The sequence below is a fragment of the Pan troglodytes genome, chromosome 13, assembly GCF_028858775.2.
Source record: "Pan troglodytes isolate AG18354 chromosome 13, NHGRI_mPanTro3-v2.0_pri, whole genome shotgun sequence".
In the NCBI taxonomy this organism is placed as follows: Eukaryota; Metazoa; Chordata; class Mammalia; order Primates; family Hominidae; genus Pan; species Pan troglodytes.
This window is the reverse complement of record NC_072411.2, coordinates 67975512-68263869: the sequence shown is the minus strand read 5'-3', so window position 1 is coordinate 68263869 and position 288358 is coordinate 67975512. Positions and strand designations below refer to the sequence as shown.

Sequence of the window (288358 nt, the reverse complement as noted above, 5' to 3'; positions counted from 1 at the left end):
TGTCCCAAAGCTAGTAAATGACAGAGCTATCACTGAATTGACATCTAAAGTCAAAGTCACCATATCTTTTCACTGTGTTGTGGCTCCTCAGAAAGAAGAGTATACACAAAGCAGAAATAAATGAGTGGTAACTGAATTTAGTAACAGTAAAGCGTAAGTCCTAAATCAGATAGAGCTCACATAAGGTCATTCTTGCCTCCTTGCTCCTACATCCACAAAATTGGTTCTGGAAGCTAGAACCCCTGTGGGCTGAATTCTAATTCCTGTTCTGGGACCAGTCAGAGAGAGGTTCTCATCATCAAGACTTCCTGCGGCTCTGCTCTGACCCTGTACACCAGTTCTAGAAACAGGCTTCGTTTTCCTTGTGACTAAGCCCCTTCCTTGTCTTTGTATTTCAAGGACTGAGTCATTGCCATAGTTTTGGTTTAGATGGCTTGCCTGATTCCTCCAGAATTTGGGGGTGGAGTGGAGAGGAGGAAAATCCTGAGGGCTAGAAGCCTCCCTCTGCACTTCAATTCCATTGAATTTCAGAACCTCTGCCAACTGCTGGGACCTTCTTTTTGCATCTTAGTAGGTCCATTCAGTCTTTCTGCCCCAACTTGTCTCTTTTCTTCAATATTGATACCAACAGTTTCCCAAAACTGCTAAGGATAATTTTAGAGTATTGATAGCAGAACGTAGAATAAGAAGAATCTGAATGGCACAAGTTCATGACTGTAGACAGGTAATAAATATAATATTAACCACGAAGGATACAGGTCTTTGACTTTCATTTTATCCAACAGGGTTAATAGTGTTTCGATCTGAAAGAGAAAGTCCTAACTCTTTAGACCTGTTGAGATCAGCAATCATTTTCAGTGTCTCAATGAGCCTTTTTTTTTTTTTTTTTTTCCTAACAGAGTCTTGCTCTGTCGCCCAGGCTGGAGTGCAGTGGCATGATCTTGGCTCACTGCAACAATAAGCCCAATTTTTCAGTCCATTCAAATTCTTTGTCAAGGGACATGTGGCTGAAGTCTAAAGTCAAGGTCACCCTGTCCTTTCACTGTGTTGTGGCTCCTCAGACAGAAGAGCATACACAAAATAGGAGTAAATGAGTGATAACCAAAATTAGTAACAGTAAAGTGTAAGCCCTACATTAGATAGAGCTCACCTAATGTTGTCACATAATATTGTTGTGTGTCACTTATTAAAATTTCTTGGAAAGCATAGGAAGCACCGCATTAATGGAGAGAATAGAACAGTGATTTTTAAAGCTGAAGCTTTGAAGGGTAATATATGGATGAATAGTCAAAGGAAAAAGCATCCTCTGTGTTCTATAGGCCTATTAAGCTACTGCAGTCATTCATTTAGCAAATCTTTCCTTTCCTGCTGCTGTTATTAACATGGTGCTAGGCACTGGGATGCACAAGCATTTGAGAGCTGAAAGACAGGCTCCACATCCTACTGGTGGGGAGAAAGGGGAGTGTAGGATGTGAAAAGTTTATAACAGTGGCTGGCCATGGGATCATGTCTTAAATTGCTAGGACTTATCCAATTTTAATGGAGAAAGAGGAGGAATCAGATGGAGGTGGAAATGATCAGGTGTCAGAGATCATGAGTCTTTTTGTGGATTATAAGTAACTTCATTCTTTTGCACTTTCTCTTGACCTCTGAAGACCAGCAGCAACACTGGTGAGAAGGCTAGAACTAACTGTTATATGATAACTGTAAACCAGAAAAAATGTCAGCTGGCCCATGTCAATATTATGTTTCAGCGGTCTTAGCATTAGAATTGTATTTTTCCTGTTTTTTTTAATGAATCATAAAGCTTAAGTTGTGCATGATTGAAACTTGAATATTATTTCCACAGGCTTTTGAAGATATTTATATTGAAAGGAAAAAGACCATTAAGATTATCCTGGAGTATGCAGACAAGATCTTCACTTACATCTTCATTCTGGAAATGCTTCTAAAATGGATAGCATATGGTTATAAAACATATTTCACCAATGCCTGGTGTTGGCTGGATTTCCTAATTGTTGATGTAGGTACTTTTGAGTACATTTTAAAAGAGGATTTATTCTTACTGTGTGTTGTGAAAAAACCTTCACCAGTATTGCATATTATCATATTTTAATTTTGTTAAGCTTCATATACTTTCAGGCTATAGGTTTATTATTTTAGAAATATTAACACAGCCAGTGGAAATATATCTGTGAGGAATATTAGAACAGAAATCATTCAACAAATGTAAATTATTTCTGTGACATTATAACATTTATAATTGAGTTTTTTATGTTTTCTGCAAAGGAGATGTGATTTTTTAAAAAATATGATTTGAATGTCATTCTTGTTAAGAATAAAACAAAATTTAGAAGTAGGAGATGATAAAAGGGCAGAGACACAGATTAAAGAGAGGAAATGATGATTATTCACAATGTAAAATTGGAAGATAAGAGAGGATGAGGGGTACATCAAGTTGGCTGATATGTGAGCTAAAATTTTTCTAAAAATCATTATACAAATACAAAGTTAACTTTGTATTTGGGGAGAGAGAAGTCATGAAATTTTAAAATATCTATCTCAGACCCAATTATAGGAAAAAACAAAATGAGACACAATTGTCTCTATCTCAAATATGCAGCTTGCCCTTCATCTCCAGAATGGCAGTGGGGCAGAGGAGTAGGCATTATTATTAATGTAATAATTTTAGATAATAAATTCAAAGAACTGTTGAATACTTGGATGATGGAAAATACATAATAATTCTTTAGTTTACATATTATTTTAACAAAGCAGAAATATTTTTACAGGCTTCTGATTGAGAGAGAAGAAATGTTAAAATAGTCGGTGAGATCAAGGACTCTCAAATAGAAACTAACGGTACAATACCCATTATTATCATTTCATTGAATGTACTCTAATTATTTTATATTTTAATAATATAATTTAATAATATATATGACATATTTTGTATTAATTAAAATGGCTTTCTTACATTATTTTATAACCTCAATCTCCCAGTCTTATTTTTCTCAGAATGATATGTTCTTTATCTTTTACTAATTCTTCTAGATTTTCAGAAACCTAACCTTTGTGTTTAGGGAAGAAACATCCTATAATCAGTCATAGTTTTTAGAGATTTGTTTTCCATATGATGCCTGACATAATTCGAGGTTAACACGCAAATTTGTATATGCCAATAAGTGCTTTAAAATTTAACCAAGGGTTTGCATTATCGAGCTTTTAAGAAAAGTTGAATTCATACAGCATCTTATGTGGATTAGAAAATCACAAGTAAGCATGATCATACATAGTAAAATCTGACTGCAAAATGTTACCAAATTAGTCATATTTACTCAAAAGTTCAATTTCTCAACTGTTATTCAAAGCTTCATAAACTTTTGGCTTCTGGCCAGGCGCGGTAGCTCATGCCTGTAATCCCAGCACTTTGAGAGGCCGAGGCAGTTGGATCACCTGAGGTCAGGAGTTTGAGACCAGCCTGGCCAACACGGTGAAACCCCGTCTCTACTAAAAAATACAAAAAATTAGCCAGACATGGTGGCAGGTGCCTGTAATCCCAGCTACTCAGGAGGCTGAGGCAGAAGAATCGCTTGAACCCGGTAGGCAGAGGTTTCAGTGAGTCGAGATCGCGCCACTGCACTCCAGCTTGGGTGACAGGGTGAGACTCCATCTCAAAAAAAATAATAATAATTTTTGCTTTCTTAATCACACAACATATTAAATGTTAAGAACAATAACTTTTTTCTATAATATGTAATGTGAAAAAATTTTTAACATAGCTATATATTACACCTTATATGTGTTATCTTAGGTTTCCGCTATGAGAATTCTAACTTCTGATATAGTAATGATTTCTTGCTATTTTTCAATTAATCATTCATATATCAAGTTATCTAGTTACTGCCTAAAAAATGAAAAATGATAAAATGGGTAATTTTGTAATATAGTAGTTTTGAAGAAAGGCTGCCCCAAATAAGAAGAAATTATAGAAGGAATGTAGATTTTCTTTTCTCTTAAACTGTAAACATGACGGGGTCTCTCTCTTAAAAAATTATACAATATTTTAGATATTTTAAAATCTTTAAAATATTATCACAAATACACTCATTTTCATCATTCAGTGTAAGAAATGAAGGTTTACAAGTAAAATTGAACTTATTTTAAATTAAGAGATATGGCTGTTTAATAATGGAAATTGTTTTATATTTGAAAATTTAAAGTGATGATTCTCAATGAGTATAACCTCCTGTTCAGGGGTATGTAATGTGCAGAAATCAGGGAGATAAACAACTCCAATTTGAAATATTATTTAATATTTTGGAAACGAACAAATGTAATGCAAAGCACAGAGAGTAAAGCTCCACACAATATTCTTGCTGACAGAGATGCAAATTTTGGGACGCAGATTTGGGGGAGTGGCTGATTTTTTTTTTTTTCTGGAAAGTATAGAAACTTATCTACAGCAGTTGTTCTTGAAGGATGGTCTCAAAACTGAAAACGTTGGCACATGTAGGTGAGAACACATAAGAGATGCAAATTCTGCCCCCAGCCCCAAGACCTACTGAATCAGAAACTCTGGGGTTGGATGTGGCAAATCGTTGTAACAAGCCCTACAGATGATTCTGTTGTATATTCAGATTTCAGAACTACTTATATTATTTGCTACTCAGAGAATGGACTCGTCTGATTTCTGTAGGCTTCTGGGTTATTTGAAACTTACTTGATTAAACAGCGTTCATCAGTACAGGCGTATATTTGTATATATACGTGTGTGTTTATAGAAAGATGTGAATATATATGCATATATATTCTCAGTTACAAACTATACCATAATCTTCTTAATAATATGCATATATTCCGTGTGATAAAACTCACTTAACAGTGGCTTGGAGAACAGACCTATTAGTATTTTAGGGGCTGTATCAATTATAACAGACATGTCTTAGTCTACCTTTTATTGCTGTAACTGAATACCTGAGACTGGTTAAAGTATTCAATAAAGAAATTTATTTCTTAAAGTTCTGGAAGCTGGGAAGTCTAAGGTGAAGGGTCCACATCTGGTGAGAACTTCCTTGCTGGTGGGCACACCAGAGAGTCCCAAGGCAGCTCATGGCATCACATGGCGAGGGGTGTTCACTGAGAGCCAAACTGGGTTTTATAATAAACCCACTCTTGTGATATCTAACTCACTCCCATGATAACCCATTAAGCCCTTACTCTATATTCCAGTCATGAAGGCAGAACCTTCATGACCTCATCACCTTTTAAAGGCTCTGCCTCTTAATACTGTTACATTGGGAATTAAGTTCCAACATGAGTTTCAAAAGGGACAAACATTCAAACCACAGCAAAACATTTAAAAAAAATTTTTTTCTGATTAAAGAGGGAGCATACATATTTTCAAGTGTTCTTAAGTGGAAAATAATGGATGTGAATGACTGGGCAAATTTAAGAGTGGCATGAGGAGTAATTTATTCTGCTAAATACATAGCTTTAGGAATTTAAAAAAGCCATGTTACATTTAGTGAGACATCTGGAAATACTACATAAGGATGAGTACTTTAAAACACTTCCTGCTTCATCAATCAGTTTACCTGTCTCTGATGGTAACAGCAATGAACTTTTTGTGAACAATGACTTTTTCTACTCCTGAAATAGATAAATATATAAAGTTGGCTCTCATGTGTTCCTATTCTTCCCTCGAAAACTTGAATCTCTCAGTCACTAACTTATTCGTAATGAAGAACTGCATTCCAGACATTTTTCTTAGACATCGTCTCCTGCTACACAGGATGTGAGGCAAATGAATATTTTCCATGGAACTAATTCAGAGAGTAAACGTATTTGTAGATCCAGATCTAAGGTCATGGAGGAGTTCATTGCTTTGTAACTAAAATGTGTATTGATTGTATTGCTGTTCATGTTCTTTCTTTTTTTTTTTTTTTCATTGCCAAAATACTTTATTAAAGCACTGGCTTAATAAATCAAGTAATGCCATCTCAAGATCCAATCCATCTATCAAGACCGAGTCTAAATAATTTTTAAAAAGCATTTCTACTTTCTTTTTCTTTTTTTTTTTTATTATACTTTAAGTTTTAGGGTACATGTGCACATTGTGCAGGTTAGTTACATATGTATACATGTGCCATGCTGGTGCGCTGCACCCACTAACTCGTCATCTAGCATTAGGTATATCTCCCAATGCTATCCCTCCCCCCTCCCCCCTCCCCACCACAGTCCCCAGAGTATGATATTCCCCTTCCTGTGTCCATGTGATCTCATTGTTCAATTCCCACCTATGAGTGAGAATATGCGGTGTTTGGTTTTTTGTTCTTGCGATAGTTTACTGAGAAAACCTAGGCATTACCATTCAGGACATAGGCGTGGGCAAGGACTTCATGTCCAAAACACCAAAAGCAATGGCAACAAAAGCCAAAATTGACAAATGGGATCTAATTAAACTAAAGAGCTTCTGCACAGCAAAAGAAACTACCATCAGAGTGAATAGGCAACCTACAACATGGGAGAAAATTTTTGCAACCTACTCATCTGACAAAGGGCTAATATCCAGAATCTACAGTGAACTCAAACAAATTTACAAGAAAAAAACAAACAACCCCATCAAAAAGTGGGCGAAGGACATGAACAGGCACTTCTCAAAAGAAGACATTTATGCAGCCAAAAAACACATGAAAAAATGCTCATCATCACTGGCCATCAGAGAAATGCAAATCAAAACCACTATGAGATATCATCTCACACCAGTTAGAATGGCAATCATTAAAAAGTCAGGAAACAACAGGTGCTGGAGAGGATGTGGAGAAATAGGAACACTTTTACACTGTTGGTGGGACTGTAAACTAGTTCAACCATTGTGGAAGTCAGTGTGGCGATTCCTCAGGGATCTAGAACTAGAAATACCATTTGACCCAGCCATCTCATTACTGGGTATATACCCAAATGACTATAAATCATGCTGCTATAAAGACACATGCACACGTATGTTTATTGCGGCATTATTCACAATAGCAAAGACTTGGAACCAACCCAAATGTCCAACAATGATAGACTGGATTAAGAAAATGTGGCACATATACACCATGGAATACTATGCAGCCATAAAAAATGATGAGTTCATATCCTTTGTAGGGACATGCATGTTCTTTCTTAAGATAATTTACGATAAGAATTCAAATTTCTTTTGGATACTGGTTATGGTAATTGTGGCTGATCTATCTAACATGATGAAGCTCTTATTATATCTATATTGATTGTGAAGCCAATGAGATCAGCTACTCTCATTCTCTCTTCAGTACAATTGTGATTTTTCTCCCATGAAAAACTATTTGGTAGATCTTTGGTGCTAATCCTTAGAAATTGTAGGGCAGAAGCAATCTTGTTGAGAATTTGCCCCAACTCAAAATCATGAGTCTTCAAAATGTTTTTTAATAAGATTTATACTAAGACATAGATTTAATTGAGTGAATACCACACTTTTAGGGCTTAGCTTCAGAATCACACACTTCATTTTGACCTGAGTTTTATAATTAAAATGTTCACCATTGTTCTAATTAAATTTTTAGATTTGATAAGCAATTACAAAACAATTGATTACAAAAGTGCGAAAAGCATATGCATGATTTCTATTCAAATAGAATAAACAACCTACTTTGCTTACATTATTTCTTCTTATTTTGGTTAACCTTCTTTTAAATCTATTTCCTTACAGAAACATCCATCTTACCCTATTTTTAGGCATTGACTACACAACTCCGTATATACAATCTTATTGTTCCTGTTGAGTTGCTTTTAGTGAGTTTCAAAATTGACTTTTTCCTTTTATGCTTCATCATTTTATTGACACAATTAATGAAAATGTTATTTTTATAGGTTTCTTTGGTTACTTTAGTGGCAAACACTCTTGGCTACTCAGATCTTGGCCCCATTAAATCCCTTCGGACACTGAGAGCTTTAAGACCTCTAAGAGCCTTATCTAGATTTGAAGGAATGAGGGTAAGAAAATACTAAACTTTATAATGTTCTTATTTTTTAATGGGGTTTAAAATATAAAAACAATGGGTGTGTAGAAATTATGAGTTGTTTCTATTTACATAAATACATGAGCTGTTTATGTATGTGTACATACATATACATATATACATATATGCATATATACATATGCATATATGTATATATGCATATAATATGCATATGTATACTATATATAGTATGCATTTACATACTATATACAGTATGCATATATACTATATATAGTATGCATATATATGGTATATATATGCATATTATATACACTAATAGTATATATATGCATATTACATATACTAATAGTATATATGCATATTATATATACTAATGGTATATATGCATACTAATATATAAATACTAATTATAGCATTAATTAAATAGTATATTACTAAAAATAGTATAATACTCATTAGTATATACTAGTATATTACTAAAAAAGTATACTAATTAGTATATACTATTATATGTTAATATATACAGAATATGAAAGACTATATATAAAATATGCATATATAGTATATGTATATATAGTATTTCATTTACTGTACATATTAGTATATATATGCATACTCTCTCTATATATATACACACACAGTATTTCAGTGCATATTGTTTAACAAGGGAATAAGTTAATCACAGTAATCCTGCCTTTATCTAATATTGTCAAACAATAGAATGATCCAAATGAGTGACTTTTTCCATATTAAATGGAAATCTTCCCTGTGCTAGGAAGTCCAAGTGGAAGGGGAAATTATTGGTCCTAACATCATCTCTCATACATAAGTAATCAAGGACCTACTTATATCAGGTGTTCAAATAATATTTGTTTAAGGAACTACCTGGGTAAGGAGCATTAGAAAAGATAGGTGAGACAGCATCAGCCATCACATTTAATTTCACCTTTAAAATAACATTGCAAAGTAAGTGGAATTATAACTAAATTATATTTGAGAAAACTAAAGCTCAGAGAGTTTACTTAATTTGCACTTAGGCTGCAGAGTGCCTGAAAAGATACTCAATTAGCAGAGACAAACAAGTTATAATGAATAACAACTACCATAACCTAGCTTTAAGGATTGTATTAAATCAGCAAATTTGTAACACACATGGAGGACAACAACTTTATTTTCTGTAATTAGCCCATATCCTCATGTGTTGGTACTCCTCTAAAATTTCTTCTCCAGATTTATACCTGCTATTTTATGCCTCTGTTCTGGAATGCTTCCCCTGCCCCGTCCCGACCCTAACCCGTTTGTATAGCAGACAAACACCTATCTGTCCTTTAAGGCTCAATTTAAAGTTGCCTTGTCCGTCCACCAGGAGACATAACTGGATATTCTCTCTCTGTTCAGACACCTAAAATCCTCATTATATTGTATTTTACTTATTTGTTTACTTAACTGCCACCCTACCTTACCTTCTCTGAGCAATTTAACACAGAGATTAGTCCAGCTTACTGATACTTTAAGTGTGGTTTACTGACCAGCTATTAGCATTATCTACAAACTTATTAAAAAGACGGACGGATCATGAGGTCTGGAGTTCGAGACCAGCCTGGCCAATATGGTGAAACCCCATCTCTACTAAAAATACAAAAAATTACCCGGGCATAGTGGTGCTCACCTGTAGTCTCAGCTACTAGGGAGGCTGAGGCAGAAGAATCGCTTGAACCCGGGAGACAGAGGTTGCAGTGAGCCGAGATCATGCAACTGCACTCCAGCCTGGGCAACAGAGCAAGACTCTGTATCAAAAAAAAAAAAAAAAAAAAAAAAAAGCAAATTCTTGGATCTCACCCCAGACCTACTGAGTCAGAAACTCCAGGACGGGGATAAGAAACTTGGATTTTAACCAGCCTCAAGTGAACATTAGAGATCTTTCAGCCTACCAAATCTTCACTGTTATCCCTACAAACCTAATTATGACTGCAATCTCTGCTATTTTAATTATCCAGTGTATAACGGTTTCCAAGTATATAAGAAAGATCATGATTATACAAAAAAGTTCATAAGCACAATTCAAAAATATTCTATCTACAAGTTGAAAATTACAAGTTTCATTTTGTGCAGAAAGGTGGTATTAGAATTCATTGACATTAACTTAATTTTTTGAGCATTAATAGAATGTTACAATCTATCACAACTTTCCCCTACAAAACCACTTCCTTCAGTGATTAAGCCAGCCCACTATTTAACTCTGTTTGCTCTTTGTTCTTTATCTGTATTACAGGTGAATTGGATGCAGGAGAATAGTTTAGTATATTTTGAGAGGCAAATGTCTATTTAGTTACATTTGTTAACCATGCAAAAAGAGACATTTATTCATGCCGCAGGGCTATTTTGAAGGATAAATGAAATAATGAAATAATGCATTTGAGGCATATTGTAGTCAGCTTGTTTGAGTCCTTAGGCTCTTTAACTTTCCCAACTGGCTTCTCATCAGACCAATAGGTGCCTATCTTTCTCAGAGACCCATGATTCCATCATTACTCACATTTTTTAGAAAAACATTTTAAACACCAACTATGTGTCAGGTGTTGTGATATAAAAAACACAGAGTACAGTGGTACATAGACCCCGGTCCCCAAAGAGTGAGTAGGGTCAATGGTTACAAGAGAGACAGACAAGGGCACATAATGATACAGGAATATACAGTAGGGAGTGGCTATCCGGGGAAGTCTGGGAAGACATCACAAGGAGGTGACATTTCAGACATTTCATGACTGAAGAGTAAGCCCCAAATCATAGGCAGATAGGCATTCAAGGCAGTGATACCACATGGTAGGGAGGCACAGAATAGATTGTGCAAGGTGTGCTTGGTCAGTGACTAGATGTATCAGTGTGCCTACGTGATAAACATAGTAGGGAGGGCAGCAGGAAATGAGCATGAAAAGGTAGGCTCTATTAAGAGCTGGCTACTTTGAACTTCATTCTCTATTCCTATTCCTCCTAATCTTTTTTGAGGTCACATAGACTGTAAGAATCTGATGAAAGTTAGAATTGTCTTTCCGGAAAGACAGCACAACCATAATGTTTGTTATATAATTTCATGCCCCCAGGAAACCTCTACAGGTCCATGAACTCCAAATAATCATTGCTCTGGACCAAAGGTCAACAAACCCCAGCCTGTTTTTGTAAAAATGTTCTTGGAACACAGCCATACCAGTTTGTTTATGTATGACCCATGACTACCATGGCAGAGTTGAATAGTTGCAACGGAGATATAACCCACAAAGCCTAAAAATATTTATAAAAATGTTTGCAAACCTTCTCCCTAGATGATCTGATTAGTAGTCAGAGAGCCTTAGTATTTCTCTATTTTAAAGCGTCTTGAGAACCTGCTTAATACATTGCAGAAAAGAAGGATCCCAATGCTCCTTCCCTAACAGGTTAATCTTTAACACATTTGTACTTGAATGGGCGCTCAAGCTGAAGTGTAAGATGACAGGTAGGTTTTGAAAGATTAAGTAAATAAGAAAATCTGGAGAGTGTTAAATGCTACAGCAATTGCCCTGGATGAAAACTGGAGTGGCAAAGACAAACTGGTGATCAATAGCAGTACAAATGCTGAAAAGCAGAAATAAAGAAAGGATTAAAGAAAAACTGTTCCTAATTTTTGCCTTAACTGAGGCCAGCACTATATATATTTAGTCAAAGGCTTACATATAAAGTATTTAGAGTAATAATAATAAATTTAAAATGATTGCTCTTATTTCGTAGAACCAGCCAAATCTAAAGGATTTAAACCATTTAAAGATTCTCAATCCTTTTGTAGAGAATGTCTCAAAAAAAGAGAATAAGAAAAGAAAATAATTAAATTAAATTAAAATGATGGCCAGTCATAATTCCACCTACCTGATATACACCAATAGTTTCTCTATGGGGGAATCTTTAATGCTGGTAATAATAGGATCATGAACATTTAAATGTATATAAATATATATTTTTCATTTATGTTTATACATTTCTTTTTTTTCCAGAGTGTACAGATTTTACAAGTTTACCTTATCAATAACAGGTTTTGGTTTATTATTTTTATTTATTTTACATTTATTTAAGCTATTATATTACCTTAGTTATTTTGTCTTATATTTTGCTAACAATTTTATTGTGTGATAATCATGTAATTTGTAAGCCTGGTGATCACAGAGTTCATGTCTTATTTTGTCTTGCTTGGCACACTGCTGAGTGTAGAGTAGGCATTTAATAAACATGAGTCGGCTGGTTCGTTTGATGTCTTAGATATTTAAGGGCGGCTTTTCTAATTTGTTTATGTCTGCATGGCATTTCTTTCATGTTGCCTATTTAACATCTTACTAATCCTAATCATGCTTTTCTTTCTTTTGAATACTAGGTCGTTGTGAATGCACTCATAGGAGCAATTCCTTCCATCATGAATGTGCTACTTGTGTGTCTTATATTCTGGCTGATATTCAGCATCATGGGAGTAAATTTGTTTGCTGGCAAGTTCTATGAGTGTATTAACACCACAGATGGGTCACGGTTTCCTGCAAGTCAAGTTCCAAATCGTTCCGAATGTTTTGCCCTTATGAATGTTAGTCAAAATGTGCGATGGAAAAACCTGAAAGTGAACTTTGATAATGTCGGACTTGGTTACCTATCTCTGCTTCAAGTTGTAAGTGTCCCCTTTCATGAGTGCTTGGTATTTTAATAGATATTGGACGAAGGATATAAGTTATTCTTTAAATAGTCTATTAATTATAAATTGAAGATAAAATACTGTGCGGTTTTTAAAACAGTGCCAGTCTTGGCCGGGCGCAGTGGCTCATGCCTGTAGTCTCTTCACTTCGGGAGGCCAAGGTGGGCAGATCATGAGGTCAGGAGTTCGAGACCAGTCTGGCCAACATAGTGAAACCCCATCTCTACTAAAAATGCAAAAAAATTAGCTGGGTGTGGTGGCAGGCGCCTGTAATCTTAGCTGCTTGGGAGGCTGAGGCAGGAGAATCGCGTGAACCTGGGAGGCGGAGGTTGCAGTGGGCCGAGATCGTGCCACTGCACTCCAGCCTGGGCTACAGAGCGAGACTCTTGTCTCAAAAAAAAAAAAAAAAAGTGTTGGTCTTTCCTAGAACATGTTCCTACATGAATAAGAAGCATGGGTTCTGTTGCATTTGAGTTATTAATTTATAATTGACTCTTTGGTGTCATGTGGACTCCCATCTTGCACCATTCAAATATTGCTTCAAAAATGAACGTTTTTGAACTTCCTGCTTCACACTATGAAGGGATGAGAGGAACTTCCCACAGGCATGGAGAACCCTTTAAAAAATGGAGAAAAGATGTTTCCTGTCTTATTCATAAAATTTTCCTTCACCTTTAAAAAATAAAAGGTTATGTGCGAAATTCACAGGCAACTATAACAATTTAGAAATAATTAACTAGGACTAAGATTTAGAATGTTACTTGGGAATATGTCCTTTTTAAAAAAAAATCTTTACATTAAATGGACATGTTGAATACAGCAAAACTTACTAGTATTACTTAATAATTGTGGTAACATTAAACAGACAAAACTATGTTTATGGCTATTTTAGAATATGAGCTTAACATTCAAATTCTATTAATGTTATTCTTAAAGGCAACTTTTAAGGGATGGACGATTATTATGTATGCAGCAGTGGATTCTGTTAATGTAAGTATTGATTATCTTAGCACTAAACTTTATTTTTAAAAGCTTCTTAGTTTATTTCAGTGATTTCCAAACTATAACTTCATGAAGCCCTTGGGACTCATACAGACAATGGAGAACATCCACCTGATAGTAGCCTAGTGGTTGTGAGTACAGCAGTTGGAGATAGAGCCCGATTCAAATTCTAGCTGTACCATATCATCCAAGCTCTACTACTGACTTTGGGCAAATTACCTTACCTTCTTGAGACTTAGTTTATTTGTCTAATCTATAATTTAATGAATCTATCATTTGTCTAATAAATGTCTATAATCATCCAATGCCTACTCCATAGTGTTGTGAGGACCCAACAAGAAAATAGAAGCAGGGCACTTAGTGCAGGCTGGCATTACTAAATGCTCAGTAAATATTCGCTTATCAAAATAAAAATAAAATAATTTTAATGTATAGCTTTTACTGTTTTTACAGTTTAAAACACCTTGGATGAGTTTATGTGAAATAAGTTCCATGCTAAGAAACTTGAATGATTACTCCCTAGGTAATATTTTTACAAAATATAATAAAGATGTATTTGGAATCAAATGAAAATACATGGCAAAATGTGTATAAATATGATAATGTCTCATTTACAGTACTTTTGGAAATAACATATACATAGTATGTCACTTAGTTATTGAATTTTCCTACCAATATGAGCACAAATATGCATATGATTAAGCCCTTTGTAGTTATTTGAAGATTATATTATTTATTACATAAGTATGTAATAAATTAATTACATAAGTATGTAATAAATTAAATAATAAGTATGTAATGAATACATGTTGAATAAATTGTTAAGAGTGATTATGTTAAACTTCAACAATGCTATGGCTTCTTAAATCCTATGTTTACATAGGATAGCACTATTTGAATTACCTGATCAAACCATGTGAAAAAGAAAATAATGAATGTTACTGTCCATATAATGCTAACTTTTGTAAATTTTATAGGTAGACAAGCAGCCCAAATATGAATATAGCCTCTACATGTATATTTATTTTGTCGTCTTTATCATCTTTGGGTCATTCTTCACTTTGAACTTGTTCATTGGTGTCATCATAGATAATTTCAACCAACAGAAAAAGAAGATAAGTATTTCAAATAATTTTCATTGTAATGAAAGGGATGAACAATTATTTTCCAAAAAAGATAATGTAAAGTTTAATTTGATATCAATTCATGATTAGTTTTATTAGAACTTCATTTATTTTTCAAATAATTGACTAGTATACAATTACAAATATGCTTAATCTTATTCATTTTTGCACAGAAAACAATTTTCTAAATAATAGGTTCTGGCTAACTTATGATTTAGGTTAAACCCATAGGTTTTGAGCAATATATCAACTATTCTGTTTTTTCCAATGTTTCCTATAGAGGATTGAATAATTAAGAAAAATCAATACACTATTTATTCAAAACACATTTTATAAGTAGTTATTTATTTTATTTTGTGTAATACATATTGGGTTGGAGCTTGGGGAGACCAATGTAAGATATGGTTCCTGAGCTCAAGGAGTTTATGTCATAGCAGAATAAATAACACAGGTAATGAAAATTAAGACTTGTTGAATACTGTAATTTGAGCAATCTTCTGAAATTTTTAATTAATTAATCTTCACATCAACTGTATTAGTTTCTTTGACCTACGAGAACAGGATAATACAAACCTGAGGGCTTAAAACAAGAGAAATATATTCTCTCACACTTTTGGAGGTTAGAAGTCCAAATTCAAAGTGTCAGCAGGTCCATGTTCTCTTTAAAGCCTCTAAGGAAATATATTTTATTGCCTCTTCCAGCTTCTGGTAGCCCAGGTGTTTCTTGGTTTATGGCAACAGAACTCCAATCTCTCCCATTATAGTGACATGCCATTTTCCCTCTGTGTGTCTTTCTCCTCTACTAGTAAGGATGCCAGTCACACTGGATTAACAGCCCACTCCACTCCAGTATGACTTCATCTTAATTACATCTGCAATGACATTATTTTCAAATAAGGTCACATTCTGAAGTGCTAAGGGTTAGGACTTATATGTACCTTCTTAGGGCACACAATCCAACCCATAACATCAATCACAAAAGGTATTATTACAGAGTCTCTTTCATAAATGAGGAAAGGCACACAGAGGTTAAGTGACTTACCCAAGGTCATATATCGAGTATGTGATGAAGGTTAGATAGAGTCAGTAGTAAATTCGATGTATCTTGTAGTCTATTAAACTCTCTACTATGCTCTATCCCCAAATACTATAATCATGATAAATACAATAAGAAAAATTAATAAGCACAAAAAATATACATGACAGTCAGAGTAAAAATAGATGCTGCTATAGAATGGTTTATGAAATACATGACAATTGAGAAGGCTTTGGAAGGTGGGAAAGAAGACATGTAGCAACGGAGAGGCAAAAGAATGGCTAACCCACATGGAGTGAAACAGAAATGAATGAGCAAATGAATTGTGTTGATAAAAGAGGCAGCAATTCAGGGGGGATAGCAATGCTTTTGGTTTTGAAGAAATTTAAGATTTGGAGAAATAGTAAAAGATGAGGTTTTGACCTGCCTGAGAGTAGATATAAAAAGCCGTATTAGACCTTTTTTAATAGCAGCTGGTGTTTCATTCATATATGTTGAGTAGGGAAGAATATGGAAGCAGGAGATTGATGTTTATTAAGACTCCATGATATGTCAGATCCTGTGTAAAATACTTCTAACATAATTGTAGTCAAATTTTACAACAAATCTAAAAGACATAGTATCCTCATTTAACCTCTCAGAAAAATTATCTTATTTGCACATGGCCTGACAGCTAAAAAGTAGTTTCATTATGGATCTAGCTCCAGAATTGCTTTTTCTAGAGTCTGAGACTGAGCTTTACAAAAAATTAATCTAGCAGTGATGCACAAAATGACTAGGGAAGGACCAAAGACTATTTCAGACCCTGCTTGACCTGCCACCTGGACCACACTAAGTCTCCAAATTAGTCCTGTGTGGCAATGGAGAATAGGAAATATGTTCCATTAAAACATTTTAGAGGTAGAATCTACAGTATTGCTTGTGATTTGCAAGAGATAAAGGAGTCTAATTCTGGAGTTTCTTGTCAACTAACTGAGATACTCTGGTTGTGGTACCACCTATACAAAAAGAGATCTTTGGAGACTAAATGGTAGAATTACAAAAGAGAATAATAATTTCGGGTACTGGCTTAGCATCTAAGAAGACAGATGTACATGTACCAAAATGTCATTAGTGTGCATGATTATTTGCAAGTAGACAAAAATTTAGTAAATATTGCATTATTTATCCTGACATTTACAAATACAGATGTTTATTTTTAAAGATTTTTAAATTTCATGTTCCATTTTACATTTATAAAGTGTACACTGATTTTCAATTTATTTTTCTCAACTTAAGCATTATATATACATATATGTAATATATAAGCACACACAAGTAATTCCTCAGTCTTCCCTGCATAGAATAAATTAAGCGTGTCTAGAAAGAGCAGTATGAGCATAAATAAAACAGCCAACATCCAATTGACTTTAATCTTCCTGCTTGTTAATGTTATTCTTACAACATTTCTACTGCAGGAAGTAAAATAGGATGGGTTGATACTATCACCACCAAAGTCAGGAAACAGTTACTGATTTAGAAGCATCAAAAACTCATATCCCCTATCCTTCTTCCAGTATTTCATCTTGCAATCTAAGTATAGCTTTTATTTTCTGACCTTTTCTGAATGATTTAGAATTTCTTTCCACTCTTCCCTGAAAAAACATGACTAACACTTCAATTAGTTAACACATGCTATGTAGAAGTACGTAGTAGATGCTTTGTGATGAACTCATTTATTCCAAAGAAAAAAAACAAATGAAAGTGGTATCCTTTTCTTTGCCTTTCCTAATTTTAATTATTGTGGTAAGGAAACTTAATATGAGATCTACCTGCTTAACAAAATTTTTAGGTATACTATATATATTGTTAACTATAGTTATGAAGTACTACAGGAAGTCCCTAGAACTTATTCATCTTGCATAATTGAAACTTTATTCCCATTGAATAGCAATTCTCCATTCTCCCATCCTTTCATGCCCTGGCAATCACCATTCTTCTCTCTGTTTCCATGAGTTTGACCATTTTAGTTACTTCACCGAAGTGGAATTATGCAATATTTTTTCTGTTACTTCACTCAGCATAAATTTATCCAGGTTCATTCAAGTTGTTGCATATGGCAGGATTTCCTTCTTTATAAGGCTGAATAGTGTGTGTTTGTGTGTGTGTGTGTGTGCACGCACACGCACATGCAGGTATACAAATACCACATTTTCTATCCCATCATTCATCAATAGACATTTAGGTTGTTTTCATATTTGGATATAGTAAATAGTGCTGAAGTGAACATGGAAGTAAGGACTCTGAGATCCTGAGTTCAAATTTTTAAAATATGCTCAGATGTGGCATTGCTAGATCAAATGGTAGTTATATTTTTAATTTTTTCAGGAACTTTCATACTGTTTTCTATGGCAGCTACATCATTTTACATTCTAACAATGTACAAAGGTTCTAATTTCTCCATATCCTTGCCAACACCTATTATCTTTTGATTTGGGTGGTTTTTGTTTTTGTTTTTGTTTTTGGTAATAGCCATCCTAGCAGGTATGAAATGATATCTCATTACAGTTTTTTGTTGCTGTTTGTTTGTTTGTTTTTGAAGGAGTCTCACTCTGTCACCAGGCTGGAGTGCAGTGGCGCGATCTCGGCTCACTGCAACATCCGACTCCCTGGTTCAAGTGATTCTCCTGCCTCAGCCTCCCAAGTAGCTGGGATTACAGGCATGTGCCACCATGCCCAGCTAATTTTTGTATTTTCAGTAGAGATGGAGTTTCACCATTTTGGCCAGGATGGCCTTGAGCTCCTGACCTCATGATCCACCTACCTTGGCCTCCCAAAGTGCTGGGATAACAGGCATGAGCCACTGCACCCAGCCCTCATTACAGTTTTTATTTGAATTTTCTGATGATTAGTGATATTGAGCATCTTTTCATATACATGTTGGCCATTTGCATGCCTTCTTAAGTTGCAGGAGTTCCCTATATATTTTGGATATTAACCATTTATTAGATATATAGTTGGAAATATTTTCTCCCATTCTGTAGGTTGCTTTTTCACCCTCTTGAATGCTTCCTTTTTTTCCCAAAGCTTTTTAGTTTGATATGGTCTCAATTGTCTATTTTTGCTCTTGTTTGAATTTTGGAGTCATTTCCAAGAAATCATTGTCAAGAACAGTATCATGAAGCTTTCCTGCTATGTTTTCTTCTACAAGTTTTACAGTTTTCAGGTCTTAGGTTTAAATGTTTAATCTATTTTGAGTTTATTTTTGTGTATGGTATAATATAAGAATTCAATTTTATTTTTTTATATGTGAATATCCAGTTTTCCCAACATTATTTGTTGAGTGGCCTCTTTTCTATTGTGTATTCTTGGCACCCCTGTTGAATATGAGTTAACTATTTACGCATGGGTTTATTTCTGGGCTCTCTATCCTGTTTCATTGGCCTATATATTTGTTTTATGGCAGGACCATACTATTTTAATTGTTGTAGCTTTGTTATACATTTTGAAATGAGGACCTGTGGGGACTGGGTGCAGTGGCTCATGCTTATAATCCCAGCAACTCGGGAGGCTAAGGCTGGAGGATCACTTGTGGCCGAGAGTTTGAGACCAGCCTGGGCAAGATAGACTCCTTCTTTACAAAGATATTTGAAAAGTAGCCAAGCATGATGGCACACACCTATAGTCCTAGCTACTTAGGAGCCTGAGGTGGGAGGATCACTCAAGCCCAAGAGTATGAGGCTGCAGTGAGCTATGATCATGCCACTGCACTCTGGCCTGGGCAACAGGGTGAGATCTTCTCTCTCAATAAATAAATAAATAAGAAATGAGAAAATGTGATTCTTCCACTTTTTTCTTAAGATTGCTTTGGCTATTCAGAGTCTTTTGTGGTTCCATATGAATTTTAGGATCTTTTTTTATTTTAGTAAATAATGCTATTGGGATTTTGATATGTACTGTATTGAATTCACAGATCACTTAGGGTAGTATGGGCATTTTAACAATATTAAGTCATTTAATTCGTGAATACTGGGTCTTTCCATTTATTTGTGTCTTCTTTAATTTCCTTCATGAACATTTTGTAGTTTTCAGTGCATACATTTTCAATGCCTTGGTTAAGCATATCCTAAGTATTTTATTTCTTTTGATGTTATCATAAATGGGATTTCTTTCCTAATTTTCTTTTCAGATTGTTTATTGTTAGTGTATAGAAACAGGTGATTTTTGTATGTTGATTTTATATCCTTCAACATCTAGTAAATTTGTTTATTAGTTCTAACAGATTTTCCTGATTTGTGGAGTCTTTAGGGTACTCTCCATATAAAATAATGTCATCTGTAAACACTTTTTTCTTTCAGATTGGGATGTCTTTTACTTGTTTTTCTTGCCTAATTTCTCTGGCTAGGACTTCTAGTGCTGTGTTAAATACAAGTGGCAAGAGTAGCCATATTTGTCTTATTCCTGACCTTACAGGAAAGTTTTTCAGTTTTTCACCATTGAATACGATGTTAGCTGTGGGATTTTCAAGTAGTCTTTGTTATCATGAAGTATATTTCCTCTGTTCTCATCCATTTGTGCTACTATAACAGAATACCACAGACTGGGTAATTTATAATGAACATAAACCTTATGGGATCACAGTACTGGAGGATGGAAAGTTCATGACTGAGGGGCTGTCTGGTGAGGTCTTATTTGTTGTGTCATAACATGCTGTAAGGTATCACATGGCACAAAGAGAGAATAAGTGAGAAAAGGAGGCAGAACCTGCCTGTTTATAATGAACTCAATCCTGAGACAACAGCATTAATGCATTTAAAAGGGTAAAATTCTCATAACTTAAACACCTCTTAAAGGTCTCACCTCCCAATTCTGTCACAATTGCAATTAAATTGCAACAGGAGCTTTGGAGGGGACAAACCTTCAAGTTATAGCAACTTCTATACCTAGCTTTTGTTTTCTTTTTTTAGTTTTTACCATGAAAGGTTGTTGAAATTTGTCAAATGCTTCTTCTGAATCTCTTCTGATGATCATGTGATTTTTATCCTTCTCAGATCATGTGGTGTATCACATTATTGGTCTGCATATGTTGAACCATCCTTGCATCCTAGGGACAACTCCCACTTGGTCGTAGTACATGATCATTTAATGGGCTGTTGCATTCAGTTTGCTAATATTTTGATGAAGTTATTTGCATCTATGTTCATCAGGGATCTTGTTCTGTAGTATGTTTTTCTTTTTAAATATTTGTTCATTTTTAATTGACAAAAATTGGGCTTATTTATGGGGTACAAAACAATGTTTTGATCTATATAAACATTGTAGAAATTTTCAATCGCACTAATTAACATAACCATCACTTCACCCACTTATCATTTTTTTGTGGTAAGAAAGTTAAAAAGCTATTCTTTTAGCAATTTTGAAATATACATTTATGTTTTTCATTTCCTATTGTGTGACTTTTTTGACTTTTATTTTAAGTTCAGGGGTACATGTACAGGATGTGCAGTCTTGTTACATAGGTAAACATGTCATAGGGGTTTGTTGCATATCCCAGTATGCATTGGTTGTTTTTCCTGACCCTCTCCTTCCTCCCACCCTTCACCCTCCCATAGGCCCCAGTGTGTGTTGTTACCCTTTATGTGTCCATGTGTTCTCATCATTTAGCTCCCACTTATAAGTGAGAACATGTGGTATTTGGTTTTCTGTTCCTGCCTTAGTTTACTAATGAAAATGGCCTCCAGCTCCATTCATGTCCCTGCAAAGGATATGATCTCTTTTTTTTGAATGGCTGCATAGTATTATATGGTATATATTTACCACATTATCTTTATCCAGTCTATCACTGATGGTCATTTGAGTTGATTCTATGTCTTTGCCATTGTGAACAGTGCTCCAATAAACATATGTGTGCATGTGTCTTTATAATAGAACAATGTATTTCCCTTTAGGTATATACCCAGTAATGGGATTGCTGGGTTGAATGGCATTTCTGTCTTTAGGTCTTTGAGGAATTGCCACACAGTCTTCCATTATGGTTGAATTAATTTACACTCCCATCAACAGTGTGTAGGCATTCTTTTTTTCTCCACAGCCTCGCCAGCATCTGTTATTTTTTGACTTTTTCATAATAGCCATTCTGACTGGTGTGAGATGGTATCTCATTGTGGTTTTGATTTGCATTTCTCTAATGGTCAGTGACATTGAGCTTTTTTTCATATGCTTGTTTGTTGCATGTGTGTCTTCTTTTCAGAAGTTTCTGTTCATATCCTTTGCCCACTTTTTAATGGGGTTGTTTATTTCTTGTAAACTCATTTAAGTTCCTTATAGATTCTGGATATTAGACCTTTGTCAGATGCATAGTCTGCAAAAATTTTCTCCCATTCTGTAGACTGTCTGCTTACTCTGTTGATAGTTTCTTTTGCTGTGCAGAAGCTCTTTAGTTTAATTAGATCCCATTTGTTTTTTGTTTTTGTTGCAGTTGCTTTTGGTGTCTTCATCATGAAATCTTTGCCCATGCCTATGTCCTGAATGGTATTGCCTAGGCTGTCTTCCAGGGTTTTTATAGTTTTAGATTTTACATTTAAGTCTTTAATCCATCTTGAGATTTATTCCTCTACTCTAAATGAAAAATGTACATCCTTTGATCAACATTTATACTTTCTCCACATCGTCTTCCCGCAGTCCTGTGGCAACCACCTTTATACGCTGTTTCTGTAATGTTGACTTCTCACTTTTTTATTTTTTATTTATTTATTTTTTTATTTTACTTTAAGTTCTAGGGTACATGTGCACAACGTGCAGGTTTGTTACATATGTATACATGTGCCATGTTGGTGTGCGGCACCCATTAACTCGTCATTTACATTAGGTATATCTCCTAATGCTATCCCTCCCCCCTCCCCCCACCCCATTTTACATGTAAGTGAGATCATGTGGTATTTGTCTTTCTGTACCTGGCTAATTTTGCTTAGCATAACGTCCTTTAGTTTCATTCATGTTGGGATGAATGACAAAATTTGTTCTTTTAAAGTTTTGTATAGTAGTCCACTGTGCACACCTATCACATTTTCTTTATTCATTCACCTGTTGATGGGTACAGGTTGCATGTATGGGTTAGTGCAAAAGTAATTGCGGTTTTGGCCATTACTTTTAATTGCAGCAAAAGTAATGGTAAAAACTGCAATTACATTTGCACCAACCTAATATGTCTTGGTTCTTCTACATAATGCTGAAATGAACATGGGAGTGCAGGTATACCTTTGACAGAACGATTTTAATTCCTCTAAAGGAATTAAATATATACCACTATATACCTAGAAGTGGAATTGCTGAATTATATGGTAATTGTATTTGTTTTGGGAACTTCCATGCTATTTTTCTCAAACAGCTGTACTAATTTACATTTTCACTAACAATGTATAAGGGTTCCTATTTCTCCACATCCTCATCAACACTTGTTATCATTCATCTTTTTGATAACAGCCATTCTAAGAGGTGTGAGGTAATATTTCATTGGGATTTTAATTTACATTTTTCTGATGATTAGAGATGTTGAGCATTTTTTAATGTATCTATTGGCCATTCATATCTCTTCTTTTGAGAAATGTCTGTTCAGATTATTTGCCCATTCTACAATTGGTTTATTGATTTTCTAGGTGTTGAGTTGCTTGAGCTTTTTATGTATAATGTTGGATATTAGCCCTTTATCAGATGTATGGTTTGCAGATATTTTATTTCAATCCATGATCTCTCTCTCCACTCTGTTATTGTTTCGTTTGCTGTAAAGAACATTTTTAGTTTGATCTAATCCAACTTGTCTCTTATTGTCTTTTGTTACCTGTGCTTTTAGAGTCCTAGCCAAGAAATCCTTGCCCAGATAAATGTCATAGAGCTTTTCTTTTATGTTTTCTTCTAGTAGCTTTATAGTTTCATTTCTTATATTTAAGTCTTTTACTTGTTTGGTTTTATAAAAATATGGTATGAGAAAGGGCCCAATTTCATTCTTTTGCATAAGGAATATTCAGTTTTCCCAACACCATTTATTGAAGAGATTGTCCTTTCCCCCATTGTTTATTCTTTGCACCTTTGCTGAAAATCAATTGACTATAAATAATTGGGTTTATTTCTGGGCTTTTTATCCTTTTCCATTAGCCAATATATCTGTGTTTATGCCAATAGCATAGCTTTATATTTTGAAATGACAGAGTATTGCACCTCTAGCTTTGTTCTTTTTGCTCAGATTGCTTTGGCCATTTAGCATCTTTTTTATTTTATTCAAATGTTAGGATTTTTTACTATTTCTGTGAAAACTGACATTAGAATTTTGATAGGGATTGCATTGAATCTGTAGATTATTTCGGGTAGTATGGACATTTTAACAATATTAATTCTTCCAACACATGAACATGAAATATATTACAATTTATTTGTGTCTTCCTCAGTTTTTTTAAATTAACTTATAGTTTTCAGTGTACAGATCTTCAACTTTCCTGGTTAAATTTACTTCAAAGTATTTTATTTATTTATTTTGATGCTGTTTTAAATAGGATTAATTTCTTAATTTCTTTGTTGGATACCTCATTTTTAATGTATAGAAATGCTACTGATTTTTCTATGTTGATTTTGCAAACTGCAACTTTACTGAATTTATGTATCAGTTTTAACAGTTCTCGGTAGAGTGTTCAGGGTTTTCTACATATAAAGATCATGTCATTAGCAAACAGAGATAATTTTATTTCTTGCTTTCTTACATGGATGTCTTTTATTTCTTTTTCCTGCCTAATTGCTATGGATGGGATTTCTAGTACTATGTCAAAAAGAAGTGGTAACAGTCGATATCCTTTTCTTGTTCCTGATCTTAGAAGAAAAGCTCCCAACTTTTCAGTTTTTGTATAATGTTAGCCATGGGCTTGTCATATATGGCTTTATTTTGTTAAGGTACATTCCTTCCATATCTGCTTTGTTGAGATTTTATTATGAACATATGCTGGATTTTATCAAATGCTTTGTCTGCATCTAGTAAGATGATCATATGATTTTTGTTCTTATTTTGTTAATGTAGCATATCACATTTATTGATTTATGTATGTTTAACCATTTTTGCATCCCTCAGATAAATCCCAAGTAATCATGGTGAATGATGTTTTAAATGTGCTAGGGAATTCAGTTTGCTAATATATTGTTGTGAATTTTTGGATCTATGTTCATCAAGAATATTGGCCTGCAGTTTTCTTTTCTGGTAGCATACTCTTAGGGATTTCATATCAGTATAATACTGGCCTCATAAAATGAGTTTGACCTCCATTTCAATTTTTTGGAAGAATTTGAGAAGAATTCATATTACTTCTTTAAATAGAATTCACCAGTGACCTTTTCCTTTTTTTTTTTTTTTTTTGGTTAGGAGACTTAATTTATTACTGATCTATTTTCTTTATCCAGTATTGGTTTGTTCAGATGTATTATTTCTTGATTTAGTCTTGGTAGGTTGCATGTTTCTAAAGATTAGTTCATTCCTTCTAGGTTATTCAATTTGATGGTGTATGGTTGTTCACATTAATAGTTTATGATTCCTTGTATTTATGTGTTATCAGTGTTAGTCTCCCTTCTTTCATTTCAGATACTGTTTGAGTTGTCTTTTTTCCCTTGGTTAGTCTAGTTAAAGATTTTTCGATTTTATCTTTTCAAAAAAACAACTTTTTAGTATTTGCTTTGTGTATTTCTATCCTTATCTTTGTTATTGTCTTCCTTCTGCAAAGTTTGGGGATATTCTGTTCTTCTTTTTCTAATCTCTAAGATGTAATATTAGGTTGTTTATTTGAGATTTTCCTTCTTTCTTTAATGTAGGCATTTATTACTATAAATTTTTCTCTCAGGGCTTCTTTTTCTACATTCCATACTATTTGTTATCTTGTGTTTCCATTGTCATTGATCCCAAAATATTTTCTGTTTTTCCATATAATTTCTTCTTTGACCCATTGGCTGTTCGGGAGCATGTTGTTTAATTTCCACATAATTATGAGTTGTTCAATGTTATTCTTATTGACTTCTAGTTTCATGTCATCGTGAACAGAAAACATACTCGATATGATTTTAATCTTCTTAAATTTGTTAAAACTTGTTTGGTGGCCTAACATGTGATCTATCCTGGAGAGTGTTTCATGTGATTTGAGAAGAATATGTATTTTGTTGCTGTTGGATGAACTGTTCTATAAATATCTGTTAGATCTATTGGATTAAAGTGTAGTTCAAGGCTTCCTCTAATCAGAGACTGCATAAATTATGTCAGGATCAAGCCAGGGAAGAAGCCACCCTCCTGTTCTTGGTGGTAGAGACCTTCCACCTCTTTTAAAAGAAAGATTGTAGAGTTGGGATTGTCTCTGGAGGAAGCCAGGGAAGAAGGCATGGGGAATGTTATTCCTCTTGTTTAGGCTGAAGAAGGTTTATTCTTCATTTGCTATGTAGATTTCCAAGTACTGGAAGAGGCCAGAACCACAGGGAGCTGCTGGAAAACGTGTAGCCTAATGGTTTCCATGGGGAAGTTGGAAGATGGTCTGATTCCAGGAATTAAAGCTTCTGAGAGTGCTCAGGCAGTTCAAAACCCCCCATCGTTTTTTGTACTTGAGAGAAAACTCCAATGGCTTATCTCTGCCATTCCCCAAGCATGGTGATCTAAAAGCCAAGCTCTGTGTCAGGGACTATAAAAGTTGGGTTCTACAAAATGGAAAACCAAGGCAATTATGAAGATGATTTTATAATATAGTTCATCTCTTCTCTCTTTACACTCTAGAAAAAGCATTTTCTAGAAATAAATACATTTCCTTAAATTAAAAAAAAGTTGGGTTCTATATGTGTGCTATAGTTTCTCAACCCTTGGGAAGTAGCTGCAAATTTGGTTTTCTTCCCAAATGTAAGGCACTGTGCTCAGGGTGGGGTTAGTGCATGAGTGTCTTTCCACTTTTTCTACCCATTTTGATATGGATATTTTCTGTCCTCTGGTGTGCATGAGTTTTTCTACTGGATTCTGGGTTTCTCTGGAGAGAACTGATCCATGTGTATGTAGATGTTTACTTGGTACGTCCGTGAGAGAAAAAATAGTCATAAATCTCCTATTCCACAATGTTGTTGAAGTCACTTCCTTCAAAAGCTGTAATTTTCTTTTCTTACAGTGTCTTTGTCTGGCTTTGATATGAGAGTAATTCTGGCCCCATAAAATGACTTTCGAAGTGTTCTTTCCTCTTCAAAGTTTTAAGAGAGTTTGAGAAGAATTAATGTTGATTCTTCTTTAAGTGTTTGGTTAGACTTCTCCAGAGTAGCCATCTGGTCCTGTACATTTCTTTTTTGGGAGTTACTATTATTATTATTATTATTGGTTCAATTTGTCTATTCAGTTATTCTATTTCCTCATGATTCAGTCTTGGTAGGTTGTATATTTTTGGAATTTACCTATTCCTTCTAAGTTATCCAATTTGTTGGTGTATAATTGTTCATGGTAGTCTCTTTGATCCTTCTTATTCCCATAAAATCAGTTGTAAATTCTCCTCTTTCATTTCTGGTTTTACATATTTGAGTCCTCTATCTTTTTTCTTAGTTATGCTTGCTAAGGATTCATCTATTTTATCTTTCGAAAAAACCAACTCTTAGTTTTGTTGACTTTTTCTATTGCTTTTTTATTCTCTATTTCACTTACTTAGCTCTAATACTTATTATTTCCTTCCTTTTGCTGATGTTGGGCTTAGTTTGTTCTTTTTCTAGTTCCTAGACATGTAAATCTATATTGTTTATATGAGATATTTCTTTTTATAATGTAGACATGTATCTCAATAAGATTTGCTTTTATTACTGCTTTTGCTGCATCTCATAAATTTTGGAAATTGTGCTTTCATTTTTGTTTGTTTCAAGATACTTTTAAATTTTCCTATTGATTTTTTTTCTTTGACCCATTGCTTTTTCAAGAGAGTGTTGTTTAATTTCCACATATTTGTGAATTTTTCAGTTTTCCTTCTATTACTGACTTCCAGTTTCATTCCATTGTGGTCATAAAAGATATCTGGTATGATTTCAACTTCTTAACAGTTGTCAAAACTAACTTCATGACCTGATATGTGATCTATCCTGAGAATATTCTGTGCGCACTTGAAAAGATGGTATATTAAGATGCTGTTGGGTAGCATATTCTGTGTGTTTGTGATCCATTTGGTCTATAGCGTTGTTCAAATCCACAGTTTGCTTATAGACTCCATATCTGGCTGTTCTGTTCATTATTGCAAGTCGGGTATTGTTGTATCCTACTGTTATGGTGTTGCTGCATGTTTATCCCTTCAGATCTGTCAATGATTGCTTTACGTATTTACATGCTTTGATGATGGATTAACATACAATTGTTATATCTTCTTGATGAATTAACTCTTTTATCTTATTTTATGACCTACTTTGTCTCTTGTGACAGTTTTTTATTTAAAGTCTATTTTGGCTGATATAATTACAGGGTGTCCTCTGTGTCTGTAGGTTTTACATCTGTAGATTCAGCCAATGCTGATTGAAAACACTGTATTCATGGAATGTGAAATCCACAGATACAGAGGGTCAAATTTTTTTATCCATAGGTCCTGCAGGACTGACTGTGGGACTTAAGCATCCTCAATTTTGGTATCCCTTGGGGTTCTGAAACCATGACCCTGTAGATACTAAAGGACGACTGTATAGCCCCATTGCTCTCTTTTGGTTACCATTTCTACAAAATGTATCTTTTTTATCAATTAACTTTCAAACTATGTTTTCTTAAATCTGAAATGAGTATCTGGAGACAGCATATAACTGGATCTTGTTTTCATAAATCTATGCAGCCATTGTAGGTCTTTTGATTGGGAAGTTTAATCCATTTGTATTTGAAATAATCATTGGTAGGTAATGACTTACTATTGCCTTTTTGTTAAATTTTTCTGTTTTGTAATTCTTTTTTTCTTTTTCTCTCTTAACTGTCTTCTTTTGTGATTGGATGATATTTTATTGTGATATGCTATGATTTCTCTTTTTTATTTCTGTATTTTTACGTGGATTTTCCTTGTGGTTATCATGAGGCAATCACAAATATCTTATAATAGTCTACTTTAAGCTGATAACAACTTAACTTCAATCATATATCAAAAATCTTCACTTTTAATACCTCCCTCACACTTTTTGTTATAAATGTCACAATTTACATCTTTTTATAATGTGTTTCTACAAACACATTTTTGTAATTTTAGTTATTCTTAATTATTTTGACATTTAACTTTTATATTAGAATTATAAATGATTTATATAATACTATTAGAGTATTACAGTATTCTCTATTTGTCCATGTATTTACCTTTACTAGTGAGATTTGTGCTTTCATATGCTCTTGTGTTGCTCTTTACCATGCTTTCGTTTCAACTTGAAGAACTCACTTTAGCATTTCCTATAAGATAAATCTAGTGGTGATGAACTCCCTCAGCATTTGCTTGTATGAGAAAGTTTTTATCCTTCCTTAATTTTAAAGGACAGTTTTTCCAGGTATATTATTCTTGGTCAGCAGTTTTTTTCTTTAAGTATTTTGAATATATACTTTCACTTTATTTGCTCTTTTAAAGTTTCTACTGAGAAATCTGCTGTTCATCTTAAGAGAGCTCTTTTGGACATGACAATTCAGTTTTTTTCTTGCTGCTTTCAAACTTCCCTTTCACTTTTGGCAATTTGATGATATTATGTCTCTAGTGGAGACTTTTTTTTCTTTTTTTTCCGAGATAGAGTTTCACCGTGTTGCCCAGGCTGGAGTGCAGTAGCATGATCTTGGCTCACTGCAACTTCCACCTCGTGGGTTCAAGCAATTCTCTCTGCCTCAGCCTCCCGAGTAGCTGGGATTATAGGCACCCACCACCACGCCCAGCTGATTTTTGTAATTTTTGGTAGAGATGTGGTTTTGCCATGTTGGCCAGGCTGGTCTTGAACTCCTGACCTCAGGTGATCCACCCCTCCCTCAGCCCCTCAAAGTGCTGGGATTACAGGTGTGAGCCACCATGCCCAGCCGAGACTTCTTTAGATTTGTCCTATTTGGGATTCTTTGAGTTTCCTGAATTTAGATGTTCATATCTCTCCCCAAATTTGAACATATTTTAGTCATTTAAAAAATATTTTTACACCCCTTTCTGTCTTCTCTGTGATTTCATAATGCATATATTGTTCCACTTAATGATGTCCCATAAATCTTCACTCATTTTTTTTTTATTTCTTCTTGCTCCACTGACTGGATAATTTTAAATGATCTACCTTTTTTTTTTTTTTTTTTTTTTTTTTTTGGTGTCCATCTTTGGAGGGTTTTTTAATTTTATTTTTTATTTTTTTATTTTTATTTTTTATTATACTTTAAGTTTTAGGGTACATGTGCACAACGTGCAGGTTAGTTACATATGTATACATGTGCCATGTTGGTGTGCTGCACCCATTAACTCATCATTTAACATTAGGTATATCTCCTAATGCTATCCCTCCCCCTCCTCCCCCAACCCCACAACAGGCCCTGGTGTGTGATGGTCCCCTTCCTGTGTCCATGTGTTCTCATTGTTCAATTCCCACCTATGAGTGAGAAAGTGCAGTGTTTGGTTTTTTGTCCTTGCGATAGTTTGCTGAGAATGATGGTTTCCAGCTTCATGCATGTCCCTGCAAAGGACTTGAGCTCATCCTTTTTTATGGCTGCATAGTATTCCATGGTGTATATGTGCCACATTTTCTTAATCCAGTCTATCATTGTTGGACATTTGGGTTGGTTCCAAGTCTTTGCTATTGTGAATAGTGCCGCAATAAACATACGTGTGCATGTGTCTTCATAGCAGCATGATTTATAATCCTTTGGGTATATACCCAGTCATGGGATGGCTGGGTCAAATGGTATTTCTAGTCCTAGATCCTTGAGGAATCGCCGCACGGACTTCCACAGTGGTTGAACTAGTTTACAGTCCCACCAACAGTGTAAAAGTGTTCCTATTTCTCCACATCCTCTCCAGCACCTGTTGTTTCCTGACTTTTTAATGATCACCATTCTAACTGGTATGAGATGGTATCTCATTGTGGTTTTGATTTGCATTTCTCTGATGGCCAGTGATGATGAGCATTTTTTCATGTGTTTTTTGGCTGCATAAATGTCTTCTTTTGAGAAGTGTCTGTTCATAGCCTTCACCCACTTTTTGATGGGGTTGTTTGTTTTTTTCTTGGTTTGTTGATTCTTTCTCCAGTTTGATCAAGTCTGCTATTGAATCCTCCAGGGAGTTTTTTAGTTCAATTATTGTATTCTTCAATTCCAGAGCTTTTACTGATATTTGACTTTTTTTGTGTGTGTGTATAGTTTCTTTCCCTTCATTGATATCCTCATTGTGTTCATGTATCATTTTCCTGATTTTGTTTAGTTGTCTATCAGTGTTCTCTGGTACTTTGCTAAACTTCATTAGGATAATTATTTTGAATTCTTTTTTAGGCAATTTATAAATCTCTATTTCTTTAGGGTCAGTAACTGCGGATTTCTTTTATCCCTTTTTGTTGTTTCCCTAATTCTTTGTGTTCCTTGTGCTTTGCATTGGTGTCTGTGCATTGGAAGAATAGCCACCTGTCAGCCATCCGACACAATGTCACAAATGACACAAAACAGCCACCAGGATTTATGGACTGACTTTGACAGGGCAAGACCTTTGCCAATCAGCCTGGCTGGAGATACTGAGAGTCTCTCAAACAGCTAATCTACCTTCCCCTTTTCCTATGTTTGTAGCTGTATCAATTGTTCTAATCATACTGGTTCTTTCAGTGCTCCATATGAGGCAAGAGTGAAACTGGACCCTAGTGCAGCACACTGAATGGCAAGGACATTTGATGTGCTGCACTCCTCTCCCTCCCTTGAAAGTGGTATCTTGATGAAAATGAATAAATTAGCCCCTAGAAAGGATGGATAAATTGTTTCAAACCAAGTAACAGGATACCAGCACAGTTATGATTGAAATGCCTGTTTGATTTGAAAACCCATATCTTTTCCACAATGCAATGTTGCCACTTACTGCTTTTTAACTTCAATAATTTGATCAAAGCTTATGGCTCTATCAACTACCCATGCCTCTTTCTAATAACCAACCCTATTTTACTAGTTTTTCCAACTATTCATCATCCTCATAAGTACTTTTTTCACCTCTAATGATTTCATGTGAAATTAGTTTTTAATAATCATAAAACATACTACTATTAGAACAAAAGTCATTAATGAGTTCAAGTTATAAAAAGGAAGATTACATGATATAGTTATACAAATATATAATTACAAATTTGAGCAACTATGGAGTAAATGTTAACAATAACCTCATTTCATTAACTCTAATCTTATCAGGAAGTTTAATAGCACCAACAGTAATAGTAACTAAAATTTAATGAAGACTTACCATGTGCCAGATATTATGCTAAGTATTCTTCATGCATTACCTCAATTTATCTTCTCAGCAAACACAAATGCAGTGACTACTCTTATAATGATGAGGTGGTTTTACTTAAAGAATTAAGAAACTTACCCAAGGACAAAAGAAAGGACTTGAACAAAGATGATCTGACACCAGAAGTGAAGAAGTCTTTATTACTATGTAATACAGCCTCGATGTAGATTGTAACACAGAAAAAAATTAGCCTGACTTACAGAATTCCTTCCACCTAGGTTTTAAAGGGATACATTTTGCACAAGGCCTAAATAAGCTATAGGAAAACAAAACACCCACACAAGTTTCTCTATTGAAGTAATTCATAATCTCCTATTAGTTTTATCCCATTCTTCATCATATTGACAACCAGGGTATCATTAGGGGAAAACAAAATCTATTACTTTGATTTTCTCTTCAAAGTTGGAGTTTTCTCCTCAGTTTTTCTCCAGCTTCTTCTGTCAAGTTCTTGGCATGCTGTAATTTTCAGTCCCCATTAATGAACAGTAAAGGATCTGGGTTTCTCTTGACATTGACATGAAGTCTGTCTCTCTCATGCCTTGCCAGTAGGTGAGATGAATATGAAAATTACATAAAGACTGCATATTAACTAGAGGAAAGCTGAATTAAAACACTCTAAGGTGGCCGGATATGGTGGCTCACACCTGTAATCCCAGCACTTTGGGAGGCCAAGGCTGGCAGATCACTTGAGGCCAGGAGTTCAAAACCAGACCAGCCAACATGGCGAAACCCTGTCTCTACTAAAAATACAAAAATTAGCCTGATGTGGTGGCATGCACCTGTAATCCCAGCTACTCGGGAGGCTGAGACATGAGAATTACTTGAACCCAGGAGGTGGAGGTTGCAGTGAGCCAAGATGGTGGCACTGCACTCCAGCCTGTGCCTCAGAGCAAGACTCCATCAAAAACAACAACAACAACAACAACAACAAAAACACTCTAAGGCAGAAAGGGAAGTCTGGTTAACATTAGGTATTTGATGAATAAGAAAATTCAATATAATGGGAAGCTTCCCATTCAACAGCAAACAATTAAAAAAATAAGTAAAAAAGAGGAAGCTGAATATTACCAAATCCAAGAGAATAAAGGGAAACCATAACCAGGTCATCTTTAATTCCAGCACCCTACAAGTTAAGTAATGATCTCAGAACTATAAATCCTTGAAAATAAATTCTTAATTATATGGATTATACTAATTTATGCTGTGACTTAAAAAGGTGAAATTATAGACTAATGTAGAATATACATAAATCTGTAAAACTTACAGCTAACTTAAGAAATTAGCAGAGAACAAAGGGAGCAACTGAAGCTTCTAGCCCCCCTTTGTAAGATTTAGGCTTTTCCAGTCAAAAACCTCATTTAGATGTTATGTTATTTACTGTTGAATTTTAAAAGTTATATTTTCTTTTACGTAATCAATTGGAAAGTCCTTCAGTTTGGGTATGATAATTGACAACTTCCTCAGTACCTAGAAATCTATCAAGGATGATGTTGACATCCAATAAAGTGTTTATGTTGAAATCCTTTATTTAGAATTAAAAAGGTAGTCAAAGAGTTTCTTGAAATAGAGATATAGACCACTATGAGATATCATCTCACACCAGTCAGAATGGCAATCATTAAAAAGTCAGGAAACAACAGGTGCTGGAGAGGATGTGGAGAAATAGGAACACTTTTACACTGTTGGTGGGACTGTAAACTAGTTCAACCATTGTGGAAGTCAGTGTGGCGATTCCTCAGGGATCTAGAACTAGAAATACCATTTGACCCAGCCATCCCATTACTGGGTATATACCCAAATGACTATAAATCATGCTGCTATAAAGACACATGCACACGTATGTTTATTGCGGCATTATTCACAATAGCAAAGACTTGGAACCAACCCAAATGTCCAACAATGATAGACTGGATTAAGAAAATGTGGCACATATACACCATGGAGTACTATGCAGCCATAAAAAATGATGAGTTCATATCCTTTGTAGGGACATGGATGAAATTGGAAACCATCATTCTCAGTAAACTATCGCAAGAACAAAAAACCAAACACCGCATATTCTCACTCATAGGTGGGAATTGAACAATGAGATCACATGGACACAGGAAGGGGAATATCATACTCTGGGGACTGTGGTGGGGAGGGGGGAGGGGGGAGGGATAGCATTGGGAGATATACCTAATGCTAGATGACGAGTTAGTGGGTGCAGCGCACCAGCATGGCACATGTATACATATGTAACTAACCTGCACAATCTGCACATGTACCCTAAAACTTAAAGTATAATAAAAAAAAAAAAAAAAAAAAAAGAAATAGAGATATAGAAATGTATATCATCATTTTTCGTTTATATTCATTTTTTATGTAAAGGAATAATGGTATATTAAAATGAATATAAAATTAATACAATTTTGGTTATTGTATGTAGCCCCTATTTTTTTTTATTATTATACTTTAAGTTCTAGGGTACATGTGCAAAACATGCAGGTTTGTTACATAGGTATACATGTACCATGTTGGTTTGCTGCACCAATCAGCTCATCATTTACATTAGGTATTTCTCCTAAGTAATCCCTCCCAAAGCTCCCAACCCCCTAACAGGCCCTGGTGTGTGATGTTCCCCTCCCTGTGTCCATGTGTTCTCATTGTTCAACTCCCACTTATGAGTGAGAACATGCAGAGTTTGGTTTTCCATCCTTGTGATATTTTGCTGAGAATGATGGTTTCCAGCTTCATGCATGTCCCTGCAAAGGACATGAACTCATCCTTTTTTATGGCTGCATAGTATTCCATGGTGTATATATGCCACATTTTCTTTATCCAGTCTATTATTGATGGACATTTGGGTTGGTTCCAAGTCTTTGCTATTGTGAATAGTGCTGCAATAAATATACATATGCATGTGTCTTTATAGTAGCATGATTTACAATCCCTTGAGTATATACCCAGTAATGACATTGCTGGGTCAAATGGTATTTCTAGTTTTAGATTCTTGAGGAATCATCACACTGTCTTCCACAATGGTTGAACTAATTTACACTGTCACCAACAGTGTAAAAGTGTTGCTATTTCTCCACATCCTCTCCAACATCTGTTGTTTCCTGACTTTTTAGTGATTGCCATTCTAATTGGCATGAGATGGTATCTCATTGTGGTTTTGATTTGTGTTTCTCTGATGACCAGTGATGATGAGCATTTTTTCATATGTCTGTTGGCTGCATAAATGTCTTCTTTTGAGAAGTGCCTGTTCATATCCTTTGCCCACTTTTTGATGGAGTTGTTTGTTTTTTTCTTGTAAATTTGTTTAAGTTCTTTGTAGATTCTGGATATTAGCCCTTTTGTCAGATGGATAAATTGCAAAAATTTTCTCCCATTCTGTAGGTTGCCTGTTCACTCTGATGATAGTTTCTTTTGCTGTGCAGAAGCTCTTTAGTTTAATTAGATCCCATTTGTCTGTTTTGGCTTTTGTTGCCATTGCTTTTGGTGTTTTAGTCATGAAGTCTTTGCCCATGCCTATGTCCTGAATGGTATTGCCTAGAGTTTCTTCTAGGGTTTTTATGGTTTTAGGTCTTACATTTAAGTCTTTAATCCATCTTGAGTTAATTTTTGTACAAGGTGTAAGGAAGGGATCCAGTTTCAACTTTCTACATATGGCTAGCCAGTTTTCCCAGCACCATTTATTAAATAGGGAAGCCTTTCCCCGTTGCTTGTTTTTGTGAGGTTTGTCAAGGATCAGGTGGTTGTAGATGTGTAGTGTTATTTCTGAGGCCTCTGTTCTGTTCCATTGGTGTATATATCTGTTTTGGTACCAGTACCATGCTGTTTTGGTTACTGTAGCCTTGTAGTATAGTTTGAAGTCAGGTAGTGTGATGCCTCCAGCTTTGTTCTTTTTGCTTAGGATTATCTTGGCTATGCAGGCTCTTTTTTGGTTCCATATGAACTTTAAAGTAGTTTTTTTCCAATTTTGTGAAGAAAGTCAGTGGTAGCTTGATGGGGATAGCATTGAATTTATAAATTACCTTGGGCAGTAATGCCATTTTCATGATATTGAGTCTTCCTATCCATGAGCATGGAATATTCTTCCATTTGTTTGTGTCCTCTTTTATTTCATTGAGCAGTGGTTTGTAGTTCTCCTTGAAGAGGTCCTTCACATCCCTTGTAAGTTGGATTCCTAGGTATTTTATTCTCTTTGTAGTAATTGTGAATGGGAGTTCACTCATGATTTGGCTCCCTATTCTTTATAAAAGTTCTAAATATTAGCCAAATCATCAAAGAAGATATTCATTACTTTTAATTCTTACAAATTTTCTTAGCAATAAAAGTCACAGTAAGACAGCTAGCAGATAAAAAAGATCAAAGTACATAGTTTAAAACAACACTGATTAGCACACCAAAAGAATATTGAGCCAATCCTTATTATATGTAATACAAATATTTATATATGCACATTTAACTGTGTTTGGAGACCCATGTTTCTACACATATGTAATTATTTAAGATATATTTTATGTATAGCTATCATGAACATAATAAAATACATTTTATTTCTATATTAACACATTTTAACCTATTTTAGTAATCTATAGAAAGATGTAGACAATGATTCTGGTTTTAACTACACTTATTTTTTGTTTCTTTACCTTGGAGGTCAAGACATCTTTATGACAGAAGAACAGAAGAAATACTATAATGCAATGAAAAAGCTGGGGTCCAAGAAGCCACAAAAGCCAATTCCTCGACCAGGGGTAAAAAAATATATATATCTTTAGCATATAGATTTTCATATTATTTCTAATTCATTTTTAATGCACATCTTTAATTTCTAGATAATACTTGAAAAGTTTACTCTGCATTCGATATTATTCTTATTTCTTTGCAGAACAAAATCCAAGGATGTATATTTGACCTAGTGACAAATCAAGCCTTTGATATTAGTATCATGGTTCTTATCTGTCTCAACATGGTAACCATGATGGTAGAAAAGGAGGGTCAAAGTCAACATATGACTGAAGTTTTATATTGGATAAATGTGGTTTTTATAATCCTTTTCACTGGAGAATGTGTGCTAAAACTGATCTCCCTCAGACACTACTACTTCACTGTAGGATGGAATATTTTTGATTTTGTGGTCGTGATTATCTCCATTGTAGGTAAGAATATTTATTATTCAGATTTTATTTTTTGAGTAAAGCTAAACTTCACTTATGCTCAAGGAAGTATATTCTGAATTCTTGAATGCAAATTTACTCTTGAGTAAGTCAGTACAATGAAAGAATGAAAAAATCCTAAAAAGCAAAACAAAAATATCTGTCTCTCATACTACAGTGTTTCTGGGTTTACAATACAGGCCCCAAAGCCAAATATTTCTATCTGTTAGAAGGAAATTATACTTGTTGATATTTAGTTTCCAATATTACCTTTGCAAAACTAGTTACCATGTTTATATATAGCTGTGTCTTGGAAAACCAATGTTGAATCTGAAATAACTTCTGGTTTTAGCACATGTGAGACTTGTCATTTGATTAATGATAATATTAATAGCCAGAATATCTGTGAATTTGTGAAAATTCTTCCAGAATTTAAAGTGAAGTTAAGGTCTCTAGAAATGCCAGTTTTATTTTTTACAGCTTAATACTTCACAAGTGTATAAAATGCCAATCATTCCTCAACCAGCCATGGTCATGTCTGTGAATAACAGCACATGATTTTATGCTTCCTATACATTCATTGCCATGGTTGTTTTTCTATCTTCTTGTTTTTTTGTTGTTGTTGTTATTTTCACATATCTTGCAAAGTATTTTAGGATTGTATTTCTTTTTAGAATTATAAACTTTTAATAGAGAGAGATTATAGAGATTACTACAAGTTTAATCAACAGGTTATCAATCTGAAAAGGTTCAAGGTTGCATGACTTAGAATCATAAAATTGAGTGCCACATAACAGAGTAAGCATTTAAAATCAATATTTTTGGAAAAGCATATTATCACCAGAAGTCATACCAAAATTGATATAAGAAAATGTATTAAAATTTAGGTGAGAATTTCACACTAACAAAAATGATTCTGAAAGCATTCCTATTAAGTCAGGGAAAAAAAAGAGTGTGCCTGTATCATCCCTGTTTTTAGTGTTGTTGGCCAATGCAATTAGATAAGAAAACAGAGAGGTACATATATACAAACAATGGAGTAAATGATCCTTAATATAATGACCTTCTTCATATAATGAAAGAACTTGTTCATATATTGAAAGAGAATCAACTAAAAATAAATTCAATTAGAGTTCAAAAGGTACAAATTTTAAATTACATGTGCCAACACTAATAATTATCTTATACATGAAAAAAATTAGAAAATCTGATTCACAATTGCAATAAAAATAAAGTAAATTATCTAATAATAACTTTATCATATGAGACTTCTGAAGAAAACTTTAGGATATAAAAGAAAGCTGAAATAATTGAAAGGATTGTCATGTACTTAGATAAGGTTCTCTCATTGTAATTAAGACTTTCAAATTTATTAATCTATGAATTCAAGGAAAATATCAATGAGTCTTTTTATGTAGTGGGGGTAATAAATAGACAATAACAATATAAGTCTAAATGATTCTAAATTCATCTGGAAGAAAATTAGGGTGACAAGAGGTGGCTTATTCTGCAAAATATTATGACATATAGATGTTAAATAAAACTGTTCAAATATAAAAGCTCAGTGGGTTTGAAGAGAGTCCAAATTAAACTTTAATGTATAATTACCAATTTACTGTGTGAAAAAATCACATGAATCAAAATCTAAAGTTAAAAAAAAAGATTCTAGTAGGAAATATGTGGAAATAGACATATAACCATATACTCTTATAGTCCTTTCTATTCAAAACACAAATTTGTAAAGCAAAAAAAAAAAAAATGAAGAAGAAGTGACTGCACAAAAAAACAAAATATTCTTTGGGGAAAAAATCATCATAAATAAAAGGTTGAAAGACAAAAAAATAGGTGAAATGTTTACATAACAGTTAAGGCCGAGAAAGGATCAATACTTTAAATAGAAAATTGTTCTTATAAATTAATAAGAATATAGTAAAAATCCCAATAGACACATGGGCAAATACCAAACTAAGCCAAAAACAGAAGTTAAAAACAACCAATAAGGATACAAAATAACAAAACACAAGGAAAATTGTGGATTATTTTCACAAAAAATGCAAATAAATTACAATAGTAGATGTTTTCAAATGTCATGAAAATTTTTTGGTAAAAAACTATAAAGAAGAATGGTAGCACTCAATACTGTTGAATGTGTAAGGTGTGAGCACTATCATATACTGCCATTAGAAATGTTAATTAGTACAGGCTTTCTGGAGATAGGTTCAGCTATATATTGTGCGTATATATATATACACATACACACACATACTATGTATATAGTATGTATATATGTATACTATATATACATACTCTATACTATATATATAGTATACGCATACTCTATACTATATATATAGTATACACATACTCTATACTATATATATAGTATATGCATACTATATGCTATATAGCGTATATGCATACTATATGCTATATAGAGTATACGCATACTGTATGCTATATATACATACTATATAGTATACATATACTATATACTGTATATACTATATACTGTATATATAGTATATACTATATAGTATATACTATATACTGTATATAGTATACGTATATACAGTATGTATACTGTATATACGTATACTATATACAGTATATACGTATACTATATACAGTACTATATACTGTATATACGTATACTATATACTGTATATATGTATACTATATACAGTATATAGTAGTATATGTATACTATATACTGTATATAGTAGTATATGTATACTATATACTGTATATAGTATATATATAGTATGTGTGTATATATATAGTATGTGTGTATATATACTATGTGTGTATATATATAAATATATATATACTGTTGACCCAAGTTCTATTAACATATTATTAAAAAGTACTCATGCAATTAGGAGAACATAGCTATTTAGATATTCATTTCAGTAACAAAAATGGAAACAGTATAAATGCTAGTCTTCAATTTGTGGTTATTTTGAGAGAACATTATACCACTATAATAAATTATTTCGTTGTCATTTTTATGAAACTATCTCCATGACATATAAAGTAAATAAAATAGGTTACAGTCTGGGCACTGTGGCTCACGCCTATAATCCCAGCACATTGGGAGGCCGAGGTGGGCAAAATCACTTGAAGTCAGAAGTTTGAGACCAGCCTGGCCAACAAGGTGAAAACCGTCCCTACCAAAAATACAAAAATTAACCAGGTGTGGTGGCGCATGCCTGTAGTCGCAGCTACTCTGGAGGCTGAGGCTGGAGAATCATTTGATCCCGGGATGCAGAGATTGCAGTAGGCCAAGATCACACCACCGCACTCCAGCTTTGGCGACAGAGCAAGACTCTGTCTTGAAAAATAAATAAATAAATAGGTTACAAAAAAAGCTTATATAACATGAATACATTTGTTTGTGTGTGTACATGTGCTTGCACAGAAAAATGTCTGAAGTGATACTCAAAAAAATATTGATAATAGTTATTGTTGTTGACATTTCAGGTGATTTATATTTTCTTTTTAGCATTTAACGGTATTGCTTGAATTTTCTATGTGAGTAGGTATCATTCTTAAAATGTAAAACACTATTATGGAGGGAAAAAATGGCCCATGAACTTAGTAAAAAGGAGAAAATGTCACAATGCTAATGTTAGTCATTTCTCTTTGGAATTTCTTAATCCTTTTTTAAGTAATTGCATTCAGTATAAAATAACTGTCTTGAATTCATAAGAAATGAGTTGACAGATAAAACTGTTTAGAGTCATCATTTTAGGTAGCATACATCTTTAAATATTTTATTTCTATTATTTTCCTCCACATACAGGTATGTTTCTAGCTGATTTGATTGAAACGTATTTTGTGTCCCCTACCCTGTTCCGAGTGATCCGTCTTGCCAGGATTGGCCGAATCCTACGTCTAGTCAAAGGAGCAAAGGGGATCCGCACGCTGCTCTTTGCTTTGATGATGTCCCTTCCTGCGTTGTTTAACATCGGCCTCCTGCTCTTCCTGGTCATGTTCATCTACGCCATCTTTGGAATGTCCAACTTTGCCTATGTTAAAAAGGAAGATGGAATTAATGACATGTTCAATTTTGAGACCTTTGGCAACAGTATGATTTGCCTGTTCCAAATTACAACCTCTGCTGGCTGGGATGGATTGCTAGCACCTATTCTTAACAGTAAGCCACCCGACTGTGACCCAAAAAAAGTTCATCCTGGAAGTTCAGTTGAAGGAGACTGTGGTAACCCATCTGTTGGAATATTCTACTTTGTTAGTTATATCATCATATCCTTCCTGGTTGTGGTGAACATGTACATTGCAGTCATACTGGAGAATTTTAGTGTTGCCACTGAAGAAAGTACTGAACCTCTGAGTGAGGATGACTTTGAGATGTTCTATGAGGTTTGGGAGAAGTTTGATCCCGATGCGACCCAGTTTATAGAGTTCTCTAAACTCTCTGATTTTGCAGCTGCCCTGGATCCTCCTCTTCTCATAGCAAAACCCAACAAAGTCCAGCTCATTGCCATGGATCTGCCCATGGTTAGTGGTGACCGGATCCATTGTCTTGACATCTTATTTGCTTTTACAAAGCGTGTTTTGGGTGAGAGTGGGGAGATGGATTCTCTTCGTTCACAGATGGAAGAAAGGTTCATGTCTGCAAATCCTTCCAAAGTGTCCTATGAACCCATCACAACCACACTAAAACGGAAACAAGAGGATGTGTCTGCTACTGTCATTCAGCGTGCTTATAGACGTTACCGCTTAAGGCAAAATGTCAAAAATATATCAAGTATATACATAAAAGATGGAGACAGAGATGATGATTTACTCAATAAAAAAGATATGGCTTTTGATAATGTTAATGAGAACTCAAGTCCAGAAAAAACAGATGCCACTTCATCCACCACCTCTCCACCTTCATATGATAGTGTAACAAAGCCAGACAAAGAGAAATATGAACAAGACAGAACAGAAAAGGAAGACAAAGGGAAAGACAGCAAGGAAAGCAAAAAATAGAGCTTCATTTTTGATATATTGTTTGCAGCCTGTGAAAGTGATTTATTTGTGTTAATAAAACTCTTTTGAGGAAGTCTATGCCAAAATCCTTTTTATCAAAATATTCTCGAAGGCAGTGCAGTCACTAACTCTGATTTCCTAAGAAAGGTGGGCAGCATTAGCAGATGGTTATTTTTGCACTGATGATTCTTTAAGAATCGTAAGAGAACTCTGTAGGAATTATTGATTATAGCATACAAAAGTGATTCAGTTTTTTGGTTTTTAATAAATCAGAAGACCACGTAGAAAACTTTTACATCTGCCTTGTCATCTTTTCACAGGATTGTAATTAGTCTTGTTTCCCATGTAAATAAACAACACACGCACACAGAAAAATCTATTATTTATCTATTATTTGGAAATCAACAAAAGTATTTTGCCTTGGCTTTGCAATGAAATGCTTGATAGAAGTAATGGACATTAGTTATGAATGTTTAGTTAAAATGCATTATTAGGGAGCTTGACTTTTTATCAATGTACAGAGGTTATTCTATATTTTGAGGTGCTTAAATTTATTCTGCATTGCATCAGAACCAATTTATATGTGCCTATAAAATGCCATGGGATTAAAAATATATGTAGGCTATTCATTTCTACAAATGTTTTTCATTCATCTTGACTCACATGCCAACAAGGATAAGACTTACCTTTAGAGTATTGTGTTTCATAGCCTTTCTTCTTTCATATCCCTTTTTGTTCATAGAATAACCACAGAACTTGAAAAAATATTCTAAGTACATATTACACTCCTCAAAAAAAAACAAAGATAACTGAGAAAAAAGTTATTGACAGAAGTTCTATTTGCTATTATTTACATAGCCTAACATTTGACTGTGCTGCCCAAAATACTGATAATAGTCTCTTAAACTCTTTTGTCAAATTTTCCTGCTTTCTTATACAGTATTGTTTAGTCATCCTTTCGCTGTAAGCAAAGTTGATGAAATCCTTCCTGATATGCAGTTAGTTGTTTGACCATGGTACATATTTGAGCAGATAATAACTTGGGCACAGTATTTATTGCATCACTTGTATACAATCCCGTGTTTGGCAAGCTTTCAAATCATGTAATATGACAGACTTTCAACACAGATATGTGTTTAGTATGAATAAAAAAGCATTGAAATAGGGATTCTTGCCAACTTGCTCTCTTGCCACCAACTTACTTTCCTAAATTATGGAAGTAATCTTTTTTGGATATACTTCAATGTATACAATGAGGAAGATGTCACCTTCTCCTTAAAATTCTATGATGTGAAATATATTTTGCCTCAATCAACACAGTACCATGGGCTTCTAATTTATCAAGCACATATTCATTTTGCATTAGCTGTAGACATCTAGTTTTTTGAAAACACCTATTAATAGTAATTTGAAAAGAAATAACCATAATGCTTTTTTTCGTGAGTTTATTTCAGGAATATGAGATCTTTCTTCTATAAAGTTATTCATGCACAGGCAAAAATTTAGCTACACAGGTAGAATGTAGTTTTACTTAGAAGATTTTTGTGGGAGGTTTTGAAGCAAATATATAAAACAACTTTCACTAATTTGCTTTCCATATTTAAAAAATAATAAATTACATTTATATAATAAATGTTTAAAGCACATATTTTTTGTTGTTCTGGCAATTTAAAAAGAAAGAGGATTTAAACGTACCTATATAAACAAAGAATTATGGTTAAAGACTGAGATCAGAAGTCTAGAATGTTTTTAAATTGTGATATATTTTACAACATCCATTATTACTTTGAGACATTTGTTCTAATGTACGTATAAAACTCAATCTAGGGCTAAAGATTCTTTATACCATCTTAGGTTCATTCATCTTAGGCTATTTCAACCACTTTTTAATTTAATATGAAAGACACCATGCAGTGTTTTCCGAGACTATATAGATCATTTTATCACATACCTACCAAGCCTGTTGGAAATATAGGTTTTGATAATCTAAGTAGGGACCTATACAAAATATATTACATTTATCAGATTTTTAAATACATTCAATTAAGAATTTAACATCACCTTAAATTTGAATTTAATCTACCATTATTTCAAACTCACAAATATAACTGCATTATGAATACTTACATAATGTAGTAAGGAAAGATGTTTGACAGGTTCGTGTGTAATTTTCTATTAATGTTTTTACATTGCCTTGTTTTTATGTAAAATAAAAAATATGGGCAACTGGTTTGTTAACAACACAATTTCTTCTTAGCATTTCAAAAATATATATAAAGTTGTTCTTTTTCCTATTTCATGAACTATGTTTTTTTTTTTAAATAACATGGTTAAGTTTTATATATATTTATGTTTGTTTCAGGAATGTCTACTTGTGACTTTTTATCAATTAAAAATAATATTTGGAAGAAAGAGCTTATTAAGTATAAGCTTGAAGTAAAATTAGACCTCTCTTTCCATGTAGATTACTGTTTGTACTGATGGTTTCACCCTTCAGAAGGCACTGTCATATTAATATTTAAATTTTATAATCGCTGAACTTATTACACCCAACAATACGGAAAGGCAGTTACACTGAAGAACTTAACTTAGAATAAAATGGAAGCAAACAGGTTTTCTAAAAACTTTTTTAAGTGACCAGGTCTCGCTCTGTCACCCAGGCTAGAGTGCAGTGGCATGATCATAGCTCTCTGCAGCCTCAACTCTGGGCTCAATCAACCCTCCTGCCTCCGCCTCCCAAGTAGCTAAGACTACAGGTACATGCCACCATGCCTGGCTAATATTTAAATTTTTGTAGATAAGGGGTCTTGCTATGTTGCCCAGGCTAGTCTCAAACTCCTGGCTTCAAGTGTTCCTACCGCCATGACCTGCCAACATGCTGGGGTTACAGGCATGAGCCACCATGCCCCAAACAGGTTTGAACACAAATCTTTCGGATGAAAATTAGAGAACCTAATTTTAGCTTCTTGATAGTTACCTAGTTTGCAAAAGATTTGGGTGACTTGTGAGCTGTTTTTAAATGCTGATTGTTGAACATCACAACCCAAAATATTTAGCATGATTTTATAGAGTTTTGATAGCTTTATTAAAAAGAGTGAAAATAAAATGCATATGTAAATAAAGCAGTTCTAAATAGCTATTTCAGAGAAATGTTAATAGAAGTGCTGAAAGAAGGGCCAACTAAATTAGGATGGCCAGGGAATTGGCCTGGGTTTAGGACCTATGTATGAAGGCCACCAATTTTTAAAAAATATCTGTGGTTTATTATGTTATTATCTTCTTGAGGAAAACAATCAAGAATTGCTTGATGAAAATAAATAAATAGCCATGAATATCATAAAGCTGTTTACATAGGATTCTTTACAAATTTCATAGATCTATGAATGCTCAAAATGTTTGAGTTTGCCATAAATTATATTGTAGTTATATTGTAGTTATACTTGAGACTGACACATTGTAATATAATCTAAGAATAAAAGTTATACAAAATAAAATTATGTTTACACGTATTTTCTGTTTCAGTTAGAATAACCATAGGTGGGTAAAGTCACTGGATATCTAAATAAGTTGCAACAACTGATAGCTTTTTCCTTTTCATTGAAAGGACAGCTTCAAATGTCCTCCATAAGAAGTGTTCCCAGGAAACAAAGACAAGGACAAAGAATCTAGAGTTCCAAAGTAATTTCTTGAAATCCACATCAAGGTTTGTGCAAAGGGAGAAAATTGAGACAGGAAGCAAAAATATGCAAACATCTAGCCACACAGCGATGTCTACATTTTTGTGTAATAGCATTAAGAGGTGGTGTAGCATACATAATGGCTAAGAGCTTTGGTTCATGGAGACTGCATTGTTCCTGTATGACACAGAAGTAGCCTGGATTCTTACATTTTTAGTAGCAAATTGGTTGTCATACTAACTACTATTAATACTAATATAAATTCTTGATTCTGTATTGTCATTGTTCTAATTTCTTTGTGTAGCTTGTCTCATTCTACCCTTACAACCACATCATGGAGTATTACTCTTTTTCTCATTTTACAGATGGGAAAGCTGTACCAGCTCTTAAGAGGTCATATAGCATACATAATGGCTAAGAGCATGGGTTCTAAGACTAGAACTATATTTGTATCCCAGTTAAGCCATGACCCTATGAGTTTGCTGAATACATTCTTTAACCTATACGGGCCTCAATTTTCTTATCTATAAAATGAGGAGAAGAGTACTACTTCATTATGTGGTTGTAATGATAGAATGAGACAAGCTTCATGAAGAAATTAGAACAATGACTGAAAACACATTGAAAATTTATATTAGTAGTAAGAGTAGTTAGTATGGCAATTACTTTGCTACTAAAAATGTAAGAACCCAGGCTACCTCTGTATCATACAGGAACAATGCACTCTCCATGAATGTTAAATAATGACAATATTTTCTCTATTTTATATGGGTAAGTATAACTATAGTGCCCAAAAGAGTTTTATGCACCCATTGGTAGGTAGTAAATATTTAGTGATGTGGCATTTACACCAAATATTTCAAAATTTAGCTACTTTTGAGATTTATGAATTCAAACAACATATTAAAATCAGGAAATATGCACATTTATAAAGGTCTAGCTTATTTCCAAAGAGTGGAGGTGGTTCTTACCATTTTTAGCTGAGTAATTAATACAACCCTCTACTTTAGCTATAAGCATCAAGTCCTGTTGATGGTCATTAGGTAAGATATTCTAAAAATAATTGCTATACTAGGCCATTATTTCAACTTTTATGTTATCATAATAGCATGTAAAAGGTGTAAAATAGTCCTTGGGACTTTTGTACTGATATTTGCAATAATCACTCTGCAAAATAGAATTATAATCACTGAATAATACTGTAATCCATTTCAACATAAGTGATTGTGATACATGCAAATTTTTTACAACAACAAAGCTAAATTCTTTCACATTGTAGATAATGCTATGCCATAACCCAAGCAAAATGAGCTGCAGGATACATGGTAATCTCTCTCAAGGGAGGGAGAAATTACATACTAGCTAGAGCAGAGGGGATTTTGCTGCAATAGCATTTGATGCACACAGGAAATGAAACATGAATAATTGATAGTTATAAACAAGCAATAGAGCTCACATGCTACACTTAGCTTGACTCCCTATTACTCTGCGAGCCATACCTACATTAATAATTGATCTGTCTGCGAAAAGGTAATTTGAAGAGATTTATGAGACATTGGTAATAACTGCATCATTGTGCTTTAGCTTGAATCTTTTTAAATATATCTTTAGAAACAATAGATAAAAGCAATGCACAATAAGTATACAGAAAATGTTCAGAGCTTGTTAAAAATTTTCAAAATCTAGTAGAACTGAGCAAAAGTTATTCGTAAGTTGTAATATTTGCTGGCATGACCTAGTTTTTATTTTATTTCCTACAAAACAATATGTCTTCAAGTTAGTTCAGTCATATTCTTTCTATAAAAATATAATTCTTCTCTAATATACCATCATGATTCATTTTTATTTTTAGTGATGTGTAAAATTTAGAATTTATGGTAAAATTATATCCAGTGAATATTAAGAATACACTCCCATTAAATTACTATTTCTAAATATGTGAGAACATAATCTGGGTTTGCATGTGCTGCTTTAAACAAATACATTCTTTTACTTATGGCTGGCCCTTCATCTGAGGAGCCTCCGGATTTACTCTCTTTAAATATCTTGTGTCTTCTACTCTGTACATTGACAATATGTTAAAATGTGCTTTCTCCTGTTCTTAGGCTACTCTTGAGAACTGCTCATTTTTATATGAGAAAGAATGATATCTTGCTCATATAAGAAAAGGATATAAACCAACTGTGATAAACTAATTCCTTCTAACAGAACAGAAAAAATAAATGGATGGGGTTACATGTGTCTTTATACAAAACACAGATAACTATACCCAGGCTCCTGCCTCACAAAAATTGTGAGATAATACATTTGTATTATTTTAAGCTGCTAAATTTGTGATCATTTGTTACAAAGGATCAAACACAAATGCATGCTCCTGTTTTCCAATGTACCATGTTAAGGTATAAATACAGATGAGCAACGCTACTAGAAAGGTTATTTTATCAAACCACAATGGCTCATACAGACTGTGGAGGTAAAAAGAGAGGGACACTGGTGAGACAGTTTGGCACACTGATCTCGCCCGCAAAAGACTGATGTAGAAAGCAAATGTTAATTGTTATCTTATCAAAAATTTAAAGGAGGAGATTTTCCTCCCTGTTGACTATCCTATTCGTGTTTACCATTCAGTGCACCTTATTCTTGGCAAAGCACCTTACAAATTTTTACCCAGAAGCCAAAGAAAATGGGCAATCTTAAGTAATTTTCTCAAAGTCAAAGAGAATCTGAAGTATACTTGTCCCACTCATGCCTTTAAAATGTAGGCCAAGAGAATCTACAGCAAATGTCTTCTAAAACGTTTCATTTGGAACATAAAAAGTTTCTATGTCAATACATTTAAGGAAGGGTGCATTATATATTTCACTCTTAGAGTAACATAATTCACTTTAGCATGTTACATGCTTGCAGAAGACGTGAGACTCAGGAGTCAGAGACAATAATAGATTATTACTTAAAGCAATAGCAGGAGCCAGAGTATTATCATTTTTGTGTTGGTCTTAGAAAGCTGGGGCTGTCATAATAATATACCATAGACTGGGTGGCTAGAACAACAGAAATTTATTTCTAACAGTTCCCAAGGCTGAGGAGTCCAAGATTAAGGCGCCAGCCAATTTCGTTCCCCAGTGAGGGCTCATTTCCTGGCTGGCAGAGGGCAGCATTCTCACTGTGTCTTCAAATGGAGGAGGCAGTGAGCTCTGGTCTCTCTTCTTTTTTCTATAGGAATACTAATCTCATGGTGGAAGATATATATATATATATATATATATATATATATATATATATATATATATATATACAGTCCTCCATATCCATGGTTTCTGATCTGTGGATTCAACCAATTCTGGATCAGAAATAGTTGGGGAAAAAATCCACAAAGCCCCAAAAGGCAAAACTTGAATTTTCCATATGCTGAGTACTACATTGAATCCATACAAATGAAGTGATGTGTAGGTAATTTTAAACTATATAGGAGGATGTGTGTAGGTTATAAGCAAACACTATGCCATTTGTATAAGAGATTTGAGCATCTGTGGATTTTGGTATTCTCAGGGAGTCCAGAAGCCAATCCCCAGCAGATACTAAGGGACAACTGTATATCATGGTAAATAAATTACATCTTCCTTCTCATTGATTAGTACCACCATTCATCCAGTTTTCCAAACTAATCCTCTTCATTAACCCTCCGCATTTATTCACCAAGACCAGTTCATTCTACCACCTAATGTAATGTAAATACATCAACTTCTCGTAATTTCCACTGTCAACACCTAATCCAATCCATTACCACCTTTAACCTCTTTATAAGACAATGTAATAACCTACTTGTTTTATCTTACTAAATCCATTCTTGCCTCACTTCCAAATCTATTCTCAGTACAGTAGCCAGAGTGGATTTTATGAGGTTGTGACATTTCCCTGCTTAAAATTTTGGGTCATTTTCTAGCATAAAATTCTGTAATATTTCTCCATTATTATGATGATAAATTCTAAAATCCTCAGCAAAGATTTTAAAAACTCTATACTATTACTGTCTACAAGTTCTACAAGCTTTCCAGCCCTACACCATGTCAGCCTCACTGCTCTTATCTTCCCTCTTTCCCTATCTTAATCTGCGTGCTTCAGCCTCAATAGTTTTCTTTCTGTTTGCAGGATCTTCTCAACAAAAGTATAGTGTATTCTTATATTCTTATACAGTGCCAGTGCTTTCTGGCCTGAGAGAGACTATACATGTCTTTCACATCGTAAGTTGAGTGGATGTTTGAAACTGTCCCACTGCTCACGAAATAAAATTAGTATAGAAAACTGGCATTTTTGAAGGACTAAGTTAAAAGTGTTTTTCCTCTATAGCTTTAACAGAGTAGAAAAAAAACAGAGATAATGTCAAGTAGGAAATAAAGGGATTGAAAAATGAAAACTTTCATATACATTCTACATTAAAATCAGACATTTATTTCTCTAAGGCCTGAGTTTCTCAATATTGGCAATCTTGATATTTGAGCTGGATAATTCTTTGTTGTGAGTGGCTGTCCTGTGCATGGTGGGATGTTTAGCACGATCACTGGTCTCTAACCTCTAGATATCAATAAGCATTCCTAATTCCACAGTTATGACAAATAAAAATGTGCCCATCTTTGCTAAATGTTCTCAGGGGGACAAAATCTTCCCCAGTTGACAACGACTGATCTCTGACAATGTCTATAAAAGTATGAATCATGGATAACTGACATTACCTTAGCTATTAGTTTAAAAAATACTGAGACTTACCCAAGATCTATTGAATTGGATGCAGCCCCAAAATAATCACATAGCAACAGTGAAGACCATTACCCCAAAAATGACTAACTAGTTGTCCTAGGGATATTAAGTGCTCTTGATTTTCTCTTTTAAAATATTGCTGCAAATTCAAAATGATGTCTTTCGGTGAGAAATTGAGTCAATTATCTTTAAGTTCAGGTGTTTCTTTTTGGCTACTAGGTAAGCTTTGGGTACATTCAGACATGATAGTTCTTCCTATTGTTATTCAAGAGTTTGGGTTGCCATTTTTATCGTAATTACATGGAACAGTCACAGAGAAGGGATCACTTGTTCAAGTGGAGTTTCTTCGACACGCTAAGTGTTAGTGCATTGTTACAATTTGCACTTTGAAACAAAGAACATTTTTCCAAGAAAAATAATTAAGACATAATATTTCAGGTCAGCTTTTTCAGATCATATCCTGAATGAATAATAAGTGGGACTTTATTTCATTACATTCATTTCATTACATTTAAGTTTTCTCATGCTGCTAGTTGAAAAAAAATTGTAACTTTCTCCTCAACTTTCTCTGAATAGAATTTTATATTAAGCATAGGCCCACCAAGCAGACATCCCTTAAACTGAGTGTGCTGTGATTCAAAACAAGTCAGAGGAAATTCTACATTGGAGAAGGAGGCAGATAAAAGTTTTCTAGGGCCTGAGACTTACACAATTCTCTAATTCAGATGTACTCCCCTCTAGAAATTTGTTTCAATAATATATAAGGTGTTTTTCCAGAGAAACATCACTCATCAACTAACTTTTTTTATTCTTAATAGTTATTTGATTTCTCACTCCCTTAAGTGTATTTTTTTTAAATATTAAAATACTTCCTGTGTCCATGTGTTCTCATTGTTCAATTCCCACCTATGGGTGAGAACATGCGGTGTTTGGTTTTTTGTCCTTGCCATAGTTTGCTGAGAATGATGGTTTCCAGCTTCATCCATGTCCCTACAAAGGACATGAGCTCATCCTTTTTTATGCTGCATAGTATTCCATGGTGTATATGTGCCACATTTTCTTAATTCAGTCTATGGTGGGGGGAGGGGGGAGGGATAGCATTAGGAGATATGTTAAATGACTAGTTAATGGGTGCAGCACACCGACATTGCACATGTATACATATGTAACTAACCTGCACGTTGTGCACATGTACCCTAAAACTTAAAGTACAATTTAAAAAAATTTTAAAAAAATACTCATCTTGTTTTAATATTTCTGGCCAAAGACAATGAATGAGACAAGGATTAAAATTTACGTTAAAATATAAGTGTATGCTTCTGACTGAAGATAGTTTATTATAATTTTCTGTGATGCTCTTCTCATTTTGAGAAATTATGAGCTAACAAAATTTTATGGATGAAAAAGAAAGTATGAAATGCCACAGAAAATATCTTTTTCTCTTAAAAAAATCCTGTAAAGTTTACAACTGCCAAACTTCTAAATATCAAATCTAATTTTGACTCCCTCTAAAAAATAATAAAGATAAAATTGTAACACCTGAACAACTCAGCTCATCTTGATATATTGATTCTTGTCCACGACCTTAATAGAATCAGTCTGATAAAGCTCTGATAAAAGAGGAGGAGGAGGAAACAGAAGTGGGAAAAGAATTCTTCCATGCTTCATTTTCTGCCCAATTTATTTTCTTTTATTTACTCATCCTAATCACCTCATTTCTATCTTAAATTCAGAACAAAGATTAATAAATGGTTTAGAGTCACCTAATTTTGCCTGGTGCTTGCCATTAAAAGATATGCTTATCTCTAAAGAATCATGCATTGTCCATTTATTTTAAAGACAAGTAGGTCTGCCCCCTACAAGCCTCAGCCAGAATACTACTTAGAGCAGCGTTATAGGCAAAAAGGGATCCGGAAGGGAGCCAGGAAAAATAAGAGAAGCAATTGACTTCAGCTTCGTGACACTGAGCTGGAGCACTTTGATGTGCACAAAGTTGAGGAACCATTCTGGCAGCTTCAAATGGTAGCCTTCAGCATTTTTCCCCTATTGCATTTCTTCCTGTCAAGTTATTTCCTCCTAGTGTAAGAGAACTTCCTCCCTGCTTCTGTCTCCTTGGGACCTAAAGTCAACAAAACTAATCTCTTCCTTTTTATGAGATCAATAAAGCAAATTAGACATGATATTGAAAGTACTTAAAAATTTAAGCCCTGCTTTTTGGAATGCAATCTTTTGTCTTTAGGAATTGTTAAAAAATGTCAATATACAAACATATACATAGCAGTATCTTTTTATATAATATCAAGAATGGGGGAACTAGAGAAGGAAAAAGAACCAAGACACAAAGACAATATTTAGTAAAACGACAAACATAAATGCTAACTTAGTGCATTGGGATGTCAGTCTTTTTCTTATTTTTTGAGTTATTCATCAGAGAAATGCAAGTTAAAATAGTAATGAAATATTGCTAGACCACCACCAGAATAACTAAATTTAAAAAAAAAACTGACAATAAGTGTTTTCAAAGATGTGGAGCAAAAGAAACTCTCACATATTCCTGGTAAGAATATATACCTGGACAACTACTTTGAAGATATGTTTGTCAGTATCTATTAATGCTAGCCATATATATTCATGACCAGAAATTCTATCACTGGTATATATGCACAGAAAGGAGTATTTATAGTCATCAAAAACATGTATGTGAATGTTCACAGATGATATATTCATTATGGTCTCAAACTGGCAACAATCCAAACATCCATCAAGATTAGAAAGAATAAATATTGAGGTATAGGTATACAACAAGGGAATCCAGGCTTGTGCCTATAATCCCAGCTGCTCAGAAGGCTGAGGCAAGAGGATTGCTTGAGCCCAGGAGTCTGAAGCTGCAGTTAGCTATGATCATGCCACTGCACTCCAGCCTGAGTGACAGAATGTGATCCTAGCTCTTTATTTTTTTAATTCATTAATTTGTTTATTTATTTTGAGACAGAGTCTCACTCTGTTGCCCAGGCTGGAGTGCAGTGGCAATATCTCCACTCACTGCAACCTCCGCCTCCCGGGTTCAAGCAATTCTCCTGCCTCAGCCTCCTGAGTAGCTTGGACTACAGGCACACACCGCCACGCCTGGCTAATTTTTTTTTTTAAGTAGATATGGGGTTTCACCATGTTGCCTAGGCTGGTTGCGAACTCCTGAGCTCAGGCAATCCGCCTGCCTCGGCCTCCCAAAGTGCTGGGATTACAGGTGTGAGCCACCACACCGGGCCGTGATCCTAGCTCTTAAGAAAACTGGTATACAACAGTAAGAAAAGACATTTTACTGATACATGTAAAACATGCAAAAACATAGGGAATCTCACAAACATAATTATGAGCAAAAGAAGCCAGACACAAAAGATTACATATTGTTTGAATTAATTTATGAAGCTTAATGACAGGCAGGCAAAACAAGTATTTATGCTAATAGAAGAGTGGTAACTTTGGGGGAGTTATTGGCATAGAGGGGCATAAGGGACAATTCTTAGGTAATAGGAATGTTTTGTATCCTAACCTAGGTAGTGTTTATTTAGGAGTATAAATATGTATATTTGAACTGTACAATTTTCTTAATGTACTATGTACTTATTATATCCCAATAAAGTAATAAACAACAATAACAAACAAACTCCTGAGTTACTGAAATCAGCCACCATCCCCAGGGAGTTACAGCTATAATGTCATCTTACCACTCTGTTTCTTGCTTCTCTTTTGCTTTTTTGTTCCTGGAAATTTTCTTTAATTTTTATAAGCTCAGCTTTGCATTTGTAAAATTATTTATTAAATTTTACCCAACAAACAGTTTTTCAGGACTTTTTTCAGGATACTTGAACACCTAATTGTTAGCTACTAAATGTACACTAAATGATCTCCTGGCTAGGAATCTCCTATAGCTTTGCTTGAGAGTCATAAAAACTAAGATCATTTTAATAAAATTTAGGCTTCCAAAATATTTTCTTCTTCTTTTCTAGAGCCTCCCAGAGCAAAACTATGAAAGACAAAAAAAAGTAGCAGGGAAACAGAAAATAAATATTCAAAAAGATTCATTAAACCTGAGACCTAAGTTTGCAAACTTAGATAATGTTTTAATTATTTTATGTAAGACTAATTTATTTGCTAATCTAATTGAAACATTATTTTCCTACTGCATTGTAATTGCATTTTACCAACAATACAACACCATCAGAGAACTTAAATACACCACAAATGCATTAATCATTTATATTTGGAGACATGGCTTGAAACAGGATGCACTATGAACAGCTTTATTTTTTCTAACTTGCAATAAGTCTAAACACTTTTCTTTCCCTTATTGCTTAGATAGCTCATTTCCTTTATGACTTACCTCAGACTAGAAATTAACTGATGGGCATAGTATCTACACTGTTTCTAAAACTAATATTTTATATATATATATATATATATATATATGCACATTCTTGTTTTCTTCCCTTACATAAACATCGAATCCATCAACAAACGCTACTGATTCAACCTGTAAAATATATCCCAAATCTACCCTTTTCTATTCATCTAGACCACCTGCCCCCTTGTCCAAGCTACTATTATATCTTTTACCTAGACTATTGTAGTAGCCACTTAACTGGTCTTTTGGCTCCACTTTTGACTTTCTAAAATGTATTCTTCACAGAGTGATCAGAGTGATCCTTTAAAACTCTATTGGACAAAAAACCAAACACCGCATGTTCTCACTCCTAGGTGGGAATTGAACAACGAGAACACATGGACACAGGAAGGGGAACATCACACACCGGGGCCTGTTATGGGGTGGGGGGAGCGGGGAGGGATAGCATTAGGAGACATACGTAATGTTAAATGACGAGTTAATGGGTGCAGCACACCAACATGGCACATGTATATATACATAACAAACCTGCACATTGTGCACATGTACCCTAAAACTTAAAGTATAATAATAATAATAATAAAAACTCCATTGGCGATCAGGCTACTGTCTCCATGACCACCAGTGCTTCTTACCGGTTTCAGAACTCCCAGTTGCACCTAGCATAAAAAGCCGACTTCACTCTCTAAAGGGCTTTACGTGATCTGTTCCCTGCTTGACTGTGCTGCTGCTCCATGTAATACCAACCTCTTCTTAAACTCACAGTGCCTCAGCTCTACTAACCTGCTTTCTGTTCTTGAAAACAAGTTTATTCTTGCCTCAGGGACTTTCTCTTGCTCTTTGTCACCTGGAATGTTCTCTGATTCAGAACACAGCTGCATCCTTTTAGATTTCAGTTGAAATATTTCCTTATTAGAGAAGCCTTTCCTGGTGAGCCTACTTAAAGCAATTCCACTGCCCTGCTCACTGTTTACCAAATTAAACTGTTTTATTACCATCTACCATTTACTATTATCTAAAATTATGGAAAGTTGATTATGTGTTTATTTGTCTCCTCTGCATTGATAAATGTAACCCCATGAGCTACAGACATTGTTTGCTTTAGCTATCTTCATCCCTAGATGGCCTTACAGCCAACAGATGCTCATTAGTTAAATTGTGTTTTTCAGATCCCTGAACTCAGTCAGTTTGGCTTAGAAGGAAAACCTCTGATGAACTAATCTCACAAAAAATGTCAGTGTCTGCTCATAATTGAGTGTCACCTTTTCCGTGAGTCTGGGAATTTGAGAGAAATTCTGAGAATACATAATAGATACATGGTAAGAGAGTGATCTCAGGAAGGGCTTTCCTGGAGCCCTTCTGTGACGTCCTCCCATTTGGGCTATGCTTTGCTACTTTTGTTTCATGAGAGAAAAACAAATTACCTTCTAAAATCTACCCATCAACAGATAACCACGAAAGAAACGTCTACCAATGGTGTACTGGTAAATGTAAAGCAACTGGCTCTCCTGGAGGATAAGACCTTTTCTCTATGTATCTTTTGCCTATTTCCGTGGTGTAAACACTCATCCCATGGCTAAATTCCAGCAAACAATCTGAAGTCACTGAACATAGACTTGGAAGGAGCCGTGCACCATTGCTCTCTCCAGCTGGCCCAAGAAGGCTCCAGCACACCACTGACATCTACTAGGTGCCAAGAATAATGTGAGGTATTTTATGTTCAGGCTCTCCTATCTTAGCACAATGCTAAAAACTAATTTGTCAGTTATCTGTGAGAGATGAGGAAATAAACTTGGGTAACATGCTCAGATACACATCACGAAAGGGGTAAAATCAAGGTTCAAATTCAGATCTGACCCCAGATACCACATCTTTCATTTGTTTCAGGGAGTAGTAGTAAAAAAAACCACCAAAAACAAAGCAACAAACAAGAGTATTGTCAGTGTCGAGCTGCTTCGTAAGATCATAGTTACTTTCCGAACATCCTAGATGTCTCACAGATGATGCAAATTTTATTTTTAGTGTCAACTATATGTGTAGTACATAATTAGTTGGAATGAGAATTCTAAAAGTTCAGTGCACCAACAAAGTCTTGGAAATGCTCTCTCCTCTTTTTTCCCTTCTTTGCTAATTCCCTTTTTCGACACCCTCCTAAAACACGAAAGTTTTAGACATCAAGGGGACCAGCCATTGAAAGAAAAAGTGACCCAATATCAAACAGCTTGTGCCTATTTGTTTAGAAATTCTGGTGAAAAACAAAAGTTAGATCAGTTTCCAGGATAAAACTGTCAATGAAGTAATAAAGTTCCATGCCTTTGGAAGATGGTGTCACTTCCACCTGACAGCAATAAAAAGGAGGAGCAGGAGGAGAATGGTCCCAGGTGAGACCATTAATTCTCAAACATTTGCACACATTAGAATCAGCTGGAGAACTTTAACGCACAGAATGCTGGCATGTACCCCAGGGGTTCTGATTCAGATTCAATAAATATACAGTGGGGCTCAAAATTTGCATTTCTAACTAACAATCTCCAGGTAATGCTGAGGATTTTTGTCTAGTAACCACACTTAGGAGGGGCTCTCTAGATGCCAAGGATTTGTATATGCATGACAGCTGAGAAAATGCTGGTTAAGAGCCCTGTTTCTCAGACATTACTGCATGTTACAATCACCTGGAGACCTTAAAACCCACGCCTGTGTCTCTTCCCATAGATACTACTTAAATTAATCTGGGGTGTGGCTGAGTGTATTGAAATTTTTAGAAGCTCCAGGGGTGATTGTAATGAGCAGCTAAGTTTGATAACCAATGGAAATTGCTCTGATTTTTTTGTTTTTTTCAACTTTTATTTTAGATTCTGAGGGCACAAAGTTTTGTTACAAAGGTATATTTTGTGATGCTGAAGTTTAGAGTACGATTGAACCTGTCACCAGAAGTGAACTGTGCTTGCTAGGGATCTAGATTGTATGGTCCGTATAAGACTCTAATGCCTGATGATCTGTTACTGTCTCCTATCAGCCCCAGCTGGGACCTCTGGTTGCAGGAAATACAAGCTCAGGGCTCTCACTGAATCTACATTATGGTGAGTTATATAATTATTTCACTATGTATTACGATATAATAATAGAAATAAGGTGTACAATAAATATAATGTGTTCCCATCATCCTATAAACCATACCCACCTCCCCAGTCCATGGAAAGATTACCTTCCACTAAACCAGTTCCTGGAGCCAAAGAGGTTGGGGGCCACTGTTGTATAGTATCTCACAGGCGTTCTCTGGATTTCTTGAATTTGCATATCAGCCTCTAGTGATTGCGGAAAATTTTGTGAACTATATCCTCAAACGTGTTTTCCAAGTTGCTTACACTCTCCTTTTCTCTCAGAAATGCCAATGAGTCACAGGTTTGGTCTCTTTACATAATCCCATATTTCTCAGAGGTTTTGTTAACTTTTGAAATTCTTTTTTTTTTCTTTGTTTTTGTCTGACTGGGTTTATTTGAAGGACAAGTCTTCAGGATCTGACATTCTTTCCTCATGTTGGTCTATTAGGTTGTTAATAGTTCCAAGTATATTATAAAATTCCTGTAGTAAGTTTTTCAATTCCAGAAATTCCGTTTGGTTCTTTCTTAAAATGGTTATATCATCTTTCCACTCTTGGAATGTTTTACTTGCTTCCTTGGATTGTGTTTCTGCGTCTCCAGAATCTCGTTGACCTTCTTTGCCATCCAGATTCTGAATTCTGTATCTGTCAGGGCTGGTGTTCCTATAGCTTTTGGAAGTTGCTGTCACTTAGGCAAAGCTTTTGTTTTTATATTATATCCCTAGAGGGTTTGACTTTGGTTTATGTTGAGTATGATCTACTGTCTTCATTTTTTTTTTTTTTTTTTTTTTTTTTTTTTTTTTTTTTTTTTGGTACTTTCAAAGGCCGAGGCTCTGTGCATGATCTTTTTTTTTGTGGCTAGATTCCTGCATTGGATTTCACCAGCAATGTGCACTGGGAGAATTTTTATTTGGTGGTGTAATCCAGGCTTGATCCAGTAGATGGCGACGGCGCGTAATATTAATAGTAAGGGCTGGCAGATAGGCTCTTAGGCGCTCACCTGTTTTGTATTTCAGTGCATTTGCAGCGGTACTCTCGGTTGTGGGAGATGGGGGAGGCACGAGATGACCCTGTCACCAAGTCCATGGGCCTTGCAGGGACCCCCTCCAATCATTAGGCGGCACTCGCCTTTCCTTAGCCCGAGGGGCCCTGTTTGCCTGCACTTCGTTCCTTAGGGGTGGCCCTAACCCATGGTTGTTAGGTTGTTATGATCCAGCTCCCTGGGTCTCATAGCAACCTAACAACCTTAGGTGCCCACTGGTCCCCTGTACTTTGCAGAGTCAGGGCAGTTTGTAGGGTACATCTGTGGTTTATGTGTTGATGCAGTGGGTCAAAGGTGGAGGATCCCTGGGTAGGGCAGGATTGCCATGGTTGTGCAACCGGTGTGGCCCCTATGGCCCAGGGTTCTTTGCCCAGCAGATAGTTGTGGGGTCTGCCCAGCTCACGCTCCGCCAACCAGGTCTCTTTCCGGGGTCTGCCCCAGTAGCTGGACCAAACCAGCTAGTTTTGTCCCAAGCATTCTGCACCCGGATCACTGGGTTAATTGTTCCCATCTGTGGGGCTCCCTCAGGCAGAGCTCGCAAGCAGGCTACACCCTTCGCGGGCTGGTCTTGTGGAGGGAGGCACACCCAGCTCCGGCGCCGGCCCTTGAGCATATATGCCTCTCTCTTAGTGCTCTGAGAGTGGGGGCTCCTCCTCCGCTTGAGCTTCAGCGACAGATTTCCTTAGCTGTGTGCTCAAATGTTTGGGTATTGGGACCAGGCCCATTGATCGCCAGGGTTGATTTGGCTGATCTCGCTGGCTAGGCAGGTGTCCCCTTCCTCCTCCACCGCCCCAGGTGCGAACCTCCCAAAGCTGCCCGCTCCGCGGAAGAGGATGACCATCTCCAACAGAAGGATAGAGGAGAACCAGTCTTCGGTCAAGGATATACAAGTAGCTGCGCTCCCCTGCTAGGACTTCCAAACAAGCTTTCCAATGCCTGTGGGGGTCGTGGGATCTCTTGTAGCTAGGATTTCAGAGGTCAGTGGTGGGAGTGTTCTTTCACTTCCTTAGGACCTGGAAGCCTAGAACACTTAGGACCTGGAAGTGTTCTTTCACTTCCTTAGGACCTGGTCCTTTCACTTCATTAGGACCAGTTCAGGGCTGGGAGCCGGTTCTGACATTTGGCAACTCCGTGCAGGGTCCCAGCTTCCTCCCTCTTCCACCTCGTTGTCTGCATCGCCTCTCTATTTACTTTCAGTGTTTTCTCTCAAAAGATCTGTTCAAAGTGCGATGGCTTATTTCATATTTTGATTTCTCTTGCTGGGAGCATAGCCTCCCGGCTCAATCTAGTTGGCCATCTTCTCCCCTCTAGTTGGCCATATTCTGCCCTCAATCCGCTCTGGATTTTAATTCATAGGTTCTATAATCTTTACACATAACTTTCAATGTGTCCTCCTAAAACTTACCCATCCAGAAAGCACTCATTTCCTTAAGTTGCTAGTTCGTTTCAAGCATGTGCTGAACTGTAGAAGTTAGAGTGCCAGCTGAGAAATCCAGTAGACAGTGCCTCTATGAGTTTCTCCTCTATGTCAGTGACTCTTTGGGTCTCAGTCTCTGCTACTTACTGACTGTGTGATCTTAGTTAAATATGACATTTAACTTCTTTGTTTTGTCTCCTATTGTAGGTAAGTATAGATTATTATGAGCAGTATATGAAAGAACTTGGAAAATGCTTGGAAACGCTCAAAAGGTCATAGAGAAGAATTATTATTAATGTATAGGAAGATGGTGTTTATAGATGGTACATAATAGATTATTTTTTAATTAGAGCACCTCTCCTTGTCAAAATACAGTCCCAGATTACCTGTTATAAGAGAATCCCAAATAATATTGTTAAAGAGTAGCAGCTCATATGCCACCTGCTTGATAAAGTTTTCCAGGGTCCAAGGTAACCAATGTGATTATAATTCTACAGTATAAACATGCAACAGCTTATTCTATTATTACCTTACGGGTATCTCTCCTAATATAATTCACTCATTGAGGACAGAAGCAATGAATCCTCTATGAATATGCTCACTTATGTAGGTGCTAATTGCCTAAAAATATATTACTTCTCTGCATATGTGAGGATAAAATATTACTTCTTTTTCATTGTTAAAAGCAAAAAGATACTCAGACTACTCTGATTCCATAAGATGTTTTAAAATAATTATTTAGTAAAAAGAGAAATGTAGTTTTTGGGGGGGAATGTAAGTTTTTAAAATTCTTTATATAATGGCTCCATCTTCTGGCCATTGAAATAGACTTACCATGTTACAAAATGCAGTTAAGTCTCATACTGCAGAAATAAATCAGTACGAGTCAAAAAGAATAACATAACTTTTTATTCAGAAACTTTCACAAACTTGACTAACTTCTTCACTGAGAATTTTACTTTGGTCATTGTTTAAATTTCATGTGTCTGAATCCTTCTCCTCACCCCGAATTGTTAGGACACATTTTAACAATGTTTGGTTTTCTGGGGATTTATTTTATATTGACACAATACTTACACAGTACAGGTATCTGTACTTAAAAGAACAGTGAGAGAAGCCAAGTCAGGAACATCTCAGTAAACACATTTAAGTTCCATGGACCTCACTGTAAAAGGCCACCTTTAGGATTGTTGAAGAGAAACGGATCTACTCTGCGGGTAGTCTCTCCACTTTGTTCACTGTTTCCTTTGCTGTGCAGTTTTTTTTTAGCTTGATGTGATCCCATTTGTCCGTCTTTGATTTGGTTGCCTGTTCTTGTGGGGTATTCCTCAAGAAATCTTTGCCCGTACCAAAGTCTTGGAGAGTTTCCTTAATGTTTTCTTGTAGCAGTTCCATAGCTTGAATTCATATATTTAATTATTTAATTGATTTTAATTTGATTTTTAGATATAGTGAAGAATAGGGATCTAGTTTTATTTGTCTGCATATAGATATCCAGTTTTCTCAACACCGTCTATTGAAGAGACTGCCTTTTCCACATTGCATGTTCTTGGCACCTTTATCGAAAATGAGTTTACTGTAGGTGTGTGTATTTGGTTCTGAGCTCTCTATTCTGCAAACTACCCATCTAACAAGGGATTAATAATCAGAATATACAAGGAACTTAAATATCTCTGTTTGAAAAAGTCTAATAAACTGAATAAAAAATAGACAAAATATTTGAATAGAAATTTCTCAAAAGAAGACATACAAATGACAAACAGGTACATGAAAATGTACTCAACATCACTGATCATCAGAAAAGTGCAAATCAAAACTGCAATGAGATGACATCTCACCCCAGTTAAAATGGCTTACATCCAAAAGACAGGCAATAACAAATGTTAGCTGTGGAGAAAAGGACACCTTCATACACTGTTGGTGGGAATGTAAATTAGTACAATCACTATGGAGAACCATTTGAAAATTCCTCAGAAAACTAAAAATAAAGCTACCATACGATCCAGCAACCCCCCTGTTGGGTATACATGCAAAAGAAAGAAAATTAATATATCAAAGAGATACCTGCACTCCCATGTTTGCTACAGCTCTGTTCACAATAGCCGTGATTTGGAAGCAACCCAAATGTCTTTAAACAGATAAATGGATTAAGAAAGTATGATTCTTATACACAAAGGGGTACTCTTCAGCCACAAAAAAAAGAGAATGAATTCAGTCATTTGCAGCAACATGGATGGAACTGGAGGTCATTATGTTAAATGAATAAGCCAGGCACAGAAAGACAAACATCCATGTTGTCACTTATTTGTGGGATATAAAAATGAAAACTACTGTACCCACGAAGTTTGAGAGTAGAAGGATGGTTACTAGAGGCTGGGAAGGACAGTGGGGAGTGAGGAGTCTGAGGGGAAGAGACAAATAGTTAAAATGAATGAATAAGACCTAGTGTTTGATAGCACAACAGGGTGACTGTAGTCAATAATAATTTAATTGTACATTTTAAAATAACTAAAAGAATATGATTAGATTGTTTGTAACACAAAGGATATATGCTCGAGGAGTTGGATAACCCATCTGCCATGATGTGATAATTATGCATTGTATGTCTGTATCAGAACATCTCATGCACCGCATAAATATATATACTTACTATGTCCTCACAAAAATTAAAAATTAAAAATGGAAAATATAAGAAATTGATCTAGAAAGTATATACCTGTCAACAGGAAGGAACGTGCTATATGACAGTAGGTAAGTCTTAAATTGTGATTTGGCTTCCAAAGATATGAGAGGCGGCCAGCCCACAGCTCTGGACTCCTGCGACCTCATGGGTTGCACACTCAGCTTGTAGGTGGCTCATTGTGTGTGTGCCCAGAATGAAAAAGGCTGTGAGGAGCTGCATCTTCTCACTCACTTGTATCTGTATCAGCTTTTTATCCCTTATACTGTTTGTTGCTGGTTTGATATAAACTAAAGTTAGAGCATCCATGAATCAAATCTCAGTACAGGTTCACTAGTCTTTGATCACAAACCAGTCCGCTGCAGTCTGGCCAACTCAGGCATGCTTCTTAAACACATTACACCAGGCCAGACAAAGCACACTAGTCATTTCAAAGGGATCTGAATTGCCTATTTGGAGAACATATTGCAGTGCAGAAACACACATTTCCATAATGTCTATTGTTATTCCCTTAATGTCAACTATTAATTCTACAGATTGCAAGCATAACATGTTCTCTGTTGAAATTTGAAAAACACAGAAACCCAAAAAGAAGAAAAAAATGAAGTCATATTCCCTTGAGAAAAAAAAGGATTGCATTTCCTTCCAGTCATTTTTTTTTTCTATGTAGATAAATTTGATGTTTGTGTTTTCATGTGGTCTGGTTAGGGTCGTGGTGTAATACAGTAACCTAAAAGAATTTATTAAAACTGTCAGCTGTCAGTTAGCTCAGTGCTATATTTGGTTCATCTTACAGATATCTCTCTCTCTCTCTCTCTGTCTCTCTCTCGCTCTATCAGCAGCGAAGGCATTGATGTTGATTAAAGAGTCCCATTCCCAGGGCCAGATATGGATGCGGTGTATGCTATTTAATTTTATTTATTTCACTGGGCAAACAGAACAATAAAGCTGGCTTTTGCATGCTGCTTCTTAGCAGTACCAAAGACAAAACCATTAGATGGTCCTACTTCCAAATGTCAATTCTGCTGGAGAAGACACTCCTAAACAAAATGTATACAGAAAACCTCAATCACAAACATTTATTAAACCAGCTCTCTGGTCCTAAGGGCAGGCCCCCATGAGATTCAAAGTTCCATCCTAAGCTACCTCACATTTATGTACTCTTCATATGATCATAATTAGAACAAGTGTATGTATATGTTTTTGAAAATATCTCCCAAAAGGGGGTTGAAAATATTTCTATGTATTTTAAGCACTTTTCCTCTTTTAAAAAATCTTATAAGTTCATGTATATGTAAATTCATTTAAAATATCTAGAAACATATATACCATATACTAATATGTCTAGGTGGTAGGATTGGCTATTTTTTTCTAATTTTTTATACTTTTATGAATTTCATTTTTGTCTAAACTTTTTAAAATTAAACTATGAGTTGCTTTTATCAGCAAAGAAAGGAGATATACTCTAGCTTATCAAAAAAAAGAAAGAAAGAAAGAAAAAAGAAAAAACCTTTACAGGATTACATTAAACAAACCAGACCATCTCCCCTGGACATTATGCCCATGCACCCAAAAGTGGGAGGTGGAAGATGAAAGTGATGATGACAATACAGGGAGGGGCACACCCAGGCCTGTCTCTATTGTGTAAGGCTTATTTGCCAACTCTCCCCTGTTCAGGATCAATAGAAAATTACATGGCATTTGTCTTTCTGTATATGGCAGCAACATGAACACTATCTTATTTTCCAAGGCTCACTTCAGTGATTTGTGTACCTTCCTTGCCTTAATAAATGGATCTTGAAAAGCTTTAATTAAAACTACAAAATAACTAGCTTCAGAATAGTTATTGGTAATTTATTCTATGTAAGCACAGCACAATAAAAACCATTTGGGGCTCTTAAGAACATTAGTATGCCTTTGACTGTCAGTCATTTATTTTCATCCTCGTTGTCACTATCTCAGCCAAGGTCCTCATCTCTTCCTATCTAGGTTGTTGCAAGAGCTTCCTGTTTTCAATCTATTTGCCATAACATTTCCAAATGAATCTTTCTAAAGCCCAATGTTCATATAGATGGTGCTGATTAAAGACATTGACTATGCTCCCATTACCTACAGAATGAAAAGCAGACATCATTTGGGTGCTAGACTCATAAACTAACTCTAACCTGTTTTATTATTTTAATCCTCTGCTATTCCCCCATTCCATCCTGTCACTCCAATCAGTCAGAGCTGCTCCCCTGAATGTATTATATACTTTCATGCATCTACCCTCTGGCTTATGCAGTTTTCCCTTTACTTTATCACTCTGAAGTGTCTTTCCCTCAGTCTACCCAAGTCCTTCCAGTTATCTGAGTACAGCCCTTGGAGACTGTCAAGGAGAGAAGCTTGGCATGTGCCCAGGAGATGCTGCTCAAAAAAGAGAGGAGCCAATTATTTCAGGAGAGGAGCCAGTGAGAAGGGCATTACTAGGAGGACACTCCAAAATCAATATTGCAGGAAGAAGGCAATTCTTAACTTGCAGCTAAAGTGGGAGGATTAAGAACTCTGAGATTTGATAAAATGACTTACCAAATAAGACAATCTGAGCAAGTCAGAAAGCAAATGTGAGAGTTTAGTTGGTGGATGAAGAAAAAATTAAATGAGGTATCACTTCGTCATCAGAAAGGCCAGTTCAAGGGTATTGTTATAATATTATGTACCCTTTAGAGCTGTCCCTTTCTTGTGGTTGGGCATCCTTTGCAGGACTGGGGGATACTCACTGGACACCTTATCCTTTTGGGCCTAGTTTAATCCAATCTCCTCTAGGCTGCTATGAAACTTTTCCAGATAACTTTAGCACACGGGTGTCATAGCTCCCTCTGACATCACAGCATCTGTTATCTCTAGCCTTCATTTGGCAATGGATCATATGATGGCCCTATGATTTTTTTTTTTGCATTTTTGTACTATAATTTATAAGGACATATATTTTATTTAACTTTCTACAGTTGTGTCTAATACTTTCTTCAGTATGGAGATTTATCTCTTTTATCACATAATATCTCCCTCTTAATCAAACATAAAAATATACTCTTTATGGGCACCCAAAATATTTATTTATCATTTATTTATTTATTTATATTTTTTAACTCCTCTTACTATCATTCTCAACAACAAAAATTATTTATTGCATGACCAGAAATATGTTCTGTTAATTCACTCTTCTCTTTAAGTAGGCCTAAAATCTAAGTTGGCAGTTCCGTCTGTGAAACCATCTCTGAAACTGTCAAAAATTACCCCAAAGTGCTCATTCATAAATAATTATATTGAATAAATTCCATAAAGAATATATATGCAGTTCAGAGTTACATTCAAGAAAGCATATATTTAAGCTTGGATAATTTGGATATGAACAATAAAAATCAACTCTGACTTGCTTAAGCAGAAAATAATGTACTGCAAGAATATTTTGTAGTTCAAAATTCATGGGAGAGCTAAAGAAGACGACTCAGAAAAAAAAAAAGATAAAAACAAGGCTGTAAAGATTCCAAGTAGCAGACCAGTTTGAGTGCCACCATTTTTTCCTTGTATTCACTCTGCTCAAGTTCTTAGTCTTGAGAGAGAAAAAAAAAATCAAGTTGGCCCCACCTGAGTCGTTTTCTCTTCCCCTCAGGCAGCAGAGAGCAAGACATCTTGACTATACAAAAATGAGAAGAAGTAATTTTCCCAAAGTAAATCTGGCACTCATCAAAAGGGGAATAATGGAAACAAGGCTTCCAAAGAAGGCACAACAGGAAGAACTGATGTAAATTATAGTCCAATTCTTATATCTGTGAGGTTTTATAGATCAGTGTTCATTCTGGTGAATGAATCCTATCATCAGTTTAGAAATAAAGCAGGTGGAATGAGCATAGGGCGAAGGGTTTATTTAAAATTGGAATACTCTACTGAGGCTTTAAGGTAGATGTAGGCAGCTCCATAGTATAGATATGACCTTTTGGGCAGAAGGCACAATCAAGTCAATTATGAATGCGGAGTGGGCCGTTTGCCAGGTGAGGATGCCTTCAGGATCCAAGCCTCACTGTCTACTTAGATTCTCCTCTGAGGTCACATTGGTAATTATTCCTACTGGTTCACATGAATGAGAGCTTTGTATGGGGAAGATAAGTGTTTTACAGTGTAGATGGGAAAAAGTCAAATTAACAAAATATAGCAATGCTGTAACTAACATAAATCCCTAATGCCAGAGTTGGTGAAACCAAGTGGCATGTGGGTTACACAGAAATGTACTCAAGGATACAGGCACTGGGTGATATAAAGCTGCACAGTTATGCATCAGGCATCTCTAAGCAAATGCTAAGTACTTAAAAATGGTTGTTTTTAAAATTCAGTCTCTAGATATACTAATAAATCTACAAAACATTTGCCAACTGATTTTACTTTGGGAAAAGAATAATACCTTAAGACTAAGAATAAATAAAGCAGAATTTGATCATATAAAGTTTTTACAAAGAATAATTTATCTGCAGTATGTATTTCTCATGCTTGCATTACTTTTCACTGCTTCTATTATTTTAAAGGATAGTAAGTACGAAGCTTACTCTGCAAGAAAATTCTAATTATTCTACTGTTAGCAGTGGGGCCCAAAATTCTCGTGTCTTCTTGGAGACAGAGAAAAGTTATTGAGAAAGTAAGATTATTTTAGAGTGAGGAGAGCTAGTCTCAGTATTTACATATTTTAAAGAATAATTGTGGTTGCATATGCTGCTCAGAACTGAGCAAGATAGTTTATCTTACTAGTGAGTATAATAAACCTAGGCCAAAAAATTTAAGATTACTAGAACATGAAGTGAAGACCAAAAATATCAGTACTTTTTTTCTTTGTAGGGGAAACAGAGTCAGAAAACAGTGAGCATTTGCTCAATTTTTTAAATAAACACAAGAAACAAGATAATTAATAAGTTCCATTTTTATAGGTAAATATGGTACTTCAGTTAGAGAACAGACATCAATTAAACGGGTTGATCAGAAATCTTTCAATCCCTAATTAAATATCTGGAACTTGACTTCTAAAAATGATATTTGTACCTGTTAATTTATTGTTGTGGAGTGATCAAATGTGTATGAAATTATTTTACTTTGTGGAGCAAAGGGACTAAAGAATAAGACTAGGGAGTTTTTATTTTTATGGTACTCCAAGGATTAAATAGAAAGATGGATCCATATCTGTCTTTCCTTCCTACCAACTAGCTGTGATATAAAAGGAAATTTAAAAGTAGTGCTGTACTGCAAAGTGAAGCTCACTACAGTCAGAGTACACTAAAGAAAAGTAAAAATACAAAGCAATTAAGACATCTGAACATTATGCCTTCTCCAAAACAACTACATTTAAATGTTTTCTTCAGTGCACACAGAACATGTCCAATATCTTATACTTATTTCCCCTCCATAAAGGCAGCATTGGAGACTCAAGACAAAAACATTGGTAAAAGCATTTTCACATATCCCAAAATCATTGTTTAACATGGATATTGCCATCAGCAGACATTGAAGCAATTAAAACCAATTTAAACATGACCAGGAAGTGGTAGCATTGGACTGAAGGGCACAGTAAAGTGTCTTAATTCCATCTGCAGATATTAAACCAATACGAAGGCTAGTAATTTTACTGACTGTCTATAGAGCACCTTCTTCCACAGAAAAATAAAGAAAACGTTATAAAGAAGTTTTGTAGTGATGGTTTCACAATAAAAAAATTATTTCTACTAAGGAGACTGTTCTTATAGCAAATTCCCATGGCAATGAACTGGGATATATATAATTCTACTTTGTGTTATTTTTAAGGGTGCATGAAAGTTCTGTATGTTTTGGGAGAGTGGCAAGCAAATAAGTTAGAAGAAACTAAAATGTTAATGTCGCTTCCAAAGCTATTAATAATTTTGATCACTGACCTGAATTCCTGTTTCCTGGAAGTGCTTCCTAGAGACCGCAGTCTCCCTGACTTCTTTGTCACTGGTGGCTAGAGTCCCTATTTCATGCAAAGATTCCAAATCCTAGGCAGGGACCATCACTCAGTCTCAGTTGTCAGTACCTCTTGATTTACTGTCTGATGATGTCAAGTTCCTGATAAAAGCAATGGGGAAGAAAGATCTTTTAGATCACGGTGGAGCAATTAACTTGATGAAATTGCTTTGGGGAAACTCAGTCTTATGTTATAGAGAAATATATCAAGTATTTGCTTCCAAGAAAACCTGAACCAGGATTATCTCAACTTGAAGACTTTCACTAGACATAGAAAACACTGACCACAAAATGTAAAAGTACTAATGCATTTTGAAATTCCAGAAAGATTTGTATGTGCATTTTAAAAAGGTTATCAACAAGCAAAACAATGTGAGATTTTTAAGCAGTGAACAGTTAGTTCTTCCTAAGGGTCTTCTTACTACTTAGCCCATTTTTCCCCAAATAAATAGCTGAATATTATTTAGTTTTGTGATGCAGCACACTTCTTAAGGAAGGGTTTCATTAGCTTTTCTTTATCTTTCACTGGATTCAGATTAAAGCTGTGTGAGGTTTCAGAATAACATTTCTAAGATGAAAGAACTTTAAAAGGAAATTACAAAATACCAGTGCTACCTTAACCAATAGAGACAAGTATATATTCAGCGGCTGGTGCACGCAGGGCACTGTTCCAGGTGCTGTACAAAACTCAAATAATGCCCGCCTGCCCAGAGTGTACATTCTAGTGTCTGTATGCTGGGTGAGGAAACAAAAGCCATGTCCAAATACTTAAAAAGCTAAACAAATAGATGAACAATATAATTTCAGATAGCAGTAAATTCTAGGATGAAAGGAAGCCAGGGTGCTATAAGAAGAAATGACCATAAGGAACAGGATGGGAGAGGGTTAAATTGGATTGGTTTGCAGGGAAAAACCTTGCTGAGGATGTCATATCTGATGTAAGGCTGAAATGACCACAAAAATGAGTCATTTCAAGACCCAGAGTCTGAGCACTGCAGACAAAAGCAACAGTATGTGCAAATCTCTTCAGATGGAAATGAACGCCACCTATTGGAGGAAAGAAAACCTGGTGTGAATGCGGGGAAATAAGATCAGAGGCAAGCAGGGGCTAGATTGCGTGGGCTTTGATAAGGGGCTTGAGTTTTTTCTAGACGTATTAAGCAGTGCAATGGCATACTTGAATTTACTTTTTTTAAAATGTCAACTTTTATTTTGAATACAGAGGTACAAATGCAGGTTTGTTACATGGGTATATTGCATTCCAGTAGCGAGCGTAATACCCAATAGGTACTTTTTCAATCCACCTCCCTTTCTCCCCACTCTACTAGTCCACTATGTCTATTGTTCCCATGTTTATGTCCATGTGTGCTTAATGTTTAGCTCTAACTTATAAGCGCGAACATGCCTTATTTGATTTTCTGTTCCTGCATTAATTTGCTTAGGATGGTGACCTCCAGCTCCATCCATGCTGCTTCAAAGGAAATGATTTTATTATTTTTTATGGCTGCATGGTATTCCACGGTGTATATGTACCACATTTTCTTTATTCAATCCACCACAGATGGACCCCTAGGTTGATTCCATGTCTTTGCTATTATAAATAGTGTGGCGATGAACATGAGTGCATGTACTTCTAATGATCTAATGATCTGTTTTCCTTTGAGTATATACTCAGCAATGGGATTTCTGAGTCAAATGGTAGCATACTATTTTAAGTTCTTTGAGAAATATCCAAACGGCTTTTCATAGTGAACTAATTTACATTCCCACCAATAGTGTATAAGCATTCCCTTTTCTCCACAGACTCACCAGCATGTGTTGTTTTTTTACTTTTTAATAATAGCCATTCTGACTGGTGTGAGATGGTATCTCATTGTGGTTTTCATTTGCTTTTCTCTGATGATTAGTGATCATGAGCATTTTTTCACGTTTGTTAGCCACTTATATGTCTTCTCTTGAGAAGTGTCTGTTCATCTATTTTGCCCACTTTTTAATGGGGTTAATTTTTGCCTGTTGATTGATTTAAGTTCCTTATAGATTCTGGATGTTAGACCTTGGTCTGATGCACAGTTTATGCCTATTTTCTACCATTCTGTAGGTTGTTTATTCTGTTGGTAGTTTCTTTTGCTGTGCAGAAACTCTTTAATTAGGTCCCACTCGTCAAGTTCTGTTTTTGTTGCAATTGCTTTCGTGAACTTAATCATAAATTCTTCACCAAGGCTGATGTCAAGAAGGGCATTTTCTAGGTTTTCTTCTAGGATTTTTTATAATTTTAGTATTACATTTAAATCTTCAACCGCTATTGTGTTAATTTTTGTATGTGGTGAAAGGTAAGTGTCCAGTTTCATTCTTCTGCATATGACTAGCCAGTTATCCCAGCACCATTTATTGAATAGAGAGTTTTTCCCCCATTGCTTGTTCTCATTTTTGTTGGACCTTGTTGAGGATCACATGGTTGTAGGTGTGTTGCTTTATTTCTGAGTTTTATATTCTGTTCCATTGGTCTATGTATCTGTTTTTGTCCAGTACCGTGCTGTTTTGATTACTTATGGTAGCCTTATAGTATAGTTTGAAGTTGGCTAGTGTGATGCCTCTGGCTTTGTTCTTTTTGCTTTGTATTGCTTTGGCTAATTTGGCTCTTTTTTGGTTTCGTATGAATTTTAGAGTCTTTTTTTTCTAATTATGTGAAGAATGACATTGGTAATTTGATAGGAATAACGTTGAATCTTTAAATTTATTTGGGCAGTATGGGCATTTTAACAATATTAATTTTTCTAATCCATGAGCATGGAACATTTTTCCATTTATTTCTGTCATCACTGATTTCTTCCAGCAGTGTTTTGTAGTTCTCCTTGTAGAGCTCTTTTACCTCCTTGGTTAGCTGTCTTCCCACTTATTTCATTTTCTTTGTGGCTATTATAAATGGGATTGTGTTCCTGGTTTGGCTCTCAGTCTGTGTGTTATTGGGGTATAGAAATGCTACTGATATTGATTTGGTATATTGAAACCCTGCTAAAATCATTTATCATTCTAGTAGCCTTTTGTTAGAGTCTTTAGGGTTTTCTGCATACAGAATCATTTTCAGTAAAAAAAAGATGGTTTTACTTTTTTTCCTCTATGGATGCCTTAATTTAAACTTTTAACGAATTATTCTGATTGCCAGCTGGAGTAGGAGCAGGACAAGTGTAGAAGCAGTGATTGAAATTAGGATGCTTTTGTCTAGACAAGAGATGATAGGGATTTGGACTAGGGTGTTAAAATAGAAGAAGAGGTAATATGGCAGAGATGTTGAGACCAAAATTATAGTTTGGAAATGAGTAAAATACCTATTTCATAAGCTTCCTTCAATACATTTCCATATTCAAACATTTGTTGAATGTCTACTAAGTTCCAGTTTTGTACTTGAGAGATACCACAGTGAAAAACAAAACGTCTTGTAAAACATATTTTAAAGTACATTAGAAAAAATAAATAATAGATCTAATATTTAAAAATGAAGCATAAAATATTTTCACTTGCTTTCTCTTAACAGTTTTTAAAATAAAGAATATACCTGCACTACAGGAAAAAAAAAATGAAACTAAAAATATGCAAGAAAAAAACCCAGAAATTAGAAATCATCAATAAATGTATGAAAGAAAACCACTGGTACTACTTTCCAACTAAGTCTTCCCCATTTTTTCTCTTGCTTGTATCTAGTGTTTTCTCAATGATAATAAAGCCTGGGGAAAAAAAGTATAGTTAGGAAATGTTGGTATGTGGTTGGAATGTAAAGGATTTGGTAATTATTTTATCAAGCAGTAGCTAAAGGATTATGCCCCAGCCTTGGCCACGGTTGACTAGAAAACAAAGCCTGAGGCAATCACAAAAGCAACAAATGAGTGGGAAATGTGAGGTGGGTTGGAGAAGAGGTTAAACAAATTCAAGTAGTGCATGATGAAGCTGGCCTGCTTCATGAAGAGGCACATCCATAAGGATGTCTTTGATCAGGCTATATAATAACACCATGCTTTGGAAGTGTTCCTAAGTGGAGGAAAAGGAGAAAAATCATCCTGCTGCTTCCTACTTCCCTCCTGTCTCCCCATGGTAAACATTTTTCCATGGAAATTTAATACTTTGCCTCACTTTGGGGCTGCGCCTACTGGTGTTTTGGCAGCCTCAAAAGAAGCCAGATTTTGCCCCTGTGGCCCAATTCTTCATAGGAGACCAGAAGTAGTGAGCAGAGCAAGAGATTTCTTGCAGTAGTATCAATGTTCCGTTACCATCCTGTGTCAGCAGCAGCTGCAATAGCCTAAAGAAGCAACCAGCTGAGGTTTCATGACACAAGGGGACATAAAATGACTATAAGGGTCAATCATGCAATACAGCCCTGAAGCCAACTACTTTTAGCATTTTCTGACAAAACCTAAGGGTCTAGTGTTCTTTTTGAGTCAACTTGGATGTTTTATTATAAAAAAATTTAAAGATGTTTCATCTCTAAGAACAAAAATGCTTTAAAATTTGAAAAATATATATGTATATGGCATATATACAAATACACATACATATTCTATATATAATATAAATATATTGTTAAAAATCTATAAATGGTCTAACTTTTTTTTTCCTAATAAGCAATTCTTAAAACAGTTTTCTTTTCCTCCTAGAGATAAGCTATACTTTATCTTGGCAAAGGTGGAGTAGCCTTCTGGAATGAACAAACTTGGTCACACGGTCTTCTCTCTTCCCCAGATCCCACCTGCCAGAGCTAGCTCTGACCCACTTGATAGGCTTTCAATAATGACAGCAAGTGTCCAGCCAGCCTGAAGTTAACCAGGCATCCAGCCCACTGGACACGGGCCTGGAGGTTTTTGCACTCCCCGGAGAGCAAAGAATTGTCCAACTACTTTCTAGTTTAGTAATTCGTGTGCTAAGATTCATAGTCACAATTTAGATAGTGATTTGTGTGTACGTTTAGTTTGAACTACATGATCTCACTTAAAATCCTTTCTAAACTTTAGTTTGAAGCCAATTTTTAATTTAGATTTTTTTCCTTCTCTCCTATCCAAAAGATGCATATTTAGATGGTCTTTGGTTTTAAACTACAACTGTTTGGCCAGACTATTAGCAGAAACTTATGTGCTTTCAACTAAAGCCTCTTATTCTACATCAGTGAAAACAATTAGATCATAATCAAATCCAACCTGCAGTGGGTGTCTCCAGAATTTGTCCATTGTATACTTCTAATTTCTATACTCAGCGAGAAGAAAACTAGTGTGATGCCAGGATAAACCTTTCTGCTTATCCAATAATGGTGGGACAACTTTTGAAAAGACTGAAGTGCATGCCCTCAAAATATCCTCTTATAAACTCTGCTTTTCTAACTTTTGGTAAGAGTCAGAAAACAGATAATTTGATGTTATAGTTTCTAACAAGGGTCCAAAGTATAAGTATTCTGGGATCATGGTTAAGGGCAAATTCTTATGCTTTCAATATCAAATGTGTGGATTGAAAGGTTGACATTTTTGTGAACAAGTGTACAATGTCTTAAGCAAAGCTCTTCATGGGAGGAGGATCTATGGTATGACTTCCTCCCTCTAGAACCTTCTAACAGACTTGCTACCAATTCATTCCTTTTCTCTTGAGTTGGAAATGAACATATAATTATGTGACAATTTCCCACTGACACCAACAGTGTCCCCAAGTATTTTAAAAATAAGGATAATATTGAGACTTAAGGAAATAACTTCTGTTTTTAATAACACATCTTGTAAGAATCTGCCAGATTTGAATATTCTCTTCTCATAGCTAAATGAGAAATTTAATAATATTAAATCATATGTTATTATCATTAAATCCTGGACTAGAATCACTATTTTCTATTTTTAATTTAGAAATAAGGTATTGTCAACAATATAGAGACTACTTACACATTTTAAGAAAATTAGTGATAATTTCTGCCAGTGGAGAAAATTCTGGTAAAGATTTATCTCTGTTCAAAAGAAAAATTTAAGGACTTTGATGGTTAATTACATATGTAAACTTGAGTAGTCCAGGGGTGTCCACATTAAACATTGTTTCTGGGTGTTTCTGTAAGGTGTTTCTGGATGAGATTAGCATTGAACCTATAGACTCAGTGAAGTACATTTCCCTCTCTAATGTGGTTGAGCGGCATCCAATCCTTTTGAAGGCCTGAATAGAACAAAAGGTGGAGAGAATGAGGAACTTGCCCTTCTTTTCCTGCCTCAGTGCTTGAGCTGTGACATTTCATCTTCTCCTGTGCTTGGACTGGGATTTACATCATTGGCTCCTTTGGTTCTCAAGCCTTCAGACTCAGGCAAAATTACACCACCAGCTTTCCTGGGTCTCCAGCTTACAGACGGCAAATTATAGGACTTCTCAGCCTCATAATCTCATAATAAGTCAATCAATAATAAATAAATAGATATTTAAATACATAGATATACGTTCTGTTTCTCTGGAGAACCTTGACTAATCCAAAGTCTAAATAAGGGAGCCAGCAATTAGCATGAATAGGCTGTAGTTATCAAAAGACACAGCACAGAGGCATGGGAATAGCATAATGTATGTTGGTCTCCATTTAAATCCCCTTTATTAGAACAGTGTGCAGATTTCCCCCTCCTGTCAATGTTGATATCAATAGCTCAGAGCTTCCCCTCTTCTGTAAAATTGCCATAGGCCAATAGGAACAACCTTGTCACCTAGAAATGCGTAGAAAGTCCTTCCCTTTTCCCTAGGGGAGCATCTGATGTCTCAAAATCCAACTGGTGTTTGGTACAAGAATCTGCCCTGCTTCTAGGTAACCCAACTGTGATAATCAGGTTGGAGGATGGCATTTATATATAATTTCCTATTTTTTTCCATTTTATAACATAAGACTAGGGACATACTAATTCAAACATCTTTACTGGGCCATTTAATCTCCTGGACCACTGTATAACCTCCTTGACAGGATTTTATCTATTTTGGCCCTTAATTTCCCAGAAACCTATTGTTAGGAACAGCAGAAGGAGAGCAGAAAAAGAGTACAACTATAAGTTCTGACACTTTCTAAAGCCAGGTTTTAATGGAAGAGCTATTTTAAAAATACAATTAATATAGTTAAAACTAAGCTCTTAGCAGAAACTGAATTGACATTTTGAGCAACTCCTATGAAGGATTATGCATTATAAGATTTGTTTTAATACCTGTGTTTGAATAATATGTGGGCTAATGATTATTTGTGTCTGAATTAATACACAAACATATAAGCACTCACACATATATTCAACAAAGACTAAAGTTCTCAAGCAAAATGTGCATGATCATTCTTAAATAAACATGTAAATTCCTCTTCCATAAATTTCTTAATTACAACCAATGTAAATCCAGTCTTAAATAAATCATTCACCCTTTCAGTCATTCAGCAAATATTTTTGAGAGACTAGCATTTGCCAAACTTTGTGAAATGTACTAAGATATAATGCGAACAATTCCCTTTCCTCACAGAGCCTACAGCCAGTCAATAATACAGCCTAGAAATGGCCAATACAACATGCAAGTGGTGAGTGCTCTAAAGAAGGAAGTACCAGGAAAGCACGAAGGAGAGGCGCTTAACTAGTACCTGGGTCTGAGCCTCCTGAAACAAGTAAAGCAGAAACCAGAAGAGTGAGGTAGGGGAGTGCTCAGATAGAAGAAAGGACAAGTGCTAAGGCCTACAGGTAGAGCACCATATATTTGAAGAAGTGAAATTAGCTCAGATTGGGCAGAATATAGAATGCAAAGGGAAGAAGTGATGCAGTGTGATGCTTAAATGCTAAATAGTCCATAGAAAAGTCTAAAGTCCTGAGTCAAAGGCAGAGTCTCTTGGAAACAGACTCAGAGGTTGAGGTTTTCACATGGGATGTTTACGGGGAGAGCTTCCAAGGTCTACACCTGTGGGGAAACAATGAAAGCCAACTGCTCACCTTCTCTCTGTAAGTGCAGGGGCAGAAATTTGGCTATAATATAGTCGCAACAAAGGATTCCGACAATTTCATGGAGAACTCTGACATTGGAATGGACCTTCAGAGTTGTTCCCATTTGGGATGGGGGCTAGAATTTTATACCCCAAGTGGTGCATGCATTGGACATAGTCTATATAGGCTGCCCACCAGGAAGGACGTGACCTTGGGCAAGCAGGTCCTCTTCTGCCTAGGAAAAGTCCCAGGAAGGGACACAATTGGGAGCTCTTGGCTGCAATACCACAATGAATGCTTGAGTTCCTGTGGGTGAGGGTAGCATCTAGAAAGTGCACCTCATTGTAAATAAAGCATGTTAAAGATATGTCTTAATAAATCAGGTTATGACAATGAAAGGCCTGGGCTTTAGCCATGGAAGAGACACAACCTGTTTTATATTTAGAAAGGTCTTTCTGGGGGCCGGGCGCGGTGGCTCACGCCTGTAATCCCAGCACTTTGGGAGGCCAAGGCGGGCGGATCATGAGGTCAGGAGATCGAGACCATCCTGGCTAACATGGTGAAACCCCGTCTCTACTAAAAATACAAAAAAATTAGCCAGGAGTGGTGGTGGGCACCTGTAGTCCCAGCTACTCGGGAGGCTGAGGCAGGAGAATGGCGTGAACCCGAGAGGCGGAGCTTGCAGTGAGCCAAGATTGTGCCACTGCACTCCAGCCTGGGCAACAGAGCGAGACTCTGTAAAAAAGAGAGAGAGAGAAAGAGAGAAAGAAAGAAAAGGAAGAAAGAAAGAAAGAAAAAGACAGAAAGAAAGAGAAAGAAAGAAAGAAAGGTCTTTCTGGCTGTAATATGAGCAATAGACTGGAGAGAAGCATGACTAGAGGCAGACCGACTAGCTGAAAATTGGTTGCAAAAATCCAGGCAACAGATTGTGGTGGCCTGCATTGGGGTAGTGACAGGAAGAATGGAGAGTTTTAAATGGACCTGAAAGAAGTAGAAGGGGCAGGACTTAATGACTGAATGTAAAAAATTTAGACAGGGAGTAGTCTAAGTTGTATCCCAAATTTCTGGCTTTGGCACCTATGCTAGGAAACAAAGCAAGAGAAAGCCGATTGTTTGCCATTGTATTTTTTTAAAGGTAGGAGGGAGTGCAATTGTGTGAATGTGAAACTCAGCTCTGGAAATGTTGAATTTAAAGTAAGTTTAACAGAGACATATACTAAAAAGCACACATAAGGGTCTAGAGCACAGGAAATGTATTTGAACCAGAAATAGGAATTTGGAGACCATCAGCACATAGGTGGTAACTGTATCCAACAAAGTGATCAATATGGCCTAGAAGTTTATAAAGTGAGAAAAATAGAAGGCCTAGGATAAAATCATAAAGGTTTTATTGTTTTTGTTTTTCAGTGATGCATTCATTAAATTCCCACTCTATGCTTTCAACTTGATTAAGGACAGTGCAAAAGAAGAGTAGTATTTTCTGAACGCCTTTGATATGCTGAACACATTACCTCATTATCTTATTTTACAATCCTATGATTTTAGAATATCATCTCCATTTAACAGATAAGATCAAAGACTCATGAAATTTAAGCAAGTTCTGCAAGCCATAATACTATTAATTGGTAGAGCCAGAATCTCACTCCAGATCTGTCTGAGTTTTCCTATGATTTTTTCACTATATTATTGTTAACTACAAATGATTTGGAATAAAGATTTATTATGAATTATGTTTTGTAAAATCATAGCTTTATTTTGGTTTCCATAATCTAAACTTTAAATATTAAAAAGTTGTACTGGAAACTAGAAAATTCACATCTACTTTGGGAAATAGAGAGTCTTCTATGTTCTTAAGCCTTAAAAATGTAGCATATAAATTTGTTTTTGTCAAATGGAAAAACAGAATAAGGGCTTACTCTTTCATTAGCCACTGTGTAAAGCAAAGTTTGATTTATTCTGGGAAATTAAAAATGTATAGCAATTGGTATTTAGGACAAAATTACCTCACAACAAAAAGTGTATGCACTATTAGCACTGATATTATTTATTCATGTGTGGCTAGAATTTCATCCCCATATAGGTCCCAGGCTTAAGAAAATGTCTGAAAGAGTTTCTCAGGGCTGCGAGAAACCAGGAATATGCAGAAACTTGCCATAGGCTTTCTTGCAGGGATTCTAAAAAAGAAAAACACACAAACCATCACTTCTATTGCTAGAGATGCAACAGTAATGCTTAATCAGTAGTCTGCTTAATCAGTAGTCTGAGCTAGTTTATATCTGCAAATGTTCTCTCTAACTCACTTTGATTCAGAGTTGGAGCTCAGTCTTCCTATTGAGGAACTGAGAAGAGATGATAACCTGACCGGAGGGACTCTTTGGCTATGCTCAGAAGTGGAGTAACCATTCATCAGCAGTTCTCCCTCAGTGGGTATGTCCTCCACATGGAAGATAGCACACATTCCTAAGAGAGCCATACTTTTACCAGTTTCAGTGGTGAGGCTTGAATACAACATTAGCTTTTATAAGGTCATTTAGGTCAAGTGTGATTTTATCTGTGATACACTTTGGAACTGCTAAGCCTTGTGCTGTTATCAGTGTTAAATTATACATATTTCAGGAGTCCTTGCTATTCCCCACCAGGAACAGAAAGAAGATCTCCTTCTAAAATCTTCCTTTATCTCATTAAGTTTCTTTAGGAAGTTGGTTTTGAAATTAAGATTTAACTAGGCTAGATGCTGGTTTGTAGTCCTAAAAAAAGTCTCATGCCACCTAACAAAAAAAAAAAATGATTTGAACTTTGCAGATTCTGTTTATTATTAACACGGTTTTCAAAAAGGCTATAAATAAAAAAAGATTGTGTTTTCTTTTGAAAACGTAATATTATACACTTTTTACAATTTGAAGAGGTTAAAATGCACTTAGGTTTTGTCTCATTTATTTTTGTACATGATTACACAGATTCACAGATGGGAAATGTATTCAAGGTCATACAACAAAAGAGTATTTCATGGTAAAAGTACGATTATAAATCAAGTTTTAAAATCCCATATCTAAAAATGATGTGCATTTTAGTAAAACATCATTTTACTTTGTTTTATAATTTCCTGATAAATAATACATATGAGATGCCAAATCGATGTGTATTAAGGAAAAAATGTTAAGCCTTATATTTAGAAATCTCAAGAACACACTGCAAGTTTATACTAAAACTAAAGTCTCGTAGTTTTCTTAGGATGATGACGTGGCTTAATTTTTAAATATCACACATAAATTATTTCTCTAATGAACTTTTTCTTTTGTCTTCATTTCTTTTTTTAAAAAGTGTCCTCTGTCATTGAAGATGCCAAATAAAATGCATGGACAGAAATTAATAGGCAATGGAACTTGATGAATTCTCCTGGAGAATATTTTTATAATGAAAGCTTGGCAACTGTTCCTGTGATTAATCATGATAATACACAAATGCTTAACTCCAGATAAACTGACCATTTCCTTCTTTCTGGGATACTCCTCTCCTTTTCTTTTTCTTTCAAGGAGGATTAACCAGTTCACTCTTTCCCTTTACTATACATTCTTCTCAGTGATGTCCCCACCTCCATTTTTCTATCCAAATCCCACTTTTCCCAAAAACATGTCTCAGTCCACCAGAGAAGGAGGTGGTGTTATTCTCCTTTAAAATCCAATGTATCCGTTTTATTCTGTCTTTCCATTTGACAAAAACAAATTTATATGCTACATTTTTAAGGCCTAATACAACACTGATCATACAGTGTAATATTGTCCATGTTATATATTTCCCAGACCTTCAATTATCCACAAGGATTGAGTTGAGTGCTTACTTCTAGAAGATGGGGGGAGAAGGAGAAGAAGAACTGGGTGGTCAGTGAATATTCCTTGCTCTTAGCTAGGGTTAGCTGGACACAGCAGATGGCTAAGTACATCAGAAGTAAGGATACTTGGGAAGCTCAATCAATCAGTGGATCACTGGCTAGCACATACACTGCAAGTGGGCTTTCTATATGAATAAGGAACACTTCCAACCTTCCTACCTTTCCTTTAACAGATAAATCATAATACAAAAGAATTTTCTAAAAAAAACTCAAAGAAAAAATTTCTAATCTAGTTGAATCTGAAGATTTACCTGGCTAAAAGTAGTCCTCCTTTGGCTTACTAGGGATAAAAATTCCTGTCTTTACATGAGGGCAGCAAGAAGGTTAGAAATGAACATTACTGACCACCTATCATGTGCCAGTTATTAACATATATTTTCCCAGTAAAGTTTACAACAATTCCCTGAGGAAAATATCATTAGTCCCACTTTCCCCTACAAAATTTGCCCTGAATGCTAAGGAACCAGGATTATAGAGAGAATATGGTCAGCATGTGGTGTTATAAGTGATATTTTTTTCTGCTTTGTTCTGTATAATAAGTTTGTGTTAAAAAATGGCCTAACTTACGTGTTTTAAGCATTCATAAGTATAATATATCAGATGTTATTGTCTATTAAATAAAACAGAATTCATTAGGGCTCAAAATATTAAACGTCAAACCACTAACGTGTTAAATTTAAAATGTTTTACATTACTAAAGAAAGATTGGGTGTGTTCTAGAAATATTTTTTCTTTAAAAGGAACACTAATTGAAGTCAAATTCCATCTTCTTCTGTACTTGCTAAGTTAGCCAAGTGGGGCAATAGCAAAATCGGGGTTTCCTCCAACCTCTAAATTCTGTGAGTCATTGATTTATAATGTGCCTTACTATTGGAATCAGAGGAAACTTTTTCTACCTAATTAAGCCTGCTGACAGAGTAATTCCTAGTGTGTGCAAAATCTGCTTGCATTTGGAGCTCTATTGCCTGTCCTCTGAAAAGAGGGCAATGTCTTCAAATATGAAGACTTTTGCAGCTGTTCGGCTAGTTGACTAATCACTTCTGAGATTTTCTTCCCCAAAATAAAAATCATCTGGGAACTAATTGTTACTCACAATAATATCAGAGCTTGGCATTTCTGAATATCTGTTCATCACTAGATTTCACAAGTCTGAGCCCATCTTTGAAATCATGATCTTCACTTTCAAAATTCAAAGTGGGAGCCTGAGTGGTAACAGAGATTCTCTGTGGCAGGGTTGGGTTAGAATTTGATGTTCTCTCTTATTTTTCACCTCACATCCTTGTAGCACTGCACTGGGTTAGTAGAATCCTACAGTGTGAAATGTTGCATAGAGTGCAACACGCAGGGTTCCACTACCTGGAATGAATCCTGGGCTCCATCTTAACAGGAGCATGGAATCAGGTAAATGACTGCCTTACTCGCCTGTCTTAGTCTCTTTATGTTGCTATAAAATAATGCCTGAGGGTAGGTAATTTATTTTTCAAAAAAGGTTTATTGGGCTCATGGTTCTGCTGGCTGTACAAGAAGCATGGTGCTGGCACCTTCTTCTGGTGAGGGCCTTGAGAAACTTCCACTCATGGTGGAAGGTGAAGGGGAGCCAGTGTGTGCAAAGATCACATAGTAAGAGAGAAAACAAGAGAGAGCAGAGGGTTCCAGGCTCTTTTTAACAATCAGCTCTCTCTGGGAATTAATAGCATGAGAACTCACTCATTACTGCAAGGATAGCACCAAGCCATTCATGAGGGATCCACCCATGACCCAAACACCTCCCCATTAGGCACTACCTCCAACATTGGGAATCAGATTTCAACCTGAGATCTGGAGGGTCAAATATCCAAACCATAGCGCCACCTCACATGGATTTGGTAAGAATCCAAGCTTCTAGAGGATCAAATAATCTTTCTAAACTATTGACATACTTATACAAATATAAATTATGATTCACATTTATCTGCCATTAGCCCAACGTTCTCATCAACTTCTTTTACAAGAACAAGAAGAGGAAGTCTCAGAATATATATTGTCACTATAAAGAACATGTTTAGAGGTTTTGCTAAGTGGAATACATTTTAAAATTTTTGTAATCCAGCTGTATCCACAAAAACAAACCTTGATTGTTTGTTGTTCATTTCAGTTATATTGATTTTTCATTTATTTGACTCTAGTCAAGAAATCCTATTCATTGGCCAAGCCCTGCTGCCAACTAGCTTTGTGACCTCAAGCAAGTTATCTAATTTTTCCAGGTCTTTTCTTCAACTGAAAACCTGGGAGCGCAGTGAGGGGCATGGGCTGCGAAGAGGGGTTGGGAAAGAGATGAGGCCAAAAGAACAAACAGAAAAAGTTCGGTCTGGATTAAGCAGTACAGAAAATATAACCTTAGTTCTCCACCTCCAGGAGAACTCTGGCCTTAAGCAGAGAGCACTCTGCTGGTTTAGAGTTCTATGTACTCATAGATATTAACACAAAAATGTAGGAGGGAGCTAAGATTTGCTATTTGAGTATAGCACTGCTAAAGCTGGGTTGAAAGTACAATAGCTTAATTTGAAAATCTGACTAAAAATGCCTGAAGATTTTGCAGAAACAATAAACAAAGGGTGACACAGAAGAAGTGTTTGTTGACTGCTTGAATTGCTGATACACTAATAAATGTACTGAGCACATTGAACAGAATGGAGGCCTATCATGGGCAAACATAAATTCCAAAAGTAAGTAAATAAATTAGAAGGGAACAGTCAGTAATCTAACTGTGAGATTTGGGAAGAGTCACGTGCACTCTTCCTCCATGTTTTTTTAAAGGGAACTGTGGGATAGAGTCATGAAATATGTTCAACACCTATTACGGGATTGCTATAGCAATAAAATAATACATCAAATGTCAGAGTTTTGAGAAACTAAAACATCATATATAATATAGGACAAAAATATTGAATTTAAAGATATGTCATAAAGTCTACATGTCATTTCTATAATTTTTAGGGTATTTTATAAAATAGACTACCAATGTCTAGCTTCTCAAAAGAGAGGTAATTTTAAATTCTTATACATGGATTTAATAAAATAGGCAGATAATAGTCAAACTGGAGCTGCTACTATAAAAACAAACAATTGCCTTCAATTGGATTTTTGAAGTATTGATGTTGCTTATTTTAAGAAATATTTTTTTTCTGGAGTGAACTGAGTGTAAAGATAATTTTTAGATGATATTTTCTATGATAACCTGGTGATCTCTTACAAAGTGAGCATCTTTTTATAGGACATATCATTATCCCTAGTATTTTCTATTCAATAAATCTATGCTTGCATGTATTTGGCTTTCTTAAAATAGATAGGGTTCATCTTCATTTCTATCAATAATTACAATTTTAATGGCAAAGAACTATAGTTGAATGCATACTGTGTTCTTGTAAGGCTCTGTTTTAGGTGCTGAAAATTCAAAGATGAATAATCCACAATCTTTGCTTGCAAATAATTAGCTAATTACTTGAGATTGGTGACATATAGGCAAATATGTTTAACAAAGTATAAGCACATTAGAATTTTATTATAGTCCACAGCACCATCCCAGTGAGCGGGAATCCTTTCCACTAAGATGGGGGTAGAGGAATCAGGAAAAGCAGTCTGAAAGAACTGGTTCTTAAACCTAATCAATAATAGGTGTAATTGATACTTAGTAGTGTATCAGTGTCCTTTGACTTTTGGGAAAGGACTGAGGATGGAATGGTGAAGCCAGGTCTTGGTGGAACGAGGGAAGATGAATGCCCTTGACGGAAAGCAGCCTGAGCATATTCACAGAGGCTTGAAATAGCATAAAGATCTCTCATGCCTGTAAGCAATTCAATGATACTAGAACACTGGCCAAAATAAGTGGGTGTAAAAGTAAACTCTTGATCTGGTCTGAGACTTATCCACAGATCTAAAAGGGAGTTCCTGAGAAAGCTAACTATGTGGAGATTGACTAAAAATTAGATGTGGGGATCCCAGAAAAGAAACGACAGTACATTTGTGCCAGCCATTTAGGCCTTTTAGGGTGAAATCAGAGATAATCTAATGTACTGGAGAGTTAACCAGGGACTGTATGTTCTGAGATCTCACTTGGGAAACCAACATGGAAAAGAGAAAATGCCAGAAAGGACAAAAATTGAACACTTAGCTCTTCCTTCTTTCCAGTTGCCTGCCTCCCTGCATCCTCCCATCCACACTCATGTCCTGACCTAGATGATTCTCTTTTAATTTCAAAACTGAGAAGTTCTAGTGGTGGGTGTGCGTGTGCATAACGAAGTCAGGCAGCTGGTAAGGAGAACAGAAAATTTTGGGGGTGCTTCTTCCTGGACTAAGTAGAACACCTACTTTGTACATATCCCTGCAGGTTCAGAAGAGAATCCAAGACTGAAAAATGCAGAAAGGCAAAATTATAAATCTACAAAAACCCTGACTCATTAAACACTAGGTTACATAACTCTTTTAAATGAAAGCAGTTTCTAGATTGCCTAGGGGTTCATCCTCAACACCAATTAACATTCTCTCTCTCTCTCTCTCTTCCCCCCCTTCCCTTCCTCTTTCTTGCTAGATGTCGGATTCAAAGCAACATATGTAGTGTAAAACAGCAACTGACACTCAAAACCCCAACACTGACTAGAGCTAGAGGACCTCATCCGTGTTGGCCACCCACCTTAGTCACCACATTAGCTGGCCTGTCTGGTAAAACATCCTCTTTGATCTTTTTATTTATTGTCCATATATTTAGATAGACAAACTGGACTTTGGATTGTGGAATCACTAAAGAACAGTTGCTTTTCCTCAGCTCCCTTATGAAATAGATCACTTGGAATAAGCAGATTCCTCAGGCATTATTACTAAGGACAGCATCCTGCCTGAGCCTCGTCCTTCTCAGTTCCAACACAGGGCACTAATCATAAACATATCTGCTCCAGTGATATATTTTTCAGACCACTTTGTGTTTCTATTGAACTGTAATCTATTTCTCCATTATTCTAGAATATCCTTCATCGTTTATTTGGGGTTTATCTCAAAATATTCTGAAATTGTCTTTTTCTAGAGCTTATTCTTTGTCCTCTCCATCCCCAATTTTCTTATAATATCAAGTCTCTTCCATTGTTTCCTCTCTCTCTCTCTCTCTCTCTCTGTGTGTGTGTGTGTGTGTGTGTGTATGTCTCTCTCTCTTTCTCTGTCTCACACACACCCACACCCACAATACTAAATCCTCTGGAAAGTGTAAAACAAGTTTATAATCACTTCAGGCTGATTAATTGGGCTGTTAATATTGAGGCCGAAATTGTTAGTTGCCTGCCACATATCTTTCCTTCCTTCTTCCTTACCAAGAGAACTGAGTTTTGTTTGAAACATCTATGAATCCAATTTAAAAGCTATGTTTCTCCAGCCTCCTCCCTTGCTGCTGTAAATAGCCATATAACAATTCCAGGCAATTAGATACATAGTAAGATGTTAACTAAGGATTTATGAGAACTTTTTTAAATTTATTTTTTACTGAGAGAGAGGGTCTTGCTCTGTTGTCACCTAGGCTGGAGAGCAGTGGCGTGATCATGGCTCACTGCATCCTTGAACTCCTGGGCACAAATAATTCACCCACCTTAGCCTCCCAAGTAACTGGGACCAGAGGCATGCACCACTATGCCTGACTTTTTTTGTTGTTTTGGTAGAGATAGGAACTCTTTATGTTGCCCAGGCTGGTCTCAAATTTTTGGGCTCAAGCCGTCCTCCCACCTTGGCCACCCAAAGTGCTGGGATGTGGGTGTGAGCCACCACAACCAGCTTTCTTTCTTGATATAGACTCTACCCCTTTCTCCTTGTGCCGTCTTATATCCTACCTGAAATACAGAAATGTTAGCTGGATATTAGCTGGATGCTACCATCAGAATGGGTTCAGAAATAACCCTTTTAAAGTTCATATTGATCATCCATGCTCCTCCTAGTATGTAGAACTGTTGCAATTTAGGATGCTTTGTTTAAAATGTAAAAGAGACTGGAATCCTAGATACTATGATGTAACAACTGGAAAATCTATACTGAAGTTTCTCTTGGCTCTGTGAGTAGAAGAAAAAGTATGTGCAAAATAGAATCAATCATAGCACCAACATAATGGAATTTACTCCCCCCTAAAATTAAATCCTCTCAGTTCTCTAATTTTTAAACAATAATTGGCAAAAAGATAACATATGTTTTTAAATTGCTTCAACTGCAAAGATAAAAGGTAGGCAAAGACAGCTTGGTGACCACCAAAATTCATGTTGCCTTCTAGGAAGTGGCTGCCCAGCTAGGGGAATATCTCAGCCTTCCGTTGCATCTAACGGGGCTATATGACTATTTCTCACCATTGAAATATAAGCCAGCCATGTGTGTCACTTCTGGGCTGAAGAGGTAGGTGTAATTCTTCATGATGTCTTTTTCCATCATCAGCTGACTCTGAGTACCTAGAAGCAAGAGGTGCCACAAGACTGAAGAATCCTGAATCCATAAATGATCACAAGGAATGCCACCTGCCAACTGGGAACAACCACGTAGAACTTTTCATGAGCAAGAAATACAATTTCATTGTATCAAGCCACCAAGATTTGGGAGTGTATTTGTTGCTGAAACAAGGGTTGTTCCAATTAATATAAAGGGCAAAAATAAATATCTCACATTTTAGTGTATTCAACATGAAATAACTGAAAAAGCAGAATGTCATTCAGTGGGCTCACAAATAATTAAATAAGATTTTCCACAATTAGGTAAAAAAGAATATAAACCAAATTAATTTATAAAAAAATGATGAAAGTTAATACTTTGTTCTACCTTGAGTTTGTGACTTACAAAATCTATACCTGCCAGTTACTAAGCATTTTTTAATATTGCAGTCTCCAGTTAGTCTTGATATAGTCTGATTTTTGACAAAGAATTTTCCCTATTTATTTCTTTAAGAGGGTGAAATGAATACTATGTTCTATGAAGCTTTTTAGTGAAGTAGAGCTTTTTAGTGAAGTAATATGCAATTGGTTTTGAATAGGATATTCCAAGGTGATGGCGATCTGGATTCAGAAGTCAACTATCTTCCATAGAAAAATTGGGTTTAATAGACACTAAGAAGACCATCATTTGCTCCTCTAAAATTAGAGAGCTGCTATTCCAGCCTGCCCATAAACATTCTCCAAGTCTAAAGTAAGTTTTTGGATAGAGGGACTATCATGTTCTAGGACCTTTCAAATTATTTCTTTTGCCAATGTGAAGAACAGATTCTGGTCTACAGAGGCATTGTTGAGACTGAATTAGGAGAACTTACAAAGACCTTCCATGGACCAGCCAGGGGGAGCCACATGCTATTCAGTGTAGCTGACTCCAGCAAGATAACAAGTGGAAAAGAAAGGAAAAAAAAAAAAAAAACTCATTAAAGGCCTCCTTTCTAAATTAGTGAGATAAAATTTTGCTTAGTAATTGAAGAGATTCCAAAGGTTGAAGCTTTAATTCAATGCCTATCTATTCTTCCAGTCAGAATCTTTTCAGAAAAAAAACTTCAGACAACCTTATTTTGTAGGGTGAATGTGAGATGAAATAGGGCATGGGATTATTTTCATTTTTCATTATGAAAAGTCTGTCTACAGTTTTCTCTTCACATCTATCTGACTACAATATAGTTATAAACCCATCTGTTTCCCAAGTAACATTCTCTTCTAAAAGTAGGATAATTTTTTTCCATAGAAAGCTCAGATATAAAATGAGGAGACTTTTTGCTCTTTAGGAATACAAATCAGCTTAGACTAACCAATCACACTGAATTTTTAAAGATTTTACCAGTAACCAAAACTATATATTAATGGAAAATGGATATGGGGGAAATACATCCTTTGTCTTAAAAACAGAACCCCAACTTTATTTAGGGGTGGCAATGGGCTCAGCTAAAAACACAGTGATTCCACATTCCCTTGCAGGAGGGAGCAGCCATTTTTCACAGTTATGACCCATAGGCTATAAGTTAAAATCTCTAGGGGGTTTGGGAAAGCTCTTGGAGGAACCTGATTTAGCTGGCATGTGTCTTATGCCTTTTGGTCTTCCTATCCTTCTCCCTAGCGTGTAGTTAGGATGCTGGAAGTGAGGCAGCCATCTCAAGACCATGAAGCAACAAATAGAAGGATGAAAGTCACAAGCTGAGGATGTTTGAGAGGAAGAAAAATGAGCTTAGGCCTCTGAAGACTGTGAAGTCCTACCTTCAGACTAATGTCACTTAAGAAAAACAAACTTCTATTTTGGTTAAGTTAGTATATGTTTGATTATCTCTTACAAGCAGCCAAACCTATACCAAGTTGATCCAATTAGAAGAATGTGCCAAAAAAATCTTTTAACAGTTTCCAAACGTGCATTTCAGAAGCATTCATTTACTTTGGCAATTATTAAACTGATATATATTAGTAAAACATTTTTATACACTTCTTAAAATGACTCCTCCAAATAACTCTACTAGGCCATACTCTATGCACTTCCCATACAGGAAGGGACACATTATGAATACTTTTCATCCCTCCATTGATTCATTCAGCAAACACTTATTGGAGGCCCAGAAAGCATTGTGCTAGGGGCAGGGATGCAAGAATGAAAAACACACACCTGATTACAAAAGGCTTAGTTTATTTGAAAAGAATAAGACAGAATATTTTTTAAAAACATTCTATTTTCCAGTTCTTTGCTTCCTGAGGGTTGTTTGTTTCACATACATTAGCTCTCCAAGGGATAGAGAAGCCTAGCACCATAATCAACATCAATAAAATAAAAGGATCTGAGCCAACAAATTGGTGTACATAGCTTAATGTTCAGAACACAATTTCATCATTGAATATTTAATTAAATTTTGCACCAATGTGTTCATTACTGTTGTGAGAAATAACTGAAGAAAGTTTCTCATTCCAATCAGTACAGAACTTGTTTTTCCAAAATCAGACTACTGCTAAAAGCAGATATTTAGTACTACTCCACTTTTTTTCCTGTCATTTGTATGATACAAAAAAATCACTGTACATCAAGCCTTTACTCCAGTATCAAAAGACAATTATTCATTGCAGTATAGGGGACAAAATAACAAGTTAGTGTCAGGAAAACCATTTTTCACTCACCTCTTCCTCTATGTCAGGTATATCATCTAACTTCTTTCTACCTCAGTTTCCTTATGAGTTAAGTAATGGGTTGGAATTAGATCACTGTGTTCCCTCATAGATGTAAATTCTCTTATTTCCTCACTCTACTTAGGGTGATGCATTAGCAGATAGGTTTCCCAGCTAAGAGCAGAACATTAAGATTATTTTTAAATGATGCGTGGTTCCTTCTCTCTTTCTGTTACCTCAGGAATTATACATATTAGCCAACAACTCATATCAAACTACAATTTTATATATAATTACACAATATAATGTCATCTTTTATTAATAATACTATATCACCATACTCAAAATCAGAATAGAAGACTGGTTTTATTATTTCTAGCTTTTAAAAGCATAACTTGCATTGCACACATTTGGGATAATTGAAAGAAAATTAGATGGAGTGTACATTGTTTTAAATTTGCTGTTCACATTATCCCCCAGATATCTAGGAGTAAGTCTAACACAGATTATCTCAAAAGCACAGCAATCCCCTTGCTCCATTATAAGAAATTATTTTCAGAGTCTAAAAGATTGATTATATGCAAAATCTGAAAGCTAAAATTAAGATCTTATTTTTCAGTGTAGACAATAGAAGTAATTAATTAACACATCTGACATTTATCTGCAACCCACCATAGGCAGATATCTGCTTTCTTATTAGTTGCATAAGAATTTCAGAAGTTGAAATACATTAAACACAACCAGTTTAACCCATCACGTTCTGAATTTGATATCCTATTACCTTGCTCACAAACAAGATCTTTAAGGAACATAAACACTCTTTACAAATCCTTTAGTTACCATCCTGCAAAACAACTCATACCCCCAATAATTATCTCATTACATATATACATATTTCCCTCTACTCACCACAATGAGTTAAAGGTGGACAAAAGCCCTCGGTGACTGTCTTTGAGTTATTACTTTGCTTTACCATTTCCTTCCTTTTAGGTGTCATGGTACAGGACTTTACTGATAGCAATTCATTCTTGTTAGGTTTACTGCAAACACCGAAAGAGGTGTCTTGCACTTGCTGGAAGACTTAGCTTTTATGCTTCTGGTCATTCTTCCCACAAAAAGAATGAGACCAGTTTCTGAGCTATTCTTAACTCGCCTTCCAAAATATTTCAAAAGAGGAAGACAAGAAAGACTTCATGATTTCCATGCAAACTCCCAGCCTGCCTGGCTGCCTGCTGCTGCCAATACTTCTTGCTCTTGCTGGTGATGACATTCAGAGAGCTCCCCAGCACTGGTGCTTCGTTATGTAAGGCTGTCTAGGTCAAGTGTAGGAGACACACTGCTGGCCTGTGGAAACTCATGGAACTGTTCCTCCAGATTAACACTTCAGGGGTTATGGAAGCTGGAGGAAGCTGAGCTTTTACTACATCTTTTGGGGGTAAATATTTTTGCATGTTTCAGCAGTTTATGTACTACAGTCTTGGCAGATGCCTGTCAGTCATGCTGAGAGGTGCAGGGAGAAATTACTGAGATTACAGTTCTGTCAGCATGCTTGAATAAGCATAGTAAGTCTTCCAGTAATCCTGGCTTTGAGACACTTAAGGAGTAAATAAATCATAAATTCAAATTTGCTTATCGGACATCATCTGTAACCATCAAGGAATGAATGTTGATTTGATATTTAAACTCTGAATACAATTTATTTGATTGGAGGTGTTGTAGGAGAGCATTATTAGAGGTGGCTATTAGCTCAAAGAGATTTACTGCAGTTCTTGGCTGTTACGTTGCCCTTGTCTCTGGCTGCAAATTTGCTTCCCTTGTAAGTGAGTTATATATATGCCTGTATTTGTCTTCTGTTGTGATTGTTTGTGATCATATAAGAATAAACTGGCAGTTAGGTGACTTCAACAAATAATGAATCCTGCCTACTTAGTTTCAAGGTGAATACTGCAGCAAAAGCGCCATTCGACACTAGCACTGAAGGAGGGTGGATTAACTGCATTGGCTCAAACTGTGCTGTGTTTAGGAGACTTGAAGGGATGATTCCAGGTTTGATATGAACAGTTGTTCACTCTGTGGGTAAAAGTAGAAACGATATAGCGCTGATTCTGTTTTAGACTCTCACACTGTGTCCTGCCTCAGCAATTAGTTAAAATAGCAGGCTCTTTATTGAATGCTGCAGAAAAGCCTAGAGAGGTAGCAGGGTAAGATTGCCGCAGCAGAGTGATATATTGGCCAGGAATTTTAATAAGATTTAACCAGATACGATAATACAACAGATGGCATCTAATCTAAAAAATAGATGGATATTTAAAAAGTTGAAGACAAATGTAGCACATTTGAGAGGGTTTATCTTCCTGTGTGTCCTTGGCAAGCGAAGTTCAGTACCTTGGACAGGATGACATGAGTTAGGAAAGTAAAGTCTGCATAAACTGTCTACGTGATCTCAAAGAGCAAAATGGAAAGTTAACTATCAATCATTTGTTTTGGTGTCTCTCAGTGATGACTGGCATTAGGTAGGTTACTTAGCACATACTTTCTAGGTAAACAGGTAGTTTTAAAGTATCTAAAATTTCTTGCATTTTAAAAATTAAATTAAAGGAATGAAAATGAGTGATAGTAAAATAAATTCCCCTGAAGGTACTTTTCATTCTATTAACCATATTAACAGCAGCACATTGATTATTTATGATGAAAATATATCACTTACAATTGTATGCTGTATTTAGTTGATTAAACATGTACATGATTTCCCAAATAATTTAAAGAGACAATTATGGTCCCTCGGGGCCTGATTTTATATTACTGATGTCAATAGGCATTTTCCCTAGACATAGCTTGAGATAAGAGCCCCATCAGACCAGGTTTTACTCAGTTTGGCATTCAGACTATTCCTCATAAGTTAAAAAATGATGGATACATACTTAATTGTACTTATAATCTTTGAGTTTATATATCTTTCAGATAACAATGTCAGTATTCAAATTGTCTATAATTGATTTGCATTTAATATTGTTTCTTTTGGCTATTGCTAAAAGGGATTCTTCTTTGTTGTAATAAGCTTAAAATATATTAATTTTTTCATTTTAAAATGGGGAATTTGAATTAAATGAGGTTTAAATTAGTTTTGATCCTACCATATATATCTTTGTATTCCTCTAAATGGGAATTAACATTATTAACTAATCTATGTTAAAGTGAGATTACATTTTTTGGTGAGATTATATTGTTTGAATATTTACAATATTAAGCCCAAATTTACTAAGTACCTACTAAATTCTAGGACAGTGGTTTTCAAAGTGGGGTCTCCTAACCAGCCACATCAGTACTACCTGGGAACTTGCTAGGAATGCATGTTTTCGGGCCTCATGACAGACTTACTGAGTCAGAAGCTCTAGGGATGGGTCCTGGCAATCTGTGTTTGTGTAAGCCTTTCCTCCAGGTGACTGTGAGGCATGCTGAAGTCTGAGAACCACTGTGCTGGGAAGTAATTTGGTTAAATATTATAAAAATGGTTTTTACTGTATATAGTTAAATACATATTGTCATTAAATTTTCTATGTTCATCTTTGCCTAGATATCCTACTGTAAGCAGTACTATGTTTTAAAGATTTATGCAATTATTGAGTATACCTTAAGTCTAAATATGTCCATAAGAAGGTCTATTTTCCAACAGTTCCATTTTAGAACTTTAGCTCTTAGAAGTTAAATACTGTAATGGGAAAAATACTAGAGGACTTATCTTTTTGTTCACTGTGTGATTTGGCACATATCACTGACCCTCTTTGATGTTCAGCTTCTCATTTATTAAGATGAGAGGTTGGCTTACATCAGGGTTTCTCAACTCAGTACTATTGACATTTGGGTCAGATATTCTTCGCTGTGGGGTCTGTCCCGGACATTGTGGAATTTTGAGCAGGGTCCTTGCCTCTACCCACAAAGTGCCCATAGAAACCCTCAGTTGTGATGATCAAAGATATTTCCAGACATTGATACCTGTCTACCAAAGGCAAAACTGACCTCCTCCTCATTTGAGAACCACTGACCTAGATTAGCTCCGCTATGAAAAGTTCCATCATAATAAATAATACAACAAATATATCATTTATCCTTTTGGAAGTAGGTAGGTTAAAACTTATAAATAAATGAAGACATGTTTTACTTGTATAACTCAGGTATAAGGTGGGACCTGTTTGCACCCTTGAAGATCTAGGTGACGATCTATTGGTAGATATCTATTGGCAGATATCTTGCTCGGGTATCTACCAATACCACAGTCAGTGGAAGTCCAAAACCTTCTGCAACTTATCGGGGACTTAGTCTTACATCATCCTCTGTGTCCTGGCATCGTGGTTTCATGTATACTACACCTAACCACTCTGTCAAGTGACCCAGTGTCTGTCTGTCCCTAGTTTTTAACAGACTTACCTACACCAATCACCTTTTCAACTTAATAAATTTTATTAAAGATGTGGGCTTCTACCCGCATTTTCTCCCTTCCCCATCCCATCTCTGCTCCTCATCCCCTCCCTGAGAGATCTGAACACTCCAAATTTTTCTCTTCTTAGTATGGAAAGTAGTCCATCTCTCCACAGCTCTTATATCCAGACGTAGATGCCCAAACTCATCAAAGAGTTTAGAAGATAAAGGGCCTTCAATTTAGAACCATTCACCATACATAGAAGGCAGTTGGGGTCATATGGTATAATCATAAAGTTATAAAATCATAGGCTGTTGGAAGGAATATTGAATTTAAGTTCATTTTCATGTCTTTAGCCTTAAAATTACAAATGTTACAAGCTAGAGTCTCAGAATTTTAAATTATACCTTTCCATGAATTTTTACCTAAACCACTTGGCAATTTAGTACAGACATTTTCTCGACCTGATATGTGCGATAGAAGTAGACAAGCCTCACACACATGCATGTGCGCCTACACACACACACACACACACACACACAAGTTTTTCTCCAACAGTTAAAGATTCTTTTCAATATACTATTCTACAATTCAAATTAGGTGCTATTCTGAGATATATGTGGATTAAGGAACCTAATATAAGATATAGGTAGCTATATTTCTGTTAAAATAATAATACCTCATATTTGAATGACTATATATGTATTTTCAAGTAATTTTAAAAACATGATCCCTGCCAGGAGTGGTGGCTCATGCCTGTAATCCCAGCACTTGGGGAGGCCGAAGCGGGCAGATCACGAGGTCAGGAGATCGAGACCATCCTGGCTAACACAGTGAAATCCTGAGATCGCACCACTGCACTCCAGCCTGGACGACAGAGCGAGACTCTGTCCCCCGGCCAAAAAAAAAAAAAAAAAAAAATTACTTAGGCTGGGCGCAGTGGCTCACGCCTGTAATCCCAACACTTTGGGAGGCCAAGGCTGGCAGATCATGAGGTCAGGAGTTTGAGACCAGCCTGACCAACATGGTGAAACCCCGTCTCTACTGAAAAATACAAAAATTAGCTAGGCATGGTGGTGCGCTACTCAGGAGGCAGAGGCAGGAGAATCGCTTGAACCCAGGAGGCGGAGGTTGCAGTGAGCCGAGATCACGCCACTGCACTCTAGCCTGGGCAACAGAGTGAGACTCTGTCTCAAAAAAAAAAAAAAAAAAAAAAAAAAAAACATGATCCTTTCTGAGACCCATAGCAACTCTAAAAGATAGGCCCCATTATCTCTGTCATTTCGCAGTGAGAAAATAAAGGCTCAAGGTCTCCAAATGCCAAATTCACTTCTCGTTCCACTATCCTACAAAGCAAAACTCAATAGTTCATGTAGTTTGAACACATTGGTAAGTATAATTTCTAAGTGATTTTTTATAAAGACCTGTCTCAAGAGTCTTCCTGCTCTAAAACCTTCAGAGAGATTACCAGTGCTTTGTTTTATTCCTAGGATTAATGCATTTTACCTGACTTATCATACATTTATTCGTATCATATGCTTAATTAATTTTCCTGTATATGTATTATAGAATGATTTTAATACATCATTTATTATACTAGTCATAGTCACATGTGTTCTATCACTTAGTGCCCTCAAAAAACTCCATGGGAATAGGATTATTTCCCCCTTAAGAGGGAATAATTCAAACATGAGATTGAATTAAATTTACCTATACTTGAGCTTTACCAGAGGTACTACACTGATGACCCAGCCAACTTCTCTGTTTTCACCAACGAAAATGCAGAACATAGCAACAGACCATCTCTTTTCACTGGCACCCTCCAGTGCTTGACATATAGAGAGTGTCAGTAACTTTTATTGAAGAAATACTGAAATATTGGTATTGCTATGTAGTTCCTTTACATTTTGGACTTTACCTAACATTAACCACCCTAGTTAATTAAGTAGCAACTTGCAAATGAGGCCTGGAAGAACCAAAAAACAAATTTTAAAAAGAACTGTCTGCAACTCGGAACTGCTAATGCTACTTTCTTTGTTTCACTTTATTTCACTTGAGAAAATCTCTTTGGGTTTGATACAGAGATGTTTTCAGACTTTGAATGTGAAAAATTGTTCCCAAGATCAAATATAAATTCCTCCTTTAAAATACAATGTCACAAACCTGGATCACAAAGTCACTTCCCTCTTTAGTCTTAAAGTGAATACTCAAGATGAATGTGAATAATCTTTTATTCCAATTTCCAATTTAGAATATTATTTCAGAAAATAATTATTCAAAGTTTTTTGAGAAACCTCCACATAAAGCCAAACAAATTTTTACCAAAGTAAGGTAAATTCTTTGTCAACTGAGAGCCTGAATTAGATGATTCCTCAGACTTTTTTCTAATTATAATATTCTAGGTAAAGGAGTTTAGCTCGGCAATATGACCATCCAAATATCAACCAAATCCAAGATGATTAGATTTAATAGCGCCATTTTGGAGATGCATTGATTATTGAAGATAAGTAAAGGTCTCAACATTTTTGTTTTCCTCATTTACCCCAAAATACATCCTTAGTCACACATGTCTTAGGATCTGGAATTTGTTTGATAAAAATGCTGAGTTCTGGCCAGGCGCAGTGGCTCATGCCTGTAATCCCAGCACTTTGGGAGGCTGAGGCGGGCAGATCATGAGGTCAGGAGATCGAGACCATCCTGGCTAACACTGTGAAACCCCGTCTCTATTAAAAATACAAAAAATTAGCCGGGCGTGGTGGCAGGCGCCTGTAGTCCCAGCTACTGGGGAGGCTGAGGCAGGAGAATGGCTTGAACCCGGGAGGCGGAGCTTGCAGTGAGCCGAGATCCTGCCACCGCACTCCAGCCTGGGCGACAGAGCGAAACTCCATCTCAAAAGAAAAAAAAAAAAAAATGCTGAGTTCTGAAAAAATAAATCTTTCTTGTTTTGTTTCAAATGAAATTATAGCTCTCTGATAAAGTGGCATTCCTTTTTCTTTCTGTTTTATATTCAACGAGTGTATTAGTCCGTTTTTGTGCTGGTAATAAAGACATACGCAAGATTGGGTAATTTATAAAGGAAAGAGGTTTAATGGACTCACAGTTCCACATGACTGGGAAGGCCTCATAATCATGGCAGAAGACAAAGGAAAAGAAAAGACACGCCTTACATGGCTGCAGGCAAGAGAGCTTGTGCAGGAGAACTCCCATTTATAAAACCAACAGATCTCATGAGACTTATTCACTTACTGGAACAGTATAGGGGAAACTGCCCCCGTAATTCAAATATCTCCACCTGGCCTCACCCTTGACACATGGGGATTATTATAATTCAAGGTGAGATTTGGGTGGGGACATGGCCAAACCATATCAGCAAGTGAAATAGTGAAATTGGATTTCTAAAAGTTGTCAGTGTTCTGTTGGAATTATTTTATTCAGAGATGTAAGGAAAGTACAACAGGTGTCAACCTTCCATATGAAATTTCCTAAAGAATATTATTGTTACCTCATGCTGGGAGAAGGGAAAGTAGCAGTGATAGAGTGTTTTGATTTCAAATGTACAGCTTCTAGTAAAAGCATTATAATTAACTTTATAGTAGTAAGCACAACCAGGAATATAAAAATATAAAAGTTTTGGGTTTGGCCTCCAGATTTACCAAATGTTGCTTCCTAACAATTAGCCAACCCTCCCACACTGACACTTACTTTGTCTAAATTGAGTTTTAGGAGAAAATAACCCAATTATAAAGACACAACTATTATCAGTCAATGCCCTGACAAGAAATAGATGGCTCCTCCAAACTTGTGGAAATAAAAAGCAAACTATTTGGTTTTATCTTCTCAACACGATATTTTCATGGATTCCTTGGGAATGCGGTTCCAGTTTTCCCTCTTTAGCAGGTGTGCCAGGCCCTTCTGATCTGGCTGTCTGCCTACCTCTCCAGACTCTAGCCACTTCCACAGACCCAACTTTACATATATCCTACATGTATCTCCTCTTCTTAGAATGCACCTCCTCTTTCTCCTCTACCCTCTTTGTGTCTACTCATAAATGCCTCAGAGAAATTCCTAGATAAGTTTAAGACAGCCTAGATTCTACCTCCCAGTCAACAAAGAAAAAAGTTTGATAATTTCTGGTGATGGAAACAGGTTTCTTATGCTGTTCTGGAATATAAAATGGTGCCACACCTTTGGAGGGAAATCTATTGATATCTACTGGGTTAAAAGGCACATACCCTTCCACCTGACAGATCCATTTCCTGAGACTAGATCTTAAAGGAAAATTTGCACAAGTGGGAAATGCAATTGTAAAGAAATGTATACATCCACATTGTTTGAAATAGAAAAAAAAAAGAAAAGGAAGAAAGAAAGAAAATAACATAAGTGTTTATCATCTGAGAACTGATTAAATAAACTTTGGTATATCCATCTATATACAGAACAAAATATTTTAAGCAATAATAAGTGAACTAATTAGAGATAAATTATGTAACTTAAACTAGGTTTACAGCCATATATATTGTGTGATGTTTTTCTTTCTTTTTAAAAAAATATTTGTGGAGATGGGTTCTCAGTATGTTGCCCAGGCTGGTCTTGAACTCCTGGCCCCAAGCAATCCTCCCACCTCAGCCTCCCAAATTGTTGGGATTACAAGTGTGAAACACCATGCCTGGTGTCTGGTACAATGTTATTTATAAAAAAAAGAAAAATGTAAAACACGTATATTTCAGATGCTTGGATATACACAAGAATTTTAAAGAAGATTAAAAAAAAAAATTAACAGCGATTGCCACTGCAGACTGGGCCTGAGGGAAGAGAAACTGGAAAGTTAATTTTTACTTCAAGAGCCACTCAAGTCAATTGACATTAGAAATGTGACTTAGAAGAGTAGATTGGGTTTGCTTGGTGTATCTAAATAGTATGTACAAGCAGGGCTGCAAAGGGGAATGGGAACACCCGGGGAGTGGTGAGCAGGGCAGAATGGCTGATTTACATGTTCAAGGTGCAGAAGGAAGTGAGTAGGCTTTAAGAGCTGAGGCCAGATGTGACAGCCAGGGCTTCTCAAACACCAATGTGCACAGAATCACCTGGGGAAATCTTGTTAAAATGCACTTTCTTATTTAGAAGGTCTGGGTGGAGCCAAAGAGTCTACATTTTCAACAAGCTCCCAAGAAGTGGGGATGCTGCCAGTCTGTGGCCACACTTTCAGAAGCAAGGTTTTAAAATTCTGAAAGTATCCTGGTTTTGTGTGGTCCGTGTCTTCACAAACATCAAGCAGAGCCGAAAAGCACTTGTTTTTAGAAAATGAGCTGAGAAAAAAACACCTAATTAAATACGATGTTTGCAACATGAAGCTTCTACCAAAGGAAGCTTACTGTTAAGTGTTCACGATCAGCAGTTCTGCTTTGCTAGCTTTTTCATTTCTAACAAATTTAGACTTCTGGAGATTGAAGCTTTGCCAGATTGAGGCATGCTTCTCCCCTCACTACTCATGTGTTTAGTGTATTTGTTAACTTGGTGAGAGTACTTCCAAACATAGTTATATTCTTTCACTTGCTATGGAAGATTGAAGAATCTGAGACAAGTAAGAAGGAAGATCTCCATTTGCCTCCCTCCCACCCTGCCACATGCTGCCCCCTAACATGTTTGACAAGAATCCAGGCTACAGACTGATCATACACCTAAAAACTATCTTCGGTCAGCTACATGTAGGAATGTCTCTCCCCCATTATGTCCTTATATGAGCTTAATGCGATGTAATCCTTAGCATTAAAGAAAGACTATTGTCTTCTGTTTGTTTGCCTGTGAACTCGAATTGCAGAGACTTTCCACCATAATTTTAATAATGTGATATTGTGGAGAGTTTTAGTATGGCCTTATGGTAAGATTAGGTACTTTGGAGATACACTGCTGGTTTCAGAATCACACTTAGTCACCTCGTTACTGTGTGATCTTGGCCAAGATGCTCAATACTCTGAGCCTCAGTTGCCTCATTTATAAATTCATGAAGATAACATGGTAATAGCAACTATTTTATGAGACTGTTGTGAGGTTTGAAGGTCCCAAAATATATTAAGTCCTCAATGAAATTAACAACAATTATTATTATTCTAAACTTATTCTTAGAATTTATCTAAAAATAGTACTGCTTGAATATCCATATGTTTATTCCTGAGTCTCTACCTGCTATGATTTGGCTGTGCCCCACTCAAATCTCATCTTGAATTGTAGCTCCCATAATTCCCATGTGTTGTGGGAGGGACCTGGTGACAGATAACTGAATCATGGGAGCAGTTTTCCCCATACTGTTCTTGTGGTGGTGTATAAGTCTCACGAGATGGTTTTATAAGGGGTTTCCCCTTTCACTTGGCTCTCATTCTCTCTTGCCTGCTGCCATGTAAGATGTGCCTTTCATCTTCTGCCATGATTACCCAGTCTCAGGTATGTCTTTATCAGCAGCATGAAAATGAACTAATACACTGGGCAATTTACAAAAGAAAAACAAGTTTCTTGAACTCATAGTTCCACGTGGCTGGGGAGGCCTCACAATCATGCTGGAGGCAAGGAGGAGCAAGTCACATCTCACATGGATGGCAGCAGGCAAAAAGAGAGTTTTTGCAGGCAAACTCCCATTTTTAAAGCCATCAGATCTTGTGAGACTTATTCACTATCATGAGAACAGCACAGGAAAAACCCACCCACATGATTCAATTACCTCCCACTGGGTTCCTCCCATGACACATGGGAATGGTGGGAGTTACAATTCAAAATGAGATTTCAGTGGGGACACAGCCAAACCATATCATTCCACTCCTGGCCCCTCCCAAATCTCATGTCCTCACATTTCAAAACCAATCTTGCCTTCCCAACAGTCCTTCAAAGTCTTAACTCATTTCAGCATTAACTGAAAAGTCCACAATCCAAAGTCTCAAGGCAAGTCCCTTCTGCCTATGAGGCTATAAAATCAATAGCAAGTTAGTTACCTCCTAGATACAATGGGAGTACAGGCATTGGGCAAATACAGCCATTCAAAATGGGAGAAATTGGCCAAAACAGAGGAACTACAGGCCCTGTGCAAGTCTGAAATCCAGCAGGGCAGTCAAATCTTTAAGCTCCAAAATGATCTTTGACTCCATGTCTCACATCCAGGTCACGTTGATGCAAGAGGTGGGTTCCCATGGTCTTGGGAAGCTCCACACCTGTTGCTTTGCAGGGTACAGACTCCCTCCTAGTTGCTTTCACAGGCTGGCATTGAGTGTGGCTTTTCCAGGAACACAGTGCAAGCTGTCAGTGGATCTACCATTCTGGGGTCTGGATGATGGTGACCCTCTTCTCATAGCTCCACCAAGTGGTACACTAGTAGGGAATCTGTGTGGGGGCTCTGACCCCACATTTCCCTTCCATACTGCCTTAGCAGAGGTTCTCCATGATGGCCCCACCCCTGCAGCAAACTTTTGCTGGGCATCCAGGCATTTCCATACATCTTCTGAAATCTAGGCAGAGGTTTTCAAACCCCAGTTTTTGACTTCTGTGCACTTGCTGGCTCAACACCACGTGGAAGCTGCCAAGGCTGAAGCTACGACCCATGCACTATGTTGGCCCCTTTCAGCCATAGCTGGAATGGCTGAGGCATAGGGCACAAAGTCCCTAGGCTGCATACAGCATGGGAACCCTGGGCCTGGCCCATGAAACCACATTTTCATCCTAGGCCTCCAGGCTTGTGATGGGAGGAGCTGCTATGAAGGCCTCTGAATGCCCTGGAGACATTTTCTTCATTGTCTTGGGGATTAACATTCAGATCCTCATTGCTTAGGCAAATTTCTGCAGCTAGCTTGACTTTCTCCTCAGAAAATGGGATTTTCTTTTCTATCGCATTGTCAGGCTGCAAATTTTCCAAACTTTTATGCTCTGTTTCCCTTTTAAAATTGAATGCCTTTAATAGCATCCAAGTCACCCCTTGAATGCTTTGCCACTTAGAAATTTCTTCCACCACATACCCTAAATCATCTCTCTCAAGTTCAAAGTTCCACAAATGTCTAGGGCAGGGACAAAATGCCACCAGTCTCTTTGCTAAAATATAACAAGAGTCACCTTTGCTCCAGTTCCCAACAAGTTATTCATCTCCATCTGAGATCACCTCAGCCTGGATTTCGTTGTTCATATCATTATCAGCATTTTGGTCAAAGCCATTCAACAAGTCTCTAGGGAGTTCCAAACTTTCCCACATTTTCCTTTCTTCTTCTGAGCCCTCCAAACTATTCCAACCTCTGCCTGTTACCCAGTTCCAAAGTGGCTTCCACATTTTTGGGAATCTTTTTAGCAGTGCCCCACTCCCAGTACCAATTTACTGAGTAGTCCATTTTCAAGCTGCTGATAATGACATACCTGAGACATGACAATTTACAAAAGAAAGAGGTTTATTGAACTTACAGTTCCAAATGGCTGGGGAGGCCTCACAATCATGGCAGAAGGCAACGAGGAGCAAGTCACATCTCACATGGATGGCAGCAGGCAAAAAGAGAGCTGTGTCAGCAAAATCCCATTTTTAAAGCCATCATATCTCATGAGACTTATGCACTATCATGAGAACAACACAGGAAAGACTCGCCACCATGATTCAATTACCTCCCACCAGGTTCCTCCTACGACATATGGGAATTGTGGGAGTTACAATTCAATATGAGATTTGAGTGGGGACACAGCCAAACCATATCATACACTACCATATACTAGGCACTGTATTAAGGGTTAGGGTATTAAATAGAATCTTTTATCATAAAGATTTTTGTTCATCTCTGTAAAATATTTTAGACACATGTGTTTTGCTTTTTAAACAAAGAAAAAGAAATGTTTTTAGAGATAAGATGAGACACATTGTTATTTTCCCCAGTTCCCACCAGCCCTTCACAACTGCCAACCTGGAAAAAACATTCCCAGAGCCCAACAAATGCTGGAGCCCTGGAAGAAGGGCTACTAGCAGGAGCACTGGACTCCAAGGAATGCAGACCAGGGAAGAGAGTGTTGGGAGTATTAAAATGTAGGTTAGAAGTGGAATAATGGACAAGTAGAGGGAAAGACTTTCAAGTCCACTTTCCAGGGATTGAGAAACTTGGGGTCCTTCATCCGTTGGCTTTGAATGCAGCCCAAGACAGGCATTAGCAGAAAATTGGAGAGTCTCCCCGACCACACCTCACTTCCTAGCTTAAAAAAGCAGCTGCATTCCTCTTTAGTTAAACCTCTTGGTTGGGTCTTCTAAAGCTCTAGCTCTCACTGGAATCTGGTGCCACTCTTTCACTCTTGCCTGGAATGGCATTGGCTCTCTCTGTTGCTAGTTCCTGGGCACTCATCAACCATCTTAACCCACTTAGTCAATAGTTTCTCCATAATTATTTTTATTTTAACCATTTTGAATGTACCATCTACTTTCTGCTAGGACCATGACTGCATCTGAGGTATAATTTTAAAGCAATAGATGGTTCATGGAAGGGTAACTCTGTTTGTGATGCCCAAGAGAGGAGACTTAGGGCAGATAGAGATACATATAAAGCTACTGCTGTCCTAGAGAGCAGAGGGGCAAGAAAAGGGGAGATAGAACACTCATTAGCAGTTGTGTGTGTGTAGCATAACATAACATATATATATATGCATATGTATGATATGTAATCTTAGAAACAACTACCATGTGAAGTAGAGCAAATGATCACTGAGTTTCATCCTTGCTAACAGCATGGGAAAATCCACATTCTATGTTTGCTTAGTTGCAGAAAGAATAAGGGAAGCAGAAACATCAGGGGTCACATCCCCTATGTGTCAATTAAAGGGGTGCAGACTCAGAAGGTGTCCTTACCTACTTTATTTAGCCTGCTCTTCCCCACAAAGATGAGGAATACAGGTGACTTTGATGTCATGATAGCAATCAGAATGTAAAAGAGACTTTCAAAAAGACCTAGTGGAACATGGAAACAAGGACTTTAGTCTCTGAGCTTCCTTATGTATCAAGTGTCATAGAAAATGTTGAGACAAAGTGGTTCTGTCATTTCAACAAGCCATAACGAGCAGAAGAATCTGTTTGCCTTTCATGCCACTGCAGATGAACAGGTATGAGAGACTGCACTTAGGCATGAAAGTGCCGCTGCCTAGCACCTCTATCCCATGCTCGCATCCGAATCTTCTCAGGTGTGGGTAAGACATCTCAGTTCTCTGCTATTTGATATGAATAGGGGCAATCCCAGAAGGAGCAACTGAGCTCATGGGCCCCAAAATTTCCAAGGAATCGCCAGGAGAACTAGGCTAAATGTCATTATTTTCTGACCTTCGATGTACCTTTTCCCTAGTCGCTTGCCAATCTCTTCTAAAGGGCCTCAGTCCCTGGAGTGGACCCTAATGATTTCTGTCCATTATTTGGCCTAGAGTGGAATTCTTGCTTTTCTCAAGGAAAGAAACAAAAAGAAAAGATGTAACCAAATGTAATTTATGTGAGTTTGTAAATTGATATCCGAAGATTGGAACTGCATACAGATGTGTCAAAAATGTTAATTTCCCCAAGCAATATGGTAGCACCTAATTCTAGCGACACTTGTATACTTTACAGATGGCTTTGCTGTGCTCCTGGTAAAGTCAATGACTTTCTGCCTTTGAATATGAAAGGAAAAAGATGTTGACAGGAATTCTTTAGGGAAACAGGAACTACATATTTGCTTATGCTAAGTTATGGCAAAGTTCAGTTTTATTCTGTAAATAAAGCGTTGTCTTCATAAATATCAGCTATATCCTTTAGAGTAAAGAAAGTCCTCTTTATAAAAAAAAATCTAATTGAAACTCTTCAATAGGTAGGCAAGTGAGGTGATTGATATAAAGATATACTTAAGTGGAAAATTGGTATTCGAGTTCCAATAAGTAATCAATCATATTGTTCTTGGTAATCGCTTTTGTTGATTCATCTTTGCAAGGGATGTCGGGGGGTAGGGGGGATTGCTGAATGAAATAAATCAGGAAAGAACCCAAGCATTATGTTTAACTGACTTAAGAGCAAAGGAAAGAACACATAAACACAGAATAGAATCCACACAGTGACTTCATTCTTTATGATTGCTCAGGCATTTTCATTATTTACATTTATGTTTATTTTCTCTTTATCCTCCTGTGGCAATAGATATGGAGATAATGCTTTAAATATTGTGATGTACCTTGATCTTTTCTGAAGAACCAAAGCTTTATGAAATCTTGATACATTTAAAGGAGGGGTATAAAGCTCAGGCATGTGAAATATTGAATTTTGTCTCCCCATATGACAGATAACCATCATATAAATGTGGTTTATTAGACTAAAAAAGTAGAACACATATTTTTAGATTACATCTTGGCATTTCAAAGAAAGTATAGAACTTCAAGATAGTTTGCTTCCTGGATATTTTCTGGAGCTGTCTTTGGGCCTGCATTCCTGAAAGCTGTCAATGCTACACTCTGCATACCCAGAGCTCGTGCCCTTGGGCTTGAGTACTTTGTGGTTAATATTTAAGAACCGCATGTGGAGCTAGATTGAAGGACAGTCACTTTCTTTATTCTTTGCTAAAACCAATGTTGGTTAGTCCATCACCTTCTTAAACAGTAACTGCATTCATACCCTTCATCACATCCATCTCTCTGTCAAAACATGAGTGAAAATCAATTGTGGCATATCTAGAAATACTTCACTCACTTCCATTTTGCTTCTTATGTGCTGATGTACCTTACTCAATATTAATTTCCTTTAGAGTTAAACTGTGGGAAAACTTGAATGGACCTTTGTGGTATAAAACTGTCTATGTGACCTTGGACAAGTCACTGCACCTCTCTTGGCATCAGTTTCCTCATATCCAAAATAAGAACCCTTGCCTGGTTTATCTCTGAGACTTTTCCAGCTCCACAATTTCTCAATGATTAGCAAAACCCTACCCATAAAGCAATGGTAATGATTTATGTAAATTGACATTCTTTTTTATGAGGTTTACAAAGTTATTTTATTCTACTCCAGGGTTTTGTTGGAAGTCTATTATGGAATTTTTATTCATCAATACTCAGCAGATGTTATCAGGTTCTCTCCAGAAACTACCTTAATTCTACCACAGACTTGGGATATGTTTGGGGAACAATGACAAAAAAAATAAGTCATAGTTCTTACTTTCAAAGAGATCATTGAGTGGGGTCAGACCGTGGAGAGGTGCACCGATAGAGGGTGGAGGAAGATGCGGTCAAAGAAGAGAAGGTCCTGAAAACAGAGGAAACAAAGGAAGCGGAACAGTGAAGGCATAATGGCTCCCTGCTTGTTTAGGAAAAGGCAGAGTTTGTTGTTTTGAAAAACGACATTTTAGTGTCATCTTCATTAAATATTAATAATGTCTTCTTACACGTTAGCTAAAGAAGAAAAGATAAAAAATAAACCAGGCCCCCAAATAATAAAGGATTTAAAATTAAAGATATATACAGAGCACTATAGTAATTTTTGAAGTGCTGTTCAGTTGGTGATATAATCAGAGGAATAATGCTATTATATAAAGTGATAAAAAGTAATTTTGTGATTTAATACTCATTCTGAACCTATATTGTAATGCTAATCTCATCAGATGATTGACATTCATATACTTAATTTCCCTTTGAGAAATCAGGTTCATGTATTATTCTGTCTTGTTTATAAAACCTACTTATTTGGTTTAGGAATATTGTTATTTCCCTCTCCAACACCAATGTCTGCCTATGTAATTGAAAGGAAATTGCAGTGAATCTTCCAACAAGGAGTAACTGCTTCCTTGAAATAATCACCTGCAGACATAATTCTGGCTTCTGTGCCTTGTCTCGATAGCAGGGAAGGCAGAGGGCAACTGGGGAATCTGATTATCTCCATCATAATCCCACAACTTCCCTCCTTTCTCTCTCGCTTTTAATTACTGCATTGTGGTGAGTTAAGAAAAGCCTATACTATTTTTTCTTCTCCACTACCAGAAAGAGAGAGAGAGAACTGGCATTCTCTCTCTAAGGATTTTTAAAATACTTTTAATAAAATTTTAAATAGTGTAATGTGTGCCCACAAGCACGTTGGTTTTAAAGATACTTCAAAAATACTTCAGAATCAAATCTGTAAGAAAAAAAATTCAATTATTTATGTTCATTATATTACAAGTGATTTAAAAAGTGGTTATCTGTGCATCAAAAAATGCAAGCCTATAGCAGCTCTGATTCAGTGAATTCCAGTTGCGGGGAGGGGAGGAGCCCTCAAATATTTTTATATCATATTTGAAAAAAATGGCTGATTATTATTTTTTTAATTTATGGAATGTATGGACTTTACCACAGTTTCAAAAGTCCACTTTAGTACCTATAAGATATTTTGAAATCAGTTGGCCAATTCTTGCCATCAAAAAATTGTAACTTTAAACTTGCAGAAAAACTAGTTGGCTCTAGTCCTAAAAGAGAGTTCTTAATTGCAGTTTCTGCATTTATTTGTCTAATAGCAAATAAATTTCACATTCATTTCTGACTCCCTTTCAAAAGGGCAGGTTAATCTCAAAAGGAAATATATGAGTTTATCATTTTCGGCTAGGATATGGTTTCTATTTCTAAAATAGTGGCACAGTGTTGGTGAATGCTTTGTGAGAGCAAGGAATTGGTAGTAGATTTTTGCAGAATGCTGCATTTACCAAAAGAAAAAAAAAAAACCCACTAGGAAATTGACATCTACAAAAGCAAAGTACTTAAGTAGTAAATTACATTTACCAAGGATCACATCAGTAGTGTGCTTTATCTGATTATTCCAATCAAAAGGGGGCAAAGTCAGGATTTGTAGTGATACAGTGGTCCTGTAGATTTAAAATCTTAAGGTCTGAGTTTAAATCCAAACTCTAGCATTTGCTATCTGTGTTGGGATCACTCCCCGACTTCTTCAGAAGACCTGCTAACATTTAGACTTGTCTGTTGTCACCACCATCTCCTTTGGGATACCACCTCAAGGTACTCAAGTTCGCCTCCAGCCTCCGATTCCTTTCCTGCGGTGGGAAGAGAGGGGAGATCCAGCTTCATGTTGCTCAGTGACTATAGATTCCCAAACAAATGACAGGGGAATTTAGAAACATTTCTGCCTTAAAACTCAAATGTCATTTATAACTCTAAACAAGGGAATCTGGAACTCAAAACATAATGATTTGGTCATCACTTTGGGAAATTTTTGGCTAAAAATTAAGAATGGCTTCCTTCTCCTTGGCAGGCATAAAGTCAATTAATAAATTCTCTTTATAAGGCAGCTGGTTAAAGTTTCAGAACTCCACAACTCCAGGAGATACACATTTGAAAGAATGTTTTTGATAACCAATTACCTTTATTTTCTATGCAAGAAAATATTAAAGAATATTCAGATACTAATTACACTAATTCCTCAGGCTTCTGATAATGAGGTAGTTCTCTCTTTGAACTCTTTCAAGATCTAATGGCATCGAGAGACTCTCCTTTATGTCGTAAAACTAACAGACAAAATTACCTGGCCCAGCTTTTTCCACCTGAGTGACCTCACGCTCTCTTTAATACCCAAAATCTATTGACAGAGATGATGTCCCATTATAATATTCCCTTTTATGTTTTGGCACTGAGCAATGCAACTGACAAAGCTATAACAAAGTAACAACCACATTCTCAGGACAGAGACGGAGTCTTACAAAGACTAAATGACATCTTATGCCTTCATTCTCTTTTCCTTGTTAGGAACTCTCATAAAAAAGCCACAGCCATGCCCCCTCAGCCTGTTTAGCAGGTCCATGCATTCACAGATTGAAGTATTGTCACCTAGGAAGTAGGCAGCTAATTTTTTCCAGCTTCTGAAACAAGATTACAAAGGGTTTCCTGGAATGGCTAACTTTACCAACGGGGGCAGAGGAAGATTAGTTTTTCATTTTTTGAAGTTGGAAATGTAACAGTGAGAAAGAGACAAAATTATCTCTCAATAAATTAATCTACAAAAAAATAAAATGCAACGCTGGTTCCACAGGGAGTTTACATTCTGGGAGCCAAATAAGATACATATATAAAACTCATAGAACAAGGTCAAATGGGATAAGTGTAGTAGTGACATAGGGTAGCACAGAGTTTTGTTTTAATATCTTCTGCTAACTTTAAAAAATAAATATGTGATTTTAAGTGCATATTACACTAATTTAATAAAAATCTCATATTTTGCCTTTATGCTCAGTCTGAAACATGGAATATTTAAAGTTACTAATACTGTAAAACTGCTTCAGCTCTGACGAATGAAGTATCTGTACAGAATGATGAGTTGTTAGTTAATAGTACTCTTTGGGCCATGCTTGGGATATTGGCCTTTTCTAGGAGTCTGTATGAGAATAGTCATTTATCTCCTTATGCTCAATGCTTTCAACTTGTCAAATGACCATGTTTCATAAGATTCAACATAAAATTGTTCCATAATTAACAAAAGAAAAAAGAATTCTATCTGCTGAGAAAATAGAAAAGACGTTGGAGAAGAGAGAATATTTGACCCAGACATTTAAAATATTGGTTGAATTTGCTATGTGTAGATGGATGAAAGGTCTTCCAAGAGAAGTGAAGGTTGTGAACAAAGACATGGAGGCGGAAGAAAGGTAGCGTGCACACTGAACGCGTTGTGCCTTTCCATATGACTGACATGTCAATGTAAACTCCACAAAGGGAGGGTTTTGATCTGGTTTGTTTGCTGATGTTACTTAAGTACCTGGAAAAGTGCCTGGCATATATCAGGTGCATTAAGAAGTGAATAAATGAAGTGTCAGATGCCCAGAATATGAATAATACTTGATAGATGCAGTACTGGCAACTTTCTTGAAGCTAATGAAGTGGTTAGGACTCCATAGTTCAACAGAAACCAAGTTCGCTTAAGCAAAAATGGAGTTTGAGTTTATCATGGAACTCAACATCAAGAAAGTGTTTGGATCTTGAGTAGACTGGAGATGGAAACAGGAACACCGTTGGGAACCCAGGGGGTTTTCTGGCTCTGTCTTTTGTCACTTCTTCCTCCACATCTGTGTGGCTGGCTGCTATTTCAGTATCCTGGTCCACCTGGTCCTGAGTCCCCATGGTGAGGGAAGGCTGACTCCACAGCTGCCAGAATCACATGTAGTGGCTCTCTTTGACCAGGTCAGCTGCGTAGATACCCTCTCTTGCTCCAGTCCTCTGTAGCAAGAGGGTAGGTTTACCACTAAGGATCAGGGGAGAAGGACTATTGGGGGAATTGTTAAGAGCAGACACTCAGAAAAATTGGCACCTATAATATGCAATTAGAATTCATTAAAACATGTGGCCAGGTATGTTCTTATTTTGTATTTTTACATATCTAATCTCTAAGTACTATTCATATGGAATGTATTATTCTAAAAAAATTGCCTGTTAGTTCATGCAGTTCCCACTCTCTTTTCATCTCTAACATCTTGGCAATCGTTTACCAGTTGTTGATCACCTGTCTCCTCAGCTTCTTTCAACTTTGCCCTGACTCTACCAGATACTGGGCAACATCATTTCCCAGACACTGAGTAACTTCAAATGAATGTGTTCATGCTACTCCAACTGGCTTTTGGGAAAGCACTGGATAGAGTTTTTGAGCTGGAGCAGGAAATTATCTTACTTAATTTCTTTCTTTTATAGATAAAAAGATGGATCCACAAGATGGACCCATTGGTCCATAATTAAGGGCTAGTAAATGTTTTGTAAACATAGAAATCAAAATTACTTTTCTGTGATTCTAGAACAGGAAAAAAATGGTGAACTTTTAGGTATGTTGCAAAGAACAGTGGATTATTCTTTGGGCTCTTGGGACCAACAGCCTTAGTTTTATTGCTTTGCAAGCTATGTGGTCTTGAATAAACCTCAGTAAGGCTCAGAAAGCTTCAGTGTTCTCAAGTATAAATAGGAATAATTATAATATAATAACATTAACAGTATTTATCTCACCATCCTGTAATAAGGAAGAGAAGGATTAAATATTGAAGGTTATATTGATAAATGATAAAACACATGCAATGATTGTAATAAGTGTGTTAGATGGCAAAAGAAAAATAATGAGGATGAAATATTTACTTTCAATGACTAATCTACACATAATCGTGATTTTATGTATGACTGAATGTTTAAGGCTGATTCCATTTTAGAATACAATATATAACATAAAAAGCTCTACTCTCAGTTCCAAGAGTTATAATTAGTTTAGCATGGATTTTTATTGTCTTAGAAAAAACTGATATTCATGGTTTTTATAATTCTATCTTTGGGTAATAGGCAATTGGACTCTCTTTCTATATATATTTGCTTATTAAAATGTGTTATTATAATTAAGCTTTAGGCTGTGTCCACAAGATGGGAAAACATTGGAGTAAAATATAGTAAAACCATAGAAATTTAGAGTGGGTTGAAAGTCTTGTTTAATCTGTAATTACAGATGAAGATAGTAAGAATGTAAATGTCCATAGAAGACTTCAGTGGCTTTGTTAAAGGCATGTGTTCATCAGTGTTGAAGTAAAACTCACATTTTGTGACTCTGAGCTGTTCACTATAATATGAAACCTAATCCTAAAACACAATATTCAAACAGAAAAATGTGAAGCCATAGATCTGTAATAAAGGGCCACCTGATTGCTTCCTGGTGGAATAAAAAGACAGTTTTATTTATAAGATATATCATTTTTATGGATAACAATGATTCATATTAGGAATAAAGTAACAGTTTCAAACTAAAATAATGCTAAAGTTTTTCAAGTACTACTTGAAAATAGCTATATTTACTTTCAAACCTTTTCCTCTTTGAGTCATTAGGTTCATGATATTATATAGCAATAGGGAATGAAAGAGAAGCAAGGAGAAGCAATACTGGGAGATTACAGAGAAGAAAGGAAAAAAGGCTGAGAGAAAAGAGGTTGAGGAAGAAATCATAAATCTGGATTATGAGAAAGTGTTTAATATTTAGCCACTAGATGGCGATGTAATGTAAGGTGCTGTCTTGCCTTTTTTTTTTTTTTTTTTTTTGAAACAAGCTATTTGCTGATTTGTATTAGGTACCATAGAGCGAGGCGAGGATGAAGCCGAGAGGATACTGCAGAGGTCTCTGGTGCATGTGTGTATGTGTGCGTTTGTGTGTGTTTGTGTGTCTGTGTGTTCTGCCCCAGTGAGACTGCAGCCCTTGTAAATACTTTGACACCTTTTGCAAGAAGGAATCTAAACAATTGCAACTGAAGGCACATTGTTATCATCTCGTCTTTGGGTGATGCTGTTCCTCACTGCAGATGGATAATTTTCCTTTTAATCAGGTAAGCCATCTAATTGTTTCATCTTGATTTTAAGTTTATTCATTCCAGTTATTCCTTTGGAAAAAGAGTCCATGGAAATTCAGTTTGGGCAGAGCAGGAAGTCCATTTTTGTATGTGTATTCAGACCAACTGTCCCCCTCCTCCCTCTCCTCCTCTTCTCCTCCCCTCCCCTCCCCCCTCCTCTCTCAACCTTCCATGAACTGAAATCAGGTTTGTTTTGCAGTTCAGCATTTTGATAGAAGATGGGATTCTTTGGCCTGAAATAGCTTGGCATCTGGCCAGTTCTTGCCTTTGCTTGCCTTCATCCTATTCAAGGTCCCTTTTGATCCTATTGAAGCCCCCTCCTTCACTGGTGTTTTGGAAGTGGACTAGCTGGCTGGGAATAGAGGTCATATTGTTCTTAAGGACGGAGCAAAAATTAGATCTCAGTTTTAACTCCACAGGAAGAAAGAAGGCAGCGGGGCTGCTGCTGGAGCCTAGCATTGCAGGGGTATTCAGCTTCCTGAGGCTGAGGCTGGGCTTTTGAGAAGAAATGCCTCATGCCTTGAACAAGGAAGGGGCAATGATTCCCGCACCCCCCCCCCCGCCCCTCCGCCAACTCCTATTGAGCCACACTAAAAAAGAGCTTGAGCAAAGTGGTAAAGAGTCCCCTTTTCTATGCAATGCCAAATAGGAAACATTGACTTACTTTTACTTAGACAGAGGTCACAACCAGCAATGATACTGCAGATACTGCTCAGTTCCTAGTGTGAACCGTCTTGCTTTTCAGAACAGCATAAGAATTATTTCTGGGTGGAGGTGAGGCTTGTCCAAATGTCTTTGCTATCATGGATTTCCTGACTCCTACCTGTTTGAGGTATGTGTTTAAAGACCCGACCCACTTGCTGCGTTTACTTCTCATTTCTTTTTGTTCTCTTTGATTACTCACTGGTGATTGTTAACAAATCGGTCTAGAGTGGTGGGTAGGTGCTTTTCACCTGTCCAATGCAACAATTAAGTCAAGGCAGGGTATATTACTGTCAATATGTGCATGTGACTAAATATTTCTGAGTGCAGTAGCAAACTTGCAAATTGCCAAGTGCTGTTGCTATCACACCTATAAAATGTGGCTTCTTCTTCTATGGATTTGCAGGTTCACGTGGTATTTCTGATGCGCTAGTATAGTAACAGAACATATTTCTCCAGAAAGCACTTTAAATCATCCCAAGAGGATGTTGCCAGACAGAAATAGGAAAATTCCATGCTGAGGTTGGTGATTCCTGCTTTAGTTTCTCCTGCCCAGAGAAGTGGGTAGCTTACCTTTCCTATTTGCTGCAATACCTGGCACGCCAGGGTGATGCAACTGGGAGCTTCTGCACGTTCGCGGGGCATCTGACATTCTTCCTTCCCTCAGCTGTGCATTTCAGGAGAATGACTGTGGTGAAAAACTCCTTTAAAACTCTCTTTTATGATTGTTGCTTTTGTAATTGCGATGAAGCAATTACAAAATCACATCTCTCTTCTAGGAGGAGTTTTGCAATTTAGGCCTTCCTTCACAAAGCTCCTGGAAGAGATTTTTAGCTGGTGTCTATTTTAGGAACATAATGTGTAGACAGGAATGAATGGCCACAGAGATTTACGGGAAACCAATTTCTTGGAGAGGGTGAGGTAACATTATAAACCACTAGAACAGAGCACAAGTGGCTGGTTATATCACATGGACCCAGCAATGGAATTAGTTTTCATTAAACTCACTGTAACTCATTTGTGTGGCTGTTTTTCCTCCTTCCTTCACATTGTTTGTCTGTTTTGTTTCAAATATCTATATAGGAGGCCAGGATACCCAGAGTGTTCATACTGGTAACAATAACACATTGGATTTTGCTGCCAATACTAATAGACTTGGTTTACATGCCCCCTCTTGCTGGGAAATGTGCTGTCTGGAGAGTCATTTATTATGGTAATTTCTCTTTAAGACATGGCAGGAGGGATTGTCCATCTATGGGTTGGGGCAAGGCGGGGCACAATTGGAGGCCTAGTTAATTATACAGTATTCAAGAAGGCACTAAGGAGCTCAGTCAGGATTCTGTTGTACCAACCAGAGATACCAGGGGCACCAGACCGACTAGATACCCAAAGTAAACTCTATCACCACCAACAGAGGAATCCAGTAAGAGACATTCTAGTTCCTTGTATAGAGGGTACTATCAGGGAATCCAGACAATCAGAGAGGGTAAACACAAGAGCACCTCATCTGGGAATTGCTGACGAAGAAGAGAAAATCTGGGGCTTGCTTGGTGTTACCTCTAGGACGTCACCAACCAGGCATTTCTCAAGGGTTTATGTCGGTGTGAGCCCGACAGTGACACACAAAAGCATCCCTCCAAAATTTAGCCTGGGGACCTTGAAAGGTATTGCTTTCTCCCTGGGCAGTTGGAGAGGCTGAACCTACTACTTTCTCCCTGTACTCGCCAAAGGGCACAAAGCCTATTCTCTTCCAGCTACCTCAGAATGGGGAGGGTGGGAGAAACAGATCCCAGAGAAGGATGGGAGAGAATCAGCAATTGAAGGTCCTGTATAGTCACCCTCAGGGTCAATGGGGCTGTGCTCCGTGAGGTTATCACTTCCTTTTGAAATTCTAATTAGTGAATGAAGCATGTTCCCCTGCTCAATTGAGATTGCATTAGTTTAGGGTAGGGTGGGAAGAAATTTATTCTCATTGCACTTGTGATCAGAAAAAGAAGTTGTCACAGAATTCCCCAAGCTGCCCCAAAGTTTGCTTTTCCAACTTTTAAATTTTGTCCACATTCCTAGATTTCCATTTATTAATTGTTTTATTTATCAAAAACATATAGCATTTACTCTGTGCCAGCCACTATCCTAAGCAGTACTTTGCAAATATGATCTCATTTAATCCTATGAGGTAGATACTATTGTTAATTTTACAGGTGACAAAACCAAGGCACAGTGAGGTTCAATTAACTTGCTGGGTTATACAGTTAGTAAGTGGCAGAATCCAAGCAGTCCAGCCACACCGTGGCCACGGCGTCTGTGTTCTTGATGTTTGCTCATCATCCATGTGATGGTAGAGCTACAGCTTAGCCAAGAGACTCAGGACTGAAGTTGGGTGCAGTCGTACATGTGAGCTGTAATTCATCTGCTTTCTGACGTGCCAAAATTCCAAAAACAGTTTGGTTTAGAATGATTACCCAAATCCACTCCATTTTTTTGTTTGTTTGTTGTTTTTTTGAGACGGAGTCTCACTCTGTCACCCAGGCTGCAGTGCAGTGGCACGTTCTTGGCTCACTGCAATTTCTGCCTCCCGGGTTGAAGTGATTCTCCTGCCTCAGCCTCCCGAGTAGCTGGGACTACAGGCGAGTGTCACCATGCCTGGCTAATTTTTGTATTTTGTAGAGATGGGGTTTCACTATGTTGGCCAGGCTAGTCTCGATCTCCTGACCTCAAGTGATCTGCCTGCCTCAGCCTCCCAAAGTGCTGGGATTACAGGAGTGAGCCATCACACCGGGTTATTTGTTAAAAAAAAAAAAAAAAAAAAAGCTCTCCTGTACAATAGAAGATAGAAGGGTCTGCGTTCTAAGTGCAGGAATGTGGTGAATAAAGCAAAATTCCTACCCACATGCAGCTTTCAGTCTGGTGATAGAGTTGGACAGTAGGCAAATCAATGTGCAAAGAAATGTCAGTAAATGTAAGTTCTTTGAAGAAAAATACTGCAAGATAAAGAGATAGTGAGGATGAGAGGGGCATGCAAAGAGAAAATAATGAAAGAGGTGGAGAAAGTGTTTTTTTAAGCAGAAATCTAATGAGGCCAATGATGGAGTGAATCAAAGGTGCTAAAGGGTGAAGTGCCTCACAGGTATGAAGAGTGGCACAAACCTTGTGGGTGATCCTGAAAGTAAAAGAAACGAACAGAAATAGCACCATAGAGGTGTGCAGCCAGATCTGTGGAATCTCAGAGATTGGGCTTAGGGCTCTAATTGCCCCCGACTTTTAAAAAAACAAATCAAAGAGTTATGTCAAATAAATTTAAAACATTCAATGTTAACAAGTTGTTAGGTTTAAAAAAAAACATAAATCAGTCATTTTCACAAAAAAAAGTTTTGAGAGTTTGTAAAGTTCTCTGAAAAAATGTTGCAGTTCCTAGAATACAAAAAAATTGCCTCAAAAATGTTGAAAAGAACTGGTCCAAAGGTAGTGAGTTATCTCAGTTGATTGTTCACAGTCAGTTACAGATCAAACTCCTTGTTCTACTCTTTCCCCTCTTCTCATTACTGCTCTTGTCTAAAAACTTTTTTAAAAATTAAAAAATATGAAAAGGTACTATTTGATGAAAAAAAAATTGTTTGAATGAGATCATTGGTTAGAATGATATAGTCACCCAGTCAGTTTTTCTTCCTCCAGAAGTGATAAACTGACCAGGTGCAGGCAAGAAAGAGACACTAAGCATGAAAACCAGTGTTTACATCCCCCATAGTGGCCAGGACACAGGAGCTGCTTGGAGGGATTTGAACAAATCTTTTTTTTTTTTTTTTTTTTTTTTTTTTTTTGCAAATGAATGAGTAGGAATGTGATTTCAAAATAATTTGATAAACATCAGCTTTCATTTTCATCTATGTTAAAACTTTTGTTATCATATTTTTATTCCTTCAAGACTCATATTCCAATGGTTTATCTTTTTATATTTTTTTCACTATTTGCTTCCCCTCATTCTCAGTTACCTATGGACACTGTAGTTCTTCTCTAGAAAATGTGAATTTGCTTCTCTTCTAACTTAGAATCAACCTGACGTTTTAGCTTTTCTCTGTAAATGGTCAAAAGTCTTTGCCTTATCATATTGCCTGTTTCTCCTTTGGTGCTCTACCTACAAACTTAGATTTAATTTTGATGAAGAATCTACTCTAACTTTTTTCTTTTGTCACTTGTGCTTTTAGTCTCATGTATAAGAAACCGTTGCCTAATCTGAGGTCATAAAAATTTACTTCTATTATTTTTCAACTAGTTGTATAACTTTAGCACTTACATTTAGATCTAGGATTCATTCTGAGTCAACTTTTTGCATATAATGTGAGGTAGGGGTTCAGCATTACTCTTTTGTTTGTTCATATCTAGTTGTCCCAGCACCATGTGTTGAAAAGACAATTCTTTCCCCGGTGAATTGTCTTATTAACATTGTTGTCCATGCGTTTATGATTTTAGCATCAATTATTTCTTACAGTGGGTACTAGGGATATATCTTTTAAGAAAAGGTCAGTGAGATTCTTTGTTCTTGAGAATCCACATAACTTTAAAGAATCAGAAAACTGATCCATATACCCTTAACTATTAAACACTTTATTGATCTAACTTCACAACAAAATGTTTCTTCTCATTATTGGAAACATATTCATTTGTGACTCCACTGAAAATTTAAGGAGATAATGAGCAAATATTTCCAGGGAAAGGTTATATTTATTCCAAAGAAACATATTTACTGTATTGCACATGCTTTCCCAAAGTTACATAAATATTATCCATGTTCTTTGTAATAATATGTTGCTAGTATGCTTTTGTTTCACAGATACCACTGGGGAAACTACTGAACTTGAGATAGAGGTGTGCCATTCAAATAGGGTTGGTTTCTGTATTAGTTAACTTGGGCTACCATGACAAAGTACCACAGACTGGGTGGCTTAAATAACAGTATTTATCACAGTTCTGGAGGCTCAAAGTCCAAGAACAAGGTGCTGGGAAGTTTGGTGTCTTCTAAAGCCCGTCTCCTTGGCTTGCTGATGTCTGTCTTTTCCTCTGTGCATGTGCATTCCTGGTGTCTCTTTTCTGTCTAAACTTCATCTTCTTTTAAGGACACAAGTCATATTGGATTGTGGTTCACCCTAAAAGTCTCATTTCACTAAACCACTTCTTCAAAGGCTCTAACTCCTAACACAGTCACATTCTGAGGTACCGGAGTTTGAGACTCCAACATATGGATTTGGGGAGGATACAATTCAGCCTCTAACAGTTGTCTCTGGCAATACTTATGACTACTAAAATCATAAGCGAAGAAGATTAAATTGATTTTTTTTTGTTGTTGATGAAACTGTTGTGGTTATTTTATAAATGATGGATTTTCATTATTCATACCCTCCTCCTACTGGATAATAATGAGTTATCTGTGTATGTGTTAAGATTCTAATAAAGGCAATTAATTAGGTTTGTAATTACAGGCATGATGACTAACAAAGTGGGGGCAGAAATAAAATGATGGTGACACTGATTCCACTGCTGTGCCTATAATGTCACATTTACATTCATGATCTGTGATAAGAATTAAGATGCTCATTTATTTCAGTGAGGAAAGTGACAGAAAAGGATATAAAATTAGGAATTCATGGGGAATTGGTAAAAAAAAAATTAAAGTATTACAATAAGTAACTGAAACTGACTCAGGTTAATTTAAGTATAAAAGCAATGTCTTCAAAAGATATTATAGTTCACAGAGTTAAGGGATAGCTACAATCTAGACTGAAAAATGCCAGGAGCAGAGAAAACTATAAGAGCAGATAGCCCAGTTGGTAGACTTTTGGTGGTTTCTGTAAGGTGCTGTAATCTAGAATAAATCAGCTCAACTGCTTTCAGGCTCTTTTTCTTTCTTTCTTTTTCTTTTTTTTTTTTTCTTTTTTTCCCTGACATTAATGTTTAACACCAAAATTCCAGGAAGTAAACATCTGGTTGGTCAAGTTTGGGTCATGAATCTGATCCTTTTAGTTAAGGGTAAACTTAACTAACAGTTCCTTGACTGACATTTCCACCAAACTATCCCCATGTAGGAAAACTAATTCAACCCAAACAAAATTGGAGAGATTAACAATAGTCTACATAGGCCAGATACAGTGGCTCAAACCTGTAATTCCAGCACTTTGGAAGGCCAAGGTGTGCGGATCACCTGAGGTCAGGAGTTTGGGACCAGCCTGGCCAACATGGTGAAACCCCGTCTCTATTAAAAATACAAAAAAATTAGCCAGGCATGGTGGTGTGCACCTGCAGTCCCAGCTACTCAGGAGGCTGAGCCAGGAGAGTCACTTGAACCCGGGAGGTGGAGGTTGCAGTGAGCCGAGATCATGCCACTGCACTCCGGCCTGGCGTCTGGATGACAGAGCAAGACTCTGTCTCAAAAAAAAAAAAAAAAAAAAAAAAAAGAAAAGAAAAAAGAAAACAGTCTACATACACAATGCTGGAAGGTTGAAAGGATGGCTAAATAAATCATAGTCTAGGCAAATGATGAAATATTATAGTACCATTAAACATAATGTTTCAATGAATATTTAATTCTATATAAAATTGCCCAGGATATAATAGTATATTAAAAAGTACCTTACAAACATATATATCTAGGATGGCCCCAATTATGGAAAAAAAACCAAACATGTTTTTCCTAAGAAAAAGCCCTGAAGATAATATAATAGTTATCTCTGGTTTATAGAATTAGGATTTCTGTTTTCTTCTTTATAAAGTTTTTGTTTTAAAAATAGAATATTACATCTTATTTTTTCTTATAATAAAAGTAATACATAAAGGAAAAGGAACATAAAGTACATTAAAAAGGAACATAAAGTGCATAAAACAAAAAAAAATTTTAAATAGAATATTACATCTTATTTTTCTTATGACAAAAGTAATACATAAAGCAAAAGTAATACATAAAGCAAAAGGGAAATATAAATTAATAAAATGATGAAATAACTCACAATTTTACACAACAAAATTATTATTGTTAATAATTTATTTTTTCAAATGCTTTGGTATTGTTTCTTACCAAACAATTTGGCATTGTTTTGGTATGTTTTCTTAAAATAAAGTTCAAAATAAACATATGTTGCCTTAAAAACTAGAATAAAAGTGTACATTAGTTTTCAAATAGAATTTAGTAATCTATTTCATGCAAAGATACTCATTGTATCTTTAATCAAAATAGTAAATTTAGTTTAAATTATTGATGAAACAATTGAATGTTTGAATATTTTGTCTTTTGGAATATTAATAAAACTAGGCCACAAACCTTGTATAATAAAAGTACAGTATTTTGAAAATTTTGTAACAATGGAAAAGCTTTGGGAATCGGTCTAATATAAAATTAGACTTGAAATAGCAAATTGGTGGTGTTCTGAAAATCATGTTACTTGGTAACCTAAGTTTTCTCTTTAGAACTCAGCACGAATTTTAAGAAATTTATCTTATATTTATAAAACATCTACTATTTGCAATGAGTTGTTTTTAGCAAAACTTGACCTCAAATTGAACATTTGAGAATACTGAAGAATAAATAAGAAGCACCTGTAAATACTGACATAGTATGTCCTTAAATTTTTAAACTACTTAGAACCAAATTCATCAAGTTGGCAAAATGAAGTTACTAGATTATCAAATGGAATGGCAAGTGAAAATGAGCCAGAGGTGGCAGAATGGAGTAAGAAGGGTAATTATTAGGGAATGCTGCATTTGGAGATGTGAAATTATATGTGTTGAGGATGTGAGGAAAGAAATCTGTGTGAGGAGAAATAGATTATTAATGATGTAACTTAGTAACATCAGATTAGGGGTCCCCAAACCCTGGGCCACGGACCAGTACTGGTCCCTGGCCTGTTAGGAACTGGGTCGCACAGCAGGAGGTGAGCAGTGGGCCAGGGAGCATTACAGCCTGAGCTCCGCCTCCTGTCAGATCAGTGGCGGCATTAGATTCTCATAGGAGCACAAACCCTATTGTGAACTGTGCATGCACAGGATCTAGGTTGTGTGCTCCTTATGAGATTCTAATGCCAGCCCCCACTCCCCACAATGTCCGTGGAACAACTGTCTTCCACAAAACCAGTCCCTGGTGCCAAAAAGGTTGGGGACTCCTTATCTAGATTATTGTAAAGCAAATATTCATAATTTTAAGATTAAAGAAAAAATCCAATAAAGATGAGAAACCGGATCTCAGAGTTTCCAATTACATATTCATAGAGGAAAGAAAGCTAAGAGAATTCTGTCACATACATATTTCAATCTAAGAAATTCAGTGGATTTGAAAATCCTGGAAAGAGTTACTTTGAGACTTCACAAATGCTACCAGGCAGCAGTTTTGATATTACCCTGGAATGTGATATGCCACTTAAAAAGGCCAGTAGTATTTTGGGCTATGTATGTCAGTGTGTTGGGACAAAACCAAGGAGAAAACAGTCCGGTGTCAGGTCTAGAATACCATCATTTCAGTGCCACCTGGGCCTCAGCATTTCAGGTTTCAGGTGATTTGAGGAGTCTGTGAGGTCGCACAATAATATTTAAGGCCTTTAAAGGGTCAATCAACTTGTACAAATGAAGGCAAGAGTGCCTTTGGAAGACATTCCAAAAAGGAAGTTTGAGCATACTTAAGAAGAATCTAGCCACTGCACTCCAGCCTGCGCAAGAGAGTGAGACGCTGTCTCAAAAAAAAAAAAAAAAAAAAAAAAAAGAAGCTAAATAGAAATCAGTAAGCAAAGAAAAAGAAAATAGGAGTGTGATTTTTCTTCCTGAAATCTCTGTGGAATAGCAAAAAGTGGAATCTTGACTGTATCTTCTCTGGGACCAAACTTTATCTTACTCTCCCTGACTCTCTCTCTCTCTCTTTTTTTTTTCATTCCTAGGCATTTTGTTTTACTCTGTTTTTGCATACTCTGCTGATTTCTAACCCTCCTTCCATTCAGTAACATATAAAAAAACTTTTCACAGTCATGTTCTCAGAATGTTCATAGTCATTAATGCATATAGAATATAATCCAAAAAATCAAAAAAAAAAAATTTTTTTTTTTGAGACAGAGTCTCTATTGCCCAGGCTGGAGTGCAATGGCAGGATCTCGGCTCACTGCAATCTCCGCCTCCTGGGTTCAAGCGATTCTCCTGCCTCAGCCTCCTGAGTAGCTGAGATTACAGGCGCACACTACCACACCCAGCTAATTTTTCTATGTTGGCCAGGCTGAACTCCTGATCTCGTGATCCACCTGCCTTGGCCTCCCAAAGTGCCGGGATTACAGGCAGGAACCTCCGTGCCCGGCCAAAAAATTCTTAATGTGATTTTAGCAGTTATTTTCAAAATGTGGTCCACAGATGCTCTTGCATTCCCTTGAGACTTTTTAAATGATTCATCAGGTCCAAACTATTTTCATAATGATACAAAAACATTATTTACCTTTTTCACTGTGTTGACATTTGGAAGAACAATGAAACCCCTAGCCTTAACACTTATCAAGACAGTGACAACAAACTATACTGTCATTGTATTCTTCACTGTAATTCATTCCCAGTAAAAATAAGTAAATAAATAAATGAATAAAATTAAAGCCAGTTGCACTAAAAGAATGTCTTTGACGAAACACTAGAAATTAATTTTATTTAATCTATACCATTAAGTACACATATTTTTAATATTCAGTATACATGAAGAAATGGAAAGTATACATGATTAACATCTGCTGTATATCAACAATAATGCTGGTTGTCTTAAGGTAAAGCACTTGTGTAGTTGTTTGAGTTGCAAGCTAAACTAGCTTTACTTCCATAGAATACTATTTTTATTTGAAAAAATGACTGAGAGACAAATTGTGATTATTCAAACAGATATTGAAAAGACAAATTTTTGAAAATAAATGGAGACTGTCATTTTAAAAATACATTTGACAATATTTGTTGTCAGTGACAAAATTTGGCCTTTCAAGAGAAAATTATTATTTTGAAAAAGATGTATCTGCCACCATGAGCTCAACAGCTTCTCAAAACTTACAGGGTTTCTGATGTGATTAGTGGTAATATTAACAGATGAATAATGAAATCTTCCAATATTTTGAAGACCTGCATAACTTAGCCAAGCACTCATCCCATTAGATCTTTTTCTTTTAGAAATATGGTTATTTTCACTTGAAATTTATTTTGTTGACATGTGATTTATGATTATAATTTATAAATTTATTAATTGATGTGCTTGTGATTTTTCTGCTTTCTAACATGGTAAATGGCAATACAATGAACTCATTATAAAGAAGAATTTTTTGTTTCCTCAATAATATTAACAATCAAAAGGAGTCTTGAGACAAAAAAATTATGACAAGGATGAATTTGATAATTCATCAGATTCTGGGACACTGAATCTGATGAATTATCAGATTATCTGATAAATTATTCAGATTAAGTTTGTTGCACTGTATTAGTTGAGATTATTATAATGCAGATAATTGAGTCCCCCAGAATTATGCAGGATAGAGAAGATATTTGTCACATTACACAAGTTAGTACATTTTTCATTACTGTAATATGAGCTGCACATATCAGTTTAGTTCAGTAAGTTCTGTATAAAGTGAGTAAAAATTGTTGCAAAGCAAATCAGAGGATTATAAAATATAAATGTTCTAATACTCTTGTTAGGACTTTCATCTTTCCTCACCTAAACCAATGTAAGAAGTTTCTATTGGTCTTTTTCTAAATGTTCACCCACTCCCTTCCCTCAATTAGAACCTGATCTCCATACTACCACCAGTGACCTTTCAAACATGTGGGCCAAATCTCTACTTTTTAAGACTGTAAGTTATATCCTGGAGTAAAAGCTATTCAGTTATTCAGCATGGCTGGCTTTCATGAGCTGTCCAGGTTTATTTCTTACCCCATGGTCGATCTACCTTACCATTAGTCCTTCAGAAAGAACTAATTGCATTTCTGTGAAGACCTAAAGCTGTTTCTATCTCTAGGTCTTTGCTACTGCTGCTTTATTTGGTGAATAGCCACGACCTCTTCTTCCCCAAGTATGATTAATTTCCTTTTGTGTTGTGCCTAGGTCCTGTATACATTTCTATCATCTCTCCCACTGCACTTTATTGTGCTTATTCCCCTGTCTTCCTCTGCTATACTGTACCTTCTTTGCAATATGGTGCAGCATATTGTCTGATGTGACTAAGTCTCATTGCCACTGCCTACTTCCGTTTTCGGTGTCTAGGTTCTCAATAGAAATTGTTAAATGAAAATGAAACAAAACAAAAACATTTTTAGGGTTACCTTTAATATTAATACCTGACAGTTTTACATTTTATAGGATGCTTTCGCAAATACTGTTTTTGTAGAAATATGCTTGAAGCATATAATAATTTAAATAATTCTTTTATTTCTTATGCAAGTCCCAAACTCCTATTCTAAACTCATATATACTATGAGTATTGAACTACTTATATATACTATGATTAAGCACTGCTTTTCAAAGTAATTCTGAATGCATTTTTTCTTCAAATTATTACTGTTAGCTGTTTTTACTTATTCAATGTCTGAGAAATTTGATTACTTCTCCTTTTATCATTTTGAGGTATTCTTTTTTGTTTGTTTGTTTTAGACGGAGTTTCGCTCTTGTTTCCCAGGCTGCTGGAGTGCAATGAAGCAATCTCGGCTCACTGCAACCTCCACTTCCTGGGTTCAAGCAATTCTCCTGTCTCAGCCCCCCAAGTGGCGGGGACTACAAGCATGCGCCACCATGCCCGGCTAATTTTTTGTATTTTTAGTAGAGATGGGGTTTCATCATGTTGACCAGGCTGGTCTTGAACTCCTGACTTCAGGTGATTCACCTGTTTCGATCTTCCAAAGTTACAGGCGTGAGCCACCGCGCCTAGCTCATTTTGAGGCATTCTTTGGTCTTTGCTTGAGTCTAATTATTAGAAAATTATTCAAGTACTATATTTTATAGTTATGGAATGCATTGATATTATAGAAAACAGAATATTTAGAAAAGCATAAAGAAGAAAATAATATTTGTGATCTCATAATCTATGTGATTTTTCCCATAATAATAAAATATTGCTTTTAACATGTTAATATTTTGCTCTAAACCATTTCTCTTCCTGTTTGAATAATGGGATTCCTATGGTGTTTTCAATTTTGTAGCACATATTACATCTTAAACATTTTTTAATGCCATGAGAATAGTTCAAAAGTATAATATTAATGGCTTCATAATATTTCCTTGTAGTTTTACATTTATTTAATTATTCTGATAATCATGGAAATTTTATTTCATTTTAGTTGCATCATTACTTTTGAAGTAAATTTAAATAACACATTAAAAATACCAAGCATTTTACATTTTTATTAATAGCCAAAAGATCATCTGTTGTATAAACAGAGCCCAAAACTTAGGGTTTTCTTGATTAAGGAAAACAGAAGGCCAACAAAGTCCATGCAGTACACACAAGATATAGTCAATTAACACTTAAATCTGAAGGAAACAATTCCAGTGCATGGTTTCTTGCACTGGGCTTGTTCTCTTTCTTTTTGATTCTCCCTTCTGGTCCTCACTGGGAGTAGGAATCACACAAAGAGCTTGGCTCACTACTTTCATTCACTCTCTCCTTCTCTCATCATTTGTTCAAAATGAACCCATTTGGGCTAGTTCTTTAATACTCTCAGATGTTTTCCTGCTTTCAGAAACAGGCACAAAATAATTTATATATTAACATTGAACAACTCTCTGAAAATCATTGCATTGTTTAACTAATTTCTGATTTTTCTACCATTTTACAGCAGAAAACAACTTTCTTCTTAGAGTTCTTGATACAAACTTTTTAAGAAATTTAAAATATACATTAAAATCTGTCTTTGATGAGCATACTAAATAATATGATAGCTGGAAGGGAGGTAAGGAAGTGGTAACAGTTTTAAAGTTCTTATTTATTTTTCAAATATGAATAGTTACAGGTTTGTTATTATCTAAGAAAGAGAATTATTAATATTCTCCATGAGATCCAAGGATCACATTATATCTCAAACCAAGGTAACATTAGAGTGTGAAAAACAATTTTAATTATCATTTTATCAATTTTAAAAATTTTTGTATATTTGTGGGGTACAAGTGCAATTTTGCTACATTGATATATTGCATTTTGGTGAAGTTACGGCCTTCAGTGCATCCATCACTGGAGCAATGTGCATTGTATCCACCAAGCAACCTCCTATCATCCACCCACCTTGCACCTACTACCCTTCCAAGTCTCCATTGTGTTTTATCTTAAAGTGTAGTAATTCTTGCCCTCTAGCAATAACCTTGGTGTATGCATCTAATTCTCAGAGGGTAATCTACAATTTCAAAACTTTAAAAGTAGCTGTTTAAAATTATAGCACACCTGTTATTTTATTTTATATTTATGATTAGTATATATATCGGTTGTTCAAGCTAAAAGACAAATGACAGGAAACATTTTAATCAATAGCATTCTTTTAGCTATTATGGTAATATTCATATTTATTGGGCCTTAGAGTAAAACAGTCAGGAAGTTGGTCAGAGCAAGAAATAATTTTCTCATTCTTTTTTCATTTACTAGTCATTCATTTAACAATATGTATTGAGAACCTAGTATATTTAATACTAGGTGCCAAGATATCTACTCTTAAGTACTTAGATTCTAAATTTAAAAAAAAGCCAAGTACTACTGTTTTAACCACACCACTTCTGACATCAAATATGTGGGTTGTTTTGTTTTTGTTTTTGTTTTTCCCTCACCACTCAATTGTCTGACAGCCAGTTGAGTGTCCCACAATTCAATTCAATAATAACTTGGCATTATCCTCAGATACCACAAGTCAATGGCTCAGTCTCACAAAACTGCCCCACTTCAAACATCAGTTGCAAGACCCAGGCCTCTGGAACTTCTGACTGACCAGCTATAAATCCTCCAGTTCAATAATGTGCTACAACAGCTCACAGAATTTAAGAGCTTACTATTTCCAGTTTATTGTAAAGGAACAGCCTGGAAGAGACATATAGCAGAAAGTATAGGGTAGGAGAAGCTATCCAAACTCCATAATTTAGAGTTTTTATGGAGGTCTCATTATGTAGGCATAATTGATTAAATCATTGACCATTGGTGATTAGCTTAATCTTCAACCCCTAGCCCATCCCTTGCAGATGCAGGTCTTTCTAGTGACTAGCCTCAATCCTGAAGCTATGTAGGGGCCCTCAGCCACTTGTCATCTCATTAGCATACAAAAAGGCACTCCAGAGATTCCAAAGATTATAGAAGCTCTTATGTCAGAAAATGGAACTAAGGCCAAATATAAGAAAGATGCTGCTATCACCAATATTAATCAGGAAATAACAAGGGTTATAGGAGCTCTGTGCCAGGCAGCAAGGACTAAGACCAAATACAGGCACACCTCAGAGATATTACACATTTGGTTCCAGCCCACCACAAAAAAGCCAATATTGCAATAAAGTGAGTCACACAAGTGTTTTGATTTCCCAGTGCATATAAAAGTTATGTTTACACCATACTATAGTCTATTAGGTATGTGATAGTATTATGTTGAAAAAAAGTGCATACCTTAATTTAAAAATACTTTATTGCTAAAAAATGCTAACAGTCATCTGAGCCTTCAGTGAGTCATATAATCTTTTTGCTGGTGGAGAGTCTCGCTTTGATGTTGATGGATGCTGACTGATCAGGGTGGTAGTTGCTGAAGGTTGAGATGACTGTGACAATTTCTTACAATAAAACAACAATGAAGTTTGCCACGTTGATTGATCTTCCTTTCACAAAAGATTCCTCTGTAGCATGTGATGCTGTTTGATAGCATTTTACCCACAGTATAACTTGTTTCAAAATTGGAGTCAATGCTTTCAAGCCCTGCCACTGCTTTATCAAATAAATTTATGTAATATCTAAATCCTTTTTTGTCATTTCAACAATGTCCTCAGCATCTTCACCAGGAGTAGGTTCTATTTCAAGAAATCACTTTCTTTGCTCGTCTATAAGAAGCAACTCCTCCTCTCTTAAGGTTTTATCATGACATTGCAGCAATTCAGTCACATCTTCAGGCTGCATTCTAATTCTAGTTCTCTTGCTATTTCTGCCACATTTACAGTTACTTCTTCCACTGAATCTTGTACCCCTCAAAGTCATCCATGAAAGTTGGAATCGATTTCTTCCAAACTCCTGTTCATATGGATATTTTTACCTCCTCCCATGAATCACAAATGTTCTTAATGGGATCTAGGATGGTGAATTTTATCCAGATGATTTTCAATTTACTTTGCTCAGATCCATCAGAGGAATCACTCTCTATAGCAGCTATAGTCTTATAAAATGTATGTCTTAAATAATAAGACTTGAAAATAAAAATTATTCCTTAATCCATGAGCTGCAGAGTGCGTGTTGTGCTATCAGGCATGAAAATAACATTAATCTCCTTGTACATCTCCATCAGAGCTCTTTGCAACATTGTCAGTCAGCAGTAATATTTTGAATGGAATCTTTTTTTTTTTTTTTTCTGAGCAGTAGGTCTCAATAGCAGGCTTAAAACATTCAATAAAGCATGCTGTAAACAGATGTGCTGCCATTCAGGCTTTGCTGTTCTACTTATAGAGCACAAGCAGGAGTATATTTAGCATACTTCTTAAGGGCCCTAGGATTTTTTTGACTAGTAAATGAAAATTGGCTTCAACTTAAGGTCACTGGTGACATTAGCTCCTAACAAGAGACTGAACCTATTCTGTGAAGCTTTAAAGCCAAGCATTGACTTCTCCTCTCTAGCTATGAAAGTCCTAGATGGCATCTTCTTTTAATATAAGGCTGTTTCATCTACATTGAAAATCTGTTGTTTAGTGTAGTCACCTTCATCAATGATTGTATTAGTCTGTTCTCACCCTACTAATAAAGACATACCCGAGACTGGCTAATTTATAAAGGAAAGCAGTTTAAGGGACTCACAGTTCCACATGGCTAGGGAGGCCTCAAACAATCATGGTGGAAGATGAAGGAGGAGCAAAGGGATGTTTTACATGGTGGCAAGCAAAGAAAGTTTGTGTAGAGCAACTCCCCTTTATAAAACCATCAGATCTCCTGAGACTTATTCACTACCACAAGATCAGCATGAGAAGGACCTGCCCCCATGATTCAATTACCTCCCACTGGGTTCCTCCCATGACATGTGGGAATTATGGGAGCTACAATTCAAGATGAGATTTGGGTGGGGACATAGCCAAACCATATCAATGATCTTAGCTAGATCTTCTGGATAACTTGCTGCAGCTTCTACACCAGTACCTACTGCTTAACCTTGCACTTTAATTTTATGGAGGCAGCTTCTTTCCTTAAACCTCATAAACCAAACTCTGCTAACTTCAAACTTTTCTTCTGTAGCTTTCTTACCTCTCTCAGCCTTCACAGAGTTCAAGAGAGTTAGAGCCTTGCTCTGAATTAGGCTTTGGCTCAAGGGAATGTTATGGCTGGTTCAATCTTTTGTTCAGACTTTCTTCATATCAGCAATAAAGCCATTTTACTTTCTTATCATTTTTGTGTTCACTGGAGTAGCACTTTTAATTTCCTTCAAGAATATTTAAGAATATTTCTTTTTCATTCACAACTCGGCTAACTGTTTGGTTCATGAGGCCTAGCATTTGGCCTATCTAGGTTTCAATATGTCTTCCTCACAAAGCTTAATTATTTCTAGCTTTTAATTTAAAATGAGAAACATGCAATTCTTCCTTTGACTTGAACACTTAAAGGCCATTGTAGGGATTAAAAAAAAGTTTTTTTTATTTGTATGGCTACATAGTAGGTGTATACCTTTATGGGTTACATGAGATGTTTTGATACAGGCGTATCATATGCAATAATCACATGAGAGTAAATGGGGTATGTGTCCCCTCAAGCATTTATCATTACTTTGTGTTACAAACATTCCAATTATACTCTTTTAGCTATTTTTCAATATAGAATAAATTGTTGACTGTGATAACTGTTGTGTTACTAGATCTTATTCTATTTAACGACATTTCTGGATCTTATTCTATCTAACTACATTTTTATACCCATTAATCATTCCCACCTCCCCACCACCCACATTGTAGGGTTATTGATTGGAATAATTTCAATATTCTTGTGTCTCAAGGAACTGGGAAGCCCAAGGAGAGGAAGAGAGACGGGAACAGCATGTTGGTGGAGCAGTCAGAGCAGACGTAACACCAATTAAGTTCACTCTTATTTGGGTGCAGTTCTTGCCATCCCCAAGCAATTACTAAAGTGACATTAAATATTACTGATCACAGGTCACCATAACAGATATAATAATAGTGAAAAAGTTTGAAATATTGCAAGAATTACCAAAATGTGACACAGATACACGAAGTGAGCACATGCTGTTGGAAAAATGGCACCAAAATTGACTTGCTGGATGTAGGGTTGCCACAAACTTTCAATTTGTGAAAAACTGTATCTGTGAAGCACAATAAAGCAAAGTACAATATGTCAAGGTATGTATGTATATACTTCTTATGATAAGACCACACCAAGTATATAAAATATTTTCTAAAGATGGCACTTGTTACTTCTTTGAGACTCTCAATGTGTTGCATACTATGTTTAAGCTTCAAATTACTGATCTTAAGGAAATCAATGTTCTTATCTATCTGTACTGTTATCTTGATGTAAATTCAGTAGTGTACCTAGTTAGTCAGAGTAGGATCCAAAATTCCAACCTAAATTTTGAAACATAGATTTTTCTTTATTATAACGCCCAACATAACACCAAGAGTAGTTAATAAGCATACTAAGATGAACAATTATTCTTGACTTTAGGCAAAAAGAAAATTATTAAAAGATGTATTTATTAAATGCTGTAATTTTTGTTATTATTTCTGTAAAGTTCTAAACTCCTTGAAATCCTATAGAAGAGAAAAGAATAAAAAATTGTCAAGGCATTCTGATTCAAACAGAAAAAGAAGGGAATCAAATAATTATCACTGCTTACATGATTATCATTGTAGTTTTAGCTCCTTGTTAGTTCAGTGCTTTTTTGTATATTTATAGAGTTGTGCAGCAATCATTACAATCTCATTTTAGAACATTTCCATTGAGCTAAAAAGAAACTTGATGCCCACTTGTAGTCACTCTCTATTCCCACTCCCAGTCCTAGGCAATCACTATTTGCTGTCTCTGTACATTTGCTTATTCTAGATATTTTATATGAATAGAATCATGCAATGTGTCATCTTTTGTGACTTTCTTCTTTCACTTAACATAATATCTTTGAGATTCACTCACCTAACAGCATGTTTCAGTATTCATTCGTTTTAATTGACCAGTCATACTCCCTTATATGGATATACCACATTTTGTTTATCCATTTACCAGCTAATGGACATTTGGGTGCTTTCCACTTTTGGGCTATTATTAATAAGGCTGCTATGAACATGTCCATATAAGTCTTCATATGGATACATGTTTTCATTTACCTTGATTAGATACCTAGGAATGAATTACTGGGTCATATAATGAATCTATGTTTAACATTGTAAGACACTGCCAGTGTATTTCCAAATGGCTGTACCATTTTACATTCCTACTAACAATATATGAGGGTTCCAGTTTCTCTATATCCTTCCCAACACTTGTGATTATCTGTTTTTTTATTATTATTATAGTCATTCCAGTGTGTGTGACGTGATGTCTCATTGGGTTTTTTATTTGCATTTCCTTCATGATTAATGATGTTGAGCATCTGATGTGCTCGTTGATTAGTCATTTATCTTCTTTGGACAAGTATCTACCCAAATCTTCTGCCTATTTTTATAGTTAGGTTCTTTGGGCTTTTTATTATTGACTTGTAAGAGTTTTAAAATATATATATATATATATGCCAGATACAATCGCTTATCAGATATATGATTTGCAAATACGTTCTTTCAATCTGTGGGTTGTCTTCATTTTTTGATGTTGTCTTTTGAAGGGCAAATGATTTTTTATGAAGTACAATTTATCAATGTTCTCTTTTGACCACTTATGCATTTGGTGTTGCAGCCAAGAAATTATTACCTTATCTATGTGCACCATAATTACTCATATTTTTAAAGAATTATAGTTTTAGTTCTTACGTTTAAATTTATGATTAATTTTGAATTAATCTTTGTACATTGTTATACACAGTTTCAAATCCTTCCTTTTGCATGTGGATATCTGGTTTTTCTAGTACTAGTTGCTGAAATGATTATTCTTTCCCAATTAAATTATGTTAGCACCCAAAGCTGAATTGATAAAAATTGTTAGCCAAGTTGTGTTCTCTTCTTATTTATTCAAGAATGGTTCAGAATAAGAACTATTGCTACTTTACATGTGTCAGATATCTAAATATTAAGAAAAATATGTGATCACTATAAAATTCATACTTTCCAGTAAATTACATTTACCATACAATGTTCAATACTGTAACATATTCTGTATTTTAACTTTTGATTTTTTTTTATAACTGTTGAATTTTGAACTATCGTGTTTTGTAACCTCTCACTCTTAGGTGTTGTTATTCCAAATATTTTATTAATTAATTCAGCAACTATTGTGTGACTGTTATGGGTAAAGTACTTTGCATGATACAGTGAAGAATGCAAAGGTAAATGCTGCTCTCAAGGTGCTTATGGACTAAAGCAAAAAACAAAACATATTCACAAGCAAATATACTGGGAGGTAGAAGTCAGTCGTCAAGTAACACCAGAGTTGCAGATAAATGCTTATGTGAATTCGAAGATTACTTGCTTTTTGTTTCAGAAAAGTACTAGTGGATGAAGAGATCAACAGCCTATATGACAGCAAATTTGGTTCCATGTTGGTCTATACAAGTAGTTAAGGGCAAAGAATAAGCAGTAAGTTTCTGATGAATATAAATAAAATGTATGTAGCTGTTAAGAAGTATAGTCTGTGATTTAAAAAAAAACATGAATAATAATATTCATGTACAAGACATGACAGTTACCAGTGTATTGCCTCTTAGCTCTCTTTGGTAGCTAACCAGAAATAGTGTATTGGGCACTTAAAGCATTTTTCTTAGACCGTGAGCATAACGTTACTCTTTGTCAGTAGAGGGCAGTGAAGGGTCACTGCAGGAGGAAGGGGCTTCTCTTCCTGGTTCTAATGCTACATTTTGATTTTACTTCGATCATTAGCAATGTGGACCATTAGCAATGGACCACTGGCAACGTGCTTGTGTAATGACATCTGGTGGTGTTTTTCCCCAGCCACATGCCCAGATGGGGCAGTCTGTTGGTGACTTCACAGCCTCTATATAAGGGCCTAGTGACCACTTTGCCACAGTTCTCCCAACACTGACACCGCACACTGCCAACACAGACACATCCTCACTTCAGTGCCGCACTCCTTCTGAAGGCCCACCCACCAACCTTAGCTCACCTGTGCCCTAAAGAATTGTTTCTGCTTGCCCAACAGTGGCCCAACTGTGGACCAGAGCTCTGGCCAGGACACCCCAGCAAACTATTCTGCTGTAGAGAAAGAGGGCTTCCACCACACTTTTCCCAATGAAGTTTGGACCCCAACCTTGGGATGGGAAATCCTTCCAGTTCACTCTTCTTTGAGTCCTCTACCTTAGCTCCAGGATACCCTTTAGATTCTCTTACATCTTTATAGTTACTCTCCTATCAGTACTTAATAATTCTTCATATATTAAACTTTCTCTCTTTAAATTAGCATGTGGTTTATGTATCTTTTTTTGTTTGTTTTTGTTTTGAGACGGAGTCTCGCTCTGTCGCCCAGGCTGGAGCACAGTGGCGCAATCTGGGCTCACTGCAAGCTCCGCTTTCCGGGTTCACGCCATTCTCCTGCCTTAGCCTCCTGAGTAGCTGGGACTACAGGCACTTGCCACCCAGCCCGGCTCATTTTTTGTATTTTTAGTAGAGACGGGTTTTCACCGTGTTAGCCAGGATGGTCTCGATCTCCTGACCTCGTGATCCACCCGCCTCGGCCTCCCAAAGTGCTGGGATTACAGGCGTGAGCCACCGCGCCCGGCCCGGTTTCTGTATCTTGATTGTGTCCCAGACTGATACCTGTTGCCACAAGTTATTTTGCTCAGTTAATATTACTGATTTTCAAATGCTTCAGTTTATAGGGGTAAAGACAATTTCTTGATGCTATCCCTGAAAAGGAATTGGACAAGTTTAACTTATGTCATCTTCTCATGGGCTTCATGGAAAATAGCCTTTTTCACTAGTGAATATTGGATATGCTCTAGCATTTCCACTGAGAAATAAAAATTAGGCATTCGTTCAAAAAATTGTGTTTGATCCTATTTCTAATCCAAATGCTTTGATTATTATTGAGTTATTCATATAGTAGATTTTCTAAGGATTAATTGTTTTTGGCCAAGATAAACCAAATGTGGTAGATGTAAACTATTTTCATATGGCCAAATACGTGATGATTATTTTAATATAAAGGGTTTCATTGAAGCATAACTACAATGTAAAGGGTTTCACTGAAGCATAACTACATATGTAGAAGTTTTAATGTGTATGAGGTCTGTAATTCATAAAATTGTTGGTTGATTCTTTCTGTTTCACTTCTATTGGCAAAGGTTTAATTTACATTCAGGCCTGGTGGTAACCCTGTTAATAACCAAATTCATTCTCTCATTTTAAACTTATAACTTGGCAAAAGGGAAACCCTTGATGAAGTTGTTTTTAAACTTTTATGAATGATTCTTTTTAACCTTTTTAAACTCTGAAACCTTTTAAAAGTGAAAATATTCATCACTTTCTAAAGAGTATCCACTTTGTAAGGTCCAGGTACACCAAGCAAATATGTATAAAACATTAAATTAAGAAAACTTCACACTTTTTCCTCTATAGCAAAAATCCTAAGGAGTAAGACATATGATATAAGCTATTTCCCCTAGGACTTCACTGAGGTTATTTGAAACATATCAGAAGCTGAGAAATTACATCATTTCTTTTGCTATTTTTATTCCTTGAGGAAATAACTTTTTTCAGGACCATGATACCAATTCTTTTCTTCTTTACAAGCATTCCTGTGCTTTCTTACAACAGCATACTGGCAACACAAAGTAGCCAAATCGGCTCTAAGACAAATGTCTGTGAAGGCTGTTGGCTGAGAAATATCATTTGGCGGTCTCATAGTCTCATACATAAAATGTACCTTAATTTTTTTATTTTTTTGAGACAAGATCTGGCTCTGTCACGCAGGTTGGAGTGCAGTGGTGCCACCTCGGCTCATGCAGCCTCCACTTCCCAGGCTCAAGCAATCCCCCCACCTCAGCCTTCCAAGTAGCTGGAACTACACAAACGCACCACCATGCCTGGTTAATTTTTGTATTTTTTGTAGAGATGGGGTTTTGCCATGTTGCCCAGGCTGGTGTCGAGCTTGTAAGCTCAAGCAATACACCTGCCTCAGCCTTCCAAAGTGATGGGATTACAGATGTGAGCCACCATGCCCAGCCCCATTTACTTTTTAAACCACCACAATCATTATTATATCGTAGCACTCTAGGTTCACAGAGGTGATTAGGGACAACTATGTTGGTAAGTCAATGAACTCTCTTCTGTTCTTACCTTACTAGATTATGCTGTAACATTAGACAATGTTCATCATTATCTCTTTCTTACTCTCTCTTCCCTGTTACTTCTTCTAGAAAATGGGTCTTTGTTTGTATTCTGCAAAGATTAAAGTTGAATTCTAACAATGAAAGCATTCATTTTGACTAAAGTCTAGTTCCATAATTTTTCTTAGAAAGTATTGGCAAATCTGTTTATGTCTCTTTTCAATTATTTTTCCTACTATCTCTATATACCACCAATAAAATTAACTAACTAAATTTAGTTTTATTTCAAATCACTCAGTGGTTCTTTTATTCAAAAGATATTAATAAGTATAGTGTCAGGCACTATGCCATGAACAGAGATACATTTCCCGGAAATTGATATAATGGAAAGAAACTAGGGCTAGAGTCAGACAAATCAGCTCTAGCTATACACTGCTCTAGCTATACACAGTATCACTTTAATTAGCTACATTTTTTCTGACTTTTATTGCTTCATCTGTAAAATAGTGATAATAATATATATTTTCACGTTGTATGGTAAAGTCTAAAGTTATGTTCACCAATACATAATGCAGTTCTTGGCACTGGGTAGATGCTTTTAAACACTATTAGTGTTCTTTATGGTATTTTTTCTGAGTGACTAAAAGATCATATTAATTTTACATGCCTCACATGTCCTCAGTCCTTTACCTTTATCTTCCTGGTGAATTTCCTTTTATTTTACAAAACCCATTTCAGCTCTCACCTACTTAGGAAGCTTCTCTTAACATTTTTCCCCCTCATCATATCCCAAAAGAAGTGATTATATCCTCTTCTGTGCTTCCTCCGTGTCTCAAAGATAACTTATTGTTATACTTCCTCAGTATTTATTTATTTATTTAAGACAGAGTCTTGCTTTGTCACCCAGGCTGGAGTGCAGTGGTGCGAACTCAGCTCACTGCAACCTCCACCTCCCAGGTTCAAGTGATTCTCCTGCCTCAGCCTCCCGAGTAGCTGGGACCACAGGTGCCTGCCACCATGCCCGGCTAAATTTTGTGTTTTCAGTAAAGACCAGGTTTTGCCATGTTGGCCAGACTGGTCTTGAGCTCCTGGCCTCAGGTGATCCGCCCTCCTTGGCTTCCCAAAGTTCTCGGATTACAGGCATGACCCACCGCGCCCAGCCTACTTCCTCAATATTATAATCTATTGCTATTCAACTGTGTCTGGCCTAACAGACCGTCTGCTCCTCTAGAACAGAAATCGTTATATATATATATATATATCTCCCAAATCTAAAGTCAGGCTTGAAATCTAGTAGGCAGCTCAAAAACGATTTATTCTTAAACAGAATTGAACCATGCCTTAAGGTACAAAAGTTGTGCATTATCCACAAAATAGCTCGAATATTACTGAAACTTTGTTGAATGGTATTTTCTCTGAAGCACCCATGTTACTTCAAAGGACATGCTTTTGTTCTTATTTATGGCTGTGTAATGTTCCCCAGTGTATATGTACCACATTTTCTTTATCCAGTCAGCCATTAATGGACATCTAGGTTGATTGCATGCCATTGCTATTGTGAATACTGCTGCAATGAACATATGCGTGCATGTGTCTTTTTGGTAGAATGATTTATAGTCCTTTGGATATATACCCAGTATTGGGATTGCTGGGTCAAATGGTAGTTCTGTTTTCATTTATTCTGAGAAATCTTCAAACTGCTTTCCACAGTGGCTGAACTAATATCCATTCTCACCACCAGTGTATAAGTGTTCCCTTTTCGCCACAACCTTGCCAACATCTGTTATTTTCTGACTTTTTTTTTTTTTTTTTTTTTGAGATGTAATCTTACTCTGTCGCCCAGGCTGGAATGGAGTGCAGTGGCGCGATCTCGGCTCACTCCAAGCTCCGCCTCCTGGGTTCACGCCATTCTCCTGCCTCAGCCTCCTGAGTAGCTGGGACTACAGGCGCCCACCACCACACCCGGCTAATTTTTTGTATTTTTAGTAGAAATGGGGTTTCACCGTGTTAGCCAGGATGGTCTCGATCTCCTGACCTTGTGATCCGCCCGCCTCAACCTCCCAAAGTGCTGGGATTGCAGGCGTGAGTCACCGCGCCCCGCCCATGACTTTTTAAAAATAGTCATTCTGACTGGTGTGAGATGGTATCTCATTGTGGTTTTGATTTTCATTTCTCTAATGATTCATGATGTTGAGCATTTTTTCATATGCTTGTTGGTCACGTGTATGTATTCTTTTGAGAACTGTCTTTTTAATTCTTTGCCCATTTTTAAATGGGGTTGTTTTTCACTTGTTGATTTGTGTAAGTTCCTTATAGATACTGGATATTAGACCTTCATCATATGCATGGTTTGCAAATATTTTCTCCCATTCTGCTGGTTGTCTGTTTACTCTATTGATAGTTTTGTTTTTGTTGTGCAGATGCTCTTTATTTTAATTAGGTTCCACTTGTCTATTTTTGGTTTTGTTGCAATTGCTTTTGGAGACTTTGTCATGAAATCTTTGCCAAGGCCTTAATTGAGGTATTTCTTAGTTTTCTTCTAGGGTTTAGAGTTTTAGGTCTTACATTTAAGTCTTTAATCCATCTTGAACTGATTTTTGTATATGGTGAAAGGAAGGGGTCCAGTTTCAATCTTCTGCGTATGGTTAGCCAGTTATCCCAGCACAGTTTATTTAACAGGGAGTCTTTTCTGCCTTGCTTGCTATTATCGATTGTGTTCAAGATCAGAACGTTGTATGTGTGTGACTTTATTTCTGGGTTCTCTCTTCTGTTTCATTGGTCTATGTGTCTGTTTTTGTTTTTGTTTTTAATTATACTTTAAGTTTTAGGGTACATGTGCACATTGTGCAGGTTAGTTACATATGTATACATGTGCCATGCTGGTGCGCTGCACCCACTAACTCGTCATCTAGCATTAGGTATATCTCCAAATGCTATCCCTACTCCCTCCCCCTACCCCACCACAGTCCCCAGAGTGTGATATTCCCCTTCCTGTGTCCATGTGATCTCATTGTTCAATTCCCACCTATGAGTGAGAATATGCGGTGTTTGGTTTTTTGTTCTTGCGATAGTTTACTGAGAATGATGATTTCCAATTTCATCCATGTCCCTACAAAGGACATGAACTCATCATTTTTTATGGCTGCATAGTATTCCATAGTGTATACGTGCCACATTTTCTTAATCCAGTCTATCATTGTTGGACATTTGGGTTGGTTCCAAGTCTTTGCTATTGTGAATAATGCCGCAATAAACATACGTGTGCATGTGTCTTTATAGCAGCATGATTTATAGTCCTTTGGGTATATAGCCAGTAATGGGATGGCTGGGTCAAATGGTATTTCTAGTTCTAGATCCCTGAGGAATCGCCACACTGACTTCCACAATGGTTGAACTAGTTTACAGTCCCACCAACAGTGTAAAAGTGTTCCTATTTCTCCACATCCTCTCCAGCACCTGTTGTTTCCTGACTTTTTAATGATTGCCATTCTAACTGGTGTGAGATGGTATCTCATTGTGGTTTTGATTTGCATTTCTCTGATGGCCAGTGATGATGAGCATTTTTTCATGTGTTTTTTGGCTGCATAAATGTCTTCTTTTGAGAAGTGGCTGTTCATGTCCTTCGCCCACTTTTTGATGGGGTTGTTTGTTTTTTTCTTGTAAATTTGTTTGAGTTCATTGTAGATTCTGGATATTAGCCCTTTGTCAGATTAGTAGGTTGTGAAAATTTTCTCCCATTTTGTAGGTTGCCTGTTCACTCTGATGGTAGTTTCTTTTGATGTGCAGAAGCTCTTTAGTTTAATTAGATCCCATTTGTCAATTTTGTCTTTTGTTGCCATTGCTTTTGGTGTTTTGGACATGAAGTCCTTGCCCACGCCTATGTCCTGAATGGTAATGCCTAGGTTTTCTTCTAGGGTTTTTATGGTTTTAGGTCTAATGTTTAAATCTTTAATCCATCTTGAATTGATTTTTGTATAAGGTGTAAGGAAGGGATCCAGTTTCAGCTTTCTACATATGGCTAGCCAGTTTTCCCAGCACCATTTATTAAATAGGGAATCCTTTCCCCATTGCTTGTTTTTCTCAGGTTTGTCAAAGATCAGATAGTTGTAGATATGCAGAGTTATTTCTGAGGGCTCTGTTCTGTTCCATTGATCTATATCTCTGTTTTGGTACCAGTACCATGCTGTTTGGGTTACTGTAGCCTTGTAGTATAGTTTGAAGTCAGGTAGTGTGATGCCTCCAGCTTTGTTCTTTTGGCTTAGGATTGACTTGGCAATGCGGGCTCTTTTTTGGTTCCATATGAACTTTAAAGTAGTTTTTTCCAATTCTGTGAAGAAAGTCATTGGTAGCTTGATGGGGATGGCATTGAATCTGTAAATTACCTTGGGCAGTATGGCCATTTTCACGATATTGATTCTTCCTACCCATGAGCATGGAATGTTCTTCCATTTGTTTGTATCCTCTTTTATTTCCTTGAGCAGTGGTTTGTAGTTCTCCTTGAAGAGGTCCTTCACATCCCTTGTAAGTTGGATTCCTAGGTATTTTATTCTCTTTTAAGCAATTGTGAATGGGAGTTCACTCATGATTTGGCTCTCTGTTTGTCTGTTGTTGGTGTATAAGAATGCTTGTGATTTTTGTACATTGATTTTGTATCCTGAGACTTTGCTGAAGTTGCTTATCAGCTTAAGGAGATTTTGGGCTGAGACAATGGGGTTTTCTAGATATAAAATCATGTCATCTGCAAACAGGGACAATTTGACTTCCTCTTTTCCTAATTGAATACTCTTTATTTCCTTCTCCTGCCTAATTGCCCTGGCCAGACCTTCCAACACTATGTTGAATAGGAGTGGTGAGAGAGGGCATCCCTGTCTTGTGCCAGTTTTCAAAGGGAATGCTTCCAGTTTTTGCCCATTCAGTATGATATTGGCTGTGGGTTTGTCATAGATAGCTCTTATTATTTTGAGATACGTCCCATCAATACCTAATTTATTGAGAGTTTTTAGCATGAAGGGTTGTTGAATTTTGTCAAAGGCTTTTTCTGCATCTATTGAGATAATCATGTGGTTTTTGTCTTTGCCTCTGTTTATATGCTGGATTACATTTATTGATTTGTGTATATTGAACCAGCCTTGCATCCCAGGGATGAAGCCCACTTGATCATGGTGGATAAGCTGTTTTTGTGCCAGTACTATGCTGTTTTGGTTACTGTAGACTTGTATTATAGTTGGGTGGTGTGATGCCTCAGACATTGTTCTTTCTGTTTAGGATTGCTTTGGCTAGTCAGGATCTTTTTGGGTTTTATATGAATTTTCAAATAGTTTTTCTAATTCTGTGAAAAATGACATTGGTAGTTTGATAGAAATAGCATTGAATCTGTAAATTGCTTTGGGTGGCATAGTCATTTTAACAATATTAATTCTTCCTACCCATGAGCATGGAATGTTTTTCTATTTGTTTGTGCCATCTCTGATTTCTTTCATCAGTGTTTCATAATTCTTGTTGTAGAGATCTTTCATCTCCCTGGTTAGCTGTGTTACTAGGTATTTTATACTTTTCATGGTTATCGTGAAAGAGATTGCATTATTGATTTGGCTCTCAGCTTGGATGTTATTGGTGTATGGAAATGCTACTGATTTTTGTACATTAATTTTTCATCCTGAAACTTTCCTGAAGTTGTTTATTTGATCTAGGAGCCTTTGGGAAGAGACTGTGGGATTTTGTTTTCTAGGTATAAAATCATATCATTTTCAAAGAGAGATAGTTTGCCTTCCTCTCTTCGTATTTGGATGCCTTTTATTTCTTTCTCCTGCCTGGTTGCTCTGGCTAGGACTTCCAGCATTATGTTGAGTAGGAGTGGTAAGAGTGAGCACCCTTGTTTCGTTTCAGTTCTTAGGGAGAATGCTTTCATCTTTTGCCTCCTCAGTATGATGTTGGCTGTGAGTTGGTTATAGATGGCTCTTATACTTTGGCCTAATTTGTTGAGGGTTTTCAACATGAAGAGATGTTGAATTTTATTGAAAGCCTTTTCCGCATCTTAATTAAGATGATCATGTGGTTTTTTGTTTTTAGTTCTGTTTATGTGATGAATCACATCTATTGATATGTATATGTTGAACCAACCTTGCATCCTAGGAATAAAGCCTACTTGATCATGGTGGATTAGCTTTTTGGATGTGCTGCTGGGTTCAATTTGCTAGTATTTTGTTGAGGATTTTTGTGTCTATATTCATCAGGGATGTTAGCTTAAAGTTTTCTTTTTTCATTGTGTCTCTGCCAGATTTTGATAGACAGATAGATATTTCTTGTGAATTGTTACAAATGCAAGAGAAGAAAACTTCATCCAAACAAGGCAGATTGCATACAAATATTTCTACAATGACCTCTATTTATCTAGATAAAAGTTTTCTAATTCTACAAGACTCTAGAATACAACTTCAAATAGAGGCTAGGTGTGATAGCTCATGCCTGTAATCCCAGAACTTTGGGAGACCAAGGTGGAAGGATTGCTTGAAGCCAGTAGTTCAAGATCCACCTAGGCAGCAAAGTGAGACCCTGTCCCTACAAAATATTTTTAAAAATTAGCTGGTCAGGTGATACACATCTGTACTCCAAGCTACTGAGAAGGCTGAGGAAGGGATCACTTGAGCCCAGGAGTTCAAGGCTGCAGTGAGCTATGATCATGCCACTGCACTCCAGCCTGGGTGACAGGGCAAGACCCTATTTTTTTTAATTGAATACAAGTACCTTTGAACATACCAAATATAATTTTATATCTCTTATTTCAAAGTGAAGTCTAGATAATCTCACGTATAAGCATTTTTTTTAAACATATAGCAGATCTCTAGAGATGGTGTTTATCTGATTTTCAAACCCTGGCATTTAGAAAAAACAAATTAATAAAGACTAAAGGATGAGGTAGGCATTGAGATTTCTAGAACTATTAATAGGTTTCCCCTTCAAGGAAGGAAGGTGAAAAAAGTTTCAAAAATAGAAACGAAGTGTAATCACTGTATATTTGTAAATTGTTAAAAAAGAAAACATTGGAAGGCCAAGGCGGGCAGATTGCTTGAGCTCAGGAGTTCAAGACCAGCCTGGGTGACATGGTGGAACCCTGTGTCTATTAAAATACAAAAAATTAGCCAGGCGTGGTGGCATGCACCTGTAGTCCCAGCTACTTGGGAGGCTAAGCCAGGAGAATTGCTTGAACCTGGGAGGGTTAGGTTGCAGTGAGCCGAGATCATGCCACTGCACTACAGCCCGGGCAACAGAGCCTGACCCCGTCTCCAAAAACACAAAAACAAAAACAAAAAAAAACACAAACAAAGAAAGAAGTATATAGTATTTTAGATTTACATCACTAATGGTGAACACTTAGAGTGTTTTGTTAAGTCTAGTGGTAAACTTTATGAAAGGGCAAATTTGGAGGTCTAGATTTCAGAAAAGTGATTGAAGAACTTTAGGACTTTCATCTTAACTCAGTATCTTCAAATTTCAATAAAAACAAAACAAAAACAACAAAAAGTCACACATATATTAAAATTAATAGTCACCTAGAATAGCATAGAATAAAATTACTATGACCTTGTGAAAAGAAATTGTCAGATCAATGTAATTTTCTTTTGAGTTAAAGGAAAATGTCATGTTGATCAAGAAAAAAATAATGGATACCACTTACCTGTGCTTTAAGAAGGTATTTGCATATCTATACATGTATATGTTCTTATAAAAAACATGATCTTTCAGGCTGGGCGCAGTGGCTCACGCCTGTAATCCCAGCACTTTGGGAGGCCAAGGTGGGTGGATCACGAGGTCAGGAGTTCAAGACCAGCCTGGCCAACATGGTGAAACCCTGTCTCTACTAAAAATACAAAAATTAGCTGGGTGTGGTGGTGGGTGCCTGTAATTCCAGCTACTCGGGAAGCTGAAGCAGAGAATTGTTTGAACCAGGGAGGCGGAGCTTGCAGTGAGCGGAATTCACACCACTGAACTCCAGCCTGGGCGACAGAGCGAGACTCTGTAACAACAACCAAAAAAAAAAGTGATTTGTCATCCCTGATTTCCAACTTTCATATCAGAATTATGGACTACCATATGAATGAAAGAAATTGAACTTTCAGTGTCAGTTGATAGTAACAATAGACATTGACTCTCAAAAGTCTTCTGTGGAGTCAATAACTCTTTGAGAGAATTTGCATTTTATTAAATACTTACATTTGTATAATTTAAAAAGAATATAGTGTGAATGTTTGTAAGACATGTATTTAACATGAATCCAAAACTGGAGTGGGACATTATGAATTCTTGAAAACTTTAGAATAAATCTGGGCCTAATTTTCTGCAATTATTCATCTGTATCATATTGCTTTTAGGGGAGGGTTCAAGTGGTTCAAGGTAAGTAATGATGATTTTATGACATCCTGGAAAAATATATTAATTACCACTTATCTAAATTAATCTAAAGACTATTACCATTTAATAGTTTTTCATGCTGGGTATTGACATTAAATATAAATTTTAAGTGAAACTGATATTAATAGCTCTGAGGAATGTATAAATAGGAAACAGAATAACCTTGAAACCTTTAGGAATTGGCCCATCAAGGCAAGTGAGACTCTAGTGTCAAGTTTGGTTAGCGTGTAGTATATTTTGAACCAAGAACAAACTATACAAATAACAGGATGGCAGAGAAGCTAATTAGTCACAAATTTGGTAGAACCAATAAGGCTCTTTTATTTAACAGGCAATCGTTGTTTCTGATTGATAGCAGGAAGAACAGGAGAATCATGGGATATTTTTATATTTAAAGATCAGTTTTATTGTTTCAATCCCCCTTTGTTAAAATGTCAAACTGGCTTGTACAATGACAAAGGCTAAATAAAGGTATTATATTACTAAAAAACTTGACACAGTAATTCGTACTAAGGGAAATGTATACAAAAATCAGACATCATCTTTTTACTATTCTTATCACCATTATTCTATTACAGTTTCTACCCTAAGGAGATTAGTGAAGTTGGGCAGAAATTAGAAGGGAGCAAAAGAGGAATACAAATAATTATATCATACCTATGGGTTAAAATATTGAAAATTTTTCAGCTTAGAAAAGAGAAAACTAAAGAGAGACATAATAACTGCCTTCAATTGTATGGAGGTTTGTCACAAGGAGGGTACGTAATTGAATTTTTATCCCTATGGAAAGATAAATCATTTAAAATGGGTATAAACTGTAGCAATGGGGAGCTTATTTGTTTGTTTTCTATTTCCAAAAATTATTTGATCTGACTTACAAAATCAAATACAATATAAAGCAGAATAATAAAGACCAAATGATCTAAAAGGAGTGGTGAAATAGATGTTGCCAAATTCAGAAGTATAACTGCGATTTTTGTTTGATCCTGATTTTGGCATTGTGTTTTTAACAGCTGAAGGGGAAGGGTAGGAGCACATGGAGGGTTACATAGATAGATCCCATAGACTACACAGGAAAGGAGCACACTGCCCATCTCTGATAGCCCTGTATCCTCAAGAGTATAACTGAGCATCGTTGAAGTTTAATAGGTCCTTTGGTGTTTGGTTGTTTGGTTGATTGGTATTTAATGATCTTTTGTTGTTGTTAAATTCTATTCTACTCCATGCGTAGCAACTAAATTATTAGAAGATGAAATTGCTAGTAAGATGCCAACTGAATAGAACTTTCTGGTATTTTTATCATATCCAACTTATTTTCTGCATTTGGCCCTACTTTGAAACATCTAAAATGCTAGATATTTTTATACTAAGATTCTTTGAATTTTGGAGTGCAACATTCAGAATGTTATTCCTTATTTCTGCCAAGAGATTATATAATGACATATAAAACTGTGACTTTATGTGGAAAATAAATTTGACTCAATTTAATATTCTGGGCACAACTTACTATCAACTACACTAAAACTTGTTCTGTCTGGCAGATATTCTCTGGGGTCTAAATTGATCACTTAAAAGGACACTTTCAACCACTCAACTCATTAAGTGGCTCAGTGATTCTGTTTGCAAGTAGTCCATTCCAACACGTCTATCAGTATACAATTCTCAAAATTAGTCGTTCTCCAAGGGTCATTCCTTGTTTTCTCATTTAATATTTAAGGTGTAATAATAATGGCTTTCTTTTTTTCTTATCAGATGTTTTATCCATCCTTCATAACATAGATCTCTGGTATCCCAACTTGGTATTTGTCCAAGTACTTGAAATAATGTTAAAGATCATTTGTGTGTGTGTGTGAAAGATTTGACCGATAAGGATTCTTTTAGCTATTTTCATGAAAAAGTGGAATGACTCAATTTCTCAATGTGAAAACATATTGGGGTCATAAGTGTTTCTAATGAAATATCAGTCTTGCTGCCTGAATTTCTGGTTTTAAAACAAGAGCATTGAACTGTGAAAGATTAGACCCGGATTTAAATCTCAAACTTCCTCCAAACTGTCTGACAATGGTCATCACTTTATTAACTTGTGCTATTTAACTTTGCTGAACCTCCATTTTTTTCTTTTGTTTTAAAACAAAAGTTAAGAACATGTTATGTTCAGTGTTTTTACATTGTGCTTTTGTCAGAACACTTGTATTCAAAACATAAAGGCACATTTAAGCGGGTATAAGTAAAATGGTTTATTTATTATAAGAATTCAGGCCATGCGTGGTGGCTCACGCCTGTAATCCCAGCACTTTGGGAGGCCGAGGAGGGTGGATCGTGAGGTCAGGAGGTTGAGACCATCCTAGCTAACACAGTGAAACCCCATCTCTGCTAAAAATAAAAATAAAAAAATTAGCCGGGCGTGGTGGCAGGCAACTGTAGTCCCAGCTACTCAGGAGGTTGAGGCAGGAGAATGGCGTGAACCTGGGAGGTGGAGCTTGCAGTGAGCCCAGATCACGCCACTGCACTCCAGCCTGGGCGACAGAGTGAGACTCCGTCTCAAAGGAAAAAAAAAAGAAGAATTCAACTGAAAATCCCATAGGCCAAAACCCAAGTAAGCCATAAAGAGATTAAACTGGAATGATAAGTCCAGAAACATATCAACACAGCCTACATTCTTTCTGAATGCTTGCATGGCTACTGTTATTTCTGTTTTTTTTTCTGCTTTGGCCGATATCCTCTGCTTGGTCATGGCCAGACATAGCTTCCTCATCCTCAACTCTAGGTCATGCAGTGCATCTTCTCATAACATTCTGACTCACTCACTCTTACCTCATTTAAACATCACCCAGAAAGCAAATTCTATTGTTTCAGTTAAGCCTATAGATGAGTGCCCCGTGATCAGCGTCCTCATAAAACCTACCAAGCTGTGGCCATGGGAAAGGGGTGAAAGAGTCACATGGTATAAACATAGTTTATACTTTCAGTATGGGTTACATGGAGGACAATTTCAAAAAAGGAGTGAGGGCTGAGTTGGCACCTATCAGGTGTTATTATAAAAATTATTCCCATTTTATAAATGATAGAATTGAAGCTAAGCAAGGCCAAGGTACTATTTTAATATCACAGTTTTGTTAAGGACTACAACCAAATTTTGAACCTGACTATTCTTATTCTAAGTTTAATGATCTTATCACAAAACTTACCTGGTTGAGAAAATAAATCTCCATGTAAGAAATGATTTTTTCCTACCTGAGCATGGTGGCTCATGCCTTTAATCCCAGTGACTCCCGATGCTGAAGCAGAAGGATCATTTGAGGCCAGGAGTTCAAGACTAGCCTAGGCAACATAGCGAGACCTCATCTGTATGAAACAATTAAAAATAAACCCAAAAGACATGACCCGTTCTAACATTTAAATTAATTGAATTATGGATGCATCTTTAATCAACAAACCAATACCTGCATGAATCGACTCAGTCCCTTAGGTACCAAAAGCTTGCTTTTTATATTTGTAATGGATGCTTTTCCTAGACCATTCTCTAAAACAGTGTTTCTCAAAATTTGCCCATTCATTAACTATGAGTGCTACATCCTGATCACCTGGACAAGCAGTTTAAACACAGATTCTAGGTCCACCTTAGATCTCTGAAACAAAATCTTGAGGTGGGACCTTGGACTACGTGTTTTCAAAAAGATCTCCACATGATTTTTATGAATGCAATGGTCTATATTTTCAAAGTGTAGTCTCTACTAGATAAACAGAAAGCAATATGCCATATTATTTAAGTTCTCCACAAAGACGCCTTCGCTTAATTAAAATTTAGTATTACATTCTTGGATTTTAAAGAAAAAAATATTATCTGAATGAAGCTCTAAACAGTTGTTTTATGGCTACATGTTTTAGTTTCCTTAGTTTGATGATAACACTTGTGTTAGAATGAGATGGGTGGGAAGGACAGTGACATTTGCCCTTCCTATAGCCCGTGCACTGAGCAGGTGACCTAGGATAAGGCATTGATCATGAATTCAGTTATTCATTCATTCAAAAAAAAATTACTGAGCACACTGTGGCAAACATTTTGGTTTCTTCAATATGTTGCATAGAATGATTATGCATACAATTCTAGTGGCGTGGGGAAAGAAACATTAAGCACAAGACGTTTAGTTGATTTCATTATTGCACTAAAGTATTTGCCTTTTTCAAGGCTGAAGTTGACTTCTCTGCCTTCCTGAGCCATAGGGAAAAGGGTCTTGTCTTGCTTATGCAGCCAGCAAGATGTATCGGTTTAAGAAAAGTGCTGAGTAATGCCTGCAAATGTAGCAGGCAGTCAGCCTCTTCTCTGCAGCTTGGTTCATGTCCTTTACCCATGCTATTTAACCCCTGATGTTTTTATATCCCTATTTCTAAACTCGAAATGAACCTCAAACTGAATAAGGCATACAATAAATGTATCCATATTTTCTTTATTCAATTCAGTAGCATCTAAATCCCTCTTGTGAGGACCCTCTGCTTTGGTCATTAGATAGTTAAAAAGATTTAAAATTGCTATATGTCTAGTTTCTAAAAATTGCTAAATGATTTTCTAAGGTAAACACCTTTCCGTGTATCCAGTGCTTAACAGAATTAATGTTATGTGAGTTTTCAAAAAAAAGAAAGGAAAAAAAGGAAATCTCTTTTTTGTCTCAGCCGACAGCAAGCAGTGCCGCTCCGGAAAGAAATGATTTTATTTCTAGCCTCTCTGCAGCATCTCCCTACCGCATTAGTATGTTGCTGCAAAGCTATGCATTGTGTAACTTTCCCCATCAGTCAGTCAGCTGTGTAGTTCTCTTTCCTATAAAATCGTTGTGCCACAGGAGACAAAAATAAAAATACAATGCAGGTTAGTTCATTATATCCTGACATCTGTTTCATGCAGATTGTGATGCAATAAAATATTAGTAATTTAAACAGAATGTAATTGTGGTTTGAAATCATTTGGGTAAATCGTGTTATTTTAAAACAAATCTTAGGAAAATGAAATTTAAACTTTGCACTATTTGATTAGGATTAACAAACAAGAATATGAATAAACCCATAGATATAAAATATTAGACTTTAGTACTTAGAATATGTTTTAAGAGTTTGCTTCTAGTATAAGTTTTAATTAACAATTATTCATTAGCTGAAAATTTTTGAGGACCTATTAAGTACCTATCACTCTTCTGGGTACCATGGGAGGTGAAAAGGGAGTTTAAAGTTTGTGGCGAATGTATAGTAGTTACATTTTATGAGAAAATGTCTCATACCTAGTGACTGGTAAAGACAATAAAGGCTGTAGATCATGGTGACTAGTGAAGAACCTATGGCCTGGCTTCTGCTTAAAGAGAGCTCAATGTTGCCAAATTCCTATTTGCCCTTTCACTTTTGCTAGAAGTGTATTGCATCACTTGTAAGATTAAAGGGAAAATATACTTATTTTGTTTCCCAAAAGTTTATAGGTTTCTGACTTTCACAAATGCTTAAGAGTACTCTTCTCTTTGTTGTTATGGCTGTCCACGTGTAGCAGTTTCATCTTTAGAAGTTTAAATTCTTTTCTCTTTCTTGCTGGATACAATGGCTCATGCCTGTCATCCCAGCAATTTGGGAGGCTGAGGCAAGAGGATCACTTGAGGCCAGGCGTTCGAGACGCAACATAGAGAGATACTGCCTGTACGAAAATTTAAAAATCAGCTGGGCATGCTGGTATGCATCCCAGCTACTCAGGAGCCTGAGGTGTGAGTATCACTCGGGGCCAGAAGTTTGAGGCTACAGTGAGCCATGATCTCGTCACTGCACTCCAGCCTGTGTGACAGGGCAATACCCTATATAAAAAAAAAAAAAAAAAAAAAAAAAAAAAAAAAAAAAAAAAAAAAACTAAAGAAGGAAGGAAGATAATTTCTTTGGTTTGTATAGGACCTACGGAGTTAAAGCGAAGTGATAAAATAAACAAAGGAGGAGTCCTTAATGTGCAAAGATGCACTACTCATATATTTGAGGATAATCTTACATCAATACTTTTAATAATGAAAGAAATGTGAAAATCTGCTTGCCACTGGTTTTAACATTTACCATCATCCATGTTTGAAAAATAAAACCCAACACTGGTTCCTCTCATGAGTATTTAATTGTTCAAGAAAAATCCTAGAATGAGTGAGTTTTTTCTGTCAGTACCACCTTACACTCTCTACCCCCATTCCATCTTTTTATATAGTCTCTTCCTGGCACGTTGATAATTCATTCCATCAGAAAATCCCCACTAAAAGTAATTCATCCACATGTATTCTTCCACTGAAATTAACAGGTCCCAGCCAGCCCCATCCCCTACCTAGTCAACCAAAAAAAGAACTCTTACGCCCTCTCTCTGATTGATTAACCCACTTTGACAATGAGAAATGCATTTTACATTGAGAAGTAAGTAGTCTCATTGATGCATAAACGACTCATGTACTCCCAGAGATACTTGTCTTTTAAAAGGAAGCGCTTGCTAACTGAACTGAAAATGCTAATTAATTGAATTTCAGGAAGCAGGAAAATAATTTTTTTAGCAGAGAAGACTTTCTTCATATTTAGGGCTGCTACATTTGGAAACTAAACATACAAACTGTCCAGTTATATTTGACTTTCAGATAAACAATGAATAATGTTTACTAGCAGTGGGCCCCAAATATAGACAATGAGAACACATGGACACAGGGAAGGGAATATCACACACTGGGGCCTATCGAGGGGTGGGGGCCTAGGGGAGGGATAGGAGAAATACTCAATGTAGATGACAGGTTGATGGGTGCAGCAAACCACCAAGGCACGTGTATACCTATGTAACAAACCTGCAAGTTCTGCACGTGTATCCCAGAACTTAAAGTATAGTAAATATAAAACAAATTGTATGAGGTATGCTTATGCTTTAAGAAATCAGTTATCTGAAATTCAAATTTAACTGTGTGGCATGTATTTTTTCTGGCAACCCTGTTCAGATATCTTAAATCATTATGGTGGTTACTCATATCCTCCATGTCATAATGCTGACCTTGGGTCTCCCTACCTCCAATCTGCCAGTCCAGCCCCTTTGGACATCATTGTTTCCTTTACGCAACACTCTACCTAGAGAAAAACAACAGTTGTCGCAACAAATCAAGTACTCTTCTAGGCCAACTTGGTAACATTCTAAAACAATAATGCCCTACCTAGCCCAGGGGCTTTGGGACTTTACTGGGGGTGAATGTAGGGTAGCAGGTGAGATATATTTGGGAATTTAAACAAAAGAAAATATAATTTGAGCATAGGCTTTAGCTGACTGTAATAATAGTATTTAAATTATTTATAAGGTTTTAACAAAGCATATAATTGAACAATTTCAGCTGCCACCTGCTATTGAGGATAACAAAAAGGAAAATTTTCTCAGCACTTAAGAAATGTTAGAAAACATATTGATATGAAAGAGTAGAAATGAATCCAAAAAAGCATGCATTTTTTTCTTTAGCAATTTTTGTTTTAACTATATCTTTTTCCAGTTCTTCATCATTGACACCTGAAAATAGGCACTGGCACCACAAAAATGGTTAGATGGAGAGAATGGAGGACATGCATTAAACTTTATATTCCATTGTCTTACATGTTTATCAACATTCACTTTGATGTACCAAAAATATCTTTAAATGAGATGCACATTTTAACGTACATCTAGATTAGAGAAAAATCACTCTGGTCTGATAACTTTATGGGATTGTGAATACAAGTGATGTGATGGGTGGTTGACCAATTATTTTAAAAATGGTTTAGTGACAATAATTCAAGATTGTGTTGCAGCTCATACCCTTACACACACACACACACACACACACACACACACACACACACACACAGAGAGAGAGTGAGAGAGATTGTGGGATTGACAGAGATGTTCAGTTTTCAAAGTCAATGTTTCAGTGTTCAACCTCCATTTTCTTCTACTCTGGGACTTAAAAAAATGAATCTGTTAAAATCAGGAATATCTAAATTTCCAAGTAAAGATCCAAGAAGACTAAAGCCTAAAGTCTATTTCATAAAGGAGCTTCTAAAATGAATTTGGTTACTTTGCAGGATTCTCAATATTATTATTCTCCATTTGCCAACTTCATAGTCTCCACATCTCTAACCAGTGCCTTGCACATTGTCTATATTCAATAAATATTAAAGAAATGAACAAAATTGACTGTATAGACCATGTTTCTTAGTCCATTTAGTATTGCTATAAAAGAATATCTGAGGCTGGGTAAATTTTTTTTTTTTTAAAAGAGGTTTACTTGACTTATGGTTCTTCAGACTGTACAAGAAGCATGGCACCAGAATCAGCTTCTATTGAGGGCCTCAGGTGACTTCCCCTCATGACAGAAGGCAAGGGCAGCCTGTGTGGGTAGAGACCACATGGCCAGAGAGGAAACAAGAGACAGGGTGAGGTGCCAGGCTTTTTTTCTGAGATGGAGTTTTGCTCTTGTTGCCCAGGCTGGAGTGCAATGGCATGCTCTTGGCTCACCGCAACCTCTGCCTCCCAGCTTCCCAGGTTCAAGCGATTCTCCTGCCTCATCCTCCCAAGTAGCTGGGATTATAGGCATGCACCACCATGCCTAGCTAATTTTGTGTTTTTAGTAGAGACAGGGTTTCTCCACGTTGGTTAGGCTGGTCTCAAACTCCCAACCTTAGGTGATCCACCCACCTCAGCCTCCCAAAGTCCTGGGATTACAGGTGTGAGCCACCGCGCTAGGCTGCTCTTTTTTTTTTTTTCCAACCAGTTCTCATGGAACTAACAGAGCAAGGACTCACTCGTTACAGTGAGAATGAGGCAAAAACCATTCATGAGGGATCCACCCATGACCCAAACACTTCCCATTAGGCCCCACCTCCAACATTAGGAATCAAATTTCAACATGAGATTTGATGGCAACAAACCATATCCAAACTATAGCACCAAGTGTCATACACCTAGACAGAAATAGACTTGGCTCAATGTCACATCTGCTGTGACAGATGTGCTGGACATCTGGTAGTGTCCACTCTATACAAATCTGTGATAATCATCAGATGCTGAGCTCTCAAACAAGACGAAACTGTATAATAATCCCTAGAGGGTCTCTTTAACCCAGACCAGTACACCACAAAAGGAATATAGTGAGAATGACTGACTTCACATGACAGACTGAAAGCAAACTTAAGTAGACGTTTATATGATTATCACCTGAAGAATGATGAGGTTCATAAATTTGGAAAGGAGAGCTTTATTTCTTATAAAGGGCTGCAGCCTGCAGAGTGACCTTCTGACAGGTTGGGAAGCATAACTTCCAGCCAGAAGCCAGAAACAGACACTTCAAGGGAGGGAAAAAGGAAACAGAAATTTATGCTAAGCACGGTGGCCAAATATATATGTTCAATAAGTTGTAGGAGGAGTCATGAATATTTATGAGAGGAGAAGCATGCACATCCTCAACTGAGCTTCATGCCCCTTCGTGGGATCCATGTGGAAAAAATGGCGACATTAGCATGATCTGAGGGTAGAGTTTTCGGCCCTCTGACATTAAAAGGTGAAGCAGAGGACACAAAAATCCTTACTGCACATTCTCAGTGGAATGGCTAGAATCATTCCCTAGTGGGTGGTCTCTTATGAGGCACCAATGGAGAGAAAGTGTCAGGTGGTTGGTCCATGTCAGTGGGGGAGTCTTTTGAAAGGGCTGATTTCTGTTTAGCCCTTAGGGAAGAAAGCCTCATAGTGGTTAGTGAGGGAGGGGTTATAAGGAGGTATGTCTGACTCCCTGATCCATCATGGCTGAGAATTCAGTCTTCAAGGTTACTCTGGGATCCTTTTGGCCAGGAGAAGGTCAATTCAGTCAGGGGGCTTAGAATTTTATTTTCAGTTTACATGATAAATTAAGCATAATTTTATATCATAAATGATAAATAACATACAGAAAATTTAATATACTGAGTTTCTGAATCAGGAAATTATCTCTGCCTTTCATCTTTCAAGACCTATTTTCGGTAAGTTCTTTCAGCTTTCTCTATACCAAAATGGTTCTTCTCTGAACAATAATCCATAGTAACCATTGCAGATAATATGCCTTTGCTTAGACTTGTTCTATGTCTAGATTTTATATATACAGAATCTGAACCAAATGAATTCTGCAGCTCTGATACTTCTAGTCTCAATTTTTCATAACTCAGGGAGGTTCCATTTGTCTTCAGATTATTTGGAAAAGTGAAAGTGTCAAACACCTGATACTCATTCCCCAGGGTAGTTAATTTGTGCTCAACACTCTCCTCTCCCCGTTCCTGGATCTGTTTCTCTTTCCCCTGCAGTTTTTCTCTGCTTCAGCCCCGCTGCCCGTGGGTTCTATGCTGTATCTCTCCATACAGCAACTATGCCTGGACAGTTTTGCTTTGTGTTGAGGTGGTTTCATAAGAATGCTTTTGAGCAGAAGAGTCTTTTAAAATTGAGTTTATGCTAAAGAGAAACCCCTCTGAGCAGAATTCCACACAGAATTCTGCAGGATATTTCCTGCATAACACCATAAACATTCTTCTGGCTGCAGCAGCTCAAGTATTTCTGTTGAACCATTTCACACCCTGAGCTAACTAACACTCAGAGAATGAAAGGTGAAAGTCTTAAAACATAAATTAAATAACTATGATTTCTTAATAACACTAATGACTAAACATTCCACATAGATCCTACCAAAGGAGTGTATTGTATGTCTCCCAGGAACAGAGTCTAATCATACCATTGTTGTGCTGGAACACCATTGAGTCCAATAGGGATGGCATCATGGCCAAGAGACTAAAGAAGAGACTTGAAGCCAGCAAGGGAGACATAGGATTTATCTAGGACTCATATACAGGGGTGGTCCAGTGGCAGTGGGCTGGATGGGAGAACCACTAATGTTTGTAAAAAGCATGCAGTTTATATAGCATTTTCACTTAGCACTCTCCACCTAGCAACATTCATTTAATCCAAACAAAGGGCTTCATCCACTGTATGGCCCACATTCCGAGGAATGGACCAGGCTTTGGAAATCCTTAATAAAAAGGAGCAAATTTCCAGGTTGGCCACTTCCAGCCAGATTTCTTACCTCAGACTTCCAAACACATATTCTTTTTAGACCACAGCGTCATTCTCAGGGTACCCTTAAATTATTGCTGTCAGGTGCGTCTGCCATACAACCATGAGTCCTGAAAGGATTTGCACACTGAAATCACTGCATTATTTTACCGAAATGGTTATCAAAGTAGATATTTCCAAAGAAGGAATGTAAGCATCCTTCCCCCCAACCCCCAACCAGCATTTTGTGTTAAAATGCTAGTGTTGGCATCTTTTTCCTTCAAAGGGAATTGTACCAAGCCTGATTTTGTCTCCCATTATTGCCCCACAGCAATAAAAAGACAATTGCTGACTCAGGCACTATTTCCTCTGGCTGCTACTTATAGCTACATAACTCCTGGCTTTACCAGCACCATAGGCAAAAATGACCTGCATTGTCTGAGAGAGCAGCAAGAAGAATGGCATTCATTCTGTCTCCATCTTTGTTGGTTTACATTAAGTTACTTCTAGACCGTGGTTTTTGAATGAAATAGAATGGACTCTTGAAGTGTCTACAAAGGAGAGGCACAGTCCGGAGTGGGAAGGGGTGGGGAGAGGACAGCAACGGAAGTGAGATGGAGGCTGAGCAAAAAAAAAAAAAAAAAAAACGAAAATGGAGAATAAAGGAGAGCTGGGAGAGAAAAGATGAACATCGAGAAAGGGGAAGATGAATAGACTGGCCATTAGGCTTTCTCTTCTCCGAGTAATCCACTTTGTGCAAAACCTGCCATATACAACTTGGATATAGGCAGTGCCTCTCTCATTGCCAGCTAAACAGCCCTGGGAGGCCCACACTGGGCTTTAAGTGCCTATCACCTCACACTTGGTATCTCAAAATCTGCAACCACAATCACAGTCACGAGGATTAGACTTCACTCTCTACATCCTCCCAAATCTCTGTCTAGTGACCACTCACCCACACAATAAGATTACTTATTTTCTAACAGGAAAACTTTACTAAAAGAGGTTAACTTAAATAATTTACTTACAATGACAGTCATTACTATATTCTTGATATAAACTAATGACATTTGTTCAAAGGAATTCCCTTAAATTATTCTGACTATGATCGTCTAGAAGAGATCCTAAATTTCACATGATTTATTATGTGAGCTATCCATGGTCTTACTCTTTAATGACAATCTTCTCTGTAAGGAAAAAAATGAAATTAATCATCCCAATGATACTGATGTGTTTCATGAGAAAACTACAGGCAGAGCCTAATAAACTATGGCAGATCTGAATCTCAGGCAAAAACTATGTATTGTATTTCTATGTATTGTATGTAGATTGAATGAATTTTTTACTTCTTAGTTTATTATTAGGGTGTCTTGAAAAACACCCCTGAAGTATACAAATGTAGATACATACATATGTTAGATATCTGACCTTATTTTAACTGCAGTTTGCATAAGGCATGAAAAACTAAGGGTAGATAATGAAGTTATTTTTAAATGTAAAAGTTTTAAACATATGGCTGAAATATGTTGTTTTAGTTAACCCCAACCTACTAAAAATTGGCTTATTGAGAAATCAAATGAAATATTTTTGTAATTATAATTACACCAAATCAAATTATTTCTAGAAAAGAAATTTATAAAACAATACTTTCTAGGTTTGGGATTTCTATGTAAAAACCAATTTCTTTCTTGGCTGCTAAAAAATAGTTATGTGAGATCACAACAGTAAGAATAACATTTTACCTAGTTATTTTTATTATTATTGGCAGTAACATTCTTTTGTAAAGTAGGTGGCAAGAACACTACAAAACGAACTGAAACACTTCACAAATTGTCGTGCCCAGATGGTTTATGTCCCCAAAATAGTAATAGCTCTTTACAAGGAGATGGCAAGCATTTTGGCAGAAGTCTTTTTTGTTTCTCTTCAGTATGGATATTAAACTACTTTATAGACAGAATTGAAGATATATAATTTTTCTCCACATCAGATTATATATTATAAGGTGGTGAAGATATATAAATGTTGCATAACTATATCAAACTTTGGAGTTACAGATAAATTATATAAAGTCGTCTGCTCAGTTAGTAACTAGAAATAATCCAGTTTAGCAATACATAAAACATAATGGAAGTAAAACATAAATTGACGGTGGAGGTATAGTTCAGCAGGATTAAAAACTGCATCATATGATTCTAAACTTGAATATTACAATCATCTTTTTAAATTTTGGAGTCTCCCATTTTTCAAAATTTTGAAGTCTCCATTTTTGCCAGAATGCTTTATTTACTGTATTTGTTTTGGGTCTGTCCAAGTAATATAAATTCCTTGGAGAGACCTAGATCAATTACAGTAGATAAATACTATTTTAACACAGCTACTTATATTTTCATATATTTTATTTAGCTTTAAAAGCATATTTCATAACTATTAGGACCTGGCAGACACTGGTTTGGGAGTTAGAAAATAAAAGTTCTGATTTAAGTCCCACCATTAATAAGCTGCGTAACCTGGGACAAATGACATATTTATTTTGAAAGTAGGAAGCACATAAGTTCTAAACAAAGAAATTGCCCATTTTTCTTTGATTCAGTTTGTTTTCTATTAAATGAGAGGAATAGACTAATCTCTGTTTTTTAAATCTTTGCCATTTATTTGTTTTGATTTACTTATCTTTGTCTAATTATCTTAAAATAACTTACTCAACCTTTCAGAAGTCCAGAGGTCAAGATAAACTAGGTCTTGTCTGCCTGAAAGCCTGTATTATAGACTAACACTGTTCCACATCAACAACAAAATACTATCACATTAAGGACTATATATATTCTTGTCTGTGAATAAACCATAAGAGCTGCACTTTATATTCAGTTCACTAATCAATTGGTTAGTAATTTTTTTTCCCTGTAGATCACTTCTAGGGTCAGATAAGGCAAAAAAATAATAGCAATTATTCTAATAGATCATAAAAATAGCATTGGAAACTGGGAGGAGAAAATGAGAGAATTGTCTCACCAGGTTGTAGGGAGAGACTGGGGAGTGAGGAGGGGGAATTTCTTTTAGGTTTTAAAAACAACATAGAATTTAAGGACATTATTGAACCAAAAAAATCTCAAGACATTACCTTAGTTATGGTATTCCTCGCATAAATACACAATGGCATCAGAGTGTGAAGTTGTGGATGCTGGGTGTCTCTCAGGGATGGGAAACACTAAATTTCATTCATCTTTCTCAGGTTCTGAAAAAAGAAAAAATAATCAGAGGACTAAGACAGATATCACCTTTTTATCTCACAGAAGTTTGTGGAGAGTATAGCTTTGCGTGAAAGCCCAAAAGCCCGTTAACCAAACAGATCTAACCACAGAGGCCCAAGTAGTCACACAGAGCTGCCCTCCAAAGGAAGAAACTGCATAATGATTTACTTATAAAAGGCCAGTTTCTTCGGGTACAAAGCATTAATAAGGTTGCCTTTACAGTTAAGACTTCTATGTGAAATGCCACAGGGAAAATGAAATACTTCATTGTGAGCTATCGTACATATTTCTGTTTGACTGGAGAAAAGCAGATGCCCAAGGGAGTTTAACTGTAAGACTTCATGGGTTAGAATTACTTTAAATAAAGCTCCTCCATCTGCACTTTGAGGGTCACCAAAGCCATATGGTTTACCACTCCCAGTCACCTCAAGTATAAACATCTTTTGGCTGTGATAAACACCTCCTCAAGTCCAGAATGTAATACATGTGTCCTCTTCTACGGGAAACAGAGATATATAATGCCCAGAAGCAAAAACCTCATTAGTACTAGAACATTTATTATAAGTAATGAATTAGTAAAGTCTTAGAAATGATACTGAATATTATCAGTATTAACTTTCTGATCTTGTAAAGTCTCCCGAGAATGTAGTCTGTAATTATAATGCTACAGATTTACCTCCCTCTTTTTCTTTCAGTTAGATATTACCAGATGATATTATATCTTTATTTATTATTTGTATATTCTAACAAATTTTTCCTTATAATTCTTTTGTCCATGTTATTTGATATTGGTCATGTTATTGCTATTACTTTTTCTTTCCACTCAAAATTTCCACTTCATTTTCTTACAATCTTTTTTTTCCCCCATGATCTCTCACTTCCATTTCATGTTCTTTTGGATTATTTTTTTCCTGTCTTCTTTAGGATTGCTTATCTAATTGAATTCCACTTTTAATGTGTTTTTCTTGTGTTCCAAAGGATCATTCTTCTTCCAGTTTTCTACTGCCCACTACTCTACTTATTTCCAATATTTTTTAAAATTCCTTCAGATTTGAAGTTTGCTAACATGCACTTTGTTACTTTTTCTTCCTAGCTATGGTTTCTTAGTTCTCTTCTTAATTTTATTTTGTCCAAATGCATAACCATAATCATCTTGAAAAGGCCTCTCTCTTTGAAGTCTTCTCTTGTTAGGAAAGTTTCATTGTCTTACCTCTTTTGAAAGGAGCAAGGTCTCCTCTATGTAACCAAATATTTAAATGCTGGTTTTTATGAAAAGAGAAAGCTGTAAGCCAAAACTGCAGATTCTATGAGGTTACTACCCCGTATCTAGTGACATGTATTTTCATAAATTAGGACAATTAAGTCTTCTGTTATAAATTTTTAGAATAAAGAGGTGAAATCTCCTTTGTAAGTGTAAATGGAAAATTCATGATTTCTGTATTTTAATAGAATAAGTACAGATTTCAAATGTAATTTAGAATATTTTTTCATAATATTACTAAAAACTATTAATATTGAATGACATCTGACAGTTTTTCAGGTATTTTGTAATTAACCTTATGAGATTTTTAACGAGTTTTATTCTTATAATTCATATAACATTATTTTTAGGTAGCATTTGAATAGAAGATCTACTTAGAGTTAAAAAAATACTTTTTCTAGTATCAGTATGATTTCATTATAATATGGGTTATATTGCTCACATATGAATATAATTCCTGTATCTTAATTTATAATTATATATAATACGTTTGAACTGATCATATTTGTCAGTGTAGAATTCATGTCTTCTACTTTCTTGGTTGTTTATTTCTCCAGTAAATGATAGCTAGTGACCAGGGAGATTTTCTTTAGAGAGCTTTTCTCAAATGCAGTATTTCTGGAGAATAGGAAGGCTTTTAGTAACTGTTTCTGTCCATTCACACAACTTCATGGACAATAACATCAAGTGTGGCACTCTGTTTGAAAGACGGTGATTGTCGTAATGATCACATATGTTAAAATATACCTACATATGATATCTAAACATATACATATTAAGGAAAGTGCTAAAACAGTAAAATGAAAAGGATGAAACCGAATTGATGGAAAAAGACATACTAGATAAGTGCAAATAAGTAGAAATTAAAGTCATTATACGCTATGAGACAAAGTTGTCTTTAAAGGGAAGAAACTACAGTAAGATAAACAAGGGCCATTTAAGGAAGTACAGGGTTCAATTCACTCCAAAGATCTGATCATAAGTGTTATCTACACATCAAACAATACCGCATTGGAATTCATAGAACAAAAATGACAGAAACTACAATAAATAAAAACACATTAAATAGACATTAATTTGCCTCTCTCAACTTGGAACAATCAAGTAGAAAAAAAATATGTACAGACATAGAAGGTCTACATAAGATAAGAAATAAGATCAATATAATTGAGGCATAATGAACTCTACTGCTTTAAAATAAAGAATAAGTTTCTTTTTAATGTTCTTAGAAAAGTCATTTTAAAAACAACCTCTATTAGGATAAAAATAAATCACAATAAATTCCAAGAAACAGAAATGGTACGAACTACATTATCAGAGCATAGTGTAATAAAACTAAACATAAATTTAAAACTTAGAAGGAAAATCTATCATTTGAAAAATTTCAACACTTTCTTTTTTTTTTTTTTTTTTTTTTGAGACGGAGTCTCGCTGTGTCTCGCAGGTTGGAGTGCAGTGGCGCGATCTCGGCTCACTGCAAGCTCCGCCTCCCGGGTTCACGCCATTCTCCTGCCTCAGCCTCCCAAGTAGCTGGGACTACAGGCGCCCGCCAACACGCCCGGCTAATTTTTTGTAATTTTAGTAGAAACGGGGTTTCACCGTGTTAGCCAGGATGGTCTCGATCTCCTGACCTCGTGATCCGCCCGTCTCGGCCTCCCAAAGTGCTAGGATTACAGGCGTGAGCCACCGCGCCCGGCCACACTTTCTTTTAAATAGTTCTTGCATCAGTGAGGACTTTGAAACCAAAATTCATTTTAAGAATTTTCTGGTTATTCTTGTTTGCTTATTTTTCCACATGAATTCTCAAATAGATTTCTCTAGTTATATGAATTTTGTGATTATTTTTCAAAGGCTGCATTTAATTTATTAATTTAGGGAAAGTTAATATCTTTATGATATTAGATAGCATTCCTATCTAATAATAGGATATACCTTTCCATCCATTTATATTTACTTTTGGTTTATTCAAAGCTTTTAAAAAATGCTTACATTGTATTTAGAAACATTTCTTCCATTGTACTTTTTCTCTTTGAAATAGACTAGTTTTATAGTAGTTTTAGATTCAGAGCAAAATTAAGCCAAAAATATAGAGTTTCCCCTTTCTCTACACACGCAGAGCCTCCCCCCACTTCAATATCTTGCACCAGAGTAGCACATATGTATTACTGTAAAAATAATCTATTTAGAAGAGAAAAAATACAATGGAAGAAAATTAATTTAGGAAAAAAATTAATTTTTTCCCTAAATTAACAAATTAAACGCAGTTCAAATATACCTATATTGTATATATGTATATTTTAACATATGTGCTATGTTATATGTATTAGAATCAAAGTCCTCTTTGATTCAAGAGCTATTTTAAAGACAGTGTTTAGGTATTGTATATAGTTACAACTGATGAACCCAAACTGATATATCATAATCACCCAAAGTCCATAGTTTACATTATAATTCAATCTTGGTATTGTACATTCTATGGGTTTGCACAAATGTATAATGACATGTGTCCACTATTACAGTGTCATGCAAAGTATCTTCACTGCCCTGGCAATCACTGATCTTTTTATTGTCTCTATAGTTTTTTCTTTTCCATAATGTCATATAGTTGGAATCATACCGTATGTCCATTTTAGATTGCTTCTTTCAATTAGTAATATGTATTTAAAGTTTCTCCATGTCTTTTCATGGCTTGATAGCTCATTTCCTTTAATGCTGAGTAATATTCCATTGTCTGGATGTACCACAGGTTATTTATCCATTCACCTACTGAAGGACATCTTGGTTGCTTCCAGGTTTGGGCAATTATGAATAAAGCTGCTGTATACATCCATGTGCAGGATTTTGTGTGGACATAAGTTTTCAACTCCTCTGGTTAAATCCTAAGGTATGCAATTGCTGGATCATATGGTAAGAGTATGTTTGGTTTTTAAGAAACTGCTAAACTGTCTTCCAAGTTGCTGTACCATTTTGCTTGCCCACCAGCAATGAATGTGAGCTTCTATTGCTCCATATCTTCATCAGCATTTAATGTTGTTAGTGTTCTGGACTTCGACCATTCTAATGAGGGTGTAGTGCTATCTTATTGTTTTAATTTGCATTTCACTAATGACATATGATGTGGGGCATCTTCTTCTCATATGCTTATTTGCCATCTGTGTGTCTTTGGTGAAGTGTCTGTTCAGGTCTTTGGCCCATTTTTTATTCAGATTGTTCATTTTCTTATTGTTGAGCTTTAATAATTTATTGCATGTTTGGGGTAACAGTCCTTTATCAGACATGTCTTTTGCAAATATTTTTTCTTAGTATGTGGCTTGCCTTCCTATTCTCTTGATAGTATCTTTCACAGAGCAAAATTTTTCATTTTAATGATATCAGTTTGTCAATTCTTTTTTTTCATGGATCGTGCCTTTGGTGTTATATCTAAAAAGTCATCACCTGAGTTCTGGTTCCAAAATGGCAGTGAAGAAGCAAGCTGGCACAATTCCTCCTCACCATCACTCCTAGAAAACCAAAAACAAATATATAGCACTGAGAATATCACCAGAAATATTCCAGAACTCAAATATGAAGATGAGACAGTTCCAAGAAAAACAGAGAACTAAAAAGTTATCAACAAATTTAGTCAACTAGGTTTTCTCTAATATTATCTTCTAGTAGTTTTTTAGTTCTGCATTTTACATTTAGATTTGTGATCCATTTTGAATTATTTTTTGTGAAAGGCGTAAGGTCTAGGTTCATTTTTTTTTTGCATTTGGATGTCTAGTTATTCCAGCAATACATGTGGAAAAGACTATCTTTTCTTCATTTTATTACCTTGCTTCTTTATTACAGATCAGTTGGCTGTAATTATGTGGGCCTTCTTCCACACTCACTATCCTATTCCATTGATCCATTTATCTATTCTTTTGTCAGTACCACACTGTATTGATTACTGCAGCTTTATAGTAAGTCTTAAAGTTGGGTTAGTGTCAGTCCTCCAACTTTGTTCTTCTTCAACATTGTGTTGGCTCTTTTGGGTTTTTTGCCTTTCCAAATAAACTTCAAAATCAGTTTATCAATATCCACAAAATAACTGCTGGGATTTTGACAGAAATTAAATTAAACCTTTAGTTCAAGTTGGGAAGAACTAGTGTCTTTGATATATTGAACACTCCTATCCAAAGACATGGACTACCTCTGCATTTATTTAGTTGTTCTTTGATCTCCACCTCACTCCATATAGAAAATAAATTCCAAATAGATAAAATATTTAAACTTATAACATTAAACCACCAAAATACTAAAAATACAAGAGGAAAAGGTGATACAGATGCATGTGTGTGTATGTATATATTTTATATCCTTTTTCCTACCCCTTACTGCCCATCCCTCTGGATGCCTTTCTAAGCATTATACAGTATCCAGAAGCCAAAGAAGAATTAGATAATCACCTAACAATTTTAACATTTTTAATTAAATCTTTTAAAATCTGTAGCACAAAGCACCATAAAGTCAAAAAACATTTATTTTTAAAAGACCACACATCAAAAAACCAAGTGGCTAATATTTTGTCTTAAAAGATGCTATAGATTGAAAAAAATAAAAGGAAAAAATGGGCTGTTTTAAATAAGCAGTTGCAGGAAAGAAAATAAAAAATAATTCTTAAGTATAAGAAAAATATATTCCACTTTTTTCATAGTAAGACAAATGCAAATTAAAATTATAATATGCTCTCATCTTTGTCCCTGTCAGATTGGAAAAATCAAAAATATGATAACATATTATATTGGTGAGGATAAATAGGCACTCTGTTACACTGCTGTCAGGAGAATAAGTTCATACAAACTCCATAGAAAGTAGTTTTGCAGTAACTATCATAAATAAACATTCTGTACAAAGCCAAGTCTACCTTTAAAAATTAATTTTATAAATATATCCACATATATTTGAAAGTATGTGTGTAAAAATGTATTACTTGCAACTTTATTCAATATTAGCTAAAGATTGGAAACAACCCAAATACTCACATTCAGGGAATTGGTTAAATAAATTATGGCACATAACATGCAATGGAAACCCATGTAGCCAGTAATAGGTACGAGTCAAATCTATAAAAATTAAGATAAATGAACTCTAATATACATTTTAAGTAAAAAATGCTGGTGTAAAACAGTTTGTACAATAAGATTCCGTTTGAATATGTATTTTAAAATAGAATATGTATACATACACTCATGTTCTAGCATATAACTATTGCAAACCTGGAAATATATATGGGAGATAAGTAGCAGTGGTTGCCTCTAGGAAGGGGAATTGGGCCTGGGGAAACAAGGTAAAAAGGAGATATTATACTGCATTTTCTTTTAGATATTTGCATTTATATCATTTACATATATTTTCTATCAAAAAGCTATTTAAAAATAAAAACTATATATATACATCAGAATATTTTATTTCCCTTTTGAGAAAAGTTACTATATTTGTTATCCCTAAACTTTTATTTGCAAAAAATAAATGTTAGTATTTTCCTGATGCCTTGTAGGGGAACCAGAGTTTGTAGACAGAACATTCAGTTTTCATTGATTTACAGGCAACCTATTCTTGCAGGTACTAAATAACTGCAGGTTAAGTTCTAAGAACCGCTGAAAACTTCACTTAATAGACTAAGGGTACAAATTTAAACTTGAGTCCTCCCTTCTTTTGATCATCCGCTCTGAAAAATATGGTTATAAACCTCACAGCAATGAGAACCTCCTTGAAATTTGAGGTCTCTGTCCCTCACAAAATAATTATGCCTGCAATTTTCTTATTGTAGTTCATATACACCAAAGCTGTAATTAACTGTACCATAGCTTGCTGACCTTAATGAGTTAATGCAGTCTCCAAATAAAATTCATGGCCAAGTGGCAGCTTAGGCTCTGGAATGTTTTGGCTCAGTAATATCTGTGAAATCTGAGCTCATATTAAATATGCCTTAAAACAATACATTTGGGATTTGGCGTCTGGCATCAGATCAGGTCTGACTCTGCTGTATGGGGTTGACGGTTTTGCCTCAGGCCTTCATAATATGGTTAGCACTATAGGACTATAGAATCAGCAAGAATTTCATTATTGCTTCAGTGAAGAAAAACACTTCAGTTTCTATTGAGTTTATGGCACCCTGACTTCTTTCTGATCATTTTTCTTGGAACAGGAGACTCCTGCTGTCTCCTGCACCTACAGCTATCTTCTTCCACCCCTACCTCCATGTAGTAATTTCTTTACAGCCTAGTTTTTCCTCTCCTTCTTACTCACATAAATGACATTTGTCCAACCGTGGACTGTCTTTATCTTTATGTGTTCAAGTAAGCCAACCATGCATGGCTAGTGAAGTGAGCAGGACATAGTTCCAGTTGTCTCAAATCTTAGAAGAGGTTAAAGCCCAGTCAAGACAGCAATAACTATTTGATTGGTCATTAAGGTTGGTCACTGCAAACTATCCTGACTAACTTGGCCAGGAATCACTTGTCAGACCTAGAGGGTTAGATTTTATGTCCTCTCAGAGACAATTCCTTTTCCCCTCATCCTTGTTAAATGAGCTATCCTTTGTCTTTATACACACAGTCTCCATCTTCTGGGTGTGTCACAGACTGAATAACTCATTAGTGATATAGTGGTAATTAGCCTAATGTACTTTGATTAGGGCCATATTTGAACCACTTTTAAAACTCATGGCACAGTTCCTGTATCAGTAAAGCACAAGAATTAATAAATAAGTGATGCTTAACTAAACTCAACACAGAAACCATTTGTGTTAAAATGTTTTCTTTAGAAATCACCTTTCAATTTAAGGAGAAAACAGACTTTAAATCCTCTAGCTCATGTTTCATGACAAGAATTTATTTATATTAACATCTCTTAGTCCTCTCTTTAAAATATCTGTATTCCTTTTATTTTAGGAATTTCATATGCAGAATAAATGGTAATTAAAATGTGCAGGATGACAAGATGGAGCAAACAGTGCTTGTACCACCAGGACCTGACAGCTTCAACTTCTTCACCAGAGAATCTCTTGCGGCTATTGAAAGACGCATTGCAGAAGAAAAGGCAAAGAATCCCAAACCAGACAAAAAAGATGACGACGAAAATGGCCCAAAGCCAAATAGTGACTTGGAAGCTGGAAAGAACCTTCCATTTATTTATGGAGACATTCCTCCAGAGATGGTGTCAGAGCCCCTGGAGGACCTGGACCCCTACTATATCAATAAGAAAGTGAGTGTTTTTTATCAGGCATATTTTGCTGCTAATTGCCTACTGCATTCCTTGGACTGTTGTAGCACCAACACATGCCAAATTAGCACAAAATCTTAAGTATCCTTCTGTTTAAGAAATGAAACACATTTGTGGGTGGTTTATGCATATACATGAGAAATGAATTGATTATATCATAACATATGCAACTGTCCCAAATGCACCATGACAAATAAAAAGAGGCCAGGTGCGGTGGCTCAAGCCTGTAATGCCAGCACTTTGAGGGGCGAGGCAGGCAGATCACGAGGTTAAGAGATTGAGACCATCCTGGCCAACATGGTGAAACCCCTTCTCTGCTAAAATACAAAAAATTTGCTGGGCGTGGTGGCACGCGCATGTAGTCCCAGTCACTCAGGAGGCTGAGGCAGGGGAATCCCTTGTTGAACCCTGGAGGCCGAGGTTGCAGTGAGCCGAGATGACGCCACTACACTCCAGCCTGGAGACAGAGCAAGACTGTGTCAAAAAAAAAAAAAAAAAAAAAAAAAAGAAAGAAAGAAAGAAGGGAGGGTGGGAGGGAAGGAAGGAAGGAAAGAAAGAGGCAGCTAATTTAACAAATTGACAGATTCTCTCCACAGATTCGATTTACTATACAATTTTTTTGTACTTTCTGTACTTGGAAATACTTGGAAATCTCAAAATCATGAGTTATAAAGACTATACAAAATATTAGTACTAATTTTTCATGCAAACAAATTTGATGCCACAAGGGTTTGCAATTTCAATGTCATGTTATAAACAACAAATCAATTAATTTCCTGAAGAAATTTTGTTACCTGTAAAATAACATTTTTACATAAACTAGAATTTTACAAGTTATTTAATATTTTGGTATTAATGTATTAATATTGGCAAGAATTAACAAAAATGTCATAACCTGAAGAACCTATAAACAATATTTGAATGCGTGCTTTTTTCATATCCATGGTTGAAATGAATCTTATGTTAAGCATCCAACCGTTCATTATGACCGTCATTTCACCAAACCATAACAAAAACCATAAAATTTTTTTTAAGATTATTGCATTGATTTTAAATTAAATGTATGACGTTAGGTGATTCGTAACATTTTCTTCTTTATCACTTGACACAATGCATTTGTGAATCTTAGTGGAAAGGTAGGGCACAAAGATTGTAATTAAGTAAATTTTTTTGTTGGACCTGGACCTTAAAATACCCTCTAAACTTTTAGGGACTCTGTTTCTGGCCCAGTTCTGTGTGAAGTTAGTCCTTGCCAAATGCATGCAAAAGTTTGGCATTTGTAATATGTGAATTTGAGGCAGTTTTATAAATCACTTCCGATTGACAGCTACAGTTTCAGAGGAAAGAGCGTCACAAAAGGTTGACTAGCCTTAGGTTCAGATTTTTTTTAACTTTTCAGGATATAGTCAGTTTAAGTATAACATATTTTCCCTTTTTTTTTTTTTCTTTTTGAGACGCAGTCTCGCTCTGTGGCCCAGACTGGAGTGCAGTGGTGCCATCTCGGCTGACTGCAAGCCCCACCTCTCGGGTTCACGCCATTCTCCTGCCTCAGTCTCCCCAGTAGCTGGGACTACAGGCGCCTGCCACCACGCCCGGCTAATTTTTTGTAATTTTAGTAGAGACGGGGTTTCACCATGTTAGCCAGGATGGTCTTGATCTCCTGACCTCGTGATCCACCGGCCTCGGCCTCCCAAAGTGCTAGGATTACAGGCGTGAGCCACTGCGCCCGGCCCATATTTTCCTTTTTTTTTTTTTTAAAACATTATACAACTTTAATGTTACACCATCTACAAATCTAAATTACATTTAAAATTATCAGTTGACAGTGGTACTAGGATTTACATTAGGAATCACTACATGTTTCCCCTTTTTAAAAACTGATCTATTCATTTTACAGTAGAGGAAGGGATGGATCATTTTCCATGTATTTCATTTTCCTCTAACTTTGCTTTTGAACACCATATTGTCAAATCTTAGTTGATAAGAGATTATTAATCTCATAACTGCCATTTAAGTTATGAGAAAAGTTGCACTTTATTATTTAATCAGCTCTTTGGAAATTAATGTATCTGAAAAGCCAAAGCCCAAACTAAACAAACTACAAGGACTTTATTTGTATAAGAAAAGTAAAAATGCAGATAATCCAATTGCCTAAACATTTTAATTCGTTTAAAATGACTTCAGTATTGAAGTGAAGACTGATGTGTTCCAGGCAGAAATTCATTCACAGTATAGAGTATGCTACTGTATTTATAGCCATTGGATACTTTTAGTTTATTCAGAGGCTGCTCTTGGGATATGTTAGTGGGCTCCATCCTCAACAGGCCTTTTGCTACCCCCAGACACCGGGCCCTCACCTCTTTGGTAGCAATCACCATCTAAAAATTATTAAAGCCACCCAGCATCTATCCCTTAATCAAACAGGGAAGAAATTTAGTATCTCTGCTCCTATGCTGGGTCCTTATTTGTAAAATAATAAATGAATGTTTTGAGAAAGACCAAACTAATGCATGTTGACAAAGGTAGACATTCTTCATCTGGAAACCAGAACAACCAATCAATCTTTTTTTTTTTTTAATTAGAGAGCTTTCAGACTGATAAAAGTGATTGACTCGAGGGGATGTCCCTAAACAAAATGGTCCATAATTGGTTTATAATGAATTATATATAGCAAAGGATATAAAGACAGATGTAAAACAAAATTGTGCAAACATTTTCAAAATACTCAAAAGAAACATCTTAAAACTGAGGGTGAAAGGCCAACTCTGATGAAGTGACAGCCAGATTCTTGTGTCGAGGAAACCCTTATAAACTTTGTTAGGCTCACGTCTAAACTTGCTCTTAACATCTTCTGTTCTTATCTTCAAATGCACATGGTATGAGGAAAGAAAAGCATTTTGGCATTTTGGAGCAAATCACAGTGTGCAAGTAGAACAACCTGATAAGGGAAATATTGTTATCAGGAAAGAGTTTTCCCCAAGGTAAGGTATACTCATGGCTTTTACATTGAACTGACACCAAGCAAATCTTCAAATGTAAGTCATTCAACAGCAATGCACATGAAGCTTTTTGCAGGGCTGAAATCCTTAAAAACTAACATGGTGTGCTTAGAACACATGATTGAGTTATGTGTTTGAAATTTCCTTCTTCTGCATTTTTATGTCTTAAGACTTTTATAAGTTGCCTGTACACTTTTTTCTGCCTTTAATTTTCTTTTCTAATTGGATTATTTCAGTATTGAAAAATATTCTTAAATGGAATTAATTTGCTCTGACTAAAGTTGGAATGCTTAGCAAAATCTGAACCTTTTAAAAATAATGAATATTTCTTTCAATATTCGATGACTAATTTTACTTTAGTGACTGGGTTATCTGAGATTGGCTGGGTGATCTTCATTAAAACAATGCGGTACACATACACAGTACTCTTGACACAGCTAAATGGTCGAACAGTGGAAATGTCACCAGGGAAAATGTTTATTAAGATGAGATTTTCCACTAATGCTGATATTGGGGGTGTGGATTAGATTTGCCTGAGTGAAATGGAATATGCAGTTAGACTAGTGATTTCCCTAAAGTTGGACTCTAGTACAATAGTTAATGTGTCATTTGCATCAGTATACAAAGACTCTGGTTTCTTTCTCAACTATATGGAATAGACAAAAGAAGCCAATTGTAAAAATATTTGCAGAATCCATTCCTTATGTTATATTTTATGTTAAAGTGCAGTAGTGTACATGCAAGGAATTTATGTGAATAGAAAAAACACAACCACCACACTGAAGCTCTCTGTAATCTTTTACGAAGGCAGTGTCAGTGAGCTTATTAAAATGTCACTGCTGAGAGTATATTTTCCAATGGCATATGCCCACATATTTTTATCTTCTTTGTCCCAGTTTAAGATGTGCAAATTATGTAATGTTCAAATATTCTACTAAAATTGTTAAAGCAGTTTAATCCATGTTCAGTAATATTGTAGTAGTAACTAAAGAAATAGTAGCAACCATCTCATGAACATTCCTGATGCATAGAAGCATTAGAAGGTTTTTAGATCCTCAGATGTTTTAAGCCTTCAGAGTTCCAGGTTAAAAACTCAGGGGAAAAAAATGCTATCATAATATGATGACAGTATTTTTCATATCCTGTTAGCTCTGACTCAGTGGTCTTTAGAACATGATTCCAGATTGGTTTCCCTTTGTTTGTTTATTTACTTTAGCTGTGTAGCAAGGCACATTTTAGCTTGTGGACACACCTTTTTTTCCCTCACGGGACTTTTTTTCACAGTTTCCTTTCATAGCTTGGGCTGATTTTGTACCATTTGGCCCTCCATTCAAATTCTGTACCCACTCTTTATTATAGAAAATGTCTTCCTTCTCATGTTCTTGTTAAAATTACGGATGAATCATTATTACCATGGAAGAAAATGTCATTTTAACAATGTGACAGTTTACTGGAAATAGAATGAGATATTTTAGATCTGTAGTAAAAATGGATGTTTGTTAATTATGGAGTGCAGAAATGCATTCATTTTTAAAAAGTCCTATGGATCATTTAAAAGTAACTTATTCTCTCTTGCTATCAACTGTCCTGAAAAGATGCACACTCACTTTTTCTTGGGCTCCATGAGAAGTCATATATGAATTTGTGATTTCAAATTCATGTTTGGTCTATCACTGCCACGGGAGTTTTTAGTTGTTAAATTGGGTGGAGAGAGTTTGTTTTGTTTTTAATTGGGATTATGGAGTTTTTCTTGCAAAAGTAGTTAATGGGAAATCAGAAAAGAGGATGATTATTAAAAGCTTATAATTTCACGAATTGTCATATGGGCAGTCCCCAGTGTGTAGCTGTGCTTTGCTTATCATCAGCTCCTGTAAAGCTACAAGTCACCCAGACTCTCCCTTACATCCACGACCCTGTAGCTGACTTCCCAATCTTTCTCTTCCCTATGCACTATTTCTTCCTTGTGCTTCTTTTTCCTTTGTCACCTCCCTGTCTCTGTCTCAGAAACAGTCCCAAGATGGTGATGTTGATCAATAAAATGATGCTTGGCATTTTTAGAGTATCTGCCATATCTTTAGGAGATCCTTCAATTGAAAGTTTCCAAAACCCAACAGAAACAACTTTTGGGGAAAAATAAAGGAAATGTGTCTAGTGAATCTGGTTTTAATATCAAAATACCCAGTACCTCAAACAATGTCATGAGGGTACTCCTTTTCCATGGTCAGCTCTGCTGTCACCCATGCTGGCTTCATTTGCAGGCTGGCTCTTCCACAAGATGGCAGAAATAGCCACCAGTGGTGCTAAACTAACATCCTACAGCCTTGTAACTACTATCTTCTGCTCACTAAAACAAGAAAGAAGAAAGAAAAAAGGCCCAGGTTTTCTTCAAAAGCTCTAGCAGTTGTCCTAGAAGTGAGTCTAATTAGGTCACATGGCCTCCTCTGAACCACTCACTTTGGCTAGTGGTATGTGATGGTCTCCTTGGTATGGGATGGTCTCTGTCATATACTAACCTGTGTTGCCAAGGGGTGGGTCGGCTCCACCAAGCCACATGGGAAGACAGTGGGGCAGAGATTTACTCCAAAAGAAAGAGAAGAGGAACTGTTAGAAAAGGTGTCCTAAGCAGGCAAAAAAAAAAAAAAAAAAAAAAAGCTATATACTCTACATGCTATATATAATATCAGTATAATTACTGTTCTTTTTTAATCCACAGATTCTTTCAAGATAGCTCTTGTCTTTATTTAAAAATAATAAAACTGAGTTTAAATAACTTGCCTAAGATCACAAAACTATTAAGTAGCAGAGACTAGTTTTAAAACTAGACCAGTGAGTTTCCATGGCCCATTGCCATGTTAGTTCGGATTTGCAGTCATAGCACTAATCACAGCAGTGGAAAAAAAAAAAAAGAGAAGTCAGTGATGGAATCTAAATAAGCCTATAGCTGTCCTTCCTGTTTCCTACTCATGCCATTTTGCAAGATGTGATTCTGGTCTCCCAGGCCGGCAGTATTTCCTGAACCCTTACTGGTCATTTCAACACTTGGCCATTTCCTGCCTTTGTAAAACCTTATTTATTTATTATTATTATTCATTTTTATCAACATCACCATCTTGGGACTGTTTCTGAGACAGAGACAGGGAGGTGACAAAGGAAAAACTAAAATCTTAGACACTCAGTGATCTAGATTAGCTTCTAAAATAATTAGAAATTTTTGTTCCCACTAAATTCCAGTAGGGTGATAAGCACCTATTTTCAAAAAGGATCAATTCAGGAAATTTAAATTGTGTGCCTCTATAAGGAAATGGCATTTAAATTGGGATCTGAAGGTTAAAAAGGAGGAGGGAGAGGAGAATCTTCCAAGGAAAGAGAACAGCATAGAATAAGACATGTAATCAAGCTGACCTGTAATAGGTAAGAGGAGAATAAGGTGAGGTTGGGGAGGTAGACCTGGGGCTAGATAAAGGGGATCTTTCAGTACATCTTAAAGAGTTTGAAGGTTATCTTCAAAGCAAAATGAATTCCCAACAAGTATTTAGGTACAGGAGTAACATGGTCCACTTTACAGTGTTAAAAATCACTCAACTTCTCTATGGAGAAATTTAGGAGTTTTATACTTGATCTAGCATTTTGACAATGGAGATGGAGAATAATGGATAGAGTCAGAATTGGTTTTGGAGGTGTTTAGGTGTCAGACAGAAGGAAGCTGATGGCCTCATTTTCTTAGATAGGAAGTTTGAGAAGAAAGATACTGAACCTGAAAATTCCAATACTAAAATTGGCCATGCTTTGGAGAAACAGAAATGTTCTTATATGTGTATATTTAAGAGTTAGAATACAGAGACGCATTTTAAATATTTTAATCCTTATATTTTTATTGACACTTTAGAATTCACTAAGGGCATTGACATGTTTTATTTCACTTTATCCTCAAAATGATCCTGAGATTGGTATTAGTATAATCTTCTCCATTGAGATGGAGAAATTGAGGGGAATAGTTTGCTCATAGTTCTCACACAGCAAGCTTGTAATCAAGCTGGGCTCAAAAGTGTTCTTTCCAGTCAAAGAAAAATTAACTGACCATATAATAGTGTAGCAGACCCATGGTATGTACATTCTGATGATTTGGGCTGAAAAATGTTTCAGCTCCAGATTTTATTCTTTTTCCTTGTTGTTATAGTTTCTTCTCTCTGCTGGAGAAGAGGTTGAGGGCTCTGCAGCCTTGGCTGACAAAAGCCTACCTAGGCACTTTCTAGGGAGGCACCTTCTGCAGAGTTATCTCCTCCACTGGCCCCAACCCTCCACCCAGCTAAAGCATAGGAACAAGCAATTTTACAGACTCTTCTCTAGGTACAAATTCTTCTCTTTTGTGTGAGCGTATGGCAACAATGTTTAAAAACTGACTGTGAGGCATGGAGTCCACAGACATGTTTTGTTAAACTAACAAAATTATTTATAATTTTGAATTATTTTCTGGCATTTATAAATCAGAAACTCTTTCACACACACATAAAATTATACATCTAAGGATTCCTCTTGAAATATCAGTTCAGGCATCACTGACTTATATGCCTAAAACTGGCAGGTACCTATTGTCACTTACCCTCTGTGGGCATTTTAGTTTGTAATCTGTGGCTTAAGGACCACATCTGTCATTAAGTGAAGGCTATATATTAAAGCTTGGTGGCCCACGGGTAGGCAAGTGACACAGATTGTTGTTTAGTCTGGTTATCACTGGTTGAAAGGAAAAAATTGAATGAGACTAGGAGATGAAAAAATATTAAATATGGCATACTCTCTTCAGAGTCAGGTAGAAAGCCTGCAAGAAAACTTTTCATCCCCCAGTGAGCCAGAAAAGGAAGAAAATCTTGGCTTGAACTCACAGGCTATGACAAATGAGAAGGGAAGTAGGTGAGACCATTTAAAGTCCTTGGGAAAAAAAATTATATACCATGGAATTGACCCAGCATAAGAAATGTCCCCAGAGATATGTATTATACTAATGGAATCTCCTGACCATCTATGCTGCTCTTCACACCCAAAACTTTGAAGCATCTCTCCTCTTGCAACATGGCTCTAATTCTCCCCCTTCATGCTGGAACCTCTTTCCAAGCCAGCAGCTTAGAGCTATGAAAAACTTAATAGCACTTCTGGGTAGGAGCTAGAGCCAGATAATTTTCCTGGTCTGACTTCCAGGCTATTTCAAGGACAGAACTCTGCCATTTTCAGAGTAACACTTTCTTACACATAGTGATAAAGTTTCTCAGTGCCATTCATTCAGAATTGTACTTCACTAACAGTTTGATAGACCTGTGGGTCTAGAAATATATGTGTATCTGTGAGAATATATGTTCACATTTCCAAACAATTGACTTCCAAATGCATTTCTGGAGCACAGCTCATGTACAAGTTGGAAATTGCCTGTTTCAAACTTTGAAGCTAAAGGATAAATTTAAACAACCAGTAGTACATTCTACATTTTGTGTATTGTTCATCATCATAGCTCACCTTCCTGTGTTATTTCTTGTTTTTGCCAGTAGATTTACTTTAAGAGTAGGAAAGTGCAATAAATTTGGAGTCAGTCCTGTTATTTGGCAATGTTTCAATAATGTTTAGATGAAACACAAAGTTAGAGCTTATGTTTAAACTATGTACTTTGAAGAATATGGCCCCTAGATTGAAATAAATGTTAAGGTAATGGCTATATTTAAATGAGAAAAAGAAACTGGAAAACCATGGCTTGTTAAATTCAATGTCCATCCTGGGAAAAAATTGTAAACAAATCACTTTCTATAAGCCCAGAAACGAGAAAAGATTACTAGATAATAACAAATATAGTTTCATAAATAGCAATTTCTACCAAATCATTGTAACATAATTATTTTCTTAGTAACTATTCAGTTAGATCAAGGGGCAAGATTTCAATCCACATGTACAACATAATCATTGATAATTTGGCCAATGGTTTGTGATTTTTTATAACCATTAGGTAACAAACATATTAACAGCCCTGCTATGACAGAATCATCTGGATTACTTATTTAAAGTATAAAAACTAGGTATCAAAATCTGACCGGCTAAATTGGAATCACATTACCTCTGTGAGCTAAGTACATTTATTCTGTTTTCAAGTGAGGTAACTGAGTCACAGAAAGTTAAGAAACCTGTTGCGGATCACACTGCTGGAAGGCAGCAAAGTTAGCTTTTGAATCAGAAATCTAATTTCAGAGTTTGCACCCTTAACATAAGATAAAACAAATCATACTTATATTTTCATAATGTTGCTTCCCAGATTATTAAACTGTTAATTACCAGGGTTATTACCAATTTTTCTATATAACTTCCTTCTTGCTTTTTCTTTAAAACCAGAAATGATTTTTACATGGCAAGGATTGCTGAAGAAGGTATGAGCTTGCTGAACAATGGATGGTTTAAGTTTAGGTCTGTGCTGCCCAATACAGCAGAGATTAATTAGCCTTGTGTAGCTATTGAGTATTTGAAATATGTAAGTGTAACTCCAGATTTCAAAGATCTAAGACTTAGTATAAAAATATACATATCTCAAAAATTTTTTATATCAATTTCATTCCCAAATGATAATAATTCAGATATGTTGGGTTAAAGAAAATACTGTTAAAATTAATTTCACCTGCTTTGTTTTTCTTTTAATGTGGCTCTCAGGAAATTTAAAATCATAACTGTAGCTCAGATTTGTAGCTTACATTATATTTCTGTTGGAAAGTGCTGGTCAAGGTAACCTTCATCAATTCTTCTAGGTTCTATTAAAACAAATAGTTGAGCATCTCCTAGTTTATAAATGTCTTGGTGTCATAACCTATGTATCTTTGTTTTCTTTTTAGAATGTAGCACACGGCATTGCAAATATTGTACTAAACAGTTAATACATGTATTTTGAATTGCCATCAATTGAAATTAACAATTGGACCTAAACTAGGTCCCTGCTCATACATAATTACCAACTTATTGTATATATGCTCAATAAACTTGGTACCTGTATATGAAGACATAAGTGACAAGCTAGAACAACCCTATTGTATGAATGTTACATTCCTGCAAATAAGTCTGTAAAGTGATTTTTCATATATAAAATCTAGTTGTTACCTCAGTTACAATGCCATGCTTCAACATTTGTTTTGAAGCAGAAAATTATCCACGTGTTAAAATGATGTTATTAATTTCAAACAGTTCTATTTCTTTGTAGAACTGCAATTAAAGCATTTGTTTTGGCACTAAAATGAACTGAAGGACAAATATTAAGAATAGTCATAGATGTGCCTGAATTGTACTAAACCACAAAGTCTTGCTGCTTGTAAGTGGAGCCAGTCATGTCAATGTTCCTATGAGCCTTGGGTGGTAAAAAGGGGTTTGTTTTGGGCTAGATACTACTGTATAAACCTTTTCTCCTCCACCACCAACTTTGAACTGTTTCTTTTTTATTCAAATGACTTAATGCAATAAAAGTTATCCTGATAAGTTGTATTAATGAAATCTTTGTTGAACTAATTAGATTTAAAGGATGCTAAGATACTTCACTATAATAAGCTAACCAATACATTCTTTTAAAAAGTTTTAAAAAAGTCACCCAATTTAATAGTTCATAAATCTTGATTAGCTTAAAGATACACAATATTTGTTTATACAATTTAAGGTACAGCAATATCTTAGCTAGTCTTTGAACTCTTCCCTCTTGGAGCCCTTTCTTATACGTATAGCGGGGAAGGCAAATATTTATATATTTGAAAACTCTAGAGCTACTTAAGTATTTGTTGTAAGCAAACAGTATTTCCTTCAGACTCTTCCCTCCCTTCAATATCATCAATGCCACTTTTGGGAGAAAGTTGTATCTGAGAGTCCTTGGAAACAAGTATCCTTTTATTAATTCTTAACATTTATAAACTGAATGATCGGCTTCTTGGCTATGTAAGCAATTACAAGGAGGTAAGATACAGACAGTTGAGGAAATAAACAAACATAAGATCAATTACATATAATAAGACTGACATTCTAAATGGAACTTACTCTGACATGAAAGTGCTATCATATTTAAAATTATACATATTGGGTTGCTATACAAGTCTGGGTACTGTTGCTTTATTGGAAGGCTGTTTAAAATTCATCAATACCTTAAAGCTACATCTATGAAGTTTGCACATAAGCATGTATGTTTCAAACTGAGAAAAATGGAGTTCTCACAGAAGAAATCCTATGAAAAAATGGTCCTTTAATGTTGGCCTTATTGTTAGCTTCCTGGGTAGCAAGGATGTCTTGCACAACAGTATGTCTTATGAAAAATTAAAGCAAAACAAATACCGTTGTTCAGTAAAAACCTTACCAATTCCATTTATAAATTCAACTTGCAAGTATTTTCCATTGCACATATAAATCTTGTTACCAAATAATCTTCTACACATTCTTTAAATTTTTTAAATGAATAAAGGGAATACACTGTAAAATCAGTAAATGTTTTCATCTAAGGCTTGAACAATTGATAATTATGCCCATTTGTTTTTAACTTTTGTGTCAAAGTATTAATTTTCTCTATGTCAAAGGACTTCTAGATTTAGAATCACATACAAACATTGAGAGTGCTTTGGTTTCATTAAACTCATCTTACTTAGTTTCAGCCCTTTATACCTCCTTTTATCTTATTTTTTAAATTGACACATAATAATTGTACATATTTATGAAGCATATAGTGGTTTCAATACATATGATGTATAGTGATCAGATCAGAATAATTAGCATATCCATCATCTCAAACATTTATCATTTTTTGTGTTGGAAACATTCAATATCTTCCTTCCAGCTATTTGAAACTATATAATAAATTATTTTTAACTATAGTCATCCTACAGTGGTGTGCAGAGCTAGAATGTGTTCCTCCTATCTAGTTGTAATTTTGTGTCCTTTAACAGATTTCTCTCTGTCCCCACCTTTCCCCGATTTTTGTCTAGAATCCTCTGCTCTTTTTACTTCTAGGCAGACTTCCTTTTTGGACCCTTTTGTGTTTGGTTTCTGAATCTTGCCTCTTTTACTTTTTAGTACTCAGGGCAGAAATATTTCCCCTCCCTTCTTTTAGATCTCTAGCTTTGCCTTTTACTTTACCACTCCTTGTCTGTCTTTTCTGTTTTGGTCATTTATTACCTCTGGTCATGGTTTGGGCTGAACAGTGGCCAAGGAGCCAGCATCACAGGTGTTCTCTTCTAAGTATGGTCCTGTCTCCTTAGGATGAGCCTGGTTATTTTCCTTATCCACGGAGGTATAAACAGTACCATCTTGATTATCCTCACACTCCAGCCCATGATTTAGGCCATCTATGGATTGTCATTTCTTTCTCATTATCTCTTTGTATCACTACTATTTGTTTCAAAAATAGCTTTTAATATTATCTGAAATCAAGAGATTCTTATTTTAAAATATATATATTCTGTGCTATATTTTTACTGGTTCTCCTACCTGAGTCCCTAATATTTCTTTTTCTTTTTTTCAGATGGAGTTTTGCTCTCATCACCCAGGCTGGAGTGCAGTGGCGCGATCTTGGCTCACTGCAACCTCCGCCTCCTGGGTTCAAGCGATTCTCCTGTTCTCCTGCCTCAGCCTCCCAAGCAACTGGGATTACAGGGACCCACCACCAGGCCCAGCTAATTTTTTTGTGTGTTTTTAGTAGAGATGGGGTTTCACCATGTTGGCCAGGCTGGTCTCAAACTTCTGACCTCAGGTGATCTGCCCACTTTGGCCTTCCAAAGTGCTGGGATTACAGATGTGAGCCACTGCGACTGGCCATTTGAGCCCCTAATATTTCTTTCAGATTTTACTCAGCATATCTGGGGGGAAAGGAAGTATATGCAGTACATTTGAAAGGTGGACCATATTTATTCCTGAGCTAGCTCACTTTGGGCCTTTCTGTGTCCTTACATGCTCATATTCCCCCACAGCAAAGGCATTTGCATTGCACAAGTCTGTTCAGATTTACGATGATCTCACAATGTCATTCAGGGACAAAATCCCTCAATGAATCAGAGAAAAAGAGGGCTAAGCATTGTTGGCACAGGGGATTGTGCTTCTAGTAAGCACAGGTGAAATTCTCCCTTCCTTCAAATGCGCTTTGTGGTAAAGCTCTATCTGTTTTCTGGACTCATACTCCTTCAAAGATGATAGAGGGAATGCAGGCAGAGGTGAGACTTGGAGCAGTGCTTCTCAAACTCTGTTGAGGATGTGAGGTCTCTATTCTTCTATAAAATGAAGTAAAAATTAGTTTCTAGAAAACTGAAATGAAAAACAGGCCCACAACAACATCCCCCTACTTTTTTATTATTAGAATAGACAGACACAACATTAATTGGCCAAATTGCCTTACAAATTTCTAAACATGGACTCTCCATATCTATACTTAACCAGTACTGGTTGGGGGACCATACTTTCACAGCCAGTTTAGGACACTTCTACCCATACCAGATAGAAAGTGCTTAATTTTCAAAAACCAACTCCATTAGCGGGTAGGGGTGTGGGAGGGTGGGTTTGCTTTACTTGAATTTAGAAAATCCTGCAAGTATAGGGGAAATCTGTTAATGAGCTAAGACTATACAAAGATTCTTAGTAGAAAATAAACAAAGTTTATGCTTGCTGTATCATAACATGATCTGTGCAGATATGCATCCTAAGGCTTAGAAAAGAAAGCTTTCGAAGAATGGGTGAATTTAAAATCAAGAAGCTTAAAATTTCCTTCCCCAAATATGCTCTTCACAGAGATAAAGGCTTTCTCCCTGGCTCTGTCTAAATATAAGTAAGCACCTTGGAAAACATTGAGTCAGAGCCCTTTTTACACCCTTGCATGTTGCTTCTTTAATGTTTTGTCTGCCCACTGCCAATTGATCTCAAATAAGTCTAATTTTTGGAAGGAATTTCATTCACATTCATGGATCCTGGATTCTTCAGGAGCTTGGAGCTTCTCCTCTGTGATAAGAAAGCACTGCATAAGATAGGAAGTCAATTGGGATTAGAATTCAATATGTCAGCTAACTCAGAAATCCCAGTACAGAATTTAGCACTCCTGGTCAACGGGTACTCTCCAGGGATCTTGGCCTCCAGAAATCAATTATTGGATTACATCCATCTAACCCAAGAGTGGGTTTGATGGTGGCTGTTTTTATTTTCTATTACGAAGAGAGTGATAATGTTTATTTTATGAGGATAGATGGTAAAAACAATCTTTATTTCAAAAATAGTATCAGTTCTGTTGAATGATTTTGCGTTCCACAGGATTAATTTTCAAGATATTTGAATTGGGAAAGCTGAAATGACTATAAAAAGCATGTAGTGCCTTAAGTTTTTTGGAGTGAAATGAAATGTGCACCCATTTAAGACTTTCATTTAACTCAGACACTTAAAATATCGAGAAAATAAATGACTTCTCTTGGCTAATTGTCTTATGTACAATAAAATTGAGGGTAAGTATTAGGTAAAAGGTAAGTGGTATCACTGGATTTCCTCTCTAATTAAGAAGAGATCCAGTGACAGTTTGTTTTCATGGTGCACTTTAGAAATTGTGATTGTGCTGGTTTCTCATTTAACTTTACAATAATTTATTATGACAAGTAACAGAAAGTAGATAACAGACTTTAAGTGGTTTATACTTTCATACTTCTATGTTGTGTTCCTGTCTTACAGACTTTTATAGTATTGAATAAAGGGAAGGCCATCTTCCGGTTCAGTGCCACCTCTGCCCTGTACATTTTAACTCCCTTCAATCCTCTTAGGAAAATAGCTATTAAGATTTTGGTACATTCATATCCTTTTTCAAGTGATTAATATTAACTATTTGTACATGATCTGTAAGCACTTTATAGCTAAATATCAAATTAAGTTGGGAAATGTCCATATTATATAGTTTTCATCACTCTCATTTTGCATCTTTGTCATATTAGCCTCATTCTTAAAGTTCATTAATCACATAGACATTACTGAAACATGCACTCTTCAACATTTTATATATTATATATAAACATGTATTTATGTACTTTTGTTATCTTTCTAAAAACACTTATATGTATTGAATCCTACAAATCTAAAGTAAGATAACCATGTTTATTTACCTCTACCATCTTTATACAAAGTTTCTGATGGTGTAGAATTTTCAGTGAGCAATGATATGATAACAGAAAAATCTACTTCCAGACTCAAGTTTATCCATAGTTATGATATAAAACACTTCAGTGTATCTTAGAATAAACCTTTAAGTATATTTTCTGTCAGAGAATGTCAGGAGTCTTTGGCCAGTACTTAGTTAATTCTTGAAATTTCCTGATGATTTTTGTGAAGGAAGTACTGGAATATTGGCTGAATTTCAAATTCAAGTCATGAGTATGATGCTGCCATGCAAAACTGTTTGCTTAGTAAAGACTCCAGAAGTTAATGAGAGAAGTTGGCATATATTTCCAAATGGTCTTAAGGGATTTGGTTTCATGATTCCCATTGGTGTTAAAAAGGACTCCACGACTAAATTCATTTGTTAATCAATTTAGGAAAACAATTCACTTCTGATTGTATCTTGTTTGATAGCTTTGACAATAATAGATATTAAAATACCACTATAATTATCATAAGCTCATACTTTTTTTTAAAGGATTCTAAAATTTAAACGGCCATTCTAATTTTAATATGACAGCAAGAAATTTCTTTAGTGGTATAAATATGCTATTACTAAAATTAAAAGATTTGAAACATAAAAATCATATGATAGGGTTTTTACACTTACGGAAGTTTCCTTGTCCCAGTTTGTATTCCTAGCGCCATCATGTGGTCATTTGATGAAAACTTTCTTTTTCAATTACGGAAAATTTTTGTTTTGGCAGTAAACTATAGTGGAAAGAATATTGGATCTTAATGTAGGAAACTTATATTCTAGTCCTGGACCCTTTATCTGATTCCTCTAGAGCTTAGTAAGGCCTTATTTCCCTGATTTTTAAAATATAGTGATAAACTAATTTTTAGGGTCCCTTTCAGTTTTATAATTCTGTTATGTCTGTTCATTTGTTTTAGCTACCACTTAGAGTATATTTACTTATGTACCGTGACTGTTCCAAGCATTTCCAATATATTAACTCATTTAATCTGCATGTAGAAATGGTTACATTACAAAATGAGTACATTATTAGCTCCATTGTAGAGAAGTAGGAAGAGATACAAGGCAATGGCACAGAGAGGTTGAGTCTCTTGGCCAACATCACTTTGCTATGTTGAATTTTAATTACATTCCCATCATGTTAAGTGTCAACCTTCAAGAATATTCACTTTTAATGTTATCGAATGCTGCTGCACTTGTATAAACTCAGTCAAAATAGAGCAACCCAACAATTAGCATCGTGCTGTACTTTGACTACAAATTGTTTTCATGCGTTGAACTATGTTGGATGTGTTTAAGAAATTACAATATTGCAGATAAGTGGCCTTCCTCAACAATTTACTAGTTTATTCACCTGAATGAGTTCAAGTCAATACTTTCTGCTGAAAAACTGCAACTCCAGGTAGCACAAAAATAGTCTTCCCACTGAAGTTCTCTGGGAGGTGAATATATTGATTTAATAATAGTTGTAAAAACAACACCTTATACTGATATAATGCTTTCATATACATTACCTCATTTAATCTATACAAATACTCAGTGAAGGTGATATTATTACCCACATTTTACACATGAAGAAATTGAAATGTAAGGAGATTAGATGACTTGCCCACAATGCATTTATCCCTGAATTTTGGCTAAGCTGCAGTTTGGGCTTTTCAATGTTAGCTTTTTGTAATATAACACTTGGATTTTGATTTTCTTTTGTGTGTTCCTTAACAATAACCTACATTATTCAGCATGCTAATTATGTGCACTATTTTGACAAACTGTGTGTTTATGACAATGAGTAACCCTCCTGATTGGACAAAGAATGTAGAGTAAGTTCAACTTATATTTTTAATAACATATATACATTTGGGATTTTGAAACTGTGTCTTAATGTAGTCTTAAAATAAAACTGAAGAGCATTTTATTAAAGTCATTCCTAGACAAAATTACGCAGCAAGAGGACAATGCTCATTGGCCCTCAGGCCTGCTGGCGTTATACTGATTATCACTCTCTTTTGCCTGTACCTGGTGTTCACCTGAAGACCACCACTCTTGGACATTTACCCCTTTTTCTTTAAAATCTACAGTAGCCAAACCAAATGTGGTCAAAGCAATTGCAGAAAAGAGCCAATATGGTAGACATTGGTTCCAGTTAAATTCCAGATAAATACATTGAATCAAGAATCAAAAAGGGTTAGTTACAAATGCCATGTGAAGACAACATTGAACCTCGCAAAGTTTTCATTTCCATCAGGCACATTCACTTCATGTCAGGCCAATATAGTTCCAAGCGTTGTCACCAACAAATTGAAAAATAATCCAAAGTTTCAGGGTTGTAGAACTTGAAAATTCAGTAGACTGAAGACTAAACTAACAGAAGTGGAACTTTTTGTAGAGCTTTCAGAAACCAGAAGCATTACTAACTATATTGATGATCTCTCTGTTCTGGGGATACCTTCAAAGCACAGAGGCCAGATTTGTGATAACTGAAGTTGGGCTACTCTAACCATAGCTGCTCACCTGCCCACACTTCCTATTTGTAATGCCTGTTACTATACAGCTGCTGACCCATAGCAACTACAGAAGTATTAGGTTGGTGTAAACATAATTGTGGTTTTTGCCATTACCTTCAATTGAAGCTAATGTTTGCACCAACCTATTTCCAAGAGTGTCCACCAACATTTGCACCAACCTATTTCCAAGAGTGTCTCCTTTCCTAGACACTTCCAGGCCGAAACCAATAAGAAACATGACATCTTGAAGAAAATAATAAATTTTATATACAAAAAAATTCTAAAGTATTGAAGTTAATATGGGAGGCCCCACAGGTTTTCAGTCACCCTAGTTTTCTTGTGATTTTATGCCACTCTCACACCCCAATTTCTGAGTAGAAGATTTAAACTTTGGAAACACCTAAGTTTCTGAATTATCAGAAGAATTTTATTCTAAATTAAATTTTTACTTCTTATAACCCTAGAAGTATTTACTTTGATTTTAAAGAAGTCCTTGTTCCAAGCAAGTTAAATTATCTTGTAGAAAAAAAAAAAAAACACGTGCTAATTTGTCAATTTCCTCTCATTCTTAGAACACCATTAAACTTGAGATTTTTTTCCCTAAAAGAAAATCATTTCATGCTTCTGCAGTATTATTGATTGGCTATTCCATCATGTAAACATACTAAATATTTCTCAGGAGACTATATTTACATAAATACCAAGACATTTCAGACAATGGCTAAATAGATTTCATATACCTTGTATTTCTCACACTACTCTTAAGACACTTTACGAAACAACTCTTTGTGTTAGGAAGCTGAATTTAAATTTAGGGCTACATTTCATTTGTATGAAATTAAAATCCATCTGCTTAGTTTTCTTTTTTAGTATTTATCTATTCCACTGATGGAGTGATAAGAAATTGGTATGCTATGAAAAAACACTGTTACTTTATCACATTTTTTGGATGCTTGTTTTCAGATACACCTTCACAGGAATATATACTTTTGAATCACTTATAAAAATTATTGCAAGGGGATTCTGTTTAGAAGATTTTACTTTCCTTCGGGATCCATGGAACTGGCTCGATTTCACTGTCATTACATTTGCGTAAGTGCCTTTTTTGAAACTTTAAGAGAGAGCATAGTTTGGTTTTCCATCAGTGCTTATGCTTTTAAGAATAGGTTTGCTTTACCTGTAGAATATTTTGGTGTGATTTATACATTCAAACTCTGGATTTCAATTTAGCACAACAAAGGTCTAAGTGGAATTTCACTATAGCATGAAGGCTTTGCAGTAGTTGAAAACTACAATTTTCACACGTAGCATCTGTCAGAAAATTTCACATATGCCACTCTTCCACACACACATGCACAAACACACATATGAACACACACAATCTAATGTCAAAACACAAGCATATTTGTAATACATCTGTGAAAATAACTTTAAAAATTACAGCCACAAAACAATTCTATTGGCTACACAAATTTGCAATGACCTTGCTGATATTACACACAGCTTCTTTTATTGGTTTGGTAGAATAATCAAAAGTAAGTATCTACTAGCATCAAAACGATCTGACAAATCAAACTAAGAGAAGAAAGAAGATACTTGAAATATTATGTTTTTAATATATTAAATTACTGATTTCTAAGACCTGTAGAGGAATACATTCTCTCTGCCTCTTTCTGTTTCTCTCCTGACCCCTTTTCTTTCTTCTTTTCTTCTTTCCTTTTATGGCTCTCTTCATCTCTTTAGTCTGAACATAAACTTCCTTATCCTTATCTCCTATTCATATCCACTCAGTAATATGCACAGTTTATGCACCCCAATGCTTTTTTTTCTAGTGGCAAACTTCCTCAGGAAGAGACCCAGAAAAATAATAGAAAACCATTCCAGACTAAGTGAAAGTAGAGTGTAGAAGGAGGCAGCCCAACAACACTCACCCTCATCCTTCCTTCAGGAGCTGATTTTTTGGCCTCTAACAGTTGTGATGCAGTGGATAGGAGCAGGAGAGGTGGCACTGATATACTCAGGACTCCGAATGTCTGGTCTTAATTTCCTATCTGATCAGGATGAGCCAATTCTTTGCTAGGCTCTCTGGTCACAGCTCAAAAGAAGGCCTACAGGACTTCTATTTCTTAAGAACAAAATGGCAGTAACAATAGGCGCAGCATTGGACCCTCATCAAGTATTGTTCTTAATTTGCTTAACTTTTATTTAAAAGTTACACTAGGAAAATCTTATCTCATATATAAAAGCAGTAAGGCAAACTGCCTTTTCATGCCTAAATTTCTGTTGGGTGATTTCATATATTTTTTTCTAACTAAAACCCTAAACCATAGCCAAGATTTACTTTCTTTTTACAAGTTACACATGATGTTGGTTTCATTGCTTTCCAGAGTGACAACAAGGGTGCCTACTTTATGAAGTTTACATTTAGCTAATGGCCTTAAATTATGTGAACAAAGATTATTGATGGAATCTAATTCCTGATTTGCCACTTATAATATTTATCATTTAAAATCACCAAGAAGGTCTTTATAAAAGACCCATGCAAGTAATATAAATCCTGCTAAAATCTTGAATAATTCTGATTTAATTCTACAGGTTTGTAACAGAATTTGTAAACCTAGGCAATTTTTCAGCTCTTCGCACTTTCAGAGTCTTGAGAGCTTTGAAAACTATTTCTGTAATTCCAGGTAAGAAGTGATTAGAGTAAAGGATAGGCTCTTTGTACCTACAGCTTTTTCTTTGTGTCCTGTTTTTGTGTTTGTGTGTGAACTCCCTATTACAGGTACGTCACAGAGTTTGTGGACCTGGGCAATGTCTCGGCATTGAGAACATTCAGAGTTCTCCGAGCATTGAAGACTATTTCAGTCATTCCAGGTGAGAGCAAGGTTAGATAACGAGACGGACCCATCATGTGATTCAGCATCCTTCTCTGCTTGACATTCAGTTTTACAGAAAATCAGGAATCATAAGACTAGGTGTTTCAAAGAAAATGATTCTTATTGTTTAGACATAAGCTTTATCAGCCTTGGAGTTTAACAATGTCTTATGTGAGATACTGTAATTTGAGGTCAAGGTGACCTGCACTTACAAATATCATGGGGTTTTTTTTTTCACCATGTTAGTTTTATCGAGAATTTGCTCCCTTTTAAATGTACCAATCTGTAATTTCTTATTCATTAGAGTCATTAATGACTATGTGTATACAATGCAAATCTTCTAAGTTTTTTGCTAACAAAAGAGAAGGGAATAAGACAATAAAGAATAGTGTGCGTCTGCATGGAGGATTTATTATCTTAAGGCACAATTATACTGCAGACCATTTTCGGTTGTACAGCAAAATCTTTCCTACTTATAAATAGGAATTTTAAAATATTTATTCAGGTATTTTGTTATAAAACTGACCTCTGACCCTAATGAAAATATGAGACAAGTTTCAGTAGCAAAAAGGAAAAAGACAAGGCCCTTTCCTTAATATAGGCTCCATGAAGAACATGAACCTTCCATTACTCTATCTCAACATAATGGGATATGAATCTTCATTTCATTGTTTAAATCATTACATTTCTGGAGTTTATCTTCATAAGTTCTTCCCCTTCAATGAAGTGTTGCTTCTCCACTAGCGTTGCAAACATTCTTGGATTTATGAATGAAATCTATGTTTTCAAGAAAATTGTGTGAAGCTTTTATTATTTCACACGTGTTAAGTCTTCATAGTAATAGACTTCTTTCTTTCAGGCCTGAAAACCATTGTGGGGGCCCTGATCCAGTCTGTGAAGAAGCTCTCAGATGTAATGATCCTGACTGTGTTCTGTCTGAGCGTATTTGCTCTAATTGGGCTGCAGCTGTTCATGGGCAACCTGAGGAATAAATGTATACAATGGCCTCCCACCAATGCTTCCTTGGAGGAACATAGTATAGAAAAGAATATAACTGTGAATTATAATGGTACACTTATAAATGAAACTGTCTTTGAGTTTGACTGGAAGTCATATATTCAAGATTCAAGTAAGAATTATTGTTATGTACATTTCCTTAAAAAGTAGAATTGGATTGTTTGTAACACAAAGGATAAATAATTGAGGGGCTGGATATCCCATTTTACATGATGTGATTAGCACACATTGCAGGCCTGTATCAAAACATCTCATGTACCCCATATATAGAAACACCTACCATGTACCCACAAAAATTAAAATTTAAAATTTAAAACTAATGAAATAAATAAAACACCCTCTAAAAAAGAATTACTATCATGTATATTTAGTCTTTTCATTGCTAATGTGCCTTCCATCTAGGAATGAAAAATATTTTTAAATGATTACATAACAAGACGTGATCTTTTAGAAAATTACCTAATCAAACTATTTAACAATATTTAAAATTATATTTTATTTGGTATTTCTACCCCCTGGATTTTAAATAATAGATTATTTATATTTCTGGAACTAAAAGAAGAATTTTGTTAATCACCTTATCAATGGCTTACACATACATTTAACAATTTTGTTCATAACTACTCTAGTTTTGACTCCTAAATGCCACTTTCTATTTTATCATCATTTGGAAGGCTGAAGAATTCAGCTAGAAAGAATTTTCCTAGGATCCTTGGTTGCTATACATTCTTCCTGTGGTGATTGATATAATGAAAGGAGATAAAATATGTGAATGCCCTTTGCGAATTCTACAATACTATGCAAATGTAACTCATTATACATTAATTACACAATGTCTTTAATGTATCAGAAACTGTATAGTACACTGGGGAAAATAATGGAAGTAATGCATGGCTTCAGAGTGTTATAGTTTAATAGATTATTTTATTACCTTAAGGAAATAAAGTGATACCTAAAAGTAAATCTTATTCTTATATTTAAAAAGTAGTATTACATCAAAAAGAAGAAAATTACAGTTAATAAAGCTTCAGGAGACAGTAATAGAAAATGTTAGTTGGGTGCAGTGGCTCACACCTATAATCCTAGCACTTTGGGAGGCTGAGGCTGGAGGATCACTTGAGGCCAGGAGTTTGAGACCAGTGTGGGCAACATAGTGAGACCCCTTCTCTACAAAAAAAAATATATAAATATATATATATATACACTTTTTGTAATGAGTTGGGTGTGGTGGCATTTACCTATAGCCTCAGCTACTAAGGAGGCTGAGATGGGAAGATCACTTGAACCTGGGAGGTCAAGACTACAGTAAGCCATGATCACGCCACTGAACTCCAGCATGGTTGACAGAGTAAGACTCTGTCTCACAAATAATAATAATTGTGCTAATACCCTTTCTCTTTTGAAAGTGACAATAAAAAGTGTGTAAGTTTCCTCTCTCTTTAATTTTAGAATCTGCCAGTAGTGATATTTCAAAAGCAAGGAGAGTTAGAACATGATTAATAAGAAAAGGAAAGGTCCTTTTTAAGGAAAAACATTAAACCTATACAACTTAGATTTTAGATGTTCTTGAATATAGTATATCTTTATTATTTTAAGGTGATGAATAACATTTTGGAAAAAAAGAAAGAAAACTTCAATGACTGTGTGGAACAAACAGGATTAATTACAGAAAGTTACTAGTTGTTTGATATTTATTAAAGTAATGATAGCATAGTTTAAAAAGCAAGTACTAATCAGTGTCTCCTTATAGTTATAAATCTGGAAAATACCTTGGGTTGATATGAATGAACTCTTCCATGACATTCAGTGATATGCTAATAAATAATTTACAAACAGTTGAAAATCTTTAGATTTAGTTGTAAATCTTTAGTTGTTAATCTTTAGATTAAGAACAGTGTCTGAGCAATACGCAAATGTTCCTTATTCACTTGATACGATGCCAGTAGGTCCACTTCAATCACCAGCTCCCTGAAATCTGTTGTTTGTTTGTTTTATCTAATACTGACTATGAGGGTTATTTAGGGTTCATTCTCTCTAGGGAAAATTTATTGGACTGCATTTTTCCAATACTCGAAGTAAAATAAATAATATCTGAGGTCATTTTCAGCTCTAAACATCTATGGTTCTTATTTTAAACCAAATGCAAATATAAATAAAATGGTTCATTTCTGAAAATAATAGAAAATTAAATTTATTAAAATTAAAGATAAATATTATAACTGAAAAATTATATTTTCCTCAGGTTAAGGCTGATCATTAAGGTTAGATCATTGAATTTAATGGGCAAAATTTCATTTATAAATATGAGATATCAAAAATTCATCCAGAAACTATTATAGTCCTTTCTCTTTGTTTAATTTTAATTGAAAGTTAGGAAATACTATGTCAACTTTCCTGTCTAGGTTCAAGGAAGTCAGAATATTAGAAATAAAAATGATATTTTTCCTTATGTGCTTCTGTGTCCTGTACAGAACTATGTATGGAATAAATTCCTCAGAAAACTTAGCATCTAGAAAATATATCTTCTTACAAAATCCAACATTGATTGTTTAATTCCATGTTTTTCTCTTTTTGTCTTTTATTTACTTATTCATTCAATAAACTTTACAGAAAGGCTACCTGGTCTCAAACAAACACTAATATAGAAATAATTAATGATTGGGACTTTCTAGGAGGAATATTTGTAAATAAATAATTACAATATAGTAGTGTCATCCTAAGAATAATTCAAGTATATACAGGTTACTGGTAGCACAGTGAGGGGAGTTCTTAATTATGTCAATATTTAGTAGAAAGAAAGTTGAAAATACCAAGGAAAAAGTTATAGAAGAACTGGACATTGCAAGAAGCCAAGGAGTTTGCAAGAAACAGGAATCTTTGAGATAATGTAGTGTTCACCTATAGTCATTATTTTAGCTTTAGTATTTAAGACTTTTTAAAATTGCTTTCATTTCAGTTGTTGATATGATTTATGCATATTTTACTATAAGTTGCCTATATTCTGGAAAATGTGAGAATATAAGTTATACTTAATTATTAAAATGTATGGTGTTAAAAATATAGGCGAGAGGACCAGAAAATATACTATTCTTTTATTTTGAAATATGTGGCAGTTTTGCGAAAACAAAGAAATTCCTGTCATTCCTGTCTATTTTTACTGAATGAATTTTTTTCGTGAGAATGGTGAATAAATGCTAATACCTTTTTGAAAGATTATGTTAATACCTGTCATTATCACTAACTTTACATTCATAATGAAGAAATACTTTGCACTGTAAAGTGTCTAAAGTATCTTTGCACTGTATCTAATCTAATGCCATTTCTTCATAATGAAGAAATACTTTGCACTGTAAAGTATCTAGATAGAATATCTAGAATTTGGAGGGAGAAGAGACAAATACTTGTGCCTTTGAATGAATTATATATTTAAAATTACTCAATAAACTTAAAAGTAGAACCTGACCTTCCTGTTCTCATTTGAGTGTTTTTAACAATGCAAATGTTCATCATATGACTTTCTTTTTTCAAACAGGATATCATTATTTCCTGGAGGGTTTTTTAGATGCACTACTATGTGGAAATAGCTCTGATGCAGGGTAAGTCAATAATTTGTGTGTATCTGTGTATATTTGTATGTACACATACATATGTGTATCTTTTCTCTCTTTTTATAGAAACTGAAGATAACAGCCAACTAATTTTATTGACATTAATTTGCTATATGTAAGGTTTTTGATAAAGTATGAGATTATGTAAATATTAGGTAAGATTTATGTTTTCTAAAACAAGAAGTAATACTTTTAGACACATGCACACGTATGTTCATTGCAGCACTATTCACAATAGCAAAGACATGGAATCAACCTAAATGTCCATCAATGATAGGCTGGATAAAGAAAATGTGGTACATATACATCATGGGATACTATGCAGCCATAAAAAATAACTAGATCATGTCCTTTGCAGGGATATGGATAGAACTGGAGGCCATTATCCTTAGCAAACTATTGCAGGAACAGAAAACTAAGTACCGCATGTCCTCACTTATAAGTGGGAGCTAAATGATGAGAACACATGGACACATATAGGGAACAACACACACTAGGGCCTACCAGAGTGTGGAAGGTGGGAAGAGGGAGAGGATCAGGAAAAATAACTAGTGGGTACTAGGCTTAATACCTCAGTGATGAAATAATCTACACAACAAACCCTCATGACACACATTTACCTATATAACAAACCTGTACATGTACGTACCCCTGAACTTCAAATAAAAGTATAAAAAAAGAGAAAAATATCTATTAAACACCTACTGTATATAACAGCAAACATACAAAAAGAGGAGTAATCCTGTTCCTACTTTTTTAGGAGTATATAATAATAACAATGTTGTTCTTTTAGATAAGTATATTGAGCTATAAACTCTGGAGACTCCATAGTAGTAAAAATGAAATGGAGATGTTGAAAATGCAAATTATCAACAAAAATTATTTTGTAAAATATTATTAGAAACGCTGCACCATATTTTAATGATGACACCAAGTAGCTAATAAGACTATATGCAGTCAAAAGTTGGGAAATAGATTAGTTACTTATTTGTCAAACTTTTATTTTGAAATACCAAATCTTTCTGACTAGGCAATATTATAGCATAGTATCAGAGTAAAAAGGCAGCAGAACGACTTGTAATACTTTCTTTTACCCCACTTGCAGCCAATGTCCAGAGGGATATATGTGTGTGAAAGCTGGTAGAAATCCCAATTATGGCTACACAAGCTTTGATACCTTCAGTTGGGCTTTTTTGTCCTTGTTTCGACTAATGACTCAGGACTTCTGGGAAAATCTTTATCAACTGGTGAGAACTAAAGAACCACACTCTCCATTTAAGTAAAAGTATACAAGAAAACCAATTGAGTTATGAAATTAAAACCGGATGATAATATAGTAGAAAGAGCAGAACTTGAAACGAGACTTGAGTTCCTCTATCCTATTGATTATAACACATATTGAGCAGAGTGATGCCAAAGATTGCAATTCGCTCCCATTTCTTCTTGGCTCAAAACCTGTTCCCTACCCTTCTCAGACACAGATTGTCCTAAACAGAAGGCACATTCTCCCTTCAGCCCTATCTACCCCCTCAAATATTATCCCTCAGGTGGGAAGTAATGAAAATGAAGAAGCAGATATAGAAAGGTAACTTTGGTCTGTTCCTTGACTTTCCTAAAGGCTCAGGTCTTTAATGGAGGACTCCATGGCATTTTATTGACTGTTTCATTCTTGGTGAATACAAAAATTCTGCCATAGAAATCATAGTGTGAATGCATAAGCTAGGAGAGAAGGAAGAAGCTGAAGTTAAAGAAACAATAAAAAAAAAAAAGTACAGCGTGCTATGACCAACATAATTACTATTTATATCTGAGTTTTGCTAGACACACGAGTAAATTGAAAGTTGAAGCCACCACTTAGTGAAATAATATTGAGAAATAATTCTGATATTTTTGTTTGCAGACATTACGTGCTGCTGGGAAAACGTACATGATATTTTTTGTGTTGGTCATTTTCTTGGGCTCATTCTACCTAATAAATTTGATCCTGGCTGTGGTGGCCATGGCCTATGAGGAACAGAATCAGGCCACCTTGGAAGAAGCAGAACAGAAAGAGGCCGAATTTCAGCAGATGATCGAACAGCTTAAAAAGCAACAGGAGGCAGCTCAGGTAAAGCTGCCCTGTCTCATGGCACTGACCTTTTATTGTTCTGATTGTTACATAATATTGAAGAGAAAGTGAGTACCTAAGAGCAGGTGGTGGTATGAGGAATTAATAATGATTTCTATATTTTGATGATCCACTTACTTTTATTTACTTTAATTATTTTATTTATTTTGAGATGTGTATAATAATAACCACAATAGAACTCTCTCATGCTATTTTAATCATCTTAAGATTCTCAAAGTAAAGGGAAAATGTTATTTTGGGGTATTTTCAAGTGAGAGACTTTTATTCAGTGAGTAGACTGGCATTAGGAGGAAATCATCTTTTCTTAGAACAAGAAATTATTGGTTATCATATGAAGAGTTGCTCCTCTAGTTCTTAAACATAGTCTCCTTTTTTCTTTAACTAAAAATATGTTGGCTTTTAACGTGGTTGCTTTATTACCTTTATAAGGAAGTGATCAAATAATATAATGATCTCTGATATAGCAGCATCCAATAGATATATGAATGTTACCAATCTTACACAGATTGACCATCTAAAAAGGATTACTTGTTTTTATAGTGAAGTGTTAGTCCTCACAGTGTGATAAATCATAAAATGCCTCTCCTATCTCTCTCATCTTTCTGTTTAGCATACAAACTTATTGTCTTTACTAAAGAAGAAAGTTATTTCAGAAATATTAATTTATATGCCAGAGTAATTAATTTATCAAGGTTACCCTGGGAATAATGATAATAATAAAAAAGTGTCAACTTAGTACCAGTACAAGCTATAATCAAAAAGCATTGTTTTATTCCATGCCCATGTGCCCCTTAAGAACCAGTAGTGATTTGAAGATGGTGGGGACAGTTTTTGGAGAACTGGATGGCTTATCTTGCTCAGCAGAAACTATTGATTCTCCCTTCCCCATTCTTCTGGATATTGTGGATGGGTGAGAAAGGGATTTTATAACTGTCCATAAATAGGATTAATAATATTTTGAGGGTATTGGACAATCCAATTTCAATAACTAGAGAAAGGACCTCAGGTCCTTATCCCATTCCCCTGCCTTAAACTCATCAGCTTTTCTTCCATACTCCAGTTTCTTTTTCGGAGAAAAGAAAACAACACTAATTAAATACCAATTTTTAAAGTAAATCAAATCCCAAAAAGTAATGAATTTATTTTCTTGTTGATACATGATGGATATTTTTGAATACGTGGTCTGTGGGGCATTAACAGAGACATAATAAATGTTACCATGGAGCAAACCAAATTATCTCCAAAAGCCTTCATTAGGTAGAAAGAAAAAAAAAACTCCTCTTATACTTGCAGAGAATCTTCTCTGTGAGATGATCTTCAGTCAGTTCAATATATTTTTTAAAAGCCATGCAAATACTTCAGTCCTTTCAAAGAAAGATACAGTCTCTTCAGGTGCTATGTTAAAATCATTTCTCTTCAATATAGCAGGCAGCAACGGCAACTGCCTCAGAACATTCCAGAGAGCCCAGTGCAGCAGGCAGGCTCTCAGACAGCTCATCTGAAGCCTCTAAGTTGAGTTCCAAGAGTGCTAAGGAAAGAAGAAATCGGAGGAAGAAAAGAAAACAGAAAGAGCAGTCTGGTGGGGAAGAGAAAGATGAGGATGAATTCCCAAAATCTGAATCTGAGGACAGCATCAGGAGGAAAGGTTTTCGCTTCTCCATTGAAGGGAACCGATTGACATATGAAAAGAGGTACTCTTCCCCACACCAGGTATGGCACTGCTGAGTTTACTGATGCATGGTTGAAAATTAAAACATGGGAGAGAGGGGGAGAATTAGAAAATGGACTCAGGAATTTTTATCAACTGAATCGACCACTGTTGTGTTATATTTAAACCCATCCCTTCTTCACATAGTTATGCAAAAACTTTACTCCACAGATATGTAAGTCTACAGCTCGGTGTAGTTAAGATAACACCAAGTTGACAGTCAGGAGAACTGGACTGTCATTCTGATACTGTCTGCTGATATTTGTCTATAACTAATGACATTTAATCTTTTTGATCCTCAGCACTTTTAAGAAAAAAAAAATGTGGAACTCCGGATAGTCGATCAGGAATGTCCTTAGGTTATTTTATGATTTTATGTTGTTTTTCCCCCTAACTTCTTTATAAGTCACCATGCATGCTTCTGAAAATATTAGTCATGGTACACTTGATCAAAAGGCACATGACTCTGAATTTCAGAAGTATGAAATTCAAGTTCCAACAATACAATGCCTTATAGGTGAAAAAGAAATAATTATTAAAGTGATTTTAGAAAGGTGGACTAAAGTAAATTGTGAGGAGTTTTGAAAGTTTTTGAAAGACAAGATCCATAAAAACCAAGGTGGCCTTGTTAAGGTCGTGGTGCCAGTGTTCACTGAATGTTTACCACGTCCATTGCCATATTCTAAGGATGTTTCCCTTTGAACTTGAGAAATGGTTGTTCAGGGTGTGTGTGTGTGTGTGTTTCAATATGTTAAGGTTGCAATCTATCTCCTCATTCTTTAATCCCAAGGGCTAGAAACCTTCTTTTATCAAGGTAATTTAATTTAATGTGAATGCACATAAAATGAGAATGATAATCAAAAGGAATGAACCATATTCTGTTATGAATGCTGAAATCTCCTTCTACATAATCTTGCAAAATGAAATCACATTCAAAGGTCCATATTAATATGACTTTATTTGTTTGCTCTTTCAAACTTCTAGTCTTTGTTGAGCATCCGTGGCTCCCTATTTTCACCAAGGCGAAATAGCAGAACAAGCCTTTTCAGCTTTAGAGGGCGAGCAAAGGATGTGGGATCTGAGAACGACTTCGCAGATGATGAGCACAGCACCTTTGAGGATAACGAGAGCCGTAGAGATTCCTTGTTTGTGCCCCGACGACATGGAGAGAGACGCAACAGCAACCTGAGTCAGACCAGTAGGTCATCCCGGATGCTGGCAGTGTTTCCAGCGAATGGGAAGATGCACAGCACTGTGGATTGCAATGGTGTGGTTTCCTTGGTTGGTGGACCTTCAGTTCCTACATCGCCTGTTGGACAGCTTCTGCCAGAGGTGATAATAGATAAGCCAGCTACTGATGACAATGTAAGGAAGTTTTAAATAGTTCAGGCATGGCTGGCTCACTATTGCTGCACCAGCCAGTGTTTCTACAGAACGGCAACCTTGAGAATGATTCCTGGTTGGTCACGCTGTGAATGCACCTGCATCTTGTAATATCTTTAATAGACTAACCAACTAAAACTTAAAACCTTAGCAGTCTCCTGCACAAACCTGAATGCATTTACTTATTAAAAGTGCTAAGGATTGATTAGACACAATAATTACTGCCTCCAGTTGGAGGATTTGCTATATACCCACACTGAATTTAGATAGCAGGACATTCTCTAAGGCTCTGGTATAAAAGTAAATGAATGATTCTATGTTTAAGTGTCAAGGGTGTATAATAAATCTTTCCAATGGATTCTTCAAGATCTCTGCTTTAGTTTAGATTTTCAAAAACACTGTGCTTAAGTAGATAGCTTCATTGTTACCTTAATACTCCTAAGTACTCATATTTTTCTTACTAAAAAATGCTGATATAGGTCTTCTCAAAATTAATCTAAATGAAGAGACACAAATACATTATTAATACAGACAGATAAAATAAGTGTCTGTGTACAAAGGTATGTTATGTGTTTGTGGATGTATACTCAGATGAGGAATTTCTAAACAGATGCTGCCTCCTCTTAGACTGTTTACTCACTTGGAAATATATCAGCATGAGGAGGCATGACTAAGTCAGAATTAGATGACTTATTGCTTTGGTACCCTGGATGAAACTGTTGTCCATGCAGCATGTGTGTGTTCTTTTTAACATAGAGTTTGTGTTGTCAATGACCATCTACATCTTGTGTCCAGAAAATAAGATGGCAGCTAAGTGTGTTGCAATCATTTATACTTCCTTAAAATTAAATAGCTACCTTCTCAAAAATCAAGTGCCTTGATCACTTGTAGGACTTTTAAGTTACTAGGCTTTTACTATTAGTTCAGAAATAAGGGTAATAACTGTTAAATATATCTCTTAAGAGTTTTATCAACTATATTAAAATTATTTTGTATTTTATAAAATTATGAAATCAGGAAGTTAAAATCTTGGTTTTTGCTGTATGACTAAATGGTTAACAGTTTGAACATTCCAGGCTAATGATACAATAAGTCAGAAATATCTGCCATCACCAATTGAATATGAAAGTGCATGATGCATGTGTTTCATGAAATTCACTGTGTCACCATTTGGTTGTTTGCTTGTCATATTGCTCAAATTAATTGTTTAATGCATTAGCATTTTTTTTTTACAGGGAACAACTACTGAAACTGAAATGAGAAAGAGAAGGTCAAGTTCTTTCCACGTTTCCATGGACTTTCTAGAAGATCCTTCCCAAAGGCAACGAGCAATGAGTATAGCCAGCATTCTAACAAATACAGTAGAAGGTTGGTAACAAATTCTATTTTCGTTTCAATTATTTTCACCAAACTTATATTGTCTCATTTCAAACAAATATATTTGTGAGTTGGGAATAGTGCATTCTAATGAAAAGACAGTAAGTCTAATTCAAGAGCTGTTATTTCTTATATCTACTCAGATATTCTAGAAGCCTTAACAATTTATTTTAAAATGAGTGATATTGGACTAAGAATGTTTTCCTAACTGTGTAGCAACTCTTTGAAAATGCAGAACAAAGCATTTCTGTTAGGGGTTTCTAATCTCATTAGTCATAGTGACCCTCTTTTTGTTCCATTAGCTTAAGACTTCAGCAGTACAGCCCTTTTCAGCCTCATCCTAAGTACTCTCAAGATTGTAGAGGAAGAGCAGGTCATTTTCACAAAATAAAAACAAGCTAAAAAGATGATTCTTGGGTCACATCAATCCCTATTCTAGCTCTCATAGTCTGAGGTTGACAATGTAGAGTCATTCACATAGGGTTGCACATACAATATCTACACCACCCTAAACCATGTTCCCATTGAGACGTCACATGAAAGACCACTCATTTAACTTGAGGCCAAGTGCTGAGCCACAATGTCAGTGCATAAGACAAAAAACTACCCATTGTTACCTGGGCTCTATGTGTGTGTCTGATGAAATATCCTTGGGAGGTTTAGAGTAAACTGTAATTTTTTAACAAGTACAAAAAAGGTTGTCTCTGTAACAAAAATGTGCTGATTACTGAAAATAAGTTTAGTGGATATGAAATAAATGTGTGTGTATAAAGTATACCTTTCGGTGGTTCTTTTTTTTTTTTTTTTCTTAATCTAGAACTTGAAGAATCCAGGCAGAAATGCCCACCCTGTTGGTATAAATTTTCCAACATATTCTTAATCTGGGACTGTTCTCCATATTGGTTAAAAGTGAAACATGTTGTCAACCTGGTCGTGATGGACCCATTTGTTGACCTGGCCATCACCATCTGTATTGTCTTAAATACTCTTTTCATGGCCATGGAGCACTATCCAATGACGGACCATTTCAATAATGTGCTTACAGTAGGAAACTTGGTAAGCATATTGGAAGGTAAATGTGTTTAGTCTTCAAATTTTCTGCTTGAAAAACTGTTTACATTTAATTGCATATAGCAGTCTTTCAACCATCCTTCATGCTTCCTGGCCCCTGCAAAATCACAATTATATTTAGCTGGCTATACTCTACTTTTTTGCCAAAAATAATGACCCTTAATGTGCTCACAAAAACTGAGAAAGGCATAGGCCTACAGCACTACTTGAAAAGTCAACAGCAATATTTATAATTTTTCAGGATCCAGAAGTAGCTCATAGATTAAGAACATACTTTTTGAGATATTATTACAATTTCCCTTACTGTAGAAGACTAAAATAAAATTGTGGATCTCTTTTATCCTTCTTAGTCATCATCACTGCAAGAAATAATTTAACAACTCAAAAATGTCTCCAGCTTTTCTTCTTCCAGGATCTAAGTAGTACATGTATTGTTTATCCATCTATTCTATATCAAAACCATGAACTATTGAAAACCTCCAGTACATTTTGTGTGTTATATGATTACGAAGGTCATTTTTGGTGAAGATTGCCACTTAATTTTTCCTTTTTGTGCTTCAAAAACATAAATTATTAAAGTGTTTGCCAGTCAACTCAACTTAGGAATACTAGCTTTTATTTGCTGAAGGAAAGAGCTAGCTAAAGTAATTTATGCATTTCCTGTAATATTTGGTTTGAAGTTTAGGATTTTTGATGGTAGAAAACAAAAGCATCATGCATAACAACCTGCATTTTATTAGTTATATTTTTGAAGTTCTACTATTTATACTACAGAAGTAAATTTATTTTTTTCATGTGCATAACAAAGAATGACAATAGTAATGCACCTAGTATAATAGATAAGAATGTATAACTCTGATTTGAGGGAAATAGGAATAAGCTTATAGATAAATAAAAGTGCTCATGGGCAAAATGTTGTCAGTACTTGTGTTATATAAAGTCTGGACAAAAAGGTAGTTTGGTATAATGGAAAGAGCACTGTTAAAAATAGATGACTTGGGCTGGGCGCAGTGGCTCACGCCTGTAATCCCAGCACTTTGGGAGGCCGAGGCGGACGGATCACGAGGTCAGGAGATCGAGACCATCCTGCTTAACACGGTGAAACCCCGTCTCTACTAAAAATACAAAAAATTAGGCGGGCATGGTGGCGGGCGCCTGTAGTCCCAGCTGCTCGGGAGGCTGAGGCAGGAGAATGGCGTGAACCCAGGAGCTTGCAGTGAGCCAAGATGGCACCACTGCACTCCAGCCTGGGCGACACACTGACACTTCGTCTCAAAAAAAAAAAAAAGATGACTTGTACTCAAATCCTAGTTTTGCCATTTTCTTGCTGTATGATATCAAGCAAGTCATTCCACCCATCTGAAGACCTTAGTTTCCTTATCTGTAAAGTAATAATTGTATATTATCTACTTCGCGTTTCCACAAGGATAAAATTAAATAATGTATATGAAAGTCTTTCATCAACTACAAATTGCCATACAAATTTAAGTTAGTAATAGAATCATTGTGGGAAAATAGCATAAGCATTATGTTCTAAGAGCAAATCTTATGTCATGTATGTTATTATCTGGTGGAATTAGATTAATTTTGTTTTGATCTTAGGTTTTCACTGGGATCTTTACAGCAGAAATGTTTCTGAAAATTATTGCCATGGATCCTTACTATTATTTCCAAGAAGGCTGGAATATCTTTGACGGTTTTATTGTGACGCTTAGCCTGGTAGAACTTGGACTCGCCAATGTGGAAGGATTATCTGTTCTCCGTTCATTTCGATTGGTAAAAAAAAAAAAAAAAAGCACCAAATTCAAAAACCTTTCTAACAATCAGGGTTCTTGCATAGCAATGTCATAGTTTTTTTTTTGCCACACAACCATTAGCATTGTAAGTTTTTCTGTAACATTTGCATTGTCAAAAACTTTTCCTACATGGAAAAAAATTCTCAATTATTTACGAAAACCTTTATTTCAAAGAACATAGTTACGTAAAGGTTAACGTATTACTCAGTTGCTATTTTCACTAAGTATTGCTTCTAGAGATTACTACAGTTAATATTTCTAGACCTAAGAAAATATTTTTAATGAAAATGCATCACCTTTTAATAGTAACTTGAAAATATATATAGCCCTTTGTAGCAGTGGATGAAAATCAGATGTAAGATGTGCATGCAGAAACTTTTTCTAATTGTCTCTGGAAAATATGCATCTTGCGAAAGTCAAAGGAGAGAAAGTCTGTAGGATTACGAAGCATGCCCATTAATTCACACATATATCCTTACAAGTCAGGAAAATAATTGTAGAATTATAGGAAATATTCCAAGTTTTTCAATGCAGGTGGATGTAACTACATGAATACCCCTAAGGAGCATTAATGAATAATGAACACTTTTCTCTACCTATATCAGGGCTCAGTATGATGTTACTTTGCACACTACTGGCAAATTAATATCTTTCAGCAGAGATATTTCAGATTCAGATGTTAATATTATAATGTCCGGCCTTAGAACCACCTTTATAAAACAAATTAAGAACAGTTGGATTCCAAGTACTCATTAAAAATTCACTATAAGAGGCCTGGCTTGGTGGCTCATGCCTGTAATCCTAGCACTTTGGGAGACTGAGGCAGTTGGATCACTTGAGGTCAGGAGTTCGAGACCAGCCTGGCCAACATGGTGAAACTCCGTCTCTACTATATATATATTTAACCAGGTGTGGTGGCACGTGCCTGTAGTCCCAGCTACTTGGGAGGCTGGGGCAGGAGGATCACTTTAACCTGGGAGGCAGAGGTTGTAGTGAGCCGAGATCACTCCTCTGCACTCCCGCCTGGGTGACAAAAGAAAAAAAAAAAAAGAAAAGGAAAGAAAAATAATTCACCGTCAGAGAAAATGATCTACATGGTTAAAATATGGAAAATCCAGCTTTTCCTAGGGAGTCCAAAAATTAGCCATGAGCCTGAGATGGTTAGGGCAGATCAGATATTGTAAGATATTGAATTCTAATTACCATTTCTAGGTAAAGCTCAATATATATAATGCTTTTAAGAATCATACAAATATATATTAATCTTTCATTTTCCAGCTGCGAGTTTTCAAGTTGGCAAAATCTTGGCCAACGTTAAATATGCTAATAAAGATCATCGGCAATTCCGTGGGGGCTCTGGGAAATTTAACTCTCGTCTTGGCCATCATCGTCTTCATTTTTGCCGTGGTCGGCATGCAGCTCTTTGGTAAAAGCTACAAAGATTGTGTCTGCAAGATCGCCAGTGATTGTCAACTCCCACGCTGGCACATGAATGACTTCTTCCACTCCTTCCTGATTGTGTTCCGCGTGCTGTGTGGGGAGTGGATAGAGACCATGTGGGACTGTATGGAGGTTGCTGGTCAAGCCATGTGCCTTACTGTCTTCATGATGGTCATGGTGATTGGAAACCTAGTGGTATGTACCCACTTAAGATATGTATTTTGGAAATACACCAGCATGGCACATGTATACATATGTAACTAACCTGCACATTGTGCACATGTACCCTAAAACTTAAAGTATAATAAAAAAAAAGAGTATAATGTAATGGTGACTGTTTTGTCAAAAAGAAAAACAAACTATGATTATTGGTTTAAAAGTCCATTACCTTGGATATATTATCACTTTAACAACACAGCAATATAGCAGTGCCCCTGCATTTTTTATACCAAATTCTATTTTGTCAGTCACTTTATCACATTTTTTATGTGAATTACAATAGAGTATCATATTGAGATGAGCCTAAAAGGATGTGCTGGGACCATTTTATAAATTCAGAGCCAAGGAAGAGAGAAGTCTAAAAAAAGTAGAAAGAAAGTGCAAAATTACCATCCAGACTAGGACTAAAAAGTGGTGTCTTTAAGAGCTCATAATGCTTGTGCCATTTCTTTGCCCCATTGCAGCATATGATATTCAATCACTCTATGTCATATGGCAGATGCACTAGCCAACCTGAGTTCATCAGTTCTCGAATGGCTAATGATGCCTGAGATTACCATAATGGAGTAACTGATCAATCTTTATCTCTCTTAAATTTGGAGTGTTACTGTTTATAGTATAGTAATATATAAAATATTCTAAAGGTATGTACATTCATGTGCCAGTCTCATGGAAATATGAGAGATTATTCATAAACAGCTCTACTTAGTCAACAATGAAGTATGAGAAATATAATAGATTAAGAAAACAAGTGTCAATGCCTATGTTAAGCTCCTAATCTTCATTCTGAGTTGTAATGGTTATTTTTCAATTGACATCCAATTTAATATCTTTGTTTATTGAAAAATTATAGAATGCATTTAAATGCATACTTGGAAACATTAGTGATTTTTAAGAATTCTCGTATTGTACACATATAAATCTGTTTTCTTCTAGTCATACAATTTTAGAGTTAACAAAACCTTAGATTAGCTCATTCAATTTCACTTTACGAATGGGAGAACTTGAGAGCAACAGAAATCATGTCTTTGTCCAAGGATGTGCTATTGAGCCAGTCACAAATTCAGATCACCCATCTTCTAATCACTATGCTGTGGTGTTTCCTTCTCATCAAGTTTTAGAACTTAGAGTTTTTTCCACACTTAAAAGAAAGAATAAGTGATTGTAATCTGCTCTTCCCTACATTGGTGTAAAATTATAATCATGTTTTTGTTGTTTTTAAGGTCCTGAATCTCTTTCTGGCCTTGCTTCTGAGCTCATTTAGTGCAGACAACCTTGCAGCCACTGATGATGATAATGAAATGAATAATCTCCAAATTGCTGTGGATAGGATGCACAAAGGAGTAGCTTATGTGAAAAGAAAAATATATGAATTTATTCAACAGTCCTTCATTAGGAAACAAAAGATTTTAGATGAAATTAAACCACTTGATGATCTAAACAACAAGAAAGACAGTTGTATGTCCAATCATACAACAGAAATTGGGAAAGATCTTGACTATCTTAAAGATGTAAATGGAACTACAAGTGGTATAGGAACTGGCAGCAGTGTTGAAAAATACATTATTGATGAAAGTGATTACATGTCATTCATAAACAACCCCAGTCTTACTGTGACCGTACCAATTGCTGTAGGAGAATCTGACTTTGAAAATTTAAACACGGAAGACTTTAGTAGTGAATCGGATCTGGAAGAAAGCAAAGAGGTAAGATTCTATAGGTGTGGGAAGGTATGAATACATATACATATATCCATATACACACATACAGATGATCCTCAGCTTAATGATGTTTTGACTTAAGATTTTTTTTTTTTTACTTTATGATAATACAAAAGCAATAGCTATTCACTAGAAACCATGCTCTAAATTTTGAATTTTGATCTTTTCCCAGGCTAGCAATTTGTGGTACAATATACTCTCATGCTGGGCAGGGGCAGCAAGCTGCAGCTCCCAGTCAACCACGTGATTACAAGGATAAACAACCAATATTTACCGTACAGTGTACTGTATTCAGGAAATTACCTGAGTTATCCAACAGTTTATTATAAATCATGCTTTCCTTTAGATGATTTTGCCCAACTGTAGGCTAATCTAAATTTCCTGAGCATGTTTAAAGTAGACTAGGGTAAGCTATAAAGTTTGGTAATTAGGTGTATTAAATAAGTTTTGATGTACAGTATTTTCAACTCACAATGAGTTTATCAGGAACTAACCTCATTGTAAATTGAGGAACATTTACAATACATGCATTATATTGCCTGTATTTATTATTAAATATTTTCCATATAGCTTTTTTTGACATCATGTAAAATTTTATTTCACTGAGGAACAAAAGATTTAACTCGGAAATGACTGATAAATTAAAGGGTAATATAGTGTATGTGTGAGTTTTCTCATCCTTAGTAATGGATATTTGTTAGATGAATGAATGAACGATCCAACAAATAGACAAACATCATCAGATTTAATCCTTACAATAACCTGGAAAGAAATGTGTTATTATGTTAACTTTTCAGATAAGAAAATTAGCTTAGGGAGCATTAGGTCACGTTGCTAGTGAGGGGAGTGCCGAGAGTTGAACTTAGAGCCCTTGTTTACAAGTTCTGTTTATTGCTTTTTGCATCACATTGGCTCATGTACATTGAAGAGAACTTAACAACAAGAAATATTCTTGTAGCTCCTTCAACTAAAATTACACTGCCCTATGCATTAGCCTGTTTGGACTGCCATAACACTATACCATAACTGGGTGGCTTAAACAACCAAAATTTATTTTCTCATAGTCCAGAAACTGGAAAGTCCAAGATCAAGATACCAGCAGCATCAATGTCTAGTGAGGGCTCACTCCTTGGGTTGCAGACAGCCACCTCCTTGCTGCGTCCTCACATGGCCTGTCCTCAATGCATGTACATGGAAAGAGAGAGAACTCTGGTGTCTATTCTTCTTCTTATAAGTGCACCAGCCCTATTAGATAAAGTCCAACCTGTATGACCTCATTAACCTTTATCACCACCTTACAGGCCCTATCCCCAAATACAGTCATATTGAAGGTTAGAGCTTCAGCATATGAATTTTGTGGAGACAAAACTTTAATCCATAGCAACCTACTTTAAAATATTAAGTTAAAAGTCTAATGGATATATAAGATAATTAATAAGGAGTCTAAAACAAAGCACCTTTACTTCCCATTTAGTGTTTGGAAATCTCAAAAACAGCAGGGTGCCCATCTTTTAGGCTGTATAGTCTAAATATTTTAAAGGATTGAATACATTAAAGACATTTTATTGGAGATACAATTCTATTAGATATCATCATGTCCATTGCATTTTGATAGTTGTCCATGGAAGATACCACAGGTATGTGACATTCTTTTGATTTAGTGACTATATCCCTTAAAAGATGCTTCAAGTATTTATAATGAGCCTCTGAATAATCTAGGTCAGCCTCCACTTTTAGGAGTAGGGGGCTAATATTGGAGCTGGAAGCAGCTGCCCTGACCCTAGCATTAGAGCTGCTTAGTTAATTCAGATTTGTTTGATGAGAGAAGGGAAAGAAATATAGTGCAGAGATGTAATAGTAGATAGATCCTGTCACATTTCCATGTCTATGGAAATAGATTCAGGACAAAAAAAAAATAATAGACTGTTTTTATCAAATATTGTGGACTTTTTTACAGAAATTTTAATTTGGATATTATGTCAGTTCAGACTTTGTTTATTTGAGTTTTCCTAAGGAATCAGATGAAGGCTAATTTTTTGAAAAATTGTTGTCTTTATATTTATAAAATTGCTTCTGAACTTCTGTTAAAATAAATTTAGTAATAGCCTAGTCTAGCTTCCTTTGTCTTGAATCTTTAAACCTACATTTAGCATTTGATGAGGACTAATGGCTACCATATGCTATCTGTTATATTAAAAAGGAAAAAGACTATTTTACAAAGACCATCCATAAGATATACATTTTCTGTAAAAATTTGACATGATTCATACTCTTATTGTTTTTGTATATTGATCAAGGCTAAAAGAAACACTAACCTTTTTATAAAGCAACTATCCACTGAAGCACTAGAGGTAGTTCTGTTTCTTTCTACTTTGTGGTATTTTATATCTTGGAACACTGCATTAATTGAAATTTTAAATGTTAGGGTAATAGAAACTTTAGAGATAGTTTAATGTGGTGCTTCTCAAATTGTGAGTCATAGTTTAGTTAGACTTGAGAAATCCCTTTAATAGGCCAGTTTTTTTTTTTTTTTTTTTTAATTTTAATGAAATAGTGATCCGCCCACCTCAGCCTCCCAAAGTGCTGGGATTACAGGTGTGAACTACTGCACCCGGCCAATGAAATAGAATAGAATAACGTTAGAGCACATTTCATGTCAGAGGGAGAAGTCCTGGTAAATGAAGCTTTTGCCACCTGTGCTGAACTTTAATGTTTTGCTTGTCTAATTAGAATGCACCCACTTGGTTCATGGGCATAGTGTCTGAAGTCCAGGAGTTCTTAAGCTTCAGAAAGACTGTTTCAGCTTTTTGAAGGTAGTGATAATGAAGCCTTCCCAACCCTAGGCAGAACAGATTGCTTTCTTTTTTGGTTCCCAGAGATATAAGGCATAGAGTATAGTAATAAATAATGCATCTTCTTGACTCATGCATCTTACAAAGTACTATCATATTTTAGGGTAGCTACTTATATGCATGCATGTCTCTCCTTTTATGTGGTGACCTACTTAAACATGTTTGGTACAAAGTAGACACTCAGATCAAACTTTTCCAGCTCATTCAACTCTTCTTAATAAAACCATTTTGAAGGGCTCTCATAAATACTTTCTCTGATTAGAGCATACTTGAGATGGTCATTTTAATTCCAATTATTTTGGACCAATTTTTTCTCTAGATTCAAGATTCACTTGAGTTAGATTTTGTTGTTTTTGTTTTTGTTAGCCATGTTACCTTGTCACTTTACACCACCCTTCTAAGAAAGTAATAATCTCTCATCTTTTCCACATGAATTGCTGTTGAAATGCAGTTGTATCTCATCCAGATGAAAATTTGTAATTAAATACTGAAACTTCTATTTATCCCCTAATGATACATTTCAATTTCTTTTATTCATTTTTGAATCTGGCTTTCTTTTTATATTCTTTCACAGATTACCACATTGTATCAAATTTCCTGGCACTTTTACTTCACAATTCCTTTCTTCTTGGTCAGAAATAAACCCACACAATATTGTTTGCCCTCATTGCTTCATCAGTCTTATACTGTATTCTGTTCATCAAAGTAAGGCACAAATTATGAGATATTCTGCTTTTAGAGGAATTAAGCTGACAGCAGATGCCCCAATAGATGAAGAGTCTTTGTTCTACATTAGGAATGCTGCCTGTAGTATATTAATCTCATCATTTTGGTTCTTTTTGTTTTAGCCTTTATTCTTTTTGCCTATTTTCATTTATTTATCAGTTATCATATGCCAGGGAGACTAGATAAAGGAGTATACTAATAAGCTATAAGGAATGATTTTCTCTCTCTGTCTCTCTCTCTCTCTCTCTGTGTGTGTGTGTGTGTGTGTGTGTGTGTGTGTGTATTTACAGTTGGACCCTGACTTACAATGGTTTGACTTAATGATTCGACTTTATAATGGGTTTATCATGAGTCAGCTCCATCGTAAGTTGAGGAGCATCTGTGTGTGTGTATGTGTGTGTGTGTGTGTGTGTGTATGACTTTCAACCTTTAAGTATGAATTTTCATATTGAGACATATGTTACTGATGCAAAAATGTTACCTTTCATGGCCTCTATTAGACTAGTTTCATTTGAACATGTTATTGTTTCCATTCCTGAATTCCAGTAATGACTTATCTACAATGCATCATTATAATACCTCCAAAATTATATTAATGCCTTGTGTTAAAATTACAAGTGCCCGCTGTTTATTCTTCATACACTAAATATTTGTTTTTAGACATGTGAGGCCACAGTTATAAAGTTGGTAAATGGTTATACTCTGGAGCCAGATACTGGGTTATATAATTTCATTTTAGCTGCTTACTGTGTGCCTTTACCTATCTAATAATCAGTTTCCTCATCTCAAAAATGTGCATAATGTTACTGACTGCATTTCTGGGACAGAGTATTAAATGAGATAATAAATGTGAAGTACTTAGCACAGTGCCTAATATAGAATATCTGATAAATCATCATTATTATTGTTACCAGTTGCATTCCACACTGTTCCAGTAAGTTTTCTTACAAGAAGTACTAGTGGTAACATACTCCACTATTTGTCTTTTTTTGTTGTTTGCCTTTTGCCCTCTGTAATAAATTGTTTTATAAGTTTATCTGGGGATGGTGATACATTTTATATTTTCTGTTTATTTTTAAATTGTTTTGATTACATTCTTGATATGGTAAGCTCCTTAAAATATTTAAGAAAATTACTTTTCTAAGGGGCATTCCAATCAGGAAATACAAACATGCAGAAACCTAAAGACAGGAAGCAAGAGGATGTATTTGGAGACAATTAGTAGTTTGGAATTCCAGGGGCGTAAATCACAGGAGCTGAGGATGAGATGTAGGTAAAGAGTCTTGGTTTCCAGGAAGCAAGAATAGACTGGTATGAAGAGATGTGGTGAACTGGAACCTCATATTTATTTTGCCTCTTACATCTGTGGTGAACTCACACCTAACTATCCTCCATTCCAGAGCAAACTAAGGGCTGTTTTTTCTACACTTTCCTCCTATTGGTCTCCAAAAGAAGAAAGGGAATAGCATGAGTCACATTTCATCCTCTCTTTAAGTCCTAAGAGACTTCAACCTTCAAAGTACATTCAAGTAATTTGAGGAATTGTTTTTTAAAACCTCAGAAAATTTCTTGACTCATGCCATAGTAGGAATAACGATAAGCTAGAAACATGAATTTTTATTGAACATTAATAATAAAGAATGGTGAATTGGACAGATCTGAGAGAGCTTTGAAGGCTGGGCAAAACTGCCAAGACTATGCAAAAGACAATATAAAATCTCATCTCCCCAAATAGAAAGTAAATTTATTTTGGTTTTGGATAGTATTTTATAACATTTCTATCCTCCGAAGCACCTACCACAATGCTGGGTGCATAACAGTTGCCCAATAGTTTTTTGAGTTTTGGTTGATTTATATGGATACTAGATTAAGAGCTTATAAGCCTTAACTCTACTATGAGCAAATCGCTAAATCTATATTACCCCGTTTCCTAATTTATTAAATGAGATATCTGTCCTATGATGCTTATAGAAATGTTATGAAGATCTAAAAGCTATTTGGAAGTTAAAAATGTTCAAAAGTGTAAGGTGATGTCAAGAAAATTACTACTTAATTCCATTTAAATAAAAATTTTAAATAAATTGAGTTATTAAAGTTGTACCTTTTGGGAACAAAAAAGGCACATTACTAAAGTAATTATAAAAGAAATACATTTGTTTTTGCGATGAGTGAGCTCTAGAATAATGAGTAAAAATGTCAGGTCCTTGTAATTCAGGTTATGTTAATAACAGCTATTGTTTAAATGTTCACCATGGACAAACTACTATTGGAGGGCATATATTGTCCCATTCAGTCTTTATGCCGTAAGACACACTGTTATTCCAGCCTTAAGATGAGAAAAATAAACATATTTTGAACAAAGGAAAACTTGCCAAAGTTACACAAACAGTAAGTGGTTGGTCCTGGCAGTCTGCTCCATAGTCTGCTCCAGAGTCACGCTCTTAACCACTACACTAAATCTTAATAGTGTCTGAAAATGTACTTTCTTTGGCATAGTTCTGAAATAAATAATACTATTTGTTGAAGAACTAGGTACAGGTGTCAACTATAGATTTGGTGTTAACTTCCAATCACTGCACATTGGGCATAGGTTAACAGCATAGTCTGGAGTGTTTCAGAGTCCTCCTGCTTAGTCCTGAAAGGTCCTGTTCCTCTGGTACTGGCCTGCACTTTAGGCTGATCTGCTTCTGCATCCCACACTGACCTGTGGTGGTCTAATTCTACTTAGAGAGCACTTAGTCTCCCAGAGTGTGATAGTTGTGCTTAAGGAGCATCCCCTTCTGAGTTTAAAGCTGCTGGAAGAGTCTTCCAAATCATTAGGAAGAACTTCTATGATGTATCATTAGCTTATGAGGTCTTTGAGAACAGGAAAAACACTAACCCTGTCTTCCCTTAAGTCCACAGCACATACAACATATTTATTAAATGAATGAATAAATAGGTGATGGGCACTTACTTCTAGATTTCCATTTTTTCCCAATTATATCACTGATATATATGCATTTTAAATATACTTGTTGCTTTGCTGATATTTTTCCATCTAATACTTTTATCTTACGTTATATGGGTTAAGGAACATACGACAATCTCCAACCTAAGCACATAGTCTCTAAGAGATGGCAACTACTCTCTGCGAAGAGTACTATCCATGGAACCCAAGAGTACTATCTCCATTACTTCTAATTGATCACTAGGAACTGCCAAAGCTACCTATCTTTGTCCACCTCTCTGCATCCCCAAGGCCCTTACCCAGTGTCAGACCTCCATCATCTTCCAGTTTTACTGCTACAGCCTCCAAACGGGTCTCCTCTCACTAGTGTAGTCTTGACAAAACAATAGGTGGTCTTTCTAAAATGCAAATCCCGTAACCGTTCTGTCCTCCCTAACCTTTCAGGAGTTGCCCATTGCTCACAGTATGGAGTCTATACTACTTAACATGGGTACAAGTCCCTGCAAAACTGACCACCGCTGACTCCTTCAGTATCATGGAATAGTACACCTCACACCTCCCCACCCAGCTATACTAATCTTTCATTCAATGTAATTCCCTATGCTTTATCAGTTCTCATCGTTATACCTTTTCTCTCTGACAGGAATACTCTCTTACTCTATCCTGCTTCACCTGACTCATCCTCACCCACCACATACTTCTTGTCCCAAATGTCACTTTATTCTACCCTGTCCTTCCTAGATTGAGCTAGATGGTGTTCTCAATATACTCTATACTACTCCTATTAGAGTGTGTGGCAATTGCTTCTCTGTATCCTCCATCTGATTGTGAACCGACGAGGGCAGACACTAAGTCTATTATGTTCACTATTTTATTTTTCAAGTCCTAGTTTTGATGCCTGGCACATTTTTGGTAGTGAAAAAGTTCAAATATCAATAATTACACCTATTACAAACAATACAATACTGTGACAGAAATTGTTACCATTTATCAAATAAGCATACGCCAAACGTTATTCATGTGTTATCTTGTTCAGTCCTTATGACAAGGATGTGAAGTAAGAACCATTTTACAAATTAGAAACCTAAAGCCTAAGGAGGTCGGAATAATTGGTTAAAGTCCATAAAACCAGTGATTGTGATTCAAACTCAAGTTTCTCTGATCCTCTGAACAGTAGTACTTTCAACTCTTTCATTATATAGATATACAGTTTATTTGCCCAGTAGACACTTATTAAGTATGTTATAATTTAACATTAAAAATCAATGTCAAAATAACATTATAGAAACTCTGTGCTCAATTTGGCAAAATGAATTTAACAATGAAAATTACTCATTTGATTTGCATTTTGGTTTCTAGCTTGGGGATTATAAATGCAATTTTTCAGAATTTTTTTGTTTTCTTTCCAATTTTTTTGTATTGCCATGATTTTCTATTGACTCGATATATCTGAAATATGTTGCTTTTGTTCCCTTATATTTAATTATTGATACAAAAGTTTATGTGTGACCTATCGAAAGCAAAATTCAGAGTAGTATATTAGAGCCGTATTCCTCCACGTTCACTTTTATACTGGGCAAGTGTTTGACTAAAGAATAGAAACAATTGACATTTTGTAAATATGAATAATCACTGAAGATTGTCCTTTCAACATACAGCTTGATGAAGAAATCAACTGGGAATAATGTGGGAATTAATGAGTTAATATTTGAGTTTTCTAGCTGCCCTGTGGAAATGTTGAGTCTCATTACAGTGTCTTTTCCATTGATATTATATTTTCCTTTGTTGAGAGTCTTTAATAGGGGTCATTTTAATTTTTAATATGCATAGTGTACAATAGAAATATTTACTAGTGCACAATGTACACAATGAAATATTAATACTAGCATTTCTGAGGTTGTAGAGAACCTCATTTTAGCATGACTTAGGAGATATATGTGTCACAATAGTAAAGTACCCAGCATTAAAATAGTACCTGTCCAGCTTTAAAATAAGTACTTTGGGTAATATTCTTTATATGTTACATTTAAATATATACATGTGTTATGTTAAATATATATATTAAATATATATATGTACACACATATATACATATACAAATATATAGACATCGCATGACCACATATTAAGTATGCTTTTGACCCTTAAATTCCAGATTTATTTATATTACTTATTATAATTTGAACTCCTACTAAACTCTATAAATAAGCTCCTTATAACAAACCAAGTTTAAAAATAAAAATATAAACATTGTAGGATCAAGTCAGAGAACAAGAAAAAAAGCATTTAATCACTTACTCTCAGAGAATATTGAAGAAAGTTTTCTTTGCCTTGCTTTGTTTTGCCTTACCCTCAAGGTCAAAATCATTTGCTATAGTAAAGAGCATTTTTAAAAAACAAGAAATTTGCATAAATCCACTGCGGAGGAAAACTGCTCTTACCATCAGGGTTGTAGTTATTAAGTGGTTATTGAATGCCCTGGTGTATAAGGCAAAGTGGATGCTTCATATACAACGTGGTCTCTGCATTCTGTCAGCTCACATATTAAGTCAGCCTGCCAAAAATACATGGATGATACAAGTCAGTGTATAAGTGTATAATTTAGCTATTAAGATTCATGTGTGAAAATATACATATTCTTAAATAAACTAGCCTATTTAGAAATTGGTAAAATTTAAGGTTGATTCATGGTTTAATAAACATTAAAATAGATTTTAAGAAATATTCCGGGAGGCCGAGGCGGACGGATCACGAGGTCAGGAGATCGAGACCACCCTGGCTAACACGGTGAAACCCCATCTCTACTAAAAATACAAAAAATTAGCTGGGTGCAGTGGTGGGCACCTGTAGTCCCAGCTACTTGGGAGGCTGAGACAGGAGAATGACATGAACCCGGGAGGCGGAGCTTGCAGTGAGCCGAGATCACGCCACTGCACTCCAGCCTGAGCGACAGAGCAAGACTCAGTCTCAAAAAAAAAAAAAGAAAGAAAGAAAGAGAAATATTCCATTAATCTCTAAAACAGTGAGAACAAATTACTTTATTAGTGAATAGCAAATTTCAAAATGAAATTAAATTTCAATCTAAGAACAAAAAAGGAAAAATTAATCGGCCTTACTGATTTTTAAATCTGTAAAAATACTTATTTGAGAATATTTTAGTTTTGCCGTTATTGAATTTCTTTAGAATTTTATCTGAATTCGTATTTCATGTGCTAACATAGAGGTGGACTTTTCCTACACATCTGAAGAGGAGCTTTTCCTTCCCTTTTTGAGTATTTAATAATAATAGTGTTATTATCCCAATCAAATAAAGAATTGGACCACTTCATCTTTTATCTCAACCATTGTAAGAATATATTGATGCAAATATACTGGTTATGAAGGTTTTAATACAACTTTTTTAGCCTATGGTAAAATATTTTAAAAAATAGATGACAACATTTAGAATTTGGATAATATTAATAGCAAAAGTAAATATGACTGTATATTATCTCAAAAAACATATTTACAGAAAATTTTTATTTTCAAGGGTTCATGGAATATTTCTGTAAAAGTAACCATATACTGGAGTTCAAAGTAAAGCTCAATAAATTTAAAATAGCTGGCATATAGGGTTATCCAGTCACAATGTAGTTAAGCCTGAAATTAATAATAAATTGATAGAATTCCAACCATTTGAAAATTAAGAAATTGCCTCCTAAACAAATATTGAATAAAAGCATAATAAAATACCAAAATAGCTATTTCAAAAATAAAAGCATTTTATGTCAAAATTTGTGGAAGAAGACCAAGTAGTCATTAATATGACTTAATATTACTAATATGATTAAGAAGGGATGAAAGAACCTAACAAATATCTTTGAGAAATCAGAAAAGGAACAAAAAAGGAAGAAGATATACATAAAGAGGAAAAATAGTGAATTATCAATGTAGCAGACAATATTGGTATAACAGGTTATGGTTCTTAGGGAAAAAAAATCAGTAAGACACACAAACTTTGGTGTATCAGGCAGAATTCTAAGACGATCTCAATGACACTTGCCCTTGTATAATCCCCACTCCATGAGTGTGGTTGGAACCTGTGGATATGGTATCACCCTTTAATTACATTACATTTATGACAAAAAGGGGGATGATGTTGGGTGGGCCTGACCTAATCAGGCAAACTCTTTAAATGCACAGTGATTTCTCCTGCTATCACATAGAGGAAGCTGAAAAGATATGCTCTGCCTGGCCTAGAAAAAAGCAAACACCCATATTGTAAATTGCATACAGCAGCCATGTGGCCAGAGACTATGGGTGGCCTCTAGTTGCTGAGAGTGGTTCTGGGCCATGAGCTGGCAGGAAAGTAGGAAGCCCAGTCTTATAATTATGAGAAATGAACTCTGCCAACGACAGTAAACTTGGAAGAAGATCCTGAGCCCTGGAAAAGAACTGGATTTCCAGCCAACACCTTGACATCATCTCAATGAGACCCTGAGCAGAGAATCCAACTAGGCAGTGCCAGACTTCCGACCTACAGAAACTGTGAGTTGGTGAATGTATGTTAAGATGCTGGGTGTATGCTCATTTGTTACACAGACACAGAAAACAAATACATTTGGCAAATAATCCTTGTTAGGAAAACTCAAATGATTTTCTATGTGTAAAGAGCAATTGCAATCAAATAAGAACACTAGTACTCCAATAGAAAAATAGGCAAAAGATCAAGCACCGTGGCTCACTCCTGTAGTCACAGCACTTTGGGAGGCCAAGGTGGGTGAATTGCTTGAGCTCCGGAGTTCAAGACCAGCCTGAGGATCAGATGCTGTCTCTACAAAAAATACAAAAATTAGCCGGGTGTGGTGGCATGCACCTGTAGTCCCAGTTACTTGGGAGGCTGAGGCAGAATTGCTTGAACCTGGGAGGTAGAGGCTGCAGTGAGCTGTGACTGCATCACTGCACCCCAGCCTGGGTGACAGAATGAGACCTGTCTCAAATAAACAAACAAATAATAGTCAAAAGAGACAAGTCATAAAAAATATAACTGGAAGACAAACCTTAAGAAATATTACTCCTAATTGTTATCAAATAAGTTAATATCAAAACAATGGTAGTGTAATTTCTGGTTTTCAATTTGGCCAATAAAAAAGAAGAAACAAAAGCAAAACATGAAAAGGAAAACAAAACAAAAACCCAGGTAAATAATGCATTATGCTGATGAAGGAGATCCATGAGACAGATACTTAACACAAATCTCAGAACATGGTATCTTTCAATAAATGTTGAGTAATTGAATATTTCATATACAGCTAATAGTGAAATTAAAAGCCCAGCTACATGTGGATGGTTTCTTTGTCTCTAAGGTGGGAATAGCTATTTGCTTCTCCTTGGTCAGAGATGATCACAGGATTTTTCATTTATTTATTTGTTTGTTTGTTTGTTTTTTTGAGACAGGGCCTCACTCGGTCATCCACGCCAGAGTGCAGTGGCGCAACCACAGCTCACTGCAGCCTCAACCTCCTGGGCTCAAGCCATCCTCCCACCTCAGCCTTCAAAGTAGCATGCACCACCACATCCAGCTATTTAAAAAAATTTTTGGCCAGGCGCGGTGTCTCACACTGTAATCCCAGCACTTTGGGAGGCTGAGGTAGGTGGGTCACCTGAGGTCAGGAGTTCAAGACCAGCCTGGCCAACATGGTGAAACCCTGTCTCTACTAAAAATATAAATAATTAGCCAGGCATGGTGGCAGGTGCCTGTAATCCCAGCTACTTGGGAGGCTGAGGCAGGGGAATCGCTTGAGCCCGGGAGGCAGAGGTCACAGTGAGCCGAGATTGCGCCATTGCACTCCAGCCTGGGCAACAAGAGCGAAACTCCGTATAAAAAAAAAAAACACACACCATTTTTTTTTTCTTTTTTTTAGTAGGGACAGCAGGATCTCACTATGTTGACCAGACTGATCACAGGACTTTTTTAGCCACAGTCCCAACATGTTACCCAGACTGTGCAGGCCCAGCAGCCATACCCACTCTGAACTTCCTCATCCTTTTCTCCTCCTGAGTCCAGATCTGCTCCCTCATCACCTTCTCATCAGTCCTCACTTCACATCTCTCTTGGATTTAAGACTGTCCAAATGTATCATTTCAAATTCTGAAACACTACAAAGTCATAGAAAATTAAAGCTGGAACTTTAAAGATCATCTCTTCATTTTACATATTTAAAAAATGGGCTAAAGGAAGAATTATTTGAGCAAAGCCACACAGAAAGTAAGAGGTCAAACCAGGTCTGGGTTTCTTTCCAGTTTATTGTTGGTGGCTTTCTTTCCACTACTGTGGCCTGGGCCAGGAGAAGGGTGAAAAAATAAGGTTGTTGGCTCCACTGGAGGCCATAACTTGTTTTAAAAGTTCTTGGAATAGTCAATTCAGAAATGGTGAGTGACAGATGTGGTTTGGCTGTATAAAGTAATTTACATCATCTATTTACTCCATATATGGATCATTTTACCACATGATAATGTATACACATATTCTGCATATATGCAAATAAAATGACCAATATGCATACTTATTGTAATGAGGTATAGCTATAAAATATTCATAGAGGCACCATGTTGAATTTAAAAAGAGCTTTAAAGTTGAGAATTTTGCATCCTAGTTTGTTTTTTTTTTAACCTATTGTGTGCTTTTTGCCAAATCAATTATACTATCCAGGTCTACTTTACCAATCTGAATATTGCAGTTTTCTGAGGTCATGTTCAATTCCAACCCCTCTCAGCTTCTAGTAAAAAACCTGAGTATAATTTGTCAAGTTTACCTGATTGGTAGTATATGTTTTCACGTAGCAAAGCTTTCACATTTTGCTGCTTCTGTAAGCCTGGTTGTTGGTACTTAACATTAAAAAGTCAAAACTACTAATTATTTATTTCTTGAAGAAAAAAGAAAACATTGTAACTTTTCTAAAATGATTCAGTGTGACATGATCACCAGAGTGACATCCCATTACTTTTGCCACATTGTACTGGTTAGAAGCAAGTCACAGGTCCTGCCCATACATAAGGGCAGGGGATTATACAAGGGCATGACAACAGTGGCCAGAAATTTTGGAGACCATCTTAGAATTCTGCTTACTACAGACTATCATGAAGAAAGCATGTTTGCAGACATAAAGAAGAGATTCTTACATGTCATTCAACATACTGTCAATTCTTCAAGTTTATAGATTAAACCCCTGAAATAACTTTTTTAATACCCACAAAGATACTGTCTCTTCACTTGGTATTACCCCGCCCCCCACCCAGTTACTAGTGGTGTTGGTGACAAATTCTAAACGTTAAGAGCCTTTTTAAAATAATGGCTCTTTGCATTAGCTTAGTGCCAAGTTGTTTCATCTGAAATTGCTAAATCTTGAAGATTTTTTTCATTTTATCACCTTTTTTCCACTGAAATTCATGATACTAAATTCCACATAATTTCCCCTATATTCACCACACATATTTTTTCTTTCATTTAATATCATCATCTTAAATTTGGGCATGCATTTCCCCAAATTTTGATTCAATTATGGTTTTCCAATACATTTTCAAAATTTTTTAAATTTTCATTTATGTATTTATTTATTTTAGAAATGGGATCCAGCTATAATGCTGAAATTGTTCCCAAACTTATAAGTTCAAGCAATTCTCCTGCCTCAGCCTCTCAAGTAGCTGGGACTATAGGGAGTTTTCCAATATTTTAAATAATATTTTAATCAAATTTTTTCCATGTATCATGCATAAATTAGATGAAAGTGGAACTTCCCTGCTTGAATTAAAGCCTTCAGCCACTTAAGGCTGGAGTGAGATCTCTGGAGAACATTGGCTGGAAACACCTCTTCTGTAATATTAGTAGGACAGATGCCTTTCATTGCAACATACATACTGAATGCTGGTATAATTGTTGATTGAAATTTAGCTGTACAACTTATTATCTGCAGATGATAGACTTCCTCTAAGTTCTAAAGTACATTAAAGACTAAGCATATAGCATTTTAGAAATAATTTATACAAATTATGTGTTTAAGCTTAATGCCTTTCTTGTTTTTATAAACTTACTATCATCTTTGAGAAGGTCTGGGTGACTTTTATATTAATGTTTTTATTTATTTTAATCTATTGACTATGTAAAAGGTTTACTATTTGTTTAATTTAATTTCAATTTCTGTATTGTATTCCTTATTTAACATGCCAATCAAAACTCTTGTTGTTCCCCATGTTTTGGCTAAAAACAGTTTAGTTCAGTCACTTGTGAACTTATTTAATTTTGTTTGTTTTTCTTTCCTTTCTTACACTAATGCTCATTTATTTATATTATATATAAATTTCTAGAAAAAGCACTAACACTTCTCTCAGGTTATCATAGTTTATCTAGAGTAATTCATTGACATAAGCCCCATTGCTTATGGTTTAATCTTTCTAATAGTCACATGTCACTTTTTCTGATGTTATTATGATTTGAAAGTAGGGGAAAATTCTTCTTACTATTATGAGAATCAGGGTCTATCATAAGGGTTAGCCATGATGTGGCTTACCAGCCTCCCTTTGCAAAATGCTGACTTGGGAAGTAGAGCTTAAGTCAAATATGAATACCATTTTTTAAATCTAATTTTTAATCATATATTGTTCCTGAAAGATGTATACACTTCTCTGGATCCCAAACATTCAACTGCTCCATTTATTTACAAAATAAAAATGACATGTATAAAAATGTCACTTTAGGTGCCTTGTTCCAGCATGGGTTCATTGTTTGGAGTGCTACATCAATGTTTTAGCATCAGCTGCACTTGTAATTCATCATCTATTATTTCTGTTTAGTTTTTTTCCCCCCAGAGGACAAATATGTTAATGAATCATATAAAGCAACCTGAATTTAGTGTCTTCCCAGAAATTTATATTTGTAACTATTTAAAAAGTAAATATTCACACCTAATTGTATGGTTTTTTAATGTACATGTATCTATGTGGGGGATTTACTGGTATTACATTTATTCAATGATTTTGACTTAGTTTTTATAAATACAACAACACTTTTTAAATGCATTTTTCAAATTCTACAAGATTAAATTACACACTTACAGTATTTTAGAATAGTGTAAATTGATTTGAAAATAAACATAACTTATTCTTGATAAGCATACCATTCAGCTGGTGAAAATAGAAATGTGCAGATATCCTAGGCAGTAGCCAACTACCTGAGCAATTTTTGCACATCAAGGTCATCAGTTATTGTATTTTACTGAGAAAACTGCAAGTGTCATGAATTTTGTAAGTCCATTAGAACGAAGAGAAGTTATAATAAAATATGTGCCCAAAGTAGTACCTGTAAACTGTTGAAAGGGGTTTAAATAAGAGAGCAATTATTACTCTTCTGCAATGATGGGAGGAAAAATCACTAGGAGAAAAAGTCAGAGAACATTAAGAAGTTCACCTCGGGCTGGGCGTGGTGGATCACGCTTGTAATCCCAGCACTTTGGGAGGCCGAGACGGGTGGATCACAAGATCAGCAGATAGAGACCCTCCTGGCTAACACGGTGAAACCCTGTCTCTACTAAAAATACAAAAAATTAGCCAGGCATGGTGGCGGGCGCCTGTAGTCCCAGCTACTTGGGAGGCTGAGGCAGGAGAATGGCATGAGCCTGGGAGGCGGAGCTTGCAGTGAGCCGAGATCGCGACACTGCACTCCAGCCCGGGCGACAGAGCGAGACTCTGTCTCAAAAAAAAAAAAAAAAAAGAAGTTCACCTTGATTAACATACAGCTTCTATCTGTGAAAGACTAATTTGGGAGATTTGATTGGAACTCTAAGTTGAAAACAAAAACTTCATCCATCACTAATATCTGAAACAGAGGTATTCATCTATTCATTCATTCACCAAATGTTTGTTAGTCATTCACCATACATACACTAAGCTTTGTGGACCACAAAGGTCTAAGTCACATGAGGCTAGAATGAGGATGGCCATTTTTATTTATAGTTAAACAAAGAAAAGGTAACAAGAATAAACAGAAATTTCATAGGAATTTGGAATGTGACTGAGAAAATAGTTATTTCAGAGATAAAATAAGGAAAACTGACTTTTGATTACTGCCAATGTTTGAAATAAGTAAAAGTAAACCAAAAAATTTGAGTCTGGGTGCTGAAAGAGTGATATTGCAGAATCAGGAATTTGGTTAAAGAAGTATGTTTAAGATTGTTTAAAAAGTCATTACTTAGATTGAGAGCATACTAAATTTGAGTATTATTAGGCACACCTCCACTTTCCTACAGTAGTTCAGACAGACTGTAGAATATACTTATATTGCTTTAAAAATGTTTTAAAATTAATTTGTAAACATGTAGAAGATCATTTGTCTAGACCTGCAAACTTTCCAAGTGCAGATATTCCAATGGAATGCTAATAAGGGCATTTGATCATCTTTTAAATCACCTTAAAATTTCTGAAATATGGAGTGACTCCAAGCTCTATGCATTAAAAAAAGAAAGCACACTTAGAAGTATATTGTATCCATCCATTGTGACTATCTTTGGCTTTGCCATTAATGTTTTACAATTTGGAGAAGTAACACTATTCACCAATTCCTGGATCTACAGCCCACCCATGGTCCCAGTTTGTTTATAAAGTAGTCCTCATGAAATAGCAAAGTTATTCAGAAACATTTAACATTTTAAATATAAGATAATTTAGAGTTCATATTATCTTGTAATGTTCATACAATCATACAGTTCATACAATCTTATAATGTTATTAATATCCACTACATTCTTCAAGAGTTACCAATGTACTATGGGTACTTACAAGCACTTGCTCATGTACTTAAAATTAGTAGTAAGTTTTACTTTCCTAACATTTAGTAGACAGGGTAGAGTTTGTGTATGTCCAATTGCATGCCAACTCTTACATTGTTCAATTTTCCATTTTGATGTTATTCTCGTATTGTGTTACATCATCATTACACTATCTTGGTTGAGTAACTCAAAGGGATAAAATAGGAATGGAAATCATATAAACTTAAAACTCAGGTTTTTTTGTGAATTGAGACTCTAATGAAAAAACATCAGAAGAACCATAAGTCTACATGTATTTTTAAAAGGTAATTCTGTAAGAGTGACCATCTTAGGTAAGCATCCTAAAAATAAATGTCTAAATAAGAAATATAAGATGAATATCTGAATATTAAAACTTATTGAACTGTTGATCTATTTGTCTTCTTCAGAGAATGCCATTTTGAAAATGTGTCAAAAAGTAACATAAGGTCTTTTGGGTTCTTGTAATTTTCACAGAAAATAGTCACAACTTAGGTAAGTCAGATAAGTCTTTGTCTTAGAAAAAGTAAAAAACAATGCTTTAATTCATAAAATGAATAAGTGGTTTCACTTAAAGGCAGAATAAAAATCATTGCTTCAGAGGTATCATTAAAAGTAGTATTCCTCATAAGAAAACAAATATGGTTGGCAAAAAAGCAAAACTAGTTATTGGCAATACTTTATTATCAGTGTATCAGTATACTTTAATATCATGCAATAACAATTGCATGATATTACTAGTAATCAAGGAAGAACAATTTTTATGTACATGTTCATGCCAGGATCTAATTTACCTTACAATTGGATAAAACACTTATGTGCAAAGAATCAATCATTTATGTGTGGCACTTACATGAAGATTAATTACTCAGCAACTTTTTGTTCTGCTTATTACTGACAACCTATACTGATGAAGAGTAGATTTTTATGCTAATATTCAATTATTTTGTGAGTCTTGATATAGACTGGAAAACTATGTGGGGATCAGACCTAGCAGATAACAATTATATATATAGAAGGTAGATTTGCTATTATAATTCTTTGTACCTGAATGCCTCTCCATACAAATTTATTCACAGGAAATAATATCCTTTCTAGTTCTTAATTAATTTTGGCGAAAATTGTTAAAATTCTCAAATTCCATTCTCTAACTGTTTCATGAAGAATGGGCATTTGCTTTTCTACAGTGAAGAACAATGGGTGATGAAATGTTGCTCACATGGTTTTTATAAAGTATGTAATGAATTTCATTATGTCCCGGATAGTGCCAATCAAGGTCATTTTTAAAATATGAAGGCACTTGTTGAAGTGACAAGTCTGAGCCTATCACTTTATGGCCAAATGATGAATCTGTGTAATGTTGAGAATAAGACATAAGAATTTCTTCAGAAGATCATGTGATGTTATGAGTAGTTTGATTGAGAATGCGACTAACGCCTGCCACTAGGTGATTCTCTTCGTTTGTCAGAGGAAGAAACCAATGACTTATTCCTGGATATGTTTTAAATTCAGTGCAAATGCTAGAACAGAACACAAAGATAGTCAAAGCTAAATGCAACCCGAAAGTAGATTATGATCTATTTACTACTGTCTATCATGTTGAACAATCAACTTTTCAGCTTCTGAGCATAGTATGCAGGCCTATTTAATATGTGTTAGAATGTTGAAATTAGTCTTCAGTGAGAAATATTTTGTAATTTCAAAGATCATCTTCAACCTGAATTCACAGAGCTATGACAGAGCTACATGCCATTATAGGTCCTAATTTTCTGTAATTGTCAGGTAAGTTTTTATATTTTAAGAAATTAAAAGGAAAGGAAAGAAGGCAACTAGATATGGACCCAGACATATAAGCTATCCTTCTTCAAGCAAATACAAATATTTTGGTGAAACTTTTACTGAAATATCAACACTCTCCTATGTATGTGAAATTCATATTAACAATTTTAATATTGTGTTTAATTTTTACTATTTACAATATTGTGATAACGGGTTGAATGGCTTGTTGCTATGTGCACTTGAATGCCTATTGTCGGGTCTACATAAGCCTGAAGTTTAGAAAATACTGTAATAGATTTGATACTCCAATAAGGACAATAGATATTTCAGTTATCAGTGAATACTCAGCTGGTAGCATATTGTTGGTGTTCAAAAAATATTAGTTGAATAAATTAATGAATTAATTACACTTGCCAAAAACTTATAAGCCAGTTTGCTGGTCTTCAGAAAGAGCGTCATGAGTTTTTCCTATCTTAATATGTTAGTTAATATTTTCTATTATCTCTGCCATCTTTGCCTTCTGAGAACTCTAGAAAGAGAAATGTGTATCCCATCACTATTGTCAAAATATGAAGGATATTGTTATTGTTGTTGTTAACTAGATTTTGTTCTTTCAGTTTCACATGGCATATTAACATAAACATGATTTGTCAGAGGAAACTGAATTTTCCCACACACTATCTCATTTTACAACACTTCAGGCTCTAAAATATTTGCCAGAAATTGAAGATGTCTATTTAATATCTCTAAGGTTGTTTAGTGATGTAATTTTTGACATATTTTATAACAATTTCTCTCCAAACGACCACATTTATAGTAAATAACTCTGAACACCTTAACCATGAATCTTAGTAACATAAGTGAAAACAACAGGTAGTATTTGTACACACAGGTAAGACATTGTTAAAGAAATATGTAAAGTCAAACATTAAACTGCAGAATAACCTAACGACATTATTTTCTTCTAAGGTAAGGTTTCTCTTTCTCTCCTGCTCCTTATCCCTTACTCTCCTGTTCCTTTTCCCTTTCTCTTCCTCCCTCTTCTCTTCCTTCTGTCCCCTGCTTCTCTAATCCACAAGGCAGTGTTTTGCTCAGTACACGTGGCTGATGGCCTTTTGTAACCTCATAACATAGCAATCTGATTTCATGCTTACATTGTGAATTATGGTAAAAGGGTTAGCACAGACAATGATTTTCTTATTTCTTCCTCTTATTCAATCTCTCTTTTTCTCTAAAGATATCTCTACCTCAAGAAGAATAAAAAACAAATTCATAGTAATAATCCTTTCTTGGCAGGCAACTTATTACTAAAATTGAAGGACTTTACTTTCTATGTCCATCTCACTTACAGAAACTGAATGAAAGCAGTAGCTCATCAGAAGGTAGCACTGTGGACATCGGTGCACCTGCAGAAGAACAGCCCGTAGTGGAACCTGAAGAAACCCTTGAACCAGAAGCTTGTTTCACTGAAGGTAAAGAAAAGAATCCTAATGTTAATCTTTCATTTGGAGTGCAGCTTGTTTAGCTGTTGGTCAGCTAAAATAAATCACATATAATAAAATGGCACTTTGTAATAGATATAATTCAATCACCTCTAGTATGTTGACAGACAAAAAAACTTAAAGTCTAGTGTCATGCTTTCATTATATCTGCCCAATATGTGGAAGAGATTAAGAACATGGAGGAAAAATATTTTAGTACCATCAAAACTTCTAACTTATATTTTTAAATTAAGTAGTGATTTCACAATAAGTTGGCATCTTAGACACTACTGAAAATGATCCTACACAGGATTTGCCTTAAAAGTAACTTTCTGACTGCTAAAACTAAATGGATTGCTAGTGCTAAATTGTGTTTCTTTAATGAAAACATCAGTTTCCAATAATTGTTGGATGAAATGAGGAATAAATACTGCCCTTGAAACTCTATACCTAAACAGTCACTAGTTGAGCCTGGTGCAGTATGGGCAATAGATAGAAGAGATATGTTTTTCCTACAACTAATATTTCCTGTGGTCTGATATCCCTGGGAATTTGAGGTTTGGAAATATGCATACTTTCTATTTGATGTTATTTTTTCATAGGCCTAGTATACCTTCAGTCTTCTATTCCCTATACAAATCATGCATATCACTTAATGTCCTTTTCAAAACTGCCCTCATCTGACCATGGTGGAACAGCAGCTTGTTCCTCTGAATGGCTGTAAGAAGTATTTCCATTTAATTTACCCGATAACATACATTATCCTATGAAAACTCTTTCTCTTTTTGAACAGTTACATGTTACTTTACTATCTTTTTTCTCTTCTTTTCCTCCATTCCTTCACTCCTTAGTTCCTTCTTTCCTCCTTCCCTTCTTTTCTTCCTCCTTTTCTCCATTCATTCCCTTTCTCCTTTTTCTTCAAATATATCTTTCCTTTTTTTTTTTTTTTTTTTTTTTTTTTTTTGCTTTGGAGCAGGGATCCTGTATTTATATCTTTTTCTTTTTTTTTTTTGAAAACCAGATTTTTTTTTTGGTAAGGTTCTTGGAAGTAAGGTACATGTTCTGTGCCTTTTTGTGTGTGTACCTAAGTGCCTTTGTGCTTACAGTGGTACTCAGAAGTACCTGTTGATTTCATTTAGACTAAGTGAAAGCAATGTGTGAGGAAGGCAATGAAAAGTCAAAGCCAAATCATACAAATTAGATTTTAGTGAACTAAATTAATTTTGCAAATTACATAAGCCCTTCTAGGCACATCACAAAAAATCCTAAATGGTAACAAATGCAGCATTGTTGGAAGAGATCTACATTTTTACTCTATATCCTTTATAAAAGGGAAGTTTTCTGCTTAACATTATTAATGTCCAATTTAAAGTTCTTTTCTGGAGTGACTTCAACAGAGTGCAACAGGATGATATGGTACAAGGAAAAGCTACCTCACATTTATTTGTAATTTACAAAGTTTCTCTTGGACAATAACACTATGAGGCAGACAAAGCAAATACTGTCTGCTAGGGCACCATTTAAAGTGGCTGAATGTTTCCACAACTTCACACAGCTGATGAATGTGCTCTTACTACTCTAGGCTTAGAGAGCTATGCTAGCAAGACAGAGATGAGCATAGTAATAAAAAGACAAGACAAGGACATTGCTAAAGGATATTATGGAAGCAGAGATACTTTATCTACTTTTATTTCAACACTTTCTGCAGGCTGTGTACAAAGATTCAAGTGTTGTCAAATCAATGTGGAAGAAGGTAGAGGAAAACAATGGTGGAACCTGAGAAGGACGTGTTTCCGAATAGTTGAACATAACTGGTTTGAGACCTTCATTGTTTTCATGATTCTCCTTAGTAGTGGTGCTCTGGTGAGTGAGATTAAGAAAAGGTGATACAGCACTAATTTTTAGAACATTCTAATACTGATGACTTATTAATCCTTTGTTTCATTGTCTTAGTATCCAATGCATTTTTAATTATCCCACCTTGTATCTTCTATAGATTTACTCTATAACTCTATATTTCTGGATTAACTTCTATGTATGTAAATATAATTTTAAGAAGCTAATCATTAATTTTTGCTTACTATTAAATAGCCCAGAAAGTGTAGCCCTTCAGCTTACTCATTAACACCAAAGGATGTGAATATTCAATTACTCATTGTTTAATTTTAAAAAAGTTATTGGAAGCCCTGGGATGGGAATATATATTCTCTGAGTTCTGATGAATTTTGTTTCCAAATGGTATTTATTATTATTATCTCTTGATGGACAGTAGTAAGTCCTTAGGGACCACTTCTCTGTCTTTTTCCAATTGTGTGCTCACTATTTTTGTGCTACTTAGGAAATAATGAAAGTTGGTAACAATAAATATTGGGCAGCATGCCCAAGAGATTCATTTAAGGATGGGTTTATCTTTATAACAAGGTGCTCACTTCATCAGAATCAATTTATTTTTACAGGAAAATTATTTATAAAAATATAAATAAAACATACAGATAGCATTTTAGGGAAACACTAACACAAAGGAAAAACCATAGATAGAAAAAGAGAAAGAAAGAGAGAGAAACACAGTTTGCCTGATTGAAATGCAAGTGTGTTACAAGTTTCTTTAACTTTTTATAATTCTAACACAGACATATATTTACCTGTAATTTTTCTGAAGAAAGAAATATTTTCTACACGCTACTTTAGAAGTCTTTCACCATTGAAAGGAATGCATACTTAGAAGTGAAACATCAAGAGGTTCATAATAGAAGAATATATATTAGAATCTAAATGAAAAGTAATTTCATTTAATCATTGTCACGCTGTATGTCTGTTGAGAAACATAAACTATTAAAAAAAACAACAACAACAACAAAAAAGCAGATGAACCCAACTATTTAGTCAAATTGGAGAGTGCGAAGATCAATCACAATTTCTGCTTTACAAAAGCACAAGCTTTCGTTATTTCTTCAACCTCCTTTCTATAGCAAAAAAAAAAAAAAAAAAAAAAAAAAAAAAGCCAATAGAAGGAAGCAAAATAAATGAAACAAAAGGAATATATAACTTCAAGTTGGGATGGCCACATCAGGATACAACATCAAGAACTATTTCCTGACTAAGTCAAATTAATTCATTGGAATCATACTTTTCTTTTTCTTCCACCAATAGTCTTTCCCCTGATTAAATAAGTAAAAGACCTTTGCGAGGAAAAAAAAAAAAGTAACAGTAACTACTGTTTCTCTGCCCTCCTATTGCAATGAAATGTCATATGCATATGATTAGATTTTTAAAATAGCTTATGGAGTAAATTATTTTTGAAAGCTAATAATGTGTAACATTTTCTTTATAGGCATTTGAAGATATATATATTGATCAGCGAAAGACGATTAAGACGATGTTGGAATATGCTGACAAGGTTTTCACTTACATTTTCATTCTGGAAATGCTTCTAAAATGGGTGGCATATGGCTATCAAACATATTTCACCAATGCCTGGTGTTGGCTGGACTTCTTAATTGTTGATGTAGGTATCGTTCATATTTTTGTCTCTGTTCAAGGTAGCTTGTCTTATTTATATTCAAATTCTACAATAGTGAGTCTCAGACCACTATGTTATGTTGACAGACTATAATAACCACTAAACGCATATATGCAATGAGAGTGTCATTTCTGGAAGACAAGGGCTAATTTAATTCTGATTTAAAATAGCATTGGGGGATGGAATCTATGGTAGTTCTCTAGTTATCTGAGAAAGCTAAAGAAAAAACAACACATCAGCAGTTGGTAGGGAAAGTAGTGAAACAGGGAACTTAAAAGGTATGTTGCTTAAATCCTTTATGTTGTGAGTCAGACAGACTCAAGTTTGTATCCCAGGACCATCACTTGTTCATTTTGTGCCACTGAGTTAGTTTCTTGGCCCCAAACTCTTGACCCCCAACTTGTACAGTATTAAAGGCACTCAATAAAAACAGTGATGCTATTGGGTGCTACAGTCATTTAAAAAAATTCTCTTTGATCTACTCAAACTTTTTAAAGAGTAGATTTAAATAGTAGATTATATGGATTATGACTTCATTATAGGGAGTAAGGTATGTAGAGTGTAGGGAAAGAGAAGTCTACTTTATTCAGCAGTGAAAGTTTTCCTAGAATGTAAACTAGATTTACGGCAAGCCCAAACAGCCCTTTATAGAATTTGTATCCCCAATGATTAATACTGCATTTACTGAAAACAAGTGACTGACTTCAAGATGTGTTAAAGTTAAGCATCATGTTTTCTATTATCAACTTGGCAAAATTTCAGCTTTAGAAAGCTACAGCAAAACTATCCTGATTTCATATTGAGTAGTTTTACCCCAAAAAGATACTAACCCAGCAAGACTATGAGGGTTTCTTGTGGAAAGTGTTTCTTGAACTAAGAATCATTCATGCATTGTATTTCCTTGACCCTGAACAAAGGCAAAACTAAGCTATTTAAAAAACTTAACAATGTTACTGTGAAATGAGCCAATTGAGAGAAATCTCAAAGGAAGAATTGCTTTATCACATCAATAAGGGAGAAAGTTTCTAATATTGAGGTTTCAAGCATTAGAAGTTACATTATGTTTCAATTTCAGAATTGTTTACACTATAATTTAAATCTAAATGTAATTTAACCCTTTAAAACTTCCTGACGGTTTTTTTTTAATTATGTTTATTACACATCAGCTTTTTCGTGGAAGTTTTTTAGTGTCATTTTTGAAACATTTTAAGAAAATAATTTTATAGAGAATTTTGTAGTTTGTAACAATAATATCTTTATTTTCAATGTTCTGTTTTAATTCTTTAATGAAGATCAGTATAGCACTCTATAAAAAGACTAATCACAGCACATCTCAAATAATGTAAGAAGTATATTAAATATGATACAATTAATACATTTTAAAAAAGAAAAGTTTACAAAAATAGTGTCCAGTATATGTGGAATTCTCCAATATTAGCCTCTTTCTAACCAAATAAGTTGTAATCTTCCTTGAATACAAAGTTTTGGTAACTTCCTTATTTAGAGAATTAGATACGTAAGATTTTTTCCTTTAGTCATGTATATTACCTACAAATGAATACAAATGAAGTAAATTTATTGCTGTGTATTTGGTAAATATTCATTGATTGGCCCTTTGGGGCCAGATATCATGGCAGAAGCCATAAATTAGTATAAAAAATATTGAGGAAGTTTTGTAATGGAATTTCTTTCTAAGTTACTTATGTAAAAATAAACAAGTGAAAATGCAAGGTATTAACAAGACAAAATATCACCTTCAAAACTGATGCAGTTCATTAATTTCTGAGAATATCAATTATAATTAGTTGAATATACTGATGCACAGTAGAAACTTCCTGCTTTTTTTAGTACAACAGCAGTTTTTGTATTTTATAACTAGCTACAAGAAAAGCCTTAAATTCAACAGCAACTTAATAAAATAAAGGAAGAATAGCCAATGAATTTTTTTCCACCTTGATTTCTTCTTTTATTTTACTAATTTTTACTTTGCTTTTTTTTCTATTTATTCAGTTGATAAATTATATATGACATTTAAGGATTTTTTTTCAACTAGCTTTTAATTAATGTCCTAAAAATTACATCCTTTACATCAAACTGAAAATATTTCTTTAATTTTTTAAAGGTTTACTGAAAATGTCTGAACATTTATCCTCTGAATAATTATAAGCAAAAATTATACTTGTTGTATTAAACAGCAACTACACATTGATGATTCTATTTATTAATTGTTATTATTTTTGTGTGTGCAGGTTTCATTGGTCAGTTTAACAGCAAATGCCTTGGGTTACTCAGAACTTGGAGCCATCAAATCTCTCAGGACACTAAGAGCTCTGAGACCTCTAAGAGCCTTATCTCGATTTGAAGGGATGAGGGTAAGAAAAATGAAAGAACCTGAAGTATTGTATATAGCCAAAATTAAACTAAATTAAATTTAGAAAAAGGAAAATCTATGCATGCAAAAGGAATGGCAAATTCTTGCAAAATTGCTACTTTATTGTTTTATCTGTTGCATATTTACTTCTAGGTGATATGCAAGAGAAATAGGCCTCTCTTGAAATGATATAATATCATTTATCTGCTGTGCTTATTTAAATGACTTTATTTCCTAATCCATCTTGGGAGTTTCCTTACAAATCTATATACAAAAAAAAAGCTGATGCATTATTAAAGTACTATGTGTAATGATATAATGGTAATCTAAAGTAAATTCTATATCAGGTACTTATTCTTTGTGATGATATACTGTACTTAACGAGTTTTCCTGAAAATAATGTGAATCACACATGTGCCTAAGTATGAGTGTTAAGAAAAAAATGAAAGGAGTTGTTAAAACTTTTGTCTGTATAATGCCAAAGTTTGCATTATTTGAATATATTCAAGGTGAGATGCTTAGATATTAAGTGTTGACTGAATTTATAAAACTAGTAATACTAACTTAAAGATTACATACAAATCCACATCATTTTTATAACAATAAAGTAAAACACTTATAATGAACAGAAAATATAATTTTGACTCATTACTATAGGTAATTTATACATTAACCTTAACTTGCATCTTATTGGTCAGAGTCACACAAAATGTTATTTTATCCTTTTCAAAGATGCAATAATCATTTTCCATCATTCATAACAGATTAGAAATTTTGCCATTTGACTTATTTTCTATGCCTTTTTTTACAGCATGAAGCATTAGTTTATAGATATATAATATAAAAAATTAGTTCTGCTTTTTAAAAAAAAATTATCAAAACAAAACACTGAATTGTGTGATTCCAATAGAAAAATATTGCTCTTTCACCTCCTAAGGTGTAGTTACTTTTATGGAAACTAAGCTGTATTGCAGACTTCCATTTGCACTTTGTAGATTGTTTATAGCCTTATGTTCTCTTCTCAAGTCTTATTATAAATGTCACTTTGTAAGAACGTAGGACTTGTCTTAGATTTCCCTAACGTATATGAAAACTTTGTCCTCATTATCAACAACTCAGAACAATATAATACAAGTAGTCCTCTTTTATTTCTCACAGAGAGCCTCAAATTTTCACCAAAATGTTAACAGAAATTATCTCTGGGGTATATAAGAATTAAGTCTGTTTTCCAATTAAATGTCACTTTGTTTTGTTTCAGACTGGCAGTTTCATTTCTGGAGAAAAAAATGTCATTTGTGTACATTCTACTTGAAAACATGTTGCCTGAATCAAAATATATTTTATATGGTTTGTGAAATCTGAACAATGCTAAACATTTGAAAATATTATAAACCAAAAGGTTTATAATACATTTGACCATTTGAAAGTTTATTAAATTCATTGGTCAAGTGCTCAGATATTTCCATACATTACACTTCATTTCTATAAAAAAGCTGATCTTATCGGTATACTTTTAATTTTCTCAGAAATAACCATATCTATAATTACTAATCAATAATGCTTTTTATATTAAAAGAGGTTAGTTTTTGAAACTTGGAGTTTTACACATAAAATCCTTATAAATGCTGATAGTGATATAACTAATAGTTTAAATGGTCAGACTTATGAATATGGCTCTATTCCTCATAATGACAACATACAGACAGCACTAAAATGACTAATCTCTTCAATACGTGTTTGGCATTGTAGAGTCAAAATAACGTTATAATTGATTCTATTTTTTATACTTCTAGTGTTTGGATATTTTATTTTGTAAAAATATAATCATTAATGATGGTGAGGTTGGATATAAGAATGATGATTATGATTGGGAAGTGAGATTTGAACATACTCAGAAACTCTCATTTAATTCTTTGCCCTAGCAGCATAAAATCACAATAGCTGCGTCAAAGCGTAACTCAGGCACTCATTTTATTTTTGTTGTTCTGTTATTTTTTCAAAGCATGTGCTTTTATGCAACATTACTGAATAAAGCATGTTGTACAGTGCTTGATAAGAAGTTAGAAAGTAACGAATAAATTATCATCACGTTGCACTTTGTGTTTTGCATGTTTTATGCACATTTCTGGCTGACAGCTTTTAAACATTTATTGTATTTCAAATTTCCAGTCCAAATTTTTCAACTTGTAAAATTAAACTGAGTGAATTGATGTCGTGAATATCTAGGGTAAAATAAAATTTGTGTTTAAATTTGTATTTTTAATTTCCTAACCTAGGAAATCTTAAATACCTTCTTTTTCAAAAGAACTCAAGTCTTAATGGATAGGGAAACAGACGGAGAGCATCATGAACAAAAAGTAACACCAAATGTTCTGTCATATCAGATTTCTAACTAATAACAAACTATATATTTCTATTTTGTATAGGATAATCTTGCTCCAACTTGGATGGGGTGGAGCGCTGGTTCCTCCCCTGAGCCCTTTATTATGGGTACTGTATTACCCCTTTTGCTACCTTTAATCCTTGCACTGTGACTTATGTGTAGTGGGGTGAGGGAGGGATTGGGAAGGGTACTATTAATGCACCACAGTAGGGAAAATACATAATTTACATCCTAATCCCCTCTTTTCAATTGTCTTAAATTTCATTTGAAAAAAAAAAAAAACCTTTATGAATTTACCCTCTGTGGATTTTAACCTCAATGGTTGATATCTTTATTAAGTTTCATTGAATATGATTTAGTTATGTGTATATGGAGTTATCCATCTTTGGGGAGATTACTGGATTGGTGAGGGTGGGGGACCCTGGTGTAGAATGATTATGTGAAAAAACAATTTAACTTGTTAAGCTCATGATACTGTTTGAGGCATACAGCCCCTGCTGTTTAGTACATTGGTCTGGGTCCTGAAAATTACCAGTTAGATACCATCAGTTGATTATTGATATGTATGAGCAGATACTAGGGTGCAATATTTCAGGTTTCATAAGACTGGTATTGATTGTGACCACTTTCATTTTTTATTGTGTAAGTTCATATGGGGTTATTTTCAAAATGTTAACAAGGCAAAAATATATTAATAGTTGAATAAGCACATGTGAATTGTGTTGTAAACAAAAAGTTAGTATAAAAGAATCCACTTATTTGAATTATGCAGAATAGAATACACACCTAGAAATAAAACAAAAAGTCTTATCATGAGTATTAAGATAAAATTTAAGGCATAAACTCACTTCTTAGAATAAGTAACTCCCAACTAACTTTCTAGGATTTTAAAAGATATCACAGTGAAAACATACATAAACATAACTCTACATTTTATTTATTCTTAAAGTTTAAGTGTATTATACAAGAAGAAGAGTTTTTATATTTGAGAGACAGAAAAAGTCAGAATTTTTGTTTGGATCACCAATATATCATAGCTTACAAAAAACCTGTCTTAATTAAAACCCACAAAATAATTTTTTTAGATTTTTAAGAAAGATTCTATTATTTTTCTTTATACTTAAAAATGGATGATTCCTACTTTGCCCACTTTTTTTTTATTCACATAGATTTTCTTTATTTCTATTAGAGAAGCACTAGAATTCATGAATAGTGTTGATTTGAAGTTCAAAGTAATTAATTCAGATAAAAAGACATTTCTGCATGTATGAAAATTTCTAATGTGAATTTGCATATTTAATTATCAATCCTTCATTTAGTGTAGACTTATTTTTAAAAATGCAGGTAATGAACCAGAAATAGAATTGGTTGTGCTAGAGTAGAGAAACTTTATTTGATGATTGTTTTGAAAAAAAAGCTTCTGAGAAGAAACAACCTCTAGTACAGTATTAATTCATTAAGATAGCTCCTTTCTCAGACATTTCCTTTCATGTAGCCTGAAAGTTCAATTTGTTCTTTCCAATTTATTCAGACTAATTCTGCCTACTTTCTTCCCCCCATGAGAACCAATTACTGCAGCTTTATTGAGACTGAAAAAAGTTAATACACCTCCTTCTCTGCTGAACCAAGGAATGGCTTGGAACTCTTGGGAAAAGACAATCTTTTCTATGATCTTTCATTGTCTAATTTAATACATCATAAATATGACTATAGCTTTGTATAATAGACTCCCCAATACTGTGCCAGATGTTTTCTAAGATAAGGTTCTTTTATGTTCACAAAAAAAATAAAACTTTTCTCTGGGCCAAATGTATGCCAACTTTGCAAATCATATCCTGAAGTGCACTGCTGCAGAGTACATGCTTGCATCATAAATTCCATAGAGTTCGCTTTAACTCTAAATCAATCCCCAGTTTCAAAGTAAACCTCTCAAACATATTACCTAAGCACAAACTTCTCCCTGTGCTCAGTTCCTTAATTATTCTCATCCAATATTCTAACATTTAAAAATTATGCTTTGATCAATAAATACCAATCTAAACTTTGCTTCATTAATCCATTCATTTTTGTCAACCATTATTTTATTCCTATATTCAAAGCTCTCTGGTATGTTCTTATATTCAAGACACTCAAGGCCCTGGAAGATTCACGAACATATTTTTGCAACTTAAATTTTTAGAAAATCTTACAATCTGTCAGGATTACACTGAACTCTAGTACAGAGTAATATGGGTACCAGATAAGTGGGAGCAACTCTTCCACGTAGACTGGAAACAGCACTAAATGCTATTTATAGGCTACTTTCTGAACTTAACTTGTTTTAACCTCATTTTTCTCATATGCCAAATGAGAAGGCAATACTGAATTATCTGTACAGTTCTGTTCAGTACTAGAATTCTGATTCTTGAATTCAAAGGGGAAAACATTCCTCTTTATTTTGGAGGCTAAACTGGGGGACAAAGTTAGGCTCCATGAAAGAAGTGCTATTTGAACTAAAGCCTTTGAGAGGGGAGAGTATTTCAGAAGAGGAGCTATTAGACAAGGAATTTCAATGTAAATGCCATCTCAATCACCTGGCAATTATATTAGCACACGGTTATTATATTAATTGAAGTGGCATGAAGTATAGATGACCAGGGAAGTTAAAACTGGAAATATAGATTGTGGAGTGATGTGAATACCAAGGTAAGAAAAATATTTGGTAGTTACCAGAGAGCCAATAAATAACTTTCAAGTGGGACTTGGGGAAGATTAATTCATCTTACATAGATTAAATGAAGGAGAAGGTTAGGAGACAGATGACAGTGCAAGTATGAAATAACAGAGGGCAGTTCTAGGTGGTGACTGTGAGAATGGAAAAGAGGTGGCAAAGCTGAGAAATGTTTCGAAGAAAAAATGTGAGACAGGTAATGTGAAAAGAAAATCGAGAAATAGGTATAGATAATCAGTGTTCTGCTCATACTCTAAATTGGGTGTTGAAGGCAAAATACATATTTTAATTAGTACTCTGTGTATACACACTAGAAACAGCATTGTAATCTGGATAGTGGACAAAATATTCAGAAAAGAAGGGAAATAGTAACTTGATTTCAATTTCCAAATCTCTAATCTGAAAGAAATCTAATTCTATTCATCCATTTAAAATAAATTATAAAACGAGAATTTATGAAGTCCATTGTATTAATGCAGACAGTCAGATGAGATAAGGCAAAGTGTCACGTGTCAGCTTGGTAGTTGCATAGGCCACATCATTTGGTTCTGCCTGGATAACTCAACCAAATTAATTTTTCATATTCATCCCCTCCACCTTTGTCATTACTGGTATTCTTATTTTCTTTGGCCCACTTATCACACTGTTTTATGTTCCCCAGAAGGCCTAGAGTTCTTTACAGGCTTTAAACAGGGATCAGAAGTATAAGAAATTGGCTCATGTATTTTTTTTTCAGACAGGCAGTTAAAAAAAATTGTTCTAAAAATACACTGGCATCAAATGGCAAATAGAAGATGTTTTGACGACTACTTCCATTGGATCAGACTGACAAGAATAATACAAGCACATAGGTGGAATTAAACTTAGCTATTAATGTCCAAGTTTGAGGCAGCTGCCCCTTATAAGCATTTTAGGGTCTGTTTTTAGCTTCCCTCTTAGCCACTCCTGTGCAGCTCCAGTGGGAGGTATGGAGGAAAAAGCAAGGAAGCCATCCCTATGTTGTTTCCAAACATGAACACTCAAGATTTTTAACTAGTGGTCCAGAAGTAAAGAGGGGGAAAACATCCTTCTATAGAAAAAAAAAAAAGTAGATAATAATTGAACACAGAACTTCATGTGATCACATCAGATTTGAGAACTATGTATGGCATCCCTCTTTTTCTTATTTTCCTAAGAAATGATTTCCATTATGTTTCATTTGAAATAAGTTTTTTGAATTAAACTCAGTAAATGAAACAACTGACATGACTGGAGCTTGAAATAAACGATGTGATGATCTAATGAAATACATAATGCAAATTGTCTTGCTTCTTATGCAAAAATTATTAGTCATAGCAATGCATGAATAATTAAAGACAATTATATTAGGTATTTAATAATATTTTTTATATTTATCATCTGAATTTTTAAGTTATTTTAAAAATATATTGGTCAAATCAACTCAGGTCCAAATGTTTTAGTTTTGTTCTTTAATATATTGCCTTTTTAAAATGAGTTAAACTTCTGTATAGGCTTTTTAACTTTTCTTTTTTCTGATAAACAACACAATTCTGACTTCATCTGGCATCAAGTTCCTCTGATTTTCCTTTTCCTTTAACCTTTTAATGCTTCTCCCTCCCTTTTTTTTAAAAACATTTTTGTTTCATTTCTTGGTTATATTGCCTATAGTTGTTTTCCTAAGTGTATTGCTTAAGAAAAAAAAATGAATTTTAAGATTTTTTTGAACCTTGCTTTTACATATCCTAGAATAAATAGCATTGATAGAAAAAAAGAATGGAAAGACCAGAGATTACTAGGGGAATTTTTTTTCTTTATTAACAGATAAGAATTCTGACTTTTCTTTTTTTCCATTTGTGTATTAGGTGGTTGTGAATGCCCTTTTAGGAGCAATTCCATCCATCATGAATGTGCTTCTGGTTTGTCTTATATTCTGGCTAATTTTCAGCATCATGGGCGTAAATTTGTTTGCTGGCAAATTCTACCACTGTATTAACACCACAACTGGTGACAGGTTTGACATCGAAGACGTGAATAATCATACTGATTGCCTAAAACTAATAGAAAGAAATGAGACTGCTCGATGGAAAAATGTGAAAGTAAACTTTGATAATGTAGGATTTGGGTATCTCTCTTTGCTTCAAGTTGTAAGTGAACACTATTTTCTCTGAATATTTTTATTGTTTGGAATAATAACAAAATAATGACATACATCTATTATTTAGTTCCTAAGAAAAAGTATATATTTCTTTCTATTTAAAAAATTTCAATTTGTTAGTACAAGTTTATGAGCCCAGATGGGTGAAAACTTTATTACATGTAAGGACTGCAGATATAGTCAGTAGTGACCAGACCAAACAAAGACCTCTTTGTCTTTTTTCTTGTATTTTCTTTGTTTCTATATTGCTCTTTCTATATAAACAAGTAAATTAATAAATCAGTAACTTTGCCATTTTTTATTGTGATTAGAAGGCTTGTTTCCCTGATCAGCTACCAAAATGGAATACACTTAACAGATAGATCATCTTCCAAAACACATACACTTAATACACCTAATTGGATTGTAATTAATTGGTAGGGATTAACTGCTGCTGAGTTCTATTATTTGGATCAAAGTTTGGGGAATGACATTTAGGTTTTAGAATTAGAACCAGGCATAGTGGTGGGTGCCACTGCACTCCAGCCTGGGCAACAAAGAGTGAAACTCCATCTAAAAAAAAAAAAAAAAGAGAGAGAATTATACCTGGAAGCAACTAGAAACAAAAATGAAGCACAAGCAGCTATTGTCTTATCTCAAATGACCTTTCAGCACCATTATTTAAGTCTATTTTGTCCTAAATATTAATGTTTTCACTACTAGGTCTCTAAGACTGGGTCTCCAAGAAAAATAGTTTATAATTTATATTAAAAAAAGGTAGCCCTTTAAACATTTTCATTTGATTCTGCTTCTAGCTGCAGCAGCACCACAACAAAGCAGGGAATAAAATAAGAGTCCAGATTATTTGAAAACTCAGCTTAAAAAAAAAAGACTGTACAATTTCTTTCTTCCCTTGTGGTTCTACATTGTCTTTAGGGCAGAAATCAATTTTTGCTCACCAAGGTTATGATTTCAACTGTTCAACCAGAAGACTAACTAAGCAAACAAACCAACACTGGTCAAAACCCTTTTGCAGCTCTTCCAGAGGTGTCGACTATGATTACTTTACAAATTCTTCCCACCTTTTTGTTGGAAATTCTTATTTCTCTTCTTAACATTTTTTACCTACTCTGAATAATATTCATGCAATTAAAATAGAGATTTTTTAAATCTGGTAAGAACGGGTGGGGCATGGTGGCTCATGCCTGTAATCCTAGCTCTTTGGGAGGCCAAAGCTGGAGGATTGCTTGAGGCCAGGAGATCTAGACCAGTGGAGGCAACATAGTGAGACCTTGTCTCTAAAGACAAATAAAAATAAAAGTTAAAAAAAATCTGGCAAGAATGCTTTCTTTAAAAATTGTCGACACATGATGATATTTATTTGGGCACTTATTCTAACCCTTAACTAATGACCATACTTGTAAATATCACTAAAGCAACCACTTCCTCCATAAATTTGAGGAAAGAAAAATTAAAAATTTTAAGCAATCCTTTAAAATGTAAGCAATTCTGAAAATACAGTGATGGTCCTGCACAAAGCTATTAAATAAATTCTGCCACCAAAAAAAAAAAAAAAAACCCTCTAAAATACTGCTTCACATTTGGCTTTTATAGAATCACCTCTCTATTGATTAGTAAGTCATTGAAATGGTCCCTTGAATCACTTTTTTGTTTCTATACCAAGTGTGTAATGGAATTGTTCTATCATTGACCTAAGCCACTGACATATTTAACACATCTCTCTCTCTTTCATATACAAAAGCCTTGTACTTTCTAGCTAGGAATCATTACTTTCTTTTCACTGCTGTCACCCACACCCTTGCTTAGCTTTTGTCTCATGATATCCACCACTTCACAAGGGTTAGTGTTATCAGAACAAAGATATATTGTGATACAGATGCTAAAGGCTTTGCTAACCTCCCTCACTAGCTAAGGGATAATCCTTTTAGGCCCACAGGACTCAAAATTCATGCCCCAGGACAAGTAACAAATTACTGTAAATTGTTAGCCTGAGTATCCTTCATCCTGTGAGTGTCAAGTGTCTGCTGTACTATTGTTCACATTTCTTATTCATATTAACTTATTATCTTCAAGAATTTCAGAAAGAAAATAGAATGGGGGTTATTTCTAAATGTTTCGATGCAAAATTCTTAAAAGGATTGTATTTCTAAATGTTTTGCTCCAAAATTCTTAAAAGGATAGTTGCAACCCTGCCTTTATGTATCCTGGTACTATCCTTACATTGTTACAGTAAAGAGAAATCTTAAATTTTCAATCACTTTGATCACCCTGCAGATAAATTTTAGCAGATGATCCTTAGATCTAAGTTGTAATTATTTGGCTGATAGAGCTATTGACCCATGTGTTGGCATTTGTAAGACTTTCTAAAAAGTGCTCCAGCAAATTTTAATACTGCTTTAAATATCATGACACCATGAACTCTAAAGAATTGAAAAGTGCTTGTGAGTTGGTTATCAAGGGGGAGGATATATCAAATGGCCATTTTGTTCAATATGTGTTCTAGAAATGAAAAGCCATACTAAAATACTGTCTTGGTCCAAAATCTATGTAAAATTTGTTTTGAAATGTCTTTCAAAAATATTCCCTTTTGAAAATTATATCAGTAAGAATATTTATTAAACATCAGGTCTAAATTATTTTTACTCCAAAGTAAAACATGCATGTCCTTCTTAATAGGCCACATTCAAAGGATGGATGGATATAATGTATGCAGCAGTTGATTCCAGAAATGTAAGTATTCCTTGTATTCTAAGTCTTTTTACAATATTGATCAGGTGGTAAAATTAATCGAATAAAGCATAAATGACCAAATGAAATGATTCTATCTTGATTTAAAATATTTGGGAAAAAGTGTCACAGGTAAATATTCAAGCATAGCAATGTTTATCAGAAAGATCTTACTAAGATAATTCAACACATGAATTATTTTGAAAACCAAAGTAACAAATTCATGTATTTAGTAACTAACAAATATTTTCCTTTTAAATATTTTCTATTTTGTTTCCTATTTATCCACACATTATATAATTAGTAGTAATTTTAGTGTGCAGGACCAAATTTGAAGAAATATATGATTTCTATCATTAGTTGAAATGTATAGTCACCCGCCATATTAGACAGCATGAAAAGTTATGGATATTGTTCTGTCAGCCTTAGATTACTGTGATGATTTCTTTCAACTAATCCTATTTTAAACCATATAAAAGAATGTTTTTATATGATTTTTGCATTCATAAATTGACTGGAGCCTTTACTAATGTTGCAATCACTTCTGTGGCCAACAGATTCCTTTAAGTGTATATCACCAAAATATAAACCTATTTTATTTGATTTCAGCCTCTTTCAGGCTCCATGACCTAAACTGAAATTCATGCTCATTCCAACTTTGCTCTTCGAAACTTTGTAAGATGTAGTATTTTCTATCAACCTTCATCTTTCTATTCTCAAGTCCCATCTGTTTAGTTTATCATCATAAAGAATAACCTCTGTCCCTGCAGTCTTCAACCTGATAGAGTTTGATGTTATCTTTCTTGAAGTGCATTTCAAATAGCTTTAGTTTTATGTTGAATATCATTTTGATAACCTCCAGAGTTGTTTTATTTCACTTTGTCACTTATATTTTGTTTTGTGTGTTTAGTTGGTTTTTAACTTTGTTGCTTTTAGAAGGACATGAATCTGTTAAAAAACTATAGTGACCCTTTCAGTCCATTACTAAATTATAAGTAATAGCCCATTTGTTTTAAGCACAATCTAGGAATTAAATAATCAACTGAGGATTTATAAAATGGACTGTCCATCTATGTCTACTTAATCTGAAAAATTCAATAACTGTTACTTTAGGGTAAAGTGCCAAACATCTGAAAGAACAACTCATTTCTTATTTGCTACATTATTTCATGCATACATGAATGACTGTTTCTAAACCTAGCCTATAGATATTTACAGTTTTAAATTTTTTATTAATAATTTTAAAATTACTAAAATTCAGTACCTTAAAAGCTTGCAAATTTAGCACATTACTGTTCAAATGGAAGAATATTATTTGTATTTATAGTTATAAAAATAGATTTTAGAATGTCATAGTAGCCATATTTTTCACATGAAAACATCCCTAAAGGCCAATTTCAGGGATGTTTTTTAGAGGTAGTTGATTCAGAAAAAAAAAATGCTGACATATTAGTAAGAATAATTTTTTCTATTGTTATGAAAAAGCACCAGTGACATTTCCAGCACTAAAATGTATGGTAATATTTTACAAAATATTCCCCTTTGGTAGGTGGAACTCCAGCCTAAGTATGAAGAAAGTCTGTACATGTATCTTTACTTTGTTATTTTCATCATCTTTGGGTCCTTCTTCACCTTGAACCTGTTTATTGGTGTCATCATAGATAATTTCAACCAGCAGAAAAAGAAGATAAGTATTTCTAATATTTTCTCTCCCACTGAGATAGAAAATTCTTCCTTGGAGTGTTTTCTCTGCCAAATGAGTACTTGAATTTAGAAACAAAATGGGAGTATATATTATAACTGATTTTTCCTTCCTCTTCCTCTGTCATTCACTATCCATATATTTCCGGCTATAGAAAGCTAAGAATAACTGTGGTCCACACTCTTGTTCATAGGTTCATAAAGTTTTTCCTCCTCTTATTCATTATCAAGAAACATTTTCTATCTTTTAAAAAATAATAATTAGAATAAAACTAGAAAGCAACCGAATATGCCTCTTTCCCAAAAGCAACTTGTTATTTTATCCCTACAACTACCCACTCCCCCTTGAAAATATATTTTCCAACTAATTCTTTGCAATAAATTAGGCACTGGATGTAAGCTTCTTCTAGTGTTTATTTTTATGCTTTTTTCTGTCATTGATTTCTTTTATATATTCCCATTTCTTTCTCCAAGATATTTAATCACAAGCTATCCCTTTCAGTCTTGAATTGTACGACTATTATTTATCATTTATAAGGCTCATTTGATTGTCCCAATTACCTATGTACATTATAGAACATATGGAAAGTAAATAAATATCATCACTTGGAAGTAACTGCTGCCATTCACATTTTGTTTTCTGTTCAGAGTATTTCTGCACATACTCTTATTGTTGTACTTTTTATCTATAATTATAAATTCCACTTTAGACTTAACATAAGTATTTTCTCATTTTGTTAAGTCTTCATATACGCATTATCATAATTTACTTATTCTTTCCCCAGTAGGTTGATAATTTAGATTGTTTTTAATCTTTAATGATTTAAATAGTACCTTGTTGAAAGTTTTGTACAAAAAAAAGAGAGAGGGACAGAAAATAAGGCTTTAATTATTTCCTGAGAATAAATTCCCACAATGAAGTATTTTACTCCCCTAGAGTAATATAACTACTCAAACTCCCAATAACAGTGTATGAACACCCATGCCACTGTTCCCTCACTGTCACCAAACATTCTGTTTTTGAATATTTGATATTTAATAGGTGAAAACTGTATTTAATTTTAATTTTTATGACTTTTATAACCTTAATTGTTATGACTTTTATGTATTTTATTACATTTGAACATGTTCTTAAATGCTCATTGGCCATTTGTATTTCTTCCTTTATGTACTGTTGCTTCATCTCACTTGTTCAGTAGGTTTGCTTTTTGTATAATGAATGAGTGCTTTCTTAGACTACAGAACATTCTCCCCTCAATTCCCTTTTCTTATTACCAGTAGTATTCTTAAGTCAATATCAGGCTACTCTATTTCACTTATTTGCCAGTGTTCCAATCTTCTATCCCTACTGGTCTGTCCCATACTTACTATGCTATGAGCTCTGATTTATCCCCTAAATCTCTCACTAACTCATCCAGTTTTCTTTTTATCCCTTTCCTCCAATTCTTGACAGAGTTAGAGTGACTTTTTTAATGAGTAACTCCAAACTGTCTTGCAGTATACATCCTCTAACTCTTTGCTACATTTAAATAAGAAAATTATTGCCTTTAACATCATAAAGGTAGTATGTATAGTACAAGGTACCAAGTATTTATTATCTCAGTGAACCAAATTTCGCCACTAAGCATAAGGTCTTGGGTAAAATACTTAACCTTTTTGAGATTTGGGGGTGTTTGTCTTCATAAGATAATAATAATAAAGTCCATTTTGAATTATTTGGGGAATTAAATATTATCATACCTAAAGAGTACAATTTTTTTACATTTTAAATCCCAGATATAATTATACTAAGCAGTTGAATTTTGTATTTTTTTTAGCCGTCCATTTTCTATTTTAACATTGAAAAAAATGTACAAAAGGACACAGTTTTAACCAGTTTGATTTTTCTTTTCTATACTTTGGAGGTCAAGACATCTTTATGACAGAAGAACAGAAGAAATACTATAATGCAATGAAAAAATTAGGATCGAAAAAACCGCAAAAGCCTATACCTCGACCAGGAGTAAGAAATATCAAATGATATGGGGGAAAAATACAAAAACAAAAACTTGCATGCTTGTCTCACAAAAAAGAAAGTAGCTAACATTTCCAGTAGAAAAAATGTCTTTCACTTGTAGAGCATCATCTAAAAGTGATGTTTGTATCTTTTATGATAATGGTAACAACAAAAAAAATTAAAGACCAAAAAAGAACAAGAAGAAATAGAAGATACACCCTTGACTTCAAGAGATTTAGAAGCACCCCATTACAATCCATATTAATTGGCCAATGGACACATAGACAATGTGATGTGCACAAGAGAAAGTTAATCACACAACTCAAGAATGGTTGCCAAGTAATATCAGGGAAAGAAGTAAACCTTGGGATGGGGCTGTAAGAAATGCAATTTCCTAATATTTTAAGAAATGAAGTGTTGAGTGAAATAACACCTTACTTCTATTTTATTTTTCACTAGAGATACTAAGTGTTTTAAAGGAGGAAAGAATTCCAGTATCTACTATTCATATGGCTATAGTATAGTATCTACTATACTATACTATACTATACTATACTATACTATACTATACTATAGTATAGTATAGTATAGTATCTACTATTCGTATGGCTATAGAGTTAGGTATTACTAATGTCTGCAGAAGTCAGGGTCAGTAATTACAGTTTATGATGATAAATAACAATACTCATGCTTCCATGATGAAATAAACAAACTGCTATGAAAATGTACAGCTGTTATCCCACACTATAAATATTTTTATGATGATGATCTGAGAGGTTTCAGTAATTCCTAGGGTGCATCAAGGAAAAAAATACTAGCAAATATTCATATTGTGATGATTGAATATTGCCTTCCTGAGAATGATGAGAAATATATACTTTCTCCATTAAAATTTAGCACTAAGAGTAGAAATGAACCAACAATTTGTAGGAAAAATGTAAGTTGGAAAATTCCCTCAGAATTCCTCAGTGGCCCAAAGAAATAAGCCTGCAGATGGCCTTCAGTGACTAGCAGTGGCAGAAATGGGAAGCAGAATCACAGATCAACGACAAAGAATGTGAATTTTTTTTTGACATAAACATATAGGAAATGTCATTCTGGTCTCATTATCCTTGTGCAGTTTCAGGATTCTGTGTCTGACAATGTTAGCCAAGGCGATTTGGTAGAAGAATATGAGTATTGCCATATGTGGTATTTAAATGCATAATGTTATAGATGTGTCTTGGAAATTCCAAATTCTCCTTAACAATTATTTGAGAATACAACAAGTGAAATATTAATAGTACTATATTTTAAAATGGATGTATGGTCCAGCTGATCATTGGAAAGTCTTGAAAAAAAAATTAAATGGGTTTCTTACCTTTTCATAATCTTAAACTGTTGATATGTGTTGCATACCTCTGGAAGAAGTACACAGTGTTGAATGTTTCTTTTGTTTGTTTTTATCAGAAACCCTCTTTGGATAAGGGATTGTTATTCTGAGAAATACACATTAGTAAATGGCAATTTAAATAACTAAATTTTAACAATTAATATGCTATAAATCATTCTTACAAAAATCAGGGCCAATGACTACTTTGCAAGAAACTAGAAAGTCAATTAATGCAGAAAGTACTTAATGCTAATGCACATGAGAAAACTCCTTTGTTGTTAAAAGCATTGCTTTTTCTCTACAGAACAAATTTCAAGGAATGGTCTTTGACTTCGTAACCAGACAAGTTTTTGACATAAGCATCATGATTCTCATCTGTCTTAACATGGTCACAATGATGGTGGAAACAGATGACCAGAGTGAATATGTGACTACCATTTTGTCGCGCATCAATCTGGTGTTCATTGTGCTGTTTACTGGAGAGTGTGTACTGAAACTCATCTCTCTACGCCATTATTATTTTACCATTGGATGGAATATTTTTGATTTTGTGGTTGTCATTCTCTCCATTGTAGGTAAGAAATATTTAAAGTTCTTAAATTCAGTTAAATAAAAGTGAAAGCTGAAACAATCAAGATTAGATTCAAGATCATCCCAGCAATCAGAGATAATCACTGTAAATATTTTGATACATTTTATCTAAGTGTGTTTGGTTTTTTAACAAAATGTCTCCTACTATATGTCAGTATTGTTTCTTATTCTATCCATTTAGGATAATATACTTAGTGTAAATGTAGTAAAACCTCATTCATTTGAACTAGAACTGTGCTATTAACTAAAATAAAAATGTTTTTGACATGTTGAGATTGAAGAACCAATATAGTATCTAGACGGTTCTGTTAACAAGACTAGAAATGTAGTCTGGTACTCACGAAAATTGCTTTAGAGAATAGACATGGAGTCACCAGCATATAGGTATTAGTGAAAAGTGGTTTCAAGATAAGGAAAAGTATTACATAAAAAGAGAATAAAGACAAGGACTAAACATTAGCAAATGTATATAGTAGGTTCTCTGCAAGTGTCATGTAGAGATTTTCTAGACTACCTTAAAAATGGGTTTATCATAATGATGCACAAGGGAAATAAGGTGGCATGGGACATCATCAGTACTATACTTCAAAGCCTGGAACATATAACTAGCCTCATGAGCAATAGCTCATTTCATTAGACAAAACTAAAGCTCTAGTAAAGTGAAAAGCATCTGTCTGTGGGCCTATTCATTCTTCCCTAAACAGGATGATATGATTGGGTCAATATTTTACTATCCAAAAGGAGGCACCTGTGTTGGACAGATTTTCATGCCACTCCCCTCTCTGAAGAAACTGGCCTTATATCCAGCTCATTGTATATAGCCTTTGATTCCCACTAATTATAATCCTTGGTTATAACTAGTGTGGCTAAGGTATAAAAGTTGTATTCTCACACGTCTCCTTCTCTCTCTCTTACACACACACACACACACACACTCTTACACTTCGTCTTTTCAGAATGAGGCATTTAAACTTGAAGGCATTTAGTTTCTTGAGCTCTTCTTTTTAACTTTACAAGTATTGTTTTTATCTAAAAAGCAAATGGAGAGAGAAGCTGAAAATAAGAAGACTGAGATTACAGTGTTAGGTACAGGAGACCAAAAAGAATTGAAATACAACATTAAGTACAGGATACTAAAAAGAGCATCAACCTGGGATCCTTTCAGAAATGCACCAGAACATACATAAATGAGTATATAAAAATATTAGAGTGGAATTTAAGTAAGTACCAAGATCATGGGGAGATGAAAGTAGCATCAAAAGCTACCAATACTTTCAGATGGAAAAGGAGTAAATAGAGAATTTAGAATATGGCAATTTCAGAAAAAGTCACTGTATACATATAAACTTGTACCTATACTGTTGGGCTGCTACTGTTCGGCCAAATGTGCATTTTTAACTTATTTTCTTTTTCAATTCTGACTTGGGACTTTACATAAACTAAAAGTAGTTTATAAACATCTCTTAAAGATAAAAAAAAGTACTATAATCCTTATAATTGAAATTATTGCTGAATTTCAAAATTAAGATTTATAATATATCATGTACAATTATATATATATTATATATAGCTGTCATATTTAAGATAATACAACTGGGTTCAGGACTCTGAACCTTACCTTGGAGCTTTAGAAGAAACATATGTTTATTTTAACGCATGATTTCTTCACTGGTTGGTATTCTCATTGTTTATTCATAGGTATGTTTCTTGCCGAGCTGATAGAAAAGTATTTCGTGTCCCCTACCCTGTTCCGAGTGATCCGTCTTGCTAGGATTGGCCGAATCCTACGTCTGATCAAAGGAGCAAAGGGGATCCGCACGCTGCTCTTTGCTTTGATGATGTCCCTTCCTGCATTGTTTAACATCGGCCTCCTACTCTTCCTGGTCATGTTCATCTACGCCATCTTTGGGATGTCCAACTTTGCCTATGTTAAGAGGGAAGTTGGGATCGATGACATGTTCAACTTTGAGACCTTTGGCAACAGCATGATCTGCCTGTTCCAAATTACAACCTCTGCTGGCTGGGATGGATTGCTAGCACCCATTCTCAACAGTAAGCCACCCGACTGTGACCCTAATAAAGTTAACCCTGGAAGCTCAGTTAAGGGAGATTGTGGGAACCCATCTGTTGGAATTTTCTTTTTTGTCAGTTACATCATCATATCCTTCCTGGTTGTGGTGAACATGTACATCGCGGTCATCCTGGAGAACTTCAGTGTTGCTACTGAAGAAAGTGCAGAGCCTCTGAGTGAGGATGACTTTGAGATGTTCTATGAGGTTTGGGAGAAGTTTGATCCCGATGCAACTCAGTTCATGGAATTTGAAAAATTATCTCAGTTTGCAGCTGCGCTTGAACCGCCTCTCAATCTGCCACAACCAAATAAACTCCAGCTCATTGCCATGGATTTGCCCATGGTGAGTGGTGACCGGATCCACTGTCTTGATATCTTATTTGCTTTTACAAAGCGGGTTCTAGGAGAGAGTGGAGAGATGGATGCTCTACGAATACAGATGGAAGAGCGATTCATGGCTTCCAATCCTTCCAAGGTCTCCTATCAGCCAATCACTACTACTTTAAAACGAAAACAAGAGGAAGTATCTGCTGTCATTATTCAGCGTGCTTACAGACGCCACCTTTTAAAGCGAACTGTAAAACAAGCTTCCTTTACGTACAATAAAAACAAAATCAAAGGTGGGGCTAATCTTCTTATAAAAGAAGACATGATAATTGACAGAATAAATGAAAACTCTATTACAGAAAAAACTGATCTGACCATGTCCACTGCAGCTTGTCCGCCTTCCTATGACCGGGTGACAAAGCCAATTGTGGAAAAACATGAGCAAGAAGGCAAAGATGAAAAAGCCAAAGGGAAATAAATGAAAATAAATAAAAATAATTGGGTGACAAATTGTTTACAGCCTGTGAAGGTGATGTATTTTTATCAACAGGACTCCTTTAGGAGGTCAATGCCAAACTGACTGTTTTTACACAAATCTCCTTAAGGTCAGTGCCTACAATAAGACAGTGACCCCTTGTCAGCAAATTGTGACTCTGTGTAAAGGGGAGATGACCTTGACAGGAGGTTACTGTTCTCACTACCAGCTGACACTGCTGAAGATAAGATACACAATGGCTAGTCAGACTGTAGGGACCAGTTTCAAGGGGTGCAAACCTGTGATTTTGGGGTTGTTTAACATGAAACACTTTAGTGTAGTAATTGTATCCACTGTTTGCATTTCAACTGCCACATTTGTCACATTTTTACGGAATCTGTTAGTGGATTCATCTTTTTGTTAATCCATGTGTTTATTATATGTGACTATTTTTGTAAACGAAGTTTCTGTTGAGAAATAGGCTAAGGACCTCTATAACAGGTATGCCACCTGGGGGGTATGGCAACCACATGGCCCTCCCAGCTACACAAAGTCGTGGTTTGCATGAGGGCATGCTGCACTTAGAGATCATGCATGAGAAAAAGTCACAAGAAAAACAAATTCTTAAATTTCACCATATTTCTGGGAGGGGTAATTGGGTGATAAGTGGAGGTGCTTTGTTGATCTTGTTTTGCGAAATCCAGCCCCTAGACCAAGTAGATTGTTTGTGGGTAGGCCAGTAAATCTTAGCAGGTGCAAACTTCATTCAAATGTCTGGAGTCATAAATGTTATGTTTCTTTTTGTTGTATTAAAAAAAAAAAAAACCTGAATAGTGAATATTGCCCCTCACCCTCCACCGCCAGAAGACTGAATTGACCAAAATTACTCTTTATAAATTTCTGCTTTATCCTGCACTTTGTTTAGCCATCTTCGGCTCTCAGCAAGGTTGACACTGTATATGTTAATGAAATGCTATTTATTATGTAAATAGTCATTTTACCCTGTGGTGCACGTTTGAGCAAACAAATAATGACCTAAGCACAGTATTTATTGCATCAAATATGTACCACAAGAAATGTAGAGTGCAAGCTTTACACAGGTAATAAAATGTATTCTGTACCATTTATAGATAGTTTGGATGCTATCAATGCATGTTTATATTACCATGCTGCTGTATCTGGTTTCTCTCACTGCTCAGAATCTCATTTATGAGAAACCATATGTCAGTGGTAAAGTCAAGGAAATTGTTCAACAGATCTCATTTATTTAAGTCATTAAGCAATAGTTTGCAGCACTTTAACAGCTTTTTGGTTATTTTTACATTTTAAGTGGATAACATATGGTATATAGCCAGACTGTACAGACACGTTTAAAAAAACACACTGCTTAACCTGTTAAAATGTGTTTAGAATTTTATAAGCAAATATAAATACTGTAAAAAGTCACTTTATTTTATTTTTCAGCATTATGTACATAAATATGAAGAGGAAATTATCTTCAGGTTGATATCACAATCACTTTTCTTACTTTCTGTCCATAGTACTTTTTCATGAAAGAAATTTGCTAAATAAGACATGAAAACAAGACTGGGTAGTTGTAGATTTCTGCTTTTTTAATTACATTTGCTAATTTTAGATTATTTCACAATTTTAAGGAGCAAAATAGGTTCACGATTCATATCCAAATTATGCTTTGCAATTGGAAAAGGGTTTAAAATTTTATTTATATTTCTGGTAGTACCTGTACTAACTGAATTGAAGGTAGTGCTTATGTTATTTTTGTTCTTTTTTTCTGACTTCGGTTTATGTTTTCATTTCTTTGGAGTAATGCTGCTCTAGATTGTTCTAAATATAATGTGGGCTTCATAATTTTTTTTTCCACAAAAACAGAGTAGTCAACTTATATAGTCAATTACATCAGGACATTTTGTGTTTCTTACAGAAGCAAACCATAGGCTCCTCTTTTCCTTAAAACTACTTAGATAAACTGTATTCGTGAACTGCATGCTGGAAAATGCTACTATTATGCTAAATAATGCTAACCAACATTTAAAATGTGCAAAACTAATAAAGATTACATTTTTTATTTTATTGTTTGCCCAGTCACTTTTTGTTAACAGAATATTCTAATGATATGGAGATTTTTTACATTACAAATTGGAGAAGGGGAGCGCACACACACGCACGCACACACACACACAGAGGCATACCCACGTTGACAACAAAACCTAGGGTAGATATGTCACTGGAGGTAGGGGGTAATGACCTCCCAGAATTACAAGCAGCAGGTGTGTTCTCTGTTAGGAGGAAGAACTGGTGTCAGAGGATAGCTAGTGATTCTAGGAGGAAGAGAAGTATGGAAGCAAGCCAGAGTGATGGTGGATGACCCCTTGAGCTATGAAAAGAAACCCTTAAATCATCATTTAAAAATTTAGAATTGCTATGTGTGTAGGATACTGTTTCCTCCTCCAGAGCCACTCTCTATGCTTCTGCATCATTCTGTGTGTCCCAGAAGGGTGACTTCCACACATTGCAAAAATGGGCTCTCCTACCTTTGAGCTCCCAATTGGTTTGGCCAATGAGAAGCACCAGTGGGAAAGCACCAGAGAGAGAAGATTGACATAGGAATATTTCTTCTCCAATTCCTTCTTTGCTGGGTTGGCACTGGACTCATTCCTCCCCCAAAAGTCATACTCCAATCAGACTGCCCCTCATACAACTGAAGCTACTTTCTCTGGGGTCTGGTAATCACTCCTCCCCTTGCTCCTTCAGGTCTGCTGCTGCATTGAGAGTGCTTTTGTATTCCTTGTAGCTTTCTCCTAACATTGCTGACACTTTTGTAAATGTCCCCTTCATGAAATTCTTCTATATGCCTCATTTCAGCATGCCATCTGTCTCCTGCCTGGCTGATACAAGGTGATTCAACAGCTCATGAAAGTCAGCAGCAAGCAAAGATGTGCCTTGCTTCAGCTTGGGGTCTTAATCTTGCTAACTTTTGCAGATAAAGAAAAACAGTAACTCGGGGAACCACAATGAAGTCCAGTGCAGAATTCACAGATATCATGGAAAGGTTACTCAGGTGGTCCAGATAGTAAAATTAACAGTCTAAATTAATCTATCTAAATTTCTGAGGAATTAGAAGCCTTCCCTTGTCATCAGGTGAAGCCAGAAGAGGGAATATAGCCTCAACCAGAAAAGGGACAGTAATTAAAAGTGCTTTTCCCATCCTTGTACAAGGGACTGACTTTGCCTCTTCATAACATCACAATCCTAAAGCAACACAACAATTAATTCTGATATATTAGTAGCTGAAAAAAATTCCCATTTCCAACTAAGGTAGGTCAGAATTATAGGATAAACCCTGCAGACTTTTTATACTACCCATCCACGCCATTACTCACTGTTACCTTTCCAAATAGAAAGAGAAGAACTGGTAAAACATAATCATATAAATCTCCATATTCATTTTGACATATTTGGCATATTTTCTGTGCTAAAAAGTAATTATTCTTCAAAGAATGATGAGGTCATGTCAGTAAGACACAGGAACCAACTAGAAGGGGCTTCCCACTGGCCAAATCTGGGGCAAGTTGAGCATCAAAATAAATGATAGTAAAAGATTATAATTCATTGAATAAGAATCAGCAAATACATACTGATGTAAGTAAATAAGGAAAAGTACAAATCTGTTTCTTGCAGTTGAATGTTAATTAACAATTGTAGAAGAAATAATGGAGTTAGAAAAATCACTATTTGGCAATCACCCTAATGACAATTGATTCATACAAGAATCATCAATGAGTATTAAAACTCATGGGTGAAAGTTTGATGAGGAATACGGTATTTATAGCATCTTAAATTATCTCTTCTCTATTAAGTAGAAAATTTAAAAAGAAGAAAGTATACTTTGGAGAAACACAGCAGACAATACCTTCAAAGATATCATCAATTATGAGACCAACAGATACTATGTGCCTCCTGATAAGATATACTGAAAGGGCCACATTACTTCTTGGTACACAGTCAAAATTTTAAAACCAGAATCTAACTACAAGGAAAATCAAATTGAGGACACTCTATAAAATAAGTGGACTGAACTCTTTAAAAATGTCAATGTCATGAAAGACAAAGAAAGGCTAAAGAATTCCATGAGGTCAAAGAACTATGACAACTAAACACAATTCTGGATGGAATATCAAATTAAAAAATAACAGATAAATAATATTATTGGGAAAGCTGAATAAATTTGAATATGGACTGTTTATTAGTTATTAGTATTATAATAGTGTTAATTTTCCTAATTTTGTTAAGACTAGTGTGCCTGTTCCATGAAAATAGAAAATGTTCTTATTCTCTGAAAATGCATGCTAAAGTATTTAGGGGTGAATGCAACAATGTCTGCAGCTCATTCTTGAATCAGTTCAAAGAAAAATGAGTTACATTTATATATATATGTATGTATGTAAACAGACATAGATAAAAGTATAGATGTGTGTGTGTCTTTAGAAAGGGGAGGATTTTTTTTTTTTTTTTTTTTTTTTTTTTTGCTGTGTGTTACTGAAGTGCCTATGTCTGCGTGTTCACACTATCATATTTTGTATGCCCTGGACTTTATAATTTCTACCTTCAAAATTAGATCTACTGTTGGTAATTAATTCAATATATACTGGTTTTTTAACTACTATTCTCATTTCCTAGCAGTAATCTTCCTGAAAAGTCACAGAAATGATTACATTCCTTGTTCTTCATAATAATCACTGTTTAATTAAAATAAGAATATTTTAGAAAAGATCTGCGGCATAGTGGTTAAGACCCCAGTATTTGATGCTAAACAGATCTGATTTGGATAACAGAAGGTGGCACTTTGCTGTTTAAGCTGGGGACCAGACACTGTGGGTATAAATAGTAATTCCAAACACAGCTCCACAGAGCAGCACCCTTATGACAAGGTTTTCATGTGTCTATAGTTAAGCCAGACACATTAAGAATAATGCCATAAATATTTATAAAGCTGAACATATCCAAGTTAAAGACCTTTATCCTGAAATTGTGTCTTTTAGATTATTTTCTAAAGACTAATACCATTTAATGTTTAAATGTTCTTTTGAAATGATGGTGAGAATACGTGATAATGGGTTATTGGTTTTAATATTTTATTTAGCCAAGTGGAAAATTGGCAACCTGGTGTCGGTCCTCCCATTTGTATTTTACTGGTGCATGAAATCCAAAAGTCTAGTAACCATTGGGACAAACAACTCTACTGCATAAGTTTGTATGTTTGTATATCTGTATCACAAAGCCCAGACACTCGAACTATATAAACTTGTCACACTAAAGACAGCAAATATGTCTGGTAATTGCATATTCTTCATGGGTGCACTGGAATTTCTTATTATATAAGAAAATAAATGTGTTTCTAAACCACCATGAATTGGGTACTGCTGATAGTACTATTCTTCCTGGCACTTGGAAATATCGCACTGAGGTTGTCAATCAATATTGATTTGATCAGTGTGGCAGCAAGGGCACTAGAGGAGGAAAATACTCTAGACAATCAAGTATAGATGGGAAAATTGCATCACCAAGAAATTCTTAAAATCACAAGTGGATAATTTGCAATATCAATTGATTTTACTCAACTGCTTGAGTCCTTTATCATTCCGTTAGAACACTCCTCATATTTGCAGATAACTCAGCCCCTCACCTCAGCAACAAACAAGAGGACATCATTATAAACTTCCTCAATTTCTTTCCTATCCAGTGAAAAATATCTAAGTCCCTTTTCCCTTCCCTTTTCCTTCCCTTCCCTTCCTTTTTCTTTCCTTCCATTCTCTTCCTTTTTCCTTCCTTTTCCTTACTTTACCTCCCCCTCCTACCTTTCCCTTTCTCCCTTCCTCCCTCTCTCCCTTCCTTCCTCTCTCCCTCTCCTTCCTTCCTTCCTTCAATCCGTACTTTTATATCTTTTCAGAGATCAATTTTTCCCATTCATTTCTACATTCTCAGATACCTTGCTCCATGACTTGTTCTACTTCTCTTCTATCTTTATTCTTTCCCTCTTGACTGATCCTTTTTGTCTGCCTTTGCATTTTCAAAATCAGTTTTTCTAATCTTAAAAAATAACTTTGCTCAACCCTGATGCATCTTTATTCACTGTGTCATTATCTCATTATTTTTAAAGGTTAGTTTCTAAAGCCAGGGCTCTATACTCACTACCTTCACTCTTGGTTAAAATTAAAAGAAATATAGGTCCCAGTGATATTTATGGGAAAATTTGACTGTGAATAATCTTGTTGATATAAACGCTTTGGGTTTTCAAAATGTTATGCTAGCTGTTAACTTTCCCAGTAACATTATGAGGGAAGGGCTGGAAAATACAAAAGGTAGATATAGGAACCGAGAACATCACCCCTATGGAGCCAAGCTATACATACTCTGTCTCTGGTTATCATAAATACATCTCCTATATTCAATGCTTGCTTAAAAAGGCATGATGTCCACGGAGCAATTCAATTGTTCACTGTGATGGGTTTTTTTGTTTTCTCCTCATGGAATGCAACTTTTATTTATGAGAATATGGAGACCAGAAAGTCCCTAAAATAAATTTGTAAAAAAAAAAAAAATTTAAGGATAAATTCATCATGAAAAAAGTATTGTTATAGAAAGTTTAATTTTTCCCCTAAGTTGTTATGAACTGACTACCCCTGTGTTAATTAAACTTGCCATTATGCATGTGTATATTTTGTTGGAAACCATTGAGATACAAGTCTTATTTTTCTTCTTCAAGCTGTTTGAAATAAATTGTGACTCGAACAAATTCAAATACCAGCCCAATGCTGAATCTTATTCTTCCAGAGCCTTCTCTCTCTCCTTCATGGTCTCAAACCTGGCTCCTACTTTTACCACTCTAAATTAGCTAAATTTGATCTTTATTCAGGCTTCATCGTATCTGGCAGATTTTTAGAATTCAATGGTGATGATGATCATCACCTCCTCCCTCTTTAAATTGCATCTTACTGTGTCTTCCATAAAACTAGAGTACCCTAGGCCTCTTAGTGTATCTTTGATTCTTTTTCTTTTCTTTCTTTCTTCTTTTTTGTGTTGTTGTTGTTGAGATGTAGTCCCACTCTGTCGCCAGGCAGTGGCACAACCTCCTCTCACTGCGACCTCCACCTCCCTGGTTCAAGCGATTCCCCTGCCTCAGCCTCCTGAGTAGCTGGGACTACAGGTTCACGCCACCACACCCAGCTAATTTTTTGTATTTTTTAATAGAAACGGGGTTTCACCATTTTGGCCAGGATGGTCTCGATCTCCTGACCTCGTGATCCACCCGCCCCGCCTCCCAAAATACTGGGATTACAGGCGTTAAGTCACCGCGCCTGGCCTGTATCTTTGATTCTTTGCCTTTACTCTCTATCAATATTTTCTCTCCTTTTAGATTTGTACTGCAGCAGCAGCCTTTTTGCTGAGTTGGTGCTGCATCTCCACACGTCTGTTGGACTTTTGTACTTGCATATTCAGCTATCACCTTCAACTTAATATGTCCAAAACTAGTCCCTTTATAGTCTATCCCTATCAGCCATCAACAAAACTAGCCAGAAGTCAACCAGCTTTCCCCATATCTGTTATTGTTCAAGTTATCTTTCTAATTCGGCAAAAGAAATAAGTACAATTACAGGATACATTGAAGAACAAATGAGTAATGCTATGTGAGGATACAGGGAAAGGTTATATAATAGGAAAACTTTGTTTTCTTTTTTTGAAACAGAGTTTCCCTCTGTCACCCAGGCTGGAGTGCAGTGGCGCAATCTCGGGTCACTGCAGCTTCCACTCCCCAGGTTCAAGCGATTCTCCTGCCTCAGTCTCCCAAGTAGCTGGGATTACAGGCGCCCACCACCGCACCTGGCCAATTTTTGGGTTTTTGGTGGAGACGGGGTTTCACCATGTTGGCCGGGCTGGCCTCGAACTCCTGACCTCAAGTAATCCGCCCGCCTTGGCCCCCCAAAGTGCTGGGATTACAGGCGTAAGCCACCATGCCGAGCCTATAATGGGATAACTTCTGATCTGGGTTTTGAAGAATAAGCGGGGTAGGACAGCCAGGACAGCAAAATATCAGACCAATGGCCAAAACCACAGGCTCTAGAGTCAGATTGCCTGGATCCAAATATCAGCTATACTGATATTACAAAAGTTTCTTAGCCTCTTGTTGCCTCAATTTCATCATCTGTAAAAATGGTAATAATAATTCTTATGAGGACTAAATGAGTTAACGGAAGTAAAGCTTTCAGATCAACAGTTCCAGGCATATAATTACTACATAAGTCTTTGTTCTAATGATGACAATCAAAGACACATATGAAAATGAGAAACACAAGGACAGTTCAGAGCATTTTTAAGAGTTCACTGTTGCTAATGTGAAAAGGGAGCAATGACAGTGACTGAGAGACAAGCAGGACTCAGATGATAAAGGGCTTTAAATGCAGGGTGGGGGCCTTGGTGATGAAGACCCATTTAGAAATTGTAAAAGAAGCAAAAGTCGGTGAGAGTAGATTTTGACTTCAAGACAAAGGAAACATTAAATGTGAATTTTATAATTGTTTTGTCTAATTCTAGGAAAATGACATTGGTAAAAAAACAATAAATGTTGGTGAGGTACAGTGAAAAGGAAAGGCTTATACACTGTTGGTGGGAAAGTAAATTAGTACAATTTATGTACTATTTATGTACCATTTATGTTTCCTCTTTGGAAAACAGTATGGAGATTTCTCAAAGAACTAAAAGAGATCTAACATTCTATCTAGCAATCCCCCTACTGGGTATCTACTTAAAGGAAAATAAGTTATTATATCAAAAAGACACCTGTATTTGCAGGTTTATCACAGCCCAGTTCACAATTGCAAAGATATGGAATCTACATAAGTGTCCATCAACTGAAGAGTGGATAAAGAAAATCAGGGGTGTCCAAGGTAGACAATACAGTCATGGGTACTTAGTTTCTATTTCTGCTTGGGTCAGTAAAGTCCCTTGCTCATCTCCCTTTTCTGCTTATCACTAGGGACAGAAACTAAAAGTCATGGCTTCAGGCTGCTAAAGTCTAAAACAAAACAAAACAGAACAACAAGAACAATAAAGTTAGGCGGGACAGGCTTGAAGACTAAACCGTAGTTATTTATGGCAGAATACTGCTCAGCCATAAAAATGAATGAAACATGTTTTGCAGCAACTAGGATGGAACTGGTCACTATCCTAAGTGAAGTAACTCAGGAATAGAAAACCAAATACCACATGTTCTCCCTTACAAGTGGGAGCTAAGCCATGGGTATGCAAAGCCATAAAGAGTGCTATAATGGACACTGGAGATTCAGAGGTAGGGAGGGGGAGAGGGAGATGAGGAATAAAAAATCACCTATTGGGTACAATGTACACTATTCATCACTACATCACTACACTAAAAGCTCAGACTTCACCACTATACAGTTCACCCATGCAACAACAACAAAAAAAACTTGTACCACTAAAGCAATGGAAATAATAAATAAATAAAATAAATAACAGCAACTGCTGAAAACAAAAAGACAAAAGAAACAGAAATCAGGGACAAAGTTTAGGAAGCTACTGGGAAAACACAAGCAATGATAAGACATAAGCCTTGAATATCTTCTTTCTTTCTACCCAGTGAAAGCAAGCCCATTCTTCAGGATTCGGAGACAGCTTCTTTGTTTCTTATTACTGGAAAAGAATTTTTTCTCCTATGAATCCCTGTGGGATTCATTCAAAAGTGTCAGGGTTTGGACATGTACCCAGATACTCAAACCCAAACACTTTTGAGAGTGAAAGAGGACAATATTAATAATTGTGCTAAAACAAGCACAATACAGGACTCTTACAGGCACATCAGGAAAGAGGGTTACTAATCCACCATTATGTATATTTGGGAATGTAGGTTTCTCCCTTTTATCACCCTTACTTCTACGCTGCCACAAGAAAATATATACCATCTGCCTGATAGGCAGAAATGAACTTCTATAGTGCTTGGCATACACAAAATGATGAGTAAGTATTTTGTAAATGAGCAATTGAATTTAATTTTAGTATTGCTTTAAATAGTTTTTTTTTAAGTGTTTACGCCTCTAAAATCTTTTTTCTTATACAGAATATCAGAGGGCTTCCATTATATAGAAGATACATAAAAGAATAAGATATCACAAAACTTACAAATGAAAGTTGACCTTGGTATATTACAGTAATATTGGATACATATGACTCATATTTAAAAGAGCATATGTTACATGCATAAGAGTGCATACCATACCTGTTACCTATAAAGAAATACTCATAGATGTAGATAAGTATAGATATGTTTATACACAAATATTTTCAAGATACAAGTACATAAATTGATTTTAAACTCTTTAGAATTTAAGGGTTATATAGTACTCACCTCATTTTTGTTAGGGTAAAATTATTGAGCTTGCCATTTTAAATCTGTTTATTCTTATCTTCTAAAAGGAAGTAGTGCTACTGGACCTTGTTTTCTCTTCAACATTACTTGGCCTGATTTCTACCTGCATTATTAATGTTCATCTTTCATCAAGGATGATGAAGAAATGTCTTGTTCAGCAGTATGTCTTGCAGTCATGGAAAACAAAAATTTCTAAAGGCAAACAAATTGTGCCTTTGATCAGACTTAGTCATAAGTGCAGTCATTTGCCCTACCTAAGGGAAACGTCTATTGAGTTATACTGATTGATAACCTGAGACAGGTGAAATGCTAGAGCAAAATGTAGTAACCATAAGATTGTGAAAGTATAAATATGTAAGAAGGTGGATAATAGGATTTATGGGGAATGGTTAAAGTATCTAGGAATATTTCTCTCAGAGAAGAGAATGAGGAATGACATTATTACAGCAGAGCTTCTTCTATTTATTATATGTTATGATTTGCTAGAATAAAATTCACTAGGCATTAATAGTATTAAATTTAGTATGAAACTAGTCAGGTTTGTCTTAGAATTTTATGACATTCCCTCTTCACAGTAATGTAGACTTTTTTATAGCATGCAACTTAAAACTCTTCCAGCCTCCTTCACCCATTACCCAGTGCCAACACTGCTTCCACATTTTTAGGTATTTATTATAACAGCACTCCCACTTTTTGGTATCAATTTCTGCCTTAGTTCATTCAGATTGCTACGACAAATACCATAGACTGGGTGGCTTAAAAACAACAGAAATTTATTTCTCAAAGTTCTGGAGGCTGGAAGTACATGATCAAGGCCACAGGAGATTTGATGTCTCGAGAAGGCCTATTTCCTTGTTTGTAGACAATGGTCTTCTTACTGAGTCCGCACATGACAGAAGGAGTGAGGGAGATGTTTGGGCACTTTATAGGGACACTAATCTTAGTCATGAGGGCTCTGCTATCATACCTAATCACCTCCCTAAGATCCACCCTCAGATACCATCATATGGGAGGTTAGGATTTCAATATATGAATTCGGGGGAGATATAAACATTCAGTCTATAGAATATGGCACATGCTATTAGCAATAAACATTCAGCCTATAGCATATGGCAAACACTATTAGCACATTTGATGTTACTCAATTCTTTCTTATCATTTGAATTAATAAATAAAAAACTAATTATCTGTGAACAATTATAGTTAAAAGAAGTTAACCTTATTAAGCAGTAGAGGTTTTATTTTAAAACATTCAAAGAGATTGCAAAAGATATTTCTGAAATAGAAATTAGTCTTGATTGTTGTAACAAAACAAGACTATGAAATTTACATAGTAGGAAATGAGAAGCCCAAAGATAAACACTACTAAAACTTAGTTCATATTTTTTCATGAGTTGTAAGTATATGTAAAACTAGACCAAAAACATTTACTTAATTTTTCAAACTTCCTAAGCTACTGTTTCTCAATCACTCTTTCAGAAAACCAGAAATACTGTTAGTCTAATAAAATTGCTAAGATCTTGAGCTAATTATTTAACTTTGTTGAACACTGAATTCTCATTTACAAAATGAAGAATTTGAAAGATAAAATCTTTCAAGGTCCATTTTCGTTTTGAAACATTATTTTTCAGAGAGTAAAAACGATTTCTAGTGGCATAAAACAATTATCATAACTAACACAGTGAATCAAGTAAACCTCACATTAATTTTATAGACTTTTAAGACAAAATACAAAGGGTTTCTCCTGACAAGGTATAACTTCCGTCTATGCAGTGATTTTGGTATTATAACTATGAGAGGAAAAAGGATACCAATATTATAGAAGAGCATCCAATTCTTAGGAATTTGTGGAAGATGATAGGAACCTGCGAAAGGTGATTTTCCTCTACTCTGCCCTTCAAGGCTGTGTGTATGTCATCAGGAAGCTCACGTTTCAGCCTCTAATTAAACTCTAAAATAGGATCTAACTCTAGATTATCCTGACAAATATAGACTCCTTGATACTGTCTGAATAACAATTTGGAAATAAATTACTGAATTTTAAGGCCTGCCATATTCAAGTACACATCTTTTTTCTTTATACATAATAGCTGTACCTATTTTAGTCATACATGTAACAATTTGCTATACTCATATAACCAAATCAGGATAACTGAGATATCCTTCATCTTAAATGTTTACCTTTCTTTATTCTAGGGCATTCAAATTATTTCTTTTTAGCTGTTTTGAAATATGCATTCTATTAATGTTAACTATAGTCAACCTACTGATCTATTGAACATCAGGTCTTATTTCTTCTATCTAATTGTACATATGTACTCACGAATCAACCTCTCTTCATTCCCTACTTCCCTCTACCCTTCTAGCATCTGGTAACCACCAATCTACTCTCTACCCCATGAGACCCACTTTTTCAGCTCCCACATATGAGTAAGAACATGCAATATTTCTTTCTGTTCTTTGCTCATTTCACTTAGTATGATGATCTCCAGATCCATTTTCTTTATCCATTCATCTGTTGATAGAGACTTAGGTTGATTCCATATTTTGGCTATTGTGAATAGTGCTGAAATAAACAGGGTTGCAGATATTTTTTGATACATTTATTTCCTTTCTTTTGGATATATACTCAATGGTGGTATCAATGAATCATATGGTAGTTCCACTTGTAGTTTCTTCAAGAACTTCCATCCTGTTTTCCATAATGGCTATACTGATTTACATTCCCACCAATGGTATAAAAGGTTCTTTCTCCACATCTCACCAGCATCTATTATTCCCTATCTTTTTTATAAAAGCCATTCTAACAGGCATGTGCCATGGCGGTTTGCTGCACCCATCAACCCATCATCTAGGTTTTTAGCCCCACAAGCCTTAGGTATTTGTCCTAATGCTCTCCCTCCCCTTGTCCCCAACCCCGCAACAGGCCCCGGTGTGTGAGGTTCCCCTCCCTGATAAGTGGGAGTTCTCATTGTTCAACTCCCACTTATCAGTGAGAACATGTGGTGGTTGGTCTTCTGTTCCTGTGTTAATTTGCTGAGAATGATGGTTTCCAGCTTCATCCATGTCCCTGCAAAGGACATGAACTCATTCTTTTTTATGGCTATATAGTATTCCATGGAGTTTATGTGCCATATTTTCTTTATCCAGTCTATCATTGATGGACATTTGGGTTGGATCCAAGTCTTTGCTATTGTGAATAGTGCTGCAATAAACATATGTGTGCATGTGTCTTTATAGTAGAACGATTTATAATCCTTTGGGTATATACCCAGTAATGGGATTTCTGGGTCAAATGGTATTTCTGGTTCTAGATCCTTGAGGAATCACCACACTGTCTTCCACAATGGTTGAACCAATTTACACTCCCACCAACAGTGTAAAAGCATTCCTATTTCTCCACATCCTCTCCAGCATCTGTTGTTTCCTGACTTTTTAATGATTGCCATTCTAACTGGTGTGAGATGGTATCTCCTTGTGGTTTTGATTTGCACTTCTCTAATGACCAGTGATGATGAGCTTTTATGTTTGTTGGCCACATAAATGTCTTCTTACAAGAAGTGTCTGTTCATATACTTCACCCACCTTTTCATGGGGTTGTTTTTTTCTTGTAAATTTGTTTAAGTTCTTAGTAGATTCTGGATATTAGACCTTTGTAAGATGTATAGATTGAATTTTCTCCCATCCTGTAGGTTGCTTGTTCACTATAATGACAGTTTCTTTTACTGTGCAGAAGCTCTTTAGTTTAATTAGATACTATTTGTCAATTTTGGCTTTTGTTGCCATTGCTTTTGGTGTTTTCGTCATGAAGTCTTTGTCCATGCCTATGTCCTGAATGGTATTGCCTAGGTTTTCTTCTAGGGTTTTTATGGTTTTAGGATTTATGTTGAAATCTCTAATCCATCTCTAGTTAATTTTTGTACAAGTTGTAAGGAAGGGATCCAGTTTCAGTTTTCTGCATATGGCTAGCCAGTTTTCCCAGCATCATTGATTAAATAGGGAATCCTTTCCCCATTGCTGGTTTCTGTCAGGTTTGTCAAAGATTAGATGGCTGTAGATGTGTGGTGTTTCTGAGGGCTCTGTTCTGTTCCATTGGTCTATATTTCTGTTTTGGTTTCAGTACCATGCTGTTTTGGTTACTGTAGCCTTGTAGTATAGTTTGAAGTCAGGTAGCATGATGCCTCCAGCTTTGTTCTTTTTGCTTAGGATTGTCTTGGCTATATGGGCTCTTTTTTGGTTCCATGTGAAATTTAAAGTAGTTTTTTCCAGTTCTATGAAGAAAGTCAATGGTAGCTTGATGGGAATAGCATTGAATCTATAAATCACTTTGGGCAGTATGGCCATTTCATGATATTGATTCTTCCTATCCATCAGTATAGAATGTTTTTCCAGTTTTTTTGAGCCCTCTCTTATTTCCTTGAGCAGTGGTTTGTAGTTCTCCTTGAAGAGGTTTTTCACGTCCCTTGTATTCCTAGGTATTTTATTTTCTTTGTAGCAATTGTGAATGGAAGTTCACTCATGATTTGGCTCTCTGTCTTGTCTATTATTGGTGTATAGGAATGCTTGTGATTTTTGCACATTGATTTTGTATCCCGAAACTTTGCTGAAGTTGTTTATCAGCTTAAGGAGTCCTTGGGCTGAGAAGATGGGGTTTTCTAAATATATAATCATGTCTTCTGCAAACAGAGACGATTTGACTTCCTCTCTTCCTATTTGAATACCCTTTATTTCTTTCTCTTGCCTGATTGCCGTGGTCAGAAATTCAATACTATGGTGAATAGAGGTGGTAAGATAGGGCATCCTTGTCTTGTGCTGGTTTTCAAAGGGAATGTTTTCAGCTTTTGCCCATTCAGTATGATATTGGCTATGAAGGTTTTTCACAAATAGCTCTTATTATTTTGAGATACGTTCCATCAATAGCTAGTTTATTGTTTTTAGCATGAAGCGGTGTTGAATTTTATCAAAGGCCTTTTCTGCATCTATTGAGATAATCATGTGGTTTTTGTCATTGGTTCTGTTTACGTGATGGATTACGTTTACTGATTTGCGTATGTTGAACCAGCCTTGTATCCCAGGGATGAAGCCGACTTGATCATGGCAGATAAGCTTTTTGATGTGCTGCTGGATTCGGTTTGCCAGTATTTTATCAAGGATTTTCACACTGATGTTCATAAGAGATATTGCCTGAAATTTTCTTTTTTTGTTGTGTCTCTGCCAGGTTGGTATCAGGATGATGCCGGCCTCATAAAATGAATTAGGGAGGAGTCCTTCTTTTTCTATTGTTTGGAATACTTTCATAAGGAATGGTACCAGCTTCTCTTAGTACCTCTGGTAGAATTTGGCTGGGAATCAATCAGGTCCTTGGCTTTTTGTTTGTTTGTTTTGTTTTGGTTGGTAGGCTATTAATTACTGCCTCAATTTCAGAATGTGTTATTGGTCTATTCAGGGATTCATTCAACATCTTCCCGGTTTAGTCTTGGGAGGGTGTATGTGTCTAGGAACTTATCCATTTCTTCTAGATTTTCTAGTTTATTTGCGTAGAGGTGTTTATAGTATTCTCTGATGGTAGTCTGTATTTCTGTGGGATCAGTGGTGATATCCCCTTTATCAATTTTTATTGTGACTATTTGATTCTTCTCTCTTTTCTTCTTTATTAGTCTGGCTAGTGGCCTATTTTGTTAATCTTTTCAAAAAACTACCTCCTGGATTCACTGATGTTTTTTGAAGGGTTTTTTGTGTCTCTATCTCCTTCAGTTTTGCTCTGATCTTAGTTATTTCTTGTCTTCTGCTAGCTTTTTAATTTGTTTGGTCTTGCTTCTCTAGTTCTTTCAATTGTGATGTTAGGGTGTCGATTTTAGATCTTTTCCACTTTCTGATGTGCTATAAATTTAGTGCTATATTTATATTTATATATATTATGTATATCTATATTTATATATTTAATGTGCTATAAATTTCACTCTTAACACTGTTTTAGCTGTGTCCCAGAGATTCTGGTACATTGTCTTTGTTTTCACTGGTTTCAAAGAATTTATTTATTTCTGCTTTAATTTTGTTATTTACCCAGTAGTCATCCAGGAGCAGGCTGTTCCGTTTCCATGTAGTTGTGCCGTTTTGAGTGAGTTTCTTAATCCTGATGTCTAATTTGATTGCAATGCAGTCTGACAAACACTTTGTTATGATTTCCGTTTTTTGCATTTGCTGAGAGTGTTTTACCTCCAACTATGTGGTCTATTTTAGAATAAGTGCCATGTGCTGGGAAGAATGTATAATCCATTGATTTGGGGTGGAAAGTTCTGTAGATGTCTATTAGGTCCACTTGGTCCAGATATGAGTTCAAGTCCTGAATATAGTTGTTAATTTCCTGTCTCGTTGATCTGTCTAATATTGATAGTGGGCTGTTAAAGTCTCTCGCTATTATTGTTTGGGGGTCTAAGTCTCTTTGTAGATCTCTAAGAACTTGTTTTATGAATCTGGGTGCTCCTGTATTGGGTGAATATACATTTAGGATAGTTAGCTCTTCTTGTTGCATTGATCTCTTTACCATTATGTAATGCTCTTGTCTTTTTTGATCTTCGTTGGTTTAAAGTCTGTTTTATCAGAGACTAGGATTGCAACCCCTGCTTTTTTTAATTCTTTCCATTTGCTTGGTAAATATTCCTCCATCCCTTTATTTTGAGTCTATGTGTGTCTTTGCAAGTGAGATGGGTCTCCTGATGCACGTGAGATAGGTCAAGACAGATGGGCCTTGACTCTATCCAAATTGCCTGTGTCCTTTAATTGGGCCATTTAGCCCATTTACATTTAAGGTTAATATTGTTATGTGTAAATTTAATCCTGTCATCATGATGCTATCTGTTTATTTTGCATATTTGTTCGTGCAGTTTCTTCATAGTGTCGTTGGTCTTTATATTTTGGTATGTTTTTCCAGTGGCTGGTACCAGTTTTCCCTTTCCATATTTAGTGCTTCCTTCAGGAGCTCTTGTAAGGCAGGCCTGGTGGTGACAAAATCTCTCAGCATTTGCTTATCTGTAAGTGATTTTATTTCTCCTTCACTTATAAAGCTTAGTTTGGCTGGATATGAAATTCTGGGTTGAAAATTCTTTTAAGAATGTTGAATATTGGCCCCCACTCTCTTCTGGCTTGTAGGGTTTCTGCAGAGAGATTCGCTGTTACTCTGATGGGCTTCCCTTTGGAGGTAACCTGACCTTTTTCTCTAGCTGCCCTTAACGTTATTTCCTTCATTTCAACCTTGGAGAATCTGACAATTATGTATCTTGGGGTTTCTCTTCTTGAGGAGTATCTTAGTGGTGTTCTGTGTATTTCCTGAATTTGAATGTTGGCCTGTCTTGTTAGGTTGGGGACGTTCTCCAGGAGGATATCTTGAAGTGTGTTTTCCAAGTTGGTTCCATTCTCCCTGTCACTTTCAGGTACACTAATCAGTCGTAGGTTTGGTCTTTTCACATAGTCCCATATTCCTTGGAGGCTTTGTTCACTTCTTTCCATTGTTTTTTCTCTAATCTTGTCTTCACACTTTATTTCATAAAGTTGATCTTCCATCTCTGATATCTTTTCTTCCACTTGATCAATTTGGCTATTGATACTTGTGTAGGCTTCACGAAGTTCTCATGCTGTTTTTCAACTCCATCGGGTCATTTATGTTCTTCTCTAAACTGGTTATTCTAGTTAGCAGTTCCTGTAACCTTTTGTCAAGGTTCTCAGCTTCCTTGCACTGGATTAGAACATGCTCCTTTAGCTCCAAGTAGTTTCTTATTACCCACCTTCTGAAGCCTACTTCTGTCAACTTGTCAAATTCATTCTCCATCCAGTTTTGTGCCCTCACTGGAGAGGAGTTGCGATCATTTGGAGGAGAAGAGGTGTTCTGGTTTTGGGAATTTCCAGTATTTTGGGGCTGGTTTTTCCTCATTTAGTGGATTTATCTACCTTTGATCTTTGGTGCTGATCCTTTTTTTTTTTTTTTTTTTTGATGTTGATTTTATTGCTTTCTGATTGTTAGTTTTCCTTTTAACAGTCAGGCCCATCTTCTACAGGTCTGCTGGAGTTTGCTGGAGGTCCACTCCAGACCCTGTTTGCCTGGGTATCACCGGTAGAGGCTGCAGAACAGCAAAGATTGCTGCCTGCTCCTTCCTCTGGAAGCTTCATCCCAGAGTGGCACCTGCCTGATGCCAACAGGACCTATCCTGTATGAAGTGTCTGTCAACCCCTCCTGGGAGGTCTCTCCCAGTCAGGAGCCACAGGGGTCAGGGACCCACTTGAGGAGGCAGTCTGTCCCTTAGCAGAGCTTGAGCGCTGTGCTGGGAGATCTGCTGTTCTCTTCAGAGCCAGCAGGCAGGAATGTGTAAGCCTGCTGAAGCTGTGCCCACAGCCATTCCTTCCCCTAGGTGCCTTGTCCCAGGGAGATAGGAGTTTTATCTATAAGCTCCTGACTGAGGCTGCTGCCTTTCTTTCAGAGATGCCCTGCCCAATGAGGAGGAATCTAGACAGGCAGTTTGGCCCCAGGCACTTTGCTGTGCTGTAGTGAGTTTCATACAGTCTGAACTTCCCACAGTGTGAACTTCCCAGTGGCTTCTTTAACACTGTGAGGGGAAAACTGCCTACACAAGCCTCAGTAATGACAGACGCCCCTGCCACCACCAATCTCTATCATCCCAGGTCAACTACAGACTGCTGTGCTGGCAGTGAGAGCTGGGCTCCATGGGAGTGGGACCCGCTGAGTGAGACCACTTGGCTCCCTAGCTTCAGCCCCCTTTCCAGGGGAGTGAACAGTCCTATCACGCTGGAGTTCCAGGTGCCACTGGGGTATGAAAAAAAAACTCCTGCAGCTAGCTCAGTGTCTGCCCAAACAGCTGCCCAGTTTTGTGCTTGAAACCCCGGGCCCTGGTGGTGTAGGCACACAAGGGAATATCCTGGTCTCTGGGTTGCAAAAACCAATGGAAAAGCATAGTATCTGGGCTGGATAGTACAGTCCCTCAGGGCTTCCCTTGGCTACTGGAAGGAGTTCCCCGGCCCCTTGCCCTTCCCAGGTGAGGCGATGTCCCACCCTGCTTCTGCTCTCCCTCCATGGGCTGCACCCCACTGTCTAACCAGTCCCAGTGAGATGAACTGGGTACCTCGGTTGGAAATGCAGAAATCATCCGCCTTCTGTGTTGGTCTCGCCAGGAGCTGCAGACTGGAGCTGTTCCTATTCGGCAATCATGCCAGGTACCCTGTGTAATATTCTCTATCTTGCTTTTCATTTTTTTTTCCTCATGATTTCATATAGCCTGTCTTTTAGTTCACTGATTCTTTCCTCTGCTTAATCCATTCAGCTGTTGAGAGCCTGCAGTGAATTTTTCAGCTCAGCAGATATATTTCTCAGTTCCAAGATTTCTGCTGGCTTTTTTTTATTTCAACCTCCATGTTTAATTTCTCTGATAAATTTCTGAGTTCCCTTTCTGTGTTATCTTAGATACCAGTGAGTTTCCTTAAAACTATTATTTTGAAGTCTTGGTCACGTATTTGATGTACTGTCATCTCATTAGGGTCAATCACTGGTTCTTTACATTGTCCATTTGTGTTGTTCATGGTTTCCTGTTTCCTGTTGTTTCTTGTGGATGTATATTTACGTCTTTGCATTAAAGGATTATTTTAGTCTTCTCTGTCTGGCTTGCTTTGGTTTTAACTGGGGATGGGATGTTAACTTAGAGATTCTTCTTAAATTACCTGTTCAATATCTTATACTTTTTTCTCACTTGCTCACTTCCTCCTTTCAGGACTAGATGGCGCCTTAAACTCAGGTTTGTCTTTGCACTAGCAAACAATCAGAGCACTGCCCATCTGCAATGGGAGATTTGAAAGGGGATATCCTGGTCGTATAAAAAGGCTGGCTGGGGATTTGTGCTCAGGGGACCTGTGACATGTACCTCCTACAGCATGGTGCTGGTGAGCAGCCACTGTAATTTGGCATCTCCTTTGGCCTAAGTACAGAGTAGAGTTTCAAGCACTAAGAATGGTAGTTCCACATTCTCTCCTTGTCTCTGGCTGTTCTCTCCTTCCAGACACTTACAATACTTGCTGTGGATTGAGGCATGAATAGGTCTCCTGCCAGGGAATCCAAGATGGTAGGAAAGCTGGTTGTTCATCTTGATCTCACCTTATCCAGTGCAGAAACTGTGAATCAAGGGACATTTTCTGCAAATTGGTGCGGGGCAGATATTAGGAAGGGGCATTTCGGATATGAAAATTTGATTCTGTTACCATCTGCTCAGAATTTTTTTACTTCTCTATGTCCTCAGGAACTGATTTATCCTCACATTTGAATTTCTGGAAGTCACTGGTGAAATCTCAGGGCTGTATATTTCTTTTAGTTTGTGGGGTGGGGGGAATGAAGAGTGAAGGAAACCTGTGTCTACACAAACATTTTGGAACAGGAAGTCTCCCAGGTACACACCTTGAGAGGTTTTCCTATACCAATATTTTGGGGACTAGGCTCTGTCTAAACCTAAGCTAATTTAGTCTCAGAAGCGGTTCTGTTTTTTGATCTTGCACATCATTGCTGTGCCCCATCCACTGTACACCTTCTCTTTAACTATATAGAAACTATAACCTTGTATAATGCTCTATAGCACTATTGCCATCTAAAAATAGAATAATTGCACACATTCTTCTTATGCCAGATAAAGGCCACCTATCAGTACATCCAGACTGTTCTTTGTGTTCATTACAATATTCTCATGGTGAAGTAAGTTTGATCAATAAATAGTCTTAATACTATATTTTAAAAGTTTTACTAAAGCAGTGGCTTTCAAAGTGTGGTCCCCAGACCAACAGCAACAGCATCACATGGGAACTTGTTAAAAATTTATATTTTTGTCTCCTTCCCAGCATCTCCACTGAATTAGAACCTCTACAGGTAGGGGTCCAGCAGTCTGTGTTTTAACAAGTCTTTCAAGTGATTTTTTTTAATGTTCATTATCTTTATTATTTTATTTAATTTTTAACTTGACATATAAAATTATGTGTATTTACCATGTACGACATATTGTTTTCAAGTGTATATACATTGTGGAATTAATAGATCTAGTAATTAACATATGCATTACCTCACATACTTTTCATTTTTGTCGTGAGAACAATTTATTCTACAACAAGGTAACTGTAGTTAACAGTAAATCATAGTCTTGAAAAATGCTAAGAGACTAGATGAAATGTCCTCCAAGTCATTCTGATGTATGCTCATGTTTGAGAACCACTGCTTCAAAATCTTCTTTGTCTTTTGTATGAGGGAACAATGTCCCCCAGTGGCCACAAATATGTACATTATCTTTTTATGTAAATATGTTTGTACACTGTGTTGAAAATAATTTCCAAAGATAACTTTTATTATGTTTTTAAGTGGGCTTGAAACTCAGTTGCCAAATTTCTTCTCTTTATTCATGATTAAATCCCAAACGGACACTAGACTGCCTAGAAACTAATTCTTACTCAGTATCATGATATCTTTCTCTCTAGAAATCAACCATATCCACAGGCTTACTTGGTGTATTAGTTCACTTTCACACTGCTGATAAAGAAATACCTGAAACTGGGAACAAAAAGAGGTTTGATTGGACTTACAGTTCCACATGGCTGAGGAGGCCTTAGAATCACGGTGGGAGGTGAAAGGCACTTCTTACATGGTGGTGGAAAGAGAAAAATGAGGAAGAAGCAAAAGCAAAGCCCCCTGATAAACCCATCAGATCTCATGAGATTTATTCACTATCACGAGAATAGCATAGGAAACACTGGCCCCCATGATTCAATTACCTCCCCCGGGTCCCTCCCAAAACATGAGAGAATTCTGCAGATAAAATTCAAGTTCAGATTTGGGTGGGGACACAGCCAAACCATATCTTTCTACCCCTGGCCCATCAAATCTCATGTCCTCACATTTCAAAACCAATTATGCCTTCCCAACAGTCCCCCAAAGTCTTAACTCATTTCAGCATTAACTAAAAAGTCCACAATCCAAAGTCTCGTCTGAGACAAGGCAAATCCCTTCCACCTATGAGCCTGTAAAATCAAAAGCAAGTTAGTTACTTCCTAGATACAATGGGAGTACAGGTATTGGGTAAATACAGCCATTCCAAATGAGAGAGACTGGCCAAAAGAAGGGGGTTACAGGGCCCAAGCAAGGCCGAAATCCAGCAGGGCAGTCAAATTTTAAAGCTCCAAAATGATCTCCTTTGACTCCAGGTCTCATATCCAGGTCACGCTGATTCAAGAGGTGGGTTCCCATGGCCTTGGGTAGCTCTGTCCCTGTGGCTTTGCAGGGTACAGCCTCCCTCCCGGCTGCTGTCACGGGCTGGTGTTGAGTGTCTGTGGCTTTTCCAGGTTCATGGTGCAAGCTGTTAGTGGATCTAACATTCCAGGGTCTGGATGACGGTGGCTCTCTTCTCACACCTTCACTAGGCAGTGCCCCAGTAGGGACTCTGTGTGGGGCCTACGACCCCACATTTCCCTTCTGCATTGCTCTGGCAGAGGTTCTCCATGAGAGCCCTGCCCCTGCAGCAAACTTTTGCCTGGGTATCCAGGTATTTCCATGCATCTTCTGAAATCTAAGCAGAGGTTCCCAAACCTCAATTCTTGACTTCTGTGTAGCCGCAGACTCAACACCACATGGAAGCTGCCAAGGATTGGGGCTTCTAACCGCTGTAGCCATAGCCTGAGCTCTACATTGACCCCTTTCAGCCATGGCTGGAATGGTTGGGACACAGGGCTCCAAGTCCCTAGGCTGCACACATATGGGGACCCTGGGCCCGGCCCACAAAACCACTTTTTCCTCCTGGACCTCCAGGCCTCTGATGAGAGGGGCTGCTGTGAAGGTCTCTGCTATGGCCTGGAGACATTTTCCCCATGGTCTTGGGGATTAACATTAGGCTCCTGGCTACTTATGCAAATTTCTACAGCTGGCTTGAATTTCTTCTCAGAAAATGGGTTTTTCTTTTCTACTGCATTCGTCAGGCTGCAAACTTTATGCTCTGTTTCCCTTTTAAAATGAAATGCTTTTAACAGCACTGAAGTCACCTTTTGAATGCTTTGCTGATTAGAAGTTTCTTCTGCCAGATACCCTAAATCATCTCTCTCAAGTTCAAAGTTCCGCACATCTCTAGGGCAGGGGCAAAATGCCACCAATCTCTTTGCTGAAATATAACAAGAGTCATCTTTGCTTCAGTTCCCAAGAAGTTTCTCATCTCCATCTGAGACCACCCCTGGACCTTATTGTCCATGTTGCCATCAGGTTTTTGGTCAATGCCATTCAACAAGTCTCTAGGGAGTTCCAAACTTCCCCACATTTTCCTGTATTCTTCTGAGCCTTCCAAACTGTTCCAACCTCTGCCTGTTACCCAGTTGCAAAGTCACTTCCACATTTTTGGGTATCTTTTCAGCTGCACCTCACTCTACTGGTACCAATTTACTGTATTAGTCCATTTTCACACTGCTGATAAAGACATACCCAAAACTGGGAACAAAAAGAGATTTAATTGGACTTACAGTTCCACATGGCTGGGGAGGCCTCAGAATAATGGCAGGAGGTGAAAGGTACTTCTTACATGGTGGCAGCAAGAGAAAAATGAGGAAGAAGCAGAAGCAGAAATCCCTGATGCTCACGCCTATAGTCCCAGCACTTTGGGAGGCTGAGGTGGGCGGATCACAAGGTCAGGAGATCAAGACCATCCTGGCTAACACGGTGAGACCCTGTCTCTTTCTTTAAAACTCTTTCTTTAAAACTACAAAAAAATCAGCCAGGCATGGTGGCAGACGCCTGTAGTCCCAGCTGCTCTGGAGGCTGAGGCAGGAGAATGGCATGAACCCCGGAGGCGAAGCTTGCAGTGAGCCCAGATCACACCACTGCACTCCAGCCTGGGCAACAGAGCGAGACTCCGTCTCCAAAAAAAAAAAAAGAAAAAAAAAAAAGAAATCCCAGATGAATCCATCAAATCCTCTGAGACTTATTTACTATCACGAGAATAGCATGGGAAAGACTGGCCTCCATGATTCAAATATCTCACCCTGGGTCCCTCTCACAACACAGGGAAATTCTGGGAGATACAATTCAAGTTGAGATTTGGGTGGGGACACAGCCAAGCCATATCACTCAGTGCTCAGAAAATGGGATAAATTTCTTGACCTTTCCTTCTATTAGAGCCTCTAGTGGACTCCCTACTGCCAAATTAAAGTGGACCCTTGAGGTTTGTGTCCTAGATTCAGCTCTCCTGGGCATACCACACAACCATTTATCTGAGATTTTGTCTTCTCTGGGTGCACTGCTACAGACGAGCAGCTGGATCCCTAAAAATTACAGGACCTATTGGCTTTTATCCCTTTCCCAGTTGTGGAAACTGCTCTTCCCTCTCTTGCTTCAGAGGTACTCCTCTATCTCTTCCTGCCCTCCAAGAAACGCAGATTTATTTCTTTAACAAATTTAGTCTTTTATAAAAGACCGAAATGTCTTTTAAAGTGGTGTCCAGTAGAACTTCCTAAGAGGATAAAAATGTCCAATTCAGTAACCACTAGCCACATGTGCCCACTGAGCATTTAAAATGTGGGTAGTGCAACAAATCAGTTTTTAATTACATCTAATTTTAATGTAAATTTAAACAGCCTCATGTGACCAGTGGCTACCTTATTGGGCTGCACAGTTTTAAAGCACAGCAGGCTTTTTCTTTTATCCTGCTGTAAAAATACAAATAGCCTGGCTATCTACTTGAAACAGAGAATGAAAAATATAAAGAGCAATACAAAATAGCATTTCTAAAATGTTCTCTGGTGATGAGCATGAGGCATTCATTATACTCTGCTTCAATTTTTCTGTATGTTTGAATATTCTCAAAATAAACATTTGGGGAAAGAAACATACTGCCACAAATTAAAGCACAGTTATAAATAAATTTCTGAAGAGGGATCCTGAGGCGTGAGCTCCAGCTGTTTTCATTTTGCTAATTCCGACAAGTGGATGGGCTGATTAGGAAGGCCCAGTGTATGAGAAAGCAACAGTTGGATAAAAAGCAAGAGCCTGGGCCCGGCACGGTGGCTCAGGCCTGTAATCCCAGCACCTTGGGAGGCCGAGGCGGGCAGATCACGAGGTCAGGAGATTGAGACCATCCTGGCTAACATGGTGAAACTCCTTCTCCACTAAAAATACAAAAAAAAATTAGCCAGGCGTGGTGGCTGGCACCTGTAGTCCCAGCTAGTCAGGAGGCTGAGGCAGGAGAATGGCGTGAACCCGGGAGGCGGAGCTTGCAGTGAGCAGAGATCGCACCACTGTACTCCAGCTTGAGCGATGGAGCCAGACTCCATCTCAAAAAAAAAAAAAAGCAAGAGCCTGGACACCATGGAGGGGGGCAGGGGGCGGGGCGTAACAAATAACCCTTCTCAGCTGGTAGGAGGAAACATAACCTCTGCCTCCAAGCATTACTCTGAATGGAAGGGATTCTCTTCCTGAGAAAGATGGAGTCTGGATGCTGTCATGAGGACGGAGGAATGCTGCATCAGTGTGAAGTGATACTTGGATGAGCTTCTGGCCTCTTTTCTTATATAAACAGATGTCTTAACTGGAGGAAGAAGAAGTATCTAGGGCAAGCGAGTTGAAACAACAAGCTGATCAGATGCAGGAAGGGTGGCACACTGTGCCACCCCAAAATATACCACTTTGGCATAGTATTATTACTGAGCTAAAGAATTTGAAAAGCAGTAGATGCAAAAGGGCATGGTAGTCTCCCCTTTTCTTCCTGAAAACAGGAGATTAAAAACTTTCATGTGAATGATGTCCTCCTTGTACCCAGAGAAAAGCAGCATTCTTCAGTAGGGAGTGATAGCCAAGAGAATTCAGTATAAACAGACCTTTGAAAAATAGTTCTTATCTTCCATTTAGCCTCTCCACATAAGTTAATTACTATTCTATAATTGTCTCCCTTTGTTAAACCTCATATAAAAGCATTTAGCTTTTGCTACTTCTTGGGGTCTTCATTTGCTTATGAAGGCTCCCATGTCACATGAAACTTATATTAAACACTTTGCATGCTTCTCTCTTGTTAATGTGTTACACTAAATTCATTCTCAGGATCAGCCAAAGTACCTAAGAGGGTAGAGGTAAAGTTTTTACTCTCCTACAGTTAATTCAGTGAAGCAGCGGCATTATGTATTGGCTACTAATAAACAGATGCTGAAATGGATTCAGGGAAGAGAGAAACCAATGAAAAAGTCAGGGAAAGGAAGATCAGTGAGAAAAATCAGATACAATGTATCCAAAGAAGGTCACATATAGAGCATAACAGAATCCACAACCTCAATTCTACTGAAGTCTCTGTCTACTCCTTTATTGTTGCAGAGGAAACATTTGGCATTAGCATGTGTTTCCTCTAAAGAGTTTGATGACTACTGGGAAACACTGCTATAAACAAAGTTATCAAGAATCAAATATCAATACCCTATTTTTTCTCAAACTTAAGACAAAAATTAGAATGCAGCATTGGTTTTCTCACATTCAAAAGGAATATGTCGTGAATTTGACATTGGGTAAGATTTTTCAGATGTGAATTTGGACTTCAGACAGTAAAATCTAAAATATTGTACTGTTTATCTGAATGTCACACCAGGCAGAGGGAGGAGTTATCACTATTTCTTATTCTTATTCTATCAATTAGAAAAAATGATTATTTAAAGAAGTAGAAGGAAAAACAGATGGCATCTTGTCTGAAGACATTTTGTATATCACAGTTGTAAACACTTAAATAATTCATTATTTCTATTTCGAAAGAACAGACTCTTAAATGTATCTTTCTGTGTCTTCTCTCTCCTACTTTTGCTTAGATAAAATGTCAAGATCTAGCCAAGAAAATCAAGAAAAAAATAACTCTCCTGGTAAGTTGCTGTCATGATATTTGAGTAGAAACATTCCCAACATCTGATAATGCAGGTAAGCAGGAAGTAAATGTATGGCTATCAGAAATTCTTAGTCATCAGGTATGTGAGCTGCTGGAGTGTTTTTAAAGAAAAACAAAGTATCATACAATAGTCTAAAAGAAGTCAATTGAAGAAATTCAGTCAAAGAATTTCCTGGACTGTAACAAATGATGTGAATTTCGCTTAAACCCTAAAGCTCGGCAGAGACCACACACTTTAGGCTCTTGATGACTGCAGCTTTGAAAACAGTTATTAAACCTGTCATAACTTGTAATTTATTGTAATTTACTCATTCCCTTTGTTAAGATATGTTTAATGTGTATTTACCTTTATTAGACTTTAAGCTCCAGGATGGTAGGTACAAAAAATTTGTTCTCTGCCATAGGAACTCATTAATTGTTTAATGAATAAATGAACAAATGATTTAACAATACGTTGTTAGAACTCAGATTACATCCCCAACTTTCATCATAGTGAGTGCCATTTAGCAAAGGAACTGTAAACAGCAAATGACTGACCATTATCATCTTCTCCATAATTTAAATGAATAAATTTAAAGAATTTTAAAGGGATAGATTATGACAAGTATCTTATTTTTTGCATTAGCAGCTACTATACTTCATAACACTATTCAAAAATGTAATACATTTGTACTATTTTATTTGGAAAAGAAAAGAGCCATATATGGTATATGCTAGGATCCCAACCTCAGAGTGGTCAGATGGCTTGCCCCATACTTAAACAGCTGGTTAAGAAGCTTTCCTATGTCTGTGCTATGAAGCTTTCCTGTAAATGTGTGTGAACTTTTACATAGGGCTTTTCAATTTTTGAAATACTTTCATATAATATCATTTAGTCTAAACATTCACAAAGCACATACTACAATTCCTATGTCCAATTATCCATTACACATATATAAACTAAAGCAGAGAAAAGTTAACGACTTGACTTCCAGTAATAAAATGGCTGCATAGAAGCAAGATGGCTTTAGTCACCCGTCTCCCACAGAAAATAAAAAACAAACATACAGTGCCCAGAACTCAGATATGAAGATGAGACAGTTCCTGGAGCCACCAAGAAGTGAAAAAAAATATAGAAGGTAACAAAATCAGACTTCCACATCTCTGATGCTCCTCCCTCCATTCTGCCCAGTACCAAACAAATGGAAAAATTTTCCCCAACTCATAGTTTCCACACTAGAAAAAGTGAGACTGAGATACACAACCAGTTCTCCACCATACTGGGTTCCCAGGCAAAAGATCTGTCCGTGCCTTAACCAGTGGGAAGCATCCCAAGTGCCTGAAGGGAGAAATATCTCTGAGGACAGGTAGAGACAAAGGGGAGGCAGGACTACCATCTCAGCCCTGGAAACTCTGCTCTGTAATGCAAAGGAAACACCAAATCAAAGTAGCCGCTCAGTAGGACCACACTATAGGAGGTTTGTTCCACAGGTCTCCTGGGCACAAAGCCCTATTCAGCCTACCCATACTGCCAGGATATCCCCTTTGGTGCCTCCTCTATTTGGAAAGGAAGCACTGAGATTGTTTAGTAGAGTCAAGGCAAACCTGGGCTTAACGTGCCAAAGGCAGCTGAAAAGGAGGCAGTAGCCTAGTGGTAAAGAACCTTTAAGCAAATATATTCAATAAAAACCCAAACAAGCCAGAGAAAGAAGACTGAAATAAATAATAAATCATTCAATGCAAAGACATAGATGTACATCCACAAAAAACAACAGCAAAGAGGGAACCATGATTTCCCGAAAGCAAGGAACCTAACAACATAGTGATAATTTGAGCTCTCTGACCAACAATTTAAAATAGCCTCTTGAAGAAAGCTCAATGATCTCCAAGTTAACACAGAAAAGGAGCTCAGAAATTTATCAGATAAATTAAACACAGAGATTAGAATAATTTTTAAAAAATAAAACAGAAATATTGAAACTGTGAAATATATTTGCTGAATGTCAAAATTCATTAGAGGCTGTCAACAGCAGAATGGATCAAGCAGGGGAAAGAATCTGTAATCTTGAAGACAGGCTGCGGGATAATGCAGTCAGAAGAATAAAAAAAAAGAATGAAAAGCATGAAGAACACTTACAAGATATAGAATATTACCTGAAAAAGTAAAATCTAAGAATTATTGGTGTTCAAGAGTGAATGGAGCAAGAGCAAGAAGTAGAAAGCTTATTTAAAGAAATAATAACAGATAACTTCACAAAACTTCAAAAGAAACATTCGGGTATAGGAAGGTCAGAGAACACCAAACAGATCTGACCCAAATAACACTACCCCAAGGAATATAATAATCAGATTCTCAAAGGTCAAGGACAAAGTGAGAATTCTAAAAGCAGCAAGAGAAAAGAAGTAAATAACTTATAAAGGATCCCCAATTCCTTTGGCAACAGATTTTTTTTTTCAATGGAAATCACACAGGAACGGAAAGAGTGCACCAACATTTTCAGAGTGTTGAAAGAAAAAAACTGCCATTCGAGAACACTTTAATTAGCAAAGTTATCTTTCAAATATGAAGGAGAGATAAAGTCTTCCCCGAACAAGAGCTGAGAGAATTGACCACCATCAGACCCATTTTTAAAGAAATGCTAAAGGGAGTTCTATAATCTGAAAGGAAAACAACAACAAAAAAATTGAAGATATAAAACCTACCAGTAAAATGAAGCACATAGACAAACCCAGATTACTGTAATACTGCATGGTGTGCAATTCACTGATTCCTCTAACACAAAACCCAAAAGAAAAATCTATCGAAAGCAGTAATAGCTACAGCAACTTGTTAAGAGAGAGAGATAATATAAAAATATGTAAATTGAGACGATTAAAAGTCAAAAAGTGGGGGAATAGGGTTAAAGCGTAGATTTTTTTTTATTTCTTTCTATCCTATTCTGCCTGAAAGTGAAGAGATGGAAAAAGATATTACATGCAATTGGAAACCAAAGAAAAAGCAGGAGTGGCTACACTTATATGAGATAAAATAGCCTACGTATCAAAGACTGTAAAAGGAGACAAAAGGTCACTATATAATGATAAAGGAGTCAAGTCAGCAAGAAAATATAACAATTATAAATATCTGTGCACCAAACACTGGAACATCTAAGTATATTCAGCAAACATTAATAGATCTTAAGGGAGAGATAGATTGTAATACAATAATAGTAGGGGACTTTATCACCCCACTCTTAAAAATGAAGAGATCATTAAGAGAGAAAATCAAAAAGGAAATAATGGAGATAAACTACATACTGAAAGGCCTAACTAACATTTACAGAACATTTCATCCAACTGCTACAGAATAACATTGTTTCTTTTCATTAATACATAGAACATTCACCAGAATAAACAATATCTTAAGTCACAAAACAGGTTCCAACCAATTCAAATTGTAGAAACAACCAAGCGTGATAGCTTGTGCCTGTAGTCCTAGTTACTTAGGAGGCCAAAGCAGAAGAAGAGAATTGGTTGAGCCCAGGAATTCAAGGTAACAGTGAACTACAATTGCATGATTGTACTCCAGCCTGGGTGGCAGAGTGAGACCTTGTCTCCAAAATAAATAAATAAATAAAATAAAACAAAATGTAGAAATTCTATGAAGTATCTTTTCTGACCACAGTAGAATAAAAGTAGAAATCAATTAGAGAACCTCAGAAGCTTCATGAAATTACACAGCATGGAAATTAAACAGCATGCTCCAGAACAAACAATGGGTAAATGTAGAAATTAAGAAGAAAATTAGAAAATTTATTGAAATAAATGAAAATGGAAATATAACATACCAAAATCTATGGAATACAGCAAAAGCAGCTCTAAGAGGGAAATTTACCACAATAAATGTCTACATCAGAAAAGTAGAGAGACTTCAAATAAACAAACTAATGATGCACCACAAGAAACAAGGAAAGCAAGAACAAATCAAACCCAAAATTAGTTGACAAAAAGAAATAATAAGGACCAGAGCAGGAAAAAATACAATTCAGACTATAAAAACAATAAAGAAGATCAACAAAATGAAAAGTTTTTTTTTAAAGATAAAAATCCAATAAACCTTTAGCTAGACTAGAAAAAAAAGAGAAAAACCTAAATAAATAAAATAAAAAATGAAAAATGGAACATAACAACTGAAACCACAGAAATACAAGGAATCATTACAGACTGTCATGAAGAACTATATGCCAACCTATTGGAAAATTTAAAAGAAATAGATAAATTCCTGGACACATACAACCTAGTAAGATTAAACTATGAAGAAATACAAAACTTCAACAAACCAGTATCGAGTAATGAGATAAAAGCCATAATGAAACGTCTCTCATCAAAGAAAAACCTAGGGCCTGATGGCTTCACTGCTGAATGCTACCAAACATTTAAAGAAAATGTAATACCAATTTTACTCAAACTCTTCAAAAAAAAATTGAGGAAGAGGGAATACTGTGGAACTCATTCTACAAGGCCAGCATTATACTGCTACCAAAAGCAAGAAGGATACAACAAAAAAAGAAAAACATAGGATAATATCACTGATGAACATAGAGGCAAACATCCTCAGCAGTATAGTAGTAAACTGAATTTAACCACACATTAAAAGGACCATTCACCATAATCAACTGGGATTTGCCCCAGGGATCCAAGTATGATTCAACATATGCAAACACGATACATCCCATTAACTCGATCAAGAACAAAATCCATGTGATCACTTCAATAGATGCAAAAAAAGGCATTGGACTAAAAATAGAAAAAATTAGCCAGGCATGGTGGTGGGCACCTGTAATCCTAGCTACTCACGAGGCTGAGACAGGAGAATCACTTGAACCCGGGAGGCCGAGGTTGCAGTGAGCCAAGATCGTGCCACTGCACTCCAGCCTGGGCGACAGAGTGAGACTCTGCCTCAGAAAAAAAAAAAAAAAATCGACATCTCTTTATGATAAAAACCCTCAACAAATTGGGTATGGAAGGAACATTCCTCAAAATCATAAAGGCCATATATGACAAATCCACGGCTAACACTGTTCTGAAAAGGGAAAAATTGAAGGCCTTTCCTCTAAGATTTAAAATAAGACACGGATGCCTACTTTTTTGGGGGGGGACAGAGTCTCGCTCTGTCGCCCAAGCTGGAATGCAGTGGCGCTATCTCGGCTCACTCCAAGCTCCACCTCCCGGGTTCTCGCCATTCTCCTACCTCAGCCTCCCAAGTAGCTGGGACTACAGGCGCCCGCTACCACACCTGGCTAATTTTTTGTATTTTTAGTAGAGGCGGGGTTTCACCGTGTTAGCCAGGATGGTCTCGATCTCCTGACCTCATGATCCACCCACCTCAGCCTCCCAAAGTGCTGGGATTACAGGCGTGAACCACCGCGCCCAGCCGGATGCCTACTTTCACCACTTTAACATAATACTGGAACTCCTGGCTAGAGCAATTAGGCAAGATAAAGAAATAAAGGGCATCCATATTTAAAAGGAAAAGTCAAATTAGCCCTGAACACAGATGATATGATCTTAAATTTAGAAAATCCTGGACTCCATCAAAAAAACTGTTAGAACTGACAAATGAATTCAGTAAAGTTGCAAGACACAAAATCAATACACAAAAATCAGTAGCATTTATATATGCCAACAGCAAACAATATGAAAAGGAAATCAAGAAGCAATCACATTTACAATAGCTAAAAAAACATAAAATACCTAGAAGTCAATTTAACCAAAGATGTGAAAGATCTTCATAAGGAAAATGGTAAAACGCTGATGAACGAAACTGGAGAGGACACACAAATAAATGGAAGGATATTCCATGCTCATAGATTGGAAGAATAATATTGTTAAAATGGCAATCCTATTCAAAGCAATTTACAGATTCAATGCAATCCTTATCAAAATAAGAATAAAATTCTTCATAGAAATTGAAAAAAATAATCTTAAAACTTATCTGGAACCACAAAAGACCCCTAATAGACAAAACAATCCTGAACAAAAAGAACAAAGCTAGAGGCATCACATTATCTCACTTCAAAATTTATGACAAAGCTATAGTACCAAAACAGCATTGTGTGGGCATAGACCATACAATGTGTACAGGACAGACACATAGACCAATGGACCAGAACAAAGAACACAGATGTAAAGCCATGCCTTTACAGTCAACCTATTTTTGACAAAGGCTCCAAGAACACCATGGGGAAAGGATAGTCTCTTCAATAAAGGGTGCTGGGAAAACTGTGTAACCGAATGTAGAAGAATGAAACTAGGCCCCAAATTCCCACCATATACAAAAATCAAATCAAAATAAAGACTTTAAGACCTGAAACTTTGAAACTACCAGAAGAAAACATTGAGGAAATGCTCCAGGACATTGATAGAGGAAAAAATTGTATGTGTCAGACCTCAACAGCATAGGCAATCAAAGCAAAAACAGATAAATGGGATTACATCAAGCCAAATATCCTCTGGACAGCAAAGGAAACAATCATCACAGTGAAGAGATAACCCATAGAATAGGAGAAAATATTTATAAGCTCTCCATCTGAGAAGAGATTAAAAACCAGAATACATAAGGAGCTCAAACCACTCAATAGGAAAAAAATATCTGATTTAAAAATGAACGTAAGCTCTCAACACACTTTTCTCAAAAGAAGACATACACATGCCTAACAGGGATAGGAAAATTGCTCATCAATAATAATCAGAGAAATGAAAATCAAAACTATAATGAGATATCATCTCACACCGATTAAAATGGCTTTTGATCAACAAGACAGTCAATAACGGATGCTGGTGAGGATGTGGAGACAGGGGAACCCTCACACACTGTTGGTGGAAATATAAATTAGTACAGCCATTATGGATAACAGGATGGAGCTTCCTCAAGAAACTAAAAATAGAACTACCATATGATCCACCAATTCCACGGAGTATATATTCAAGAGAAAGAAAATCAGTATACTGAAAAAGATCTGCACTTCCATGTTTATTGCAACACTATTCACAAGAGCCAAAATATGGAATCAATCTAAGTGCCCATCAGTGAATGAATGGATAAAGAAAATTTAGTATATATACACAATGTGATATTGTTCAGCCACAACAACGAAGTCTTGTCATTTACAGCAACACGGATGGATTTGGACGTCAGTATATTAAAGTGAAATAAGCCAAGCACAGAAAGACAAATATTGTGTGTTCTCACTGACATGTCGGAGCTAAAAAATCAATCTCATGAAAATAGGGAGTAGATTGGTAGTTGCCAGAGGACATGAAGGGTAGGGAAGTAGCAGAAAGAAGAGAAATTGATTAATGTGTATAAACATATAGTTGACAAAAGAAATAAGACCTAGTGTGAGACAGATCAGTAGGGTAAGTTTACAATATTCTTTTGTGCTTTTCAAAATAGTTAGAATAATTTGAATGTTTCTAGCATAAAGGACATATAATTAAAGTGATGAGATCCCAAGCACACTGATTAGATCTTTATAAAGTATGAATCTATATTATCACATGTAACTGAAATAATAAATATCTATTATGCATCAATAAAATACATTTTTTTCTTAGACAGAGTCTCACTCTGTTGCCCAGGCTAAAGTGCAGTGGTGTGATTTCAGCTCACTGCAACCTCCACCTCCCAGGTTCAAGTGATTCTCCTGCCTCAGCCTCTGGAGCAGCTGGGATTACATGCACCTGACACCACGCCCAACAAATTTTGTATTTTTAGTAGAGATGGGGTTTCACCATGTTGGCCAGGCTGTTCTCGAACTCCTGACCTCAAGTGATCTGCCCACCTCACCCTCCCAAAGTGCTGAGATTATAGGCATGAGTCACTGTGTCCAGCCTAAAGTAATTTCTTTTAAAAAAGTTAATGACTTACCCAAAGTTGTGAAGTTATTGAGGGACAGAACTCTAACAACTCAGCAATTCTGATTTCAGTTAACCTAACTGTTCCATGATGTTGCCTCTGAGACTGAATTATGTGCTAGTTAGTTTGGATTTCATACATTTTTAACTTCTATACATAATTTCAATTTTATAGTAATAATGTTAAAAAACACTTTGAGACAAATTTAGCAGTTTATTTGAGCAAAAAAATGATTCACGAATTGGGCAGCACTTGGAACCAGTCAAGGTTCAGAGAGGTCTACCCAGCAACTTCTTTAGGTAGTATCTACAGACAGAAAAAGGAAGCCACATACAGAAACAGCCTGATTGGTTATAGTTTGGTATTTGCCTTATTAGAACATGTCTGAGCAGTTTGCGACTTGTTATTGGCTGATATGATTGGCCAAAACTTGGCTGTTTAAAAAACATACTCTTAGTTACATTTCAGTCTGTTTACGTATAGCTTATGGTGCAGTATGTATGAAGGTTTCTTTAGGCCAAATTTAATTTAATTTAACAAGCCTTAAAAAGAAAGAAAAGGCAAACACTCTTCTTATTCACAATTGTTGTGCAGGCTAGATTGGACGGTGGAAAACTATTGGTCTTAGCTTTCGGCTTCATCTTACTCTTCCATAAAATGAAACTGTTCAAGCTGCTAACATTATTTTCACCTCCCAAATTTAATGATGACATATACTTACCTCTGTTTTATTTTTAGTGTATTTACTTTTACTTTGTTTGTTACCAAAACTCCCTAGTTTTCCTAAGTGTTTTTCTTTAATTTGAATATATAAAATAATACAGCTACAAGTGGATCAGTATAAGAATTGGAGGAGGAGAAAATCAAACACAGATATGATTGAAAAAAACTATCAATGCTGTAAAACTTTCTAAATACTTATGTGATCAATACTGTACTCTGGAGTAGTTGGGAGTACAAGTGATTATAGGTAACAGTAATTCAGTACTTACCATACCCCTAATACTGCTCTGTACTTTAAATATTAACTTATTTAGTCTTCTTAACAATTTTCTGAGGTGTTAGTCTGATATTACAGCTGAAGTATACAGAGAAGTTAAATAACTTTTTCCAACTGAATAGCCAGTGAATAGTAGTATTAATGAGAGGTGACAACCTGCTAGCAGCACTCACTCGCTCTTGGCGTCTCCTCGGCCTCGGCGTCCACTCTGGCAGTGCTTGAGGAGCCCTTCAGCCCGCCGCTGCACTGTGGGAGCCTGTCTCTGGGCTGGCCAAGGCCGGAGCCGGCTCCCTCTGCTTGCGGGGAGGTGTGGAGGGAGAGGCGCGGGCGGGAACCGGGGCTGCGCTTGGCGTTGGCGGGCCCGCGCGAGTTCCAGGTGGGCGCGGGCTCCGCCCGCCCCGCACTTGGAGCAGCGGGTCGGCACCGCTGGCCCGAGGCAGTGAGGGGCTTAGCACCCGAGCCAGCAGTTGCGGAGAGTGCACCGGGTCCCCCAGCACTGCCAGCCTGCCCCTGCGGCGCTCGAATTCTCACGGGGCCTCAGCCGCCTCCCGCGCGGCAGGGCTCGAGACCTGCAGCCCGTTATGCCATGCGCGAGCCCTCCCCTCTCCCGGTGGACTCGTGCGCAGCCCGAGCCTCCTCGAAGGGCGCCGCCCCCTGCTCCACGGCGCCCGGTCCCATCCACTGCCCAAAGGCTGAGGAGTGCGGGCGCGTGGCGCGGGACTGGCGGGTAGCTCCGCTGCAGTCTCGGCGGGCCGGGAACCACTAGGTGAAGCCAGCTGGGCTCCTGAGTCAGGTGGGGACTTGGAGAACTTTCATGTCTAGCTAAAGGTTTGTAAATGCACCAGTCAGCACTCTGTGTCTAGCTCAAGGTTTGTAAACGCACCAGTCAGCACCCTGTGTCTTGCTCAAGGTTTGTAAAGGTACCAATCAGTGCTCTGTGTCTAGCTAATCTGGTGGGGACTTGAAGAACTTTTGTGTCTAGCTAAAGGATTGTAAATTTACCAGTCAGCACTCTGTGTCTAGCTCAAGGTTTGTAAACACACCAGTCAGCACCCTGTCAAAACGGACCAATCAGCTCTCTGTAAAACAGCCCAATTAGCTCTCTGTAAAGCACACCAATCAGTAGGATGTGGGTGGGGCCGGATAAGGGAATAAATGCAGGCCACCTGAGCTAGCAGGGGCACTCTACTGGGGTCCTCTTCCACTCTGTGGAAGGTTTGTTCTTTTGCTGTTTGCAATAAATCTTGTTGCTGCTCACTCTTTGGGTCTGCGTGCGTTTATGAACTATAACACTCACCGTGAGGGGCCGCGGCTTTATTCTT

The 288358-nt window shown here is 35.8% G+C and overlaps 2 protein-coding genes and 2 long non-coding RNA genes across 22 annotated transcripts in view; 2 read left to right on the top strand and 2 right to left on the bottom strand.

Moving 5' to 3' along the window:
- The window catches only part of SCN9A (sodium voltage-gated channel alpha subunit 9), a 179526-nt gene extending 133563 nt beyond the window's left edge, over positions 1–45963 (top strand). For 4 of the 6 annotated variants that reach the window (XM_016949463.4, XM_016949458.4, XM_054679925.2 and 1 more), the window contains 8 exons: positions 1850–2023; positions 7894–8016; positions 12400–12681; positions 13642–13695; positions 14685–14822; positions 36968–37072; positions 37207–37477; positions 41277–45963. In XM_016949463.4, the coding sequence (XP_016804952.3) occupies positions 1850–2023; positions 7894–8016; positions 12400–12681; positions 13642–13695; positions 14685–14822; positions 36968–37072; positions 37207–37477; positions 41277–42469 (2340 nt within the window). In that variant the 3' untranslated portion in view covers positions 42470–45963. The remainder of the gene's footprint in view (positions 1–1849; positions 2024–7893; positions 8017–12399; positions 12682–13641; positions 13696–14684; positions 14823–36967; positions 37073–37206; positions 37478–41276) is intronic. The other 2 variants (XM_016949460.4, XM_063791290.1) reach the window with 1 other exon arrangement.
- Positions 1–91934, bottom strand: part of LOC104005249 (uncharacterized) — a 145440-nt gene extending 53506 nt beyond the window's left edge. Inside the window, exons 1-3 of one of the 3 annotated variants that reach the window (XR_008546809.2) lie at positions 91385–91934; positions 69473–69644; positions 41323–41502 (exon numbers count right to left, since the gene is read on the bottom strand). This is a non-coding gene — a long non-coding RNA (uncharacterized LOC104005249). Of the gene's footprint in view, positions 1–41322; positions 41503–69472; positions 69645–87214; positions 87347–91384 lie in introns of those variants that run through there. The other 2 variants (XR_002942742.3, XR_001716065.3) reach the window with 2 other exon arrangements.
- Positions 91935–112944: 21010 nt separating this feature from the next.
- SCN1A (sodium voltage-gated channel alpha subunit 1) lies at positions 112945–252862 on the top strand. Of its 6 annotated transcripts, none has more exons than XM_024354710.3 (28): positions 112945–113200; positions 163285–163422; positions 167456–167768; positions 182471–182591; positions 184657–184744; positions 186392–186520; positions 188211–188302; positions 189164–189433; positions 192854–192917; positions 194035–194176; positions 194830–195036; positions 196486–196767; positions 197750–198046; positions 199384–199516; positions 200343–200581; positions 202199–202372; positions 203671–204027; positions 205275–205757; positions 226248–226368; positions 228086–228240; positions 229709–229882; positions 232147–232269; positions 239224–239505; positions 242193–242246; positions 243793–243930; positions 245842–245946; positions 247617–247887; positions 249602–252862. In XM_024354710.3, exons 3-28 carry the CDS (start codon positions 167505–167507, stop codon positions 250777–250779), a joined length of 5943 nt encoding a protein of 1980 aa, XP_024210478.3. In that variant the 5' UTR covers positions 112945–113200; positions 163285–163422; positions 167456–167504; the 3' UTR covers positions 250780–252862. The 6 variants fall into 6 exon arrangements, with proteins under 6 accessions (XP_024210478.3, XP_024210476.3, XP_054535898.2 ...); XM_024354708.3 differs by having other exon boundaries at positions 197750–198097; XM_054679923.2 differs by having other exon boundaries at positions 197750–198130.
- LOC107973643 (uncharacterized) lies at positions 130727–287606 on the bottom strand. 7 transcript variants are annotated; one of them, XR_008546812.2, is made up of 12 exons: positions 287210–287606; positions 226246–226362; positions 214742–214854; positions 205675–205739; positions 163974–164038; positions 159148–159261; positions 156061–156160; positions 152007–152065; positions 148196–148306; positions 144228–144566; positions 136563–136664; positions 130727–131428 (listed from the first exon to the last, which is right to left on the bottom strand). It is a non-coding gene; the product is annotated as an uncharacterized LOC107973643 (long non-coding RNA). The 7 variants fall into 7 exon arrangements; XR_010150122.1 differs by lacking the exons at positions 130727–131428; positions 144228–144566; positions 156061–156160 and having other exon boundaries at positions 136124–136664; XR_010150123.1 differs by lacking the exons at positions 130727–131428; positions 144228–144566; positions 163974–164038 and having other exon boundaries at positions 136124–136664.
- Between the last annotated feature and the right edge of the window lie 752 nt (positions 287607–288358).

Coding starts and splice junctions, on each gene's coding strand:
- SCN1A (XM_054679922.2), top strand. CDS start 167,505: ATGGAGCAAACAGTGCTTGTACCACCAGGACCTGACAGCTTCAACTTC. Junction 195,037..196,482: donor AGCAACAGGAGGCAGCTCAG/GTAAAGCTGCCC, acceptor TCTTCAATATAG/CAGGCAGCAACGGCAACTGC. Junction 202,373..203,670: donor TTCTCCGTTCATTTCGATTG/GTAAAAAAAAAA, acceptor TTCATTTTCCAG/CTGCGAGTTTTCAAGTTGGC.